The sequence below is a fragment of the Ammospiza nelsoni genome, chromosome 19 (genome assembly GCF_027579445.1).
Source record: "Ammospiza nelsoni isolate bAmmNel1 chromosome 19, bAmmNel1.pri, whole genome shotgun sequence".
Lineage (NCBI taxonomy): Eukaryota > Metazoa > Chordata > Aves > Passeriformes > Passerellidae > Ammospiza > Ammospiza nelsoni.
The window spans coordinates 8,235,224-8,509,001 of NC_080651.1; the positions used below are offsets into that span (position 1 = coordinate 8,235,224).

Consider the following 273,778-nt stretch of genomic DNA (forward strand, 5'->3'; position numbering starts at 1 on the left):
TGAGCAGCTCTGCACCCTCGGTGTCTGCTCAAACACTGCCTGCACAAGCTGGGCTGTATCTCTGCTAGTTAGAGAATTTCTAAATCAATTTGTCCCTGCTGGCTCCGTGGCGTGGTAGATGGCTCTGTCTTACAGACAAGTGGAGACACTGACAAATTAGACATGTATTGTGCACAAAGCCAGCGTGATTTCTCCTCCATACACTGAGGAGGAGACAGAGCCTCGAGAGCAGCATGACAGAGACAGTTTGGTTGGAAAAGACCTTGGAGACCAGCGAGGCCAAGCTATGACCCAACACCACAGTGTCAACCAGATCATGGCACCGAGTGCCACGTTCAGTCTTTCCTTGAACTCCTGCAGGGACGGTGCCACCAGGCCAGCCCGTTGCAGTGCTCGATAACCACATCGGTGGAAAATTCTTCCTGAGGTACAACCAGAGCCTCCCTGGCGCAGCTTTCCCTTTGCCCTTTGTCCTATGGCTAGTTGCCTGGAAGAGCGCGACCCCCGTCAGGCTATACCCTCCTTTCAGGCATTTGGCCCGGCCCGGGCCGTGCTGCCGCGCCGCTCGGATGCTGCCTGTCCTGTCCTGTCCTGTCCCCTCCCGCTCCGCTCCGACCCGAGCCCCGCCGTTCCCGGTGCATTCCCGGGGCGGCCGCCCGAGGCCGGGGCAGGGCAGGTCGGCGCTGCGCATGCGCGGGGCGTGCCCGCGCTCCCGACGGGGCGGTGAGCGCGCAGGCGCCGCTCCCGCGGAGGGCGCTGACAGGGCGGCTCTCGCGAGACTTGCAGCGGGACCAGCGGCGCGGCGGGCGGGGGGCCGGGCCGGGGCCGGAGCGGCGGCTGAGGCGGCGCTGGAGCGGCGGCCGGGCCGGGCCGCGCGGGGCCGGGCAGGCGGCGGGAGCGCCCAGCGCTGCGCGGTGAGTCCGGGCGTGCGGAGGGCCGCCGCCCGCCGGGGGCCGTGCCGGGGCGGGGAGCGAGGAGGGCACACGCCGAGTCCCCGGTGCCGCGGCCTGGGCCCCGCCGTGTTCCGCTCTCCTCGCTGCGCTCCGCAGGACTCGCCTCGGCGCCGGGCCCAGGTCCCGCCGGGCCCCGGCCTGCCCGGGGGGTGGAGAGGATGCGGGCTCTGCCGGTGGGGGGGTGGTTGAAATAAGCTCTGGGCTCCAGAGGCGTCGTCTGCTCGGCGAGATTCCCGGCTCACGTACCGGGAGCACCGGGCGGGGGTCGCTTTTCTCTCTGCCCTGCGGCTGGGGAGTGCTGCCTGCCCGTGGCTCTTGGGCTCATGTTTGTATTCCCCAAAAGGAGCTCCATAACTTAAAGGCGCTTCCAAAGGTTGGGAGGCTGCGAGTGCCCTGTAGGCAGGGTAACATCCCTGCCGCCCTGGCTCCAGACACAGCTGGGGTCATGCTGCAAACGGGAGTTTCTGTGACGGAGAAGGACATTTTTCTCTTGGTCTCTTCCTTCTCTTATGAACTTCCTTCTTGAGAACCGGTGCTGGTGTTGTGAGATGAGGTTTGACTTGCCAATATAGTTTCAAATAATCTGTAGAAGACAAGGATGCGGCCTTGTTAACTCCCACAACATCTGACTCAGACACCGCTTTTATAACCTACAGTGAAAACTATTCTGTGGCACAGCAAGTCACTGCAAGAGCAATTCACAGATACGGTGCTCAGGGAAGTTAATTCTTTGTTTCAAAAACTGTTAAATGCCCGGGGTCAAGGGACAAAATCTGAAGGACAACAGATGGTAAATCCATCTTCAAACACAATGTTGTTTGTAATCCATTTCTGTGCCAACTTTGGATATTGAGAATTTGTGCCATAAAAAGACCTTTGAGTTGTTATCATCTCTTAGTTTGATTGTCATACAGTATTTTGAGTATTTCATAATACCAGCTGAGCTTGTAACATTTAAAGCAGTTTTAGACAGTTTAAAAAAACCCAAAAAACTGCCAGTAAATAAATTCTGGCAGAGGTGAAGTTTTCCTGTTACCTGATAAAATGTTTTGATCTGATAAGTATTATCTGTGCTTTGTGCTGTAGCTTAGTTTTGTAAGTGATATCTTGAGTTGTCTGGTGCTGAAGGAAGTTGAATCATTTTAAGCTGGTAGATCAGGGGGATAATTTGTGATCCTGAATGTTCTGGGGTTTATATGTTGATAATATAATTTCTATTTTACTTTGTTCCTTTATTATGTTGTACTTCCTTATTTGGTTAATTTGAATTAGTGTTCTGCCTTTACAATTTTAACTATCTATTCTTTTGTCTAGAGGCTGACACTTGCATCTCTGCATGTCTTCCAGATGATGTATGCACACATTTTTCTTTCTACCACCCTGAGTAATGTTTTGTCCTAAAACAGCTGATGTAGTTTAGGACCTGATTCTTTGCAAAATCTCCCAGTGAATCTATCTTGCCTCTCTTTGGCTTTTCTAAACTGTCTATTGTTCTATTCCTGCCTGGATCACTTTCCAGAAGAGCAGTAAAACAGTGAAAAGAGAACAATGAGAACACTCTCTTTTGTTTAAAAACCGTGCTGTTTCTAAGAGTAATGTAAAAAGCTCACCTTTGCCTGTGTGCTTTTTGAAATATCTGTTGAAGTGAACATGAGAATTGTTTCCTGTTGGCCACAACAGGGAGGTTTGTCTTTATAATTACTTTTATTCCATCCTGAGCTGCAGCACTACTGCTAATGAGCATTTGCTGTTGGCTGCATCTGCTGCCTTTTCTTCCTCTCACCCCTCCCAGTATTTTTGAGAGCAAAGGAAGTCTTAACCCAAGTCACAGTAAGGTGAGAAGCATTGATATTTTGAGCAGTCTTAGTCATTTCTCTAGCAAGATATCTGATAATTTCTGTGACATGTAACCATTGTGTTCATATATTGCCTGTTATTCATCCATCCCAGTCTCACTCCATTTGCAGTCCGTGGCCTGGGCTCACTGCGCTGGGGTGTCCTGTTGCACTGCTCTCTGCCTGAAGCAGCTACAGCTGTGCTTTTTCCCCCACTCATGCAGTTGGTTTGTTTGTGTTTTTATAACAGCATGGCTGAATGTGTGTAAGAATTTATTTAATAAGATTCTAAGCAGAAAATGCTTCCTTAAGAGACTTTAAGGAAATTATGCCTTGACTTCACCTTTCCTGACATTTGCTGTGTGAGTATCTTGGTTTAATATTTTCAAAGCTTTTTCCTCTTTCAGATGTAACTTTAGTATCTAAACTTCAGCTACACTTTTGTCTAAAGTCAGGAAGGTTAAAGTTTTGTCTACACTGCAGCTGCTGTTAAAATTGTTACCTGGAAACTTCACTCCTTTGTGTGTTGACAATGGATCTGATGGTGGTAGTAGTACTAATGCATGTTTAAAGAGTATTGCATGATGAATCTCTTTCATCTTGAATTGTGCTGGAAAATTTCCCGACATTGTGCTGTTACTAAGCTCAGGGAAATGCCAGTATAGTTCTTGGAAATGCTGCTCAGTTTCTCTAGGAAAGCTGTGTTTTAACACCTTCAGTTAAAAAAGTAATTATTAGCTGGTAGTGCAGTGCTAGACAGCAATACCTGTGTGCCCCCAGAAAAGGCATATTTATAAGTTGAAGCAGTTTCTTTCTTAAATGTGTCTCAAGCCTTTAGTGTATACTTTAAGTTTGCAACTTGGTGTTACATTCTTAGGTTTGGAACTTGGGGTTTTCAAGCCATGCTCCCTTGGCTGAAGGTGTTTGTTTTCACATGTGGTGTGGTGGGTGGTAGAAACACCCAAAGGTTCCTTCCCGTAATATTTAAGAAGGACTAGAAATAGATGATGTTTGCCATAAAAGATACAGGACAGGTAGACAACAAGCATTGAGCAGTTTGCATTTTCCATTGCTTCATACACTGTCATTCATGTTGCCCTTTAATGGTGCTATAATAGCAGAAAATTATCAGTACCATCAGTTGACAAACCCCAAGAGGCCAGGTTGGAAAGGTGAGGAGATGGTGAACACAACACAGTAGAAGCAGCAGCAAAGAGAAAATACTTCTGGTGAAGGGAAGTAATTATTGCTGTTTGGATGAGTGTGCTGGTATGATGTGAAAGACTCACATCAGAAAGAAGGTTTTTCATCAGCTTTGAGACTAAAATTAAGTCTTTCATAATTACCAAAATGTAGTTAAGATGATCCACTTTATGGATTTCATGATGTGTGTGGTTGAAGCTTGGATCCAGTACATTCATTTCCATTGGTTATGGTAGCACAGGGAGATTGTTCTCTTGGGCTCTTTGTGACTGGTGACTGTTTTCAACCTTGCTGACATTTCAGGAGTGCTGTGTAGGAAGACCAGAGAAATCCCAAAGCTCTGTCCATGCGAGGACCCTGCTAAGCCAGTCTTTTAAAAATCAAGGTGAATCCTGTAAATACCTCTTCTCATTCTGCCAGATTCCTGTGATAGAATCTCAGTTCCAGTGTTTGCCTCGAGCTTCATTATTCTCTACAGGGAGCTGAAGGTTGGGCAAACATGGGCCTCATGGAATATAAGCATGTTAATTGCTGAACTGCATTTATGTAAGGCAGGTTTTTCTCTGAAATGAGAAATTGCTGTTGCCATCTGCTGCCTTTGCATGCAGCAGGGCTCTTTCTGGGCCACAAGCACGGAGCCTGAATTAGCAGGTGCGTGGGTTCACCAGTGTTTGTCAGATCTCTTCGGTCTTGAATTGTCATTGACAAGTGCCAGCTCTCTGTTAGCTCTTCAAGGGGGTATTCATGGTGGGGTTTAACTTAGAGACTGTCTTTCTTGTGTTTTGGTGAATTTTTTTTCTGATTATTTAGCTTCTGTGCTATCAAGTGTAGTTGGGTTATAGAAAATCATTCCTATTGAAACCTGAGGGTAGGACTTAAGCTTTTTCAGTGGTTTCAGTGTGTGTATATGACTTGCCAGGTTTGATTTAATGTCTTCTCTGAGGCCCTAAGAGACACAAACTTGCCGATTGTCTCACTGAATTACAAAGATTTTTTAACGTGTTCTGCTGCTCAAAGCACTGGAATTTCAGGATGGTTGCTTTTACTTAGAGTCAGCCCAAACTTTTGTTCCTGTGTCATATTATTTGAGGACACCTTCTGATAGGCATTTCCACCCCAACAACCCAATAGCACTGTGCTTTGTCTAGCTCGTATTTAAATCGACGTGAGCTGTATGAGTGGCAGAACCCAAACGATCGGTGCGGGCATTTCCAGACGGGTTTTTCCCAGGGCAGCCGGTGGGGCAGCGGAGCGCATCCCCTCGCCTACCGCGGGCTGTGCCGGTGCCGTGGTGCCGAGCCCGGGGCTCTCCTCCCCCCGTTACATCGCTGTAATTGGAGCCGGGGGCTCTCCTCCCCCCGTTACATCGCTGTAATTGCCGCTGCGAGGAGCGGGAGCGATCCCCGGGAGAGGGGAGGGCCCGGCATGAGGAGCCCCGGGCGAGGAGCGGTGCCGGTGGCGGTGGCGGTGCCGCCCCCTCAGCGCCGGGGCTGTCATTGGCCGCGGGACGCGTCACTCGGGCGAGCCGGGCCCGGGCGAGCGGCGGCGGGAGGAAGCGGCGGCCGCGCCGCGCCGGGCGGAGGGAGCGGCGCTGGGCGCGGCCCCGGCCATCGATCCGTGCCACTTCCCCTAATGGCCCGTCTCTTCCTCCTCCTCCCCCTCCCCTAGGGCGGATCGTCCCCCGGCCTCCCTGTATGTGAGAGACGGGGCCGGCGCCTCGCACCGAGCCGGGAGCCGCCGCCGCGGGAGGAGCGGAGGCTTCGGGGAGCGCTTCCTGCCCACCGCCCGCACCGCCGGGCGCGGCAGCCCCAGCATGGAAGCCATCGCCAAGTACGACTTCAAAGCCACCGCGGATGACGAGCTGAGCTTCAAACGGGGCGATATCCTTAAGGTAAGTGGAGAGCTCGGGCTCGGGTGTTCCCTCTTTACCCCTGGACTCTTCAGTTTCTCTCTGAGTCTCTTCCTGTCCGTCTGACCTGACCTTCTTTTGGGTCCCCAGAGAATGCCATCTCCTTTTCATACGGAGCCTCAAGATCTTCTAAATCCCAGTCACACCTCTGAGAGCAGGAGAGGCTGTTTTGTTTCAGTATTAAGCATGCATCCCAAAGTCTCTCGATTCTCTCTTCTGAGATTGGAATATTTGAAAACTTAGTCATAAACACGGCAGCAAATAAGCAGAAGTACAAGATAAAGGGGAATTCAGTGTAGAGATTATGAGAGGAAGCCCCATGAAGTAATCAAGATCAATTTGGTATTCCTTTTCTTTGCCTCCTGCTAAGGATTCTAATATCAAAGAACAGTGATTGGATTATTTCTCAGTAGATAATCTTTTAGCATCAGGCTGTCAAATATCGAAGCTGAGTTTTATCTTCAGTTGTGATGAACTGGAGTGATAAGCTTGTGGCTGAATATATAATGGATCTGTGCAGATGTAAGTGAATGTAGGAGTGCATTAGAGGAATTTTGGTCTATAATTCTTTCAATATATCAAAACCTTTTTAGGTTTCATCTTGGCTATATTACAGGAATTTGAAAAGAGTTGAGTTTCTACAACTGTAACAAAACTGGACACACAGAACAAGCCCAACATTTTATTTTGGGGGGGAGTAAAATACAAAACTCCTTAGTGATTTGGCCTTGGTGAAGTGTAGCTCAGAGCTTTGTTACTTCCAAGTAATAAGAGCCATATTGCAAAATGCTTTAATGGAATTCATTCATAATCACTATTTCTCCATAAAGGTGGGCTAGTGTGATATATTTGGTGTGAAGGTATCTTTAAGCTGCTTTTTTTTCTAAAATGCTTGGAGTAGAAGCAGTTTTGAGAGGTGCTTTTCCTGCAGATGTAAGGCTGTAACTGTGTGTATGCTGACAAATCAAGTCCTGCAGACCTCAGTGGGATTACTCATCTGCTCAACACTTTTGCCAGGAAAGGGCTTGATTTTAACTCCTATTGTAAAATAAGCTAGAAAAAATAACCTTTATGTGTCAACCTACTATGTTTCTTTTATAGCTGATATTTCAACTGTGGCTTTGTTAAAAGTGTGAGGCAATAAAAAGATAAAGGTTGCTAAAGCATATCGTGCTTTGAGATTTTAACTTATAAAATGATTGCATCTGTGTATGTCCTACACATCCCTGCCCCATAATTGGCCTAAAAACTCCTGTTAGACCTGTACACCTCAGTGCCACTGTGTGGGAAAATCACCAGGATATTTCCCAGGGCTATTTTTAAATGTTTGAGATTGCCAGAATTTTGGAAACCTTTTGTGATAACCTTGCTCTTTTGGGTTACTACTAGCTGCTTCAACTTTTACAGTGTATTTGAAGTAGAGCATAGCTGAAGTCAGCTTTTAGAAAATGCTGAACAGGAAGGAAAAATGAAGTTTAATGAAATAGAGTATATATTGTAAAGTGTATTCTCAGCTATTTTCATTTAGTATGGGGTAGAAGTTTATTTAAGTACATGAAAAAATATAATAAAATTTTCATTTGTTTAAAAATATGTTTTCTAAGAAGTAAAGGAAAAATACTTTTTTTTAGTGTTTTTGAAGTTTAGTCTGTGTTACAAGTCTTAGATCTGTGCACAGTGGCTGATAGTAAGGTCTTCATGAGTTTACTTGATGTCATCCCATGGATACAAATTTTTTCACACAAATAGAAACATATATATACTGTTACACTGCATTGATAATTTTATTTTTCCCAGAATACAAAGGATTTTCCTACTTTACCCTAAACCTTGGCTGAACACGTCCTCAGAGCATTTATGCACAATTCTTCAATCTGTATTTCCTTTCTTTTCAGCTCATATTCATATGAAAATGCTCACAAATTTTACATGTTTACCTCATTGATGCATAAACTGAGCCATAGAAATGGTAAATTGCTCAAGATTATCACTAAAGTCAGCAGAAGCATCAGGACTTCCACGAATCCTTCAGCACATAGTTGAACTGAGTTCTGTGCAGTGTGGTGAGATTCACGTGTGAAGCTGGTGAATTTCAGATGAGTTAGAACTGTTCCACTTTACCCATACTGACAAACTTCTGTGGCACTTTGTTGCTTTGAAAAATCTGTTTGACTTCAAATGTGTTTGTGGTTGTGGAAATTAATTTCCACCCGAAATGCCAGATCTGCTCATGAGTGAGAAATCTTGGGGTGTCCCAGTCATGTGCCCTGTGTGATGTCTCTCATTCACCAGGACAATCCTCCTGTCCTTGTTGGGAGGAGGAATAAACTTGTGCCATGTTGAATGCACCTGCACCCTTCAGTGTCCCTGGGTGTGTTACTTCATGCACAGTGAAGCTTTTGACTGTGAGACCCCCGTGGTGATGCACTCCAGAGAGCCAGGCCTGGCTGTTAGAGGATGGCAGAGCATTGATCTGTAGCAAAATGTGTCACACAAGCCAAGAGCAAAATCTCTAAAGTTGAGCTGCCAGTCCTTGGCAGTGCACGGTTCTCCCTGTGGGGAGGGGAGGCAGAGGTGCCCAGCGTGGCTGCTCTGACCTCAGCAGATACCTTGCCTGTGATGTCATGTGCCATTACTGCTGCCTACCCACAGACCCGGGACCTGATTGAACAGCACTTGAACTGGAGCCATTAAGCTGGTTGTTAGTAATCTTGTGGCTGCTTTCCAAAAGTGAGTGAAGATAGTTGACCTTTGGCTTGCAATTGTAGAACAGCTGAGTGAAGAGGAAAAGTGCTTGGCCTCTTTTTTTTTTTTTTTTTTCCTTGTGGGCACTACATGGTAGAAGCTGCTTCTGTGGTTTCTGTAACCCTGGCAGGACAGTGGGTCCCCTGCCCTCTGCCTGGTGCCTCTAGCAGTGTGTGGTGCTGCCTCTCAGGGGATGCTCACTGACAGCTTTCTCTAAACTTCACATACTCTAAATACTGTTTGCTGAGCCTTTTCCAAAGAAAGGCAAGATTGCTGCTTCCTTCTGACAGTGCTGCAGCTCTCCAGCTTTGTGCTTCTCCTGTTGCTTCACAGGAGCTGCTTGGTGACTGGGAGAGGTGAAGGTGCCCATTCCTGTTACTTAAAAAAGTAAAATAAGGAAGCTGAGGGATTCCTACCTGAGGGATTCCTACCTGAAATCTTGATTTACTGTTTTTTCACTTTGAACATCAGTTGTCCTGATGCCTTTATAGTCTTCACCTGTTACGGTTTTTTGTGCTATATATATTGAAGTTGGAAGGAGTTAAATTCAGTCCCAGTATTTGTTATTCAGGTTTTATGTCCCCCACAACTATCAGCCTTCATGCCAAATACTCAGATCTAAAGTGTATTAATACATGCTGATGGTTAGGCAGGAACCAGGGGGAGAAAAGAGAAGAAAAATCACCATTCTTTGTCATGTCATTGTAATTTCTCTACTGCTGTGGTGCTCTGTTTGGTTTCTGCGTGGTTAATGCAGGAGCACTAAACATTAATTAATATCTTAAATTTTAGAATTGTTTTGTTTTTAAACTATAAACTACTGCTTCATTTCCTCTTTCTCCTTCTGTCACAGGGGCATAGCTGGAAAGTGTTTTTCTAAAGAAGTGAATAATCTACTGTTCCCAGTAGATGTCATCATAATTAATTCAGGGGTGCTTAGAGACTGTTTTTATGACTCAAACTATCCAGGTGGTGTTTTAAGTAGAAGGTCATCATCTTGAATTTTGAGGTTTTTGCTTTTGTGTGATGCACAAACCAGCTTCCTTATGTGCCAGAAGAAGATTTCCTTGATAGGATTTTGATCACTTCACAATTTGGTTCAGCCAAGTCAAAATTACTTTTCCCTTTCTGATCATACACTTGACAGTCACCACAGGTTCTGTCCCCATGAGTGTTTGTCACCACACTTATTTTCTTTGTCAGCCCTTAAGAGAATTGAGTGTTTGCTAACAGTTGATGCTGAGGTGGCATTTTCAGTTCCTGCATGAAAACCATTTTTCTGTGTCAGGATAGAGTGGAACAGTTTCAAATGGAGGCAGGCAGGAAGATGATAAATGAGGGGAGCACTGTCTCCCTACTGCTCTTTCCCCTCCCTCCTCTGTACTTCACCTGCACTGGCTGTTGTGTCATGATGTCTGTCCTAGAGAACACAAATTCAAGGTTTGCTGAAGAGATGTGCCAGTTTTTTTCCTGGTTTGAGTGAAGCTGTCTTTACATTCATCCTTCCTCTCCCTTCTTTACACACTCCTCCATCATTTCCCATTTGTTGTAATGGGATGGGACTCCATGTGGTCTTGATGATTTTAATATGTGAGAAACATTTTTCTGAATAATGATTCAGCCAAATTGGAAGGACTATGTGCTTTATAGTGAAATAGGGCAGATATTAGAATAGGTTGCCCAGAAAAGTTGTGGAATCCCCATCCTTGGAGATATCCAGGCAAGTCCCTGAGCACTCTAATCTGATGAGACTGCTTTGAGCAGGAGGGTGAGTTGGGTGTCTTCCAGAGGCCCTTCCAAGCTCCATTACTGTGTGAGTGGCAGCTCTGCTGTGTGTGATGGTTGATTTGTAGGGGTGTGCTTAGGTCATGTTCCCTGGCTGCTGGCCTTGAATTAAGATGATAATTGCCATCAATATGTGATCAATATTGCAGTCTGAGATGGCAAAACTGTCAGAACACTACAGAGACATAAAACCAAGCACAGTTATGTGAAATGTGGTTGATCTGGCAGTTGGAGATCTGTGTCACAAAGAGATGCTGCTATGAGGAGCTGCATTCTTCTGATCTGCCAGAGTGTTTGAGGCCTGGTTTGAGTGCAAACTTCTCAAATACTCTTCCTCTTAAGTATGAAAGTAGTCTGAAGGTGGGTTATGTTCCAGGTGGGTTATGTTTCATTAGGCAACTTCTGTAGGCATTAGGATGAAGTGTGTGGGAAGGAAATAGCTGATCTGAACAAAGTGTCTGTTCTGTATTTGTAGAAGAGCTTGGACCTGCTTAGATGAAGATCATGTTGCTGAAGGTATTTCTGTGCAGGAGACAGTTCTGGAGTATTCCAGTCTGAAGGTGTAAAGTGGTCTTTGCAAGCAAGGAGTAAAAACATTCCACCTTAAGTATGGCATCTTTATTTTTATTTAGAAGGGTTTTATGATGGTTATTTAAACTTGTCCCTGAAAGCAGAGAAAGATGAGCTCTGAGCTGCCTGAAGGCTGCAGGAGTTCTGAGTGTTGAACAAACACTGGCTGTAGCCAGTGGTCAGCTCAGCTGATTTTGTGACAGTGCCTTAGCACGTGTTGCATTCTGTGCTAACCAGGGAGATGGTGCTAATTTGAAGCTCAGCTGCCTTTGCCAGTTGAATGGAGGAGCTGTTAGAGCCTCTCTGCAAGGTCCAGCTTGTGATATGCCAGGCATGACAGACAAGTGTTAGCTCAGGCATAGCAGCAAATCCCATTTTGGCTTGATAAATTATTTATCTGCTTTGTTCAACCTGCTTGTCAAACTGCAACCAACATGAGGTACTTTTGTTTTTATTTACTGGCAACACAAAGATGCTGCCTCCCCTCTTTGGTCAGGTGACATCTCTGTTGTGTTAACTGTTGTGATTAGGGATTGTGGGAGAGTTTCAGATCAATAACATCTGTTACTCTTGGACATCCTGGGTGTTAATGAACTAACTTTGATTTAATTTATTGTGTTAAATTAAAATGGTAAAACTTGATTGCAGCTTGAGGGAAGAAAAGAAGGATTATGAGTTTTAGTGGCATGTATTAAGGATTGGGAGTGTATTCATAGATTTCCAGTTTATGTGCAGAGTCCTGCTAATGGCTGGAGGAGGGGATCTTTTTGCAGTGATATTCAGACTTTTCTGATTTCTCTCTACAACTAGTAAGGATCCAACTAAGCAAGGGAAGATAAGAAATCCAGTTTTTCTGTGTAGAGCTCAGCCTCACAAGGAGTGAACTATATGACCCCTTGATAAAATCCCCTGTGCTTTGAAATTGCCAAGGGCTACATACCATTAATCAAATACTAAAGCCTGAACTTCAGGAAAAAAAAAAGTGCTGGGCTAAACTAATCCTATTTTATGAAAATGTAAGAAAATTAGACATTAGTGCCCTAACAACACTGGAGCAAATAAATCTTATAATCTCAAATTGAGCAAAAAGGTGCTTTAATTTACCAATCTTGATTAATTTTACAGTAGAAATCTAAACTAGAAGAGCTACTAAAGATAATGTTTGGACATTTTCACAACTGCTGTGAGACTGAAGTATTGTATTATAAGCTGTTGTACTAGAGATGGCAAATTTCCATACCCTGCTCTTTATCCCTGAATTACAACCTTTGCTAAATTTTTAATAATTCTATTTATATGCCTTTTAAAAGGTTTGAAGAATCAAAGCTAATTTTACAACCATAACAACAAACAACTTAGAAACAACAAACCTAGAGGAGCTGAGTTTTGAGTTTTTCCTGTGTGTCTTTGTGGCATCACCTTTTTTCTGCTCTGTGGTGTTGAGTTGCAGAATGTCCTTTCTGTGCTGACTGTCCCAGGTGTGACAGCACAGCGTTGTTGCAGCTGTGACACCCGAGGTGTCTGCAGGCCCATGGGTTTGTCTGCATTCTGTGGTCAAGAGAAGGGACTGGATCTTCTTCAGCTACAGCCAAGCTGACCTCGAGGTGGCTGCACTAAAGATAACCCCACTGTGGGATTTGGTGTGAGTTACAAAACTCACACAGGAGTCTGGATGAATTCTTTGTTGTGTTAGTTAAGGCCTGAGCAGTTACTCTTCATTAACACAGTGTAGCAGAGGATGAGCCTGTTTCCCTTCTTCCCCCTGCCCTTACTTTTTCCAGTGCTGTGGGAGGGTCCTAGCCAGGGAGTTGAAGCTGAGACGTGGGAATGGAATATTTACATAGGAAGGTGAGCAAGGGAATGCATTTGTTGTTTCTCTGCCCAGTTTTTACAGCCTTAGAAATGGAGCATTTGTGTAGCTCTGTTTCACTGGGGCACTGGTGAAAAGAGGCACTAGGTCCAAGTGTTTTATGTTTTACTTGCTTCATTTACCTAGGAAAGCTGCCTTTGATCTCTGTAATTTCCAGTTTTCTCTGAAAATTGTGTTAGATTTAAAATGCAAATGAGTGGGTGACTTGTGTGTGCTGCATTTGAAGGTAGATCAGGAGACTGATACTGCAGCAGTTTGATACACAGCTCTTATCTGCAGCTTTATCCCCCAGCTGTTGTTGCTCTTTCATTTCCTTTGCTGGTCCTGCAGTGGCAGTTAACTTATCTCCCAGGCTGGGCAGGCACCAGTGACTGGAATAATTAATGTACACTTGGAAATAAATGTGGCTTTTGGATGCTTTGGCCCTTGGAAGAGAAAGTAGCATAGGAGAATAATTTCTCTGACTTTTGGAGTGGGCTGCATTTGTTTTCATTTTCTACATTGGGAAATGCTGGATAAAACTGTTTCTTTCCCTCAAATAGCCAAATCTTTTTAGACTTTTCAGACCAGCAGCATTGTCCATTTCAATCTGTCAAGCCTGGGGCTTGTCCTTGTTTGTCACTTTGAGGCCCCTGCCCTGTTGCTGAGTATTTAAAGCTCTGTGTGAGTGGCACATGCCTTCAGCTTTGAAGACATCTTGTAACACCTCCTAGGAGTAGGTGTTCAAATGGAACAGAAAATGTTGTGAAGCAGAATGTCTGTGGTGGAGCCTGAACTTGTTCCCATGGCTTGTATGCATGATTGGTGCCACCATCTGACAACTCAAGTGAGAATTGCTTTAACAAACTTAAAAATGTGGTTTTTTCATGATGACATGTGCTAAACACACGGAGTTGTACAGCTGAGCTCTAATGGAGCAAAAAGTGAACTGACAGTCTCCAAAACTGCTCATGAAAATTATTTTTAGGATATTTATTATATTCCTGAATCCCAGATGCTACTCTACAATACTTCCTGATTAGTGGCTAGATGCATCTGAAATTTGCATTTTAAATTGTTGTGTTCATAATTTTCCTCAGCCTGTGTGTCTCTCTTTAAGAAAAGAATGGTGTTTTCTGTAGATACTGCCTAAAAGCCCAGTTTAAAAATGTTTTAAATGTCTTGAAGAGCTTAAGAGGCTTTTTATCCCCTTCAGCAGTGACTGCTTACTTGAATTTCTGTACTGGATCTTGGATTCTTTTGTCTCCAATTATTTGAGGTTGTGAAAAGCAAGTAGTCCTGATATTGGGAACTCATGAAATCAGTTGGGTTTTGATCCTGTGGTGGCAGATCAGAACAGTGACTGGAATAAGGCAAAAGCTAGCAACAGCTATTTCTGTCTGGGAAGTAGATAGTCAGCCTCTGTGGAGTAATTCATTTAGAATGGTGATGTTCAAATGTTACTGCCCTTTATAAATAAAATATAAGAGAATACTGAACAGAGTAGAATTTTTGTTTGTACCTGCTGGTTTGTGTGAGTTCGTGTCAGGCTGCACGCAGTGCTGGGAGCTGCCTGTTGGCTCCACTGCAGCTGGACCTCATGCAGAGAGAGCAGAAAGCTTTTTTTTTTTTTTTTCCCTCTCTTCAGCTGAACTGTAATTATACTGTTAGTCTCTAAAACCTCTTATTTAAATAATTTGTCTCTGGAATTCATGCTTTCTCCATGGAGCCAACCTACTTCTTGCCCTAACTTGTACTAAAACTCTACAGGTTTACATGGGGGGGGGAGGGAAGTGCTGCTGTTATGCAAAATTGTTTCCCTTGGGAGGAAAGGGGGGAATTCTTCATGAGTTATGTATGAGACAGCAGGTTCCACTAATCATAGCAGCTCTGCTAGTACTGAAGACTTGTAGTATGAGCTAGTAAGCCCTATGGTTTGTGAGAAATTGGCACAAAATTTTAAATTCTTGCAACTCTTGCTGAGCTTGAGTAGGTTTTGCCATTATAAGCCCTGATGTACAGTCAAATTTTGAGTATTCTTTTGTTACCTACCCTTCTTTAGAATAAGTATGAAAATGATACTTTAACCATTTGATCTGGTTTTTACTTACTGCTGTTAACAATACATTATGGTCTGCTTGGAAAGAGCTATGCTTAGATTCCTAATCTAAGTGGATTTATTTTAGAATAAGTAGGATTTTAAGCTGCAGAATTGTGTACCTTTTGTGAGTACCTCTGGAAAACCTGCCACTTTTGCTTGGGAGGTATTTCCCTGAGCTCCTGTGCAGTTCAGGGCTTGTGCTCTAATCTTTACTACTTCTGGGGACACAACTAATCAAGGAAATTCTTGGGAAGGGGGAGGGAAACAAGGGTTCAAAGTGCATCCTGCAGTTGCAGAAAGGAAAGGAACCAAATGCAAGGAGGAAGATGAGAAGAAGGTGGCATCCAAGGACAGTGAGCACTTTTAAAGATGAAATTTGGCAATTAAAATGTTCTTTTTCCTAGCCTTGCCTTTGAATAATGCTTGAATTTTGATGACATGAACATCAGCTTGACAAATTTGCCTTGTCCAGGCTATATTAGGGGAACCTGTTGTTCATATGTTTGACAGCTAAATTTTGTTTCTGTAATGATCTACATGTCCTCAAAGACTGCTTGAACAAGATGTATCCTTAAGCCTGGAAGTGCTCAAGCATGGGCTGGCAGTTCTGCTCCCTGCTGACCTCTGGAATGGAGGAAGCAGAAGTTGCTTCTGCTTCCTCCTTGTCTTTGCTTCTGTCCCGATTTCTTAAAATACATTTTGCACTGCCACCTCTGCTCTACCTCTCCTGAAACTATGGTTTCTCAAAAATGGTGTGGATTTGACTGTTTCTGCCAGGGTGTTAAAACTTTCTTCCAGTCTCAAGCTGTTTGACATTTCCTTACACTTTACTGAGAAGAGATACATTCCTCATTTTTCTTCCCTGAAAATTGCCTGTAAGGTTCAGAGTGTCACTTGCTCTCTGCCAGGATGGGCAGCTGAAGACTCTTGTGACACTCCCTAAAATCATTGAATTGCCCCTGAGATCATCATCCAACCTTACTACCTAGAAAAATTCAGATTTAAACCAACAAACAACCTTCTCTGCAGGGTCACAAAAAATAAAGATAACCAAAGTGATTATAGTTGACCCACATTTCCTGATTTCCACCCTTCCCATTACAGCTTGTTGTGTCTGGAAATCTCACAAGCTGTTACCTTTGCTCTCTTTAGGTAATGTTAGAAGGAAAGGCATAAATAGAAAGGCTTCCAGCATTTCTATAAACTTTGTTGAGCTTTCTTTCCTTTGAAAAGTTTGTGTTTCAGTCCACCTGTCTCTGTTTGGATTACAAACACCTGCATGATGTCGCATTAAGATTAGAGGCACTGTTGATTCTATTTGCATGATGAGTAATAAATTCCCCCTAAAGCTTGTTTGTCGAGAAGAAAACATTATTTTTAGCATTCCAGAAAGGCTGAAGTTATTAAACATAGGGCAATATGTTGATAAAAGAGCTGCTCTACAGGCTGGTCAGCTACTGAAAAAGATCTGTGGGTGGCTCAGGAGTGCTGCAGGTTGAAATTCTGTGGAAGTGGTTGAATTACCCCCCAAGGGTATTTTTCTGAACCCTTTGGGGCTCCCTAGTTTAAAGTCCTCACAAAGAAAATACTGTTACACAATCTTCTAAGTTTGGTTTGACTCTAACTCAATTTAACTGTTCTTGGACAAAATTGCAGTCAAAACTGAGAAGTCTGGCCATACCTAATGAAAGTCTTCTAAAAGCACCTGTTTTCCCTTGCTCATTGTTCCCAAAACTCCCAGTTTGCTAACTGGGAGGGAGAGGCCACCATCCAAATGGGTGAGAACTAACTCTCATGTCCTCATGGCAGGGATCAGGTAACACTCCTGGGGTGTGCTTGGGTTTGCCAAGGTTTTCCAGCCCCCACAGACAGATTTGAGCTGACCTTTCACATGGCCCTTGGACTGTGCTACCTGTATTAGTCAGCTTTCTCCCACTCACTGTTGGTTGCTACAGGTAATACTCAGTTTATTGTACTTTTATAATGGATTTTGTATTGTGCTTTAAACTTTCTTCAATGGAAGTAAATTCTACTCTTCACAGTGTTCTGGGAGTAGTTCCCATCTGAAGTGAATTATGCAATTTTCACAATTAAAAGAAATAGAAAACTGTTTACACATAGGTTTTTCCTTTGTTCTTTGTACTCTGAATATTTGCCATTCTGCACTGGGCTAGATGGAGCACTCCAGTGCTGACTGTGTTGGTCAGAGGTCCAGCCCTGGACATCATCTTCCTCTTTGTGAAAGGTGTTGGCTTCCCTCAGTCAGGCTGGAGTGACTCACCCTGCTGGAGGCTGTGCCTGGCTCTTGTGGCCACACCTTCTGTGCATCTTTCTAAAACCCATTTGAATCCATCTGTACATTACAGCATGAAAGCCTCATAACAAAAACATGTACTGTGTGGAATAAAGTCACTTGTTCATTTGAAACATGCTAACTAGGAGTGTTACTGGTTATTTTTTTCTTATTTTCTCTCCCCCTCTCCTTGCAAGAGACTATAGCAAAACATTTCCCCTGTACTTCTCATGGGGAGAACTGATTTGCAAATGTCTTCTTGTCTTGGTTGCATTTTTTTTCTAAGAAGGACATAGGGATAGTCTGATCTCTTACAGTCCAAAACCCATTCCATGCTTTGTTTTATCTTGGTTCTTTTTGCAACTTTCAGTTCATTTTAATCCATCCCAAAAATGCTACATGTAAGTACTCATGATACAGAGGGGCTGACACAAATTTAGTGTCACAATACTTGTTTTGTTTTGTTCTTATGAGAAACAGGTAATGTTTCTAATTTATTTTCAGATTGCTGCCCCTTTGATTGTATTATAATTGCTGAGGAGTAATAGGTTAAAATCCTTAGCTTCATACATTCACAGTTCTTTGGCTTTTTGGTTGTGTTTTTTCTCACACACATTATTTTCCATATTGTATTTAATCTTGCATTTATCACTTGGCCTTTTAGTATTACAAGTTACCAGTGTAACTGATGAATTTTAGGGTTTGAGTACATTTCCTCACTCTCTTGATGAACTTCGTCTCTTCACCCTTCTGTTACTTTCTTGGGTGGCTCCTGGAGCTGCAGCCAGTCCTGAGATGCTGTGGCACAGCCTCCGTGTGCTGCAGACACTGACCCTTTGGTTTCTTTTTTAACCACCAAGGGTGAGGTTCCTGTGTTGTTAATGAGCACATTTGTGGGTCAGGGTAGCCAAAAGTTGAGTTGTTGGGTTTTTAAATGAAGCAGCTCAAATAAACCTTAGAAAAGCCTTGTGACTGTTTCCAGTTTATCACAATGAATGATTCATCTGCCCTCTATACCGAGTTACATTTTTGTTCTCTCCTGCCACTGATGAACTGGAGGTCTGAGGTGATGATTGCTTTTTGCTTTTATAGCTTTGCCAGAAGAGCCCAGCCTCCAAACAGCTGCCTGACTCAACTTAATTGGATATTTGCTGTACTTCCAGGGAGGTTTTATGGCTCTGGACTGGCAGTATTGCTGCAAAGCAGCTGGGACCAAACCAGCAGCTGTCATCTCATCATATGTATTTTAAAGTCTTTAGATAATGCCTGCTCCTGGTTGGTGAGCACATCCCTGAGCTGCCTTCCACATATTGAGGTCTTCCCAGAACTCCACTGTAGGGAATCTTTTTGAATGCATCCACACTAAGGCATGGTCTGAAAATCCCACTTTGTTGTGTAGGAGTGATTGACCCCTCCTCAGGGCCCAAGGGGGAGTTTTTTGTGGCCAAGGCATTGACTGTCCCAGTAAGGGAGAGTTTTAATGCCTTAGCTTTTATTGTGACTTACAGCAGAGATACTGTGCTGCTGTAGTGTGCTTGGATGCTTCAAATTAGTGCATTATTAGTCAAATAATGCACCCTCAGGTGTCAGTGACCTGCACTGGGATTTCCCTTCCAGGTTATTCCAACTGAGCCATTACGAGGTCTGTTCTTGTTCTAATTTGTTCTTGACCTGGAACAATTCTTCTAATTTGAGACAATAATTAGGAGATGGTTTTAGTTATCTGATCTTTTCCATAAAGAATTTTGTGCCTTAGCTGTCTTGACTTTAAGATTTTGGAGCAAGTTACTGCTTTTGGCATTTCATATCTGCATTTCTGCATTATTCATATAAGGAGACTCTTGGATTTTTTTTGTTCTTGCCCACAAGCCAAGAGAGCAGCAGTAGACTTTCATTGTCAATATAGCTGGTGTTTCTAATATGATGTTATATTAAAAAAATTAAGGCAGCTTTTATCACTTTCATATTTTCTGTTCTTCTGAGGTAATGTAAGTAGTGTCTCTTTTTAAATTTAAAAAAAATATTCCTCTGTTAGGATACTGGTTTTCTTCCTGACCCTGAGTAATTCTGGGCTGCAGTTTCTTAGCCCAGTCCATGGGATAGTGAGCTACAAGACACTAGTGTAGGTTCAGTCTGCTCATGATATAAAGTTCTTTTCTAACTGTGTGTGAGTAAATGGCATTTAAATGCTTTATTTTCCTTTTATGGAGAGCATTGGACATGAACAAATGCTATTTTATTAGTTCTGAAGTGAAAGAGGAACTTCATTGCACAAGGGGATTTTTTTAAGCTTTACTTTGATGTGCAGATGTTGCCCCTCTTTTTTTTTTTTTTTTTTTTATTCTTATTTTCCCCTCTCCCCTCCCTTCCAGTGTGTAATTGAGCAGTTTACTTTCAGTAAGCCCCCACAGCTGTGATTTTGGACTTTTTCTGAGGTAGAATGAAAATTAAAGTTGCTTTGGAGTTCTTGGGCTTTGTACTCTCCCAGTTGAAGTCAGTTTAGGAGCAGTATTTTGGCATGAGTGGATGTCACAGACCATCAGCAGCTCTGGCACACGTGTGCTCCTTGCTCTGCAGTGCCATCTTTCCTCCTCCTTTCCAAAAGAGGAGATTATTGATGTCTTTCCACTTTCTGCTGTTCAAAGTGACATCTGGTGCTTCTTTTTGGGCTTAGACAAATGCCATTTAGTTCTGATAGCTTTTGTTGTTTTAAAGGAATGGTTTTATCCTTTGCCATCTGATTCCATGTCTGTGGTTCAGATGCCTTCTCTCCCTCAGCAGTTACCAAAGCTTGTTCTTTGCTCAGTCTCCTGAGGAGTGTGTGTTTGTACAGGCTTGGGTGGGAGGGTGTTTTTCTTTTCTCTGTGAAGAAAAAAGGCGAAGCTTTCCTGTTTGGTCAGAAATTGCCGAGCTTTTTATGGTTAAATTGAGGCCACTGTGACCCCAGAATTTGTTATTCCAGATTATGAGTATGGAATTGTGGGTGTTTAATTCTGTATCCTATGGATTCTCCACTAATTGAACCTTCGTTTAATGATGAGTTTGGAGAAGAAAGAAAAATGGATTAATGTTGGAATGAATTTTAACTTTTGTGACTCAGGCCTGTTGTGACCCAAAAATAGGCTAAACTTAAATGTCATTAAAAGATTTCTGGGATATAATAGTCCATTATTCTGTGGTAGCCTGAAAACAATCATACAGTTCTTCTGAAAGTTATCATGGATTGAAGATCAACATGAGACATTGGTACAGCAACCCCACTGTGTTTTTAGAGAATTTGGTGTGTTTGCCCCGTTGAGGTTTGTATATGCTAAAGGCACAGGGAAAGCACTGAGGGAGCTTTGTGCTGCAATATTGGCACTTGTGGAAAAGATGGCATTGATGGTGGCTAAGTGGATTGCCCAAGTCTTTGTCATCAAATTGCTGAAGATACAATGTTAATAATATTGACATACAATTTGTGTGCTTCATGATCAAAGACCTATGGGAGCCTGGGAAAGAAATGAAGGATTTATGAGTTAAACCGGTTGTTTGGGAAGCTGTAGATTTGGAAAGATTACTGGGCATAACTACTTGGTGCAGTTTGGTTCTACTGGCTTTCAAAACTGTTAGAATAATTGCTCAGAACAACCTGTGAAGCAAAGTTGTGATTAAGTATATTTTCAGAAAGCTTAGTTAACTGCAAAATCCACTGAAATACATTTTTTCTGTGTGGTTTTTTAACATATATTTTATTTAATGTGTTTGCCTTAGTGACTGTTTCTTTTGACACTGAAATTTGCTTCTTGCAGGCCCAGAAGTTTGAGTTCAGTGTTAATCATGGCTTTGGTGAACAAAGATCTTTCAGTACATTTGTTATTTTGGATTCTTTTTCTCTTAGTAGAACCTGGCCAGGTGGAAATGACCAGAGTTGCATCTCTTTAGAACCTTCAGACCTGGCTTGAACAGCATGTAACAATGGGCTGTGTTAACTGTCTTTGAACTTTGGGTTATTAACATTAGCATAGTCCTGGTTGGGTTTTTGTTCTTGTCGTTGTTTTTTTTTTAAACCAACCAGGTTGAGGTTTTTTTTGTTTTTGAAGTGTGACTGATGACCTGCACCAGTCCATTGAAACACGGTGCAGGGAAATGTGCCCTCTCAAACCTTTAAATGCAAGTCCCCAAAAAATCTTTTTGCAATAAATGCCTTCTTTATTATCCTTTTTTTCTCCCCCATTCAGTTACATGAGCAGGGAAATCACTGGTGTTCCTGTGATGTTGAACAGTAAAGCTTCATCTCTTTTCTCCTGGTTTGGTGAGATTGGAGACATTTCACGTTTGTGAGTTTAGTGTTCTAGAGCTAGTGGTGCAAGCTGCCCCCAGTGTGGTGTTACCTGTCACACTCAGGTTTTTGCAGGCTCCTGGGGTGCTTTGCATTATGCAAATGGGACAGGAATGAGTCAGAGATGCTCAACATTCGGATCAGAAACCATTTGCAAGTGTCTTCCTCTTGTGTGTGCATGTCCTGCTAGCAGCAGGGAAGTGGGAACAGCTTGCAGTTACAGAAAACGAGGAGAGTTCCCTTTTCTATTAAACATTCTCACTCTGAAGATCACCCAGACTAAATACCTGTCCCTTTCCTCTTCAGTTCAAGATGTTGCTAGACAAAAGTCAGTAAAAACATTAAATAAACCTCATAAAAAAATGCACTGATTAAAACCATCCCTCTGCAGGTGACAAATCTCTGATAAGAATCACTGCAGTTCCTCAGTGGTAAATTAGTGGCTTAAATGCCTTAAACAGTGTTTTTTATCTTGTAGAAAACTGAGCTCTCATGTCACACTGAGCCAAAATGTTGTTGGCTCTATGCACTGAAATTGCCTTGATTTGTGCAGGGTAAGCTTCATTAATTTATCTTTTTATAGTCAATGCTGCTTTATAAGTGAATTTCTAATCTAGTTAAGAAAATGTCTTGGTTTGATTGCATGCAGTTGGATCAAGGTTCTGATGGCAAAAATTCATTTCTGCCAGGATGGTAAAATGACACTATTGATGCTGCTGTTCTTTTTGTGGGGAAGGGATTGTTGGTGCAGCACTGACAGGATCGGGTCTCCCCTTCTGGCTGCCCCAGGGAGCCATCCCCAAATGAAATGGGTGATAAGTGCTTTTGGAAGATCTGCACGTCTTCCCCACAAACGAGAGTTAAATTTTACATTTTAAATGAATAGATAAGAGGTGGGGCAGCAAGTTCTGTGTATGTACAAACAGGGCTGAGTCAATAAAGAGCTTTGTGTGGAGACCAACCAAATTCCTAATTGTGGCTGTGTCTGTATAATACAATACAAAATCACGAGGGCTGTGAGAGTGTGAACAGGCTTTTTGTGGGCTGAATTAAGATACGTTTTAAAATTATTGGCCAAGAGCAGATGCATGGGAACTGTGCTCTGAGACTTATGGAGTAATTAGTCTGAACTGACAGGTGAACCTGCTCAGTAAGAGATTGCATCTTGTGGCACTTCTTTTTTTTTTCCCCTTTCTCAGGTCTTTGCATAACTGTCCTAAAGTGCTGCTGAATCGTCACATCGAACCTCAGAGGTGTTGTGTTGCAGGATCTGATTTAGAGAGACTGAGGCTTTTACTGTCCTGCAGCATAGGGCTGCATTTTTTCTGGGAAAAATTAGGAGCTGTTAGCTGTTTGAAAAACAATTTTCCACTTATCTTACAGCCATCAGTCTGTTTTTAATTCCTTGCATGGTTTCTGGCTTACCTCTGTTTCCTTTAACAGCATTACTTAATCCTGAGGCATCATCCTGAGCCTATTTAGTGCTAAAATCCAGCATGCTTTTCTTTTTTTTTTTTTTAATTTTTATTTTCTCTCTAATTTTTTTCCTTAAGTTTCCCTATTGTTGATTCATGGCCAGCTTCCACCGAGGCAGGAGGACAGTAGCCACCATAACCACTCTCTTGTATATTTGAGGCTATTTAATACCTTCCCAATATTCATATCCTGAAGATACAGAAAGAAGAGTTAAGGGATGGTTCCATGCTGCGTCTCTTGAATACTCTGTATTAAAGCAAGGTTAAAACTGTCCCTTCCTGGGACTGCTTTCTGTCAGATGGTCACAGATGCAAATTGCTACTTGGTGTTTATCCACCCCGTAGGAAAAATCAATGAGCAGCCTCTGGTCATGCGCAGTTTTAAGATCTTTGTTTTTCAAATGGTTTGTTCTTTACTGCTGCACTCCCAGTTAAAGCATCTGGGAATGGTACTGGCTGCAGTCTCAGTAAATTAGTCTGTAATATTCTGCAATATATTAAAATTACACTGATGTAACTTACTGGTTATGTAGTACAGATTTAGAGATTCTCCCTTCCAGTGTGTTCTGCTAGAATTGGTTAAGTGGGTACAAATCTAGCAAAATACTGACTTACAGCTATGGCAAACCTTGCAAAGATTCTAGGAAATTGGCCTCCTGTTATCTCTGATTTCATGCTTTTTCCATCTGTCTCAAAATGAAGAGATTAGGGCTGATCCTAGCTATGTGTGTGAGGCAGATTATGGTAATCTTATTATTCTGATCTCATTACATTTAATCTTTAGATTTGAAAATGTCTTGCCTTTAACCCTTCAACAGCTACAAAAAATGTAGTGATAGAAGGTGATTGAGGTGTGTTCTACAAACTTTGGATTAAATTTTTTTTTTATCCTGAAATAGTAAAGCTTTCAAGGACTTGCTACTTGGAGTCATACACTTTGGTGGTAGTGGTTTGTTGTTTGGGAGGTTTTTTTGGTTGGGTTTGTTGGGTTTTTTTGTTTGGGGTTTTTTGTCTTAACAGTCTAAAATGATGGGTAAATCAACTCTTTTGAGTCACAAAGGATGCAATTCACATATGACACCAAATTAGTAGTGGATATTACAGTTCAGAAGATTGGGAAATTCTTAGTTCCCGACAGGTCAGAATTATTTTATTCACTAGCTTTTCTGAAATGAAGTGGGATTTTCCAGAGTTTTGTCTCAGTGTGTGATACACAAAAATATAAAACTTCATGGAGTGTCTCCTCATCTTCTTACAAGAACATACAAGTTAATGCAAAATGCTGGAAAGTATGTAGCTGGATAGTTAAAATGCAGAAGGAATAACTCAAATGGAGCATGAAATTCCCTGGTTTTTCCTTATCTACAGCTTCACTCTGGTCACTGGCAAGTCATTTCAATTTAACTGTCTGTAAAGGGTTAACTCTGTAGTTTGTGACAGAGGAGACTTCTGCACTGGACCAACATGTTTTACTGAACAAACATTGTCAGGTGGACTTTGAAGATTACAAGAGCTCTTTGTCTGAAACCTGGGGAGGAAGCTCTGTGCTCTCTACACAGTTTTGGGCATCAATTATGAAACAAGGGGTTTTGCTTCTTCAGGTCTGGAAATGAAAAGAAAGCAAAAGGACAGCTGGTGGTGGTGGGAGGTAAAAAGCAAATGTGATTCTGTCTTTAAAAGCTTGGTATTTTATTGTAACTCCTGTTTGAACAGTTTCATAGGATAATTGAGATTTCATGGTACTACACTGATGGAGTTCTGGATTAGATAGTGTAGGGAATTCTTTTAAAAGCATTTGGATATTGCTCTGAGTGTTCTACTGGTCATCTTTGAACATGGAGTGTATTTGCCAGTTCCCATTCTGAAGCTACATTTGGAGAAAGCAGAAAAGATGTAATAGTGCTTTGAGGCTGGGATAGGAAGAAGCAAGTTCCTTGTGCTCCTGTGTTTGGTCTGTCATTTTTATAGGTCATCTGAACAGTGTCTTTCTGTACAGTGGTGCTAATTGTTACACCAGGTTTTGAGAGAATCTGCAATGCTGGAACTTAACTGAGGTTGTTTCCTGGGTGCAGTACAGGGACCACCTGAGCTTCTCCTCTAGTTGTAATTCCTGTGCTTTGTAGAAACAGAATTCACCCAACTGAGGGAACTTCACTGGGATTGAGCAACTTGGAAAAAATTGAGCCCTTGAAAATTATGTATGTTTGTTTTTTTCTTTCACTCTGTCCTGTCTTGACTTATTCCTCAAACACTTGGGCCAGCATAGCATCCATGGGGATGGAGAGTAAGAGGTGAGGATGAATGGCTGGAGGGAAGAAAATACAGGGAGAAGCTGAACTAGGCTGTGTTACAAACTCTGCTCGTGGAGTTGTGTCTTGGGCTTTACAGACAGGACACTCTGTGTTGAGTGTCATTCACATTGTGGTAGCACAGACATTCCTAGAGTTGCACTGGGAACTGGACATGGGTTTAGGTTTGATTTTGTTGTGGTTTTTTGTTTGGGGTTTTTTTTCATTCAGTGGCTTTTTTTGTTTTGGCTTGGCTTTTTGGACTTGTGTGGGAGTTGACTTTTCTGTAATGTTGTTTTAATTTGCTATGAAGAAGTTGTGCTAGGTGCACTCCTGTGCAATTTGGATCAGCCACCCTAGGCTGATGTGGATGGCAGTCTCCATTCCTGCCCTGGGACTGTGCATTTGGCCAAGTCTCATGATGGCAAAGCAGCCCTTTCTTTTTGTAACTTGAGCTATTTTTCTTGCCGTTCTCAAGAACTCTTTAAAAACTTGCCTTACCAAAAATGCTCCTTCTATTGTGCATTCACACTGGGTGGTGATGGTTGTTTTGCTTTAAGTGCTGAGTTGCTGGCAATGTTTTAATATATTTTTAGATAACAGTGAAGTATTTGTTTTTTCAAATGAGAGGTAGGAAATTGCAAAGAATAAAGAATTGCATGAGCTGGCTCAGTGATAGCAGGCCTGTTCCATTTGGGGTAGTGGAGGTGGAAGGGGGAATAGCTGGTGAGGTAAGAGCTGTTGCTGTGACACTCCCCCAGCAATAACTTCAGCAAGGAGCTGTCAAGGGTGGAAGGAAAAATAAAGATGTTGAGAATTCATGTACTTTGACACTTGATATGAATCATATCTCCTCTGTTGTAAGGGGAGGATAATTCATGTAAGCACTGTGAACCCTTCCTGTGGCAAACACAAAGCTTTTCTTCTTTTCTCCCTGAACTTGGTTCTTGGCAAAGCAGAGCGTAGATTGCAGTCCCTTTAGTCCCTTTGAGGCAGGGGCTGGCTCTGTAAGCAAGATCCATAAGACTCCAGCACAAAATTCTAGCAGACAGAGTTGTTGAAGCCCTGGATTGATGAGGCAAATCTTTAATTTGTGGTGTCTGTTGGTGTAAGGCAGCTGCAGTAAGCCTTGCATCTGAACGCCTCATATAGCGTGGAGACTGGATGATGATTTTTCTAACTCAGTAGAAAAGTAATGAGGCTTTCTAGATTCCTTTAAATACTATTTTCTGATCTAACTATCACTAGTTATTCTTTTCCATTTTGTGTGTGAAGTCTGCTTAATAAAAATCTTTGTCCTTCCATCCCACAGACATTTATATAATTTTGTTTTCCATCAATAAGCCTGAGAAATGTTATGGCCACGGCTAAATTATGCTTTTCCAAAGGTGCAGGTGCAACTGCTGTTGCCCATCCTAACAACAATAGGAAAATGTATTTTTATAAATTTAATTATATATTAATTATCTTGAAATATATTGAAACATATTGTATTTTATAGGTGTGTATTTCAAGAGGCTTCTTTGCACAGACTGACAGTAGTTCATGCAGGAGTTTTCAGACCCTGTCTAGGATCTCTTGGCACTTGGATCTTTTGGCACTTTGCAGCAATTGTTCAAAAAAATGATGTATGGTCCTTTTAAAAGTAATTTTCATTTTTCACCTTAAAATGAGATTTCAACAACCTTTATTTCACTCTTCTTAGTAGGATGTGGATTGAAACACACGAATGGGGAGGTCAGGATGTATTTAGAAATTGGGGAAAATGCAGTTCAAATACACGGCAATAATACTATTCTTAGATCACTGAGGCTGTGAAACGTTCTGGGTGCTAAGAGGAAATGGCAGCTTGAGCTTCATTGGGCAGTGATGAGCATTTGCAGCTGGGGCCTGACCCGGGTGGTGCTGACATTTGGGGCAGTGTCTCAGGGTAGTGAAACCTGGGCTTTCCCTTCCTCTGTACTTTCCAATGCAAATTGCAGAGTATGCCCCGGGGACAGGCAGAAAAGTCCGTGTGGCTCTTAAGCATGAAAGAAATGAGTAAATAGTGATTATCAAATTGTGATTGTTCAGTTGCTGCAGAGAGGTTATTGCAGTTAGTGCTCACTTGATGTTCTGTGTCTAAAAGGTGTGAGGTTTGTGCACGTGTAATTTTGTAATTTCCAGCACCATAAAGCCCTGCTTTCTCCTGTGTGCAGTTTTGCAATGTGGTAGGATGGAAGGGGATGATTTTTGCTCTGCACCTGGGTGATATAACCTGTAAAGAATTAAACTTGTCAGAAGGACCAGCAGCTGTCATTGTTGACAGTCCAGAGCACAAAAAGAGACTTGATGGATGGGCCCAGCAGCATTTCTTGTGTGTCCCTGAACTTTAGAGCTGTTTCATGCGTGAAGTCTGAGCTTTTTCTGTCTGCACTGCAGAAATCTTTAGATGTGTCTTGCCAGGATCCATTAGCTTGACCTGGCTGGCTGACATGCAGGTGTGACTGACCTGACTCTCCTTTCCATCTTTATCCATTAAAGGGCCCAGCTTGTATACAGTTCGAAAAAAAAGAGTCCTAACACTTGTGCAAATAAGGCTGTCATCAGAAAACACAAATACATCTAGGTCTCAGCTGAGTCACTTGCTCCTGCTTCCCCAGTTCCCTTCCTCCCACTTGCAGCCAGTGAGTTCTGAATTTTTGTTGCCCCAGAGCAGGACTACCCACGTGCTCCTTCTTGAGCTCTTGTCCCTTTCTTCCCCTAATCTGCTGGGTTTAAATATTTGAGCAAGTGGAACTGTTCTTGCATGTGTACATTTAGAGGTGAATTGCTGCAAGAATTTTTAAGAAGCTTTTTGTGTCCCTTGAAACTGGAACCAAGGGTGTTTGTGTCATGGCAGTGCCCACTCCAGCACTCCTGCCCTATTCCTTTCCTTCCTGTCTCCTCTGTTGCTTTGCTGCCAGAGCTCTGCCTTGCACTTTCTGTGGAGCCAAGCGAGGAGGTGAGAAATCCAGCACCTCCCTAAACTCTCCTGCACATCAGTTCTCCAGCGTGGGGGACTGAGCAGGTGCCTGGGAGCACAGGTGGGAGGGTGCAGCCATTGCATCAAGCAGCTCCCAGAGCTGCTGCCAAACTTGGAGCCACCCCAGACTGAGAGTGTGACCTCTGAGCTTGTAGCTGGGTAGGAATTCCTGCTCAGGAGTATGAATTCCCAAGTAAGGTTGTTAATTCCAAGTTCAAGATGTGTGCAGTATCAATAGTAACATTCGATTGCTGACTGTGTTGAGAGATGCCTGCAGTTATCCTTATTCCTAAATAAAGGCTTAAATCAACTGGATTTAAATCTTATAGCTCTGTGTTTAGTAGAATAAGTTTTTATGCCTTTCAAGGCATGATTTAACTGTGAATTTTGAGGACCATCAATAAGAGATGCACAAAAGTTCAGTAGTATAACTACAGTGTTGCACAGTTTTTTAAGATACATTTTTCAATATGTCCTATCAAGTGTAATTAACCTAGGAAACTTTGTCCTGTAGATAATTAGTTGTCAAATATCATTCCTGGAATCTTTCTGACAAAGATCCAAGTAAGACAATTTTACATTCTGTAAAATTTACAATGCTAAAATATATTAAGCAATCAATATTGAATAAGAATATATGCTAGTAGAATCCTAAACCTTTTACATTTTAAAACCAGATGAAGCAAGGTTGAGGTTTTTGTTGCTCTGTTAACTTGTCTGTAGTGTAAAATGAAAGTGTACTGAGTACTGTAATAAAACAGTTTAAACAAAACCATGCATATAGAGAAAAAAAAAATTAAAGGTTATCTGTCTTGTAAGTGTATGCCAGTTGTGCTGAGAGCCTTTTTTACCCCCCCCCCCTTACTTACATTATTGTCATTGATAGCAGAAATCTGCCTGTTTTGATCCTTGGAAACATGTTGGAGCCTTTGCTCGTGCATTTGGAATAGCCTTTCACTAGAAAAACCTAGAGGGGCTGCAGCTCAAGTTAATTTGCTTCCTTTAGACACAAAAACTGAAAGTTGGTGCTTTGAACTCATGTAAGTTTTTTTAAAGGCCTTTATGGGCTTGTACCTTTTCTTAGTGTGCTTTAAAATGCAGCAAATAATGTTTCTAACTGTACTTCCCACGGAAACATAGTTGGGTTTTGGACAACTTTTACATTTTTTCCCTTCATTTTTGCTTTGTAGAAGGCAGTGTTGGTGTGTGGCTTGCTCCTCACCAGATTGTCTGATGATCCGTGCAAGGCATGCACGTTTTTTTTTTTCACTTTTTCCAGGTTTTCTAAGTACATCATGTTGTTAAACACTCAGACTTACCAGTGCATCCTGGGTTATCAATCCTGGTCATTGAATCATAGAATATTCTGAGTTGGAAAGGACCCACAGGGATCATCGAGTGCAGCTCCTGACCCTGCCTGGAACAGCTCCAGGAGTCACAGCAGGTGCCTGGGGGCATGGTCCTTGACCTGTGGCCACTGTCATTGTCAGTCTGTTTTTCAAGCAGAGTGACCTCATCTAGGTGACACCTCCTGTCATGTTGGGTTGAAGAAATGTGAAAACAGGAAGATGTTCAACAAGGATCAAAGAACTGTCAGAGTTGTAGGCAGAAATAATTTACTGCACCAGTGCAGGACAAGGAATAACTCACTTGGTATCAGTTCCTCTGAAAATACCCCAAACATTACAGTGGAAAATTGGTTGAAATCATAGTGATGTCAGCTCATGTTTGAGCTGTGCAGACAGGGCTGTGATACCTGCCCACCATGCAAAGTAATTCTTAATCAGTGCATGTAAGGCTGTGGCTGGGGAGCACTGTACTTTGCTGTCCACAGGGCTGCTGCAGAACTGCCCTCTGGTCACGTACCCTAAATTTCTGAGCAAAGATCAAGTCCAGCTTGTCCCACTAATAATCATCATTCCTCCCACCCAGCTTCTCCAGCACTGGGGTCGAGGTTCCTTATGTAGTGTGGGTTTTTTACAGGATGCCAAGTGTTCATAATTAGTTTGTCTCCCTTAACATCCTTTTGGACTTTACCTGCTGTTATTCATGTACATCACAGCCCCTTTGTTGTGTACAAGCATTAGAATGGTTGTAGTGGAGAATGTCCTACATGAAGCAGTTGCTGGATGTCACTCCACTAATAACTATTCCTGTCTGGTTAAAAGTGGTATGTAAATTGTTGAGTTTCTGTGCTAGGGAAAGCAGTAATTAAGAGTGAAAGTGCTGGAGTGGAGTGTTGGGTCTGGTGGTTTCTTGGGCAGTGAAGTGTAGCAGAGGCAATGGTACACACTCTCTATTTAGAACAGAAAGGACCACTGTCCTAATTTCAGCATTTTTTCTATTTCATTCTTGATGGAGGAATTTTGAGAATTTTATATCTGTAGAGGTTTGGGGTACCAAGCATGAGGTGATTGAGGGCTGGTTGTTTGTGGTGCACTATCCTGTGCTTCATGCAAACCTTCCCTTGTCCTCCAGTGCATGTTTTGGTCCTTGACTGTGGTAGGTTCTAAGAGAATGTGTGGGACAGCCAGACAGGAGCTCTGCCTTCTGGTGCTGCCTCTGCTTTATAAAAACAGAGGCACTGTCTCTGGGACAGGTGTATCTGCTTCCTCCTGAGATGGGGAGAAATACATTCTCCAGCGCTGCATTTTCATTTTAGTGGGAGATAGCAGGACAAGTAGGACACATGCAAATAGAAGTAGGAGCTGCTGGGTGTTCAAATAAAATTGTTATGCAAAGCAGGTTACAGAATGGATTTTGCAAGCTGTGAATGTCTGACCTATGGGCTGTCAGGCATGTGTATTTCCCCAGGGCATTTTCAGTTTTACTGTAGTGACCGGCTTCATTTGTGTTGTAAAGCTCTAAAAGGACAAACACATGCTATGATTGCTTGTTGTTCTTCATTACCTTTTCCAGTTTTTGAGACACACTATCAAGTTCTGGCTTACAATGGAGACAGCACAATGAGAGAAGTGCAGAAAGTAAGAAATGTATAATTTGGATATGCTTTGCAGACTGCCACAAACCCACTGCTATTTCTGCTGTTTCTCTGTTAAGCTTGAAAACAATTCTGAAACACTCTCATTGGAATGTTTAGTAGCTCTTTATTATTTTCTGCTAGTGACTTTCAGCCTTCATCCCTCAGAGTTTATGCCAAGAGCTCTTACAAAAGCTTCACAATTTCATTCCAGGACTGAAAGGTTGTAGTGGGCTGTACTTGGATAGATAGTCTAGAGCACATGATAACAGATGTGTTTTATGCTTGGTGTCCATGTTCTAAACTTGAAGTTGCAGTTTGAAACAGCCCTTGTAAGATGACGTGGAATTTATAGCATTGGTGTTTGCAGCAGATACAGGAATAGAAACCAGGAGACCTTACTCTGACCTGTAGGTAAAAAGACTTCTTTCAAAAATTTTCTTCTCAAAATTGAGGCTTTATTTTATGGGCTTAAGGCAGTGTGTGCTCTGTTCTTTATGTAGACATATGCATATATGCACTTGGGTTGTTTTGGAGTCTGGTTTTGGATTTTGAACCTTTCCCAAATAGAGCAGGTTTGTACTCAGAATTCAAGGCTGTTTTCTTTCCTCAGGAAAAAAGAGGGAGGATTGCATAGAGCTCTCTAGCTTCAGCACATGACCTGTTCTTCAGTTTGTGCTTCACCACAGGTGGTTTTGCTGGGACCCTGTTTAATCCTAAATTAAGCAATGCTAAATAAAACCTCAGTGAATAACTCATTCACAAGCAAATGCCCAGCCCTACTAATACCTGAGTGAATTAATCCACACTGCACAACAGAAAACTGACCAAATGCTGTGCTTTTCAGGGCTTCCAAATTTGGTGTGGATTGGGTTTGAGATTAAGGAAGGATGTTTTGTCTTCTGTTTCCTGATAACATCCTGAGCACTACAGCGCCTGTCCTGGTCTTTACTCACTGTAAACTAACCCGTGGTCTTTGGGGGAAAAACAACACTCCCCTTCCTCTTTTTAAGAAACTGCTCTTGTGAATCCCTGAGCATTCTGCCCTCCACATATTCAGGCCAAGCTGTGGAGCTCAAGCTGTGCTAACAAGCTTTTTACTGGTTTGCACTCCATTTTGATCAGGCACTGGAATGAGACTGTGCATTGCACCATCAATTGTTGAAGTAGTCCTTACATTATGAAGTTTGTCAGAATTAGTGTTTAAGTACCATAAAAGTTGCTGAACATAAAATGAATCCCATTTCTGAGTCCCTGCTGATTCAGAAGCACTTGGGGGTCTTTGAGATGTGGAAAGCCTAATTAGAATGTAGCTGTAGCTACTTCAAGTTCTGTAAAGCTATTTTTATTTGAGTTGTAAAATCATTAATAGTGATTTTTTTGCTTCAAGCTGCCATGCTTCCTGTTAGGGAGATTTTCCATCAACCTTTTTGAAAACAGATTATTTGTGGTATCTACAGCTTAACCTTTATCCGGGTGGTAGTAGTGGGAGGACTAACCTGAAGGGAATCCTGTAGTCACTGGGGCTGACATCTCTCCATCCACCACAAGACCAGAGGCAGAACTGGCATGTTTGTTATCATTTTACCTCCATTTGTTTGTGCTAGTGGAAGTTTCCTACACAGAAGGAATGCAAGACCTGTAACAAAGTTTCTTGAACTTGATTGTCTCCTTTCAGGATCTCCATTAGATATTTTGGGGCTCACTGCCGTATACGTTAAAATACTGGGTTTTTTCCTTCCATCTTTGTGCCACATGAACCAAAAAAGGTGAACCATAGGGAAAGAGAATTGTTGTCTAGATTGGTTTTTTACTTCTCTTTTTCCTATTATCCTTAATAAAAAACTCTTCACAGTTGAAGACTTTTGCCAGAGGGAACATGGTAGTACCAGCCTGGCAAGGCCTGGGAGGCAGGGTGAGTTATTCTGTGCTGAGTTCTGTCCTTGTGGCTAGACTTGACTGTGCCTCAGCTAACATAAAGTTGTTTCAAGTATTCTTGTGTTACCTACAAGAAAATATAGGTGATTTTGTAAAAGGTTGAATGCTAATTCCTTGCTCCAGTCCTCTCTTTGGAATTTTCTTTGTTACAGCAGATTTTACTGTGCTTGCCAGTCAGTGCAACTGTGGATTTCTTGATGACTTTATTCAGCGCTCCTATGGATTTGAGTTTGGCATGGTGAAATATTGCATGGAATTGCAGTGACAACTCGTCTTTATCTCATGCAGTTAAAAATAACATCATTTCCTGCAATCTTACCCAGCTACTTCTCCCCATTAACCCTTTCAGAAGTTTAGGGTAATTCTGACTTATCTGTAAATGTTAATATTGCAGAAACCTCCAGCTGTGAGTAGTTTTGTGCAGCAGATATGGAGGGCAATATTATTTCAGGTTTGAAAAGGGAAGCTTAGACCCTGGAGTGGCCTTGTCCTGTGACTTTATTGTTAGTTTGTTGTCTCAACTTTGTAATGTATTTTACTTTGGAGGAGTTTCCATGTTCCTTCAAGATGAATGGAAATAACTTAGACATAATTTCTTTGCAAAGAAACTAAAGCCAGCAGTTGGTAACCCAGACACCAGCCTTCTGCTTTGAGAAGATTCAGAATTTCCTCTCCTGGACTCTGCTTCCAGCTGTTGTGGTAAAAGTCTGTGTGTGTTGAAGCAGCAGTGTCACTTCAGATAAGACTTCTGACAAAAGCACCACTGAGGCATGGGGAAGAAAGACCCCTGGACTTCATTGTGGTGGAGAGACTTTCTGAATTATTTTGAGTTTTTTGGGTTTTTTGTGCTCTTCTTGTGCCTTTAAAAAGCTGTGGGTGGAAGAAGTGTTTCTATAGTGATAATGGGAATTGAGGAGAGGGAGAATAAAAACCTGTATCCATAACACATTACTACATTATAGAGCAATCTACATCCATTATTTAGGTATTATATTGTAGTGCTTGATAGTTGAGTGCAATTTAAGGAACAATCTTTCTCTGGCTGTTTTCGTTAATATTTGCTCAGTGGTTGTTAAGCATTTCCACAGCTTTTTACATCTACCTAGAGAACAAATATTCACAGCCTTAAAGGATGTCCAAACATGATGCTGTAGGCTTTGTTCTGAAAAATGTGGATATTTTGCTTTTCCTATGTGTTATCATGATAAATTGAATTTAAGGAAAAGCCTAAAATATTTCAGCAGTTACGTGCTCTTGAGTCACCCTAATTGTCCAGTGTATCTTTATGTATTGAAAGTTTGCAGTTAAAATTAACTGTTCTCTGTGTGATGAGTAAATCAAGAAAAGAAAAACTGATTTGCTCTAGTCTGAGTCACAGTGTCATTTGGATGGGCAGATTTCCCCAGGTTTCCTTAAGATGCCATCCTGCCTCACAGGCAGGAGGATTCATTTGTTCAACACCAGGATGAGACAGGAGCTGCAGGTGACCAGGCCACGTCTTGGGTTGTCTTTGCCAAACCCTGAAGAAATGAATTTGAATGTCCTGTGGTGCCATTACAGTAAATTTGCAAACGTGAGAAACAACACCTCACATTTAAAAATTTTAAAAGGTTTATTGAACCACAAGAAGGGACTGAATAAGGAAAAGGGAGAGCACTGTGTGCTTAGCTGCAGCCAGAGGCACAGGACTCACACTGTGACAACCCTTGTGCAGTCCTTCCTGCTCAAACCCTTCTGATGGTCAGAGATCAACTTTCAACATTACAAAATTTTTATATAACAGAACTTTTTACATTCAACATTTGTGAAAGCCAATGTCACACTATGTATTTATTACACAGAGAACAAAAATGTTTTCTGTTGGGCTGTGGTGAGCTTGCTTTGTTGAATCCAGACAGCTTCCCTTGAAGCAGTTTTTACTTGCTGGTGTATATCTAGTTTGTAACTCTCAGAGCAGAAAAGGAGCCATTTTTCTCTGAAATGAAAAGCAGTGTTAAAGCACCTCTGCTTTAACACCCTCTCTGAGGGTAAGAGCCCTGCTGCCAAGGGCCGTTCCACCCTGGGACGAGTAATTTCCAGGCTTACAAATTCAATTGCAGAAGTGCTCCCTTTGAAACATTTGTTCACTTAATAAATTTTGTTTCCTGCCCTAGTTTGAGTGTCATGAGTGCTTTCCTTGGATTTTTTAGACTTTGGGAATGTTTTTAATGTACTGCTTTGTTTTCTTTGTGGCATTGTCAGTGTGACTTAGTGGAGGAGAGAAACTACTTTGGCAATAACAGGTGCTGCTGCAGCAGTTGTGTTGCACTTTCTGTTTCAGTTAGCACAGTAAGAGTCCCAAAACCTTGGAGTTCAGGGGAAAGAGGAGTTTCAGCCAAAACTCAGAGCCCTCTCTGAATACATTTTTTGGGGATTATCTCTCCAAAACTGAAGCATGCTGATTAATTTGGCTAAATTCACAGCACATAATATTCAAGGCATTATATTTAGTTTCATGTTAGCATATGGGTGTCAGCTTGAGAGCCGAGCCAGATCTGCTTGTTATGTTCCAGTTTAGTGCCTTGTGTTCCTGACAGTGGTTTGATTTTGAGGGGTTTGAGGCTGTTTACAATTCCCAAGGGTGTGCTTGGAAGTACTCGCTAGGTATGGAATTGAGCATGGCTGGGGATGGTTGCTCTGTGTGGACTGTTCTAGCTGGAACTTGGGAACTGCCTTGCTGCAACTCTTCTGCGGTGCCTCTTGCCCATTTCCATGGGAACAGATGGGCTTTTGTTGATAAGAGCTGTCATCAAACTGGGAAACTGCCGGGTGCAGTTGAGCCACTCTTACTGTAAAGCAGGGCTGACTGTGGCTGAGGACATCACATGGCAGTATGGCTTCAAATGGAGGGATAAAAATATCCTTCCTCCTTCCTCCTCTCAGCCACAGATGCCCCAGTGTGAAAGGAGGAGTCACTCTGGCATAGACCTGGTTGGATCTATGGCAGCCGTGGGATTGGATGCAGAGGAATGCTTTAGGTTTTGACCTACCCAAAGAGCAGCAGTTTTGAACAGTTGATCTGAAAAAGTGCTTCAGATTTTTTGTAGATGTTGAAGGCTGTCCAGTTTGGAGTAGTGAATCCTTAAAGTTTCATTTTGTTACTTAATTTAGTTGTGGTTTTGTTTTGTACTTAGCAAATTATTCAGAGCAAAATCTAGTGATGCATGTGATACTTAGATTAAATTTTGTAGCTTCGGTAAATCCAAGTAAATCTTACTGTAATTCATTTAAGAATAATTATTTTTCTTAGAGTCATTGCACTGTGTTTTAATATCCAGATTATAAATTTTAATATGATTTATCATCTGGAAGTCACTTGAGATATAGAATAGATGGATTTACTGGGTTCTTTTCATAAAACGTTTTGCAGTAAAATGGTTTAATTACTTAAAGTCAGTTCTTTCATTTCAATGGATTTATGATTTATAATCAGAGAGCAGTGTCAGATGTAAACATCAAAGACAGATACATTAATGCACAAGATTCCTATGTGTTCCTGAGTTTTTAGTTACATTTCACTAAAGAATGTTAGTAGCATAATTTTTTTTGAAAGCTGAAATTTTACAGGACTGTTCTGCAGTTTTCATGATAATAGCTCCATAACTTTCTAAGAACTACCAGAATTCCAGCCTTGTGCATGTGACTGCAAAGTTGTCCTGAATTTAAGGCACTTCAGTCCAAGTCAGTTTTGCTTGGCTGGGTTGGGGGCAGCTCCAGGGGTGTCTGACCCTGTCACAAGAAATGGTTTTGCAGATCTGTGTAGTGGAGATGACTCGTGCTGAAATGATACGGGAACATGGAGCTTTGGAGAGCAAACAGCGTGTTCTGTTCTCTCTGGAAGAGGCAGAAAGGGGAACCCAGGGGTGTTCACAGGGTGAGTTCTGTGCATGAGCTCTCCGGTGTCCAGCACAGGGCAGGGATCCCTGGCTGCCTGCCAGGGTGTGGATGGAGCTGTGACAGCTCGTTAAAGTGATCCTAGAAAGGACAACGGGCTGCAGATAGCGTCAGCCTGGGGGTGTGAGGCAGGAAAAGGTCTTGGGAGCAACCCAGCCGCTCATGGAAGGCTCATCACTGCATCACAAGTCCCCTGAACAGGTTGGATGTACAGATATGTAGGCAGTTACCTTACCCTGCCTTTAATCAGCTATTTTTTATTCTGGTCACAAAGCTTTAATGCATCCCTCAGCACTGCTCCCTCGCTGGCATTTGGCTTCAGGCCAGGCATTAATGAGTACCCCAAGCCCGATGTGATTTGGCTCCTCCAAATCTATTAGCATATCTTCAGAGCAAGATAAAACTCATTAAAATAATTTACATTTGGGCGTTAGAATTAATGATAACTTTTTAATACCTACAGCCGAATCCCTAAATCTGAGGTACTGTCCTTCAGGTGAAACTACAATTTACCCATTCTTTCTGGAAAAAGAACAGACTGCCAGATCCTTTAACTGTTCTCTGATGGTGATGAAACAAGTCTGTAGCATGATAAACATGAGCTTATCAAAGCTTATGGGAGACATCTCTGATAAAGGAATGCATGCTCTTGTGTAAGATTTGGTTTATTAGAAATCATATTAAAATATGTTGTGTTTGAGTTGTGTTCTATTGTGCAGGACTTTAGTGAAGGCAGCTTGAGGTACAGAACAGCCCCAAATGACTGATTCTTGGAAGCTATGTGCTGAAATCTTTACATGACTGAGTTACAGATCTGGGCTTCAGCTCATGCCCTCCCTGGTCTCTGCACAATTCACTTTTACACACCTGTTTTTGATCTCTGTCATCCCTGTTGAGTCTCCCAGAACTCCTGCTGGTGTCTCTCCCTGTATTTGATGCTGAGGAATCAGTCCCTGGCCAGGCTGCTGTCCCACAGCTCCGAGGCAGACCAGCAGACATCAGCTGATCCAGGGCAGCTCTCCATGTGTGAGCTCTCACCTCAGAGCTGTAACAGAGCCATGCTTGAACTGCTCATGACCTGTGCCCAGATGGTGCCAGCTAAAAGACTGAACTCTGCTGTGCATGCTGGCACAGTGCTTGTCCATAAATGCATGGAAGCCCAAAGTAGTAACTGCACAAAAGACAGCTTGAATGTTTCATCCACATGTAAGGATCTTTTCAGTGTTAAAGCCTCTTCAGCTAAAAATATCCAGAAATGGGCCTTAAAGATGGGTGTCTTTGCTCACCTAAGTTCTGTAGATGTGGCCCTGCTGCTGTGCTAGCTCCCCAGTGGAAGTGCTGGCACCCAGGGAATGTACATCCCACCAGCCTCTTCCCTTGGAGTGGAGGAACATCCAAGTAACCATTAGCCCCTGTAATTTGCTGAGGAAGCTCATATTTTGCACTCTTTCATTTGCCACATTTCATTTCAGTAGGTTTTGAGGTTTTTCTCTGTCATACATAGCAGTCAGTAGTGAGGCAGATCTAGGGTGTTGGTGTGTCAGTTTTGAAAGGCAGCAAGCACTGATCTTTAGAGTTTAATTTTCTGATGCACTCCAGTCAGCTGTAAGAATGAGACATGCACTTGCAAATTTTTGTCTGGTTTTACTTTTACTTTTTCCTTTTTTTTTAAATTTCCTCTCACCACCCTTGAAATTAAGAAACATAATGGCATAGCAAAAGAGTTAGTTTGAGGGTTTGTTGGATATATTCTCCATAACTCTGTGTGTGTAGTATGTGATCTCTGGATCTGCCTTCGTGTTTCTTTCTCTTTGCATTTCCTCATTTTCCTGAGTTCAGGCAATGCTAATCATGTGATACTTTTGTGACTTGAGGCTTTTTTTTTTTTTGTGTTGACAAACACAACATCATCTTCAGGAGAAGTAGTTTCAAACAGTAGCATGGTTTTATTTACAGAACATAATAAAATATTGGAGGGACTGCTTTCAGTCAGTGCACCAGGCTTGCCTGTTGCAGCATACCAGTTGACAGAAATTCAATGAAAAATAAAGCATCAAAGTTTTTAGAGCAAGTATGCTTTGAAATATCAATTTGTGCTTTTTAAAACTACTTTTTTATGTGGCTCCTCTCTTGTGACTCCTGATCTTTCATTCATGTTCAAAATTACAGCAAGAAAAGCATCCCCTTCAAAAATAAAAAGAAGGAACTTTGTTCATCTACATTTGCTGTTTGAATGTGTTTAACTTCATTAATGTAAAAACTGCTCAACACAAATGGGAAGAATTAACCTGGTGCCTTCATCAGTCTTGCTTGTATCTTGAATGTATCTCAAGCTTAATTTTTGTTTCCTTCCTTCAGGTTTTGAATGAAGAATGCGATCAGAACTGGTACAAGGCAGAACTCAATGGAAAAGATGGCTTCATTCCCAAGAACTACATAGAAATGAAACCCCATCCGTAAGTAGAGCTTTTGGGATGGGCTCTCCTGCTCTTACTCTGGGCATCCTCACAAACAGAAGGATGGTTTTCTGCTAAAATTTTACCTGATCCACTCAAATGTACAGACAGATAAAGGATGGCTGGTGAGTTGTGTGTCTCTGGCTGTAGTGTTTGCTTTAACTCCTCCCACAGCAGCTGCATGGCAGGGTGTTTTGGGAGGCTTTTCTGGTGCTTACTCTGGTGGTTTTTACAGTCAGACAGAGCAATCTTGAGTTAGCAGCCATAAACCAGCAGAAAATCCTTGAGTAGTGAGTTTGTACTACCACTGCCCCAGGAAAAGTGTCTGTGTTCTTGTGATGATTCTCAGTTTTACTTACTGAGCAGCTAAGAGTAAAAATCATGGCATTCACAGCTCTGCAAAAGGTGAAGGGTATTTGGAGCTGAACTTGTAGTATGTCTGTCACATCCTGACTATAGAATCACAGAACTGTTAAAGTTGGACAGGACCTGTAACAGTCATCTGGTCCAACACCTTCCTCACAAAACAGGCTGACCTCAAAGTGCTGTCACACAAGTATTGTTGCCTTGAACTGCTGCTCCAAAGAGCTGTGTTTGAGTAACTACTTCAAACCTTTCCCCCTAGGTGTAATGAATCCAGCCTATGAAAACTGTAGCATTTCGTGATTGGGTATTTTCTTTGTGTCAGTTCATGTGTTTCTGCTGTCTTCTGCTAAACTTTGCTTCTCCAACCTTTGAGATCCTGCAACATCTGAACAAGAACAGCAAGCTCTGGGTAACAGATTCAAAGGGAGGTTTAGGAGGGAGAAGCAAAACCTGTAATCAGAGGTTTTACAAGAAGCTGTAGTGTTTCATTTGCTCACAAAAGCTGATGATTAATGTAAATGTTGACTGTCATTATATAATGAAGATATTGCAGTTAAATGCAATCAAGAATTATTTTTCTAAAGGCCCTTTTGAAATACCAGAAGGAAGCTTCTGAGGGCCTGGCCCCAAGAAGGAAGAAGTGTCTTACTTTAGGGCAGCCAAGTGGGAAGTGAAGCAAGGACACACAAGAAAATTCTGAACATTTTTAAAGCCTTGTTTGCTGTAGTAGCATGTCTGGTTTATCCTGATTGTACCAGTCCAGTGAGGATCACAAATCCACATTGCAATGTCTCTCATATTGATTTGATGCTTGTAGCTTCTCATGACAATTTTCCAGGCATTTGAGTTATCCTGCAGTGATGTCTCCTGTGATGATCAGTGTATTCTGTGATCTTCCATGGAGTTTTGTTTTACAGGAATAGAGCTGTCAGTTTTTCACCTTTTCTGTATCAAAAGGGAATGGACAATATTTGAGCCTGCAAGTGGGTGAATTTGGTAGTGGTTTTTAAGCATAGTTAATTTGATTTTATCTGAAGATGTTTTAAACTGCTGATGGCATCTGGATGGAGGCAGTGTCATGTGTCAGCAATGCTGAAAGTCTTAACTACTGTATTTTAACAACCCTGGGAAATGATGCAAAAGTTTTTATAGCTTAATGTTGGCTTAGCTGTATTGCAGACCTCTCTAGTCATACAGGTCATACAAAAAGCAAACTGCAGGCAGCTGAGCAGTGAGAATGTTCCTTTACTCACAGTATCATCAAATTGTTTTCAAGAGGTTTTGGAAAGAAAGCAACTGAATATGGCTTTAAATCCTGTCCTAGGATCCAAACCTTAAATCTTCCAGCTGCACAGCTGGTATTAAATGCCATGTTTCTCCTTACTTGTATTTTGCAAATCTTACAGATCACTTTGTAACTCCCAGCAAATGAAGCTGAAAGGAAAATGTGGCACTTTTCAGTGACCAGACTTACCTAAGGATTAACCTGAAGGGTTAATCTGAATTACCACCTCAATTAACAAAGCAAAGACTGAGCAGAGGTAGGCAGGACAGAGAAGAGCTACAGGAAGCTCTGGGCAGGGAAGTTTTGGTGAAGTCACAGCAGCACCTTGCTCTGGAAGGGGGCAGGAGAAGACTTTGCTGTTTATGAAACACAGCATGGATCTGATCCAGGCTATCTCAGGTCTTTGTGTTTGTTATCAGCCTGTCCTGGGGATATTGCTGAAGTCTCACTTTGCAGCATTGTAATTTCTGTGGAGGAGCTCGGCCAAGTGAGATGATTGTGCGAATTGGAGCCGAAGGAATTGCCAAAGTGCCGATGGAGGGGAGGCTGGAAGCGATGAGAACTGTGCTGTACAATCAGGGCAGCTCCCTCTGGCTGTGCAGCATCAGCAGGAATGCCTGCTTTGCTTCTGCAGTGCTGGCAGGATGAGTTTCACCTGCATTACAGAGCTTGTTGGAGTTAAGCCTTGATTATCAGGCTTACCCTGCAGAAGAAAAGTTGTGGGAATGTCATTGTTACTTTGCTGAATTCTCCGCAAGTGATTTTTGACATGCTGTGGTGTTTGTTAATTTTTTCAGACATTCTGTAGCAAACATATGTGCACAACACTTCTGCTGCTGTACAGCTGTGTTCTTAAGTAGACAGTAGTCCTGCAGAATAACTTTGTTTCAGCTCTGGGGTTTTCTGTTCATTTAATTCAGGTTCTTTTTCTCTGGTTAATGTGGTAGTAAAGCTACAAAACTACAAGGAAGCTTAAGAATTGTGAAAGATTTTTAGTCTTTCTATTTGAAGTGCCTTAGAAGCAGCTAGCAGCACAAAACTTAGATAGCTTGCCCTTGTCACTTTGGAAGTGTTATTTCATTTAAAAGAATAGTACACTTCTACTTTGTGATTCAGTAAATTTTGGGAGAAAACAGGTGAACTGTGGAGGCTTCAGGAAGTATTCTGTTAAGCTCTTCAGGCTTTCCTTCTTACTTTATAGAGAAAGGTGAAGTTGTTTTTTGTTTGTGTTTAAGATGAAACTGTCACACAAGTAATTGAGAATTATTTGAGAAGTAAACAGGATTAAGACACTTAGTAAACAAGAAATATGGTGAGATATCTAAAATCATAATATAAAGCTTGCTTCAAGCAGCATTTGGCAGAGAGAATATTCAGGTCTTTTTTGTCTTTCTGACAGTCGTGCCAAAAGCCTAGGAAATTAACTACTACCTTTGATTTCTGAAGGAGTTTCACTTAATAGTTTCTCCTGGTTGATTTTTGTGGGCAGCAGTGTGTGCAGTGAGGGGCAGATGGGTCTCCTGTGGTGATCTGCCACCACCTCACCTCAGGCACCAAGAAGCAGCACAGGTGCTAAGCCACCCAGAATGTACAAAATACCATGAAATTCTTAACCACTGGGAATAGGATGGTTTAGGGAGGAAGCTTTTTCTTTTTATTCCAGGGGATAAAAACACAACGGAGTTTCAAGCAAGTGGAGTATGGTTGGTAACTGAATAATCAGTCCTTCAGCTCTAGAGGTAGTTTGCCCTTACAGAGATAGATCTGGTGACTTCTTGACGTCACAAGAGCTCCAGCTTTTCTTAAGAATGACTGTTTCAAGAAGGATTCTGCAACTCCTGCCTTGTTGCTGCAGCAAAGCCTTCAGTGCAGACAGTGGGCTGTGTGAGTGGGGCTCTTGTTACGAAATGCTCTCCTCTAAGGTCAGTCATCTGCGTGGGTGTGGGTGTGATAAGTGCTGCTGTCCTGTGTGATCTGTTCCTCAGAGCTGAAAGCTCTGCTTTTTAGTTGTGAAGATGCTTCTGCTTTTCTCATGCCATGTGACCTACCACTCATCCCTTCTTTGCCTTTAATCTTGGATTAGTCTAGAAATGCAAATGTAAATGGGGGTAAGGATCCCGTGACCAGTCTGTTGGTCAGTGCTGACAATCTGGTGGCCTGAGGTAGGTTCAGCCTTGGTGTCATCATGGTCAGCCTGTGGCTGGTGAGAATTTTGGATATGGTTTGCATGAGGCTGCTCCTTCATGTGACTCTCCTGTGAAAGCTGCTGGATTGTACTGCCTGTGAGAGAAAACAAGAAAAGAGGCTCCTGAAACAAGTGTCATCAGCATCTTTTCTGGAACAGAATCCATGCCTAGCTCAGCACTGCTCTGCAGTGGAGCAGAGAGACCTTGAAGGAACTTTTCTCACTCACTTGGTCTGTAAGTGCTGTCCTGGCACCTGTCTCAGCTTTCTGACAGATGATACTTGTCTTGGACTGTAGGACTCTGGTAGGCTCAGAGATTGGACTCTGGGATGCAGGAGCAAACAGCTGCTGGATGAAGATACTGATTCTCTCTGCCGAGGTAGATGTGCCTTACCACCGGATCTGAAAGAGACAAGAAATTGATTTGGATACAAAATGCACTTTCCATGTGTGCAGGATGGGGCAGTGCATAGACAACATCTTGTTTCTGGAGCTGTGGTGTTTCTGGCTCTTCCATGAATGGATTCAAATTCTTAACTTTTCCTCCTGTTTTCTTTTCCTCCCCACACAGGTGGTTTTTTGGAAAGATTCCCCGAGCGAAGGCTGAAGAAATGTTGGGCAAACAGAGACATGATGGTGCCTTCCTCATCAGGGAGAGTGAGAGTGCTCCTGGGGACTTCTCCCTCTCAGTCAAGTAAGTCATGCCCAGGAGCAATTGTGTGCTAATCAGGCATCTGCTGCTCCTTTGGAGGGTGAGTAAAGGGCAGGTGATTGTCAGCCCTGAGGAGCAGGAATAACCTCACAGGTGTCCTATAGCATTCCTGTTCTAGTGACATTTATTCCCTCTCTAATAGAACAAACATCTTTGCTCTGCTTTGCAGTGAGCCCACAGGACTGACCTGGTGGCTCACACAGGCCCAGGCAGTGTCTGGTGGCCTCTTTGTGGATCCCATTCCTCCCTCTTACAGCCACAAAGCACCCAATGTGGACAACTTCCCATCCTCCTTCACTCCTCCTCTGCAGTGCAAGTTATTACTTTATCTTCCCTCTGTGTTGTACATTTGCAAGTATATTTTTTTCTGCTTGGCACATGCCTTGGTAATATTCCCACTGACTAGCACTGGACATGGAGCTGTGAAACCAGAGATCCATTTGAACTCTCACAAGTCTATTCCACATGGCTTAGGAAGAAATTCTTCTCTTTGAGGGTGGTGAGGCTGTGGCACAGGTTACCTAAAGAATCTGTGCCTGCCCCATCCCTGGAAGTGTTAAATGCCATGTTGGACAGGGCTTTGGAGCAATCTGGTCTAGTGGAAGGTATCCCTGCCCCTGAGAGGAGGGTTGGAATGAGGTGGTCCTTAGGTGATTCCCAACACAAGCAATTCTGTGTTCTCTGATCTGAAGTCACTCAAATAGAGCTATTAGAAACTTGAAAAGATATGTGAAGTAATTTAATGTAGGATGGGGATGGGAGGGAATCTGTCCTCAGCAGGTTGATTTTGGCTTTTTTGGTTTTTTAATTATTTTCTGTAATCTTCCCCTTTTCTACCATAAAGAAACAAGATTTTCTTTAGAATTCTTACGACATTTTTATTATTCGTGTGCAATTCCAGCTGGCTCTGTTTTCTGTGGCTGTCAGTGATCCATCTCAACAAGATTTGTTTCTTTTTTTTTGGTCATCTTTGGTTTATAACCAAATTTTTGTCCTTCTGTACAGCAGCACTGAGTCATGCCAGCAAACTGGATTAAAGCCACTGATTTTAGATGTTTATATTTCTGTCTAGGACAGAGTCATCCAGGCTGGAATATTAGATATGAATGGAAGCTTCAACTACAGAAAGTGCATTCCTTTAAGAAACAGAAAGTTACAATGGCATAGCTGGGCCTGCCTGTTCAGCCTGGTGTTGCCATCTGGTGGTAATGTCTCAGTTGGGTGGTTTTTCCTGTGTGTATAATTTAGGAAAGTCCTTTTCCTAAACATTGATCTGTAGGATTTGGAATGGTGAGAAGCTCAGAGGTTGAGGAAGGCAGAGCAGAGGCAGCACCCAGGAGTTGTTTCAAGGCAGTGTCTGCTTTCCCCACTCAGGTATAGGTGCTGTGCATGCCAAATGGGAACAGTTGTCTTCTGTTTTCAGTGTTTTAGGCTGAAGTAAGATTTCCAATGTGCCATTCATCTGGAAAATCCCAGTGGACCTCTCCAGAGTTTCTCTTTATTCAGAGTAAAACCATTGCAAATGTAGCTTCAGTTGAATGCCATCACTTGTCGGAAAAAACACTGAATTTGTTTGTTAACACAGAATTGAAGTTCCTGGTTTATGTGTGCAGCATCATCTTTGAACACTTTGGGGTTTGAGGGGTTTTTGTCTGTTACATTTTGTTTTGGGCGTTTTTTTAAAGACCAGAGAGGTCCATTTGTTTCATAGGAGAGTCTTTTGGCCAAGTCCATTCTGGTTGCCAGAGGAGCCAATTCTGCCCTCCCTGTGGCAGTGTTTTCCCAGGAATTTGCATTGCATTGTAGCACGTCCCCAGTGGTGCTGTGGGAGGGAGGGACTGGGACTCTGAGAAGCAGAGGGCCATGGCAAGAGTAGCACAGACTGAGAGTGGCTCGAGTCAGCTGTGAAACTGCTGTGAAGTTCTAAACCAAACTGTGAAGAGCTAAACCAAAGTGCTTGTGCTGTTTATCTGGCACTTCTGTGTTTGAGGATGTGAAGTGGAAAGCACCAGGGTGCAGCTGTGTTGCTGTGACCTTGCAAAGTCCCTGGCATTTGTTCTTGGGATTCTGCACCATCTTCATCAACACAGGTGATGCTATATGTAACATACATCAAGAAGTAGGTGTGATTCCAGTTATGGGCTTGCAGCTGTGTTACCAGTGTCATTGACAGTTTTCACTGTGCCCTGAAGGACCTTCTTGTTCCATACTCTGTGCTGATGATCCCAGGAGGAGTTCCCCATGGCTAATAATGTGCTCTGTGTTCTTCATTCTTTCCACACAGGTTTGGAAATGATGTGCAGCACTTCAAGGTGCTTAGAGATGGGGCTGGCAAGTATTTCCTTTGGGTGGTGAAGTTCAATTCTTTGAACGAGCTGGTAGATTATCACAGATCCACATCTGTCTCCAGGAACCAGCAAATATTTCTCCGGGACATTGAGCAGGTGCCACAGGTAAGAGAAGTGTCCCTGTAGAGTGCCCTGGTCAGGCAATTGCAACCACAGTCTGAAGTGGGATTGCATTTTGGAGTAAGAAAGAAGCTGACTGATTTTTTTTTTCTTGTGAAAGTGTATCTTTAGATCCTGAAGTCAAAATTTTACTGGTAAATAAGCTGCATTCTTGTGCAAAGCCTACCAACACTCCTGCTCTCCCTGGAGTTGAGGCAAAATGATTGTTGCTGCTTGAATGTTTGTCTTGTTTTAATGCTTATAGATTCTGTTGCAGGAAGATAATTTGATTCCTGTGGATTAAAAATGGATTTGCTCCTGTTATAGGGCACAGTTTAAAAGGGAAGGGAATTTATGGCTTTATGGTTGAACTTGCTGATCTTAGGCCTTCTTCAGCCTAAAGAATTCTGCAATTCTGTTCTGATTTATACCTGATCATAGCCAGAAGTGCAGCCCTCAGTGAGGCTTTGATACTGGGCTTTCCTGAAGAGGTGGTTACAGCATATGGAGAATCTCTGGTTTGGATCTAGCCAGTGTAAAGAGAATCCAGAAACTGTTGTGAAGTGCCAGCAGAGCAGCTTGTGTATATCCAGCTCTGTGTTTTGTTCCATTTCCCAGGTCAATCAGAGTGTTGTATTTCAAGTAACTGCATGTTTTGTCAGTTCTGGGTAAATCCTTTTGCTTCCTTGTACGGCATTCCGCTTCTAGCCTGAAGACAAGGGTGTGGCATTTGTGCAGCTGTCCAGGTGCCACTGGCAGCTTTGTCACAGTTTGTCTGAACTTAACACTTGGCTCTGCACGGTCAGGTCAGGGATAAACAGAGGGGGAGAAAACAGCTGGCTGAAAAGGACAAGCATGAAGAGAACTTCCTGGCCTCACAATTTTAAGACTGCAAATGTATTTTAAATGAACTGTTAGCTTTTCCATCAGAAAGGAAGACTTGCTGACCAGGCAAAATGTTCTGTGACAGAAGAGTTAAGGAAAATGTGTAAAATGTCAACATCCAGTTTTTAGGGGGAACTTTGTGTAGATCAATAATATTTGTGCTGTCAATTATGAAAACAGGACAAGTAAACAGCAATATTACTGTATTGCTATAGAACACAGATTTACAATAGGCCATGAAGAGTGAAAAGTACTAGAAAAACATCAAAATCATCTGCTCTATTTCAGCTGTTTCACAGGAACTTGACCTTTTTCTGAGGTGTTCTACAGCCTGTCCATTACTGTTTTAGCACCTCGTTGCAGCTGTTGGGAGCTGGCTTGCAGGAAAAGGGAGTAGCCCAAATATTTATTGTTAATCTTCAGTGTAAGACAGCTTCTGCCCCGCAGGAGCAGGTGCCTGGAGTGCCCTGGGTGATTCTCACTGTGTGTGTTTCTTGTTCCCCTTTCAGCAACCAACATACGTTCAGGCCCTGTTTGATTTTGATCCTCAAGAGGAAGGAGAGCTGGGCTTCCATCGTGGAGACTTTATCCAAGTCCTTGACAATTCTGACCCCAACTGGTGGAAGGGAGCGTGCCGCGGACAGACGGGCATGTTCCCTCGCAACTACGTGACCCCAGTGAACCGGAACATCTAGAGAGAAATATTAGAGATTATTTAAGGAAACCAGAGAAACAGTAAATACACATACAGAGCCTAACTGCAGCCAGTGACCCAAACATCACACGGCGGTAAAACCAGAGTCACCTGTCACCGTGAGGTGATCCTCCTTCCCTCAGAGTGGAACTTCAGGGGCGGGGGGAAGAGTTCAACTTACACACCAAAACTTATCTTAAAGGAAAAAAAAAAAGGAAAAAAAAAAAAGGAGAGAGAGAGAGAAAAAAAATGAAAATAACAAATTTCCTCAGCTGCTCCTGGGTTATCCCCTTTATTCACTCTTGTTGCGAATGAGTGTTTTAAGGTCACTTAAGGTCTCACCACCACAACTCTTCTTGTTTCCCCCTCCTCCTCTGTCCATCAGTGCATGAAGTTTTAATGCCATATAAAGTCCTAGCCAATGCAGTTAAAGGAAAAGGGAGAAACTCTGCTGGTATTTTCTCTCTCTGCAAACGGTCTTCATTTGACATGAAGGGACATGAGAGAAGAACCAAATCCACAGTCCTGCCTTTCAAAAAAAACAAAAATCATCAGTTTCTGCTTTTGCCTTCAACATTCAGCATTTCTTGCCTGGGAAAGATGAGGTGTTAATCTAATTTTTATTGTCTCTTCTCCTTTGGCACTTTCTTCTGAAGCTCAGCAGCTTCCAAACAGAGGAAGGGAGAAGAGTTGTGTGGCTTTTTGTTCTCTTTTTTACTTTTGAGTCACAGAGCTGCTTTGAGAAACTCCAACGTACAACTGAAGTCTATTAATGCTGTGCTGACAGCTTTTTTGTTTTTTCTTAAAGGTGTACGGTTGAGCACATTCTGTAATTTTTTCCATAGTGCCTTCCCCTTATTTTCTTTTTTATTATTTTTTAAGTTAAAAGGACAGTCCAGAGCTTTTCAGAGGATTTTTTTTTCTGCCTATGTGTAAATAAATACTATGAGGGAAGGGGGCAAAGGAGGGTGGTTTTATCAATGGACACTTGAGAAAAATCTACAGAGATGGAGCGTTAATCTTCAGATTTGTCTTACTGTTCAACTTCCCTTATTCCAAGGAAAATAAAATCAAGGCGTTCAAGTGGCAACTTAGGCTGCTCAGAGGTGGAGAGCTGCAACCAGGAGCCTCAAAAGAAGTAAGAGAAAGGGGAAAGTTCTGATGAGGGAAAATGAGGAAGAATATTTTGGGGAGGGAGGGTTAAGGGGGGGATTTGGGAAATAATAGCCCTGAGATGTCCTACAAAATGTACATTCCTTTGGTGGAAAACTTCATAATACAGAGAAACCTCAAGAAATAGTGCTTGAAAAAAAACTTTACGCTCTTAGTGAATGTTTCTACGTGATGCATGTGATCAGCCTGTCTCCTCGGCCTGGATAGGCAGTATTTGCAGTCGTGTTGCTCTTGAGAAGTGGAGTTGGCATCCCTGTTCTCCAGTCTCTCCTCCCTCCTCAGGTCAGTGTTCCTGTTGAAGTAGCTCCCCGCCCGCTCCCGTTCACAGCAGGCTGTGTGTGACTGTTCTCCCCACCCTGCACCCCGGGGCGTTTCTGGTGGCCCTTTGCTCCTCACCAGAGCAGTGTGACATTAAATTGGACAGAAGGAAAGCAATCAGCCTGCAGCACTCTCTGTGCCAATCTTCAGTTGCGTTGTTTTTCCCTTGGTGGCCGTTTGGCTGGATCCCTTCACCCCACCAACACACCCAACCTGCAGCGGAGATCTCCTCCCGCCCTGCTCAGCACGGGCAATCTTTTGTTGGAGGGTGCCTTTTTTTGTAGTAAGTGTTACAAAAGTTTTACTCCTGAGATGAACTCTGCCTTACACTTTGATTTTCCAGCAAATGAAAGAGAGAACTGCCCTGTAGAGTATTACTTTTTCCCCCTCTCCTTGCTAGCTGTCACTCACTTTCTTCCCACTTTGTAAAGTGATTGGAAAAGGAATCTATGGCATTCTACACCTGGACCATTTGATTGTTTCCTTATTTTGGAATTGGTGTATATCATGCAGCCTTGCAGACATATGTCTTGTGTGTGTATATATATTAAAAAAATTTTCTGTGTTTAAATAAAAAAAAGGCCTATGTACTTAATCCTTTAACTCTGCAGCAGCATTTGGTAGATAGTAATTAACTGTGAATAATAAATATACATTGAATTCTTCACTTGAGCATCTGTCTGTTATTTCAGTCAACTGACCAAGCTATGACTGAGCTTGTAGTTCAGACCCTTCTGGAGTCTTTTGCTAAAAGGGGGAGGTGGTGTTGGGCTGGTGTGAGCACAGCAGCCAGGCTCAGGCTGTTGTGGTTTGAATCTGCTCCATCAGGGCCCTGCAGATTGTTTTCACTTCTGTTGCCTAAAGAAGAACGGCTCTGTTGGGCTAACAAGGTGTGTGGGCAGCTTTCTGCAGCTTCTCCTCAGCCTTTGCTAATGGTCAGAAAGTACCTGTGAGCATGAATGGTGTAGTCAGTGGTAACAGAGAATAGGAAAAGGCCTGCATGGGAGTTTTCAGTGGTTTTTAAACAGTTGCCCTTAGTTACTATGTTTAAATACTGATGATGTTGAGGTGGAAATGCCTGGATACTTGTACAATTCTTTCTTTTTTGTGCCAGAAGTCAGTATGGAAAAGCCACTATGTGGTTTGAAGCACTTGGCTTTTTTTGTAATGCTGTAGCAGAACATATTGCTTGAAGTGATGTTTTACTGTAGGCTGGGTTGCTTAGAAAATCTCATTCCCCTGTGCTTTATCCAGACAAGGTTTGTTGGTCTGTGGTTGTGCATGGTGGAGGTGGCAGTGGGAGCAGGGCTGAGGGCAGTGTGGGCTGTGTGCTGACCTTCCCCGCTCCCAGCCCTGCCTCGTGGGACCAGAGAAGGGCAGCAGAGCTGGGGAGGACTCTGGATCCAAGTGCAATGAGGCAGGGCTGGCTGAGGGAGCTGGGCTTGTTCAACCTGGAGAAGACAAGGTCCAGGCAGGACCTTTTTGCTTTCTACAGCTCCCTGATATGAGGGTGCAGCCAGGTGGGAGTTGGGCTCCTCTCCCAGGTAACAAGTGAAAGGACATAACTTTAAGCTGCACCAGGGGAGCTTTGGGTTGGACATCAGGAAGAATTTCTTCGTGGAAAGGGTGATCAGACATTGGAACGGGTGGCCCAGGGAGCTGTCACTGTCCCTGGGAGTGTCTAAGGAAAGACTGGATGTGGCACTCAGTGCCATGGTCTGGCTGACAGGGTGGTGTTGGCTCGCCGGTTGGACTCCACGGTCTGAGGGCTTGTCCAGCCCACCGGTCCGCGCGTGTTGTGGCCGCCGTTCCCGGGACTGCATCTCCCAGCGGCCCCCGCGGCGCGCAGGCGCAGTGCGGAGCGGGCGGCCGCGGGTGAGGCGGCGTGGCGGGAGTCGGGCCAGGGCCGGACAGCCCCGGTGCCGCCGGGCTCGGCTCGGTCCGGTCCCCCCGCTGGTGGCTGCCACTGGCGGGGCCGGGAGCTGCGGGGCAGAGGGAGTGATGCAGAGGGGCATCTGTGTGTTCTGCGGGGTGAGAAAGGAGTTTGGGGTGAGGAGGGGCTGTGGGCCTTGCCGTGAGGGGGCTGTGGGGTGGGGGCTCGGTGAGGGCGGGGCTCACTGCTCTGTGCCCCCGCCCAGGCTGGGCACAGCCGGCAGGCATGGTGGGCTACGACCCCGAAGGCAGGTGCGTGTCCACGGCGGAAGCGGCTGTAGCAGGATCAGCGTCTGGCTTGGTCACTCGGGTCCTTGTCAGCCCCTTGGACGTCCTCAAGATCCGCTTTCAGGTACCTCACTCGCGGCGTGCCCGGGGGCCGGGATGAAAGAGCGGCAGAGCTGATGGTGTCCTGGGTGAGCAGGTCACCTGTGCAGCCAGAGAGCACTGAATCCCTCGTCAGGCCTCACCTACGTTATGTATAGGTTATGCAAGGAAGTAGGGCTATATTGTGTCCACCACTTCTATTTATACAACTTAACTTGCGTGGGAATGGAATCTTGTGTTTCTCAGATTTCGTTCTCCTTCTGTTTTTGTGAACGACTTACAGTCTCTGACTGAATTTCACCATCATCCCTCCTGCTTATCTTTGTGTTCATGCACATTTTTATTCTTTTAGAGCCCTTCATAAACAACATCCCAGTCACATCTGAATGTGGTTCTATGGGAAGACAAAATGTCATCCCTTAGCATTGGCTGGCTGACAGGGTTGTGAATTCCTGAACTGACACTTGAACCAGTGTTGAAGGGTGAAACTGAAAATATTTTCTCCCCTTTCCTCCAGCTCCAGATAGAGCAGCTCTCCTCCAGAAACCCCACGGCCAAGTACCACGGCATGCTGCAAGCTGTGCAGTGCATCTTCCGGGAGGAGGGGCTGACAGCCTTCTGGAAGGGCCATGTCCCCGCTCAGATCCTTTCTGTCGGCTTCGGAGCTGTTCAGGTGAGCGCACCAGGCATCACCTGGGCACACTGTGTGTACACAGGACACTGCTCTTCTCCCTCTGACTGTCTGTGTTCAGGAGTGGGAAGGTTGTATAGCTCTACAAAGCTGCTGAATAATTCCTAAGTTAATATTCCTGAGCTGGCTGAATAGACTGGAGCACAGCGAGAGCAAACTGAGCTCTGTCTGTATCTGGTGTCATAGATAAGCCCTCCCTACTCCTGACATTTGGCTTAGTTGCTCATGCCCCAAGCTTGGGCAGTTTTTTGCTTCTAGTCATGCTGTCACCCTAAGGGCTTCTTAGGAAAAAATCAGTGAAGCTGATGAGGGTATTTTACACAGCACTGTTATGCTTTATTTGTAAACATGAGTAACAGCTTTAGGAGCAGTGGCTGAAAGGACAAAGGAAAGCATATCTGTGACATAGCACTCTTCTGGAGCCACAGAACATTAAAATGAGTTTTTCATTATTCTAAGTGCAAGAATTAGCAGAAGTGTTGGACACTAGAGTATCTCAAGCATTCCTTGGGCTGCTTAGTGATTTTTACACGTTGCAGGTTGGGGGGGACTTTTGAAGGACGAAGAAGGTGGTAACAGCAGGGAGGGGTGGAGCTGTTGGTGCAATGAGAGAGGAGTGGGAAACCTGCGTGAGTCATAGGATCGGCTTCCTGACCCGCGCGCTTTTGTTTCTGCAAGTTCATGACCTTCGAGAGCCTGACGGAGCTGATGCACAACTTCACCTCCTTCAAAGCCCAGGACTCCTTGGTGCACCTGGTGTGCGGGGGCCTGGCTGCCGGCGCGGCCTCGGTGGCGGTGCAGCCCGTGGACACGCTGCGCACCCGCTTTGCTGCCCAGGGGGAGCCAAAGGTGAGGCTGAGCGATCCATCTCGGCATCCATAGCAGGGGCAATATTCCACAGGTCTGAAGGTGCTGCAGGAGGTTTGAAAGCACATTCAGCATTGTGGGTTAAAATGAAGGAGCAGGTGCTGTTATGGCCAGTGTTTGTTCTGTTGCTAAGTTATCCTTTGTGCTGTTGACACACCTTTCCTAATTGTGTTTTGGTGCTTCTGATGCAGAAAGGAGAAACTGCCCTTAACAGGATAACTCAATATTTTTTTGCTTTGGCTGTTGGCTTTTTATAGAACCTGCTCCCCAGACTGTTGAACATTGCATTTTTGAAACTTTGCACAGGCAGAGAGTCATATTTAGATAATGATGGGGATGATACTTGAAATTAGTCACATTTCACCTGTGCTTCATGTTCTTTTTAAACATGAATTGGCCTCTGCACTAACTAGCTCTGTAATAATGGGATAGATTTGTATCAGAGCCATTTCTGTATTTAGCCTGCAGTAGAATTACAGTATGTATTGTATTAATTGTGTTGCAGGAGTTAGGAACTGTTAAAAGAAAAATAATTATGTCTGTGATGCAGGTGGTCTCAGGACTCAGCTCCATGCCTTGTTTCTTTTAAGTCACAAGGGCCTGCAGAGAATGCTGTGAGGGTGTGGAAAATCACCTTGCTCATCACTTTGTGCTGAAGATACAGTCAGTTGTATTTTGGGCAGTGGGGAATTCCTATAGCCATTACTGGGAAATGACCTGACCTTTGGTTGGCTGTTTTTAAGTCCACTGGAAAGTCACTCAGCCTGTTCCTTGTTGTGCAGATTTACCTCAACCTTCGCCATGCAGTGGTGACCATGTACCAGACAGAAGGGCCTGGGACTTTCTACAGAGGTTTGACCCCCACACTCATTGCTGTCTTCCCATATGCTGGTCTCCAGTTCTTCTTCTACAACATCCTGCAGCAGTTTTCCAAATGGGCGATTCCAGCTGAAGCAAAGAATGGAGGTAGGAACTTGGGACAGTGATGGTTGCAGTCAGCAGAGAAAGAAGATGAATGCTAGTTTGGTTGACTGATGTAAGCTCTGTTAGTCCTTTCACATTTTTTGATGCAACATCTCAAAAGTGTCTCTTATTTCCCACCTCTCATTTTTACCCCTGCAGGGAAATGCCAAATTAAGTACAGCAGAGTTTACAAACAGCTCCCCTTGTGCAGTAACTGTGATGGAAGGGGGTGGATGGGAAAGTGAAGTGTCACAGGCCAGGGTGCTCTATCTTTAACAGTGTCACCTTACTGATACTGTGGGAAGACAGTGCTGCCATAATCTTTCTGTTTCATTAGTGCTGTGGGGACAGGACTCTTGGATTTCTGTAGTAAATCTGCCTGCAGATTCCAGCACAGCTGTTAGGGAAGAGAATTCATTTACTCTAATTTAAAGCTGCCAGGCTCTTGATTTGGTATTTTTATGTTGATTTCTAGCTCCATTGTAAGAGAACATCATCCTGATGCAACCTGCCACCTTGGCAGTGCTAGATACCTGTGCCTCCTTGAGCAAGAGGGATGCAGCAGCAGCATGAGTTTGTTCCTCAATGGAATTTCTTCAGCAGAGGAACTTGACTTTTCAATGTCTGCATATTTAATTTTAGGTGGCAGAGGCCGATGGTGGTTTTGTGCTGGGACCTCATGTCTGTCAGGAAAAAGTTTAATACAGAGCTCACTTCCCACAAGCCTCTGAAATCATCAGGCAGTGTCAGCTTGAGACATTCCAATCCAGAATGCATCAGCCTGAGCAGTCAGGGGTGCAAGATTTCCAATGACCAGCCTTTACTGGGAGGGCATGAAAACTTTCATCCACTGGCAGCAAGTTGTCTGGTGACTGAGGATTGGGGTTTATTGAGCAGAGCAAAACCCTAAGTCAGTGTAAAGGACCAAGAGGAGCTGGTCCTCTGATTCCAACAGACATTGCAAGCCTGAAAAAATACAGCTTGAGATTCTTTGGCTGAAACTATTGCAGAAGAGGTGATGCAACTTCAAAGGACTTTTTTTGACTTTACTTCTTGTGAAAAGTGATTTTTAACTTACCTCTTATGATTTTTAATCAGAATTCCCTGATAATGCTGGTTTTTTCCTCCCTATGATCCTTTCCCTTTGTGCTCCTCAGCCGGCGTCAGGAACCTGGTGTGTGGCAGCTGTGCTGGAGTGCTCAGCAAGAGCCTCACGTACCCTTTGGATCTGGTCAAAAAGCGACTGCAAGTGGGTGGCTTTGAGCATGCTCGGGCAGCCTTTGGGCAGGTGAGAAATGCTGCAAGTGCTGGATTTTCCTGACTATGGCTAGTCCAGTGCACTGGAATGCAGTGACAATCCACCAGTGGTACCTGTTGAGTTCATGTTTGGGTTGGGAGCTCCCAGTGAGCACTGGTGTCATTTAATAATGTGAATTTATACATGGACATACTGGGTTTATTTTATCATAGGTCCCAGGAGGGACCTGTCCCACATACCTGTGCTCTGGCTTGTCATCCTTCCCCATCAGGCATGCAAAGGGACATTGATTTATTTTACTTTTCTAGTTGCAGCTTGGTTTTTCTGATTCAGAACCAAATTACTAGCAGAGGATGACACTGGCTTTGTGCTGGAGTCACCTGGCTGTCAGGCTCCTCTTTTGCAATTAATATTCTGACACAAAAAATAGGCACCAAGTGTTCAACATGTGTTTTATGTACGGGAATAGTCTGAAATTCAAAACAAATTAAATACTCTGGTGTTCTTTAGCACCATTGTTAGCACCTTGAAATACACTTGAAGACAAATATAGATCTTTCAAGGAACTTCCTCTTTTTTTTCCATGAAATGTGGAAATTTTCTGCTTTCCTTAAAATTCCTGGGATCTGAGAAGGAAATCAGTCTGTACCCTAAGAAACTCTTGAATGGGATTTTGATGTCTCAGCCCATTGCATTGGGAGCTTTTCCTCCTGCAGTAAGATACACAATTTGTTCTTAGCATTGATGTGTCACAAGATGTTAAAACTGCACAGTATAACATGACAACATGCAGACAGCTAATTTGGAAACTGCTAAGTGTTGTAGCTGTGTTTGCTTTCTGTCAGAAAACTCAACATTTTTTCCTTCTTAGACAGTGAAGGGGATAGAAAACAGCAATTATGCAATCTGAAATAATGATTTCACAAACTTCTTTAAAGTCAGGCTGTTGTTGCAGGCAGAGGTTTTACAGCCATTTTACAGTGAATGATGTGCATAAACCATCGCTGATGCTGTACATTTCCTCTATCCTACTCTCTCTGAAAGTTTCAGTTAGTTATTATATTATCCAGAAAGGCATCTCCAGGCTGCATGTCAAGATAATGTTTCTGGGTATAGTTTGGGGATCTTTGTGGTGTTTTCCAGTTGTCCTGAAGTTTAACCTTGTTGCATTTCTCTCCCAGGTACGGACGTATGGGGGTTTCCTGGACTGTGTGAGGCAGATGATGCGAGAGGAGGGCCCAGGTGGGTTCTTCAAGGGCCTCTCTCCCAGCTTGCTGAAGGCTGCCTTCTCCTCTGGCTTCATCTTCTTTTGGTACGAGCTGTTCTGCAGCCTTCTGTGCACCATGAGGAGCCCTGAGAGCACCAAGAGGAAGGAAGGCTGAAAGGGACGCGTGTGGCTGCCTGCTGTTCTCCTCAGGAGGGGACACTGATGGCCTTGCTCTGTCACAAGCATGTTGGAAATGTCAGGGTTCCCAGAGCTCCCCCAGCCTGTGGGGAATCAGCTTCTGGGACCAAGCAGAAGGAGAAGGCAACTGCAGTTCTGCTGGAGACACTGAACTACTTGGCTGGGAGCTGTTCAACAGAGCACTTTCCTTCTGTCTCCTCTCATATTTAGTGGTGAGAGGGGGAGCAAACAGACCACTCCCTAGCAACTCCTGTGCTCTGGAAAGGCACCCAATAAAGTGGGTGAGCCCCAAGCTCGCCCTGGGTCCCAGAGAGGGGGTTCTGGCCCAGCCTAGTGCTGCTTAACCAACCAGACACCACTTCCTAGCCCTGCATCTGCACAGCTTTGTTCCTTTGCTCTGTGCCTGCTGTTTGCACCAGACTCTTGTCTCGGTGTTGCACAGGTCGCTCTGTCCTGCTGGTGTAAAGTCAGGTAAAGCCACATAAATGCACAGACCCTCAGTTTTCCTTTCCTTTGCTGCCAGCTGCTGCTTCTTGGTCACCACTTGCTAGCTGAGCATTCTCTGTCATCTTAAACACAGCATCTTCTCTGATCATGCTGGATCAGACTTGTTTCTCCTTTAACTCCAGTGAACTTGATTGTGTGCTGAATTCCCTTTTCTCTTCCTGGGTGTCTGGCCATACATCTCTTAGGGATTTCAATGCCTCACTCACACTTTTTACAAGCAAACTTGCATATTAAGAGCCCCATTCTGAGGGGATTCAACGCACAAACTAAATTTTTACTTCAGGGTGCTTCACTTCAAAGCAGTGAGTAAACAAATGCTGTACAGAGTTAAGAAATAATTATTCTAAGCTGGAATAATGAAGGGAAAGTCCTGTGGAAACTAGTAATTTTTTAATCATTATTTATTTAACAGCACCTTTGAATGTGTTTCTGTATTTCTGTAATGGTCTCAAAATATTTCAGAACCTCAGTCCTGCACTGGTGCTAGCAGATGAAAATGTTTTGACAAGATTTGCTGAAGTGAAAGGAATGAACATCAAATGGGAATTGGTTGGCTGAGCGTGGTGTTTCACATGGATGACTGAATTAGAGATGGAAAAATGTTTTTCTGGAGTTTCAAAGGTTTTATGAGTGGTTAAAAAAACCAACAAAACCTACCAACAACTCTGATTTATGTAACAGTGGAAAAGAGGAAAATTACTTTCTTCTTCCTCTTTTATTCTGTGTTTTTTCAAGCCTAGCAGGGTGTGGCTGGACTGTGTGGAAGGCAGAGTTCCCAGCCCTGCCATACAAAAGCACGTTAGTCATCTGCAAGGGGTGGATAAGGCAGAGCACTGCAGTTATTTGGAGGATGGTTTCATGGTTTTTAACACAAAGCTTTTCCCGGCTCTTTTGCAGTATTCAGGGTGTTAATCCCAAATGGTCTGGCCAGATTCCAACGTGACCAATTCCATTCCGTTGACGAAACTTCTGGCAATTTTGAGCATATCAGCATTGCTCACTTATCCTGAGCTATTGTGAGAGGCTGTTTTTAAAAAACAGCTGTTTCACTGGTGGCTGAGGTATCTGGAGAAATTCCTTGCAAGCCCAGGCTGAATAACTTTGTGTCTGCTATGGGTTTGAGATCTTGGAGTACAAAGGTGACAGAGCTGTGTAAAATTAAGTTCATTCACCAGTGTCAGTGTCAGGCAGGAGGCCCATATGTGAGTCTTAAAGAGGGAGAGAGAGCTGCATATACTCTAAAAATGGCCATTTAGTTTAAGCAGAAAATGCAGGAAATATGGAGTTTCTCCAAGTGCCTCAATCCTATTGTCGTTTTCCTGTGTTATTTAGTCTCTTCTGAGATTCCTCAGAATATTCTTAACGATGTTTAGCCCTTGTTTATTGTTCACCTGTTGTTCTTGGAAAGACATGATAAGGAGTAATGAACTCAGCCTCATGACACCCTTCTGAGGGAGAGAAATGTCTCTTTTCAGAACAGATACAGGTTGGCTTTGTTACTGTCTTGTTGCTGGTGAGAGGAATGCCGTCATGGTTAGCAGGGACAGGTCAGAGCAGAAAATATTCAGTGCTGACCTAGGCTTCCTAAGGAAATGGGGACTCATCCATCCTGTCTAAACATTGCATGACTTGTTTTCCATTTTCTGTCAAATAGCTGCTGTCAAACTGCACAAAATAGGGGGAAACTGGTTGGGAACTCAGCAGCAGGCAAGAGCAGGAAGATCTGTACTCTGTTAAGGTGACATTCCTCGAGGGTGCTGTGGAGCTTGAGGGGATGCTGGTATGGGCAGTTTGGCTGCTCCACAGAGAGGGCAGCACTCGAGAGTATGGAGCAACTTTTCTTCTCTGGGGTCGTTTTTTCCTCCACCCAGCAGATGGCAAAGCTGGAGTTTAGGTTGTGCCTGTCTGGCCCAGGCTGTGGAAGAGACACTCCCCGGCTGGAGGCCTTTAGGCTGTGAGTCACAAGTGTTACAGGCCCATAAAGGCATCTGGGCTTCCAGTGAGAGGGAGAAAGATGTGACAACCTCAACAATATTAGGAGCTGCATCCAACAATCACTTCTTCACCTCTGATCAGCAGCATCTGTCCTCATAGATTTCTCAAGTGCACTTTGCTGGGGAAAGCACTGTCTGAGTGTTGATTTCTCTGTGGGATTGAGGCTGAATGAAACACTAGGAGGACAGATCTTATTTCTCAAGCTGCTCTGGCAAAACACATGCTGTTATGAGCTAAATCTCTAGAATTAGAGGAGCAGGATATGAGAGATCTGTGGTCACCTTGTTCTCCGAGGTACTGGGACAGAAATGCTCTTGGAAGCTGCTGCTCCTGTTCAGTGTGAAGTGACTCAACATGGCAAATGCCTCACTGTGAGACTTGGCTGATTTTGGCCCTTGGGATTTCTTTCCAAGCTAATCCTATCACCAGGGATTTGCCTGCAGTTCACCTCACAAGCTGCTCAGCAGTTGCATTTGTTTTCTTCTTGTGCCTTTTACCATGAGAATTGTGCCCCAGTCGTTTGCAGCTCCACCATGCACTGAGCCAGCCTTGGACACACAAGATCTGTGAGGAACATGCTGATTCCTGCAGTGCTGGCTGCCTCACCAAGTTCCTAGGACAGCCCTACTCTCAGGATACTCATCCACAGCTGCACAGCATCATTTTTGACAAGAAATTAATGTTTTACAGTCGGGACTGGAATATATGGTATTTAATTTGGATTTAAGTTTCTCTTGTGATGTAGAAACTGTAACAGTGGCATTTTGCTGTGTTGCCAGTGTGGATCTCTTGCAGCTGCTCTTTCCTGAAAGCATTTGGTACAACATGCACAGTGTGTGCCTACCTTTAAGACAAGGTACATTAAATATTTTGTTATGCAGTGGCTGGCTGCAGTTGCTTTATTCCTTTACTCTTTGTGCCTCTGCTGGACCCTGCAGGAACATCGTGGCCCTCCTGCTGCCTAAAAGAGAGAATAGTCAGGGCCCAGCCCTTAGGGTAACAGGAGCCATTTGGATTTCCCATCACTGGCTTGTGGGTGCTCCTTAGCCATAGGCAGAACTGTACCCTCTCTGCTGGGTATCACCATTGAGAACTGCACCAAAAGGGATCAGCCAAGGGGGATTTTTGCAGCCCAGTCCCACTGCTGTGTCCTAGAGGGGCATTGGGAGCTGTGGTAGCCAGTCCTGAGTGTCACACCCGCGGTGGAACAGTTCAGGCTTTGTTTGTATCCAGCCAGGCCATGCAGTGCTACAGAAAATATTCCTAAACTGTTCATTCTGTCTCTCTCAGCCATTCCCTGGTTTAGCAGCCTGTCTGCTCTGCAGTGAAGACTTCACCCCCTGTGGGGTCTTCCCTTATGAAATGGTTGAGATTTGAGAGAAAAAAACATGAAGTGTGATATACCACACTCAGCTGTTGTTGCAGAGCGTTGGTTTACTGCCTCTCCTCTTTCCTAACTTTTTTCCTACTCATTTTTTTATACCATTGGGCTGCAGCCTGCCCTGGCCCGGAGGGAAGGGCGGAATTCACGCCGTTGTCACCTGTAGAGCGCCGGGACAGCCCCGCGGGGGACCGGGGCAGAGGGGTGAGTGCTGCCCGCGATCCCCCGGCCGGGCAGTCGGAAAAGCAGCGGCCGTGCCCGGGAGGGTGTCGGGGGCAACCGGCCGTGCCTGGGGCAGCCCGGTGTTTCCTGAGGAGCAGTGGCCGTGCCTGGGGCAGCCCGGTGTTTCCCGAGGAGCAATGGCCGTGCCTGGGGCAGCCCGGTGTTTCCCGAGGAGCAGTGGCCGTGCCTGGGGGAGCCCGGCAGTTTCCCGAGGAGCAATGGCCGTGCCTGGGGCAGCCCGGTGTTCCCGAGGAGCAATGGCCGTGCCTGGGGCAGCCCGGTGTTCCCGAGGAGCAATGGCCGTGCCTGGGGCAGCCCGGTGTTCCCGAGGAGCCGCCGGCCGTACGCGGCGCTCAGCCCGCCGTGCCCCGACGCTCGCAGGCGGTGGCGCTGCCGCAGCTGCCGCCGCTCTCCCGCCCGGCCCGGCCCGGCCCGGCCCTCCCCCGGCTCGGGCGAGGAAATGACCTAAGAGGAAACCTGGGCCGTGCCGGGAGGGCGCGGGAGGTGCCGGCGATGTCCCGGCGGCCGGAGGACACAGCGGGGGCGGCCGGCAGGTCGGTGGGGCTGCGCCCGGCTCCCCTGCCCTGCCCGGGGCAGCGCGGGGGCCGCTTTCCCCGGGATCCGCCTCTTCCTCCGTCCGTGGCCCTTGGGCTTGTGCCAGCCGCGGGGCTGGAGCGACGGGAGGCAGCGGCGGGGGGTCCTGGGGCTCCGGTGGTCCAGCTGCCCTGGGCAAGAGGCGTCTCAACGCTGGGGGTTCCACTTGCGGCTCGGCGGGGATGGGATGGGATGGGGGTTCCGAGGGCTGGTAGAGCCCCTGGGGCAGACGCTATGGGGTGACAGAGGAGACTCTGCTCTTCTCCCTCTCCTTGCAGTGGCCAGGACTTGTCCAGCCCATACTGTCAGGTGTGACTCTACAGGTCACAGGTACCCGTGTGATCCACCTGAGCTGGTGGATCACCGGCAGATTGCGGGTGCTGACCCCAGACGAGTCAGCCCCCGGGACGGCTCGTCTAGCCGGGGCCAGTGGCAGAGGAGCAGTCGGTACCCACAGGTGCCCCATGTCACCCACTGCCACCAGCCCTTCCGATAAGGCGGTGCTGGCAGGAGGGTCTCTAGTGCAGGCGAGATCTGGCCGGCTCGGTGTTCACCCGCTGTGGTTTGCTCTGGCAGGGTTATTTGGCTCAGCAGCTCAAAGCAGCCGTGCCCATCCCAGGGAGCCGAGGAACGGGAGCTCCGGGAGAGGGGCCGGGCGCGGCACAGACGCTGCCGGGCGGGCTCGGGCGCTTCTCGCTGCGCTGCGTGCGGCGCTGTGCTCTCGCCAGGGTCCGGCTGCCGGGAGATGCTGCCGGTGGGACACGGGGCTGCTGGCGATCTCGGGCTGCTCCACTGGCAGTGCAGCGTGGCCTGAGTGCAGATACAGAGAGAGGACAGGTCGGCTAGGAAGGTGTTTGCCAACCAGGCATGGCACGGAGGGCACCCAGCTGCTTGTGAATCCACCAGGGAAAGAATCCCCAGTGCCAGTCGCAGGGGAGGCGAGAGCTTTGGCTGCGAGAGCAGCGTCGGCAGGCGGTCACCCCTATGGGGCTGCTCTCTGCTCGGAGTTAGTGTTGTGCTGTATGTGAGGGGACTGCCCACGGTACCTGTCCCATGCCCCTAAAGGCTCTTGGGCTTTGATCTGGGTAGGGACCTGTTTGCAGACAGGGGTGAGTAATGGCCGAGGAATTTCGACGAGCTGGCAAAACTCATTTGGCCGATTGCCTTCTGTTTGTACTGCCGGTCTGGCCAGCCCTGCATTTCCATCCATCAGCTCCCGTGTGAATCAAAGCAAGCCCTTCCTCTCTGTGCCGTGCATACCCTCTTGCTGTCTTCACTGTATCATGAAGCAGAAGAAAATCAATCTAGAGACTACTTAGGAGCACTGCTGGTGCTGCAGAGCAGTGCTTGACTGCAGAGGGATGAGAGAGATGGGAGCTGTTGCTCTTGGGGATTTGGCTGCTGAGTTTGCTGTGTCGAGCTGGGAGCAGAGGAAGCCTGGCTGTAGTGCAGGAGAGGTGCTCTAGTGTGTGTTGGATGCTTTTGTACTGGCTTTGATTCTTCCCTGATTTTTGTATGAAAGCTGCTGAATTGGTGTTTAAAGGGCCCAAGGGAGCAGTGTGTGCCTTCCACATACAACCACATATATTTTGGGTCTGCTTTGCCTGTAAAATGTTTCTCATATCAGAAAAATATAAAGGCTCTGAAGTTCTATTATCAGCTGGTAGGAGACAATGCCTTAAAAGATGTGGGAATGAGGATTTGCACAGATCTAGAGTTGGTGCCCTAATAAAAGAGGAGTTTCTTTGGGGTGGGGAGCTGTCAGGAAACAGCCTGTGCTTCAACACAACCTGGGATGTGCCAAATGGGAAATGGGTGAAGGTCTGCCTCTGTCCAACTAAGCTCTGTGTGCTCCTTCCCCAGGGACTGTCACTAGCTCATCCATTGCCCTGACTCTTGCCCTTGGAGGAAACCAGTCATGGGGGAAACGGGCAAAGAAGAGTACAAAATACAGTCCTTCGACTCCGAGACTCAGAAGCTGCTGAAAACAGCCCTCAAAGGTCAGCACGGCTTCTGCACCATTTAATGTGACCCTACTGGGCCCTGTGCAGACCTTGGTTGCTTTCCAGGGCTTGCTTTGAGCTGCTGCCTCAAAGCAATCAGTGGCCAAAGAGAGCTGGGTCCTAACAGCATTCCTCTTCTCTGCAGACCCCAGTAATGTGGACCTGGAGAAAGTGGCCAACATTATAGTGGACCAGTCCCTCAAAGACTCTGTGTTCAGCAAGGAGGCTGGGCGCATCTGCTACACCATCATCCAGGTGAGAGCTCGTGTCTGGACAGTGCAACACCTGGGATGTTGTGTGGCTTGTCCCTGGGCTGGGCCAGGAAGGGCTTTGCCCCAGTCACGTGCTCTGACCCCTTGCCCATCTCTCCTGTCCTGCCACTTGCCCCATGCAGTGGCAGCAGAAGAGCAGTGGGCCAGCACAAGCAGTGAGTTGCAGCTTTTCTGTCTCTTTGGGAATCACAGAAGGGTCTCTGTGTGGTACTGCATTCCCCTGCCCCTCTGGCATCCCTGTTTCATCCCTCCATCCTGTTTTTGTGGGCTTATAGGCAGAGAGCAAACAAGTTGGCCAGAGCATCTTCCGGAGGAGCCTGCTGAACCGGCTGCAGCAGGAGTACAAGGACAGGGAGGAGCTGCGCACCCGCTCGCTCCAGGCCTGGATCTGCTACGTCACCTTCATCTGCAACATCTTTGACTACCTGAGGGTGAGGAGCTGGAGCAGCCAGCTGCTGCTGCCTGGAGTGCCAGGGGAGCCTGAGCATCCCAGGGTAACAGAGCAGGGGTGGTGGGTGGGTGTTGTACAGAGCCCCAGGGCCATGGGGGCCAAAGCTGGTTCTTAACACAAAGATGCTGACAGAGCTGGTGCTATCTACAGGCTTGGAGAGGCAGAGGAAGTCTTCAGGAACAGTCACAGCTTCTTCATTTTGTACCTGATGTTTGAAATCCCCTGATTTGCCTGTTTCCAGATGTCCCAGACTGGACTGGTTCAGTTGCTGTGGGGTTTGCTGATGGAGTTTGGCTTCAGGCCTTTGTGCAGTGTGTGAACTTTGAATTCCTGCTTGGAGTAGATGTAAAAATGATGCGAGTACAGCTGCAGGCAGGAAAAATACTGTTGGAACAAGTGTATTTCCCATGACTACCTGCTTACATTTAAAAATAGATGGTTTTTACATCATTTGTTCAGCTCCTCTGGTTCCCAGAGACTCAAATATCTGATCTCTGATGAAAATCCCACTAACACAGCACAACTAAATCCTGCTTCCTTCTCCTTTGGAGAGCAGCAAGGGAATAACTATTTAAAACAGCTGCAGACTCCCTTCTGTCCCCAGGCTGACAATGCCCCACCCTCCTTGCAGGTGAACAACATGCCCATGATGGCTCTGGTGAACCCCGTGTACGACTGCCTGTTCCGGCTGGCACAGCCCGACAGCCTGCAGAAGGAGGAGGAGGTGAGTGCAGGGAGCTGCTCGTGTGCCTGTTGTCCTGCCAAGGAGCTGTTAAAAGCACAGCCCAGGGGGTGCAGAGGAGCCTCCACTGCTTTGTGCTCAGCCATCTGCTCTTCCTTCTGAAGGTGGACTGCTTGGTCCTGCAGCTGCACCGCATCGGCGAGCAGCTGGAGAAGATGAATTCCCAGCGGATGGATGAGCTCTTCTCCCTGCTCCGAGATGGTTTCCTCCTGCAGGAGGGGCTCAGCTCCCTGTCCCAGCTCCTGCTGCTGGAGATCATCGAGTTCCGGGCTGCTGAGTGGAAGATGACGGACGCTGCCCAGAAATATTATTACAGCGAAGTGACAGATTAACCTCCCGAGGCAGAGGAGTCCCCAGCACCTTCACCAGCAAGCTTTGTACCAGTTTGGAATTTTTCACATTAATTTTCTAGCACTCCCTGTAAATAGCATTTATACTGGCTAGAGCCTCTCTGCACCTACTGTCGGATGCAGCTGGTGCTGGTCTGACTTTGGATGTTCAGAGCAGTGGGAAGGGCACACTTTACCCAGCAAGTTCTCCCACTGATTTTGTCTTAATATTGGGCTGCTGTCAGCAAAGGGCTAGGGAGGCTTGTAGTTCACACCAGCATTTTCTATGAGTGTTAAAGAAAGCACAGTTTAGGCTGAGACCATTTTCCTTCACCCCAAAGCCAGCAGAGCTGTGGAAGGCAGCAGGGAAATCTCCCAGCTCAGGTTATACCTGGTTCTCTGGGATGGGTCACAGATCACACCATGGCCTCACAAACAGCTCAACCAAGTGCTTTTGTTCCCAGACTCCTTCCAGCAGGCTGGCTGCACCTGCATGCACACCGCCTCTTCCACAGCCAGGATTACCTGCCACAGGGCAGCCTGCAACAGAAGAGGTCCCTGAGCACATGTAGGAACAGGTTTTATAGGTTTTATACAATAACTGTCACTTTTTTCCAGAATTTGCAAGTTTCAGCTACGGTATATTTCTTATAAGAGTGGGAGAGGAAGAAATGAAACAAAATAGTCTATTGAAGGATTTTTTTCTAATAAAAGTTTTCCACTAACATATGCCCTGCTTTCTCCCTGCACAGCTGCTGAGCTCTGAGCAACACTGAAGGGTTGCTCCTGACTGAAGCCCTAAGGCTGAGATAACTTTGTTTGCTACAATCTAGCAAACAAAGGACCTGGAGAAACAAAGACAAAAGTCTGGAATCGGGAAACCTTTCCCATAAAACTGGTTTTATTTTGTCCACATTGCCATCAAATCTGTGCAGACCATGTTGCTGATGGCCAAAATCAAAAAGGGCCTTTTACTGCCTGTGTACCAATCCCTGTGGAAAAGGATCCAACTCTGCTCTCAGCTCTGCAGCCAAAAACATTGCTGATTTGAAGAGCAGAGAGACTTTCAGATTTCAGATCCCCAGAAAACAGGTAAGTGAAAGATGGTTTTGTTTAGCGTTGCTGTAAGAAAAACATCTAAGGCTCGTCTTCACAGGGAAGTGATGATGAACTAACTGGAGCAGCCCCACTGAGGCTGGTAACTCAGACTCCCCCTTCCCCCATCCAAACAAGCACAAAGAAAAAGAACCTCGTGGGGATCGTGTGAGCTTTCCCTGGGTTAGAACAGAAGCTGCTGCAAGGGATATTGCCCCTTGCCCTGTCCCAGGCCGGCAGCCTGGGGCTCTGCTCTCCAGCCGTGGCAGCGCGTCCCACGCAGGGTCCCTACCACCAGCGGAAGTGGGCGTACGCCCGGTTGGCCTCTGCCATCTTGTGCAGGACGTGCTTCCTCTTGATGACTGGCCCCTCGTTGTTGAAGGCCTGGAGCAGCTCCTGGGAGAGCTTTTCTGGCATCAGTGTCCGGCGGTGCTTGTTCTCCCTGCACTCGGTGATCAGCCACTTCATGGCCAGGAAGCGCTTCCGATTGTCCGTCAGCGGGACGGGCACCTGGGAAAGGGTTAAAGGTGGCAGGAGTCAGCACCTGCTCCTCCCCAGCAGCCACACTGCACCAGCTGCCCCTGCAGGTGCTCACTGTGCTGCTCTGTGCAGCCAGACCTGCTCCCCACAGCTGAGCCCTGCCAGTTCTCCTGCTCTGTCCATAGGAACTGGCCACTGCTACTGAAATGGAAACGCTGGCCTGTCTGGGAGCTGGGTCCAGGCTGGTTTGAGTCAGCAGAGATGGGAAATGGTGGCCCCATCTCTGCACTGAATACAGAGAAATCACAGAATCACAGCATGGTTTGGGTTGGAAGGGACCATTAAGATCCAAATGCCCCCACATCTCACCTCTCCTTCAGGCCCCAAGGGTTGCAGAGCTCATACTCAGAGACAGATTCTGCTCATGTTTTAAGTATCCCACTGGATCTAGGTGACCCATTTTGCCATGCTGACCTGCCCCAGGGGTTTGGGACCTCTCCCCAGGCAATGTGGTGCAGTGGAAAGGATGGGACTGGTAGTCCAAAGACTACTAATTCTTTTGCTGCTGATCTCTGTCTCTTTGGAAAATAGTTGCTGTGTATTTCTTCTCACATCTAGTCAGAGAACCTGAGACTAGTCAGAGACTGCTGCTGATTAATGGTTGGACTTGATTGATCTTAGAAGTCTTTTCCAACCTTAAGTGATTCTGTCACAGGGGAAGCACAATACTAGAGGTGGGGATCCTGATTTTGGACAGTTTCTAGGTGCTGTTTTATTCCAGATTGCAAAGTGGCTCTTTCCAAGGAGAGATAATCTTGAGCTGTTGGGGTGGAAACCAGTTCATTTGCCTCCCTAGCTAACTGCCTCACAACCAGATGTGCTCCCAGCCCCCTTTCACCTGGTAGGTTTTGCCTCCTCTGGTGATGTTGCTGAGCCCGATGATGGGCTGGCAGTTCTTGAGAGCCTGGTGGAAAATGACGTAGGGGTTGCATTCAATTGTCTCCTTCTCATTTTCTGGAGCTTTGTGGTACTTCTCCAGCTGCTTCCTTTTAATGGCCTCCAGAGTCTTGGAAGAAAGGCAAGAAACAAGACATACAAGGTAGATGGATTCTCCCACTCCATGAGGTTACATCACTTTTACAGGCACCCCATTTTCACCTGAGCAGCTGGTCCACCAGCCCCAGAGGCAAAAGACCCACTGGGAATTCTTTAACTCAAGTTTTACTTCACCCTCTTCCAGCTCCTCAGTCTCTTTTATCAGTCACTGCATTTCGGGTGAGGGGGATGAGCACAAACCTGGGCCAGGAGCCCGGGAAGGGCAGGGACAAAGTGGAGCCAGGAGTGGGGAGGGGTCTGTGCACTGAGCATCCAACCTGCACAGCCTCCCCTCCAGAGCCTGTGTGCTTTTCTGTAACCAGCAATCAGCACTTAATTGGAAACATTTGGGCAAAATGTTTCCATTTCAAGGGAGTTCAGGGGTGGACCAGATGGGAAGAGCAGTTAATACCAGGGGCTGTGGGTCAGAGCAGGCTCAAAGCTGTGCCATTGGAGCTGACACATCTGTGGGACTTCAAGGGCAAGTTATACAGAGGGTAAGGCATGACAGAGAGCTGCAGAGATCTTTAGAGAAAATGATGCTTTTTAAGGGTATTCCCTGTGTTTATGCAGTACAAAAGAACACAGGGATACTGAAGGATGGAAAGACAAGGCTCTCCATGAAGCTGTCCCTGGCTGGTCTGTGAGCTAAGGAGGCTGGGGAAATGGACATTTTATCAAACAAATCATGGTTTATCAGAGGAATCATGCTGCAAGCAACGTGTGGCAGAGCAAAACACATCAGGACCACAGAGATGGACCACCTGAGTTCTGGTAATCCCCAATTCCAGTGGGTTTGACATCCCAGCCTTCCATTTTGTCTAGTTTCAACACAACATTGAGAAGACACCTGAGTTCTTACCTGAGACATGAGGTTTCTGGCCAGCACTTTATTTCCACTCTTCATCATCATATTGGTGAATTTACTGTAAACACAAAGTCAGATAGGATCCATATGAATTCTGATTTTATCATGCACGGAAATAAGCCCCCTCACCCCCATCCCTCTGTGTTGTTCCCGTGGTTAAGTGTGGGTGCTGCCAGATCTGCTGCAATTATCTCTAATCACAGCATAACAATGGACTCATTGATGAGATAAGAGTAACCCAGAACACAGGGACTGTGCTGTAACAAAAGGCAATGTGAAGCCAGCAGGTGGAGGTAGAAGAGGGCAGCACAGCTCCCAGGCATTTTTGGAGAGAGGAGGAGCTGCTGCTTTCTCTGACCTGATCATGGGGTCGCTGAACACGGAACTGGACAGACTGGGAGGAGCAGCTTTGATGGGTCGAACAGCCTTAAGCTCCATTTGTTCCCTTTCCTCCTCCGTCAGCTCCTCTAAAGGTTTCTGATGCGATTCCTTTTTCACTTCTGGCTCCAGGTAGCTGGGGTTGTAGCGGCTCCATCTCACGGGCATTATCCTGCAAGGAGCAAGAGAGGCGGGGCTGTGACCCAGGGCACACGCTGTGGGGACAGGGATGCAGGCAGACGTGGACAGATGTGAACACGCCTCAGAAGGAGTGCTAGACGTGAGAGGCATCCCGTGGCAGTGGGGCGAGCAGCTCGGTGCGGGTTCTGTCCCTTTTGTCACCGTTCCTGTGGCCAGGCACCGGAAGGGCCGCGCAGGGCCGGGGCCGTCACCGTCCCTGGAGCTGCTCAGGAGGCGTCTGCCCCTGGCGCTGGGTGATCACCCTGGAACAGCTGATCCCTAATGATGATGCCATTAGGGATTAGAATGGCAATGCTGCCTGCACTGGATGACCTTCAAGGTCCAACCCTCCAGCCTTGCCAGTTCTACGCCTGTGTGACCCGGCAAAACAGGCGGGCGGCCTGGCCGCGTGCTGCCGGCGCGGCGCACACCCTCCCCTCACCCCCGGTGCGCTCCCGGCGAGCCGCCCGCAGCCTCCTCGCGCGCTGCCCGTGTTCCCGCGGTGGGGAGCAGCCCCCGGGGCGCCCCCGGCCCCGTCCCTGTCCCTGTCCCCGCTCACCGGGGCAGCCACGCCCGCAGCCGCCGGCCCAGCCCCGCCGCGCTGGGCGCCGCCATCTTCCCTGCGCGCGCCGCCGCGCGGGGGCGGGGCCACTGTGGATAGGGGCGGAGTCATCGCTGGCTCCGCCCCCCTCGCGCGGCTCTCGCGCGGGCGGGGCGGGGCCCCGGGTCGCTCCGGCAACATGGCGGAGGCTGAGGGGGAGAGCCTGGAGTCGTGGCTGAGTGAGTACCGCGGGCGTGCGGGCACTGCCCGGCCCCCTCCGACCCCGGCCCCGCTGCCCCCCGGGCCCTCAGCCCCTTCCCAGCGCCTCCCTGCAGCCTCCGCTCGCCCGACCCCGCCACCCCCCTCAGCTGGGCGGGAGCGCCGGGGCCGTCCCGGGGAGGCCGGGGGGTGACAGCGCCCTGGGGACGGGCTGGCACAGCCCCCCGGGCACGGGGGAGTTTCGGCACACCGGGCACGGGGTCTCGGCACCCGGGGGAAGAGCCGGGGCCTCCCTCCCGGCGGTGCGCTCGGTGTGGGGCGCGGCCGGGGCCGGGGCCGGTGGCAGCTCCCCGCGGGACCGGGGGCACCGGGCAGCTCTGCGGCTCAGCGCCTGCCAGGCTGCTGCTTTTTCTTGTCCATAAAGGGTCCTGGTCCGCGTCTGTCCCTCCCGTCTCTTCCCTTGCCTGGGTTGTGGCCCGTCGAGTGTACAGCCTGAGTGCTGTTCGTGAGGTTCAGAATTGTGGGGGTTCCCAGATGAATTAATTTATTCGTGTGTTACACAACTGTGATGCTCAAGCAGACAAATCCTGCTTTATGCTTGGCTGCAGTTTCAGGGTAGTTGTGGATATCCATTCCGTACAGGCTGGAATGTATCAAACCCCTTTGTCAGGCTAAGGTGCCTTAAAGGTTAGAGGGGACAATCCCCCGTTGTTTGTTGGTGCCCAGCCCCTGCTGAGTGTCCCCTGCCTGTGTGTCTGTCCCATGGCATTTGGCCTCTGGCTGTACAGAACACAGGGATGTGATTCCTGAACAAGTCAGTCATAACTGTCATTGTTTTTTATATATTCTACGCACAGGAGCTCCTGCTGCTGTCCCTGGGAGGCCATGCTGCACATCATAGCCTGTTGCCTAGATTTTCTTCTCCTTTTTTTAATAGTTATTTGTTTGATTATGGCAGCAAGTGAAGTTCCAAGTAGTCAGGTACTGGGCAAACAGCAGATGGTCATTACCCCAAATACCTCAGACTGCAAAACCTGTTACCCTTGGAACTCTCCTTCCATAAACAAGATTACTCCTTCTTTCTTGGTATTTTTATATAAAATTCAAACATGTACATGCTGTCATGGTCTGTTATCCGAGTTACTGGCTGAAAGATGTTTTCATCTATTCTCAATTTAGCTCAATCCCTTCTGTCCCCTTACCGATTTTGCTCCTCCTCTGAACTCCTACAATTTGTCAATTTCTTTTGTTGTAGCCAGTGAGACACAAGAAGGAACACCCACATCCCTTCCTTGCAATATTTCTCTGAGGAGAGCTGACTCACCCAGTTCAGTTTGTGTGTGAAAATGTCTCTAGTAGGAAGGATAATTTGGGTTGTATAGCCTGGAATGCTTCCTGACTGCTTGTTTTCTGGGGATATTTTTTAATTGAGGAAGTTAAGGGAGACGTGATGTGTCCTTGGCCAAGGGGCTACAGGGAAGAGTTGCAAAGGCCTTACTCACTGTGAGAAGCATTGCAGCGAGCCTGATTGCAGCGGGGCACACATTTTTCAAGCCTTGAGTGCTGCTGTCAGATTTAGGAGGATGCTTTTCTGCCAGGTCACTGCTACAGGGATCGCTGTGGTGTGGCTGGATCGCCCCTCCCATCGCAGGGAGCGGAGCCGTGGGGCCGGGCGGGCAGGGCGGCTGCAGCTCCCGGCTCTGCCCTGCCCTCCCGAGGGGGTGCTGTGATCATGGCAAAGCCGTGGCTAGTGCCAGCCTTGAGGATGTGCCATGCCCGAGGGGGTGCTGTGATCATGGCAAAGCCGTGGCTAGTGCCAGCCTTGAGGATGTGCCATGCCCGAGGGGGTGCTGTGATCATGGCAAAGCCGTGGCTAGTGCCAGCCTTGAGGATGTGCCATGCTGTACCCCCCTAAGGGAACGGCTCAGCAGCACAGCCAACTTCACAGCCACGGGAAGATGGAGAATTTCTGACTGAAAGTGTTCCATTTTTTTCTTTTTTTTTTACCTGTGGTGGTGTGCAGCTTCCTGCTGCCCTGCCTCTGGCATCAGGTGGAGTCACAGAGCCATGAAGTAACATCATCCTCGTGTCCTGCTGCTGCAGCACAATCTGCGCCTCAGCCTGGGATGATCTGGCATCATCTGCATGTCCTGCCTCATTCCAGGCAGCTGGGATGAGAGAAGGTGATCCTTCCTGTCCCCTCCTGGCAGGCAGGCTCTGCTTCTGCTCTGAGCTGAAACACAAGAAGGTTAGGAGATAATGCCAGCTGTACAAACACAACTGGAGCCTTTGACTCCAATGCTGCTTTTTCTGCTGCGTCCAAAAGGAAGCTTCTTGTACCCTGCTCATGTCAGGCTAAGGCAGTGTTCCACTGTGGAACAGATGAAATGCAAATGGATAAAATATTATAACTGTCTCAATTTCTTTTTTCCTTTGTTTGTCTGGCTCAGTGTTCTTTTCTGCCCAGGACTGCAGAGTCTGACTGGACATGCCTGGGCTGGGAATCACAGGCTAAGCCTGACCTGGGGAAACTCTTTGTTGGGTGGCTTTTGGCTCATTTCAGTAGAGAAATGAACCCAGAGAACAGGAGCATTTGTTACCAGCCAGTAAATGGTCTCTGGTTCTCTTCCTTCCAGCTGCTCTGTGGTCCCCTGCTTTCCAGTATGGTTTCTCTCTAGGGAAGACAAACACCTTTGTTTCATATCTAATTATTAATCTGAATGTTGCCTCATTAGCATTTCAGTCTGGCAGAGCACCTGAGGGCTGAGAGGCTCTGATACTCAGGGTGGGTGTGAAGCAGCTTTGTTTGTCCTGAGCACATTTTAAACTAAAGCTGAAAACTGAGGCAGAAGTGGTGGCAGGACTGGAGCAGTGCCAAGACTTCAGTCCCCAGATTGCTAGCTTAGATTCATGTGGTTGCCAGTGTGAAATGGGATTTTCAGGAGGGGGACCAGGTGGACAAATGTCTATGGAAGCAAATAACTGGTACCAAATGGGCCTTGGTTGCAGTTTCAACAGAAAAGCCAAAGACTTGATACTCCAGAGCACCAACTCTTCATCCTGGACTGAATCCTTTCACATAAGGGTTGAAGCATATTTATGAGGCAGCACACACGAGCTCCTTGCCCACATTTTAAGCATTCTGCATAAAAAGAGAGGATTGTAAGTCACAACTTGATAGATGTGACACAGCTTCCTGCAGGTGAAGTGAGGGGATTCCACTGTGCTGGGAGGCTGAGTCCATGGGGCTGTGCTGAGCCTGGGGACAGCTATCCCTACACCCTGGTGTGTTGTGTCATGCAAACACATCAATCTCCAGAGCCAGGGCAGGACTTGTGATCAAGCTCATTAACTTTTATGAACCAAGGTTTCATATGGAGGTTTTATGGATGTTAGAAATAGGAAATTTCTTTATGTGGAACAGCACTTCCCTTTGGCAGTCACTCTCTCCTTCTGAGACTTCACTGTCTTTGTGTGAGAGCTTTTGCAGAAAAAAACTTAGATGAGTCTGAGAGCATGAAATAATCCAGTGTCATTGCAAAACGTTTTTGGAACAGCTTTAAAATTAACACTTTGAACATAGGAAACTTGGTTACATTTTCCTGTTTGTACCACATCATTTTCCTAATTTCAGGATGTGCATCCATCAAGGTCCAGCTGGTTGTGTGTCCTTATCTGTTTGTGCTCCTCCTGCATTTATTAAGTCAATTCCCTTAATTCCAGCCAGGAACTGAGTGATTTTTCTTCTGGGCCTGCTGAGCACAAGAGGTGCTTGGGAGCACCAAACCACCACAGTGCTGTTTGACTTGCATGAAGAGGCTTTAGATTGTTCTAAGCCCATGGTTTCATGATGGTGTTCATCAGTTGCAAATGTGGTGATAAGGTTTAGGTGCCACGTGCTTGGGGCAGTTGTTTGGCTCTGCAGAAGTTGTCTTTTAAACTGAGCTTCCCTTGAATCTCCTAAGACCAGCCTGGTAGCTTAGTGAGTTCTACAGGATGTTATCTTGCAGTCATTCCTCCCTCACTGCTGTCTTCTGCTCAGCTAGGGTCCCATGGAGGTCAGCAGTGGGCACAGAGATTCATTCACCAGTGCAATATTTTACCATGCCATCCATGGAAACGTTTACTTGCTTTACAAATACCATTCAGTGAGGAGGAAAACCTGAGCAAACCGTGCAGGATGGGCACAGTAGGAGAGCTCAGGTGCACTGGGAAAGGGAGGCTTTGGAGTAGATGCCTGACAGCTGTTTAGCTGTCTCTGGAAAGGTAAAAGGATATGCTTTAATGATGATAAAAAATGACACTTGGTAATGCAGCATGTGTTTGTTTTGTTATGCTTCCCTCTGAGATGAAAGTACAGAATTGTGTGCTGGGTTTTTTCCTGCCCTTCATCCCCTGCTCTATACTACCTGACTAAGCAATATTTAATTTCCTAAACCTCTTTCCATTATATTAAAATTTTTAGGAAGGTTTCTTAAAGGCCAGCTCTTAGATATATAGAGACAGGTACAGCACATTATTTCTTCCCTTACAAGAAAGAAAAACCATTATATCTGGTCATCTTGGCTGGAAAATTAGGTTAAAGCAGGAATGTGATCTCCTGTAAATTCATTGCTGCATCAGGGTTCAGTAAATACCTGGAGAAGATGCATTCAGAAGCAAAGAGGTGCTGATGCCTCACTACTCTGCAATCAGTGCAGTCAGTGAGGTCCTGCTGCTTGAGGGAGGATCCTTCAGGAGCCTGAAATAGCCCTGTCAGTAAAGTGTTGATCTCTTAGCTTCTGCATGTTGGATTTGAGTTCCTGATCAGGTGCAGGCTGCAGTGTTTATTACCTGCAAGAAGAACTCAATGTATAATAATAAATTTCAGTTCACAAATCCCAGGCATCAATCAAAACAGCTGGCACTCCAAAGGCAAGTGCTAATGCTAAGTGACTGATGTTAAACATCTGATCTTCCAGCTCTTCCTTCTGCAAAATTCCCAGGGAATACAAAAATAATTTCATATGTAGAAAGTGTGAGGGTTTAACCTTTAAAGAATTTATTGTTACAGCCAGATAGAAAGAGACAGCATTTCAGGCAGAGGAAACTGTGAGCTGAAATACTTTATTCTATGCTCTCATTTAAGGATATGAGAATAGCCTGTCTCTAAACACTTGAGATTTGGCCACCTGTTTTCTTTGGAAAGCAGTGGTTCTTACTGGATGTTTGGATGTCTCAGCTTGGACACACCCATTTCCCTGAACAGACATACCACGTGTGAACTTCCTTCTCCTTTGCTAGAGCTGGCAGTGGATGTCAGATGCTTTTCTCTAGGAAATGTGTGACTTTTTACACTGTTTCTTCTCTTGATTGATAATATGTTCTCTTTCCCTTGCCAAAGATAAAGCCACCAACCCATCCAACAGGCAAGAAGACTGGGAATACATCATTGGATTCTGTGACCAGATCAACAAAGAACTTGAAGGGTGGGTGTCCCAAACTTCTCTAGACTTAATAAATAAATGTTCACATTTTAAAGTGTGAAATTCCATTATCAAACATTTACAATTTTTTTATATATACTGATATCACAAGGAAGAGCTGGCTACAACAGAGAGAAGATGCTGCTTCTCCTGTGAAAGGCAGCATGGCTAATCCAGACTGAGCACTGGGAAACTGGGAATTCTGAATTCGCTTCTAATTTCAGGATCAGCACCTCCAGGGTTCTCATCTGGCCAAAATTATTCCATTTGCCAGTCTGTAAAATGGGGTTATCACTGATAATGCTGGCAGAGCTTCATATGTTTAAAATCTTTACTTGTAAGACACTTTGTTTAAACAGCAGAATTTGTGAAAGTGTTAAAGTCCTCCCTGGTGTTTACCTGTTCTGTTCTAGGCCTCAGATAGCTGTGAGACTCCTGGCTCATAAAATCCAGTCACCACAGGAATGGGAGGCAGTGCAGGCCTTGACAGTAGGTAGTCCTTACCCCTAAATCCAGGCATGTGTCCCATTGCATCACCTGGGTGGGGTAGAGGGGCACAGGGTGTGTCCATGGGGTCAGCTGGGCTGAGTGCCCTGATCCTGGGAGGGAGTGGGAGGTGGAAGGGAGCACAGTTCCATCCCTTAAGTGTCCAGAAACAACTCTGGGTTAGTTTGAGCTGCTTTCCTTTATCTTCAGGCAAGATTTGTGTTTATTGTTGAGGCCAAGTATTGAGATAACACAGACCCAGATGCACCTGATGAGGGTGGGACACCAGGTGTGCCATCCCTAAAGATGGGAGAGGGATGTCTGCATGGAGCAGGAATACTTGTCTCACTGACAGGGGCCCTTACCTCCCCTCTAAGCAGAGCACATACTGTTCTTGTAGGGTTTTCCCCTTTGCTTTCAGCCCCTGTTTCTGTTCCTTGAATGCAGGTGCTGGAAGCTTGCATGAAGAATTGTGGGAGAAGATTTCATAATGAAGTTGGGAAGTTTCGCTTTTTAAATGAGTTAATAAAAGTTGTGTCTCCAAAGGTTAGTCCCTGAGTGTTACAGCTGTAGCTGCTTTTTGTTTGACCTCTGTAAGCTACAGACAGCATCCAAAATATTTGCAGTGTTCTGTTTGGCTCATTGCACTTATTAGTGTATATTCAAGAGCATTTGTTAGCTAAGCTCTTGTTGTTTGGGGGATTTTTATGCCTTACTAAATTTCTCAGGAAGCTGTACTGAATTGCTATCACTATACAGTCTCTGGGCTGTTCTAATCCTTCAGGTAACTCTAAAGGGCTTCTAGAACTTGGGCTGTGTTGTTTTAAAAAACGAAATTCCAGTGATTGTGGAAGAGAAATGTGATGCAGAGGTTAAAACAAGAGGTTTGACAGCACACCATGGGGTTCTAGTCCTCATTCTGCTGACTTGCTGTGTAAAGAGTGCCAGGCTAAGTCCCTCAGCATTCATGATGAGTTTAATGTGCTGAAAATCCTCCCTATGGCATGATTGATGCAGCAATGCATTCCCAAATTCTCTCCCATAAGACAAGAGGAGGGGGTGGTTCTCTGTACTGCTGTAATTTTTAAAATAGCAAAATCCTGGAGCCAGCAGAACAGCTGCTTTTTCTTTTGCTGAAGGTAATCACAAAGCTTCTCTTCACTGTTATTTCAAATCTATTAGAGGAGAACCTTTTCCTCCTAATGAGATGTTCCTTGGACCATCTTGGAACTTGGATACTACACCTTAGAATGTATTTCACTGAGCTTCCATAGAGCTTTATTTTTAGAAAGAAATTAAGAACATGAAGAATTTGGATCTTTTTTCCCACACTTAGTACCTGGGGGACCGAGTCTCAGAGAAGGTGAAGTCCAAAGTGATTGAATTGCTGTACAGCTGGACTGTGGCATTGCCAGAGGAATCCAAAATCAAGGATGCCTACTACATGCTCAAGAGACAAGGTAGGGAGGCAGCTGCTCGCTCAAGCATTCTCTCCAGCCTGGGCTTTGAGCAAGAGTGTCACAAAATATATAGCTTTTAATTAAATGGGATCAAGACAAGCTCTGAGGGGAGATAGAACAAGGGAGAAATTCTCTGAAAAGCTTTTCATTATATGTAAATGCCTTGGGCAGGGTTGAGTTGGCTCAGTTAACTAAATTAGTGAAATACCTTGCAAATACTTTTGTTTTGGTTTGAAGGGCCTTTTCTAAGTTCTTTTTTTTTAATGGAAGTAGTTATTAGATTATTTGAACAAGTCTAATTTAAAGTGAAATAAGGGCTTCCAAGTAGCTTTTTGTGTTCTTTTAACTAAATGGCTTTGCAGCTGTTCCTTTAGTTCAGCTGACACACATTTCTTGTGTAGGCACAAAGAAAAAAACTCAGTAGCTTCACAAGAGAAATAGATTCCATGAAAGCTCTGGAAACCATCCTGTCTTATTAGGACACACATACTGGAAGTCATAACTGTCCCTTGCAGCACTGTGGATGGATAAACTAAAGGCTGAATGGGGCTGAAAATGGTTCCTCCCCTTCAGAGGCAGAGTTTATCTCATGTTGTGGGGTTGGGAGAGCAGCCAGGTGAAGTCAGCCTGGGGATGTGTTGTTCACTGGACAGATGTGTGTTGGCTCTAAGAGAAGGCTGGGAGTGCCTGTGTGCCCTGCCTGCTGTGAGTGTGTGTGCTGACCCACAGGATTCCTTTCTGCTTTCAGGGATTGTCATGTTTGATCCTGTGATTCCTGCAGACAGAACTCTGATTCCTTCCCCACCACCTCGTCCCAAGAACCCAGTGTTTGATGATGAGGAGAAATCCAAGGTATAGTGAAGGCTTGTGACAAAATCACTAATGTAAAGTGATTACTCAGTGCACATTTAGAATAAGGAAGCAAAGTATAATAATGTGGCTTTTATTTGGGGGGGGGGGATGATCTGTACTTTTGCAGGGTTCACTGCTTTGTCCACCTGCTTAACCCAAAGTTCCAGTTAAGACCTTGTCTGTGTTACCATTATGGGGTTACTTATGTTAAAGTGCCATCCTACTGAAGTACTGGAAAGCAGAGAATGTTTCACACACAGGAGGAAAAATAATGTATGAGAGGAATAACTGTCTAGTGCCAGAAGTCACTGAGATGTCACAGAATATGTCCTGTGTAAAAGCAGGAATGCAGCAACTCACATACATAATAAACTCTAAATGACTCCTGCTGAAGTCCCTGTAACTATGGAAGCTATGTGAGCTTTGTAACACTGGGATGTATCCCTTTTCCCCTGAATTGTTCATATGGAGTCCTTTTCTTTTGCTCAAGGGTCTTTATTTGTTTCCTGACTATAATTTTCTTGTCTTTCAGCTCCTAGCCAAGCTGCTGAAAAGCAAAAACCCGGATGATTTACAAGAGGCCAACAAACTTATAAAATCCATGGTAAAAGAGGTAAGAAATTCCTGTAGGATTGGTTCAGGTAAGCAGTCTGCTTTCCAGGTTTTAAGCAGTTTGACTTCAAATGGTGGAGAGCTTAGGATTTGATCTCTAGCTTGTACCTAGGAGATGTTTGTGTCACAGAAATTTGATGTTTGTGTCTACAGTTGGTGTCTCTGGTGGATGATGGGGCAGGAATTGAATGTCTCTTGTAAATAACCACATTCCCATCACTCAAGGTGGGATTTCATATCAAGGTTTGGTGGGAGCATTGTGGTAACTCCCCTGGATGCTGAGGACTGAGTCACTGGACTGGTTTTTCTCACAAACAAGTCATGGAAACACCTTCCTGTTTGCAGTGCTGCATCCACCCATGGCAGTCATTCCAATCTCTGGAGTCCAGGAAATGACTCACTGGGATTCTGGCAAATAAAAGGATACCTTCTGGACTGTAGTGGTTGTATAGGTTACCAAGATACTTCATTCAAGCTCCTCTTGTCCCCAGGGCAGATTCTCCTGCGTCTTCAGTTGAAATCTCCAGTCAGAGATGGGTGGACATTTTCCACCAGAGTGTGCTTGTTGTTTCTAGTAAATGCTTTGCCTCAAACACCTCTCTTTTGTTAAGTGGCATCAAGTGAACCAAAAAAAAAAAAAAAAAATCTTCTGAAAAGGTCAGAAAGAAACTTCTTGGAACTTTTTTAGTGGTGTAATTATACATTGAAGTCTATCTAATGAGACTTTTTGGAAATATGGGGTTGCCTGTAATTTCAGAATGGTGGTGAAAAGACAATAAAATAAACAAAGCTTCACATGAATGAAGAAGGGTTTTGTTTCCTTTTTTCTGGCTTAATCTTTAATAGTAGTTACTTGACACATTGGCAGATAATATCTGTGTTTGTGTTGCTGTGAGCTTTCAGAAGGAAACTCATCCTTTCTGTCTGTGCTTTCCACCCTGAAGGATGAGGCTCGGATCCAGAAGGTGACAAAGCGCATGCACACGCTGGAGGAGGTGAACAACAACGTGAAGCTGCTGAATGAGATGCTGGTTCATTACAGCAAAGAGGACTCATCAGAGGCTGACAGGGAGCTCATGAAGGTGGGTCTGAGCTGCTCCTTCTTCCCAGCAATCCTGGAGTCAGTCCTTTCTTACAGACTTGAGTTTTGCAGAGAATTGCAAACACTGCAGTAGAATGGAGAGCAGTGGTGAGAAACAGGAGCAGTTGCTGCAAACAGCAGGCAAGAAAAAAATCCATGGTTTTAGTGCCTTTCACCAAAAGACTGGGTGGGGAGTAGCTCCATTTCATCTATGCTTGAAGTGAGGTGCAGCTGTTCTCCAGAGGTGCAGCTTGGCAGAAGCTGCAGTTTGTAATTCTGGACCTTATAAGGGCACACAGCTTGCAGGTCATAACTGTCTGTTGCAGCACTGTGGATGAATAAACTAAAGGCTAAATGGGGCAGGAAATAGTCCCTCCCCTTCAGAGGAAAAGTTTTAGCTTGTGTTTCAGGCTTAGGAGGACATCAGTGAAAATCAAAATGATCACCAGGGATGACTTGGTAGGCCCGGAGCCTTTAAGAATTGCACATTATCTTATTAAAAAAAATCAAACCCACTTATTTTTAACAACAAAGTCTTTAAAGAGTGGTAAGAAACATGTTTGTTTCTGTGAACCATTTTGTTACTGCCACCTTTCTGCTGTGTGGCTGCAGACTCAGTAGTGGTTGCAGCACAATTGAAGCCTAATTGCTGAAGCATGATTCTGCTTTTTTAGGGACTGCTGTACAAGGAAGGAACATGCCTTTTGGATTACAACTTGACCATAGGTGCTGATGTGAGGGAGGACTGAGAAATGTGTTGGCAATGCAGGTTGTGTTACCCCAGGCTCATGTAATGCTGCTGGGCATTGTGAGCTGGGCACAGAGGCCATCCTGGCTGTGCAGCCACACTGGCACAGTCAGCATAGTGAGACTGGTCTGTTCTGGGGGTCATTCTGTGCTGACTGGTGCTGCTGGCAGTGGCTCCTGGCTGGTGAAACCCTCTGTCCTGATCTGTCTTTCAGGAGCTGTACGAAAGGTGTGAAACCAAAAGACGGACACTGTTCAAGCTGGCCAGTGAGACAGAGGATAATGACAGCAGTTTGGGTAAACTAAACCACACTTTTCCTTTTTAATTGCTTTTGTGCTCCTTGCCTTTGTAAGGGTTCAGCTATAAAGTCATTTCCTCACTGTGGGTTCCTGTTGCTTTAATAAAGGACAGGCCTTCTCTCTTTGTGCTTATCATTTCAGTTCAGGCTAGGACTGGACAGTAAAGTTGGTTCAGGGGGATGGGAGCAGTAATGGGGGACAGCTGCTGCTTTGGGAGGGGAAGGGAGTTGCTGTGGGGAACAACCTTGGGCTCATTTTTTTCTTGGTACTGCAATGTGTGTGGAGCTAGAAAAGGTCAGGGTATTGCTTATAGAAATGTGGCACAGGCTGAGTGATGGAGCTCATAGCAAAATATTCATGAATTTTCTTGCTGATTATTTAGCTGAAAACTGAGCACTCTCAGCATTAGTGGGAACAAAGTGACTAAAGCCTTGGAGGTCATTTTTATCTCTCTTGTAGGGGATATTCTGCAGGCCAGTGACAATTTATCACGTGTGATAAATTCTTATAAAAAAATAATAGAAGGGCAAGTGATGAATGGTGAAGTGGATCTCCCTGGGATGTCTGTAGTGGAAGGTGAGTTCCTGGGAAGCCAATTGTTTAATTTTTGAATCCTGCAGTTCTAAGTGTTTTGAGCAATGTTTCCTGTTTTGTTAAAGTAGCTTTTGATGGTTCTTGTGGCCAACAGTTTGTGAATCAGAGGGGAACAAGAAGGCTTCTGAGCAGTGAATAAACAATTCTGGACAGCTGCAGTGCTGCAGCTTTGCATTCTCCATTGCTCATTCCATATTATTGAGACCTTTGATGACTTCAGTAGCAAACCTCCATGTGAGCAGTTTGTGTGGCTGGAAGTTCTCATACATTTTCCTCCCCACATTTATCCTGTTTCTTAATGGTAATGTGTAAGAAGAAGATAATTTAATCAAAAACATTTAACATTTTATCAAACAAGAGCTGAAGAGTAGGAGCTGGACCAGGGATCCTTTTCCTGGTTTTGCAAGTAATTCCAATCTGTGAATTCAGGCCAGTTGCCTATTTCACACTTGAACTTCACCATTTGAAAGCTCTGGACATGAGTGTGACAGAATTACCACTTGAGACTCAAACATTTTTGCTGCTGCCTGGCAGTATCTTACAGGGACAAGACTGTTCTAAATATGAAGATTGAGATGGTATGAATTTCCTTCAGCTTTCCAGATCTCTGATAACCTCTGTTTGTTATAATGCTGTAGGATCTCCCAAAGCTTCATCTGAGTTCAAAAGATTTTTGAAGAGATCACGAATTTCATCCTTTTAAGTATCTGTGTTGATTTACATAGTCCAGACAGCAAATATCCTTTCTCTGTTACAAAGAGCCATAAGCCATGCTCAGATGAGGATCTCTCTGCTAATTTCTTGCACACACTGGGTTTGCTCTGAGCCTTTTGCCTTTTTTCCTAGTAGTGCTCTTCTCCTGTCTGCTGCAGGGAGTAACTCCACCAACAATCTCAACACCCTGATCGACCTGGCTGGACTGGACGTCAGCAGCGCGCCGCCGCCTCCGCTGCCCCCCAGGAGCCTGGCAGCTGCCCCCAGCCCAGCCCCCAGCCCAGCCCCTGGCCCAGCTGAGATCCCCATCCTCCCTCCTCCTCCCCAGGCCTTCGTGCCCCCGCGCAGCTCCGCCAGCCAGGGGGAAACAGCGCCCGCTCAGCAGGGCGGCACAAGCAACTCCCTGTCCTTGCTGGATGAGGAGCTCCTGTGCTTGGGTAAGCTGCTGAGGGGTCTGCAAAAGGGCTGCTCAATCCATCCTAAGAAAGGCTACTTTTGTGTTCTCCGTGTTCCTGGGTTCCAGGGAACGCTCCCTTGTATCATTCTGAGTATGAGCCCTGGTCAGTGAGTCAGTATTAAAATCTTCCCAGAGCTGGCTGCAAGAAAGTAACTGTTTAGTGCAATTGAAGTTTGATCTCTGGGGCTGCTGGGGCATGCTGTGTCTACAGGCTGCAGTTTGGGACAGATGAAGCCCTGATTGTAGGGTTGTGCTAAGGAGAAGGTGCCTCAGAAGGGCTGTGCCTAGGAGCCTGCAGGATGCCTGTCTGTGGAGCCCAGGTGTGAACAGCAGAAGGCAATGCTAATCAGGATGGGTTAGAAGAGCTGAGTGCAGGGCATGACTGTTGGCTGCTGGTGCTGTCAGTCTCTTCCTCATCACAGACTTGCAGTCCATCTCAGTGTTTCATCAGGTTCTTGGGCTCTGGAAGAACTGAATCAAGTTTTGATGGTACTGAAACAGCAGCCAAAGAATTAGACTGAATTCATTTTCTCCTCCTGTTTTTTCCTTCAGGCCTGAATGACCCAGCCCCTGCAGCAGGGAAGGAGACCTCAGAGAACAACCAGTGGAGCATGTTTGAGGTACAAAGGAGGAGTCTCAGGGAAGGGGAGGGAAGGAGAGAGAGACTGATGTTGTGGGAGGTCTCAGGATACACTGTCACCTTGGAAAAGCATGTGATCACACACACAGGCAAAGGGGCAGTCTGGCTTAGCCCCAAAAAGTGGGATAGCTGTGTTTGAGCAGAGTAGGTATCCCTGAACCTGGCTTTCTCAGTGTTCCATCTGTCCCCATGATGTTAGTCCTTGCTTTGCTTAAATTACACATCAGATGTAGCCCTGTCTTAGGCCACAGACTTTGCTGCTTGTCACCCAGAACCTGTTTTTGTGGTAAACCTTTGTCCCTCTGTAAGAGAGCAGTGCATCTCTGCATCAGGGCCAGCAGTGAGTTAGAGCATCTGCCTGTCCTCTCTTCCAGAATGAGCAGTTGGACCTGGATTTCTTTAATCCGAAGATGGTGACTGTTGCTTGCAACCCTGCAGGGAATCCCCTTCTCCATCCCACATCACAGAGCACGTGTGGGACATCAGCCACGCTGCCTTCTGCTTTCCCAGCCTCCCAGCCTGCTCCCAGCATCCCAGCCCCAAACTCAGCACCGTTTGTATTTCCTGCTGTGCCAGCTGCCCCTGCAGGGCCTCCTAAGAATATTCCAGCTGCTCCTGGCTACTTCAGCTCATCTGTGGGGGGCAATATGTCACATAAGATGGATGCATTGGGACAACTCCTTGAAGAAGCCAAAGGGTAACCAAAAGTCCTGACTTTGCTTTGGCTCTGCAGTTAGAAGCCAAGCTCACTGCAGTGCCAGATTCTGAGGGTGACTTTCAATTCTCTGCTTTGGTAGAAATGTGGGATTGGGATTTTTCTTCTCAGAGGTTTCAGTTTACAAACTAATATGAGTTTCCCACCTCTGGGAGGGAAAGGCAGGCAGAGCACACAGCTGTACTGTTACCTGACCCAAAGGTGTGGTGTGAAGGACAATTAGCTGTTAAGGTACAACAAGAGGCCCCATTTCCTTCCTGACTTAGAGAAGTGACCCCAACCTGACCACCACCCTTGTCCTTCTAGTTCTCATGTGAGACTGTGCAGAGTCACGGACTCCAGCCTGACTCCAGGCTGCTGCTTTGTCCTTGTGTTAAGCTGTTACCTCTGGGTATTGGTGAAATTCCTGCTTCCCTTCCAGCTCCATTCACCATGGCTTTTCTGTCTCTCTTGCAGGAGTGCCACCCAAGGCATGGTGACACCTTCAGTGTTCCCTGGGGTGACTTTGCCAAGCACTGTCACCCCTGCCCCATTAGCAGCACCTGCAGGGCTGGCAGCCACTGCCTCTGGGGCCCCTCCAGCTCCCTTCCCAAGCAGCTGCCCTGCTGGATCAGGAAGTCCTCTCTTCCAGCCAACATCATTCCAGCAGCAAGGCAGTCCCATGAAAGCACCTGAAATTTCTTTGGCCAATGTCCACGTTCCCCTGGAATCCATTAAACCCAGTAAGTATTTCAGGTTTTTCACTTTGCTCTGGATACTTTTAAAGGCAAAGCTTCTTGTCAAATTTCATGAAATAGAGAGAAGGGATGAGCAGCTCCAGCTGAACATGCTGATCACCTGGTGCTGCCTTATTGGAATATGAATCCCAATATTTCCAGGTAGGTTGTGCCTGGGCCAGTCTGACCCTTACTGCTGGCCAAAGGCAGCAACTGTGGTGTTTCACCCCAGAGACACCTTTGGCTGGCTGGAGGTTGCACCTGGGCAGTGAACAAGTCCAGGCTTGTAGAAACTGAATTTACCTCAGGTGGGAAGGCTTCAGGCTAAGGTGAGGAGGAAAAGGAGACGGATTCTGTCGGAGGGTTAATATCCAGAGTTTATTCCATCGTCACAGAGGTCTGAATCGTGGTAACAGCTCCAACAGAATCCCGAGCACTTGGTCTGATTGTCCTTTTAAGCTCCTGGGGGAGGGGGAGGGAAGGGACAGGTGAGCCACCAACCAGGTGGGAGGGGCAGGGTCTCAGGGGAGGATGACACCCAGACAGGCCAATGACCTCTGGGCATAGGGGCATCTTTTGAACTTGACCAACCGCACGAAGCCTTCCTGGAATGTTAAACCTGATTGACAGAACTCACTCAGCAAGGGGGCGAGGGGGGAAGGGAGGTATTGGCACACCTGGGGGAGGGACACGGAAGTTTAAAACAGGATATTACAACACACTGCAACATCTGCCTCCGACCCTGTGCTGCAGCACAAACCTGGATGCTCTCCCTTCTCCCCCTGTCAGGCAGTGCCCTGCCCGTGACAGCCTACGACAAGAACGGTTTCCGGATCCTGCTGCACTTTGCCCGGGAGTGCCCGCCCGGCCGCTCGGACGTGCTGGTGGTGGTGGTGTCCATGCTGAACACGGCGCCGCTGCCCGTCAGGAACATCGTGCTGCAGGCGGCCGTGCCCAAGGTAGGGACACGTGGCACTGCAGCCAGGGAGGCCTGGCCGTGGACTCTGGGGCTTGGGACAGCCAGCTCTGACCTTTCCACAGGCTCTGCTTGTGGGGATACCGGTTATTGGTTTTTCTGGGTCTGGATTGAAGGCACTTGAGACAGTAATTCATGTTCAGACTCAGGTGTTTATTATTTCCTATCAGTAAAACAGTCTCACTACTGTGAGTTCAGCAGCTTTTCATTAGAAGGCACAAAATGGCCAACAATCTCTTGTTACAAGGTCTTTTAAGACTAAATTATCCAATTAAGAACTGACACCTAGATTATTTTCCCTTTTAACCCAATAACTGATCTCAAAGAGCTGCAATGGGGACTTTTCCACCCAATTACAAAATGCCACCCAAACCCATGAAGAAGGAGGAAGAAGAAGCATGAAGAAGAAACCCAGGATGACACCCTGTGCCCTCCATCTTGCTTCCATCCACAACATACTAAAAATCCCAAAACCTCAATTTCTCACCCAGTGATACAACTACACTACTCTCTATAATCTATTTCACACTTTTGTGGATTCCAGTTCATCTTAAAGGCTAGGAAACTTTCTCCATGAATGAGGGTCAAAGTCAGTGCTCCCCTGGGGGTCAGGGCAGACAGACAAATATTCCCAGTGCCCTTTCCAGAACACAAAGGTTCTTGTCAGAGGCAGAAAACACTGAGCAGGATAAGTCAAGATCTGCTTGTTCCTATTGTGTTTTGCAAGCCGGGCTGGCTCTTGTTCCCTCATTCTCACTTGTGGGTTGATTCTCTTCCATTTGGATATGGGCTGTTGTCCCCCCAGCCTGTGCATGCATCCTTCATTGTCCCCAGGGCAGGAGATCATCCCTGAGGTTCTGTTTTCTATTTCATTTGCAGTCCATGAAGGTGAAGCTACAGCCACCCTCTGGCACTGAGCTGTCTCCCTTCAATCCCATCCAGCCACCAGCTGCCATCACCCAGGTCATGCTTCTGGCAAATCCTGCCAAGGTGAGAGGGGCACTGGGGTTTATCCTGCTCTCTTCAGACATGCTTGATATCAGCTGAACTCTGTGGAGGGGTGGGACCAAACATTTGAGCAGCTACAGCTGTTTGTTCCTAAAAGTTTGGACTTGATGATCTTGGAGGTCTTTTCCAACCTGATTTATCTGTGATTCTAATGTGCCCTCCAGAAGTGGTTACTATGGAATGTTGGTGTTTCAGTTCAGGGCTAGAGGAGGCTCTTCCCAACAGTCTTGGCAGGGAGAGGCATGAGAAGGAGCAGTGTACTTCTTCCAGGCAAAGGGTAAGGACCATGTCAGGCTCAGCTTTAAAGGGAAGCAAAGCTGCCTCAGGAGTTTGACTCTCCTGTGCATTGAAGGTGCCTGGCTTTGCTGATAATTAGATCAATGCTAAATTAACTGGTGCTGTAGCAGTACTTTTGATGAACCAGCAGGCAAATGTCAGATCTTGTCTGTTCCATCGTTCTCTGTGACCAGGGACACAATGGGGTTGACACTTCCCTTTCTGCTGATGATGCTAGGAGCATCTGAGAAGATGTTTTTCCTTGCTGTAGTCACTCATGCAGTCAGCCAGCTCTGCAAGCACAAAGCTGAAGGACTTTCTAATTGTTTGACAAATTTAAATGTTTATACTTGAGAATTACAATGAAAGTGCCCTTGAAGTATCAGCTGAAATCTCAGATAAAAGGATGAATGTTAGAGAGGTTTAGTGGGTGTTTAAAAAATTTTGTGGCTTGATTGAAGGGCTGCTTCCATCTCATGCTTACTGGATTGCAAGGCATTTTTCAGAGCAGGAACTGTTTTATCTTCCTCCACATGATGAGGAATGTCATTTTTGGAACTTTTCCAGCAGCAGTCTTTAGGCTCTTGGGAGAGCAACTGAGCAACTGGCCATGTCTGTGCAGTCTGTGCTCACAGGTCATTCATGCTCTTCTCATTCTGCTCCATGCTAAGCAGTAAAAGTTTTTTGGTATGAAAAGTGTAAGGTGAATAACTCAGGTTTGTAAATAGCTGAACTCAATGAACTTAACCTGAACCCTCCTGCCCCTGCTCTGCACAACAGAAAGCTTGTGCTCTCTGTAGAGCTGTAACAGTGAAGTGTTTTGTTCAGGGCTGTTGAGCTGGGACTGTTCTCACATTGCTTTTGGGTTTTGTCTTTCCTGCAGGAGAAGGTGAGGCTGAGGTACAGATTGACCTTCACCCTGGGAGATCAGCCCAGCACAGAAGTGGGTGAAGTGGATCAGTTTCCCCCGGTGGAGCAGTGGGGGAATCTATGACCTTAGGACACTGCCAGAGACTGTGACAGGACCAGGGCAGGATCCCACAGGACTGGAACGGATGTGCCGTGGGGAGGGACACACATGCTATCCACTGGTGATGTTCAGCTTTGTTTACATGTCCTGACCACTCTGCTTGTAGCTTTAGTCCAGAATGTTGTGCCCCACGTTTGAAGGGGCCCTGGAACACTTACGCCAAGCATGAACTGAGAGGCAGCCAGCCACAGGCGCTGCTGGCTGCTTTTACTTTGACCTCTGGGTGAATCTGGTTCTATCTTCCACTCTATTAAACTTGAAGTTACTGTATTTTGAGGGAAGACCTGTCAGCAGAAGGGGATTTAGTTGGCTTTTCCTGCACTGCTGTCCAGAGATCCCGACAGGCTGTGGGGTGATGATGCCGCGAGCGAGCGCAGAGCCCTGCCGGACCCTCCTGGGCCTGTGACCTTGTGCCACACGGGCCCGTGAGCATGCTGAGCAGTAATGCTGCTCCATGAGGGAATGCTTCCTTTTTTACACTGAGACAGCACTTAGCTCCCTTCCCCCTCTCCTGCTTCATTCCCAAGGGCCCGTGTAAGCAGCCCCTCGCTCCGTGTGTGCCATACTGCTGTATCTTTACTTGTTCTATTTATTTTATGCTGCTGGCTGCCACCCTGGGGCATCCATTTGGGGCAGCTGGTGCTGAGTTTTGTCTGCAAATGGTTGCACTGGTTATTTTTTTGCTTTCATTGCATTCCATAGTGTGGGGAAAAGAGGAAATTGCATGGTGAGGAGGAAGGAGGGCTGGAGGGTATTGGTCAATATTGGAGGACAGCACCTGGAGCACAGAACTGTTTTTACAATCACTAGTCAGGGCAAGTGACTGAATCCAGGGATAAAGAGAGATGCCTCTCATGTCCCCTCATGCAAGCAGTGTTACTGGAATAGTCAAATACTGTGTTTTATTGAGCTGAGTACAATGACCTACAAGATGTAAATAATCGAGCCGCAGAGTATTAAAACAGAACAAGCAGGCAGAGAAAGGAAGAGGCTCCTCTGGGCTGTGATGGGGCCTGTGCTGGGTAAATGCCCCATTTTCTTTGTTCCCTGTATTAAGTGGCAAAGTGCAATTGTCCCCACAAAGGGGAAAAATGTTTTGCTGGACATCAGTGCTAACAGAAGAGCTGATCCCTTAGCTGCAACCTCCTAGAAATAAGGTGTAAATCACCACAACTTGGTTCCAGCAGCCCCTTCTTTCTTCTCAGTTTCCAGTCTCAAGCAGTGCCTCAGTGAGCCCTGACAGACTGTTGTAAATTAATGGGGGTTTTTAGCACCCATTGACACGAACACAGAGAGGTGCCTGCTCAGTCCTTGGACACTCAGCTCTGCATTTCCAGCAGGGCTGTCAGCTCTTCTCAAACGTGGAGTGGGGGCAGCACAGAGAAAAGCAGTACAGAGGCTCCTGCCTCATGTAGGAAAACTCCACAGGAGAACATGATGCTGGAATGAATGGTGGCTGTAAAACCATTGCTGCAAACACAGCTTGCAGTTATTCATAGTTGAATTTTCTTTACTATGCTGCAGAGTAAAAATCCCTATAAATGAAAAAATGGGATTCACAAGCCTCAGGCCCTCATCAGAGGTACCAGGCAGCTGCAGGAACCCCTGAAGGTGGAATTCAGGCTTGTCCTGCTCTGAAGCCTGTGGAGAGCTCAGCCTTGTCAGCTCCTGGTGCAGAAGCCAGGGGAGAGGGATGGGTTGTTTGGATACTAAAGAAAGTTGTTTTAAATTGATGGACTGGGAGATAATGGACAAGGAGAGAATTCTTTCTGCCTCAGACATGTTCTTGCCAGCACTTTAGACACAGTAGGCATGGGGGCAGTGCCTGGGTGGTGTGTCCTGAGGAGCAGGGCACTGCTTCCCTGCATGTGGATCTCACTGTGACTTGGAGGAAGGCAGGAGAGCACAGGTGCTTTCAGCAGCAGCAGCCACTCAGACATGGACACACACCACGGTCCTGCTGCTTTGGAAATTAAACCATGAATGTTCCTTGTCTGTAGGGTGAGGTGCCTGCTTCATCCCCAGCAGTCCTACCTGTACATACATCTCCAATGCATTTGTGCTGCTGCATGTTGAATAAATCATTTTCCCTACCTGGCTCTGTGCTGGCCCTTTCTCGTGACAGCTTCTGCAGTGCAGTGCTGCTTCTGGAAAGCCTCAGACTCAAACTATGGACTCAAGACCCTCCTAAGCAAAAATAGAGGTTGCCATTTCTAAAACCCTGCTGGTTTAAGAGGTGGCCTTCATTTCAGTTCTGGGTGTTAAAGGCAAAGAAAACATAAAATCCAAGGAAAAGCTCACTTCACCACGGGAGGGCTGCCAGACCAAGCTGGAACAAGCAGCCATAACGTTTTGATGCAGGTCCTTCATAAAAGGTTTTTAAAGGCTTTTTTTGGCCTTTTTTTGTAAAGGCTTGTTTTCGGAAGACAAGAACAAATGACCTAGCAATCTGCAAAACAAAACATTTATTCTTAGAAAAAGTCAGTTTATGTACAGCAAGCCCCAGAGGAGGAGGAACACCCTGCAGTCTTCAAGACCCTTCCACGGTGCCTTCTTTGACGATGACCCGAGCCAGGTTCCGTGCAAGGGCGAGTCTCAGCATTTCCACTTTGGTTGTCTCAACATCATCATCCTGCAAGAGAGCAGAGCCTGGGGTAGGGGACTGCACACAGTGATGAGCTGGTGCCATGGCCTGTCTCAGGGTTGGGAAGGTGAAGATGCAGGTCAGTGAGAGGTATTTACCTGTTACAGGGACCTCCTGAGAAGAGCAAAACCTGCATTTCCTACTTAATAGCTCAACCCAAGACAGCACTTTTCATTCCCTGGATGCTACAGGGCTTTGCATGTGCAGCAAATAGTTCCCTGTTCTGTGCCTGGAATGCTCAGAGCCAGAGCTGCTGGGTAGCAACACCTCAGCTCTTCATTGCTCACATAATGTGCAATTATTTATCTTGGAAAAGCATCACAGTCCAGTGCAAACCATCAGAACATGAGGAGTAGGAACACTCCTGCATTGGGTTCATAAATACTTCAGTCTCTTATGGATGCTCTTATTTGACTGCCCTGATCCCACTGTGCCAGTCTCTGGGACTTGGGCTGTCCCTCTCCTATGACCTCACCAGGAATATAAATGCAGAGTTTCCCTCCCTGACCCTTCCCACAGCCCTCCTCACTTCATTATCCAATTGTCCTCAGAACTGAACAGGGTTACCTGGAATTTCTGCTTGTCTGGATTCCCTGCTGTCAGGTCTTCCAGGCATCGCATCAACTCATAAGTCTGCTCTGCTGAAAATATGACCTGTGGAAATCAAAGTATTTACTGAAAAAGATCAAATTTAGAAACATCACACAGGTTAAGAAGATAGTGCAGTTGAAGAGAATGCTTTTACACTCCCACAGCTCCATTCTGACCCCTGAAATCACAGGATCCAAGGATAATTCAGGCTGGATGTGACTTTGGGAGGTCTCTAGTGCCACCTCCTGCACCAAGCAGGGTCAGCTATGAAGTCAAAGTGGCTGCTCTGGGTCTGTAATTGCTGAATTATTCTTTTCTTGATGGATCTTAAAGAAAAAACTGTGCTTAGAACTGGAACAACCTTCAAGCCAAGTACCCAAAGGAGCTGAACACAGAGTGTGCTAAAATTACCAGAGCAGATGAATTCCACTACTGTTGTAACAGCAGGGAACCAAAGTAAGAGTCAATTTATTCCCTCCTGGGTCCCTGTGTGCTCCCACTGCTGGGACACTCGGAACTGCCACGGACAGGTCTGGCAGGAGCAGGAGGGTCACCACTTTGAGTTCCCTGGTCAGGAACAAAGAAGGGGCTCCCAGGGGGGCTGTGAGCAGGACCTGACCTCCTTCTGCTCCAGCAGCGGGAGCGCGTCCGTGAGCAGCGTCATCCAGAAGGAGCAGGGCGCGATGTGCGCCGTCATCAGCGTCAGCAGCAGCCGCGCCGCCTCCGCGAAGCGCTTCTCGCCGTAGAGCCGGTGGAACTCCCGGTACTTCCCTGCACAAAAGGAGCCGTCAGCAGCTGGGCCTGGGAGATCCCTCTGCTCCCACAAAGAGCCAAAACGAGCCCAAAGCAGCCCCTCGGGGTTGGGGATCTGGTGCATGAAGGAAGGTGACAACAGAGCCTCCCTGAAAGGGCAGCCACACCCTGGGTTTGCTGTTCTGGGTGAGTTTCAGGGTTTGCATCAGACTGGTCAGGGCTGCTGCTACCCCAGGCTGTGTCTGCAGGGGAGCAATGCCCCAGTGGCTTAGAGCAGAGAAAATGTCCTTTTTGAGGTCACAGAGTATCAGGAGGTCTGAAAAGCCACACCTCTTCCTTGGCTGTTTAAATGGAAACTGGAATCTCTGTTAGTAGGGAAAGTTCTGCATTTGCTAAGAATTAGTGAGATCAATATCCAGCATGAGAGAAGTGGCTGAGGATGGAAGTGGGGCTCCTTCTGTATCCACTAAACTGTCACAATACTGGAAGTTAATGATTCCCATTCAGATTCACCTTGACTAATGCTTAAGCTCAAGGCAGAGACATGGGGAATTTGTCCAGCAAAGATAACCAAAGGTTCTAAAAACCTTAAGGGAAAAACAGGCAGAAATATTTTCAGGCCTTTCAGAATTGTTTAGAAACAGCAGAAAGGGAAAAGGCTTCTCTGGGGTTAACAGTTACCAGATGATGCTGGGCATACAGAGCTGAGGGATTACCAATTTGATAAGTCATGCTTAACTTCTAGACCTAGTTCAGGATCAGCTTTAATGAAGGAAAATCAGTTCTGGTTTTGCAAGCTGGACCAAGTGGAAACAAATAAAGCTCATGCTCACCCTCCCTGTAAGGGTGGTATCAGGTAGAGGGGAGTCAGTCCAATGCTGACAGCTATTCCAAATTCCTATCAGATTCTGCCTACTCACAGCATCACAGAAATCAATTTCCTGTTTTGGTCCATGAATCAAAGGCCAGATCAGCTGCAGGCAGAGGGGCAGGTTACCACAGCCTGCCTTGTGCCAGGCAGGAGAAGGAAGCTGTGGTACCTGAAGGAAATGAGCTGGAGGCCCTCACTGTCTCTGTCACAAGTGCTCAGTGAGAGGGCAGAGAGGGCTCTTGCTCCAGTGAGCTTGACTGGCACACTGAACCCACACACTGGAAACTCTGGAGAACTTGGTAAAATTATAACAAGGTCAACATAACTTAAAGCAGTGGATTGCTTTTCCAATGAATCCCCTAAGGCCATCTGTTAGTATTTCAGACCCTCTCAAGGTAGTGATACAGTCCGGAAAAAGAAGGAAGAAGTTTGGAGTGTCAGACTTGGCCTGTCCTGCTCAGAGCAGAGCAGGGACCTGGTGTGAAGGCAGAGGTAAAGGCCACCCCTGGTACAAGCTGCATCCCAAAGCACATTCACCATTTGCTTTCCCCTCACCACTAAACCAGGAGCCAGCCAGATGGAAGGAAGCATCAGTGCAGTAATGCCATGGAGTTCTCCACAGCAGAGCAGTGTGGACCCTGCAGGCAGCTCTCACCAAGGAACGTGAGCCGGTCACTGAGCAGCATGGATGGGCCCAGATTGTCAATGAGGTCCAGGTCAGAGAAACAGCCCTTCTCACAATAGTCCTTCAGGAACCTGGGGAGAAAGGGGAACACAAGGAAAGCTTAGAGGGGAGGCCATCATGCACATCCATTCTGTGCCTCCTAATCCCTTCCCTGAAAACCTGACTGGACAGCCCAGTTCCATCTTAATCAACCTCCCCAAGGGATTTAGAAGTTTCTGGAAGTGGCCAAGGAACTGGTGTAATGTATATTTAACAGACACTCCATTGATTCTTCTGCATTCTGTGGTAGTTGAGATCTATTTTTTTAAAGGAGTAAATGAAGGAAGGCAGGCAGGAAGCTGAGGCCGGTGGATGCATAACTAACACTCTCAGACCATAACAAAAGCTCTGTTTTTCTGCTGTGTAAAAAAGTTGATAAACAGCAGGAACAAAAACAATGCTAAAAGCTTTTCATCTGTTTTGTCACAGCCTCCATTATGCTGCTTTCTGCAGAGCTGCTTCCTGTGATTTTTTTTTCATCCTTCTGTTGAAGGAAATGTAATGATTCCCACTCCCTCAAATAACAAACAAAAAAACCCCAAACCTCAGATTAGCAATCTCTTACCACTCATTTTGCCAGTGTTGAAGACAGAGTGTTGTCTGGCCACCTATCCAGAGTGTAATTTCAAAATTATACTCTAACTATGCAGGGACTGGTCTCTGCCTATTTCCAATTAGCAAAACTCACACGACATGGATTGTTAGAGATTACAAAGCATAAAGAGTTGCCAGAGCTTTTGCTGAGGCCTGAGCCAAGTGTCAGTATTGTCCTCACTTTGATAACAACCCTCCCGCTCCAGGAAAGGTCAGGAGTTTTGAGAGGCTCATACAAAGCCACGATAAAATCACTCATTGATACAAATTTTTAGTAGAAACAATGAGATTTTTAGTAGAAATGGTGGCTTAAGTGACTGCTACTGGCTTGTTTGGAAGTGAGGTGAACTTGATTATAAAAAAATCTGCTGAATAAAGCACAGGTGGGGACAGCCCCCTGGGTCACTGTCCAGCCCATCAAACAGCTCTGTCACAGCAAGTGAAGGGCAGAGCACAGAAGCTGTTAAAGAAATGTTTATCCAAGTAAGGTCTAAGGGGGTTGGACTCTCAGATAAAGTCAATCTGTTTTGCCTCTAGATGTCAGGAAGGAAAACAACAAAGGGAAGGCACAGCTGCAGGGGACAGCACCCAAGGGTGTTGTTTTCTGGTCCAGAAGCTGCCTGGTCCCACCTGCAGCAGTGGGAGCTGGCCCCTGGCACAGCAGGCACCCTCCCTGTGCCCCAGGCTGGCTGGGAGCTGCTGCTCAGCCTCACCTGTCCGAGATGAGGGTGGCGAACGCCGCGTCCTTGGCGCGGATGCTCCAGGACAGCGCCGAGCCCAGGCGGTTGTTGCACAGAGCCTTCATGGCCATGATCTTACAGATGCTGCGCACTGGGGGAGCACACAAAGCAGCAATTAGTGCCAGTGGCTTCAGCTGGAGCGCTGAGGAACAGTGAGACTGAAAATGCAGCACCTTGCTCATGCATCTGCCTCTGCTCACAGATCCTCAGCACCTTGAGGGCCTTCTGCTCCGTGCTGAGCGGGATGCGCTCGATGTGCAGCTCCAGGTACACGCGGCCGAACTCCGGGCAGTGGTCGAAGTAATCCACCCCCAGCTGCCAGAGGCTGAGAGAGGGGAAAAATCACCACCATTCCAACCCCAGCAATCTTCAATGAGCACAACAGTAAAGGCCCAAGGAGAATCTGAGCCTGCATTAATAACTGTTAGCTGTGATTAACTTTGCATTCAGTCCTGAAATGGCTTCTCCTTTCTACCTCACACCAGTTCCCTGTAACATGACTTTGGAATGCCTCGACTTTGGAATGTGTGTAGCTGGTAAGAGCTTCAGTGCAAGGCATTCTGCACAGTGTCTGTGCCCAGGTCATGAGGTGTGAAGAGTTCTAACAGACAGCTTTTGTCTCCATTCAGGAAGGGAAATGCGCCAATCTTGTACAAACCCCAAGGGACACCTCTGCTGAATTCTAACAGTGGCTGCTCTAAGTTTTGCCCTTTTACTTCATGAACATGCAGTTATTTGTTTTGGCTGCCTCAGTCTAAGTCTGTCCTATAAGTAATAAAACAAAAGGTGATACCTGTGATGGGAGAAGAGTCCTGAGGCATACTCCAGCAGGAGGAATTCACGCATATTTGAACCAAAACTGGAGGGAAAGAGAGCAAATATCCAGATATTAATATTTGCATCTCACTGGAAAAATCTGATTACTTTATTTCACAAGTACTATCCACTTCTGCAGTATGTTTCCTTTTGGTTTTGTTTTTTTCCCTCTGGGCTATCTTAATCAGCTTTATTCAAGTAATGCAAATAAATACTTACTAGAGATTGTGAGACTGCAGGAGTTTGCAGTGATCCAACAGGTCGGTCAGGTGAGCCACAAACCACCAGTTGCTCAGGACAATGCTGTGTTTGAAGCAAAAGAAAAAATTAAGCCTAACACTGCCAAGGACTGTGTCAGGTTTTCCACAGGCATTTCTTACAAATACACAGCTCTGTTACAGTGCAAGGTCTGGCTGCAATGTCCCAGACCTAATGGAATACTTTTAATTGCTGCTAGCTTCATGTATTTTTGCTGAATTCTTGGCAAGGATGTACCTGTACCTCTGTACCCATTCCCCTGCCCCAAATACACAGAAGCAATACTGTAGAACTAGAGAATCAAAACCTTAAAACTCAACCTGCATTCCTTGATCACTTGATGCATTTCAAATTCAAAGGCTGCCATTAAAATCATGTCTAGAGGCTCAGGGCTGCTCTCTCCACCCAGGAACAGGTCCATGCTAGACTGTGGAACGAGATGACAAGACAAAAATGCAAAAGCAAGACATTTGTTTGGATGTAGCAGTTATTTTATAGGAAATAATAGGTCATGGAGGTTAAACACATTAACAAAATGGAATTGTCCTCATTTTAGCATAGGGGACTGGGAAAACAATTTGCAGGAACAAGACTGGCAACGTTATGACACTGAGAAGTGACCCATTGAAAAATGGGGCTTCAACAATTATTTGTCAACTTTATCACTCTCCTAGTCCTTTTACAAACTCCAGACAACATCTTACAGGCATCTAGCTGCTGTAAGACTTTTCCCTATGTTTTTCTTTCAGTTTGGTGCTTGAAACAGTGGAGACTATTAGAATATTTGATTTCCTACCTGTGCATAGAAGCGCAGCTCCATCGGCTTCACCGTGGGGTGGGAATACAGGAGCCTGGTGACCAGGAAGTGATACCAGGTGGTCATGAGCTCCTTCTTCTCCAAAATGGCATCCTCATCTCCCAGCAGGATCTAATGGGACAAAAACACAGCAGGAATGCTGCACACTCAGTGATGGACACAGCTGCACTCCAGCTCTCCAGAGGCATTACTCCTGTTCTGCAAAGGTGAGGATTTATTCAAAATTACATAACAAAAATCTTTCTCACAGCTCAGTTTCCAAATCAGCCTTAGGACCTTGGACAGGGAGGGAAACCCAACTACCCAGCCTGGCAAACCATCAACAGAGGACAGGAGACATATTAAAGTTACTTATGGCTACACTGGGCTCCTGAAATCCACAAGGACAGATTCAATACTTTAGTCCAAAGTCTCCTCTGTTCCCAGCAAAAACACACCTTGCAGATGGACTCCATGTGGGGATTGGAAGCAAAAGTTCCATCCTGTAGATACCTCTGACATTCCTCATGCCAGTGCTGCCACTTCAGCTCCAGCTCTGTCAGAGTCTGGGTGTTGCCAAGCTGAACAGAGGGAATACAGAAATACAGGGAATAAAGGAAACACCAAGTCACATCAAGCTTTTGGGCCAAACTCACAGTAATTCCTGATAAAAAGCTAAACATGAGGTTGCCTGTCATCTTTCTGTGTTGATGTGTCACCTAACAGACTTTTATCTGAATTGTTGGGTCTTTGGGCAATTCAAGAACACAAATATTGTTACTGTAAAGGAGTAAGACTGAGATGTTCTAATAAACTGTTAGAGGGGACACAACCAGGTGGCTTTTCCCAACAAACTACATGAAAAAACACACTTTGTACATACACTGGGCACAGGCATCTTCTTCATCAAGTCATCCAAGATTTTGTACATGTTCATGGATGCGGGATTGGCACTGGCTTCCTTGGAGAGCAGGTGCCGTGCTTCGTCCATCCGGCCTTGGAGCACAAAGACATCCACCTGCAAAAACCCCCTGTCCATGAGCTCCACACTGGGCAGGATTATGGAGCACCCAGGAAAGGGATCAGAGGGGCATTTTAACCTGTAATTCAGGCAAGGGAAGTGGAGTTAAAATGTTTAAACTGCAGGCACTACTAATTCAAGTAACAGTGTAAGGTTTGACCTCTATGGGCCATGAAGGATGAGGAGGGAATGAGAATGGCTTCATCCTAAAGCCCACACAGGCAGACAGCACTGAGGTGTTGTGGCCAGCAGGGAAGAGGAAGGAAAGCACAGACATGAATTCCTGTTGTTTAAGAACCTTCCAGGTGATGATACTCACCACATTCCAGAAGAGCTTGTGCTTGGAAGGACTCTCACTGCTCAGAACTTCCCGGACCATGCTGTCCACGTCACACACGTGCAGCCGCACCCAGTCCAGGAGGCGCAGCAGGAGGGGCCCAGCTGTGCACACACATTGCCCTCTGTCAGTCCCCAGGGCTTGCTCCCAAACTGCTCTCACACATTTGGTCACAGTTTGACATCATTAGATGAGATTTACTGACTGGATTTCATCTGCCACTCCCAAATTACAGAGTTCCTTAAGCAAAGAGTCCCTGGGAGCACCCAGCCTCTGGCAGGTTTTCCTGGGGCAACACGGTCCAGTAGAAAACCCAAACTTGGAAAAAATAGAAAGTGAGTGATCCAGATCATAAACCTTGTCATGCCAAGAGACAAACAGAATATTTCTGTTTATTTTAGCATCATTTCATTATTACTAACTGAATATGAGGAAGAAATTTGGCACTAGGTGATTAATTTAGGTTAAGTAATCTGTAATTTGTGAATCTCTCCTGAATTCTGGGACTGTGTAAGTAGCACATTTGTTTGCATAATATTATTTCCTTCAAAAATTATTTTCTACTTTAAAATGCCAATGTAAACAGACTGACTTCAAAAATGGCAACCTATAATTAAAGGAGTTGTATCAAATCTGTGTAAATGTCAACTGGCATCGACACATTTGATGTTTAAAGAGATGTTTTAAGCTTATAAATGAAATAGATTGGCAACAACTTTTGATATCCCTTCTCTTTATAACCTTTCTGACAAAGAAACAATTTAAATCAGAGTGAGGAAGAAAAGTAGAAGGCAAATTGAATAGCTTGACATAATTCAATATAAAGAAGGCAATTAACTGAGGCAGAAGTGAGTTAAAAGGCTTATTGACACTCTGCATATCTCTAAACCATTAAACTATGACACAGTGAATATGATATACATTTTAAACAATATTAATATGCAAAGAACAAACCCCCATCAGTCTTTACACGAGGATAGTTCATGGCTCACCTGTAGCTGCTTCCACAAACAGAATCTCACACAGGTTCCAGATCAGCTCCATTGCAGAGAGAATGGAAACCTGAAGGAAAGCAGGGCCAAGTTTCAGAGCTAGTCATTATTCCAGTTGGGTTTTTTAACCACACAATGGCATCTGCTGTCCAGAGCAATCAGTTCTTACAGAGAAATATCACACTGACAGTTCAGACATAAAAATTAAAAGACACATGCCAAAATTTCACACATTTTTTTTGTCAGAAAACACTGACGCTGTGTAATGAAATGCAGCAATAATCTGTCACCAATGAGCAACCTAGCTGGTCTTATTTTCAGCCTTTCTGCACTTTTAAGACTCAATACAAACATCAAAGGAAGAAAGAGCAGCCAATGAAGCAACATGACTGCAGCTAGGACAAAATTGGTGTGAGCACTCTGCTCCTCCCAGGACACTCCTGTGGATGTGACAGGTGAACACCCAGAGGCTCAGATGCAGCTGACTGGAATCTGAGACTTTGAGAGGTGAAACAGCACATAGCAAGTCTGAAACATTTCTTGTCAGCTTTGGGATGACAAGAAAACATCACACCTACAACAGCAAATATGTTTACAACATGGCAGTGAATTGAGGTGTTGGGCATCTTTATTGTTTTAGAAGTACAGGAATTAAGTATTTAATTCCATTTATTCTTGGTCATGAACTGTGTCCCATATACAAGGCAGAGTTAAATCTGAAGAGCCTGATGCCACAGTGGTGGCCTGGTGAATTCACCAGCCAGTAATCCACGTCCAACCTGACAGGACTTACCTGAGTGCTGTACTGGCCTTGCAAGGCAGGGTCCCGGGTCGAAACTGAAGGAAAAACAAGGAAAGTCAAAGAGCAACATATTTACATTTGACGTTGCTTCTGAGCTTTGATAGCTTTCCATACATCTGCCACATGAGATACAAAAAGGCTCCAAGTCCCCAGAAAATCAGTTACAATACGGTGGGAAAAAAACAGTCCATGACCAGATTTACAAAGCACCTTGGAAATCTCCAGCATGGAAACAGAGTCCTGGTAATCACTGAAACCTACACATGCTGTTGTACAGCAGTTGCAATAAGTTACCATTACTATCCTACTTTCATAATTGCAACTGGTGTTTCCTTTTCCTGCAATAAGAGAACAAACAAACAAACTTACCAGCTGCCTGGTGCATGTCCTCCATGCAGGCTCTTATCACTGACCGGTAGTTTTTACTCACTTGAACCAATCTGCCAAACACAAAATGACTTTGGTTGGAGGGAGCTGTTGGAGTTTTTGTGTGATGCCCCCTACAGCCTTGCAAGTTTCTCTGCGGCAGCAACTCCCAGTACCTGGGTGAATCCATCTGGAATCAGTGAGACTGTGCCACACTCTACCAGCGTAGTTATTGGAAGGATCCGAGCCTTGATTTGTAAAATCCCCCCAAAATGGTCATTCTATCTGCCCCGCTGCTGATTCCAGAGCTGGTAAAAGCAGCCTGGCCAACGGCACTTGCCTCACTGGAGGCGTTTATCAGCCCCTGGTTCTGGTCCCCGGCTGGAGAAGACGCAGCCGCTGCCTCCCACTCTCCCCATCCACTCACTGCGCCTTCCGCGACTTCCCCGCCAGTTCCTCCTCGCTCCGCTGCAGCCCCATGAAAATCCCGTGCGACTCGTTGAAAAGTTTCCGCAGGGTGTGGATGTAAATGTCCTGGTCCCTGCGGACCACAAACACGTGGGAGGAGCTCGGTGCTCCATCGCCGGTACCTGCAACAGAGCCCGTCAGCGCCCGGGCAGCAGCGCCCGCGCTGCGCTCACCCCAGAATCGGGATGGGCATAGGGAGCGAGCAGGCGTGGGGAGCGGGACGGGCATGGGGAGCGGGATGGGCACAGGGAGCGGGCAGGCGTGGGGAGCGGGATGGGCATAGGGAGCGGGCAGGCGTGGGGAGCGGGATGGGCATGGGGAGCGGGACGGGCGTGGGGAGCGGGATGGGCATGGGGAGCGGGATGGGCATGGGGAGCGGGACGGGCGTGGGGAGCGGGACGGGCGTGGGGAGGGCGACAGGCATAGGGAGCGGGACGGGCATGAGAGCGGAACCCACCTGCGCGGCCGAACAGGGTCTCGCACACCAGCACCTCCGCGGGGCCCCAGGCGAAGCAGAGCTGCCGGGCCGACGGGTCCGCGCCCGGCACCACCTGTGGGGGGGACGGTGTCGGTCAGCGGCGCCCCGGCCCCGCACCGCCCGCGGCCCCGCACCGCCCGCGGCCCCGCAGCCCCGGCCTTGCCCTGCCCGCCCATCCCGCACCACGAGCGGCGGCTCCGTGTCCGGCTCGTCCATGGCGGCGGCCGCGCTGCTCCCGCTCCCGCCCGCCGGGGCTCCGGAGGCCCCTCCGGGCTGCCCGCGCCGCCGCCTGCGCGCCCCGAGCCCCCGCCCGGCCCGGCCGCTGCTGCCCCGGCGGAGCCGCCGCCCGGGGACGGGAGGGGACAGGGAGGGACCGCGGGTCTCCGCCGGCTCGGGACAGGCGCCACCGCTCGCCCCGGAAGCGCCGCCCGTTCCCGAGGCCCCGCCGGGGCGGGACAGACCCCGCTCCGCCCCCGCTCGAGCCGCCAGCCCTGAGGACTGGGGCGGGGGATGGATGGATGGATGGATGGATGGATGGATGGATGGATGGATGGATGGATGGATGGATGGATGGATGGATGGATGGATGGATGGATGGATGGATGGATGGATGGATGGATGGATGGATGGATGGATGGATGGATGGATGGATGGATGGATGGATGGATGGATGGATGGATGGATGGATGCCACCCCATCACAATCTGCCTCATTTTCTTGTCAGGACAGATTCAGTGCTGGGGTAGCTGTGCAGTGATGTAGCTGGTCGGTCAGTGTTCACAGATTCACTGAATAGCTCAGTTTGGAAGGACCACAAACCCAAGTCCAAATTCCCTGCTCCAGCAGGCTCATCTCAGAGCACGTGGCACTGGGTTGTGTCCAGACAGTTCTGGAATATCTCCAGTGGGGAAGACCCCGCACCCTGTCTGATCTCTGTCCAAGTGCACAGCCACTAGCACAGTGCTGTTTTCATGCTCACTTCGTTGAGTGATTGCTGTGGAACAACCCATGTCTCCTATTTCTTTATGCATGTCAAACACGTGCAGGCTGAGAAACCTCTGGGATGTTGAAGGTGATGCTCTCTGGAGCTCTTGGGCATTGATAAAGCTGACAAATCAAATTATGTGCTCTGACTTCAGTGAGTTGCCTGCAGGCTGGGGAAGGACTTGTAATGAAGCAGGATTGAAGCAGGAAGAACCCCCTGTGCCTCACTCACTCACTCAGGGTCCAGGAGAGGTCGATATCCCCTGGACATGGGGCAGAGGAGCCTTCTGAGGCTGCTGGAGGCTCATCACCTTTCTGTTAGCACTGAGAGCTCGCCTACCATGGTGCTCAACTCAATAACCTGGTGTGATAAAACACTAACAGCATCCTGCTTCTCTCCTTCCATTCTGTTCTCCTCTCCACTTCTGTGGACTCCTCACTTTTTGCCTGTGCTAGCCAATAAGCAAATTCTCCAGCAATATACTTTTTAAGACAAGTATTAGCAGTGCAGTTTTGTTGGTCCTACAGCTGGAACCAGTCCCTCTTGGGCTGGTGCCTTCCCAGGACACTCACTAAAAATTAACTTTTCAAGAAAATGTAAATCATTTGCTGTCCTTGTATGACAAATGCTGCAACACTCCATGGCTAAATTGCCATTTTTTATTTATCAGCTGCTGCATCCATCATTTCCAATAAAAATAAAGCCAGCAGTTCTCTGGGAAGAACATGTCATGCAACCAGTCATGCTGAGAAAAGGAAGTGGTGTCTGCTCAGGTCAGAAGGAATGAATTTTTGCAGGTAGAACAAATTAAACATTCTGAAAGCTGCTTGAGAAACTGAAGACTCATCAATTTTAAACCCCTCACTGTTTATCATGGGTAAGGGTCTGTGTTTTGTTATTTGAAGATGTGCCTGTATTTGAATCTCTGCTGTACAAAGTCAAATTCACCTCTTGTCTTACACAATGGTGCTGCTCTGTGCTGCAGACTTCTGAGGATGCTAGTGGGCATTCCTAGATCCAGAATACCATTCCACATGTCCCTAAAAGGCTCTAGATGCAAATCAAAACCAGATGTCTGAAAATGCAAGGCCTCCTGCCACTGTTCCTCAAGGCTAAGGTGCTGCTTTTATAACTGCAGCAGTTTCTTGTGAGTGGCAGAATATATTTAGAATATCCATGCAATACTGTGTAGAGATCCACTGTGTGGGAGGTGGATCTAGGAGTGGGACAGTGTCCTCTGCTGCTCCCAGGTCCATCTGTGTGAAGAGACACTGAAAGCTGGAACTCTTTGATCCTCTCCTGCTGTCTCTTGGCACACAGTGTCCACTTTGCTCACTCCCTAAAAGTGTCCGTGGCTTTTCATATCCGCAGCATCTGTTGTTCTTAAATGGATGATTCCTGTGGAAATCATCCTGGGAAAGGTGAGTTTTAGTATGAAATCTTGACATTTTTTAGTCCTCTTGAACACTGGCTGCAGCTCTGCTCATACCTAGAAGGGAAACCTTCCTGCTCACTTCTCAAGGAGGCTTCTGTGCCTCTCCAGTCTGTATAATTGAGCAGAATTGGGAATTTCCATGTCAGCATGGAACTTCACATTGCTCAGAAAGGCTTGAGAGTATGGGCTGTGGATCCAGCAAGGAAAGCAAAGAGAAATTGTGTGGTTTACAGTCAGGAGAAAAAGAAAAAAAAAGTCTGATGAGGATAGCAGTTACCACCTTCTGAAACAGGAGGTTTGGAAGCTATTTGGGGAACAGAGGGAATGATCAGCATCATGAACAGGGAAGGCACAGCACAGGCAGGGCTGTAGGCAAAAGGTATTTTCTATTCCCAGGGCTAAGCCAGAATTAATGAAAAGCAAAGCCTGAGTAAAGCACTCAGACCTGCAGGGTCTGAGCCAGTAACCTCGCTCACACCTCCAAATTACTGTGTGCTTTCAGTTCTTGCCTTGGACTCAGTGCAAAATAACACCCAGTTTTAAAGGGGCTGGACTAGGTTTTGTAGGCTAATGCTTGCTGATGTGCAGGAGCACACACCTTTCTGCCTGCAGCTGCTTTGGTGTCAGAAATTGAATGTTTTAAAATCCCAGCATGAAGAGCATATATATGGAATGCCTGTGTTCCCTACCCTCTTCATCAGAGGGTGGAGAATTAAGCCAAAGAGCTCTGCAAATTCTTCCTTATAAAACTGCAATACAAGAATGAAACAAATTTTAAGAAACAGCACGTGGAATTTTTTTCTCCCAGAGATGGAATTTCTCAGGAATTCTCACCGTGAAGCTTCCCCATTCACTTCCCTTCAGCTTGGTGCATTGAAGAGGAGGAGCTCAGAGGGACAAAAAGCTTTGCTTTGCTCCCCTCTGCTGCAGCCCACACCCTGCAGGAGTGGGGCCTTTGTAGTTCCCAGTGTGGCTTCTCCCCCCGCTGCTCGCTCCCAGTGCTGCTGCCTGGCCAGTTCCTTTGCAGGTTTTAGCACTGATTATTGTCAGCTCCAGTTTCTCAGAGTTTCCTCCGTTGCTATGTAAAAAGAAAAGCCACACAGAGATGAGGTTTGTATAAACCTGCTCTGTGATTTGGGATCTGTTTGATTGGTGGTGAGACCAGTGCTGGTGCAGCTGAAGCCATTTTCAGCTTTTCTGAGCACATCTAACTCCCATATGTTCTCACAAATTCTAGAGTATTTTCCTGTCTTTTTTAGCACACTTGTTCTATTTGTGAGGCTGCCTTAATGTGTGTCTCACTTGGTGCCATTCCTGCCTTCAGTTCTTTGATGCCATGCTCAGGTCTTGGCCAGTTTCATCCCACCTTCCCAAAAAATCCTCCTCCTGGGCCTGCAGCACAGGGATCTTCAAGGAGGGAGGGGGAAGAGTGACAAGAACAAAATACAACAGGACCATCAAACCCCATGATGCCCTTCCACACTTCTATGTGACATTGCATCATCTCTAAAAATAGAACTTAAGGTCCATTGGGAATCACAACTCATCTTTAGTTCTGTAAAGTATCCCATGGGTAGTTTTTTGTAGTTTTGCTTTAAAAAGCTCTGGATGAGGTAGAAGGGTGGGGATTAAGGTGCTTTGTTTCCTTTTTCTCACTAGTAGTTCTATTTCTTTGTGGTGATGATAGACTTCAGAGGGTCCAAACCAAGTTGGCCATTGCTTTTCAGAGCTCAAATAGAAGGAGAAGGGAGATTACAGGAGCCTGAGGCATCACACATGAAGGGAGGTTTGGGTAGAAGTACATGGTCTTCCCAGCCAGGGTGCTTCTCACCTCCCAGTACCTTAAACAAATAGAAACATAATAGCACGAGTAATTAAGCACAGGGAAAACAGGCAGGATCAACTGATTTATCTTTTGATGATAAATCAAGTAAATTGACACAGGTGGGAGTGGAAAAGCAGAGCTCAGAGGATGATCTCTTTGAATTGCAGTCACAATTTGAAACAGCATCTGTTGCCTTCTTAGGTCAAACTGAACATGTCTGTGTCTGGGGTTTTTTCAGAATTGACTCACTAAGACTTCAGGAGGAGTAAAATACTAAAAGAAAAAGGTTCTATGAAATTTCAGGCCAAATTCTGGACTACAGGGGATTGTAAAAGACCACTGTTCATGTTTTGTGGAAGCTCAGGTGGCTGCCTGGGACATCCTCCTGCCTCACAGTTGTGCCATTTTCTCAAGTGGGGACTCTGATAAAGGTTTGGCTTCAGCTTCTTCTCCCCAGTTGGTGTTACTCTTCTGCAATTTCCAGAAAATGACAGGAAAAATCCAATCTGTGCTCAGAAGGAGAGAGCTGGAATGTGAAGTAACAAGACAAAGGCAGAGCAGAGGACCAGAACAGACAGTGAAAAGCAAGTCTGCAGCTATGCCTGTAAGTGAAGTTTCTCTTCAATCAATATTTCACTACGTGAGCAGTTTATTCATGACAAAGAACATCTCTGAAATGGTGCAGAAAGTTTTGTCTTGCCAGGAGCAGGGGGTGTGTGACCACATGGCCACCTTGGTGTCATGACTCAGAGCGCTCCCACGCAGAGCAGGGCCAGTGTGGAGTGATGCCCACCTGGAAAATCCATCCCTTGGGGATCAACAGGGATCCTTTTTGTGATATTTCTCTTCCATCTACGTGATGTAGAGAAGCATTTGCAAATGATGGTGGCATGTGTAATGCTGATGATAAAAGGCACAGGAACTGTTTTGTGTGAACCTGTAAAATCTCTGGAGTTATTGAGAATTTTCTCCTCCCTTCCATGGAATGAACTTTAAGAAATCACATCATTGGTGGCTCTGACTCACGTAGAGTAATTGTTGGGGGGCTGCAGGTGCTCAGTTCCCTCACAGACACGGCATCTCTCCCACGATAACCCCTCCTCACAGGGACAGCCCAGGGTTTGGGGATCTGCCACGCCATCATTGTCCTCCACACCACAGTGAGGGGCACAAGCAGGAGGGAGAGATTTGATGAGGCAAAGACGAGGGAGAACCACAGCTTCAACGAGGTTGGCAAAGGCCTCTGAGATCAGCGAGTTCAACCTGTGCCCCAACGCCACCTTGTCAACCAGACCACGGCACTGAGTGCCACGTCCACTCTTCCCTTAAACACCTGCAGGGACAGGGAGTCACCACCTCCCTGGGCTGCCCGCTCTCCCGGAAGGTGTGTGCAAAGAACGCCGTGTGAGGCACCGAGGGGGCACTGAAGGGGCACTGAGGCGGATGTGGCAGGCGGCCCAGCGGCTTTGAGGAGATTTGAGAGCATTTAAAATTTGAGGGGGCCAAGGATGCTGGGGCTGGCTAGGGGAAGTTCTGTTCGGGAAGGGCACGGTGCGAGGCGCGGTGCGGGCCGCTGAGGGCGGCCCGGCGGCCATTTTGCGAAGGACAATGCCCGCCGCGCGGGGCGGGGCAGGGGCGCGCGCACGCAGCGCGCGGGCAGCGCGGCCGCGGGCGCGCGCGCGCCCCTCCCCTCCCGCCGCCGCCGCCGCCGCGTTATGTAACGGCCGCGGGGCGCGCGCGCGCTCCCTCCGCCGCCCCTTCCCCCTCCCTCCCGCCTGACCCCCCCCCCGCCCGGACCTGGCTCCGCCCCCTCCCCGCGCGCCGGGGCCCAATGGGCGGCGGGAACGCGCCCGGGGGGGAGGGGAGAGCGCGGCGGGTGCGCGCACGCACAGCCGCGGGGCCGCGCCTTGCCCCGTGCGTGCGCGCTCCCGGCCCCCCCCCGCCTTCCCCTCTCTCTGTGTCCCTCTCTCTCCCTCTCTCCGCCGCGCTCGGCCGGCTCTGCCCCCCCTTTGTGCGCGCTCCGAGCCGCCCCCGCATCGCCGACTCGCCATGGCCGACGAGAAGCCCAAGGTGAGGCCGGCGCGCTCCGCAGCTCCCGCCGCCGCGCTCGGCCCCTCAGGCGGCGGCCCCGGCCCGCAGCCCCCGCGCCGCCTTTGCGCGCCATTTTCCTGCGCGGGTGGGGGGGGCCGAGGCCGCGGCTCCCGGGGCGGGCGGGGGATCCCCGGGGAGAGGGGGAGCGAGCCCGGGCCGCCTTCCCGCCCTCCGCGGGGAGAGAGGCAGGTCTGGAGGCGGTTGCTGCTGCCTTCCTCCTCCTCCGCGGCCGCAGCATTCCCGCCGGCTGCCTCGGCAGCCGCTGCCCTCACGGTCCCCGCGCGGCTCCGGCCCCTTTGTGCCGCCTCTGGCCCCGCTCGGGCCCGGGGGGGCCGCGGGGGCTCCGCTCCGCACGGCAGGAATTAACAGAGGCCGCCGCCGGGGGGTTGGCTTTTTTTTTTTTCCCCCTTTTTTTTTTTTTTTTCTTCTTCCTTGGCCTTTTTTTTTTTTTTTTTCCCTCTCCCCTCACCCTTCCTTCCTTTTTTTTTTTTTTTTTCCCTCCCCCACACTATTTTCAAACCTAGTTGGAAGTGGCGAGGGCGCGGGGCCGCGCGCGGGCTGACACATGGCGGGAGCCGGCTCGCAGCAAGGAGCGAAAACAAAGCTGGAACTGGGGGTGCCGGAGAGCCCCGGGCCGGGACAGCCCCGGCCCCCGGCCCTGAGGCCCGGCCCGAACACGAGGGACGCAGCTGGAAGTTGATCCTCCGCAGTTTTCCGCTCCGCGAGGGTCGGGCTGCTTGATGTGGAGTTTTTTTAAACATTTTCTGAAGGAGAAGACCTGGCCCGTTTCAGGTTTTATCAGGCGCTTTAAAGTATCTGCAAAGTTTTTTTTAATAAGGACATCAAACGGTAGGAAAAAGTTTGAGGTGCAATGAGAAAGAGCCTTGCTGCTAGATGGGCGCACAGTTATAACACAAATCAGCTATAACAGATCATAGGTAACTTAATTCCATTCAGTGGGTACACTGGTGTTGCATATTGTTGTGCTTTTAAAAGAAATAACTTTTAAAATTTTTTTAATCTGTTTTGAATGCCTGGCCTGGTGGTAATTCTTCATTGCTAAATTTCCAGTCTACAGAATGACAGCTAATATCAGATTATTTTTTTTGTATGTGGCTTTTTTCCTTTAAATTTTCAACTGAAAAGTGCTGACCTTTATTCCCTAATTCAAGGTTTCAAGTCAGTAAACAGCTTTAATATCTTTATTTCCTCCTTTTCAATAACCTGTTGCACTTTGGTAAAATGTTAACTTCTTGTTTCATACCTTTTTTAAAAAGTGTTGGTTATTTTTTTTTTTTCTTTTATTTCCTCCACAGGAAGGAGTGAAGACTGAAAACAATGACCACATTAATCTGAAGGTGGCAGGGCAAGATGGGTCTGTGGTGCAGTTTAAGATTAAGAGGCACACACCACTTAGTAAACTAATGAAAGCCTATTGTGAACGACAGGTATGATCTCAGGAGAACGGTGTCTGGGGGAGAGCTGCTCTCCAAGGGATGGAGGAAAGCAGTTGAAGTCTTAAAACTTAAGTAAATACACAAAATGATAGAGATGGAACAGAAACTAATTGTGCTGTGCAGTGCTGTCCTTGGGCTCTGTCACAGGGTGGACTGAGAGGGTTGTGGCAGGAAATGGGTGAAATAAAGATCCGTTGTCATTTATGAAATCTGTATTTATAGGTGGAGGCTTCTGGGAGGTAACTGCTGCTCTAAAGCTCAGAAATATTCCTGTGGAAGGGGTGGGTTTGGGATGAACTTAGGGGAGAGAGAGTTAAGTGATAATCAGGGATTTTTATAGCTCTGAGTGACTTCTTGGACTGTTGGCTTCTGATTGATCAGCTTAATTGTACTGAGATGAGAAGATACCTTGAGAAGGAGCTTGTACATTTAATGATGAGCTTTGTTTTTTCTCTTGTGTCCTGGCTGACAAATGAATCTTCTGAGAGACCCACACACCCCATGTGTTTGCTGATGTGGTGGCAGCTGCAGCCACAGTGAGGCAGCTATTGCAAGTTTTACAAACACCTGTTTGAGCTGAGCTGTGGAGCTCTTCCTTCTGCAGCTCCTGATTTGGGAAATTTTGTCTCTGTTATCCATGATATTTTTTAGTGACTGTCAGCTTTCAAAAAGTTCTACACCTACAGAAGTGTTCAGAATTAGTGGATTTTTAGTTTTTTTAAAACATAAATACTCAAGGATACTATTGCATACAGTAAAGTCAGTATAAGATACTGGTGCAGCTATTTCATCACCAGGAAAAACCCCTGTGATTCACATAGAGAGTGGTAAAACCTCTTTGGTTTGCCCTGTGCCACAACAGAATAAAAGTAAAGACAGGAAAAATTAGCTCTTGCTGAACATGTGAATGTGTTCTTGTATGGGTGTTCTGTGGAGAAATTAGTGAATGTTGGAAGCTGTGAGTTTGTTTTTCCTACCTCACTCATACAAACTCTTGTTCTATTTTGCAAATCACTGTGTTGCTTTTTCCAGTCATAGAGTGCAGTTACATTTGTCTTTCAGGGAATTTGAGGATTGGTTGTCTATGAAGTATAAAACATTTTGAAGTATCATTCATTCTTAGTTACTTTGAAGCAAGCAAAAGTAATATTCAAAATTGTCTTAGATTGCCAAAATGCTTAAAAAAACCCCAAAACCAAAGCCAGCAAAAAAAACCCCAAAAATCAAACAAAACCAAACCCAGGTATCAACTGGAGGAAAAACATCAGTAAATCTTGAGAATGGGAGACATTTTTTCTGATCTTAGTTTTAAGCTAGTAAGTATCCAAAGAATATTTTTGTGGATGTGGATTTGTCTTTAGGTGCTTCCTTCTGAAATTTTGCTGCATGTTTTTCAACAAAAATACATTTGTTCTGCATGTCTCTAAAAGTTAGATTTTATTAATGTATTTATTTACCTAACTAGGACACCTGAACTTAAATCCTTAATTTTGGAGAGGTGATAGAGAACTTAGCAGCTATAAAGGATGATAATCATGTGTTATGTGTAGTAGATCTAAAATGGAATTAAATTTGAGTGACCTGTTGAGAAGACTATTTGTGATTAAGTGGTGAAAAAACCATCCATGGACCATACTTCATGTTTTGTGGAGACTAACCTCACCAAAGGACAGTTTTTCAGTATGTTTTCAGCTAACATTTATTTAGCTCATAAAGTTGTTAAGAACCTGGAAAAAAACAACACTCTGGGAATAGGAAATGCATGTTTCAAGAAACACAATGTCAGAGCAAAGGGCTCAAAGCAAACGTTGCTGTGCAGAAATGTGTTGCTGCCACGAGACTGAGCCACACACTTCCTTAGAGCAGATGATGTTCTGAGTGAGTGCTGCAGTGTCCTGATCATGCTGGAGGAGGCATTTTGCTGTGATCCATAAAGTTAATAAAAAAAGTTTACTCACATTTATTAAAATATTTTTCCTGACAAATCTGCTCCTCAGAAATAATTACTACATTGTTTTCTGTTGTGTGTGACATCCGCTCTTGCCAGGCTGAATGGAGGCTTCTCTTCTAACTCAGAGGTGCCAAAGCACAACCCTGCAGTCCATTGGATTGCCTCAAAACCAGATTGGGCTCTTGGTTATTAGATACTCTGGGGAGAATGGTTAGAACTGGAAAGGAAGTTTGTGTCCCCAAATGTCACTGCCCTGCCTTTGCAGAATGTGTGGGGCTGTAAAATACCCTGCAGCTCTCACTGGTGACTTTGGAGCTGATGTTATCAGTGGGAGAGGTTGGTTGTTACTCCCAAGTTTCATCCTCACCTGAGCCAGCAGACTGAAAAATGTGAGATATTCTTTTAGGGATGGAAGAGGTCAGTAAAGTGAGTGTTGTGTGGTAGAAATGCTTATCCAAAATACTGGCTAATTTCTGGAAGTAGAGAATTCCTTTATTTTTTCCATCTGTGCATGGAAAAACTTGATACATAGATTTCTTTATAATAGGAATTGGAGGTTAAAAAGTTCCCATTTTTTACTCTTTGCTGCTGCAGACTAATTTTGTTGTTGCATTTCTGGAAGAAATATTTTAGAATACCTTTGTTTTTGGAGGAGGTCAAAAAGGAGTGTTGAGTGTCATTGTTGGACATTTATTACCCAGAGTGTTGCACCTGGTTTTTGAAGTGAATTACTCAAAAGCACAGTAAAGCTGCTGGCCTTGGGGTGTTCAGAAATGGCTTTATTTTAACTTAGTCAGTGGGGGCACTGTTGCTTCTCATGAGTTGTTGGACACAATGCAGTGTTTAATACAAAACAGATTGCAGGGATTTGGAGTGAAATGCCTAAAAGTCAGGGCATGAGGGAAGGATGGAATCTCTGGTGGCTTTTAATGATGATGCTGCAATTCAGTAACAAGTTCAAGAGTAAACTGCTGAGGACTCTTGCACCAGGTTTATTTCCCTTTGTGTTGTTTCTCTTTGTCCAGGGGTTGTCAATGAGGCAAATCAGATTCCGGTTTGATGGGCAGCCAATTAATGAAACAGACACACCTGCACAGGTAAACAGCACCAGCAAGGCTAAAGAACTGTTTGAAATTTACTGCAACAGTTGATGCTTCTGTTTCCTATCAAATACTTAATGTAAATGTGTGTATTACTGATAGAACTGGATCTTTTTTACCATTATTTTGGTGTAACTACTTTAGGGTAATTAGAAATGGAATCCAGGACTTGTGGTGTTTTGAATAATAAATCTGTATCACTGTTATAATAATAAAACAGAAAAATTTAAGTACAGTGTACAGATAGTGAGTCCTGTAAGACTTTTACTTTATTGATTCATGGCTCTGAGATAAGGATGGTAAGTTAAGAATTGAGTTTTTCTTGAAGCAATGGCTTTATTTTTTATATAAAAGCTTGCCAGGATGTTATCAGAGAGATGCTGTTTGCAAGCTTGCATTTGTAATACAAAAGTAATTTCTGTTGTTTGTGATCTGAAGCTGTTTCAGTAGCATGGAATTAATGAATATGGTGAAGTTTGGGTTGTCTGTAAGTGTTTGAATGAAGGCCATTCCAAGAACAGAATGGTTCCCTGTGGCCCTGGAGCATTTTTCTGTCCTGCTCCACAGAGCTGTTTAATCAGCCTGACCAAGTGATAGCTTTATCTGCTGTTCAGAACCACTTGTAATGAAATAACAGACTTTAGTTTTCAGTTCTGAGTTTTCCAAGCTGTTGCTTCAAAGATTGTGCCTCTTGTGGCCCCAATCTATGCAACTTTTTAATTTGCAATACTGATAATTGAGGCAACAGGATGATTTTTCTTTTCCATCCACGTTTTGCTGAAGCTTAGACCAGTCTGTGGTAATTGGCATAGACCAGTTTGATTTCCTGAGCAGCAACTGAGTCTGTTTAGAAATATAACTTGAATTAGTTATAGCAGCTCCAGTTTGGTACAGATTTTGTCAGTAGGTGCCATCCCAGGAATATCAACTGTAAAACTTAGAGTGAAAAAAGAGAATGATATTAATGAAGTATTGCTGTTCTTCACTGACAGTTGTTACATGATTACATGCCAAGTGTTTTTAATTTTTTTTGTGCTTGCTGATCCTTGGTTTTACTGCCTGGTTGGGCAGAGGCTTCAGTTCCAGTCTGCTTCCCCATTGCTGTAGCCATTTGAGCAGCAGCAGCCAACTGGAATTGTGGCAATGTTTTAAGGTAAACTGAGGGAGTAAATAGGAGAACAAAGGTGCAATGGCAAAGCAGGCAACAGAAATCAAATGTTATAAATCTGTTTCTTAGGAGTCACACAGTGTACCCTGAAGTTAGTACTAGAATTCATTCTAGGTCAACAGTTATCAATTGGCTTTTTTTTTTTTTTCTGTGCAGTTTCTTTGGTTTTGACTTCAGTGAGTTTTGTTAAATGCACAAAAAGGTGGTGGTGGAGGGGAGTGGGGCTTCTCTGGTAAAGTAAACATAAAGTCAAGAACTGTAAGAACAGCCCAGGCTGCTGTAGAGATGTGAGAAGAGTTAAAAAAAAGCCCTTTTTTCTTTTTTTCTGCTGTAGTTGGAAATGGAGGATGAAGATACAATTGATGTGTTCCAGCAGCAAACAGGAGGAGTTTACTAAAACAAACACACAAAAAAGAACCTGCTACTTTCCTCTCCAGAACTGTGCTCCCACAGGCAACACTTCACAATTAGAAAAATGAGACTTGGTTCAGCCACATCCTGACTACTGCAGTATAGTTTTCTCTCTTCTCTCTGATTTTTTTTTCTTATTCCTTTTATTGTACATAAAGTAACTGGTGATGTGCACAGGCATAATGCATATTTTTTTTTTTAACTAAATGGCCAATGGTATGTTTTGATCAACATTTAATGGAGATGGGGTGGGAAAACAAACTGGTTCTGTGAAAATGCCCCTCTCTCCGTTAGTGGCATGCTCCTTCTACTTTTACAGAATCACAGAATAAGCCGAGTTATCTTTATATTCCAGTAAGTTATTTTGCTCTCACTGTTCAAAAACAAAAACCTTGCATACCTTGTTTGATTGGATAATTTCAATGTTTTTCTTTTATCATTGTAAAACCAAGGGCAATTTTATAACTTTTTTGTACGTAGCTGTTACATGTAGAGCAATCTCTGTCTAAGTAGGGGTAAATTACTCTTTAAAAAAAAAAAGGAAAAAAAAAGTCCTAGATAGTTTTCCCTTCAAGTAAAACGTCTTGTTGTTTAAATAAACTTCTTGTTTAAAATAACCAGTTTTCTTTCTTTTTCTGTGGAATAATAATACTCAGCAGCTGTATTTCTTTCTCTGCAGCACTTTATGCTTCTCAAATCTCTGCTTTCTCTGTGGTAAGTAAGCATAATCCCCCCTGTCTAGGCAGAAGACTGTTTAAAAAGGAAAGGCTTCCTTGTGGTCTATCAGTCATCAGTTGAACTGGAAATAGAAGTCAGTTTTCTCTTATTTTGATTTTTTTTGATTTTTTTTTTGTGAATGTTCTGCTAAGCCAAAACTGTTTGATTAGGCAAACTGCAAAATACTGAATTACTTAGTAATGCCTTTGGGTTGAGCTCTTCTTGTCAGTCTTTGTTAGAAGCATCAATATTGTTGTTACAGTAGTTTATTTAAGACTCTGTATTTGAATGCTTATTGATGTAAACATCAAGTTTAAGAGAGCAAATAATTTCATTAACCGTTCAGTTTACCATGGTATCAAATGGGAGCTGCTTGGAAATGTAAAGCAAAAATAAAAAATTGAGTTCTGTTTTTGGGTGTATTTAGCTATGGTGGTGGAGATTCCAAGCTCTGCTTTACCCCACTCTGCTGTTCTGCTTGGAAAAGGGAAAGAGGCTGGAAGTTCTGGAGGGAGATAAAGTGATGCTGGTGTTTTTCACAAGTCTTTGCCACAATTCTTGAGTTCTTGGGGAACTTCTGGGGGGAAATTCAGAGGTTGGAGTGAAATCAATGGATGTTCATGGAAGATTATATGCCTGTCAAACCCACAGCATTCTCTGATGTCCTAGGAATGTTCCAATATTTTATAGTAAGTTAATCCTTTTTTAGGTATAGATTTCTGAGCAGAAGCCACTCTTTGGTGGTAGTTTTTGTAACAGTTAATTCAAGGAGTGATTATTGCATGTGGGGCCTGTGCCTGCTTGAGCTGAAAGGTTTGTGGCAGAATGATGGGTGTGTGCATTTAGCTGATGAGTTGTGATCTGTCTTCTGTCAGAAACAACACATTTGATGCTACATTAGTTCCATCTAATGGAGATACAGGGAAAATTAACATCTGTTTTTGCAATTGCATTTGAGTCTGTAGCTGAAGAATGTAATCTACTGTGTAGCTTTGTTTTAATTCAAGGAAATGCTACTATCAAGCAGATTACTTCTCATTGTGGGATGTATCTTGCAGACTTCTGTGGTGTTTTGTAGGATTGAAATTCCTTCTTGTGAACAAATGTTTACATATCCAAGTCTAAAAGGCCTATAAAAATCTACTTTGAAGAAGAGGGTGGTGGGGGAATATATTTCAACATCTTCCCTAAGTTACATGTGGAATACATTGCTCTTTGGCTTTAGAATCCCTGGCTTTTAAGCTGGCTAAACTTCTGATATCAGTGTATAAAATTCTTTCAACTTGATGTCATGCCAAGACTTTTCCCAGGAGAAAGCTGTCTTTATCTTGTTTGGCCAAAAAAGGTGTTTGGACTTGCTTTAGTTTCTGAAGAAAGGGTGAGGTCTCCTTAAATACAATTTTTTTTCAGCTCAACTTAAGATTGTGAAGCTCAAAGCTCCCTGTTGTATCTTGCCTTTTACTTTTTATTTCCTGAGGCAACAGAAGTCAAGTGACAGGTACTGAAGAGCTTTTAAAAACAATGTCTTCATTTCCTGAATTAGTCGAGTGTTACTTCATCTCTCCTGAACTTATGTGCAGCATTCACCTACATTCTTCCACTTTTCATCTTTCTGCTGTTACCTGGGCTTGCTTATGTTCCTGAAATGATTTCTCTAACAATGCTGAATGGTGTTATATTAGGTGGTGACCTCAGCCAAAAAGTGTCAAATAGTCTTTTCTGATATATTTTCTTGTTTTTTTAATGTGATCACAAAAACATCTCAGCTTCAGTGACTTAGCTCCTTAACAGCCTCAAATGTTGAATTTCCATTAGTGTAGCAAACTAATGTTGGCTGGTTTCTGATTCTGATACATAACACATTGGTGTAACAGTAATGCAGAAATACAGTCCTTTAAAGAAAAAAAAAAAGAAAATTACTTCTCTTTTTGCATGGTCTTGCAAATACCCTCTTTATGTCAGAACTTGTTTTTGTCTGTGCTGCTCCTGTGGTGCTGCAGATTTACCTGTGGATTCCTGATTGCTGGAACCTTCTGTGGTTTTACTGTGACAGCCTCTTAGGGAAGCTGCTGCTGGGGATGATGATTTGGAAGTGGTGTGGAGTACAAGGATATGGACAATTTGAATCAACTTATTTGGAGTACACTTTGCTGCTTGCCTTGGTTTGTGGCAGTTCCTAGGTTTACCTGGACTTCTGGAAGTCCAATTGTTGGAGGAGAAAGGAAAACTGGGCAAAGAGGTCTTGTCAGGCTAGTTGGGAGGTAAGTTCTTCATGTTTTATTAAACAGCTGGGATCTTTCAAGAGCCTGGGAAAATTACATTATTACCCACAATTTTCAAATAATGTGTTCCAAAGTGATTGCCATGCAATTTAGTTAATATTTCTCCCATGGTTTTTAAATGAAAAAGGATGGAGCAAGTTATAATTGTTTCCAGTCCCCTGGTGAGTTCTGGTGGATGGCTGGACCCCTTCACCCTGTGCTGGGGGTTTAGTCTCTCAAATGAGTTGTGAACATGACCAGTTATTTAAAAATAGGTTACCAAAATTCTGTCAGGCACCTTAAGTAAGGCATTTTTATTCATGTGCAGGGGAGATAAGGACAGATGGAAATCACAGCTGGTTTGGGCAGTTGACACCTGAAAATCAATGCCTTTATTTGTCTGCACAGTGGGGATCACAGGCACCCCAGGAGGCTCCTGTGGGGTCAGTGGTAACTGGCCTGAGGTGCTGATTCAAAAGAAGATGAGGAGTGCAAGGCTGCTCTGACATGGAATCCACCAGGCTGCCAGCACTGTAAGGAAATACTCCAAGTGGTAACATGAGAGAGATTCTTGTGCTGGCATATGGAGGTGTTTTTAACAAAAGAAATACCCCTGAAGTAACACTAAGATAATTGCTGCTTCAAGATAACTGCAGCATCAGAACAGAGACAGCATCTCTGCAAGGGTTAAGGTCAAAGCAAGTTGGTTTTCCAGCAGGAATTTTCCTTTCTGGTACCTTCACTTCATTACTTCCGAGTCAGTGTAATGTAAGTGCTGTCATTTGCCTGGTGGGTGCTGGTTCTATTGTGTCTCTTACTGCAACATTAATGAAAAGGCATAATGTGACTGGCTGAAAGAGAGGGGACTTCCTAGGCTTCAGCCAGCTGGAAGTAACTGAATTTCTAAGGAACAGCAATTTGTTTTGAAAGCTAAAGATGAAAAGATGGCTCCTTGGTCATCATGTGAACAATAAATCCAAGTATTTTTTCTCAGGATTTTAGGTAGTGGCCTCTTCTCAGTATGTGTGTCAGCTGCTGTGATGGACTCTTGTGGAGTATTCATCTAAAAGCATTTACATAAGTTGGATTGTCATTAATTATATTAGCGTAATTAATGCATTTAATTCTCTGGTTTATTGAAGTTTGTTCATTCTGCCTGTAATGACTTTCCAGACAATGTGTTCTGATAGGGAATGATCAATACTTTCCTTTGTCTTGCTTTTTTAGGACTTAGTGGCAGAAGGAATTGGTGGTACAGCACTTCTGGGTGAATTAGGATGTAGGAGTATGAGGATAAATGGAAGATGGAATTTTGATCCCTATTCACTGTTTTGATTGACTTCCAGGGGTTTCCTGGTTTCTTCCCTAGCAGCATGGGAAGGTGATCTTACTGGAACATGGAGGTGCTGGGAGCCCCACCTGGTCTTTATGGAATGGTTGAAGTCCCTGTAAGGGAAGAGTTTTCCCTTGTCCTGGAAGGATTTCAGTTTGCATGGAGGGTGAGGTGGGGCTGTGGAAGGGTGCTGGCTGTCAGCAGAGATCCCAGAAGGGAAGGTCACGGGTGCTGGAGAAGGACAAGGGATGTCTGTGAGTCAGTGAGGAGCTGCAGTGGGAATGGGGACCGTGGGAAGAGCTGTAGGTTTAAACAATCCCTATATGAGGATGACTGGGGAAAGGCTAAGGTGGTTGAAGCCCAACTAACAAATAGAGTGTCTCCTTTGGAAAGGAATATTCTTCAGGGAAACATGGATGCAAAAGAGATGCCCTTTGTGGTGAATTTTGTGCTGGTTTTGGTGGCTTAGATCTCCCCCTTTCAGCACCCAGTACTGAATGGATCCCACCAAAGCACAGCAGATGCCTGCAAGGGCTCTTGAAGGATCACCTGAATAAGAAAACTTCACTGTTCAAGAAAACTGAAACAAAACAAGACTGGGACACTGACTTCCCCTTCCAGCAACCCCTGTAAGGATTTCCCAGTAAGGAGGAACACTTTGGAGTGCATGACCAGGCTTGGTGGTGTTGATGTTCAGACAGGAACAGCAGCATGAGTTGGCCACTGTTTTTTGTGTTGTTCAGAGCTCTGAGAGGAGTCTGGGCACTGTGGTGCAATTCCCCATCCCAAACAGTGACAGGCTGTTGGGAACTTTTCCTGAAGATGTAGAGAGGTACCAGAGCAACTTTCACAACTCTTGCAAACAACAGCAGCAGCTCTGTGGGACAAACCATTGGATCTGTAGGATCCACATTCCGCTGAACCTCCATGCATCGCTCCAGATGCAAAAAAATCTGACAGGGCAAATCCAGCTGTGGCAAGGATTGTTTATTAATTAGCTGGCACTTCAGCTGTGAATGAAATGGGGCAAGAGAAAATGGAGTCAAACCCTCTTTTTTTTGTGCTTGGAATAAAGAAGGGATTCTCTCTGTGACAGCCATAAGTAGCAGAGACTGGCATGAAGAAACCCTTGGTCACAGACAGATGACCAAGCTGAGGCTTTTCTCAGACCACTGGTATCTCTCCTTGCCTAACCCTTGCATTTCCTGGAGTCTTGTTCAGACTTCCAGAATGCACAATGCATTGTGCATTCCTTGCTGGTGGAATTTCAACAACAGGTGGGATTGTTTGGTGTCTGAGTCTTCCAGGCAGCTGCTGAGAATTGTTCTGGTCAAGTGTCATCATCCTGTGATGGACTGCAAGCCCAGTTTCTGTAGCCATCTTCATAAACTATCCATTTTGTAGTGGATGAATAATCAGAAAAGCCGCTTTTATTTAAGGTCCACCCTGCAGCCAGGCCTGTGAGAGATCAGTGGGGCCCCTTGGAAACACTTAAGGTTTGAAATTCTAAAGCTCAGTGTGAAAACTGGCTGTGTCATAGGGAACGGGTTTTTCTTCATCCTGACTTTATGAAGTGGCTCTGTGTGTGTCCCAGGGGTACAAATTAAAGAGTAAAATCCTGTGGCTTTGAATAAGAAGCATTAAGATGACAAAATACTTCTGCAGGTTCCTGAGAGAGCAGATGTTTACCTGTGAGAGCAGATGTTTACCTGTGTGCAGCTATCATTTGACTTCTTAATGCCCAAGCCTAAGGGATAATAGAATTAAAACAACTGTGTCATGTTACTTAAAATTCCCCTTTAATCTATCTCTAAAAAAATGATGCAACAGAGAATTCCCTGGGGATCTAAATAGTGGTTGGAGCTTAAAAAAAAACAAAGCAGGATTTTTCAAAATGGATCCTAGATTAGAAAAAATAATACATTGGTCCTGTTTGTGTACATTTAACAGTTCTTGTCTTTCATGATCTCTCTTAATATTAAGGCTGGTGTTTAATTCAGATGCTGGACGACTCATGTTAAGCATAGAGAGATGTAACACAATCCTTGTGTTCTCCAGACCAAAACAATACTTTTCTTTTGAAAGTGTTTTGGGGGTATTAAGGGCTGTTATTAGTGGAAACTTGGGGGGGTAGCTGGAAAAGATGGATTTTCTTTCCCCTTTCTTCCTCCTTTATGCAGGTGCTCATTGAAATAATATTGCTGATGCTTAGGTTTGGAGTAGAAGGTGATCAGGGAGGCATCTGTGTCTGGAAGTTTCAGGGAGCCCCCAGTCACCAAGCCAAAGGTGGATGTGACAGATGGCTCAGCAGCCAACCTGTGGTGGTTTAAAGTCTGTCCTGTGAGCTTTGTGCTGGGGCTGGAGGGAGATGCACGACCCAAAATGTGCAGCCTTGTGAGCAGCAGTGCTGGGCCTTGTACTCCAGCTGCACTGGCTGTGCTGCAACTCAATTTTCATGCAATAATCCAAAATAATAAATTGCAGATTATTTTATTCCGCCATGATTTTTGAAGTGTTGGCGTTCCCCACCAGGCCTGTGCCCTGCAGGCCCTGGGCTGTGTCCCAGCCCTTGTCAGATCCAACATCTAAAGCCACCACAGCCCTGTGCCAGCCCGTCCCGCACCGCCATGGCCTCGCTGCGGTTCATCCTTGGAGCTGCTCCGTGACAGCTCTGAGGCACCTGCGGGGCTTGTGCGGGCCGGGCACGGCACTGTGTGTGAGGGAGACCAGGGGGTGCCAGGGGTGGATTTGGTGGCGCGACGGCCGCTTCGGTGGCGTGTGCTGGGCGGTGCGTGTGCGGACAGGAGCCTTGCGGAGGCGGCGGAAGCAGCGACGGGACGCTCGCACATCCCGGACCTCCGGGACCTCCCACACCGCCCGGCACGGCCCGGCCCCTCCCGGGGCCCGTCACAGGGGCAGCGCCGCGGGGACTTTTGTCTGGCCTCAGGTGCGGCTGAGCCAATCACAGCTCGCCGGCGATGAACGACGGCTCTTCCGCCAATCACCAACAGCAAATGCCACCGCCCACAGCCAATCACCGCAGAGCAGACGTAGTGCTTCACCAATGGGCTTTTAGCGGTGAGGCAAGGCGCCTCGGAATAGACGGAGAGGCGGGGCAAGTGGGAGAATGGCAGGGCGCTGTCCAATAAGAACTCGCGACTGCGTTTGAACCGCCCAATGAGAAGGCCGAAGCTGGGCAAGGCTTGCGGTGTCTATAAAAGTTGGGGCGGTGCGGGCGGCGGCCGCAGTTGTCACCGGTAGCGGCAGGGGCGGTGGGCAGGAGCAGCTCTGTCCCCGGGACCGTCACTGTACAGAGCCCTTCCCTTGCTCCGACCCTTCCGCCATGACCACCACGGCCACGTTCTCGGGCATGGATCCCAATGGCAGGAACAGCTCCAGGTCTGCGGGGGCCTCGAGGATCGCTGGGACCCAGAGGGCGGTGGGGCTGGGGGTCCCGGGGAAGGCGTGTCCGGAGCGGTGCTGGGGCGCGGTGCCGGGGCGGGGGCTCCGGCCAGGCCGGGGCTGTCGGCATGTGGTTCCTCCCGGCCTCTGCCGGGCGGGCTGGCCGGAGGCGGGGGCGGCCGCGCCCACCCGGGTGGGCTGCGGGGGCATCCCGGGGCCGCGCCGTGCCCGGGGGAGGGAGGTGCGGGAGCTGCCGAGACCCGCCCGGGCCGCTCGGTGCGGCCCCGCCGCCGCCGCCGAACAAAGAAGGGAGGCGACTCCCCGCCTCGCCGCGCAGCCACGGCGCGGGGGCGGGGGGCACCGCGCCCCTCCGCCGCCTGTCTCCCCCCATCGCCGCGGCCCCCGCGCCCCTCGGCCCCGCGAAGCCGCCGCGGGCTGGGTGGGGCCGGGCGGGCTCCATTGTCTGCGCTGCCCGGCCCCCCTGCCCGCCCCGCTCTGCCGTGGGGGGGTTCGTGCCCGTTCGGTCCGCGAGCTGACGGTGCTCGGGGCCGGGGCCGCCCGTTCCCTCGGGCCGCGGCCCCGCTCCCGGGGGCGACCCGCGGCTGGAAGGGGCGGGGGCGAAGCGGAGCCCGTCTGCAAACAAAGAAAACTTGGCAGGTTGGTCTGGAGGAGATGCACCGCGCTGGGCCGGGCACCCGCGCTCTCGGCAGTCGCAGCTGGAGAGGATCGTGTCGTTTTCCACGCTATCGTGGCTTTTTTCAGTAAGGTGTTGGCCTGACAAAGCGGATGCTTCCTGTTCCCTTTTGGCGTTCCAGGGTGATTTTTAAAGTGAAAAAAAAAAAAAAAATCTTTACAGAGCTTGTTTCCAAACCTTTTGCCAGAGCTCTTCCTGGAGCGTGGGTGGATTTTCGGTGGACATCACTGGGTATCAGGTGGAATTTTAACAGCATTTCATTGCTTCAAGTGTTAAACGTGGCTTTCATAAAGCAGATTACAGCATTTCGAGGCTGTGAGAGGCTTCTAATAAAATCTGTCAGCCTTTACCTGAGGCTGGTAAAAGGGATTGATTATTCATTTTTAACAGTTTGAGTGATGGATATTTTTCCCCCTTCAGTTGCCTATTCTGTTAATGTCATTAAGGCTGTCAGTGGAAACTGTGGTGCCCTTAAGAGAGTACTGGTTTCACTGCTGTGCTAAAAAGAGGGGATCTAAGGTTTGGGAACAAGCCCTGCTTTGAACAGACTGTTCTTCAGATTATTGACTGCAACAGCTATAACCACAAAAATAAACCTTCTATACATTTCCTCAGAGAAAAAAAATATAAAGGAGTAATTCAAGACCATTACACGGGCATCTTGATTCAGAAAGGAGACAAAACAAGTCACAATAAAACATGATCTCCAGTGTGCTGGGATCCTCCCATTAGCAGCTGAACATTAGTAATCCTTAGAAAAAGAATTTTATTAGGAAAAGTATTTTTCTGGTTATGTAACAGTAAATATCCACGTCACACACCTTTAGGACTCTCCCTTGCCGTTGGGGTGTTTGAGCTCTGTGGACTGGAATGTAACAGACACAAATTCTCCCGGGATGTGAGTTGTACAATTGGACATGCTCTTTGTGTTGAATTCCCAGGTTTGGAGCATTAACAGGCTGAGTACTGCTTCATGTTCTAACTTTGATTTATTAAATTATTTGTTAAGAAGAAGAAGCGTGCACCATCCTTATTTGCCCTGGTGTTCATTTTGGAGCACTGGAGGTCTTGAAAGCCCAAGAAGCCCCAGGTTCAGTTGGTGTCCTCACATCCCTGGGAGTTTTGAAAGTTCTCACACACAGTTTTGTTCTCCTGGCTCTTGTCTGGCTTCTCCAGCTAACAAAAGATCTCCTGCTTATGAAAATAAGATCAGGAGGAGTTTATGTTTCAAGATTTATTTTCCTGCAGCTGTTGATTTTGGTTGGGTTCTGCAGGTTGGAAAGCAGACTGCAATCAAGCTCTTGAAGTACTGAGCAGGCTTCTTTTGTGTCTAAGAGCAGATTGTTAGATTTAGGTTACATATCTGGAGCTTTGTACACGTGTCTCTCCTAATAATAGTCAACTCCAAGCTGTTTAATTTCAACTTTTGCTTCTAGACCAGCAGCATGCTGCAGACTTGAGGGTTTTTTCCTGAGGAAACAAATCTAAATAAAGGCTGCAGCACCTAGCCATCAGTGGTGCAACCAGTCCTTTGGTTCAAGCTTCAGTCTTTGCTGTGCAGCCAGTTTGATGATTAAAAATGAACCTTCCCAGGGTACTCTTAAAAAAGCTGGAATTTGACATGCCCACATAGTTATTTTTATTTTTGATTTGGCTCAGAGTGGTGGGACCAGCCCTTGGCGTGATACTGGATGGAGCAAGGGCACAAGCAGAGCATGAGAGTGTTTTATTTTTGTAAGTGCCACTGAAGAGCAGTGGAGATGCAGTGCCAGGCTGGAATTCTGGCAGGAGCTTACCTGGATGGTTGAGGTGATGTGCTGGAGTGCAGCTGGGGCTGGCACAGGGTGTGAAGCTGCCTCTCTCCACAGAGTGCTGCGTCCTCCCGGCGGCGGCTCCAACTTCTCCCTGGGCTTTGATGAGCCCCAAGAACAGCCCGTGAGGAGGAACAAAATGGCATCCAGCATCTTTGGAACTCCTGAGGAGAACCCCCCTTCCTGGGCTAAAGCAGGTGAGGCTGTAGTGCTTTGTTTCCACATCTGCTGATGGGCATTGATTCATTTCGTGGCTCAGCCTGATGCTGCTGGTGGCTGGTGTGGAAACCAGAGTTCCCTTCCTTCTTGGTACTTTGGGGTTATAAATGATGTCTGCTTGCAGAGAATCGTTTATTTCTCATTAATTTCTTCCAGAAGGGTTTATTTTATGCGAGTGCTAGGCATGTGGCAAGCAGAGAATTGTATTTTCAATGCAGTTTCTCCAAGTTCAGTCACACAAGTGGACTTGAGCCTTACTGTTTGGAGTAGCCCTGCTTGCTCTTGATTATTCAGAGGCAGTTTAGCCTCATGTTCTCACAGTTGGATTTAAGCTTCCCTTTCTGCCAGTATGGGGGGCCTTGGGACCCCAAACTCAATCTGTTTAAATTACACTCTCACTGCATGGGGTGCTGCTGTAAGACAATAATTTGTGAGGTATTGTCTAAAGGACCAGGACTTTTTAGATTGGTAAAGCCCTAATTTCAAAGAAAAACCTCTCCCAAAGTACCCAAACCTGTGACTATTTATGATTGCTTTCACATTAAGTTTATCTTGGAACCTGATTAGACTCAATCTCTGGTTGTAGGGGCTAAGCCAGGTGAAACCAGAGACAGCTGTGAATCCTCTGGACCACAAAGAACAAACTCAACTGAAGCAAACTGTGGAGACTATGTAGATCCCAAGGTCAGTACTTGACTACAAAAGAGCCTGATAATGGACAATTCACACTCTGTGTGGGATTGATTTATCACGGATGTTCACACAGTTGGAAGCATTGTAGGATTTGAATCCTTTCTCTCAAATTTGTTTTTTTCATGAAGGCTCCCCTTTCCATCTGATTCTCTTCCAGTATGCTGAGAAAGAAAGGGCTGGATTTTTCACAAGGACCACTTTGTAGAGCTCTTAACCCATCTCATTGCTGAGACAGTAATGAAGTGATGTGAAATCCAATTTAAGCTCTGTGTGTGATTGTGGGTTTAAACATCTCACAAACAACAGTTACTACAGCAGACTCTGTGTGGGTCTGACAACAAACCTGGGTTCACATCCCAGCAAATTCTTACCTCAGTCGTTTTAGTGCTTTTTTTGTTTTAATAATACCATCAGGTGTGTTATTTTCTAAATAAACTCTTTACCTAGTAGCAATATGGAGCATAATTTATAGTGGTAGTGGTGTTAAGTAAAATTTGCTAGATATGTAATTATATTTAATGGGAAAAACAGGGTTGTTTTGAAACACAGTAAATTCAGTAAAAAAACAGTAATTTGTCTGAACTTAGATCCCTAGGAATGTAGGATAGCCTCTATTTGCATGAACAAAGTGGAAAAAATAAATCTTATTTAAAACTCTCCAGCCTTAGGTTTTCTAAAAAGAACTGGGTGGATAAACAATTATCTGAAACGTTGTAGCCGACATCTTTTATCTTAGGTTTTATTTTGGTAATTCATATCAAGCATCACAACCCATTTTTGTTACTAGTTGTAGCTTTAAGTCACAAAACTGTTCTTTGGTATAAAAAATGTCTTGTTTCAATTTAGCGACTCTTGTTTCAAATATAAAGGAATTTATTTTCTGTGGTATATTTTCAGCTTTAAATTTAACTGTTTAGTCTAATTTTTTCGAAATTGTTTTAAATACTGTGGTTAGCTTTGCAAACAGATTCTTCCCATGTGGAATACTTTACTTTTATGCAGTAATTCGGGTGCGAACAGCTGGAGACTTAAGGTGATACATTTGTGTCAGTTTCTGTGCTATTTTTTAATCCAAATTTCTGCAGTTTCACTGTGTAATTAGCAATGTTAGATCTATGAAAGTTGATAAATCTGATGCCATTGGAGAACCTTGGCCTGCTGCTGGGAGAATCCCTATCTTTGTGTCAAGCTGCAGCCTGCAAACACATTCAGCATTTAAAGAATGTTGAACTGTTATGTAGTGAAGGAAACTTCATCAGGGGAAAAAAGCTGATCTGTGTTTCACAAATGAAGTTAAATACCCTGGAAAGAACACATGCTCTTGGCCTTGCCAACAGATAAATGCAAAGAGTTGCTCAGTAGAAAGCAGAGGATACTCCACTCTTGCTTGTTGCTGTTGGTGTAATTTTTTTGCCCTTGCTGCTGGGCAGTGGGAATATTCTGGATCCTGTCAATGCTGCTTGATTTGGGATGCTCTGTGCAATAAAGTGTTCTTACCCAGCTCTGTCCTTCACTGTGGGAGTAACAAATGTGCCATGTGTCATCAGGATTACTCCAATATCTGTTTCAACTTCTAGAAGTATGTTAGACAAATAAAGAACTGGTTAAATTATAAGTCAGTCTCTAAGAAATTGAAATTGAAATCCATGATTTCAATCTGCAGAATTATGAGTGCAGAGCCCACTGTGCCACTCTGGGCTCTGTCCCTCAGAGCCATTTGGGTTCTGTCCCTCAGAGCATCTTGGGTTCTGTCCCTCAGAGCCTGCTGGGTTCTGTCCCTCGGAACCTGGTGGGATCTGTCCCTTGGAGCCTGTGGGGATCTGTCCCTTGGAGCCTGTGGGGATCTGTCCCTCAGAGCCATTTAGGATCTGTCCCTCAGAGCCTGTGGGGATCTGTCCCTCAGAGCCTGTGGGGATCTGTCCCTCAGAGCCTGTGGGGATCTGTCCCTCAGAGCCTGTGGGGATCTGTCCCTCAGAGCCTGCTGGGATCTGTCCCTCAGAGCCATTTGGGTTCTGTCCCTCAGAGCCATTTGGGTTCTGTCCCTCAGAGCCTGTGGGGATCTGTCCCTCAGAGCCTGCGGGGATCTGTCCCTCAGAGCCTGCGAGGATCTGTCCCTCAGAGCCTGCGGGGATCTGTCCCTCAGAGTTGTGGGGATCTGTCCCTCGGAGCCTGTCGGGATCTGTCCCTCAGAATCTGCTGGGATCTGTCCCTCAGAGCCTGTTGCTGTTCCAAAAGTGCCTCCGTTAGCCTGTAGCTCAGAATGCAGTGCCACATAGAGCAGTGTGCCCAGACACCATGGTCACACCATGGAGGAGTATCCACTCCATGGAATAGGAAAATGCTTTATGAAACATGAGAAGTAACATGTTCCTCCTCTCTCTTTTCTAGGGAGGAGATGTTGGTGGTGACATTTTTGGTAAGTAACTTCCTTGGACTCCTCTAGTAAAAGCCTGTTGCAGGTGGCTTTGCAGTAGAAGAAGATGTAGGATCCATAAATGGTCATTTACTAGGAGAGAGGCAGCCTGGGGTTGTCCCTGGAACCCATCAAATCACCAAAGTGACCAGCTGCTTCACTGGAGTGTGGGCATGGAGGGAAATGTGGAATGCTGTTGCTCATCAGGCTAAAAAGGAGAACTGTCCTGTTGGTTTATTTTGCTAGCAGCTGTTGGTGCCAAGATTTGTCTGAGTACTGGAAGGTAAGGTGGAAACTACTGCAAAGAGTTCAGTGATTGAAAGGCCAGGCAGCTGTTAGAGTTGCTTATAATTAAATAGGACAGTCAACATAATTGACTTCAGTTTAGCAGTTTGCTTCTTTCCCATTGTCCTCTGATACAGCAAACTCCACATTCACAGGAAGAATCAAACCCAGCTACTGCTTCTGCAAGTGTCTGTGTTAACCAGCTCTTGACTTCCTGTTGCTTTTTAAATGCTGATTTTTGCCAAGGAAGTTGATCTGCATACTGTAAATCTCCTGTAAACTGGCATTTCCCCTTGAAGTGCTTTTTCTAGCTCTGAGGCTGGAAATGCCTCCTTTGCAAGATCCCCTTTAGGAATATCTGACTTCCTGATGACAGGAATTCGTGTGTTGACTGCTGCTTTCCAAGTGCTTCTTTCAACACCTTGGAGTGGTGGGACATCCCTGGGGCCATTAGCACCTCCATGTCCTGAAAGGACACTTGCTGGGAGGGGAGAGAGCTTTTCCAGAACATTTCTTCTACCTCTGTGCCTAAAATAAGCGTATCCTCTCTAGCAGGCTGCTTCTAATCCAACTGTACAGGCTCTAGGATTTCTTTCCCATGTCTGTCCAATCTTAATTAGCACTGTAGGCATCCAGTGTTCATGCCTTGACTAGGAGGATGTGGTTTGCTAATAGAAGAAAACTGCTCTGAGGGCTCTGCTGCTTTTCCTGGTGTTTGTTTAAACCAGCTCCCCACAGGGCAGAGGAGATCCCACAAACAGCAGGGAGGTGAGAATGGCTGAGATGCCAGGAAGCAGAAACAGGGCTGGCTGAAATTCAGAGTGCAAAGTGGTATTCCTGACTTTTTAAAAAGTTCACATTTTCACAGGTGTTGTATTTGTCTTTTGGTTTGTTTCTGGCAAGTGACAGTGAAGGAGGTTCTTATCAAGGGTCAGGGGAAGCTGTGCTGGGAGGTGGTTAAAAAGCAACTGTTATGGAAAGTAACTGGGATTGTTTCTTGTTGTGGCCATGACTGAAAATTAAATTTTTGATGGTGGCCAAGATTAAATAAAAATGGCAGGCAAAGGTTTGAATGTTAAACTTTCACTGATAGTACTTAGGAAGGAGTAGAAATTAATGCCTCCTGGAAATGGTGTCTGTGGCAGATACCTGAACATCCTAATGGATTTTTAAATGAATTCCTAGCATTGATTGCTTTGGGTATTGTAGCTGAGTGGACTGTGTGTCTGGTCTGTCTGTCCCTCCTCCCCTGGATTTTCCTGCTGTGGGATGGCAGACCTAGGCTGCTGAACATCCCACTGGCACACCTGGGACTTGTACTGGCCTTGCAGGGCTGTCTGTGGGGCTGGGAAAGGAACAATGAACACCTCCAAGCAAAAGCTGTCTGCTGACAACTTCACAGCACAGCCAGATTCTTAGTAGGTTTCTGTAGTTAAAAAAATGGTTAATCTTTTGAATATGGGAATTATTTTCTCTATGTGACTGATTATAAAACCCCAAGTATGTGTCAGGTGGGATGTGTATATTTATTAATCAAGCTTGTCTAGGTTAAAAAACTGATTTATTTTGCAGCAGGGTTCTTGTTTCCTCTTTGGAAGCTGTAGTTCCTTTCTGGGCATCAGTTCTCAGTGGCTTGGAGTGCACTGAGCAGGGAGCTATTTCAGGAATTAGACCCTTTCTGAGAAGGGAGGAGCTTTAATATTTTATCTGATCCTGTTGGTTTTACCACTTCACTCATCAGGCTGGCAAACTTACCTTGATTATGTGGGAAGTGCTAACATTTATCAGCTACACAAGGAGCTACAGAAACTTTCCCCAAAGCCTCCTGTGCTGGAAATTCTTGTTTCCTTTGTGATTCAGGGGCAGTGTGAGCTGAATGAATGCGAGCAGCCAAGGAGAATCAGGCAGTGCCTGAGTGTACATGACCCACAGGAAGGTGGAGCCTGGGCCCTGCACAGTGCTGGGACTGTCCCCAGGCAGGGACATTCAGCCCTTGCTGACTCAGCAGCTGCAGGAGCTTCAGGCTTAAAATGTGCTGTTAACCCAGCACAGCTGAAACAAACAGTTAATGAGCACAGCAGAGGATCTCTAGTGGAGATTATTTCTGCGTGCATGGGGACTCTGCTCAGATGCTGGAGTTCTTTGAGATTATTATAAGCATGGATACAGAGGGAGTTCAGTGGGCAAAAGTTGGGTTTTGGTGTTTCTGATAACATTTTGCATTGGAAAAAAACCAGAATTGACACAGGATGTGAGGAAAGCTGCTGCTGGGGGTAGGAAGAATAGGAGGCAAAGGGTAGGACTTAGTAATTACCTTTCAGGTTGCAAAAATGACCTATGGGAGATGATGCTGGAGGTGGTTTTATTCAGTGCCTTTGTCTGTGACCTGGAAAAGGTAATGAGCAGTGAAGTCTCCAGTTTTGTTGGTGATATTTCCTTTTTCAAGTAGTCAAATTGTGCTGATGGTGGGAAAATCTCACTGCCAGAAGGACTCAGCTAAATGAGGCAGGCAGGTATAAAGGCAGGATAATCCCTGTGTAAGCAAGTGTAAAGGAATGAATCTGGGGGATGAGGGGGACAACCCCCCAAAAACTAAACCATGGCAGCCTTGTGTTCAGCTCTGTGCTGTGGCACTCCCAGGATCTGCCTCGAGTCCTTCCCCTTGAAATTCTTTGAGATGTTTGGAGGTGCCAGCAAAATACTGAATGTCATCAGGGAGAGGGTGGAAAATTACTTACTTTTTCCTGTAAACAATGGTAATACCCCCATATCTTGGATTGTGTGTACAGTCTTTGACACATGATGAGCAGGGGGTTATAGTGGAGGTCACAGGGAAGGTGAAGGAGAAGATGAAGGGGTGCAGTGGCTGCTCTGTGGGGGGAGATTGGGTAGTTGTGCCCGTTCAGTTTGAAGGAGAAGGCTGGGAGAGGAAAATTGGTCAAGGTCTGCTAAATCATGAAGCTTAAGCTGAATGTGCAGCAGTTCTTTGAATTCTCCCAACCCAGAATTAGTGATCATGAGAGGAAACAAAGGGATCTGTTGAAAACAAGTGAGGTTCATCTTCATTCCCAATATCAGGGATTGCTTGGTGCTGATTTGGGCCTTTGGCTCAGAACTGGTCATGCTAATCTGTAAAAATGTGAGGTGCTGTACTCAATTGTCAACAATTAGTTGGTACATTGTTTGCTCCAGTATCTAAAGTGCTTCCTGTGAAGAATTCCTTCTGTGCCCTGTCTTTACTTGTGGTTTGCTCAGAAGGATTTAAAATAAACTATCATGATCTCTCCAGGGAGTGTACAATCAGAGCCTCCCCATGCATGGCTGTTCCCTGGTTTGTCCTGTGTGAAGCCTCAGAAGTGTGTCAGATCCTTTCCCCTCCAGTTAGGGAATTTGGGATGCAGTTTGAGCTCTTGCTGGTGTTGCTGTGGCTCCCAGCACCTGCTCAGACCTGAGTGACAATGCCACAGTCACAACACTGAGTGATTATATGTGGATGCCTTCAGCTGCTTGTCATTAAAAAATGGATTGCTGGTGTCCCCTAATTGCAGCTGGCTTGAATGTGGCTCTTGCTGAGGGCCTGAGACTGAGCTGTAAGGCCTCAGATTTGATCTGAGAAACACTTCTGAGGGCTGAGTCTGCCCTGCCAGTGGGTGACAGCACTGGAGTGTGTCTGTACCCCTGGAGAAACCTGACAGGAGCTGAGCTTCCGTCTGAGCCAGCCAAACATCTGGCTCTCATCATCCACATCAAACACTTTAAAAGCTTCTTTTCTTCTAGAAAACACTGAGGCTGATGTAGAAGCTGCCCCAGGTCAGAGTGAAGAAAAGTCCCTGCCTGCTGCACCTGTTCCTAGCCCAGTAGCACCAGCACCTGCACCCTCCAGGAGAAATCCACCCGGTGGCAAGTCCAGCCTAGTGCTCGGTTAAACCTTTCCCTTCCTGACTGTTTTGAACTTGTGTCTGTTTTCTTTCCCCCATGCTTGTGAACTGCACAACTTGAGCCTGACTGTACATCTCAAATTTCTTTCATTAAAAAGAAGCACTTTATGTACTCCATCTTTTTTTGAAATTAAAGGGTTTTTTTCCACTTCTGTCCTGTGTTTCCCCCAGATCTACTGGAAGTGACATGAGTGTTTTCTAGTGATAGACTTGAGGGAAAGCTTTATGAAGTATTGTAATGTAATTCAAAGGAGAGTAGCTTGGTTCTAAGTGTGCTTAGAGGGTTTTTGTACTGAGTTTTTTTTAGAACCCCTTAGCTTTACAAGGGTCTAGAATCCTGGTTAACCAGGCCAGCAAACAATCAGCAAGAGCAGTCCCTTCCTCCACATGTGGGATTTAGGTATCTAAAAGTCTTCATTGACTGCATGTGGTAAATGCCTTGAGCCCTGCTGTGCCATATAAATCATTAAGTGGTTAATGTACACCATGCTGCCTTTAAAAACAAAAGAAATCTTGATACTGGACTACTCTGACACAGGGTCTGTGCCAAATAGAGGGCTGATGACCAGAGCCACCTGGCCTAGCGCTGGGAAGGGGCTGATTCAGACTTTATTCAGTGAAGGTGGAGTGGATCATATAAATAAGAATTACAGGGCATTTTTTTTTACAACTGACTCAATGCTGTGCATGATCATGCTGGTGCTTGACCATGAGGTGAAAATCTCATCCTTTAAAGTGTGTGTTGTAATTTCACAAAGCTGGATTGTTGCTTAAAAGTAAATAATATAGAAATTTTGAAGCAGTGTTTCCTGTGTGGGTTTTATTTCACGGGATTGGTTTTGCTTTGTTCTCAGTTGTCCTTGTGTCAGCCAACCTTCCCTGCTCTAACAGAGGAGAGTTCTTACACCTGGCTTGAGGTCACCACCATATATGCTGACTTCCCCTCAAGAGAAAATCTTATCTCTTCTTTTTTGGCTTCTAGATCAGAGAACTGTGGAATATGGCTTGATATATATTATGGTTTACCCAAAACACTGTTTTTCCTCAAGGGAAACTGAGAAAAGTTTATTTTCCTCATTAAAAAGAAAAAAACAAAAAAAAAAAAAAAAAAAAAAAACAAACAGAAGACCCTAAAGATGGACCAAGCCATCAAGTTCTCTGCTGTTCTGGAAGGGCTTTGCTGCCCAATAAGCCACAGCAGAGCAACTCTATGGGGCTGCTGTGTTTTATGGTGCTTTTCCCACCCTTCTGCAGGAAGAAAGCACCCTGAAAGCCTGAAAGCACCCTGGCTTTCCAGATCCCTGCTGGAGAAGCCCTGCCCTGGGGTGCTGAACCTACCGAACTGGATTTGCTGTGACTGCTCCTCCATCGAGGGGCTTCCCTGATGTACACCGTGCCCTGCACAGAGAGCATATTAATTTAATCCATAAATTAATATTTCCTTTGCACGCCTCGTGCCCAGGGGAGCTTGTTAATGCTCCTCGATGGATCAGAAGATGGTTCCGTGCTGCTGAGGCGGCTCTGTGCTCCTTTCTCCTCGGGCCGGGACCTGGCGGGGTCCCGAGGGGTGGCGGGGGTGGCCTTTGTGGCTTTTGCTCCATTCCCGCTGGAGCCCGGCCCTGTTCCCGCGCGGGGCTGCCCTCAGGGCGTTCCGCCCCGCCCCTTGATGCATATTCATGTAAATATCTGCATATGCATGAGCGCGCTCGCCGTGCCGGGACGGGGGCGCTCCGGGCTCGCCATGGGCAGCGCGGCCGCGCCGCTGCGGGTGCTGCTGGACATGGACGGGGTCCTGGCCGACTTCGAGGGCGCCGTGCTGCGGGAGTTCCGCGCCCGCTTCCCGGCGGAGCCGCGCGTGGAGCTGGAGCAGCGCCGCGGCTTCTCGGTGCGGGAGCAGTACCGCAGCCTGCGGGAGGACCTGGCGGTGAGTGCGGGCCAGCGCAGCCTCCCTGCCCGCCGGGCTCTGCAAGGCTCAGCCTGGGAACAGAGATTTTTACAAAAACCTTAAATTACCTGCAGGGTTTTTTTGTCTAGATGGGATTCGTTTAAGGAATATTCAAACAATAAGTCGTGTTTGTTTATGTAATTAATAACCGAATTCGTGCCTACTTACTGTATTTACAGGTTCCTGGTTCCAGGAACTTTTGACCATCAATAGTCATTGATCAGAACTCTGGCAGTTTGGAGCCTGTGGAAATGCTGACTGGATTCATATTCCTGTCTATCAGCCAGTGGCAGGAGCCTGCACTTTTCTGTAGGACAGGAGGGAAATGAAATTGTCATTTCTTAGCAGTAAAAAACCAGCGGGCTCAGTACATGATCTTAAAATGAGCAATAAACTTGGGGAAAGTGTCCAGCACAGTCTGAATCAGCATCTGTTCCATTTCCTTACAGAGTCCTCGACTGTCCTGTGGTGACCAGAAGGAAGGGTGAAGTCTGGATTTACAGTATTTGTAATTTTGTCTTGCAGATCTCTCTGTTACTCATTCAGTCATTAGCAAGCATTAAAAATAGCAGCGGTTTGCATGGATGGAGGGTGTTCCACCAGCTTTCTCCTGCTGTTCCTGATCTCTTACCTGCTGTGCACTCAGCTTGTCAGGGCATGCAGAGGGAATATGGCTACAGGATTTTGTTCTGTACTAACTCAGATAGAACAGACATAGTTCTTGTCCTGCTGTGGAGCAGTGTTAGGGTGTGCAGAGCGCTCAGGGAGCTTTAAGTTATTATTCTGCTGCAAAGCAAGAGCAAGAACATGAGTAGGTAAAGAAGAAGATGGTTCAGTGAATGGTTTGATGGCAGAATTCCCACACACACGTCCCTCTGTAAAGGGCTGGCTGTCCTGATTATCAGTGCACAAATTAAGGCTGCATGAAACACAAAATTAGAAATATTGTGAATCCAGACTTCATCCTTCCTTCTGGTCACCACAGGCCAGTCTGGTTCCTTACAGGACTCTAAGGAAACTGCTGATCCAGGCTGTGCTGAACACTTTCCCAGAGAAGTTCATTGCTCATTTTAAGATCCTGTACTGGGCCTTGGAGTTTTTTACTGCTAAGAAATGACAATTCACATTCATTTCACTCCTGTTCCATAGTGAGGTAAGGGCTCCTGCATCAGAGTAAGGGGCAGGAGTGCTGGATCCAGTCAGCATTTCCACAGGCTCCAAACTGCCAAGTTCAGATCAATGACTATTGATGGTCAAAAGCTAGTCAGTAGACATAAATTTGGCTACTACATAGCATAAACAAACATGATTTTTTGTTTAAATGAGTATTCCTTAAATGAATCCCGTGAACAAAAAAAAAAAAAAAAAAAAAAAAAAAGGAGAAAAGGTGCAGGTAATTCAAGGGGTCATGATTTTTATTTTTTTCTTTTTTGGAAGGACTACAATCTGATCTATGAGAAAATTGCCCTTTGTTCTATTTCTGGAATCCCCATGCCCTAATTTGGTTCATGCTCATCCTGTTCCTCCCCAGACCTTAGGTGTGGCAATGAAATAACCAGATAACTGGTTTGGATCCCAGCACACCAGCAGTGACAGAAAGCTCTTATCTTACTGTTCTAGCCTGACTTCCTAAGGAAATAAGTTTTATGGATCTGTGCTGTGTGTCTGTCTCCTTCAGTAATCTCCTGGGGCTTTGGGCTGGTTCAGGTATCTTTGGCAGAACAGTAAATTTATAGTTTTAAAGATGTAAGGCTCCTTTGGGGTTTATGCAAATTCTATCCATTAATTAAAAAACAGAGTCCTTGTTTGTTCTGCTGTGGCTCTACAGAGTGTCTGTGGGACAGGAGAATCCCTGTGGAATGTCTCTCCTTGGCTCCAGCTGTAGGGAAAGCTTTGGCAGGAGCCAGCAGCCCACACAGGGCAGTTTGTGGGGCCATGCAGGGAAATGCACCCTGCAGTTTGTCAGTGCTGAAAGGAGGGGGGCAGCTGGACACCAGGGGGGCAGCTGGACACCGGGGGATCAGCTGGACACCAGGGGATCAGCTGGACATGAGGGGATCAGCTGGACACCAAGGGGGGGCAGCTGGACACCAGGGGATCAGCTGGACACCAGGGAGGCAGCTGGACATGAAGGGATCAGCTGGACACCAAGGGGGGGCAGCTGGACACCAGGGGATCAGCTGGACATGAAGGGATCAGCTGGACACCAGGGGGTCTCTTTGTGGCAGGTGTCAGCTGTGTCTGTCCATGAACTTCCAAGGTGTGGGATATTCTCCTGGCAGGGCCTGGGAGGTGCTGGGATGATGATTTATGCATCGCCTCTTCCTGAGTGGTGTTCATGCTTAGCTGGTGCTGAGCAGCTGCCCCTTGAAACTTGAGCCATTACTTTGTTTTTGTTTCTGTTTTGATTGCAAGTTGATCATTGATTCCACACTGTAAATCCGTTTTATTTAGAAGGACTTCTAATCCATTTTATTTTGTTGAAGAGTTTTTCACTGCACTTGCCTACCTCCCCTCCTGTGTGTGTGGCCATTTTGTTGGTGGGGATTTGTCCCCACGTTTCCTGGCCCCAGGCAGTTTCAAGAAAAAGATTCAACATCCCCACCAGTGGGGAATGTAAAAGGATTCAACATCTCCACCAGTGGAAATCTAAAAATTTATAGAATGATTTTGAAGTCCTGCAAATGGGAAAGCATAGGGACAGATGTAGTCCCGCCAGTTTTGTATCCAAATTGTCATCTTACTAATGCAAGGAAAGCACTGGTGGCATGAACGTGAGAAAAGGAAATGGTTTTACTTTCTTTTTCTAGTCACTTTTTTATGAGAGGAAATGGCTTCTGGTTCCAAGAGCCATCAAAACAAATTTCTTTCTCCAACAAAGCCAGACTTTTTTGTGATGTGGTGGAAACTTGCCAGTTTCTGGTGTCTTGCTGAAGGATAAAAGAGCTTTCAGACATGAGCCCCAAGTCTGTAATTCAGTCTCCTTGGAACACCTCCAGGGAATTGTTGCTGGGATCAGGGAGGCTTTGCATGGAAACAGAGATCCAGGCAGATCTGATTGCCATGTCTGAACCTAGACAGGCTGCTTCACCTCTTCTGATCTGCGTGTGAAATCAGGCAGTGCTCCCAACTTCCTGGCTGTTGATTTATGAGCATTTGTAGGTGATGATAACTGAGTGAGCTTCAGGATCTGGGAGTCTGGCTTAATGCTCACTCTTCCTCACTGCTGCTTAATTGAAATGGGTTTTTGTTGATGTTCCACTGGTGGTGTAGAGCAAGGAGACCTTCAGCTGGAGTCTAAAGAGCTGGATACTTCTAAGCAAATGCTGCAGCCTGCCTTTGAAGAATACTAAACATGAATTAAGTTTTCCAAACAGTTCAGTGGCATGGGAATATATGACTTTGATGCTTGTGGAATAATGCTGCTTTGCCACCTCTGAAGTTCACTATGTGACCCCAAGGAAGTTAAGATTTGTGTGTCTCAGGGTAAAGAGATACTGGAAGCTTAACCTCTCTGTCTGAAGGTGAAACTTAGGCCTGGAAGGGGCCTCAGCCCTGGTGCTGCTGTGGGTCCTTTGCCATGATGGGTGTGGGATAAGGAATGGGAAAACCCCTCAGCTGTGACCTGCTGTGAAACACTCGTTTAACACAGGCCACTGAATAGTCACCAGGGAGCAATTCTTAAAATTAACTAACCAGAGCTGGATTCAAACCAGTAAATTTTCTAATAATAAAAGGTGTGAAAATGTCTTACCAGCAAATTAAGAAGAAAAGGGACAGTCCTACCTGGAAATTGCCCTGGAAATACTGCTCTTCCTTTCAGAGATTAAAGATACCGCTGTACTGTATCCTATTAAATACCTTTTGGACCCATTTTTGGCTACATTAGCCTGGGATAACATTACTCCTCCAGAAATCTCGTTTCTTTTCTATTTACACTCACTTAAAAATGATTCTACCTTTCAAGCTAACCTCCTTCACCACTTGTTTATCATTGATTTCCTGTCTGGTTGGTGTGGCATCCCACCTGCCTGTGTGGAAGGCAGGTTTACACCAAGAGCAGGTGCAGACCCAAAAGGGATAAATCCCTTTTGATCACAGAGCTCAGCCCAGTGCTGGGCCTGGGAGGGGAGCAGTGTCCCACAGCACCCTCACACCCAGCCCAGATGGGGCTCATGGGGTGCACAGATCGCCTCTCACAGAGCCAAAAGTTCTTGGGGAAGCACAGGGATCACCTGTGAACTTCCTGCTGCAGTCTCAGACTCTTTGGAGCAGATTTTCACCAGCCCATGACCTCAGGGGAACAGCTCCATCCAGGCTGGAGCCAAGGCCGCCTGCTCCTTCAACAATATTTGAAGTGGGTGGTTGAAAATCAAGAAGCAACAGACATGGAGTTTTCCCAGCACTCTCATCCTCATCCCTCCCTCTTGCTGAAGGGATTCCCCCAGGTGTGGCTGTGCTGGCCTGGCCATTGGCATGGTCACCTCTGTACCCTGTTTGCTCTGAAGGAGAAGGAGGCTGATGGGCAGTGCCTGTGTGTGCCCTCCCCGGTGAATTCCTGAGCCCTCAGCTAATCTCAGCCAAATGTGACAGGAGGAGAAGCCTCCACTTTGTTCCTTTGGTTTTCATCAGAGCCAGCTGAAAGATACCTGCTGGGAAGGGGTGGGGTGGGAGCTCTGCCTCCCTCAGCCCCCACAGAGACTGCAGTGGGTTGGGGCTGGTTGTGAGAGCAAAGCCAGGCCAGGGGCAGCTCTGCCTCCTCATGAGCCACCAGAAAGTAACTTCTCCTTCTTGTGTGCCCAAGCTGGACCTCTCTCAGAACCCAAAGGTGAGACATTTTATAATTCAGTGCTGGGGGGAAGCACCAGGCTGTTACACAGGGGGTGACTGGAGGGTGATGTGACAGGGCACAGCCACTGCTCATGGTCCTCTGTCTCCTGCAGGCCAAGGTAGCCTGTGTCTATGAGTCGCCTGGCTTCTTCCTAAGCTTGGATCCAATTCCAGGAGCCCTGGAAGCTGTGCAGGAGATGTTCCACATGCAGGAGTAAGGACACTTTGCACCCTGCAGCCCTTTTCCAGGATCTAACACACTTTCACTTGCCTGCTAACAAAAGCTGTTTCTTTTCAGTACTGAGGTCTTCATTTGCACGAGCCCTCTCCGGAATTACGAGCACTGCGTCGTGGAAAAGGTGGGAGAGAATGGTTTTTATTGAGTTTAATGCTGCTTTTGCAAGGCCTTGCTGTTTCATACTACCCAAGATGGAGCTACTCCTTTCTAGAGACAGTAGCTGCTCCAGCTGCCAGGCTTCCCTCAGTCCCTGTCTGAGGGATAGGTTCTCACACACACAGAGCAGTAACTCAGGACAGGCAATCTCCAAGTGCCACATGGTGCCAGAATTGCTGTGGAGCATGTGAGCCCTGGGCTCTTGGAGCTGGGCTGGGACCAGCTGTGTCAGCAAAGGAACTGTTGTAGTGTGACCCACAGGGATGGGGTATTCCCAGGGTATTCTACTCTGGAGAACCACCAACCAACAAAACCTACTTCAGTCTAAGTCTGGAGCCTGAGATGTCCCAGAAGAGGTCAGTGCTGTGTGGAGGAGGAGGCTGTAGTGTTGGAATAAATCTTTTTACTCTGTGGTACCAGAATGGAAGGGGGGACTTTGATCACTGGAACGACTTAGATGGGTACAACCCATGTGCTCTGGGCAAGCAGCCAGTGCTTCTCACAAACTCCCCAGCTGGGCACAGCCAGGGCAGTGCTGAGTGAAGGCTGTCACACAAACAGGTTTAATCAGCACCCTGGGCCGCAGCCAGTCTCCATGTGGGGATTCCTAGACACAGATAAGGTTTACAGGGGGAAGAAATTGCTCTATTAGGGCTGGTCTGACAGGGGTGATGTGCAAACTGAGAGCACAGCAGGATTTTCTCCTGTTCCTTGTCTCTGCAGTATAAGTGGGTAGAGAAACACTTGGGACCCGAGTTTGTGGAGCGGATTATTCTGACCCGAGACAAGACCGTGGTGGCTGCTGACCTGCTGTTTGATGACAAGGACACCATCCAAGGTTTGAACAGCATTTCCATGGCTGGCTGCTGGCTGGGGAGCTGATTCCAGCTGATTCCAGCTTTGCCCCCTTCCCACAGGCGCGGAGCCGAAGCCGAGCTGGGAGCACATCCTGTTCACCTGCTGCCACAACCGGCACCTCCAGCTGCCGGCCCCGCGCCGGCGCCTGCGCTCCTGGGCCGACGACTGGAAGGCCATCCTGGAAAGCAAGCGCAGGCAGTAGTCCAGGAAGGGAATGCTGTGCTCTTCCCACTGCCAGGAAACAACCAGCCCATCCCCTGCCATGCCCAGGAGGCACTGTCACTGCAGGGATCAGCCAGAGAAGAAGAGAGCTGCTCCTGTCAGACACAGTGCTCTGGGTTTCTGGAAGACTGCTCTGCACTTTTAATCTCCGTAGTGTTTTGGATGTTTGCTGTTGGAGAAGAGAAACTATAAACTACAAGCAGCTGTGGTTGGATTTTTGTGTGTATTTAACCTCCTGTTTGTTTTGTGCTGTCTGGGGGCAGAGGGGAGAGAAAAAGAGGAAGAAGGGTCTGACACGTGAGCAGACCCAGTGTGGGTGTCTGACAGGAAGCACTGGGCTCAACAGTCAAATCTTTTAAATGTTATCTATTTAGCCACCCTGGTTATTGGATTTTCTCTTGCCTCATGGCTGATAATGAAAAGAGACAGGGCTGGCTTTGATTTCTTGGCCTGTGTGCTTCTCACACAGAAATGATTACACAGCATTTAAGTTAATGTTTTATTAACAGAAGCTTTTACAAGACAGCTGTTCTCATGAGCTGGACTGCCATGACCCCCTTCCTTTTTTTTTTTTTTTAATTACTTCACCTTTCTCACCAGTGGTAATAAAAGACAAACTTTCCACTTCTTCATTTATAGAGTAGCTACAGCCTGCCCTATGTAGTGATTGTGTTGCTGGCTACCTGTGCCATGATTAGAGGATGGCGTAACTAGTGCCACAGGGATGGAGAGATTGTGAATTGCCAGGGCAGGGAAACTCCTCTCTCTGCAGGAGGAATGCATTTCTGTGACATTTCAGTGACTTGACACTTAGTATCACTTGTCAGGGGCACTGAAGGGGAGACGTGTAGCACAACTAGCCAGGAACTGGAGTGGACATAATTCCACCCAATAACCTGAGCAGAACACCCCTCATTGCTGGGAAGGGTTGTTTGTGCAAGCTGGGTGCTGAGCTGCACTTGGCGAAACACTTTCCAATGTGCAGCCATGACCTGATTTATTTTAAATATTTGCAGGCTTAGCTAGGTGCTTGGCCCAGCTGCTGTGTTAGTGCTGTTCCTTCCTGTTTGTTAACCCCAGCACTGGTGGGACCAACTCCCCTCTTTAATGCTGCTCTTGACCTGCTGAGCAGAAAGTGAGAACAGCAGGAGGCTCCCCTCTCCACAGCCCTGCTCAGTCCTTGGGCAGAGGAATGCCCACTGCCGTGTGCCTGCTGAGGCTCCTGGCCTCCTCCACCTGCGCAGGGCTGCAGTAGTCCTGCAGGAAGATGGAGGCCAGGTTGCTGAGGCGCGTGTTGGCCGAGAGCGAGAAGCGCAGCATGCACTCCACCACGGGCAGCGCCGTGGTCTGCGCGCGCGACCGCGGCGTCGTCAGGAACATCAGCGTGGTCACGGCCGACACCACGGTCTCCTCGTTGGAGCTGGACAGGCAGTTGATGATGGGCTCCACCCCGTTGGCCTCCAGGATGTACTCTTTGTTTGTTTTATCCAAGCACAGGTTGCAAAGACCACCTGGAACGGCAAGAGGAAAGTGTCTGAGGTGATGCAAATTCACCGCTCATGCTGTTTCTAACATCCAGATCTTCTGTATGGATAGAAAATTCTTAACGATTCCCTAGGCCGCGTGTTTTTGATTGTTTCAGACGATTTTCCACGAGCACACTCCTCCAGCGTGTCATTAGAGGGCACTGTTACTGCTGCACATAACTGCTTCCACAGAATGATTCCAGGAATGCCCACTCATCCCTACTGGAAGACACAAGCCAGCAGTTTATTGCAGGTGCTACAGAAAGCCAGAGAATGGAGGTAACAGAGTTAGTAGCCAAGAAGCACAGAATGTTTGAAACTTGAAACTTCGAGATGCAGCCACACACCTTAAAAATCAAATCCATTTAGTATCATCTCACAGAACCACTCACAGCATCTGGCCCCTTAGCTTATGTTCAGACCATGAAAAATCGTGGTAAGGCAGTTCCTCAAAAGATTTATTAAAATTGTCAAGTAAGCATTCTAGAATACCAGCTGCCAATAGCAGAATGGACCTGTATAATGGAATAATCTATGTATTAATGACTGCATCTCTACAGGAGAGATTTCAGTAAAAGGTTAATCAGGTAGTGTTTGGGATAAAAAACTAAAATCCTTTCCAGACAGTGTCTTCATTAAGCTCTGTACGGACATGGAAGACACGCCTGCCTCTGACTTCCTTCCCATTCTGCACTAAACGAGGCTTTATCAGCACAGTGTGAGTTTGTTTTTGGAGCATTGGGGCGGGTTAGGGACCAAACGGAGCGCGGGGCCGGTGTCCCTGCCCCGGTGACAGCGGAGGGTGCTCGGGGCTGCCCTTACCCATGGCAAACTCCACCAGGGTCTCGTTGTCCTCGGTCAGCATATCCAGGAACAGGTCCAGCACCTGGAGCTGCCGCAGATACTCGTAGTTGCTGGGATCGTAGGCGAAGTTGGCCAGGTTCGCCAGTACCTGCTCCTTGGCCTCTGCAAGGGAAAAGGAAAAGGGTTGGGGGTGTGAGGAAATGCTGGACACGGAGAGGGCCAGCGAGCAGCGGCGTTTGTTACCTGTGCTGTCCGTCACCTGGAACTCGGTGACAAGCGCCTGCAGATACTCCAGCCGACCCAGTTCCATCGGGGAACACCGCACCGGGCTGCCTGTTCCCCCGGGCAGCGTGGGCTCAGGGACCGGGTGTAGCGAGGAACGGAGACGAAGAGGCCGCCTCCGCGCGGCCGGAACAGCCCGCCCGCCGCCATTTTGTGGGCGGGACAGGGCGGTGCCATCTCCCCTCAGGAGGCGCGGGAGCGGCCGCCATTTTGTGGGCGGGGGGCAACGCTACTCTCAGACGATGAGGTGGAGCCTGCGCCGCGTCTCTGTCTCTTTCTAAATACATGATATATAATTATATACTTTATATAAAAATAAATGAGCCTGTGTTGAGATATTTGACTGTCTCATTATATGGCAGTGCTTTGCTGTTAAAATGCTTGGTTTTGCAGAGCAGCTAACCTTTCCCCACTGATTACTTAAATAATTTTCATCTCTGTGTATGTTTTGCTGTTCCATCCCAATGCTGTTGTCCTTGCTGCAGTGCTGCTCCTGGATCAGTTCCAGTTTAAATAACGGGATTGCAATACATGAAGCTGAGGGAGAAAAGGTAAAAACAGGGCACAATACTTGCACAATGAGGGAAATTATCTGGGGGGGAAAAATGAAACAAAGCCAGGGAGTGAATTAAAAGAGCAGCAGGTGATTCTGTTATGAATAAGAAGCTTGACTAGGCCAATATTCAAGCAGCAATCAATTTATTATTTAATGTGGTAAAGTATGAGCAATACAGCGCTGAGTACAGTGGGGGAAGTTTTCCCTCCAACTGCACACCGATAATTGATGGTTACAGGTATTTATAGGGGTACTCATCAGTTGTTTTTCAGCAGTTTCTATTTCCAGTCTTTTACTCATCAGCAATTTTTATTCCAAATTATTACATCACAATTCTATACACTATTGTGATTTTAATTTCTCAGGATGTATCTCAAAGGAGCATCCCCAGATGGTGGTGGTCCAGTTTCTGAAAGAAGAAAGACGAATCCCATCTGATGGGGTCCAGCTCCCCAGATGTGTGTCCACCTTTTAATTGCAGAGACTATAAATCTCATAACAGTGATGTCCAGCTTCCCTTTGGTTGAAACCATAAACCCTTGAGGTGATGTTCATCTTCCTTTCTCAAGCTGTTTTTCTCTGCTTCAATAAGGCGTGAGATAAACATATTTCCTTTATATATATTCCAAAGCTATAGTTTCAAGGATACAAGTAATATTCTAAAATTATACTTCAAAAGGTTATTATTGCAGAGCTTTTTTATGGATTGAATGCAAGCAAAAAGCAACATCTTTAACACCTTAATTCCAATGCTCCTAAATCAACCAGGGTTAATTGCAAACAAAAGATAGGTTCAAAGGCCTTTTTCCATGCTTTATTTTCCTCAGTTATTATTAGAATTCACAGCTCTCCCATTGTCGGGGTCCACACATTTCGCATTTACAAATACACACATCGCCTGTTTGTACCTGACACAAAACACAGCTTTGCATCTCCCAATTCCATCTTGGTTGTACAATGCTTTGGGCACAGAGCAGAGCAATTCCCTTGTCTTGAAGTAACAGCTCAATGAAACCACCACAGTTTTACGTGCTGCAAGAGGGTTCAATTATGGTGCATGTTGTGTAAATATCCAAGGTAAAGGTTAATAAAGATCATAAACTGTGGGAGTAGACTCTGCAGAAATTTGTACTGCTTTTATTGAAGCAATTACGTGCATGGCTGTTCTTGTGTGGATAAGGCAAGGAACAGGCCGTGAGAATACGTTGTCTTTTGTGTTATCTCAAATACAATTGATTTGCATATCAAGCAAATTAGTCATGGACTGATCCACATGGCACCAGTGACAAGAGTGGTGGGCTGATAACCCACACAGCTGAGGGCACTGAAATATCTGCCCATGACTACATTGAATAGAAGGATGAGCAAAGAAGCTTCACTAAATGCAGTAATGCTGAATTTTTTAACATTGTAATGGTGTGGGAAGACACAGAACATGAAAGGGAAGATATTTATTTCTACCTGGTATAAAAGTTTAAGTCAGGCTAAGTGGTAATAACTTCAGCTCTTAGCATGATTATCAACTGAAGTCGTTATGTATTTATGTGTATGTCTAAATATATACATGCATTTTTATCTGCATATTTGAGTATATCTGAAAATGATCAGCAAAGGTGCTACAAAATGTGTCTATGTTAGAATGTTTTGCTACTGTAGTAAGAAATATCTTCTAATGTGTGCCTTTGTAAGTGGTAAGTGTTGCTATAGTTTAAAGCCTCATCTGTCATTAAATAGAAGGCGAATGAGTAATGTGGGAAAGCAGGGCAGAGAAAGCAAACACAGGCAGCTAGTCCATACAAACAGAGCACTGCTGGGATTGACTAATAAGGGGGGAGAACTGTGTTTAAAAAGGAAAAATGCGATTACTTCTGTTTGTAAGAACTGCATTTACCCACCCAATATTGGCTGTAGAGTTTAATGGTCTGAGTGCTCCAAGCACTGGCTGTTTGCCAGAGCAGGGGCTGGTCTAGCCAGGGTAGTCACAGCTCCAGGGGCTGTTCTGGTGACTTCCATAGCACACCAAAGCCAGAATTCAGGAAATTTTAATTTTTAGTTGTTTCTTTTCTTATAGCTACTAGCTGTGTCTGCAAACAGCAAGCCAAGCTCTTAAATTAAGTGATTTTGCACTTCAGAGGTGTCTTAGAGTGTGTAAGATTGCTGTAACCTTTATTTGGGGTTTATTGCTATTAAATATAAATCATTAATATTGAATTTTCCAAGTATTACCCTGGCAGGGAATCTTAGGCTTTTAAGGATCATGATCTTGCAATACTTCAGTGTGAATTTCCCACTGTGAATGTTTCATTTCAGTGAGGAAAGGTGCTTCTTGCCAAAATGCTTATCTTGCAATGGTCTTGCAGAATATCTTCAATGATAAAGGGAGCAGGGGAGGGGCAAGAGGGGACATGGGGAGCAAGGAACATTTCATTCTGGTCAATTTTTGTGGCTCTGCTATTTCTCAGAGATTTGTAACCTGGCTGAGTTATTAGTGTTTGTCCCAAATTAAAGCCAGGGTTGTTTAACTCTGCAGATGTTAAAGAAACTGCTTCAGTGAGGCTGCAGCTGCCGTGTGGAAAGGCATTAAAGTAATGAGGGTCCCCAAGACTCCTGAGGACTGAGTGTTGCTGCCCCTGTAGGATCCCTCTGAGGGGGAATATTTATTGTTCTGTAGCATGCTCAGGTCATTCCTGTTATCCTTTGCCAAGCTCCTGCTCAGGGCAGCTTGGAGCTCAGCTTGGAGACACACATGGGAGAGGAGATCCATGGAAAGGAGAGGAGGGGGCTGTTTCTCTGTTATGGGAACTAAGACATCCCATTCACCTGTGGAAACACAGCATAAAATGTTACTACTTGTCTGCTGAGGATTTGCTTCAAACCTGTGGGTTGTGGATTACTTTTAAAGGGTCTGTGGAAATTAACCAAGGGGACAGCCCTGTTTTCAGGCTTGAGTTCTATTAGAAAGGTTTCAGTCAGCAACTTGAGAAATGTTAAAATAACAGGGTTGTGAATTGGTTGTTTTTCTTCCCAGAAACCTCCCTCTGCACCTGTGAATAAGTCCCAGTGACCCCAGTGATAAGTCTGGGAGTATCAAAAAGCCCTTCTGAAAAGCACTGTCCTTGCCTTCCATCCTAAATTATCTTGCACAATCAAGAAATGATCAAAACAGGTTTCTTTGCCTTGGTGTAGGAGGAGCTGATCTCTGTGTCAGCTTCAGTTGGTGAAGATTTTTTTGGTTTTGCCCTGTACATTTCCTTTTTTATGAAGCAGCCAAGGCAAAAGCATTACAGGTGGATCAATTGGCTCCATGCAGGAGGTGCCTTCCATTGCTCCTTCACCTAACCTTTGTTTCTTGTGAGAAATTTTGATGGATTGTAGCTTACACCATATCTTGCCTGTTTTGCCCAGGACATTTGAAGCAGTGGTAGGATCTGGGGCTACATAACCTCATATTTCTGTAAGAAAACAGAAAGGGAATATAGAAAGGTGAAAAGAATTTAAAATTTAGGAATTACACACAGAGAAAATGACAGCCTGTTCAGCTGCTTAGCTGTTTATTTGCAATAGCTAGAAGAAATTTGGGACTTAATCCCTTTTTATTGCTTTTTTGTGAGAAAGCTCCCTCATTTTCCTAGGAATGTACAGCAGTCTCTTTTGGTAAACTGAGAAGCACCAATCTCTGTTTACTTCATATTTATTCATAGTTATGAACCATGTAAGCATTACATAAGTTAATAAACACATGAGATGAGAGTTAGATATGTATATCTCCCCCTAACCATCTTATTTAAGTATAGGTTTGATCAGGAAATGCAAATCCTCCTGGGTCTGTGATACCAGGGCAGTACTTGAGAAGATCCTGAGCTGTGGGAGCAGGAGCCCTTCTGAGTAAAAGCCACCTGTGAAGCCATCACAGTCTCTGAAGACCTTGGAGTCATCCAGAGTGGGGTTTTTTAAATTGGTTTGTTTGTTTTGTCTGGGGAGCTATAATGACAGCTGGGGGTTTGTCACTGGGAATGTGATAGGTCAGTTCTCCAGAGAAGCACTGCAGCTGAGTTTGATATAACAGTTCTTACACAGGCACTGCATTATTGAAAGCTGTTACTTCTGTTTCACTCCCATTTTGTGCTTCCATCTTTTTGATTGTTCTGATGTGTTGGGTTGTCCTTATCCACATGCTTCACGAGCTGTTACCCACATCTGTTGGATCAGGGATGACACAGATTGAGCTCCTGCTGCAGCCATTGACAGGGACAAGTCCAAATCCTGGGGATGTGGCAGAGAATGCCACTTACAGTCAAGGCTGTATGGATAGAAAGTCAGCAACACTGGCTTTTCTCTGTATGCTTTCCCCATGGATTTCTTTTTAAGTTCTGCTTGTGCTTGTAAGAAATATAAGTTATGTTTGTACAAAGTTTTCTATAATGAGAATGCTGGTGTAATTGGGCTCAAAAGTGTAAGACTTAAGAGTTGAACTGATCTCCACAAAGAGGAACTACAATTGCTTTGTATTTTGCCCTATAAAAGGATGCATATCCTTTTTCTTAGGTCTAATATCACTCTCCCTGTCCCAAATGGGTTCCAGTTAATGCTGAAGTGTGCTTACATGAGCCATGAATTCTCTTTTATGATATATTAAACTTGAGATATCAGTAGTTATACAACGTAGGCACTCCAAGGCATGGTGGGTTGTTTTTTTGGGGTTTTTTTTTTGAGGCTCTGGAGTTAAATTTTGAGGCTTTGAAACTGTCCTTGGCATGAAGAGCTCCTCTGTATGCTTCATAGGAGAAAATAGTTGATCTTACTAGAGATTTGTCTGAGTTCTACAACCCATCCAGCTGCTTTTGTATAACATTTAGAGATGTGGAAAATAATAACACACTTCCTGTGGAAATGTTTGACTTGCCACCCCCAGCATGGGAAGCAAACAGGAAGCCTGTGCACCAAAATTGCATATTCAGAAGAGGCAACAATATTTCTTTGGGAAGAACTACCCATTAATATGTGTTATCCAGCACTTCCAACTGGAATGTGCTTGTGAAATTCCAGGGACTTCTTAAAGGTGGTGACTTAACCCAATTGAACTATGCCAGCTTTTGTGTCCTGGTGCTGGGTCCCATGGCTGTTATCCTTTGGTTTGCTTTAGGAGAGCTCACGTCTCTTTGTGCTTCATCTCCTTGGCTGATGCTGGGTTCTGTGCTGGGCCCGTGGTCTGGATCTCTGCCTTGGGGTCTGACAAGGCCCTATGGAATGCAAGTGCAGAAGGAGGATGACAGTAGTGAAAAGCAGACTGGTTTTTTCTGATCTGCCATCAGTGTTGGGCCATGTGTTGGTTTGTACAGACCACTTCATGGTGTTGCACTTTTCCCCCCGTTTTTATTTTCATATGCTCGTGATGTACTCAACTGCTGGAGGGGATTGACTTACAGCCTTTGGTTCTGTTGACATTTCACTGTACTGATATCTGGAGGGATTGTCCAAATGTGCTTTAGAAGCCTCTCTCAATTTGTTTTTTTTTTCCAGAGCACAGAAGCTGAGCCCCATAAATAATGCAGCTGATATCAGGAAGAAGCTGGAGGTGTAGAAGACGTAGTGGAAATCACTGGTTATGTCTACCAGGAGACCTGGAATAGAAATGAAAGCTTAGCCAAAGAGAAGAGGCACTGAAGGCATTCATTTACATGCACGTTAAACCTGAATCGTTCAGCAAACTGCCATATACAAAAGACAAGAATTCTCTCATGAGTTAAGTTCTCTTCTCTGGATTCAAGTGGTTGTTTAGTTTTTATTTGTAGTCACAAGTCAGGTGATACTTCTGTAGAAAGTATTTCTCAATACACACAGAAATCAGGAAAGAAAGGAAATTGTAATTTTTCCCCAACCTGCTGCTTCATTTCATTTGCTCAGCAGAGAACCCTTGTGCCACTGCCACTCAGTGGCTTTTGGAATGAGTGACCCTATTATGTCCTGGGGCAGAAAATAGAACAACTAGATAGAGAAGTAGCTCAGAAACTTACATAGTAAGGTCTCCAAACTGAACATTTGTCTCTAATCCTGTTTAATGAAGGATAAGGAAATTCACAGCACAGCAAGATTATGACTAACATAAAGTGACCTCAGTATAAACCATTTAGAAACATGAGATATAGAGGGAGTCATTTAACACTAATATTAGAGATGGAAAAGTGATACTTAGGCCAAATACACGATGCCTTCCATCATCATAAGGCTGCTTATCAATATGGAAATACTGGAATAATGTTTATTTGCTTGTATTTTTCAGTCAAAATTGGTGATGTTTCTTTCCATGGTGTACTTTTCTATAGCAGATTTTAGGACTGTGAACAGAAATGGAGCTGCTTTTACTGTGCTTTTTTTTGCCCATCTGCTGCTCCTGTCAGAGATGACCAAGAAGGGACCTTTTTGCTCTTAGAGAAAAGCGACTGACACGCTAATGGCAGGGAGTACCATGAAATACACTGCATGTTACCACCACATTATTGAGCCAGACACAATTTTCCTACTGAGTAGCCACAATTCATTGTCTGGAGAAGAGAACTAAAGCATGAACTGAGGCTGACATGCTCAGGTTGACATTTGTTATTTGTTGGTCTCTTCAATTGACTGCAGGAGCAGGTGTGTCTTGGACAGGTCACTTAGTGCCATTTGGAGTGAACTGTGAATAATTTATTAGACTGAGAGTCTTAACTAGCTCCTTTCTTGTCTCCAGAGAAAAATTAATATGCTCCAGAACTTGGAAAGAAGACTGAACAGAAGCTTTTACTGTGGGGCTTTTGAATAATGTAGGAGTGGTAATAATTGTGAACACAAATAATTCATTTAATGGGAAGTTCACAATTTCTTGAGACTTCATGGATAAAGCAATGCAAACTGGTAAAAAGGTGAAAAAGTTCATAGTTATTCCTGTTGGCTTCTTGCCACTGGAAAAAAGCTGTCATTGCTCCCATATGTATCAGATCACATACCAAGTGAGTAACTTTTTCACTGTGATCTCGATGCAGCTGTTGAAATTACTTTCCAGCTGTCAAAAGAGGCTGATGATTCTTTTCCAACCGTACCTTTTATACTGCTCCCTTTGCATAACTCACCTACACCAAGGGTCTGGAAACTCCCTAATTCCTCTTCTTGATGCTCCCAAGCACTTGCCACCAGTTTCCAAACCACCACCTTTCCCCCAGCCAGGCTTCATAGCCTCTCTCACCTGTGAGCGGGGCCCCGATGAGGAGGGTGGTGCTCTCTAGGATGGTGAAGAGCCCTAGAGCACTGGAGAACCTGTCCATCTCCACCACATCCATCAGCACCTGGAAGGTGAGCGCCCCGACGCCGCTCATGGCTATGCTGAGGATGACGCAGTAGAGGATGAGCACACTGAACTCAGCTGAGATGACACAGATGAAGTTGCTGAGCCCGCAGAGGAGCACGGCCAGGCTGAACAGGTAGATGCGCCTTCCCGTGAAGACTCTGTGTCCTGAGAGCAGCCCTGTGAAAGGGCGGATGAAGATGTTGATGAGCCCGATGACGGAGATGAGGAGGGCTGCCTTGCGCTCCTCCACCCCGTTGTGGATGGCATAAGGCACAAGGTAGACATGGGGTAAGGCAAACCCCATCATCATCCAGGTTACTCCAATAGTGTAAATCTGGTAACCTTTGTTTTGACAGAAGATGTCAAAAGCCAGGTACTTCTGCAGCATCTGGAAGCATTTTGTCCTTTTGGTGTGCTGCTGGAGTGTGGGGTGGTGAGAAGATGCTCCATTGGACAGCTGTGTCTCTTCTGCTCTGCTCCCTGGCTCCTCTTCGGGCTTGGCAGACTGTGGAAGTGACCCTGATGCCAGCTGAATGGGTCTCATGATGGCTCCACAAACACAGCCGTTCAGCAGTATTCCTCCAAAGATGAGGAAGGTGTTTCTCCAGCCCATCTCATCCAGCAAGTATTGAGACAGCAGCGGCCACAGCGTGAAGCCGAGGGAGACCCCGGTGGAGGCCACGGCATTGGCCAGTGTTCGCCACCGCACAAAGTAATAGCCCAGCACAGTCACTCCTGCCTGGAAGCTGAAACATGATCCCAGACCTAAAGATGAGAATAAATGATCTTTCTTTGTTGTCTTAAAGGGGAAAAAGAGCCCAAATTCACGGTGTACCCACAGATGATTTCATCTGCCATTGAAGCATTTTCTGACCTGCCAGGCCACATAGCCCCCAGGGATTGATTAATACTCAGAAACCCCACACCAGGATGAAGAAGGTTGTTATGTGTAAATTAAACTATTTGTGTTCTTGGGTATAGTAAATATACTGATCTAAACTGATGTTTTTCTGGGACACGGTGCAATTCTTAAGTTGCTATGGAATTGTTCATTAAAAGCTTGGATTTTATTCCACATGCAATGAGCAGTGCTGCTTTCCTGATGCTTTCATCAGGGCTCAGGGAGTTGCTTGTTTTTTTCTCAAAGCAGTGGCCACTGCTTAACTTGCAAGATCCAGCAGGAATGGTTACAGAGTAAGGAATTAATTTCTCTGTGTTATTAAAAACCAAGAGTTGAATGTCAGTTACATAGGAGAAATATTTGGAAAGGAAGAGTTCCCATCTGTTACTTCTGTTCAAAACCAACAGGGTCTTTTGTTAGAAAAAGATGTCTCCGTTCTCCCCCAGTTTGGGAGTGGTGAAATACAAGCTCAGGGAACCTGAGAAGGACATTATCGCAACACATTATGTTCCAAGATTGGAAAAACAACAAAACCCCTCCCTTCTTGAAAGACAAAAGGCTGAGAAGCTACTAAAAAGAACAGACATCCTTTTTCTCTTTTTCATCTTTTTCATCTTTTACCCTCTGGAGATCTGTAGCTTTTTCCAGAGAGAAGCACTTCCCAGTGAGCTTGAGTGGGTGAGGTGTATGCTAAAGGGATGTGAAGGCCAAGTCTAGTGGGATTTCTGCTGTGCTGGGAGGCTGTTGAGTTCTCCTGTTTCACAGATGAGTGGAAAAATGTGACCACTTAGCTGGGGCTCTCCCACTTCCCATCTCCAGCACAGCAGCTGAGTTTCCCTGCTCTCCAGTACGTACCAGTGATGAGGCCAGCTGTGAGGTACAGCTGGCTGATGGACTTGCAGAAGGAGCTGGATACCATTCCCAGCCCGCTGAGCAGCCCTCCCAGCATCACCACGAACCTGCAGCCAAACCGCTTCACCAGGATGCTGCACAGGGGCCCTGGAAGTAGAGAAGGAAAAGGGAAGCAGTTAGGGATAAAGGAAGTATTTTGTACCTGCTGGGCTGCTGCAATTATCAAATTATGTAGTCTAGAGACCCTGAAGGTTTTCCCAGCAGCTTAATGTAGTGGGGGAGACAGGAAGAGAAAATATTTTCTGTGATCCTCCCAAGTGCTTGGCCAGCTTGTTGGCTGAGGTGACGACTGTCATCTGCTGGGATTTTGACCATCAAGTAGGATGTGATGGATTTTCATTAAAACCCTTGGAACGGGACTTCTGGTGAATTCCATGAGATTATGAGAAATTACTTGTTTGTTAATGACATTAACATCCTTCATTTTGGGGCAGGGAAAGATTAGATCACATCTGCAGCCTGCCAGTGGGGAAGGTGCTTCTCTCTGCATTCTCTGGGAGAAGAAGATCTGAAGGTAGTTTCTTTTCCTGTTCCCTCAAGAATCCTCAAGGTTTTCCAGGTTTTATTAACATTTTTCCCAATTCTGAACACTTAAGGTTATGGAAGCAAATGCAAAATTACTGTAAGCTGCAGAATTAGGAGTCAGTCAGTGTAGGGAATATAACCTGTGGCATATTTGTGACCTAAATCAACATCTGGTTTGAAATACAATCCACACAGTCAAGTGAACAGTGGAACATTATTAAAATTAGGAGTGCAGCTGTCTGTATTTTGATCTGCTTGGGAGATTTTCACCTTAGACTTCAGTGGCCTCTGAAAAAGTGTCCAGCAAATGTGACTGGATTATTTTTTCCTCCTGCTGAAGACATTAAGGATGGTACTGCTGTTTAACTAGCCCAAGAAGGCATAAATTGAACACTATAAAATAATGAGGTTGACTCTAAAAACCATAAGGGTTTGTCATGATTAGTTCCTGGTTACTTGTTGTCTGGGTTTCAAATGTTATTTCTCACTTGCCTGGGGCTTTTGTGCTTTCTTTTGCAATAATATCAACAAAATTGCCGCATTTATATGAGTTAGTGCAGAGTGTTCCGTGTGCATGGATATCTAAGAGCAGGAACCTGTAATGGCCTGAAATTCCCTTTTGGACACAGATGTAGCACCCTAGGTCTCTCAAATTATCTTAGAATAATCACTAATGGCTTTTACCTAGGAACGTAGCACTGATAATGGAATATGTTTGGCTGAGTTATGAGCTATTGTTTGCCCTGTGCCCTTCCCCATTTCCTTCCATGGCTCTCCTGCATGGAACCTTCTCCCAGTACTGACTGCTCTGGGAACAGGCTGCTCTGCCCATTTCCCTTTCTCTTCCAATTTTTGCAACAAATAAATTTTTTTCCCCTTCAGTTCCTCTGAATTAAAAGGAATAAATGTGAAGAAAAGCGAGTGGCACCTTTAAGGGATACTAGTGACAACAGCATGCAATTTTGGGAAAGATTTAAGTGCTGAAATGTAACTGGAGAACTTGAATCAAGTAAAGCCTGGCCCTCTCCAAAGGAGGTCAGAAGTTGCAGCAAAAGCCATATGTGCTTGGCCTGAGAGGGAAGCTTTGATCTCTGTTTATTTTGGGGTTTTTTGTCTTCTGGTTTATGTTACTGCTGCCTCCTTCTACTGGGGAAAAGCATAAATCCTCCTGTGCTCTAACACCCTGCAATAGGAGACATAACTGGCAAGCAAAGTACAACTTTCTGGCTGTGGCCTGACAAATTCTATTGTGAATATCAACACAAAGCTATTCTTTCCTTATCTAATTTACAACTTTTGGATCTATGCATTGGCTGTCATTGTATTACCTTTTATAGTGGTTCTAGCCTCCTACACAACAATTACTTCATTAAAAACAACAGGATAATTGACATTCTTGTGGATACTGCCAGAGTTGTCCTTCCTGGACATGCTGGGACCAAGCTGCTTCTGAGACCGTTTCCCAGAGCCAGCAGGTCCCAGTTGGGTCCTCCCCACTAATGACAGAAGGATCACAGGGGCTGGAAAACAGGATGGGGAATGCCCAACAGCTTCCAAATTCCAAGCCCCGAGGATACTGCTTTATTTCTGCCTACTCTCAGTGGTGATTCCTCCCCTTGTCGCTTTCCTCGACATCTCTTTCCATCTGCATCTTGATATTCTGGACCCAGCTGTTTCTGCTAAGGTTCAAACTCTCAGTTCCATGCAGGTGGCTGCTAGCCATATCCTGCATGGTACAGACTGAACCTGCCATAGCCTTCACATCAGCGTGACTCAGGGCTCTGGGGTTGTTTTTTTGCTTTATAATGTAGTATCAACTTTCACCAGCATTGGAAGGGAGCAGGAATGAACTCAAGGAGAAGCTTGGAAACATGGGCAACACCGGGAATTTTCCTTCTGTTGCCTGGTAGGGTTTGGGTTGTCTGTTTATCAAATAAGCACAGAATTTGCATGGGTCATGAAGCACAGACCACTCATTGGGAAGTCCTTGAACTGCTGGGGATTTGGTTTTCTCTCTGCAGAAAAAGAATCCCCACATCTCTGTGTGGAATCTGGGACCACTGCCCTGCGCTGCTCCCATGTTTTTTGTGAGGGGAAAACCAGTGATTCACTCCAGTATCCACAGAGCACAATGCTCCTTGCAGCCCTGCAGCCGTAGGTGCTGCCTGACCCACATTCTGCACCGATCCAGCCCTGCTCACATCCACCCTGATGCCTGCGTAGGTGTGCGCTCCGTGCCACCGCCCAAGGAGCTGCTTTTAAGGCTTTGCCTCAGCTGGCAGCACTGAGGAGCTCAGCTTTTGGCATCTCTTCAGCCACAAAGAACAGAGCTGTCATGTGGCATTTGGAAGGAGATGTGCTCTCGTGGACAAGATGAACCAAGAAAGCACCGCAGAGCTCCAGCACTATGTGCTGGCTTATTCAAAGAGCTTCTGTGAGAAATAACTGTGTTTTTGCTGATGTGGAAAAACTGGGCTGAGAAAGGGATTTGCCTTCTTTGACCAAGGGTCTTGGCTGACTCTGAGAGTGACAAAAGGGAGCGTGGAATCTGTGGACATTTAGCTTTGGACTGTGGGATCCAAGTGTCTTGGAAATGCTGTGTACTGCCCAACAGCCAGTCCCTTCCACCACCCGCCTTAATGAAACGCTGAATTACATCCCCCCACCAACAGCACAAGGGCAGCAGGTGGAAGAGGCCATTCCCTGCCATCACTCACCCCCTCCGTGCAGCACGGCCACCATGATGGACGGGAACCACGATGTCTCGCTGTTGCTGGCCTGGAACTCGTGCTGGAGGTCCGTGAAGAAGATCCCGATGCAGGCGGGGAAGCCCAGCGTCAGCCCCTGCAGCACCACTGCGGCCAGCAGGACCATCCATGCCCATCCCTGGTCCTGGGGCTTGGCAGTGCCACGTCCTGCTGCTTCTCCTTGGGACATGATAGCTCCGTTCTCCTCTCAGCCAGTCTGCTGGGGAAGGGAGTGCAGCTACCACACAACCCTCAGCCCAGTGAACAGGCCTTCAGGGAAGAGCTGATGGTGTTCCTGAGGCTCAGAGCACCGGTGAGTCCCACACCTTTCCCAGCTGACACTCTTGACTTCTTGCTCTGCATTTCTTCCAGCACCTCCCTTCCTTCTCACTACAGGATCCTGGCACCAGATTGTTTTAGAAACCGCTGCCTTCTCCTTTTATATTTCACAAGACTGTGACCACAGCCAGGTAGAGGACAGGACCACACCTCCTCTGAGGTATGAATTGGCTTTACCTAGTTCCGCCCTTATTTTCCCTTTCACCTGCTTTCATCATATGGAGTCCCCTTGCTGGCAATTGCTAAGGTCACTCAGTCCCCGTGCCGAGGAGGAAAAACTGCAAATGCCAAGCAAAATAGAAACCTATAAAGGTTCTGTGTCACAGCAGGGTTCAGTGTGAACCTTTCAGGAGAACTACACCTACGTACAAAGTGCTGGTGGTGAAAAAATATTTTAAAGGCCATTAATTAACTAGAATCCAGTGATGGCAGATAGGCTTTTGCTTTACCTCTCTAGATCTAGAGCTGCTTCTGAGAGATCCCAGTTTGGATTTCTCTGAGACTGACAGAAACATATAGCAATAGTATTCTGCATCCTCTCCACATGAATAAACATGCATAAAATAATAATCTCTGGCAGCTGGATGAGCTCAGAGAAAGTGCCTATAAGGTCAATGCACAGCGCAATATTTTCTTAGCACTCCAATAGTGTTTTTTCCCTAAAACAACAGCTGCATTGAGGTTTTGTGTGCAGCTTTAGAGATGAATAATAGTTTGATTTTGCTCGTTATTTCAAATATGCTATGGTGGCAGAAGGTTAGTTTCATACCTCAGGCTGAGACCCGAATTTGTCAAACGGAGGGCGGTGCCGCGTGGCTGCGGCTCATCCCCTGTGCGCGCAGCCCGGTCAGCTCATGGCCCACGGTCAGACCCTTCGGCTTCAGTAGCGACTACAGCCTTTGATGAAGTCTTTTGCAATATTAACCTAGGCATCATTTCTGTAAACAGGGCTCTTATGCTGCCTGGCTCACAGCCAGAGAGTGAAAAAAAAAAAAAAAAAAAAGGCTGGGAGCAGAGGGGGCCCGTGGGAAGGGGCTCTGAGATGCAAATCACGGTGGTGGTGCTCAGCACACTTTAATCCTTTGTCCAATTTAGCTGGGCGCAGATAATGCAACTAATTCAAGTGCTTGTCTCTGTGGTGTGAATTAGCTGGATAACAGCCTAAAACCTCTCCCCGGCAACAGCAAACCTGCAAAAAAAGGCAGAAGCACAGCTCTTCTCTGTTCCCAGCTACTCTGTCCAACTTTTGAGTTTGTCCAGCAGATTCCTGGCTCCCCTCACATCTCCCTGGGTGCCTGCCTACGGGGGAGGACTCTCCGGTGGGGCTGCAGACCCCATGGCTTTCGTCCACCTGCTGCCCCAGGCTGCAGGACACCTTTTCCCCTGGGCAGCCCGACCTGCACAGTCGCTGCAAGGACCCTGGGCATCAGGTGCCACACGACCTCCTCGCAGCCTCCTTTACAAAGGTAAAGGAACAAGATTATTCCAGCTCTGGTTTAGCGGGCTGCGCCACACCGAGCAGCAGCAGCGCCGCGCAAAGCCGCGGGTTAACCCTTCCAAGGTACCGAGATAGGACGGACGGTGTGAAAGTGGAGGGCTGGTGTGTGTTGTCCTGCTCCTCCGGGCTTGGTGCTCTTAAGCAAACTGCTCCTGGTGTTGAGCAGTGAACATGACAGGACTGGGACGCCTGTGAAACATGGGCAGATTTTCACACGCACGTGATCATCCCTTCTTAGTAGGGCTGGGAATAGGATTGGAGTTCAGAGCAATAGCCACACCTGGGTGCCTGCTGCAAACAGTGTGCTTTTGTTGGGAGCAGGTGAAGAGTGCAAAGGTGCTTCTCTCTACCAGCCTGTGGAGCACCTGAGGACACACGGGTGCCCTGGATGGGACACAGGGAACAACTGCCTGTTCCAGTCTGTCTTTCCAGCCTCTGGCAGTCACTGTCTGCCCTGATAAGCTAATTCTCTCCTGTTCGTGTCTGAGTGTTGTTTCTTCTTCCAGCGATCCCTGAGACATCAGCCTCCAAACCTGGGATTTCCCTAGCTGTTGCAGAGCAGCCCTGGTAGCTGTTGTTTATGACAGCAGACCAGGAGTCCTTCTTCTGTGCCTCAGTTTCTCTCAGCTCCGATGGGGAAAAAACAGCTGCTGGCATGAGGGGTCCTGGCTGCTCCCTCCAAGAACAGGGAGTGTTGTGTCCCTTTATGCCAAGAGACACAAGAGCCTGGGGCATTTATGTAGCTCACCTCAAAGGAAGATGTTTATATTTCACAAATACAGGTTTATGTTATGCAAATAATGGTATTTATAGTCTTCAGTATGAGCTTGTAGCTGGGGCACCTCTGCAGGGAGATGAGCAGCCCACTTCTTCTCTGGAGTCACTGAGGAGGGAGACCCAGGCACAGGGTCCAGCAGGAAAGTCAGGAGTGTGGCTGGGGGGACAAAGAACTGCTGCCCAAAGCAATGGGGCTTGGAGGGGTGCTCAGAGACTGGACAATGCCTGCAGCTTGAGAGCAGGAATGGGATTGGAGAAGAAGGTTTCTTGCACCATCCTGCCATCAAGCTCAGCCCTGGCATGCACTGGACACATTTTATGAATGTGTAAAATAAGCTGCATGTACAGAAGCAAGATGTTTACTGTAAACTGAGCAGGGTGGTAAACTGCTTTTTGGGGTCACTCAATGTCTATTGAGGGTAGGAGAGCCAAGCACTTGTCTTGGTAAATACCTTTATAAGTGACTTTTAAAGTAGTACCTTTTCATCCTGAGACCATGGCTTGCTTTGCCATCCTCTCCCATGTAGCTAATCTTGTATACCAGTTGACTTTTCCAAGGTCATCCAGTGAGGTGACAGCAGAGAATCCAGATTTAGCTCTGATTAAAGCACCAGCCCAAGTGGTGCAAGCTGGCCCAGTGCTGTGGCTTCTCTCTGCTGGATGTCACTTGTCAGCAGTTGCTTGCAGCCCTCAGGGGACAGGCTGGGCATGGTGGCAGTGGCTGCAAGTCCCCTGCTCTCTCCCTGTCCTTGCCAGCATGTTACAGCTTGGTAAACCAGCCCTGAGCTCAGGAGCCTCAGCAGCAGCTTTGGGGCTTAAAAACTGGGTTTAGTGGTGGTCTTAGCAGTGCTGGGTTAACAGCTGAATTCAATAATCTTAAAGGTATTTTCCAACCTTTAGTTGGAAATGGTTCTGTGGTTCTTTGGGGTTGGATACCAAAGTGCAAACGCCTCCGAGCTTGCAAATCACACTTGAGAAAGACCAGTTGAATTTGTCCCAGAGATCCAGATTAGCAAATCCTCTGGCAGATTAATTCTTGCAGAGGAAGTGTGGGGGGTTGTTTGGTTTGGGTTTTGTTTTTTTTGTTTAAAGCCAGGGAAATGAAGGGACATTTCAGCTATGGGATTGCAGAGTGCTTTGTGGCAGGGAGCTGCTCCTGCCCCAGGTTCAGTCACAAATTAAACTCTTGCTCTGATCCATCCCTGGAATGTAGACAGACCCAACAGAAACCAAGGTCTCAGAGCACCTGAAAACAGGTTCCTGAGGCTGGGACAGGATCTGAACAACCCTGGCAAAACCCCTTCAGACCAGCTCTGCTAGTACTGAGAAAATGGTGCTGTGCCAAGCATGGAGGAAGTGCTGGTTTATCCTGACTTTCCCAAGCAGTTCCCATAGCATCACTCCCACATCCTCCCCCTGCAAAAGGGATCAGGGTCCTTCCTGCACTAACAGGTCTTAATTAGCCCAACCAGCCTCATCTGTATCCTCCTCCTACACCCCCTCCATCCTGTTTGTTCCCCAGCTGCATTTATGTCCAGATCCTTGCATGGATCACTTTTTGCTCAGTTTCACCACTGCTTTCTGCTCTCCTGGGTTAACTTGGGGTCTGCTTGTCTGCTTTGTGCTCGTTAATCACTGATAATGTGGCTGTAAAACCAGGTGAGAAATCCCCCTTTTGGGACTAGGTTTAATGGCCATTAGCCAGTGCTGGGATAAAATGGCTTAGCCTGGAGATGGGAAATGAGAGCTGAGGAGGCAGCTGGCACCAGAGCATGCACTGACAGCTCCCGTTGGCCTGCAGGAATTCAGCAAGCTGTGGCTTGTCCCTGCTCTTTATCCCTGTGGTGGATCTCTGCCTGGTGGGTGACTGCAGATGGTTTGTGTGCATGCTGGCCCTTGCCCTCCTGACTGCCACCATCCCCTCTGGTCCCCAGCTGTCCCAGAGCCTGTGCTTTGTGTGCAGTGTGGTGCCAAGAAGGACAACATTCCCTGAGGCAATGGGGATCTGGAGATGAGTCTGTGGAAGAAATTGCATAAATTCATGGTGAAGGTGGTTTTGGGAGCAGCTGTGGTTCGTGCTGTGTGACACCCTAACCTGCCACACTGCCCTGGGAGTGGACAGAGAGAGGGACCATGGAGGACCTGAACAGATGGAGGTCCTTGCTGGGAACCTGGCTGAGGTTACTGAGGATATCTGGAAGCTGTGGGTGCTTTTCTTCCAGCAATTGGGAAGGTGAGGGCAGGGTGTGTTCCTAGGAAAATGAGGCTTCTCAAGAAATGAAGTTACCTTGTCATTAGCTGCAAGAAAACTCCCGCAGGTGAGGATGTGGCAGAGGGAGAAATGGGATGTGATGCTGCTGTGGGTAGCCTAGCCCTGCTGTAGGGCATCTCTTTCATAGATTGATATTTTGATCCTGAGCAGTGGCTGAAAGTTCCCTCTAACAAGCTCTTAATTATGATTTAAATTGGCTTTTATTAATAAGGAATAAGGGACTCATTGGGAGTAAGATCAAAAGGAATGTTTCCTTGTGTCTGACTGCTGGATCTGTGGAGCAGCTGGAGGAGGTTGTGTGGGGTTGAAGGTGTTCAGCCAGAAATTTTGGAGCATGGTTTTTAGGAAGCCAGCTGGTTTTGGGCTCCAGCTATTCAGCTTTGGCTCTTTAGCTCTGGGCAGATGCCATCCCAGCCAGGCCCTGCCCAGCTCTCCTGTCCAAGGAATATGTCCTGCTCTGAGGAAAATATGGGTGATGCTTACAGGTCATAACAGGGTAGAGGAGAAGATACAGCAACTTAGTGCTGACACTGAGGCTCATACCCAGAGGGATTACAATGTTTAGTTTTGTGATTTCTGGAAAAGGAAAGGCAGGAACTCTTTATCCCAGTGGGAAGTGCAGGTTCCTGTGTGCCTTAGGGTCATATTTTCAGAGGGGTGTGGAAACAGCAAAATGTGGCCTTGAGCCTTTGTTTCATGGACAAATCCCCATTGATTTGGCAAATATGTCCCTCCTCTTCTTACTTTTCACATGTTTCTTTGTATTAAAGTTTTAGATAAAAACACACTGGAACATTAGGTTAAGGGTGACAATTTATTAGATGTTTTCTATCTGTTTAGTGTTGAATCTGCCTGCTTTTCTAGGACATCTTGAACTCAGTGCTCAGGTTAAAGGCCTGTCTCCTTGCTTGGTTGCCCAAATGGTTTTCCTCATTTTTAGATGCTGTCATTTGAATTCATCAAGATCACTGATGCATGTTTTCCTGGCTGTGGTAAAGGACCTGCTGCCTAGATGGCCCTGAGCTCAAGGATATTCTTGGTGACACAGAGACCAGTGGAGTTCTCAGCCCACTGATAAAACCTGAGGACTCTGTGCACTTCACACGGGGAAACACCTAGGAGGGATGGAGGCCTCTAACAGGGAATATTACCAGAAGGTCAAAAAAGCTTATCTTTTGAGATAAGCCTTTGCTCATCTGTTACACCACAATCTGAAGGTAATTACTAGGGCATTGCAATTCTTTCTTCACTGTGGTTTGGAGTAACCAATGTGTTTCTCCAGCCTGGAAAGCAAGAGGGTATGAGGCAGTTATTTAACCATGTGAAAGTTGGGTTAAACCGTCAATAACTGCCTCAGAGCCAGGTCTAGGTAGAAGGACATGGCCAAGGTCCTTGTTTCCCAAACAAGTTCGAAAGCTGAGTTGAAAATATCTGCAGGCTTCCCGTCTGCAGACAGATCTGGCTTGATTACTTTGTTCCGGGTGAGGGTGGGCGGGTCAGTGAGGAATTGACCTTCGTCTGTGTGAGAGCCTGAGGCAGAGCATGTGAAGGGGTTGTGCAAGATGCAAGCATGGCTGTGGCAGGACCTCTGCATCGCTGTGTTTCACCCTCCCACGTGTGCAGAGGGCAAATGCAGCCTCAGTTTCCACTGCATTTTGCTGGAGCCCCAGGCCAAGCAGTTGGATGCTGATGGGTGCCTGACACTGCTAAAACCATTTTCTATCTTTAATGTCAATTACTATTTCCTCTTTGTCCACAGACAAGAACAGGCAGGCCAGAAAAACCAATTAATTAATTAATTGTGTTCCAGGCAAAACTGTCAGGGGCAAGGTGAGCTGCCAGCTGGGGTGACTAATGTGAGTGTTGTGGGGAGGTGAGCACCAGCTCCAGGGAGCCTGGTGGGCCCTGGACACAGCCTGGAGGACAAGAGGGGCCCTGAGCCTCTCTTTCCAGAGGAGGATGTAAAATTTCTCTTTTTAAGTGCTTTCCAATGCAGAAAAGTCTGATGAGGGGATTTTCAAGTCCCTCTGCCATAGCTTAGTGCATGCCTACCTACTGACTTTACTCTGGCTGTCAGAAAATGTGATGTTTCATCACTCATCTTTCCCCCAGGCACCTGGCAAAGCCACCTGGAGAATTTTTTCCCCCTGGTTGTCTCTGGGGGTAGGAGGGACCAAATCCTGCTATGGGCAGGTACAAAATCCCTTGGGTGTTTTTGTGGTGCCGTTCACCTCCTGCCTTGGTGGTGGCACAGCCCCGTGGACAGAGCCCCTCACTCACAGGAGCTGCTTGTGCCTGGGGATGTGCCCTCACTGGGTATCCCACCTCTTCCTGGGGCAACAGCGCTGGGAGGCAGCCTGGGGTGCTCTGATCAACCCAGACAAGAGTCAGGGCCCATAACCCTCTGCTGAGGTCACTTCTGCTGCAAACCATCCCCCTTTCCCTTCTGCTGCTGCAGCAGCTCCAGAGCAGCCTGGGTTTGGCAAGGGGGAGAGCTGAGCTTTGGGCTCCTGGCAGCAGCAGGACCAGCACATTAAGAGCTGACCCACGGGGTTGATTTTCACTTTGGGTAAGTTAACACATGCTGCCAATCCTGCACAACCTCTCATCACTTGGTAATGCTGAGGCATCACCTGTTTCCTGCAGCAAGTAAAAAAACTCATTTTTAAAGGAGTTAATGGGTTCCAAAGCCTTGGATGGGAAAGTGAGGGACGGTGCAAAGACCTGGCAGCCCCAGCTCCTGGTTCCTGTAGGAACACAGAGCAATGTTTGTGTCTCCTGCATGGTGCCATGGCATTGTGTTAGAGGAGCCACCTGCCTGGCACACCTGGAGCTGGTTAAAGGTCCTGCAAAGCTTTTTCCACCTTATGTGGCCTTATCAGACAGCCCTAAGGTGGGGTAGCAGGGAGGTTATGGCATTCTGTAAATGCTGGCTGTAACCTGAATTTCTGCTGACAAGCCCTCCCTGATGAACAGATATGTGTGTGGTGTCAGCAGTGCCAGCACTGCAGTTTCCACCTCTGCCCAAGACTCTGCTAGCACTTGAAGTGTGGCTTTGCTTTGGGCAAATTCACTGGCAGTGCAGTGAATTGGGATAAATGGGTCTAGAAGTTTGAAAATACTATCTTAAATCAACTCATGCTGGGTGGTGACTTGGCTTAGCCATGGTTTCTGGTGAGCTCCCTGTGTGGGGAGAGAGAGTCTCATCCTCTTCCACTGTGCTGGTGTTAAACCCTGGTTTGGGGATGTGTCAGCCCTTCCCTGCTCTGTGGCTTTGAGGGTCTTGTGGCACTGAGGATGGAGACTGGCAGCCTTCAGAGTACCCACAGGAGGCAACAGCCACTTGCAATCAAGAGTAGGATTAACTCAAGACTTCTCATTCTTCACTTGTGTCCTTGCTCTTCCTTTTCATTGTGTTGGGCCTGAACTGCCAATGTCATCCAACTTCTGGCAGCACCAAAGCTGAAAGAGTCAGACCCTTCCTCCTGTGGTCCAGTGTTGAGTAGGGGTTTAGCAAATGACAACTGCCAAGAAAAAAAAATCCTCTTCCCGTTTTAGCTACTCACATTTAGTGTATTCATGTTCTGCTTGCTTGTGGTTATCAGTGGAAATGGTTAGGATAAATTTGAGATTATTTTATAGACTAAAACATCAGAAACAAGCTTCAGTTGTACCTTTATCCCTGAAAGCAGCCTAGGAGGACTCCAGATTCTCCTTTTGGCAAATGATTGTTAGAAGTGAAGCCAGAAGCAAGTGCCCAATCTGCACATTTCATCCCCCATAATGCAGTGTCTGTGTGCTGCAGGCAAAGCAGCAGGCTGCAGACTGCCTTTCAAACTTTTCAAACCCATTTCAGAATCTTTATTGGGAAAAACAAATTCACAGCATCTCAACTGTTATTCAAACACATTTAATAAACAAAGAGAAACAGTAGCAAAGGGCACTGACATGTGACAAACTGTACAAAACCTCCGGGTAGGAGCCCAGGCCCGGCTACCCCGGCCCTGCCCCGCAGCCAACCAGGCCCCCTTCGCCTCAGCCCACTCAGTCACCCCTGAGAAAAATCAGTTTTTAAAAATGTGCAGAAACAAAGACACTTCAAGAGGATATTTCCAGTCTTGCCATAATGGAACAATTTAGGCCACTGGGAAAGTTTAAAAAAAAAAATCTAAAGTGTCATACACTCCATTCCCAGGATCAATGCTTTAAAGTGAACCTTCCCAAGAGGCATAAGCACTCTTGGACAGCCAGTAGATCTACCCCTGCTCTCCTACTCTACTCACCACAACATGCTACACTTTTTTAGAGTGAATGGGACAAATTTCATCTTAATTCAGCACTAATTTTGATATAGTTGTGACTGAGTGAAAGGCAATGGAAGGAAAAGCCCTGTTTGAGCACAGAAGGGATGCAACTGGTGCATAATGCTGAGACCTGCCCTGTCTCAGGGTAAAGGTGACTTAGCAGAGTCAGGGAAGGAGAAATCCTTCACTTGGAATGTACCTGCTCTGGATGGACTTCATGCCTGGTCCTAAACATCACCCAAAAACTTGAGCATCCAGTACCAATGATTGATTTTGTACCATAAATTTGTTCTGCTGAAATTCAACAGACCCTGCAATGGAACTCAAAGAGTCCATGGTCCCCTGGCACCTTATCACTGCCAAAAGTAGCATGAAAGGGAAAACCAAGATGCAACTTGGCTCTTTCTTGTGCTCATCAGTTAAGCAGCTGTGCCATTCACCTGCTAATGGTCACTTTTAGGCTCTCTGTGGCTCACAGGGGACAGCCATGGCATCACTGCATCAGGCAACCCTCCCTGGGCTTCAGCACGTGTGACACAAAGCAGCCAGGGAAGGGTTTGTTATTCTTGTCTGCTGGAGCTGTACAGGACACAAAGTCTCCCTCTGCAGCCAGGGTTGCTTTGAGCTCCATGGTTTAACAAGGTGCTCAGGTGGCATCAATGTGGCAAACACAGCCTGACCAGTTCCTCTTGCCTTTAGTTTGGTATTTCTTGACCAGTTCCCAAAAACTCCCTCCTCTGAGGAAGGCAATAAGACAAATGAGTGTCAAAGGGCTTTTCAGGCTGCTAACTTGCATACATGTGCTTGATTTCTTAGCTATGAGCACAGACAGTGGCTGAGGCTACAGCATAGGGACAGAGGAGGGAGATCTGTACACATCACAGTGTTGTTCAGGCCCAGCCAAGGTGTGTAGTCGGATCACACCAACACCAGCTCACCATGTTATAAACAGGGCAGATGGAGGGAAGCAGAGCTGGGTTCTTCAGTGTGATGGAAAGCCAGCTGTGATTCAACAGCCTGTCACTGACACAATGTGAATTCAAAGACATTTGGCACAGCCTGTTGTTACCAGGACTAATCTAGCACAGACAATTAAGCAGTCTGTCTTGAGAATGAGGCAAGGGCTCCACTGCAGGAGGTACACTGGCAAAGCAGGATGGAGGACAGGCAGGAGGACATGCAGAAGGACTGCAGAGAGGCAGAGCACAGCGGTGCCACTCAGTGTCTCTGCTGCACATCTTGGGCACTGAACTGGTTGTTGGACTGTTGGTAGGACCCTCTCAGCAACAAGTGGTTAAGATGGAAAACCTGCCTAATTCTGAGCCAAAACTTTCAGGAGAACATGGGTAGCTGAAGCCCTCCAAAAAGGAGCCCAACCCCTCAGTCCAGGTGAGGAATTTTCTGGTAGCTTATTGAGAAACATCTGCTCTGAGCTTGTCAATGTCTGAATTCCAGCATCTCCTAAGCTTTGCTGTAATGTCAGTTTGGGACTGAAAATGACCCAAGTGCCAGAACACTCAGGCTACAAAGAACAAAGCCAGGATGAAAGGGGAAAAACATGCAGCAAATTCCTATGAAATTCCATTTACCAGACTAGGAGGGACATGCCCTTGGTTAGGGGTGGCACAGAGTAACAGAGGGGAACCAGTGACTGCAGTTTGGCTAAGATAAGAATTCAAGAGAGGCACAAACAAACATTTTGCACATCCATCCAAGGCATTCCAAAAAAAAAAAAAAAAAAAAAGGAAAGAAAAGTCACAAAACTTGACACATCACTTTGGACAAGAAACATTACAATAGTTTGGCAACTTTTCACCAAACCCCCCCCACCCCAGCTCTGTGACGTCCCTCTGTAATTTGAGGTGATCTCTTAAAGGTGGGGACATGAGGGGGCTGCAGGTCACTGTGTGTAAATCAGGGATCTCCTCTGCAAAGGATCTCGTGGGGTCAGACAAACCTGCCTGCTTGCTACAGTAGAAAAGAAATTCTGCCTCAAGCCCTCCCTGGTGAGAGGGAAGGAGACAGAGCCCACACTGCTGGAGACAAACAAGGCAAAGCTGAACTTGGCAGCAGCAAGTCCCTAAACCTTATGACTTTGCACCAGGCTAAGATATGGCCATGACAGGGTACTGGGGAGGGAAGATGTCACCACTCTTCCTCTGTGGAGAAGTGTAAAGGATGGGATTATCACTCTATCACTATTTTGGGTGAACACAGGTCTCTTTGTTTATGCATACAAAGTGATGGGCTTTGGAAAATACCAGGAGCCCATGTGGAATAGTGTTACCAGTGAGACCTGTGTCAGATGGATACACAACTCCCCTCCCCTCAGATCTAAACTCAGCTCTTAGGAATTGAACAAGGAACAGATACAAAGCAAGGATAGAAAAGTTTGTGTGGGATTTTTAGGAGTGGTTGTTTTGTTCCTCCTTTTAAAGCCCTGTTCTTCAGATCTGGGGGAGAAGGGGGAGCACTGCAAGGTCCCTGCACTTTTCTGGAGCAGACCTGGGTGCAAGCAATGGCACAGCTCAAATATGGAGCTTCCCACCCACAGCAGCCTGTGGAAGGTGGGATTGATTACAAGGGCCTGAGGACCTGAGCAACCTTCACAAAGGCTCCGACTGGGAATCCGGCCCAGCCATTGTCGGAAAAATTCAATACAGCGCTGGCCAAGGAAATCAAACAAATACTTGTGGAAAGGACTGTCCAACTGGAAGAGTCTTTTCCTTTCTCGGTTTCCAGGGTAAGAGAAAAGCCTTTGGTTATGACCAGAATTATTTGCCATTGGCAGAACAGGCTTGGCTTTGCTTTGCATTAGCTTGGTTATTGTACAAGGGCTGGGTTGCTCTGTGGAGAGATGCTCTGCCCAGCTGGACTGCCCTGTGACATCTGGGAGTTTAATGGAGTGGACACTTGAATTACATCCGGGATCCTCGCTCCTGAAGAATCTGAAACAGAAGAGACCTTCTGTGAAAACCTCAGACAAGTTTAAGTGCACAAGTTCCTGTTCAGAGTCCTTGGGTTTTGCAGAGAAAGGAAGCATGGACTAATGTGAGAGCAGCTTGCAGGCTTTTATGCCACCAAAACAAATGATAGGCTGGTTAAGGGTAAGTGAGCCCCTTCTCTAGAAATCCTGCTTAGCTGCTTGCCAGGAGGTAAAGATGTTGCCTTCTGTTTTAATTCTGGGAAAAAAAAAAAAAACAACCAACAAAAAAAGTGGATTCATGGAATGGTTTGGAAGGGACCTAGGGACCTTAAAGCTTATCTTGTTCTCTGCCATGGGCAAGGACACCTTCCACTAGACCAGGCTGCTCAGAGCCCCATCCAACCTGGCCTTGAACACTTCCAGGGATGGGGAGGGTTGAAAGAGAAGAAAAATCTTGTTTCTCCCTGCAACATCCTTCAACCACAAAACCTAACCTCAAAGGTCCTTGCTACTCTGTTCTCCCTCTTCAAGTTATTCTTTCCTTCATTTGATCTTATTTCGTATTTTGATCTTAATTTGAAGTTCACAAAGAGCCTTAGCTCTTGTCCTACAGTAAATCATGAAATCTTCCAAGAGGGGATGGAGAAGGCAATGGAAAGCTGATCCACAGAACGACTGGTGCAGCTTGGTGCAGGAAAGGTTTTTCTTTCTAGGGGAATTCAAACTGATACATCTGAGCAGGTGCCTTACCTTGGCCTTCTCACTTGGCTCCTTGACAATGCCATTGGTAGAATTGTTGAGCTCCCTGGACACAACACAGAGGAATTCTGCCTGGTCTTCATTTCCATAGTTATAGGAAGATCCAATGCTGATCAGCTGTGCAACAGGAGACAGCCAAGGTAACAATCAGTGAGCCTTGATTTTATTCCTGCAGTTGCTGTGAGAGAGGACTATCCCAGATCTGTTCTGGATGAAGTGTCCCCTGCAGCCTCCTGTGTGTGTGTGTGTAAGGCAGGGACACATCCGAGCTCCACAGCCCTCTAGTGGCACCTGGAGCCCCAGGAAGGAATTCCAGCTTGAAACTAATGCTGAACACAGCAGAACATTGCCCAGCTTCTGGGGGTGGGAAAGGGAAAACAGATTGTGCAATACATAATATCCAGTTCACTCAGACGTGGGCAGGCATTGCAAATTGCCTGGTCCTTGCTGAACTCAGCTCTCAACTGCCTTGTGACTGATGTGGAAATGGGAATTCTTTACCCCAGGCAGATGTTGGATTAGCTGGGGACATGTGGCAAACAGACACTGTCCTTTATGTGGATGCTGCCAAAATGGAGTCTGGTATCTGTGTAAACAGGATTATATTCTATTACTGTTGTGTTGAGGGGGTCTGGACTCAATCCAAGAAATGCCATCTGTCTCATTCATCATTATTACATTAAAAGGACATCCTGGAGTACAGAGCTAATTTGTCATTTACAACTCAGTTCTGCTTTCCAGAAAATAAATCCAAGTCATCTGAAGAAAGCATTGTGACTCTTACCAACTGTGTGTGTCCAGGAAACTTTAATGTGCAGCATGCACCTTAACTTCCATGTCCAAACAGATTTTGGAAGAGCCAGCTCCATATTTATAGATCATAGATTTAAAAAGGAAGATTAGGAGAGATCTAAGGGTGCAGGTTCCCATGAAAGGCACTGCCTGTAGCCTCAAGGTTTTGGGGGTATAGATATGGACGTGTGAAAGGCAGATTCTGTAAACTGTTGGACAGCAAAACCTGGGTGTTGGAGAACTGCATTTTCATGGAGCAATGAGTGGTTCTTGGTCACAAGATTTCACTATTTCCTTCCAGGGGCAGGTTTTTGGCTGCCTCTCCACTCTGAGATAGTTTTCAGGCATTAAAGAACAGATCCAAAGGAACAACTGATGGGAAGTGCTGTTCCTAATCCTCTGCCTCACTTCATGTCAGCACACTTCCCACAGCATCCACCTGTTCTGAAGCTGGACTAAATGGGAAGACACTGCTGTAAATCCACAGACCCTATTCTGTAGTTTCTTAATATAACATAACACACAGGCCAGCTGGCTCCAGTTCTCCCTCCCCAGAAATAAGAGAACTGTGTTTGATTCCAGAAACCAAACGTGGACCCAATGCCCTGTGTATCTGCAGTGACAGCCCTGGAGCCAGCTGCACTGCAAAGACATCTGCAGAGAGTTCTCCTGTCACTCAGAGCCTCTTCAGCAAATGCAGCAGTTGTGGCTTTGAGGTTCCAAGAAAGTTGTGCTCTGTTTTTTCATGGCTCCGGTAATTTTCCTGGATAGAACTGTTATACTGTGGCCTGGTGTATGTGATGAAATGCAGGAGAAGGAAAGAACTGCCCTGGGATTTGACGAGGAGAAAAGAAGCCCTGAGAGAAAATGAAATCTCTCTGGGAGCTTGAGTGACTTCTGCTCTCCCCTGTCAGTAACTGGACACAAGTGGATTGCTGCTCAGGTCAGGCTGCTTATTCAGAAGAGCAGAGCAGTGTGAAAAGCAACTCAACAGGCAACTCTACTTATTCAACATCCACTCTTCAAAAGGATTCTGCCACTCTTTGGTAATGGTACCTGTTCAAATTTCCATCCGTCGGACATGGTGGACACCATCTGTGTGAGCTCTTCCTCTTGGCACTGCAGCACTCTGTACACGTGTTTCACAGGTCCCTGGGGCACAGAGAACAATGCCTGGGTTTAGTAATTGCTTTACTAGTATCATGCTAGAAAATTAGCATGATATAATTACTAGGATCATGCTAAAAAATTAATAAGCTGCTCCTGCTCTCATCTTAGGAAGTCAGAGCCCCCCAGGCTTTCTAAGGGCTCTTCTATCTCACTGATTCCAAAACAGAACCCTGTGCCTGGTATTCTTCTCTTAAAAGCTTTCTAGGTGTCTCAGCTACAGTGAAACCAAAACTTCCTTAGCTTTCAAAGCCATTTGCTGCTTTTTGAAAACATTTCTGAAATTGAATCTACTGGATGTGCTGATATCATCAATGGGAAACATGTCACAGAGAGACAAAGGGAAGAAATGGTTTAGAGAAGGAAGAGTTTGAGCTGTTCTTTGCCAAAGCAGTATGTTTTGCTTTATAATCACCCATGCCTGCTCCTGGCCCCTCTCCTGTAAGTGTCCCTTGCCATTCCCTGCAGGGCTGAGATGACTCAGTGGTCTGTGCTTTATAAAGCCACACTGAGGACTCTTTGCTCGCCATGCCCTCAATCCACCTAACAGCATTTATTCCTCTGTTGCTGCTGAACCAAAGAAGTGCTGCTGCAAGGGCTGCAGCCATGCCTGTCCTCCTGAGGCCCAGAACAGCCTCCATGACCCAGGGGTGCATTACTTGAGAGGTTCTGTTCTCGTTGTCCCGTATCCGCTCCTTCACCAGCCGCACCAGGGACGCGATGTTGTAGAACTCAGCCTCTTCCAGCACCCCTGACGAGGAACCAAAGCACAGATTCTGTTACTTTGCACAGGATAGCATGAAGATGATTCTGTCACAAGGATTCAGCCCTGCTGCTGACTCCAAATCTAGCCCAGATGTCAGAATCCCAAATGTGCCACCCACCTCCTGCTCTGAGGCTAGGAGAAAATGCCTGACTAGCTGTCACCTCCTCTTGTGACTTAAGAGGATCTTTAAGAAAGATTATTCCCCTTTCCCTGGGATTATCAAAAATCTCATGGTACAATGTCCATTTCTTCACCCAGCCCCATCAAGGGAAAGCCCTTAGAGCTGCCTGTTTGGGGAGAACCATGGTCTGTGAGGGGCAGATGGGCTGCACCAGACCTTGGGCTCAGCACAGTGCCAGGGCGTGCTGTGAGCTGACTTCATCCCTGCTGATGAGCAATTAACAGTACTAACAGCACTCCTGGGAAACTTGCTCACACAGTTGATGGTGAGGGCTCTGGATGCGCTGTCAAACAGGAATTCCAGCCTCCCCTGTGCTTTTCTCTCACCTTCCTCTGCGAGCTCCTTGTTGATGATGAGCTTGCCGTGCCGGAGGTAGTTCAGTATGGGCCCGAAGTACGTGGGGTCTCTGTCGATGAGATACGCCCCAGTCTCATCCTGACAGCAAAACAGGCACGGCTCAGTGGGGCCAGCAAACAAGAATGTCAATCTAACACAATAAATGCCACAGTTTCTCTTTGAGAACATGGATTCATTTGCCTGTGTAGAGATGTGCTACATTTTTAAACCATTTTTCTTTTTCAGGGTCTGATCTATGGACATTGCAGCCCCAGCAATGCTGGCAGGTGCCTTACATGAAGCACTTGTGCACAGTTTATGGGCCTGGAGAGGAAAGCTGGGATTAGGAGGGTTTTTTCACTACAGTGAGAACCAAAACCTGGCACTTCTGCTCTGGCTAAGCCTGTTCTCCAAACCAGTTTAACTAGGAGGCTGTGGAGGAAGATGGGATCTCCACTTCTAAAACAGCCAAACTTTCTCCACAGCCAAAACTGTTCTCTTTTTTTTCCCCTTTCCACTACTGCAAACACACATTGCAACGCTCCTGCCACGTGTCCAGCAATACAACAACTATTGGCATTAAATAACCAACAACTGACAGCCAAAAGCACCTCTTGAGCAGCTTTGCAGCATTGCCAAGCCCTCTGCAGAACTCTCACATCCCTCTCTTAAGGACTTTAAAGCATTGTTTCTCCTGCCAATCTACTCTAAAGCAATAAGAAACCGTGCAAACCCACTCAGAAATCTCTCCTCTCCTCACTGAAGCTGCTGACTGATATTTCAATCATAATCAGGATTTATCCTGAGATTAAACTCTGAATGGAGCAGCAACAGACTCGACTGATTCTGGCTAACCCACTCACAACACATTTACAACACCTTGTGCACCTGATCCCGTGGAAAATCTGCAAGAATAATTGCTTGTAAAATCCTTACAACAAACTGCAGTGACTTCAAAACTGTCCAGCCATGCAAGCAAAGCGCACCATCATCTTTTATGAATGAGAGTGAAGGGAAATATATTAAAAGCAGCAAACATGCTCAGGGTGAGAAATTGTAAGATTCCTGTTTCGAGGAGTTTCCTTCCTTCCCTCCCCGCTGTAAGCACCGGGGGAGTGCGGGCGGCTCCTTGAGCGCAGCCCAGGGCGGTGCAGGGATCGGAGCTGCGGCATCCTCTGGGTGCCCCGTTCCTCTCCCTGCCCGTGGGGCACGAGGGACAAGCCGGTGATGTGTCACAGTGACGAGCCCCAAACCGCGGCACACCGGCCCAGGCACAGCCCGGGGCCGTACGGGAGGCTCGGGGCCAGCTCTGGGCACGCCGGTGGCACCGGCGGCGACACGGGGAGGGGCTGTCCCGGGATGGGGCCCGGCCCCGCCGCGGCCTCACCTTGTCGGAGCCGAGCTCGGGCCCGTCCTGGCAGCACAGACGGCACAGGAAGGACTTGGGCTCCCGGCACAGCGTCTGCCGGGTGCTCACGAAGTACGTGCCGCCCACGTTCAGCCGCACCCACTTGGAGGCGGCGGCGGGCGGGGACAGCGCCCCGGCGGCCCCCGCCGCCGCTCCGGCCGCGCGGGGACTGGGCGGCCCCGGCGCCCCCCCGGGGCCCGGGCTGGGCGTGCGGCCCCTCGGCGGCCCCTCGGCCATGGCGGAGCCTCAGCGCCCGCCCGCCGCCATAGCCGCCATCGCCGCTTCCGGCCCGCGCCGCTTCCGGGGATGATGACGTCCGGTCAGTCCGCGTTCTGATTGGGCGGCGGGAGCCGAGGGGGCGGTACTTCCCGCGGCGGGGACGGCGGTGTCGGTCAGTGAAGGTGAGAGGGGGCCCGGGGCGCGGGAGCGGGAAGGGGGAGCCGGGCGGGGGATCTCGAGTCCCGAGGGTGGGGGACTGCACAGGCTGGGGACGTGCTCGGTGTTGGGAGGCCGGTGGGAGCGGACGGGGGCCAGCGTGAGGTCGCGGCGGGGCTCAGGAGCGACCCCTGTGTCCGGATCCCCGTGTCCCGATCCCCGGTGCCCGCCTTCCCTCCGTGCCCCGATCCCCGTGCCCAGATCCCCGGTGCCCGCCTTCCCTCCGTGCCCCGATCCCCGTGCCCGCACCCTTTCCGTGCCCCGATCCCCAGTGTCCCCGTTCCGTGTCCCCGGCCCCGTGTCCCGCCCCATCCCGCCCCTCATGCCGCGTTCCCGGCTCGAGCCGCGCTCCGCGGTCCCCGCCCGCCGTGACCCACCGGTGTGTCCGGGCCAGGCGGAGCCATGGCGGGACGCAGGGCTGCCCTGAAGGCCGTGGACTGGGCGGCGTTCGCCGAGCGGGTGCCGCCGAGCCAGCGAGCCATGTTCAACGCGCTGAAGACCCGCAACGATGCGCTGACGGCCCGGTGAGTGCCCGCTCACAGCCCGCTGCGAGTGCCGCTGTCTGTCTGTCTGTCTGTCTGTCTGTCCCTCTGCGGTCCCGCAGGAGTGGCCTCGCAGGTATTAAAGCGGGTCACCTTGAGGCAGCTGGTGGCTTTTTTTGGCAAATCACCTTTAGTTAATCTTCCCCAGAGTAAACCCGTAGCTGCAGCTCTGCGAGCGCACCTTGCTTTGGCATGAGCTTTGTCACTGTTAAATGCTCTACAAATTCATCTTGGTTCTCAAATCCTTTAGCATCCTGTGCCTGATGCAAGTGCTGGCAGCTGCAGGGAGTCCTGCTGGTTGCCTCTGGCTCAGTGTTGTGGAACAGCCTCGTCCTTCCTTAAGGGCTGTGCCCAGAGGGCCTGAGTGAAGCTCAGCTCTGCTTGTCTGTCCTGAGGAGCCTGTTCCAGGGGCACAGGGATTTGCAGAAATGGCTTGTTTCAAACTGGAGAGCAGCTAAACTGAGCAGAGCAGGCTGTGCTGGTGCTCAGGCTGCTGCTCATGTCTGCTGTGCTCCATCCTTTCAGGTTGGCTGCGCTGCCAGAGAAGCCCCCGGCCATCGACTGGGCTTTCTACAAAGCTCATGTTGCCAAGGCTGGAATGGTGGATGAGTTCCAGAAGAAGGTCAGTCTCCTTGCCAGCTGGGTATTGCTCTTTGGAGTTTAATTGGGGCACTGAGAGGAAAACACTGGGATCAGCAGAGGAGCTTGGTTGTGTCAGTATGGAAATTTGCCTCCCAGGACTGGAGGCACCCACTGAGCTCAGATGGGGCTGGGAGCTTTGTGTGGGGCAGTAACTCTGTCATGGGGTCAGTCTGTGGTGTGGGACCTTCCAGCTGCCTTCCAGTGCTGTGGGGAACGGGTGGTGTGTGTGTGTCCTGGGGGTGGTGGGCAGGACAGAGGAGATGTCTGGAAGCTCCTGGGTGAGCAAGTGCTGCTTGGGAGGGACAGGGGACAGCTGCACTGATCACTTTTGGCTCATTAATGTACATGGTTGTGAGCAAATCCTAGGAAGACAGGAGAGAATGCTGCCCTGCTGCTAGGGAAGGTGACCTCGATGTGAAGGATTGTTTCAGTCAAACAAACCTTAAAAATACTTGTCTTGCAATTTACAGTTCAGTGCACTGAAGGTTCCAGAGCCAGTGGATACACAAACTGCCAAGATTGATGCCCAGGAGAAGGAAGCTGTAAGTGAACCACTCCCTGCTGGGGCTGTCCCTGCCTTCTGTGGGGATGGGAAGGGGTGAGAGGGAGGGGATGTTGTGGATGTGCCCCTGCACACACGTGCCTGGCTTTCCGAGTAAGGGGATCCCTGCCCGGGGCAGGCTTTGGCTGGCTGGGGTCTGCTGGAGGTTGCATCAGTTTCCCAGTGTAACAGTGATGGATTTTAATGCCAGCTGAAAGCCTGGGGGTGTGTGCAGGTTCACTCTGGGGCAGTGTGTTTGTCATAACCACTGTGCCCACATTCTCTGCTCTCCCCAGGCCAAGAGCACTGCTGAGTACATCGAGGCTTCCAAGGCGCGCATCGCGCAGTACGAGCAGGAGGTGAGGCTGCCCCTGCTTGGGGAGCATGGTCTGGAGCACACCCCGCTCTCCTGGCTGTGCCTTGCTCCTTCTTGCTGACCTCTGACTTGTGATTATTGTCTGTCCCTGCTTCCACAGCTCCAGAAGCTCCAGAACATGATTCCCTTTGAACAGATGACCTTTGAAGACTTGAGTGAAGCCTTCCCTGAAACCAAACTGAACAAGCAGAAATATCCATACTGGCCCCACAAGCCAATTGCTGATCTGTAAACTGGGAGCAGTTCAGGGAACAGTTTAATGACTGTCAGACTCCATGACCTTATAAATAAAGAGCTTTCTCTGTCTGTGGCTTAGATCTTAGACATAAATTCTGAGTAATACAGACGTGGAACAATACAGTAACTTGCAAACATTCCACTTTTTCTGGATTTTGTGTTTTCTACCCATGAGCTTGTTTTGGTAGCAGGACCAAGCTCCCTGTCCTGCTGATCAAACTGAACCCTGTGAAATGCAAATGAACCTCCAATCCCTCTCTGTTGCCACGAGGGGCAGGGGATGGAGTTCTCCTGCCCTTGCAGGCAGACGCTTGCTCAGAAGTTGAATGTGTGTAGCCCTTTGAGATGCTGGAGTGTGTTTGGCAGTGATTTGTAGGTGTCTGGAGTGTCTCAGGGCTTCTACAGCCACAGGTCTGGGGCTGTTTTCTGGGCTAATTGTGATTGTTTAGGAAAAAGCCACTTCCAAGAGGAGGTAAAGAAGTATTGGTGTGTTGAGATGCACATAAAAAATTATTTTAAAATTTTTTTTAAAACAATCATGGTGCTCCTTTTCTCTTTGCCCTGGATTTCTGAATGGTGCTGATCTCACTGCAACTCACAGAAACAATAGTAAAGACTTGCACTGTTTTATTTAATAATGTGAGGTGGAATTCTTAAACACCTCCCCTCAAGATGGAAGGTGTTTACTCAAGATGGCTGATTGCCTTCTCTCATCTAAGAGAAGACAATCAGCTCCTTTTCTTTTTTGGTCATGTTTGAGGTCAGAATTACAGATAGGTAGAATGAAGGTGTTAATCCCCAGATTTTACAACTATTTTATTCAAATACCTTAGTAGCTCACAGAATACTTCAAGAACATCTGCCGTTCTACTGAACCAGAGTACAAAGCACTACACATGCAGATCTTGGGTCCTGTGGCTTTGGATTTTAATTTAATTTTATTTTATTCAGGCAACTGAACTGCAGCTCTATGAATTGACCAGGAACAAATGACAGCAGGGAGTCAGAAGCAACACAGTAGAGAACAACTGATCTGGCACTGGGCAGAGCTGATCTTCAGCTGCTCCATTTTACAAAAATCACAGCAAAAAAGAACAGGGACAGGAAGAGGTGGCTGAAGAGAAGCACCTTCTCCAGAACTGGAAGAAACTGATCCAGCTCCTGCAGCTGCCAGAGGCGCTTGGTGGGCTGCCCTTGGGCCATCTTGGGAGGGAGCAGCAGCTGGGGACCCCCCTTGGCCAGATTGTCTGGGGGTGCCTTGGGCAGCTCGTGTGGGTCTGCAGGAGCAAGGGGCAGGGTCAGCCCTGTGGGGCCACCATGGCTCACACTGCCTGGGGCACAGTTTGTCCCCGAGGAAACCCACCCTGGCTCCACCCAACATGCAGGAAAATGCCCCAAACCTCCTCTGTTGAAGGTGTTCTGGGCTGTTTTACCTTGCTGGAAGCTCCTGAGGACCTTGTCCAAGCGCCCGGATTTGCGCTGCTGGTACAACAGGAAGAAGGTGTCCAACACAGCCATGATCATGAGCAGGAAGGTGCCCAGGAAAAACACCACTGCAGAGCAACAGGAAAACAGAGAAAGCTCTGGAGAATTGGCATTTTCTTACATTCCATTGCCTGGTGGGGAACAGGGAAAGCCTAACTCCAGCAAGCTAAACAAGCTTAGCTGTTCATGACTTCAGTGTTCATGAATGTGTCTATCAACACCCAAAACCCCCCCTTAGGGCTGGTACCTGGGTGAAAATCGGGGTTTATTTGATAAAGGTGGGTACCTATGATGGGTGGTTTGTTGGAGGAAGTTGGGAGGCTGTTGTTGAGAATCACAGCCAGCATGGAGCTGCCAAGGATGATGGCAATCTGGAAGTTGATTTTCTCCTCGAGAGAGCTGGGACCAAACAGCACAGCCATGTCCAGCAAGTACAGGGCACACGTTGGGAGGATCAAGTTCAGAATGTAGAGAGTGGGTCGTCTATCCATGGAAATCTGTTGAGGAAGATGAGCAAAATTTGATGAACAGGAGATGACTCAATGTGTTGACAAATGCTGGTCCCCTAATGTAAAAAATTGTCCTGTTTTATACTGGGGGTTTTTTGGTGCCAAATCAGTGCAATATAATATGGAAGCGCTGCCATACCACATAGGTGACCACAGAAAATCCTTTGTCATCCATCATTTCCGTGAATTCCATGATGCTCACGTTGGTAAACTTCCATTCTCCATCAGTTAGGATTAAGCTCTTGCTGTCTCTTACAATCTCAGCTGGTGTCCGTCTCGTCTTCATGACAAAGTCTGTTACTGCTTGGGCAGGAGGCACAGGGGGAGGGAAGTTGAAGAATTCAGGAATTTGTTAGAGGTCAGTTATTCCTCTCCATTTCCCACCCAGCTGAGGGTGTATGCAGACAGGAAGGGGGAAGGTTTCATGCACTGCTCAAGTTTCTCAGCCCATGAGGGAGAAATTAAAAAGGTCTCTGTGAAGAGGCTTCACTGGACCTCTGGGAATGTGGATCAGAGGGGAAACATCTGTTGAATTAGAGCAGTTGTCCTTTGTGGATGGAACCGGGGAGATTTTGTGGCACCTCTGCTTAGATTTCAGCCCTCCCTGTGGGATGAACTCTAACTGCAGTTTGAATCCCTGAAACTGTCCTTTTAATGGTTGCATTTGATTCCCTTGGAAATCTTTTCCAATCTTAGAATTCTATTATTAATTTCCTCCCATTTCTGTAGCTTTCAGGTGTGTTTAAAGATCAGTCCTGCAAAATTCTATGTGAACAAGTGGCAGTTTTGCAGGAAGCCTCCTTGTCTCAGGTCTCTTGGTTTGTAGAAACCAGTCCTGGGAGGGACTTGCCACAGAACATCTGGATTGTTCCAGAGATGTTGCTGGGAAATGTGCAAGGACAGAATGGCAGCATTTTAACTCATTTTCCCTGGTCTCATATGACCTCAACCCTGCTGTGAGCATTAGGGGCTGCTCAGGAGCCCAGGAGTTACCAGGGCCCATTTCACCCAGTCCTCCTCCTCCAAATTCAGCCCAGAGGTGGTCAAGCTCAGCCTGCAGCTGTACCTGGGTAGAGGAATGAAGCTATGCTCAGGTTGCACATCTGGGTGTCGAAGGGGAACTTGAAGATCACCAGACTGCACGTGAGGGTGACTTGGTAGGGCCGGGTGGAGTTGAAGGTGCCGTTGTGCATGAGCACCACGTAATTCAGCTCTGGGTCCTGCCCGTTCACTCTGCAGGGAGCAGACAGGGAGAGTAACTGAGCCTGAGATGCTGCCTGTGCCTCAGCCCCATAAAACCAGGATGGGAACACCCTGTTGGGGGGCTCTGAGCCATCACCCAGCCGTGGGAGATGCAGCAGCAAGAGAGGAAACCATGTCTGGGAGAAGGGTTCCTGAGCCCTTTGGGATCAAGGTCTGCTGTAGCTCTGCCCCTCCTGAGCACCTCCTGCCTCTCTGTCCTCTGCTTTGTGCCCTCACCAGGGCAGGGGCCCATTCCTAGCCCTGCCTCCCACTCCTCTCTCCCTCTGGAGAGCTGGTGGAGGTGCCCATCCCTCTGTCAGACCCTCAGTGCTCTGCCCTGTATCTCTCCACATACTACTAAAGGTCACTTTATTCCACAGCAGTGCTGGTTTCTGCTGCTCCCTCAGTTTTAGCTGCAGCCCAGATGGGAAATTTCAGGGGCTGTTACAGTATTACAGAGCCACTAAGTGCTTTGTATAAACTGTGGTCATCACCATTAATCTAAATTAGGAGGCTCTCGGTTACAGAGAGCTCAAGGGAACAACTTTTAGCCCTCTGAGTTTATCCCATTTCCTATAATACAACCAACAGTTTGCATCCTCTGTATTTCTGTGAAGCCAGTGGATAAAAATGAGAGGGGGACGTACCGCTCCAAGATGAAGATGGGGGGCGACCAATACGTATCCATGGGCAGAACAATTTCAGAGATGTTACAGAAATCCCAGGGGTCCCAGGTTGCAAAAGGGTTCTGCCATTCCTGAGGGAAGAAGTTGCAGGAGAGAGATGAGCTCTGGGCTGGGCACCAGACTTTGTGTTGGGCATCAGGAGAGAAATGCTCTTGAGAGACCTACCAGGTTCAGGACGAAGTAAAAACTGACTGTCTGCAGCTTTTCCACCTGGAGAAACAAAGATGTTTAGCTGATTTTCTTAGATGTATCCAATGCAGAAGCTCTTCCCTGAGCACAGACTGCAGTAATGGGGCTTGGGAAGAGAGCTCATGGCTCTTGGTCCTACGGCTGAAGGGTGGGAGCACAAAGTGCAATGGTTAGGAAAAATAATAGATAATTGTTAACATTTCCATGGCAGTGTACTGCAAATGCACTGCCCAGTTCAGGCACTGCAGGGTGTTTGCAGCCTCCTGCTAAGCAGGCTGCTTGTCTGGATGTGACTTCTGGAAGGAGTGGGAGAAAATACTCCACATCTTCCAAAAGTGCTTTCCAACAGCAGAAAGCTGAAGTGGAAGGGGCTGATTCTCACCCCTGTGGACTTGCTGTCAGAAGACTCAAACCCTGGTCTAGTAATAGCCCAGTTTCCTGTTGTAAAAACTCATTTTGGGTCCTTACCACAGAGAGAATTGACACCAGAAAGAAATCCACCTTCACTTCCACAGGCTCCTTCAGGTTTATCTTGGGCAGGATGTACGTGTGCAGCTTGTCATGAGAGGAGATGTTCAGGTAGTCAACAATGTCATAGTAGGTGCAGAGGTACTTTGGGGCAGCCCCTGCTGGAAACAAAATCCCACTTGAAACACAAAAACATCAGGCAACCTGTGAGGATGCATCAAAAAAGAAAGGGTGTGGAGCTGTGGATGTGAAAAACATCATTAACACACAAAAATCCCTTCTCACACAGATGAGAACAGAACTCCTCGAAGGTTTTCAATTCCCCTTGCACTTACCTGTCCCAAGAGAAAAGGTGAGGATGGCTACAAAAACTCCCTGCATCATCTCCTGCTTCCAATTTAGGAGGAGAGTGGTGCCGTGAGTCTTATGAGCCGGTCCAGGACACGTCATTTGTTATGTGGAACTTGATTTGATATTTATTAATGAGGGATGGATTTTTGTAAACACATTTTATCTGCTAGGGGGAAGAATTTGCTAATGGTTTGATGCACTCAGCTGGCTCTTGGGAGTAGCCTTTAGTTGTGGTCAAGGGAAAATAAGGTCATTAAAAAAAAGAATCCAACAATTTGAGGGAGAGGAAAAGAAAGGGCCGATCCCCACAAAGAAAAGGCAAAGAGCCAGAGCTACTCAGTAGCAAATTTAGTCTCATTTACAGGGCTGAGGGTTTGCTGCAACCCCAGGAAAGGACCAGGGATGAGTGGTTGTGTGACTGAGGGCTGTGGGAGAGGCTGCGCTCCTTGGAGCCCTGTCCTGCTTTCCAGTAGACCACACTGTGTCATTTCCCACTGAGCTCTCCATGGATTTTCTGCTTCTGCCTCCTTGCTGATCTCCCATGCTCCTTTTGTTCTTTTCTGAGTCCTCACAGTTAAGATGAAGGGCTCAGAGACTTCTGGGGTTTTTTAATGTATCTGTGTATTCCTCTGCTGCCCTCCTCTCCATCTCTGCCTTTTTTTTTTTTTTTTTCTGCTGTCATCCCAGTGATCCTTGTGGGTCTCTTCCAACCCAGGATATTCCATGATTCTGTGATCCTGTAAATGGCTCCAGGGCAGCAACTGCAATCAGTAATTCCCACACTTGATTCCCCCTCTGGCAGCAGAATTCCCCATGGCAGCGGATGGTCCCTCCCAGCCGTGTCCCCTGCCATGTTCCCTGTCCCCCTCGCATGCCGGTGTCCCCCGCGGTGTTCCCCGGTGTGTCCCCGGTCCCCTGTCCCCCACGGTGTCCCCCGGTGTGTATTTCCCCGGTCACGTGTCCCGCGGTGTGTTCCCCGGTGTGTATTTCCCCGGTCCCCTGTCCCCCTCGGTGTCCCCCGGTGTCTCGCCGGTCCCGTGTCCCCCGGTGTGTATTTGCCCGGTGCCGTGTCCCCGGTGTGTATTTGCCCGGTGTGTATTTCCCCGGTGCCGTGTCTCCCGGTGTGTCCCCGGTGTGTATTTGCCCGGTGCCGTGTGTATTTGCCCGGTGTGTATTTGCCCGGTGCCGTGTCCGGCGCGGTGTGTCCCCGGTGTGTATTTGCCCGGTGCCGTGTCCCCGGTGTGTATTTGCCCGGTGTGTATTTCCCCGGTGCCGCGTCCCCCACGGTCTCTGCCCGGGGCTCCGGCGGTGCTCGGGAGGGGCACGGGGGCCCTGCTGGTGGTTGGCAGCATCACTGGGGGCTTCTAGCGCAGTGACCGCGTGGCCTAATGGATAAGGCGTCTGACTTCGGATCAGAAGATTGAGGGTTCGAGTCCCTTCGTGGTCGGCCTTTTTCCCCCCCTCCCGCCCTCCTCTTTTAAATCATCCTTTTCCCGTTTCTCCGCTCGCATCTTTGCCCCTCGAGGGGCGGAGGGAACACGCGAGCTCGGGCTGGGTGCGGCGCTGCCGGAGCGGCCCCGGCCCAGCCCCGCGGTGCCCCCGGCCCGGCCCGAGGGTCCCTGGGCCGCCCCCTCAGCGCGGGGTCGGGGCCGTTCCCGCGGGCCGGGGCGCGCGCCCTGCGCAGCCCCAGTGGCCTAATGGATAAGGCACTGGCCTCCTAAGCCAGGGATTGTGGGTTCGAGTCCCACCTGGGGTGAGCTCTCCGTTTTGCCCCTGCTAGCCCCGTTTCCTTGCTCTTTCTCCCCGTTTCAGCGCCGCCGCGTCTCCTCCTCCTCCTCCCTCTGCGGCCGCTGGCTGTTGCCGCTTGGTGGGAAGATGTTCCCCAACGCCCTGCCCGAGCACGGCCCGGGACACGGAACCTGATGTGGAGAAAGACCAAAGAGCGAGGTCGGACTGGTCCATGATGTGTTTTGGGCCAGCGAAGTCCCCGTGGCAGCTCCGGGCTCTCTCCGTGGGCCAGGAGCCGCTGTTGATGGGATGCTGTGACTCTGTTCCCGGCCTGTGGCCCCTGTTTAGATTTCACAGAAAAGGGAAACAACGAGGAGCTGCTACAAACTGCACCAGGCGTGGGTGCAAAGGTGGATGCTTTGTGCGATAAGTTGTGTGGTCCCAGAGCTCAGGTGAGGCTGTGATCAAGGGGATAACAACCAGGACCCGAGGGTGAGAGAAGAGGTGTTAATGAAAGGCTGATTTTTGTAGGGATTAGCCAAAGGATGGCACTGGCCAGGTCATGGACATCCTTCAAGGTGTCCCGGAGGGCACCAAAGCAGAGCAGTTGCAGTTGTTTAATTACCTTTGTCTGGGCAGAGCTGGGTTTTTCTTGAATTTCAGCTGCATTTTCCCTTGTTTTTAGGGAATTTCAGCTACATTTTTCTCTCCTTCCTGTATAATCAGCTGCACCCGAGCCCCAGCAAAAATCCCATTGATGCTGGTTCACGTCCACCTTGTGTGGGGAGCCTCTTCCCGGAGCAGAACAAGCTGGGATGTTGGGAATCTTTACTCCACCAGAAACCACGTCTGCATGAGGGGCTGGGCAGGGGGGTCACAGCGCTCGGCTGTGCTGCCCTGGGACCAAAGTCCTCCCCTTTGGTAATAATGCCTTTGGGATAATGCCCTCTCAGATTTGTGGCATTAAAAATCTCCCTGGAGGGTCTTTTCCTGTGGAGTTAATGCATATTAAAAGCAGCTGTGGTCAGGGTGATGCCACACCAGTAAAACACAAAGTGAAGTTTCTTTTTAAGTTGTTTTTCTCTCTTAGGTTTGGGAGGCTCTGCTGCCTGGAAAGCAACGAACCTACCCAAGCCCTGGGCACTGATCACCAATTAAAATACCTTCCTGGGGTGGGCTTCGGGAAACTTTTTCGGGATTAGATGAGAAACACAGGTTTTGGGGAGAGTGGCTGCAGCAGGAGGAGGACAAACAGGGGGTTAATGAGGCCCGTGGTGTTTTTTCCAGTATTGTTACAGCGTTCTGCTCTAGTGGTGCCTGTCACTGGTGGCACAGACGCTGTGACCGTCACATCTACAGTGACAGTGACCTGTTGGCACACGGGGTCGCAGAGGAGAGGGGCCTCTATCACCAGGGGTGGGTCGGTAGAGCCAGCCGCGCTTCCAGGAGCGGTGGAGAGTGGGGGATGCCCTGGGTGAATGTGGGGGATGCCCAGGGGGTGCCGGGGGACACCCGGGGAGCCCCCAGCGCGTGACACTACTAGAGACCCCCTTCGGTCGGTGAGCACGTGGCCTGATGGATAAGGCGTCTGACTTCGGATCCGAAGATTGAGGGTTTGAGTCCCTTTGTGGTGGTTTTAGAGCCACCGGCTGTACTCGATACATAATTCAATTTCACGGTGGGGGATTTTGCGCGGCTCGCCGGCGTGGGGATTGAGCTGGCTAAAGCGCCAGAAAATGTGCCTGTAGAAGAGCCAGATTGAGGTGATTTAAAGTGAAATTTTCTCCGGGAATAGGGGGGAATTTATACCTGTCGGGGGAGGATGAACTGCGGCTTGGAACAGGCTGCCGGTGGGGTTTGAGGCCACCTACGGTCGGTTCTTGTGAAGATGGAAGGGCTGAGACGAGAAAGGCTGTTTTCTCGTACTGGTAGGAGAGTTAATGGGGGGCTCGGGGGAGGATTATCACTTCGGTGAGTGTTTCGGTGGGAAATATCAACCCAGTGCCCACCCTTGTGAGTGCAGGGCGCCGTGGGATCCAGCAGGAGTAGTAGGCGTTTAAATCTCTATTAACTCAACCGGGACTCGAACCCACCATGTTTTCGGGGACCCCTCGTTACAAAACCACCGCTTTGTCCACTCGGCCACAGCAGCTGCGTCGCGCTCGGCTTCCCGCGCCGCCTCCGCGGGGTCCGGGCGGGTTCGGGGCCCCAAACCGGCCCCGCCAGCTCCCGGGGGCCGAGGGCGCCGCGCGGGGATCTCATCCCGCCACATCCCCACCTCGCGGTGGCGTTTCTGAGCCGCGCCGGGAGCTGCGGGAGATGGGGGGGGCGGGGAGCGGGGCCTCGCTGTGGGGACTGTTTGGACCGGGGTGATCCCGGAAATCCCGAACGGAACCCCCCGTCCCCACCCACAGCAGCCGCACGCCCGCCTGGCCAGCAGAGAGTTAAGTGACGGCAGCCAGATCGCTGTATTGCACGGCCCCAGTGGCCTAATGGATAAGGCACTGGCCTCCTAAGCCAGGGATTGTGGGTTCGAGTCCCATCTGGGGTGACTCTTTTCGCTGCGGCGGGGCCGGGGCTCTCCCGCGGAAACTCCGCATCCCTCGGTTCTTCCGCGGGGGGCGCGTGATGCTCTCTCCCCGCAGCCCGGGCGGGGGTTCCCTGCTCTCCATCTTGCCCCTCTTGGGGTCGGTCAGACGTTTTTCGTGGTCTTAAACCAGCCGCAGCCTCGCACTCTGCTTTTAATCCCTGAAATTCCCGCCTCCTCCTCGCCCCGGTGCCACCTGCTCGTTCAGGGCTTCATGCCTGTGCTTGAACCAAAGTTCTTGAAATCGGTGGGAAAAGAGCCCCAAGCAGCGGGTGATCGTGGCTGCAAGGTCTCCTGGGGATGGGGAGGCTGGGCTGAGGCTGGTTCTGTCCTGGATGGTGATGGTGGGAGGACGTTCAGTGTCACAAAAACATCGGAGTCAGCGACATCCCCGTGTTTGTAAAGGGAGGGCACAGCACGGAGCTTCAGACACCTGCACCTGTGAGAGGGGCGCTGGCAGGGACCCCCTCCCACGCTCAGGGAAGAAGGGGATTCACCATCCCTGGAAGTGCTCAAACCGGGTGTGGATGTGGTATTTGGGGACATGGTTTGATGGTGAAACTGGCAGTACTGGGTTGGACTGGATTAATCTTAGAGGTTCTTTCCACCCTGAATGATTCAGTGATCCCTTGCAGAAAAGCTTGCAGTGGGGGAAAATGTGAGAGGAGGTGAAGTGTGAAATGCTCCTGGTGCTGAGCAGGGGTGCAGAGACCAGGGCAGGGCTTCCTGGCATGTCAGAATGCATTGGGAGTGCTCCTGCATCCCCCCCACCATTGCATTTTGGGGAGGATCTGCACTTTGAATGCTGTTTGCAGATGGAAATATTCTGTCAGGGGGAGCTCAAAGCTCCACTTCCAAAGGCAATGCAGCAGAGCCGTGATACCTCCATGTGCCCAACATTAACCTTAGGGATGACTTCCCTCTCTTATTTGGGGTTTTCCCAAAATAGATTCACTGCTCCCCACCCCAGGTGGGACTCGAACCCACAATCCCTGACTTAGAAGGCCAGTGCCTTATCCATTAGGCCACTGGGGCCCAGCAAAACATCAAAAAAGGGATAATTTTGATTTCTTTGAGCCGCACAGTAATTGCATTTGGCAGTGGTGAACACATCACACCACAGAGCTTCATTCTCCTTAAACAGGGTCCACTAAGGCGCCTGGAGGATTCATCCAAAGGATTCTGGTGTCCCACTTCAAAGGCCAGAAGCTTCCTGCACTCACAGGTGGGTTCTGTCTCCTACTGTTGAGATTTCTGCCAAATTCCTGATGTGGCTTTAGCTTAACTAAATTATGTACTTTGGTTAGACAAAAATCAACAAAAGGAATAAAGATGAAAGGAAGGAAATAGAAGGAAAGAAACAGGGGATACTCTAAGGGATAGACTTAATGATCCTTGAGGTCTTTTCCAAACTTAATGCTTTAAGATTCTACTTTCTATGTAGATGTGTTGTTGAGACTACTTTTTCTCTTCCCTTTCTTTCCCCAAAAATCTAGAGTAGCTTTGTGCTCAGCAGAAGAGGGTGCTCTGATGGAGCAAAGGCTGCTTGAAGAACACGAAGAATGTTTAAAAACAGGAGTGGCTGACAAAAATCAGAAGTTTTAGGTCCTCTCAAATGTGAACAATAGTTATTCTGAAAAATTATTCACAAGCCATCACAGTGTGTCACTGGCTACAAAAGAAGATGTTAAATATGTTTATTTACACTTTCAGGCCATTTTTATTCAATCCAGCTCATGAGTTCAGCATCATTAACAGCTGCCAACACCACTTCTTTAGGAAGATGGAATGCCAAGGGCTTGGATCTCTGCTGTTCTCAGTCGAAATCTGCCTTCCTGCTCTGTTTTATAGTTGAGTGTATTTTTTTCTGTCGTAGCCGTTCACGGTTCATTTTTTCCACCCTAAAACAAAACCAAAAGATCCCTCCGTGTACAAAGAAAGCATTTAAATATTCAACTTTTGAGATCTGATGAGCCAACAAACATCCTCAGATAGAAAAAAAAAACAGATAGAAAAAAAAAAACAGTCCCTGTTCTGGGACTGTTAAAATCTAAGCAGTTAAAATCTAATGGATCAGTGATACTCCTTAAAAAAGGAGATTTAAAGGAGTATGACCTTTAAAATGGTTGAAAAATCCTACAAACTAAATTGTGCAATGTGATAGCCCAAACCCAAATAAAGAGCATTTTAATGATACCTCATTTAAAGATACCTCTCTATGAGTTTCTGTGCTGTCTCCTTAGACACCACCCTGGGTTTCTCGATGGCCTCCGTGACCATGGCCCGGATTTTCTCCAGACAAATCGCCAGATTCCTCATCTGGTAGCGACTCTCCTCCGAGGTCACAATCAGCTCACCAGCCCGGTTTATCTTATTCCTGTGCTGAGGGATGGGAAAACACAACGTGAGCACTGAAACCTCGCTGGAACTGCCACGTTCTGACACTGAGACAGTGAAACCATGGAAGGGGAGGGTTGGTACCATCAGAGCCATTTTTTGTCTCACAGCTTCGGGAATCCAGTCGGCCGATGCCAGGTGGAACCGAACCTCTGCCTTGGAATTCACTGGGAGGAAAAACAGGGTCTTTGTTTCCATGTCACAGCCTGCCTTCCTCAGATCTATGAGGTAATTCAGCCTGATCTCTGCTGGCTTTCAACATGGGATGATTCCATGATGAATTTCCTGAAAGGTCACAATTCTTTTCTTGCTGTGTTTTTATACATCACTCTACAAGACAAACTTGTACCTGTCGTGGTATTTGCCTTTCTAGATACCACAGAATTTATTGCCAGCCGCTGCCTACCTCATTTTTAATGGCAGAACAGGCAGTATTTTATGTTTATTTGAATTAAGCTGAGAATTTATTGCAGAGTGAACTTTCAGAATCCAGTTGGCTGTTATATTTGATCTATGGATAGAGATGGTGTCCCTTGTGGCATCTGTAGCAGGAATGATCCCTGTAAGTGTTCCTAGGAGCATCCAATGTGTTATCTCTGGTCTCCAGCACTCTGAAGACTCAGAAGCTGTGTTCAATATTTTGCCACATGGTACAGAAAAACAACCGAAAATGGTGATTTTTCTAAGAGAGAAGCTGTTCCTCACCTTTATTAACGTTCTGCCCGCCGGGGCCGCTGCTCCGGCTGTAGGACACGGTCAGGCGAGCTGCAAGAGAGGGGCAGGGGCTGAGCCGGGACGGGGCCGAGCCGGGACGGGGCCGAGCTCGGAGCACGGACTCGGTGCCCGGGGGGGTGCCCGGCTCCCGGCACGGGTGTGCGGGGCGGGGGGGCCTCACCCATGGGGATGTCGAGGGCGGGCGGCTGCGGCTCCTCCTGGAAGAGACAACGGGGGCGGTGTCGGGAGGCCCGGGGGTCTGGGGGCATCCCGGGGTCCCTGCGGCCCCTCGGCTGACCGGGCCCCGGGGACACCGCCGGGGACACCGCCGGCGGCCCCACCCACTCCGCCCCCCCACGCTTCCACCACGGCCAAGGCAGCCCTAAAAGCCCCGCCCCCAATGTAACCACGCCCACCAAACAGGCACCGCCCCTTTCAAGACCCCGCCCATCCGATGAAATAAACCACGCCGGCAGCTGTCAATCGAAACTAAACCCCGCCCAGACGCCGTCCCTCGCCCTCTTCCTCTTTCCCCCCGCCCCTCTGACCGTCGTGCGGGCGGCGGTTCCGTCCTGCTGCGGAGGGTACAGCTTGTCCAGGCTGTGGGAGCTCCGGTACTCGGTGCCGGCGGCGGGCCGCTGCGAGAACCGGGCACACAGCAGCGCCAGCCCCGCCCGCGGCCGACACAGGCCCCGCAGCGTGTGCGCCGCCATGTTGGCCGCCGCGGTGCTCTCCCGTCCGGCGTCCCCGCGGAAACGGCGGCCGCGCGCTGCGTTCCGGGGCGGGGCGGAGGGAGCGAGGGCGCGATTTAGGGGGATAAAGGGGCTCTTTTGGGGCTGTGGGATGGAGCTTGAGCGTGTGGTGTCCGTGCTGGGGGTCTGTGGGGTGGGGAGGGGTCTGCAGCACTAATGGGGGGTGCCAGGAGAGGGGGATGCGGGGTGTCCTGGGGGCACCGCGGGGCCGTGAGGGAGGTCAGGGGTGCCTGTGGGGTCTGTGCGCCCCAGACCTGCGCGGTGGCCAGCGCTGAAAATGAAAATACATCCCGCTTTTTAATGTTTTGTGTCATTTTTGCACCTGGAGTGCTTCAGTTTTCACATTTTTATCCTCTCAAGAGCGCTAAAGAGTTACATGCAAACACACACGTATATATACGCAATTATTTCTTTGAATGCTGACATAGCAGCGGTGGATGTAGGATGCAGGGGAGTGAAGCAGTTGTGGAAATCCTTCAGCTTTTGCTCTTGTTGGAGCTGCCAGGCTGGCTTGGCAAGAAGGGTTTGCGTTCCAGAGGGGCAGGGATTGCTATTCCTGGCAGCAGGAAAATGCATAGGCAGGGATGGGCTGTCATTTGCTCTGGTGTTTTGACAGGAGCTGACAATCTCGTATTTAAAACTGTGGATGAAGCCAAAATGGGTGTTCAGAAGCCGATGCAGACTGTGTGACTGATCTGAGCCGAGTTCCATCCAGATAATGCGTTTAAAGTCAGGGAACTCAATCCTCTGGAGGGAGCAAGTCCTGGACATGGATGGTTCTCTGCCCTGGCTGCAGCTGAGCAGCCCAGGGCCACAGAGGGCTCCTCCCTTCGCTTTAATTGAGCTTCAGAATCCCGGAGTTCTGCTCCACTGCCCTTGTCCAAACTCAGCTGGAAACAAAGTGCTTGAAGGAAAAAACCCAGAGCTGTCAGAGGCAAACTGTGCCATCTGGTGCCCTTAATTTCTAACAGGGAACAGGTAAATATTTGTGATTTGTAGCCAGAGGGATGGGTACAATACTCAAGGCAGGATGACTCATTTACCAGCTGTTGTCAAACGTGTCTGGTGGTGGTTGTGCAGGAACACCCTCCAAGGACAGTGCCTCAGAGGGGCTGGGAAAGGAGCTGGAAGGTCACACAGGTGAAGCCAGGTCAATCTAAAAGGACATTTGTCGGGTTTTGCTTCATTCCCACGCTGTGTTGGAAATGAACACTTCATTCCCACTCTGGCCAGAGAGCCTTGGTAAAAAGCTGGGTGATCTCTGCTTGGGTGGTTGGAAACTGCTCTCCCTGTCAGGCAGGGCTTGGGATGGCAAAGTCTGACTTTGGTGTGAGCCAAGAGAGCCAAACCTTTGGCATTCCTGCTTGAGAAATGAACTGCTTTGTCCCTGGTCCTGGCTGAGGAAGCCACCTCAGCCCCTTGGTGGTCACTGGAGAGCAAAAGCTGTCAGGAGCCATCCCAGAAACCTGAGGGGAGGGCTGAGGAGTCCAAGGACGCAGTCACTCCCTGTGTGAGTGAGGGTGCAGGCTGTTAACGTGTGAGCAAAGTCCCTCCGGGCTTTCAGGGGCCTTCCAGAAGGTCTCAGTTGCTGTAGGAAAGGGAAGATGCTGAATCCTTCCTGTGGGGAGCTCGAGCTCTGAAAATCCTTGAATTTGTGCTTCAAGTGGCCCCTCCCTGTTTATAACAGCAGGTTATAACCCTTCTGAAGTGTTATTCCAGTGAGAAGCCAGGCCAGATCTGATGGAACTGCACGTGTCTAAATGCCAGCTTTCAAATTCAGCGTGCAACCACACAGTTGACAAGCTGTGCCCTTATTATCTTAATGCTGTGAGCTGAGTAATGTCACTGATTTTGCCAAATTCTGAAATTAAGGACTATTTCCTGTGACATCATACTCTTCCTCATCCATTTTAATTGCATGCAGCAATTTTCCTTTCTGTCACGAACCATGGGGGTGTGCTGTTAAGCAGCTGCTGCTCTCTGCTACACCACTTCTCTGGCAGAGTGGTTGCTCAGCACTCTCTTGTTCCCTCTCAGCAGAGTTGTGTAGCTTTCCTTGGTGTTCCAAAAAGCAATTGGAAAAGTTTAGATCAAAGGTGGCACAAAAGGCCAGAAGATGCTTATTTTCTCCTCCTCTGATCACGGAAAGCACCACTTAAGGCAGGAATCAAGTGATTCTGACTCACACAGTCAATCAGGACATGAATATATGGCCACTAATATTTTTGGAGGCAGAAGAAAATTGTCCTCAGCACTTTGCTGAACATGCTGCTGATACATGGCAGCTGTGCCTTTGTCAAGCCAAGTACTAATATCATGTTACTTACATCAGTCATTTTTGGATTTGTGGTTTGCAAAAAAAGGTCAAAAGAAAAACAGGATTTGAATTGGAAGCTTAGAAATTGTGTGGTTTTACAGAGACTTCCGAGCTGACAAAAGAGAGGTTTGATCGCGTGGCAGTGTTGGCAGCCCAAGTGCACAAAAATGTGTGTTATATAAATAATGCAGCAGAATAGTTCAGCATATTCTCTTTCCTTTCTGCAAGGGCGCCTGAAGCACTTTCTCGACCTAAATTGTACTTGAAAATCAAAGAATTAGCTCTTGTGCTGTTCTTAAAAGTAAAAAGAGCTGTAAGAGCTGTGAGAAAATCAGTGTTTCTCTGTGTTTGAGAGGAGAATAGGGCATTTATAAATATATTTAATGTGTTGTGCACTTAACTGTGATGCTGATCCACATGGGATTGTTTTAAACAGAAAGTGAGGGTGATTCCCTTCCCACACCTTTGCAGCATCAGCTGGCTGCAGGGCAAGCACTGCCTGCCTTAAACCAACACTGCTGCAAGTGCCGAGTCAAGGGGTGCCGAACGCTCCCAGGACATCAACAACGCTTCTCTTGCTGTTGTTGTTCATTTTTATTTATTTTATTTTATTAGACAACTGCTTTCCATTATAAATAAATAAGGCATGAAGGTTCTCCATACTGTTACAGAGCTGGTAGCCACAGCTGTGCGGGCAGCTCCTGATGCATCTGGGGCTGTGGGGCACCTGGAAATGCAGAGTGTGGAAGAGAAGAGCAGTTGGTGGTTTTGAGGAGGAGACCTCTGGAGCAGGGGTGGTTTGCTCATCACACTCCTGCCAACTTACCTCTGTGGTACTCAGCTTAACAAAACAGGGTGGTTTTGGGGGGGGGTTCTGTATTAATTCCATGGGGAGTGAAAGAAAGGTTGCTCCTTGTAGCATCAAAGCCCTGGATGTAGGGGATTATTCCATTTGAACAGTCCCCTGGATGTAGGGGATTATTCCAGTTGAACAGTCTACCCCTTCCAAAGCCACATTCACATTTCTTTCTCTCAATGTTGCAAAGATTCCAGCTGTTGACCCAAGATTTTGGGATGTAAGCTGGTGAAAAGAGAATCCAGATGTAGCTGATGGTTGCTCCAGGCGGGTACAGAGTAGGTTGCTTACACTGAACTGCTGGGTTTTGTGGCTCAATGCTCAGGGTGTTGCCTAAGCTGGAATGAGATGCTGCTTCTCTGCCTAAAAGTGTCTGCCTGTACAAGGTCATCATCTAGTTCAGGGAAGCTGGAAATCGGTGATTCCTGAGACTGCAGTGGCCATTTGGCTGCGTGTTTGCATGTCTGTGGAAGCCAAAGTGAGGAGATTTCAGTGCTGGAAAGGGAACTGGAACATGAGAGACAACAGTGTCTCAGCCAAGAAAGATTATTTTCAGCAGGAAGCTGAAATCTGTCCTTGTGGCTGGGGAGATGTTTGGAGCAGGAGTGAGGGGAGATGTGTGATCCATGCTACTGCCAGGGCCAGACTCCTGACCTGGGAGGTGCTGCATCCCCTGGCTTGTGTGTGAGTCCCTGGGAGTCAGTTTTGAGCCCATGCAAGCTATTTTTAAGGAATTTGCTACAATGGGACGATGACCTCTTGAAGAGCACAGCACAGAGAGCTGGTACCCAGACCGTGAGATGAAAGTGTGTCTCTGATATTGTAATAGCACTTCTTGTCTCGCTGTGGGAAAGCCCTGGGCTCTGAGTTCCTACCAGGCATGGTGCTTCACCTGGGCTGAAATACCAGGGCAGACTTAGAGCGAGTAAATCCCATATGCCTGCAGGGTCTGGAGAGTGTGGACTGAAACACTGAGAGATGCTGATGGAGATGGAACAATCAGTCTTATGTTTCTCTTCAAGTTTTTCCAGTTGCAATGAGCTTGCATTGTAAAGAGCTGAAAAACCTGACTGATTAGAGAATGGCTTTAATAGCAAGACCATGCTGCCCTTTGGGGAAGGCAGAGATAGAAGTCTCTCGGGTTCAAGCATAGGTTCTCAGCCATAAAACCTAACTGGAGGATTGGGCTGCTGTGCTGGGGCAGCCCCTAAAGTTCTGATGGCTTTTTGTTTTACTTTGAGGCGCTGTACTCCAGCTGTGGCAGCATGCTGGAGGACATCCAGGCTTTTGCTTGCAGATAATTGGGCTGTAGGACAAGCTGAAAAAGGGTGGAGGGGGAGACTGGTTTCTTTTCTTTCATGGTGGGGTTTACATTGCTGTTGTGATGTCTGGCAGCAGCAGTAACTCATGCAGAGATCCGTCATGTGGTTTCTGAAATCCTCTAACTACAATGTACAATTGTCCCAATGGGTTGTCCAGAGCCTAAGCTTAAAAAAGTGAGTTGGGTCCCTGTGACATTCTCTCACTTGCAGACCTCTCGAACCTTCAAAGCAGAGGGGCCACACGGCATTTCCTGGGGCTCAACAGAAGACGTGGCCGTTGCAATTGCACGTGGGAGCTGTGGAGAGCCAGGACTCATTTGCTGCTCTTGTTTTTCACCTTTGTGGCATTGATGTCTGCTTTTGTTTTCTGGATGCGGGAGAAGATCTCCTTAAAAAGAGCCTTGTACTCAGGCTGGCTCTGCTCCAGCCGCTTGTCCACGGCCTCCACGTGTTTGCTGATGGTCTTTTCCATGGTTTTCCGCTCTTCCAGCTCGTGCCCCTCTCCTCGGAAGTCCCTGAAGGAGCTGTCGCGGGAGATGGGCCGGGAGGTCTGGACCCCCGTGTGGCGCACGCTGTCCTTGTGCTGCCGGCACTTGCTGAGCAGCTCCTCGTACTTCTCCAGCAGGGCGTGGTACTGCTCGTCCACCTCGCGCAGGATGGACATGCCGCGCTTGCGCACGTTGTTGGCGTGCAGGGTGTAGTTGCCCTCGTGCCAGCTCACGGCGTCCTTGGTCACGATGGCGTTCAGCGCCGTGTCGCTGCAGCTCTTGCGCACCGGGTGGTTTGGGGAAGGGGTCATGGACGTCCCGTGGCTTTTCCCTCCCTCCTCCTCGGACAGGTCGATGTAATCCGCTTCTGGGGCGTTGTTCAGCGGCTCAAGGAGGGCTTCGGACAGGTTGTCCTCTCTGCTGAGCAGGTACTTCTTGACTTGCTTCATCTGCTGCAGCTCCAGGAGCTCTGCCTCCAGCTCCTTGATGCGCAGTTTGCAGTTCTCCATCTCGCACACCCGCTGCTCCAGGTCTGAGTACTCCTGGATAACCGAGGTGTACTCGCGCTCCACCCTCTCCTTCCGCTGCTTCTCCTGGTTCACCTGGGATCTCAGCGAGTCCACCATGGCTTGGAGACGCTCGTTCTCCCTCTCCAGTGGCTTCTGGTTGAATTCTGTGGAAGAACTGTGGACCTGGAACGCATCCTCATACCTGAAAGAGGAGAAAGATGCTTGAGAGAGTCAGACCAAGCAGTTTGACCCATGAGGGATTTGTGTTTTATTGTTATGTAAGTAATTCTACTGATGTCCAAAAAGGACATGAGCTCATGGAGTGAGATGTGCCTTCTCCATGTGCCAGGAGATCACAAGGTGTGGACACAAAGACAAATCTGTCCCACAGAACTTGCAGTTTTATTGGACAGCAGCAATAAAAGACAGGAGGGAAATGAGAACCTAAAATGTAAAAGACACATCTGGTTAACAGACAAGCCACTAGCATTGCAGTGAAGCAAGAATGAATGTTCAGGTGCTACCAGTCTGAGCTGAAAGTAGGTGGCTTTGGCTTTTTCCAGCTGGAGTCCCTCAGCTGCTCTCTGCACCACTGAGTTCACCAACTACCCACTGTGTACGGCAACAACCCCGGACCCACCCAGCCAAAACTCTGAAACATGTGTGCTGCTGCTGTGCAGCCCTGTGTCTGGGAGGTGCTCTGGAGGGAGTGAGGGAAGATTTACATGGCAAGGCAAACAGAGATTTTTGATAGAGGTGCCCCTTCTTCATTGCCTGGGAAGTGATAACAAACACTTCCCCCTTCCCTTCAGGAATTTGGGTTTTCCTCCTCAGTGAAGCACCCATGGCATCCTGTTTGTTTAGAACAGACTGGAAAATGTGAGCTCCATGGCTTCCCCTGGGAGGCATGGCTGTGGTGGGGGGTATTGAACAGATTTCAGGGCACTGAAGGGCAGCCTGACTTTCAGAGCCAACTATGGAGCTGCAAGGGGGCCCAAGGTCCTGTGGCAGCAGGGAGAGTGGGATTGGGGGACTGGGGGGAAAAGAACCACAGAGACATTAAGTGGATTTTGCTGGGGGTCATGTTATGGCCTGATTAACATCCTCATTGCTGCTGCAATGAAAATGTCTTTGGTTCATATCCTCTGGCAGAGGATGCTTTCAGTAACAAAGTTTATTGATTGCTTATCTATTTAAAGAACCCTCTTTTGTGGACAAAGCTGAGCAAGAAATGTCCTCGTGAGGTCAGTGAATTAACACAGTCCTGGGTTTTGAGGAGGATTAAGGCTGCAGTAGTGCTGAAGGTGTTTGTACAACACTTGGTAGCACATGGTGTATCTGCATGTGTGACTGATGTTCCTAGGGAGTGCTGGAGTCATACAGCACAAAATGCACCATCTCAACTGGTTTCAGTGAGCCAGAGGTGCTGGTGCTGTGCTGGAAAGGCAGCTGGAAAGGGAAAATGGGCTGTGCTGGTTTGGGAAGGGAAGCATCCCTGTGCTGAGATCATGAAGGCTCCGCCTTGCCCACACCTCCTTAGGCAGGTGGGTTGGTGAGAGGAACATCCCCCCTTCAGCTCCAGCCGTGCATTTCAGGCTCTGGTGCCCAACCTCTGTGTCTGAGCGCTTTCTGCTCACCCAGCACCTCCCCTGTTTGTGGGGAGCAGTTTGGAGGGGTTGCCACAGCCAAGGCTCCGTACCTGGGGCTGGAGCACAGCTCCTTAAGGCAGGGGAAGGTGTGGATGGTTCGGCGCCGCTCCCTCTTCTCCCTCCGGATGCGGAGCTGCTCCAAGCTCCGCATTTCCTCCACCTGCTTCTGCAGCTCCTCCACCTGGTTCTGCAGCCCCTCGATTGTTTCTGTCAAGCTGCAGAGAGAGGAGGGAGCACAGGTGAGAAATCAGATGCTACAAGTTCCTAAAAGGTGTTTTTTTCCTATAGAGAAATCCAGTCTAGGGAAGGTGCTTCCAGTTTCCAGTGCCCTGGGATCATGACAGCACTTTTGTTTTTTTTTTTGGTCTTTCTCTGTGTGCTCACTCTTGAATGGGGTTAGTTATTAAAAAAGGGATAGGGGGATTGAATGGAGTCCTGTCCTCAAATCAGTTGGCTGAAAGAGTCATCTCTGAGACATAAGCACTCTCCTGAAACATCTCTGCACTTAAAACAAGCATCTATTCCTTTTGTTTATCTTGTAGAGAAACACAGAGACTGGGCAGAGATTTTGTTTTATTCTGTCTGCAGATAGTTTGTAAAACACTCTGCTCAGAAATTCCTTCTCCACACAGTTGTTTGCAAATGATGCTGCGTTACAAGACCATGGCTTAGGCTGCTGTTTCTAGGGATGACCTTGATCATGGGCTTGTTTTAGGAAAGAAATATTATTGATAAACTGGTGTTTCAGCATGGACTAGCCAGGGTTTCATGAGTTGCTGGATCTGTGCCTGGCATTTCTTCAGAGCTGTGTGCTGGGGATCTTCCTGATAGGATTATGTGCCTTTTCTTCAAGGAAAATCATCTGAGCAGAGCCTGCTGTGCCTCTCTCCAGGTAGCCTCAGACACTCTTTCATCCAGCCCTTATCCTAGGGATGTCTGTGCTGTGGCTGACCCCTCCTAACCAGCACTACTGCAACACACTTGTGTTCTAAACATCTGCACAGATGGGCTGATACAAAAGAGAATGGCTCAGATAGCAATGAGAGGCTGCACTTTGGGGCAGGGGAAAGGTGAGCTGAAGGTTCTGGGATCTTGAAGATCCAGGGGAGGCCATACCACTGGATCTTCTGTTGGGAAGTCTTGCTTTCCAGCACCAGCTTCTGGTTTGCCAGCTCCAGGTCCCGCGCTGTCAGGTCCAGCTGCTCGTAGACTTTGGCGTGCTGTTCGTTCATCTGCCGCAGCATCTCCAGCTGCTTGGTCAGGTACTGCAGGGAAAAGTGAAGCGTGAGCACTCCACATCCAAAACCCAGGGTTTTTCACAAGCAGAAATTCTTACAGCCTTTGCTTCCTCTGATAATGTGTTTTGTGGCTCTGTCTGGTTGAAGCCTCTTCCACAGATGAAATATTCATCCCTCCAACCACTGTAAATATTTTTGTGTCTAAAATATGATTGAACTTCCCTTGCCCTCTGTGAAGGGCACTAACCTCTATCTGTCTCTATTCAGCTGCTTTTTTATTCGCAGTACCAAAGAAAGTTGATATCCCTGGGACTGAAAGTTGGCTGAAATTGGCCGGTTGGTTACTGGATCGCCTGACAGATCGATTGCAGAAGCTGTGTTTCCTTGGGAATTCAGGCTAAAACTCTGAGTCTGTGAAATATGAGGAGACCTGTGGTTTCTGTGGATTTGCACACCCTTTTCTGTAAGTCTGCTACTGCAAAATCTTATCCTTGGAAGACTAGGAGAGGGGCATCTACTCAGGTGCTCACTCTCAGCTGGGGCCAGATTCCAGATCCTCTGGAGGATGTGTTTCTGACAGGCTGCTGGAGGGGGAATGACTAAATCCATCCACTAGTTCCCTCAAACATCAGCTGTCTGATCCCTGCAGCATCATGTGCTGCTCCTGTGAACTGGCAGACCTCCTCTGCCCTGTGTCCTTTTAAATCAGGGGGTGTCCAGTCTTTTTTAACTCACAGATTCCTAGAAGGTTTCCAGTGGATGAAAACCCTCCCAGGCACAGCAGGTTTTAAGCCTCTAAGATCAGTTCTGTGAGCTCTTAGAAATACTGCTCTGACCCCATAGGATGCTTGAAATGGGGGTTTGGATTGCAGCTCTTGGAGAAAGAGCTATTTTATGCCTCTAACAAAGGGGGCTGTGTAATGGGGGTGCCAAGGGGCCAGCTGGGAACAAAAACGATTCTGAATCTCTGGAATCAAAGGAAAGCTGCAGCAGAGCAGAGAGAAGGGAGTGTGAAGGCTGACGGATGTGCAGGGGAAGGCCAAACGTGACCCAGATGTAGCCTGGTGCCAAAATCTGGTGCCAAAATCTGGTGTGCACATCTGGGCAGGGAGTGAGGATGTGAGAAAAGGAAAAATGCAAGTTAATAGGGGAACAAGACCCTCTCCAGGGCTGGGATGAGCTTTAATCCATCAACAGACTTTAAAACAGAATTTACTCTGTCCTGCTTCAGGCACTTACAGAGGATATTTCAACTTCCATGCCCCACAGCACATCCCTGCCTTTCTGCTGGCATCTGAGCTGCTGGCACTGGTGGAAGTGCCCCTTTCCCACCTTTGCCCTTAGGTGGCAGCGCTGGCCAAGCAGCCCCTGTCCCCAGCCCTGTCCCGACTGTGTCCCTACCTCAATCTCCTGCACTTGCTCCTCGTTGGTGGCATACATCTGCTGCAGGGAGTCCTCCAGCTCTTTGTTTCGCTCCAGCAGCGTCTTCCCCAGCTCTGCAGCCAAGTGTAAGTCTGAAAAGCAGAGGGACAAAGCTGCTGCAGTTCCCACAGCCCCATGGCTGGGTGTGGTGGGATCTCCCCCCACCCCAAAAAGTGACCCCACACCAAGCACAGCAGCACATTTTTCATGACACTGGTTGTACTGGCACGTTTTGACCTGGCTGTATGTTCACAGAACATACAGGATCTGGCCTCTTGTCTTGCTGGGCTGCAGGAGCAAGGGGAGGCCAAGCTCAGGACTCTGCAGCTCCTCCATGCAATGACAATTTAGTGCTTTGCTGGCTGCAAAACCCTCCTGCATTCCCTGCACACTGCAACCAGGACCAGCCCAGGATCTGGGCTGTGGCAGGTGCTCAGCACCACCATCCCCTATCACTGGGGAGGGCTCAGCACCTGTCAGAATGGAGCAAAGGGTTGGTAAAGCCCTGCAGGGCCTTGGGGATGCTCTATAAATTACATTATTATCTCTAACGAAGGGAGTGCCTTGCCTTCCCTGTCAGCCTCCATCCATCAGCCTCTAACAGACTGACAGGAGTAATAAAACCCTGCGTGGCCCGAGGGGGCTGGAGGCACCTCCCAGATGTGCTGCCCTGGCAGCGCTGCAGCAGCTGAATCCAAGGCTCTTTCCTTGGGGCAGCTCCAGGGAAGGGACAAACTACTTTGTGTTCACTCTCTGCCACCTCTAAATGCCCTTAGGAAGCTACTGAAAAAGTTGGACATCAGGAGAAATGCAGGGAAAAGTAGATGTTGACAGTGTGGTCAGTTGAAAATGTTGGCTTTGCTGATGGGAAAAGAAAGAGCCTCCAGGCCATGTGAATCCTGTGTTGGCCAAAGTTTGAGCACACAGGTGATGCTGTTTGTGAGGCTGGGACAGCACAGCTGGCTCTGAGAACAGCCCTTTGCTTTCACAGGAATTGGTTGTCTTCTTAAAACCTGACTATGAGCAGGGAGGGTTCATTTTTCTTGGTGCTTCTAGAGGTAACAGCTCTTAGCATGGCAGAGTGAAAATCTGACCTTAATCATTGCAAAAGGTAAGGAAACAGGTCCTGGTGTGCACTATTGCTCTTTCTGTCTTTGGTGTGGTTATCATGCAGCTGTAGGTAGTTGAAGAGTGACAATCCTGCAGGGTGTGAGGGGACCTGGGTCTCCTGCCCTGGCATTTTCTCCCCTCTAGTCTGCATTAAATGGTGTGTTCTGAAAAGGCTTTGCCAGGGCTGAGAGTAGCTATCATTTTCTTCAGTGGTTCATTTGGCCTTGCAGTTGATTGGGAAAGAGGGATGTTTGGTCACTAAGACAGGAAGAAGGGGAACCAGGACTCCTGGGATGTATTCTGAGCCTGGGAAAGCCCTGACCTCTCACACATCACAAAATGAGGCTCATGCTGACCTTGGACATGAGTGCTTGCCAGGGGTGAGCCACAGTGCTGTCAGTGCCTGGGGTGGGGCTTTCCTGAGGGATGTTGCTGTGCTCTGGGATGTGCTGATTTGTTACCAGTTTGTGTGTTGCCCGTGTTTTTTTCTGCTGGCTCCCCAGATGTGGTGCTCCCAACAGCTGCTCAGTATGTCCTCGAATCTCCCCTTTCCATGGGAATGTGCTCTCCAGCTGTGCCCTGCATTGCAGGGTGTTATTATTAAAAGGGCTGTGACCTTTTTAATTACAATCCTCTTCATTGCACAGTGACCCAGTCTGAGGGCTGCAGTCGCAGCTCTCCCTGCAATCAAGTTATTGGCAGGTTTCCCCATGGACAGACCTCCTCCACCTATCTGTTTTTTTCCTAGCACCAAATTTCCCTAGTTTATAAAGTGCCCTAGGGAGAGCTGAGTGTTTGCTGCACCAGCTGGGGCTGGGGGAACAGCCAGATGCCAGCAGAGATGAAGGATAATTTGTGCCTTTAAGCTGCTTGGGGCTGTGTTTAATGTCAGCACCACCTTGCCAGAGCCAGTGTTGTTCCTGGAGAGTGGCACCTTGGAAATCACATCCCTGGCAGCAAGCAGGGCCCCATTGTGGAGGTGTGGATGAGAGGGCTCCGTGCTGTGCTTCAGGTAATGAGTCAAGTGTGTCCCCGTCCCTGTGGATTACACCAGTGCTCTCCCACCATATGGCATCCAATTTAATCAGCTGGGGTTGAGTTAAGTGGATTAGGCAGTGCAAGATCCTGCATTGTAATTTAAAGGGCTCTGTCAGCAATAATTTAATGGGGGAAATGGGCAGCGTTTGGGGATGAGTGGGAAAGAGGAAAGAATGGGGCTTGGCTCTGAGGAGGAAATTGAGTCTTCATTTCCATTTTGAGCATAAGGGCCTGGGAGACTCCAGGCTTGAAGGACTTGGGGGAATTGGTTCTTTTAGTGTCTTTTAACTGCCTCAGCCATGGTCACACACACTCCCTCACTCTCTGCCTGCCAGCCAAAGCATCCTTGGTAATCCTGTCTCATCCACCCCCTTGTGCCTGAGTCCTCTTCCCCACCTGTTGGTCCCCCCAGCTTATGGGGCTGAGGGGAGGGGGGGATGCTGTGGAAGTGCTTTAATGTCGTCTTTAGACAAGATCCCTCTTGATCTTTGTACTAATTGTGGCTCTGCATGGGCTGAGGGAGCACACAGCTCCTCTCCACAGAGACCTTGGAAACCCGAGGCTGAATGTGAAATTTCACCAAGTTGTTTGAGGGAGAAAAAGAACTGTTTAGGAATTCAAGAATCCTTTCTACATAGTACTATGGTTTTCCCCCAATTTTTTGTATTCCTTTGCTTCTCCACTGTCAGATCAGCCAGCCAGTGCTGAAGGACTTGCCCTAATTTAGCAGATATGCTGATGACTCCCTTCCCCCTCACCTCTGGATGCAGGAGGAGAAATGAAGTGCTGTGTGTCTGCTCGATGTGCCCAATTCCTCCACATCCTGCCTGTGCTGAAGGCACCACTGTGAAATGGCCAATATTCAACTTCAAAAATGGACTCCTGATGCTTCCAAATCCTATCAGGAGAGAACTATGGATGCAAACTGTCCTGGCGCCCTCTGGCTCCCTGCACTGCAAGCACTGACGTGACCCTTCTCATTAACACCAGCCAAGGAGACATGCCGTGTCCCCAAACAAAGGGCTGTGCCTGTGGAGCAGGGGAGGGAGGGAGGGATGGAGGCTGCATTTCTCTGAAAGCTTCCATGGGAAAGGCCTCTGAGCAAGGAGGGTGGGGATGGGAAGAGAGACCATGTGGTGGGAAGGGAGCAGGAGCTGAATCCAAGCAGAGGAGCAGGGCTGGGCAGAACATCAAGGAGGCACCGTCCTGGAGCTGCAGAGATCAGCAGTAGCAGCCCAGCAATAATTCTGCTACCTCTGTGCCACCGAGGGAACTTGAAAAAAACCCATCCTGATCCAAAAGCTGTCACCTTTGATGGAAGGAGGCTGAGGGACAAACTGCAGGCTATTCCCTCATGGCAGCATCCTGTGGCAGTGCTGGCACAGGCATGTTCCCTGCATGGGGCTGTGGCAGAGCTGGATGCTTCCCCAGCCTTGCAACGAGGCTCAAAGAAGATTTGGAGCTGTTTCTGCCTTCCCAGGGCTGGTCTGCATCTGTTTGAGCAGAGCACTCAGCCACAGCCCTCAGGAGGGCTTTGTTCCCTCCAGCATCTCCTGGTTGTGACTTTGGGAGGGCATAAGCCTGGTGCTGAGCAGGTTTTGGCTGCTCTTGGCTCAATGACGATCCAGTAGCTGTTCAGATGCTCCTCATAAATGCAGCTTTCTGGAGGAAGCCACCATCTGGTGCAGCTGCTTTGGACTCTCCCCTGTCATTTCTCTTGCAGTGAGGGATTCTCATGTTTAGGCTGTGAGAGAACACACTGGGGATGCTGCACTTGGCTCCTCACCTTTAATAAACCAGCCCTGTCCCTGTCCTGCAAAGCCAGCAGCTTGCAGGGGACACAGAAGTCCTTTGCTGTGTGGTGCAGATGAGCAAGGGTTTATGGATTTGCAGGTCCTTTTCAGCTGAGCATGTCTAAAGGAATGACTTGTGGCCCCTCCCTAAATGTGGGGCTGTGGAAAGGGCTGCTCCTGTCCTGTGCTGCACACGGTGAATGCATCTGCTGAAGAGCAGGGAGGAGGGTGGGGAGGTCTCTGGAGGAAGCTCAGGGTGCTTGTGAGTTGATGGATGGGGTACATTGAGAGTTAAGAACTGATGTTTAATGCTGTTGACGTTTAATTTAATGGCATTTGCTGTCTGCTCCATTACACATGGGTACTTAAAGTCAAGGGTGGGTGCAATTATTCCTTTCAAAGTCTAAATGAATGATGCTATGCTGGTTTACCCTGGGATAGGGTATACTTGCTACTCATTTATTTTCCTTCATAGTTGCAGGGCATTGTGCTGTGTGGGTATATCACAGTGAGGATCAGCTTTTGTATATCCCTGACTGCTGCTCCAGGGCAGGTGAGGGAAGCAACCTCTGTACTTGGCCTGTGTAAGGCGTTGCAATGGAACTTGCTGGGGGTGCAGGGAAGCAAATGCCATCTGGCAGCACCTCAAACACAACCTGAAAAAGCCTTTCCAACATGCCCATTGTACAAAGATGGTGTTTCCCAAGGCCAGCCAGAGCTTCCAGAGAGTCACCAGTGTTACTGCTGAGACGTGGGTTCTCCATTGCTTTTACACTGGTGTAACTCAGACATTGCTGATCAGGTGTTTTGGTGTTTTGTTTGTTTTTGGGGAGGAGCTGCTATTTTGGTATATTGGGATGTTCCACAAGGGCAGGGCTTGCTTTGTAAAACAGCCCCAATGAAGCAGGTGGGGAAAAGTCTCTGTTAGGGCTGGGTGAGGGCAAACAGGGTGCCTGAGCCCCCAGCAGCACAGCCACCTCCTCCTCTTCCTTCTCCTTTCAAACTGTGGCTCTTGCTGGGCTGAGCTAATGTTGATCACACTGGCATTTTTGTTACTCTAATGAGATTTGCTGGATTTCCTGCTTGGGATTTTTTTTTTTTTTTTGTTTTTTTCCTTTTCTTTCTCTTGTGTAATCTGTTTCGTGCTCCTGTGCTGCCTTTGGCTGTGCAAGTGTCCCTGGCTGGGGAGGGGGGCTCAGGTGGTGGCAGAGGGGTGTTTGGCAGGGGGTCAAGGCAAGCCCAGTGCACTGAGAACAGCTCCTTCCATGGTATATTGAGCCCTCCTGGGCAAAAGTGGCATCACCAAGGAGTGGAAATCCCTGACAAGGGGCTCAGGGACACACTGTCTGTACTGTGCTGTGCTGCAGAGAAGTCCTCCAGCTCTCTTAGCCCCTGCTGCTCCCTTCCTTGCCTTCTATATTTTTCAGTTCTATTCAATATTTCCTCTATCAGCTCTCCTTTATTCTTCTCAGATGCTCACCAGACTTTTTAGATTTAATTTATGCCTTTTCTTTCTTCCCTCTTATCATCCTGCACTCCGAATTCTCCCCTGTATATTAATATTTGAGACCCAGGATGGTCACCTCAGCTTATGAGCTGTGTCTCTACAAACACAGGCAGAGCAGTCCCATCCCTGTGCCTACAGCAACTGCTGTGCCTTTTGCCAAGTTGTTAGAGCATGAGAACACAGAGGATGTTATTAGACCATGGCTGAGGCCCCATCTGCATCTTTTCCTGCTGTTCTCTTATCTAAAACAGCCTCAGTGCCTGTGTTTGCCTTATAGGCTGAAATGGCTTGAACAAGCTTAGTGACTGGTGGCTCCGAGGCTCTGATAGTGCACCTGGATCAGAATGTCCTAAATAAATATATACAAGTGGGGCTATTGAAGAGAAGGAGTGAAGAAAGAGGAGGGAGAAAGGGAGCCAGAGCTTTCCTGCATGCGCTCCTCCCCCGGGCAGCAAATCTCCAACTAATTAATTATGTTGGGCTGCAGAAAACCGTGAATAAAGGCTTCCAGTCTTTTAAAGCTAAAGACACAGGCATGTGGATGGCTGCCATGTGGCAGAACTCCTCTTCCCTGTGTGTTTGGGGGCAGGAGGTTGTAAGTGACCCAGGCTGGACAAGGAGGATGAGCACCAGGGTGCTCTGTGCACGTGCAGAGCCCCGAGCAAAGGCGCCCTGTGAAGGACAGGTCACTGTGCTCACGTGGCAGGGGACGGTGCCCACAGCGCTGGGCTGCCACAACCGTGTCACTTCTCCTGCCCTGCCCTGCTCCTGAATAGATTCCTCTACTCGGAGCCATTCCCAGCCAACTCGGATGCCCTTGCTCCCCTCTTGCTAGGGGGAGGCAGGTGGAGCCACTGATTCTGAGTGATTTGGACACTCAGGGCACAGGGAGCAACCCTGCTAGCACAGCTGTCACTTTGCGGCTGTAGCAGCCCCCAGGACCCCTGCCAGCACTGCCACTGCTGGTTACTTCTGTCTGCCACCTCCTATGTCCAGAGGCATTTAGGTACAGAGACCTTTCTTCCATGTGTTACAGCTAAATGCAGAAACAGCCTGACCCTCTGCAGCAACGCAAAAAACCTGCCCACCTCCTCTCCATCAGCCTTTTTTCTCGACTTAGAAGAAAGCGTATCCTCTTGCAGGGTGCTGCCCCACTTCTGCTCCCTTCCCATCTGCTTCTGGGGAGTTTAGGAAGCCCTGTTCCTCCAGGTGCTCAGCTCACAGCCCAGCTGTCTTGTGCCTGGCTATTGGCACAGGCTGGAGATGCTGCCCGTGTGGGAAGAGATCCTGACCTCAGATGAGTGATCAGTGCTGTTTGTGCAGCTGCACTGCAAGAGCACAGGGCTGTAACCTTCCAGTCTGAGCTTGCAGGGAAAGGGAGTGATGAAATACTTGATGTACTCTCCAAATGATGTTATGTCCACCACTAGTCCTGAGCAGGATGCAGAGCAATACTTCTTTTGGGAGCCCAACACCAAAACCAGTGTCCCTGACACAGTTCTGCTTCAAAGACTGATGCTTGTGGGGTGTGCTGTGCTGCTCCTTGCTCTGCCTCCTCCTGCAGACACCAATGCTTGGCCACCACCTCCCAGTTCAGGTGCCTTCCCAGGACTCAATACTTCCTTGTGGCCCAAGAAATCTTGGAGGATGGCACGATCACATCCTTGCTCCAACTGCTGGTGCTGCAGCTGCATATTTGGAAGAGGCCAAGAAGCATGGACCTGGATATTACACATGTGAAGGTCTGAATCCTTCAGAGAGGAGGCAGATTAACTGAGCAGGGCCAGAGCAGCTGCACAGACTACAGTGACTTCCCAGAAAGCTGCAGAGGAATGGTCTGTTTTAATCATTAGAACTGTCACTTTTTGGAGAGATGGTTTATAACTGTTAAATACACATGGAAAAAAACACAAAACAAACTAACATAAAATTCCTTTGAAATTCCCAGCTGTGCAAAAAGCAGCAGTTGTGTAACATCTGGTCTCCTTCCTTTGGAGTATTTTGTATTGGAATTATTTTCCTAAATTCTTGGCCCACATATAACATAGTCTTTTTGGACAGATTAAGTAGAAGCTTTGGAAACCCTGAAGGTGTGTTTAATGCGAGCACACAGATCTGTTGGAGTGAGATGAGGTGGGAATTTAGCACTGTGCTGCTCTGGGAAAGCCTTTTGGGAGAGGAGACAGAGTGTGAGTGTGGGAGTGAGCGGGCAGTGCGTTATCCTGAGTGCTGGCACTGCCTTTAGCAGGAGCAGGATGGGACCCTGGTGCTGTCACTGCTCTGAGTGGCTCCTGCCTGTCACACTGAGTCAGTGCACCCGCCCTGTCACCAGCAAAGAGAGAGGATTGGAAAATGCTGGGCTGGGGGGACAGGCTCCATGTACAGGGTGTTCGTGGCCAGTGCCTTGGCTGCCAGTCCCTCAGGCTCAGAGCTGCTGGGAGAAAACGTCCTTCAGGATTCAGACCATAAATCCTCTGTGCATGGCCTTGCCAAGGAGAATTGCCGCTGTTAGCTGATTGTTTCAGGATGGGAAATATGGAAAACTCTGGTGTTTTTTTCGTTTGTTTGGGTTTTTTGGTTGTTGTTTTGTTTTTGTGGGGTTTTTCAGGGTTTTGTTTTGCTTTGTTTTGGTGGTGTTTTTTTTTTGTTGTTTTTGTTTTTTTGTTTGTTTGTTTGTTTCCCCTTTCCCTTTCCAGCAGTTCCTCTAATTCTGCTCCCTCCCACAGCTGGAACTATGTGCCTAGGCTCAGCAGATGTGGAGAGGACCTTCTGGTCTCTCACTGAAAGTTGCTGTGTGGGGCTTTCTTGTGCTCCTTTTTGGCTTTCTTGTGCCCCTTTTTGCTTGCTGCCTTCAAGTAACAGGGGAATTTTCGCTCTAGGAAAATACATCTATATATATTCTTTCCCCCCCCCATATTTGGAGTCTCTCATCACTTCTTTAGACTAACCTGTCATCTTATTTCCTTGTCTCCTGTGACTTTTCTAGTCCCTCTTGTCATTCCTAAGCAGCTCAGCAATTAGTCACTGAAAACTTTCCACTTCCATAAGCTACCTGCTGTACTGTACTGCTAAATAAATAAGTGGCTCAGCTACTGCAGGCAAAGCTCTGTCCTTCTGGCTTGCCTATGGGGAGGGAGGGAGGGAGGAGGACAGGCAGGGTGTGTGCCTTGTCCCTGGACTGCTGGGATAACTGCCTCCTGAGGGGTAGAATATGAGTTTCACCAGCTCCCCTGTGCAGTGAATGCTTTGGGCAAGCTGATAATGGATTGCAGTGCTCTGGACAGCCTGGGTGGTGCAGGTATGGGTGCCAGCATGCATCCCCTGGGCTTACCCCAATGCCAGGAGCTGGGCACTGGAGCACTGGTGACCCTGTGTCTTTACACGGATGAGTTGGGAGTAGTGCAAGCTCAGCACCTTGTGTCATTTTCCTTCTTAGTACTCAATCAATCAGATGCTTGGCAAGAGGAGGAGGAATTAAAAAAGATCCTTAAATCTGGAGACCTTTAGAGGTTACAGCTGTCATGTCCTAAGCCTGCATTGCAGATGGTTTGGCCCAGAGGTTTCTGTGGCTGCCCTGGAGGACAATTGGTCTTGCAGTGGCAATGAGGTGATGTGCTGGTTCTTGCACTCCCTCTGGTCCTGCTGCCTATCTCAGAGCAGTGAGAGGCTGTTTATTGACATGGAAGGAATTATCCCACACTTATAGAATCCTAGCATATGCTGAGTTGGAAGGGACCCATCAGGATTATCAGGTCCAACTCCTGGCCCCATGCAGGACACCCAAGAAACCCCCACGTGCCTTAGGCCATGGTCAGGGGTCAGAAGGGTGGCTTTGAGAGGCCTCCTCTTGGATGCACTCTGCTCTGAGACCTGACTGCTGGCAGGGGGATAGGGAGCTGGGGAGATCAGGGAAGGCAGAGGCATGACTGCAAGGAGGATCCATCTTGTGAGATGCTGCGGTGAGATGAAGGCTGGAAGTGGCTGGCAGAGCTGCTGGCTCTGTTTGGATCCAGATGCAATTGAGTTGGCACACAGCCCTCCCAAACACAAATGCTCCTGATGAACAGGAAAGGTGCCCCCCCCACTTATCTGCAGCTCAGACTCTCTAATTTTAGCTCATTCATTCTCTTGGGGTCTGGCTGCACGTAGGCCCTGTGCACAGGATGTGATGCAATTATGGCCACATCATCAGTTCACAATGGCTGGAAAAAGGTTCACCAGAATTTTATCCTGGTTTTAACACTTAGAGGCACAGACTCCCTGGCCCACGGAAGGTGGCTGGACCAAAGCAGCACTGATATCTCTTCATGCTTACAAAGCAATAAGCTAAGTCATGGTAAGAGGGAATTGCAGCTCCATTTTTACCACTTTTCTCAAATCAGAAAGCCTTCCCAGAGGGAACATCATTGCAAAGGAAACCTCACAGGACACCACTGCTGTTACCATGTCATTGCTGAGGGTCCTGGCTGGGACTTGAGTCTCTGCTTCTGTGTGCTAAGGCATCTTGGTACAATGCCTTGAGCCACAGAGTGTTACAGTGTGCAGGGAACAGGTAAAGGCATCTGAAAGGCACTGGCTTAATCTGAACAAGGCTGGAAGGGCCCTGAGGCTGGGGACCAGATCTTGCTGCTTCTAAATCATGTGGTAGATGTACCCTGTTGCTGTGGACACTTCAGGGGAAAGAAAGAGTGATTGGGATTTATTATTTTGAAAAAAAAAATAGTTACTTTGGCAAGGTGAAGCTCATGGAGGATGACAAAGAAAGTAACAGGTGCTTGGTGTGGAGCTGGAGGCATGATTTCCACTCTGGTGCTAAAATGGTTAATTAACATAATCATCACAGAGCTCCCAGTTAAGCCATCTGTTGCTTAGCAAACAGTTTTGGATGTAAATGTAATAAATATTTGATGATGCTGTGAAATGATGATAAAGGCCCAGCAACCAACTGGTTCACGGAAGAACCTTCTCTGCTCTCCTAGCTTGGATTGTTTCTTGTTTCTCCCACCCCTTGCTCCTAAGGAAAGGTCTTTAAGCCTCTGCTTTTGTCCTCTGCCCCCGTGGTGCTGCTGCCAGGCGTGGGTTTGTGTGCGACCCCGGGCTCTTGGCATGCCAATCCTCTTAGCAATGCCTCTAATCGTGCCACGCTGGAGTCTCGTGCTGCACACCCACCCCCCATTCCAAACCAAGGCTCCACGGCTGTGCCGCCACCAAAGACCTCTGGGTGTCATGCACAGGCACAGTGTGTGTGGACAAAGTCCAGCACTGTCCTTTGTGATGCTTTGTGCATTGTGCAAATTAATAGCGGTTGTAATTACCCCGTAGGACCTTTCCATTTGGCTGATTCCAGTTACAGCCTTCCCACATCTCTCCTTGAGTTTGTGGAAGCCTGTGCAGCCCCTATTCATATGCAGGAGGCTGCAAACCCACAGCTGGGCTTTGTTTTGGGTGTGTGTTTTCCTCCAGTTCTGTACGTGCTCAAAAGTGGAGCCTGTACCCAGCCTCAGTCCATCATCTGGAGACAGTCATTCTGTTTTTAGGCTGCTGGGACAGAGCTGGGAACCTGGCCTGCAGTGGGAAGGTGCTCTTATTGTTGTGAGCCAGTTGTACAGTGCCAGTGCTGACTCATGAACCTGACACCAGGACAACGTTAGGCTAAAAATCAATTGGTCCTACTTTGTTCAACACTCCCTGTATTCATCCCTAGTTCTGCTGTTCCTCAGCCTACATCCCACCCCTGGACCAGTGCCCAGGCCCCTTGTGAGCCATGGGAAGACGTCACCCAGAAATGTGAATTTCTGAGCATTCAAAGGCTGCACTGTTTATCCAGCTGATAGCTTCATCTCTGTGCTCTTGGCTTTGTTGGAGTGTTGTGTTTCAAAGAACAGGGCCCAGTATCCCACTACTTCCTGTGAATTGAGAAATTGGGATTAAAGCCCAGCTGTGACAACCCCTGGGGGGCTGGTTATCATTCCTTGCTGGGCCCCTGTCCTGCAGCTGAAGTTGTATAAACTTCAAATCATGACATAATGTATTGGAGCGATGGTGGGCTGAGGCACTGCAGCTGGACTGCACATCCCTGCTGACAGTCAGCTGGGAAAAGCAAATATAAAACTGTACCTATAGCACAATGTGCCAGAGGGGAACTGTGTTCAGGTAGGAATAATTTTTTGCTATGCATTGCCAAATCAGTCCCGTTCATTCCTGGGCCACTGGCCTGAAATGGGACTTCTTCCAGTTATTTACTTACTGCGTGTTGACTCAAAAGATTAAGATAAGAAAAATAAAACAAAAAAAAAAAAGCCCCAAATACTCACAGGCACCAACTGTCCAGTCTTAGAATAAACATTCAATTGAACTAGGTACAGTTACTTCAAAGCAAACTACAGAAATGAACGTTTATCTTCTAACAAGTCTTCTTTTGCCGTTCAAAACTTGGCCTTGATTTTTTTTCTTCTCCTCCCATATTTCTCCTGATATTATGGCTGGTTGGAAAAATCTCCAGAAGTAATTAGGTGACTAAGAAGCTGAAGATCCCTTTGGATTTGGGCTGGGGCAGCAAAGCTTTTGAGACAGACTTTCAGCATCCTTAGCAATACATTATTTCCTTTATATTAATTTCTAACTAATTTGCCTGATAACTCTACCTTGGACTACTCTGAAATAAAAGCAGTGTCATAACTATCCCTGTTTGATTCTGCCTGCAGCAAGTCTTTTGGGGAACCAGCTACCTTGAAGATGTAACACAACAAATTTTTTACTGCCCTAGTGCTTAGGACAGCTCTGGGCTCCCTGCCTCTATCCATCGGCTTTAAACTTTCCTCGGCCAGGACAGCGGTTTGGAGCAGCAGAGCCGAGATTTGCCGCTGCAGGATGAGGCGCTGGCTGTGCCAACCAAATAGCAGTCCAGAGAGAAGGGATCCCACCCTCTCCTCCCCGGGGTTCGTCCGTTTTCTTGCCCGCGCATCCCCTGGCCCACCATCCCTGGCATCTTGCGGCGTGCCCCCATCCTTACCCTGCTCCAGGTCCTGCTGGTCGTACCAGGGCTCCTCTTCCTCGCTCTGAAACTCCTCCATCCTGTCGGCGCTCAGCATTTAGCACCAGCGGCCCGGGGAGACGCGCAGCATCCGCCGAAGGGGGGCCCGGCGCCTCCGGACCGCGGAGCGGGATGGATGCGGGGACACGGGCAGGGATGCGGGCGGGGATGCGGCCTCGGTGCCCCGGCCGGGCCGGGAAGGAGGAGGCGGCACGACGTGGCAGCCGGTGCCCGGCCCCTGCCCCGGCTCTGCGTGCCCGGGGGGGCGGCTTCCTCCTGCCTGCCGGGCCGGGGGGGGCTCCGGAGGAGGGGATGCAGCGGGGACGTGCGGCCGGGGCGGGGGGGCACGGCTTGCACAGGGCTGGGGGATGCACAAAGGAAGGAAGAGGGCCCGGCGCAGCCAGGCAGATCCTCGCTCCGCAGCTCGGTGGGGACCTCTAGCATGGAAATGCTGCAAAGAAAACCGGCGAGAGGGAAGGGGGAGGCGAGGCGAGACCGGCCTCCTTCGCCTCCTTCTTCTCCGCCTCCTCCTCCTGCTCTCCGCCCAGCCCTGCGCGGGTGCGGGGCTGCGGGAGCGGAGCGCGGGGTGCCGGGTGCGGCTCACCCGGGCTGCGGGGAGCGGGAGCTGTCCCGCCGTGCCCCTGCTCTGCCCATCCCGCCTTGCCATTGGAATGCCGTGTCCCGGCCTCGCCATGGGCTTCACGGAGACTCGGGGCACTTACGGGACCTCTCAGCGGGGCTTTCAGCGCCTTCTCTGCCTTGCTGGGTTTGTGTGGGTTGCTCTACAAGATCATCCACCCTCCCTTAGCTGGGGCTGCAAAAGGGGATACCCCATACAAACAGCCCCACAGCTTTTCCTCAGTGTGGTGTGTTATATATAACCCTGTGTTATTTTGCACTCTGATGGGAAATCAGTGCCTCTGATGCAGGTTCCTCTTTCATTTTTCTTATCTTTGTGAAGGATGGAATGAACTCAATATTCAGGAAATCGGGATTTATAGAGTTCTCAGGAGAAAACGTGTCTGTTACATATAAGTAAATTCAGAAAATATATTGGATTTTGGTGCTTGCTTTCCACCTTAATGGAATAAGGGTTAGAGATGATGGTCATTCTCCTAGCTGGAGTTTGGCATAAGGGAATTTATTTGTGCTTGTCAGCCCTAGAATCTCTGATAGATTCAAATCAACTTCTGCAACAGTAACAGTGTGTTTGGATAATGGGATTTTTTTGGTTCGTGTTTTTTGGTTTTTGGTTTTTTTTGTTTTTTTTTGGGGGGGGATTTTTTTGTTTGTTTGGGTTTTCTTGTTTCCTTCTGCATGATGGAGCTCCACAGATTTAAATTTGATGGCATTGCCTTGCACTGGTGCCTACAGAAAAGGCAATATAAAGTGTCTACGCAAGAGCAGCAGACTGTGCATCCAGAAAAGATGGGATTTGTGTCAAAAAACTCCATCCAATCCAGCAGTGACAGGCAGCTGGGTGCCCCTGGATGATTAAAGCAAGGGCTAGGACTCAGCTCTTGTGTACAGCAGCAGAGGAGGGGGATACAGATGGGAATAAGAGAGGAATTATAGACTATTCCTCTCTTCTTTTCTCCTCATAGACCTCTGCATCACATATACACATCCTGAAAATTCAGTGGCTGCTTGGAAAGTCACCTCCTTTAATACAATCACAGATCTGAATGAAGGAGTCTCTTTAACCTGGCATTTATAACTCAGCAAACATAATCAAGCACTTGTGGTGTATCTGGGAGAAAGCCATCTCTAGGTCTTAGATTTTTTTCTAAGCAATTTTAATACAGAAATGGGAAAATCTGAACTTTCTCATGCCTATTGAAGAGTCATGTGGACAATGACCTTAATGACATACTTAAACTTCTGGTCACACCTGAAGTGGTCAGGCAGTTGGACTAGAGTTCTTCTATTATTTGTGAGAAATAATTGCTTTTGAAAAGTATTCTGTTCATAACAGAATTCTTATAAGATATCTTATGATAAATTCTTATAATTTATCTGTATATTGTAGCCATATTGAGTACTTGGATGCAAAGCCCCAGGCTGTTTGGCAGCAAAAGCCAGATTACATGATTTTGTGAAAATATTTTTTCCTGTAGGTTTTACCAGAATGTCTCAGATCTGATATGTCACTCAGTCAAATCAAACATCACTCCTGTCCAGGTTATATGCCAAAAAAAGAGAATTCCCACAGTCTGCCCCAGCTGGAGAGTCAGCACACTGCTTTCTTTGCAGAACGATTGGAATTACCTCACTTTTTTCTGAAGAAGGTTTGTAGAGTAGAGCATGTGAAATGTGACTTAGGGACACCAAAAAGACCTGCTTGCAGTTCACAGAGCTGCTCAGAGCAGAAAACCTCGACGATGGCTTCAAAGGCAACACTGAATGCCCTCAAACAGCTGCTTTGAGGTGTTCGGTGAGTGCCAAATCCTGAATTCCCAGCACCCAGGGTTATAAAACATCCTCTTCTCGTGTGTGGGTGGAACTTCATTAGGGTTAATGGGCCACCACATGCACTGAGCTCCTCATGAGGTGCTCGAACAGGGTCTGTGTTACAAGCGTGCTTGTACCTGGCTCCTTTCAGCCCAGGGCTAGGGACAGACTGGAGCTGGCTTTTGTCCTGCACCTCTGGACCAAAGCAAAGCTTGGCACCAGGCTCGGAGAGTGGCCGGGGATGCCTTTGCAGAGCTGTCACTGGGCTTGTGCCCGAGCCTGGCAAAGGAGCTTCAGGGCACAAAGGCTGCGGGAAAAGGGGCAAGAAAAGGGGAAAAGCGGTGACATGAGAGCAGAGGAGCTCGATGCAGGGATAAGGCAAAGGATGGAGCAGAAGAGAAGGGCTGTAAAGGAAAGCGCAGGGCAGAGAAGGCGGAGGGAGCGCAGGCAGGAGGGGACAGCGGGGAAGGAGAAATGAGAAAAGCCGTGCTCTGCCGTGAGCGGAGATGAGGCAGGGCCTGTGGGGACCACGGCCGTGGGGAGCGAAGTGTGGCAGGGAAGGGGCTGCGACAGGGAGGGCGAGAACGAAAGGGTGAATCGGCGGACGGATGACAGGCGGAGGTGGGAAAAGAGGGGAGGCGGCGGGGCGGGATGTAGGTATGGAGAGCTGGCGAGCTGGCGGAGGAGGAGCCTCGGGCGGAGGGAGGGAGGGAGGGATGCGGGAGGAGGCGGGGGAGGGCCGGGACCGGCGAGCCGCGGTTTGACAGGAGGAGGGAGGGAGGCATCGGGAGCCGCCGGTGCGGGGACGGGGATGGCGTCAACGGCGGCCCGGGGAGCGGCGGCGTGAGGGGACAGCCCTGCCCGGCCCTGCCCGCAGCCGGGCCGCACCATGGGCAGCGCCGACTCCAAGCTCAACTTCAGGAAGGCGGTGATCCAGCTCACCACCAAGACCCAGGTGAGGGCCGCCATCTCGGGCGGGGGGCGAGGGGGCCGCGCCATCCTGGGAACCGCCGCCCTGAGGAGCCCCTCACACCCGGCCCTGCCCGAGACACCCCCGGCGCTGCTCTGCCCGGTCCCTGCGTGTGGGGCCGGGGCTGGGGGACCCGCGGCGCCGCGGCTGCAGTCACGGCCGGCCCTGGCCAGGCTCTCCCAGCGAGGCCGTGCCCGAAGGCCGGGGCCGTGGGGCTCAGGGCAGGCTGCGCCCATCGCCGTTTCACCGGTCTGTGGAGGGGCCCCGGCCGGTCCCCGGGGCAGCTGCCAGACGTGGCCGGGCCCTGTCACCGCCTCTGGTGACATCTTGTGCCTTGCTGAACAGCGTCTTGTGCTAACAGAGCAGACGCTGCTGTCATAAGGGATGTCCACAGCTCCTGATGTATTCCGCTTGCGGGTTTACATCACACGGTTTGCCACTGCTCCCTTTTCTGTATCCTTTCTCCCACCCCCGCGCATAATGGGTGGAGAACCTTGCCCTGTTTTTAGGTAATAGCTGATGGAAGGGGCTGTTGATCAGCTGTGCTGTTGGCAGTAGATATTTCCATCTCTGACTTGTGAATTAACGCTTGATTTCTGCAGGCTGAGGTGGAGAAGGAGTTAAGTGAAAGTGAGGGCTGTGTGAAGGGAGGGTCACTGTCTAGAGGTCTAACATATGTTGTGCCTGTCCTGGGAGCTTGCTTAATTTTTGTTTTAAGTGGAGTGCACAGTAGCAGCAGCACACTGGCAGAAAATTAGTAGCCTGTCCTTCTGTCTAAGGAGCAGAGGGATTTTGCTCTATTGACGAGTCACATCTTGTGTTCTTCTGAGCTGCAATGGAGAACAGCTGTTATGATCCACCTTTAGAAGTAAGGCAGCTGCTAAGAAAACGTGGGGGTCATGGCAGAAAGATAGTTAATGATGGGGAATGAATTCACACGAAAAGGGTATGGATGCAAAGGAGTAAAGGGTGGTAGGAGAAAATCTCTGAAAACTCAAGAGGCAGAGGCTACTAGTGGGAATTGAATTATAGATGGATAAGACTGTGAAAGAGACTGGAAAAAAACATGTTAATACTTTCTAAAGCAGTATCACATTTGTCTGCATTGCTAAAGAATGGCTTTTGTGAATATATTCTTAAAAACTACTAGCTGTGAATGTAGGTAAAGAGAGAAGTGGGGGAATTAATGTTTTAAGGGGTTCTTCCAAAGTCTTTTCTGCATTCCAGATAGTTCAGAGTATCCTTAGCTTTGGGCTGTCCTTCCTTCATGGGAAAATGTGCTTATAAAGTGAGGTTGGGGGGTGGTAAATCAGGCCTACAGGGCTCTGCCCAGTGTGCTGTTCACAAAGAAAATCCTGTGAGGCAATCCCTTGGATCAGCAGCCCAGGCAAGAGCACTCCCCTCCCCTGGTTTATTGACCTGTGTAAGGGAAGAAGGTTCACTGGGGCCCCGAATGAAAAGGAAGGAGCTAAAGCTTCATTCTTGGCTGGATTCATTTCACGTCTCTGTGATCTAGGTGAGACTGACTGCATGTGGAAAAGGGTGGGGTGTTGGCGCTCCCATATTTACATTCTGTAGAAGGGCACCCGTGTTTGCTTGTGCAGAACGCATGACTGGGCTCTCCTGGAGCCTTCTGATCTCTTACCAGCAGCAAAACCTCCTGGTCCATGAGATCCTGGATCCAAAACCAGGCTGCAGTAATGGACAGAGCCAAATCTTTCCAAGCTAGTGGTTCACAACGTGCTTTGCTTCTCAGCAGCCTGTCTCCTGTTTTGCAGCCTTCTCCTCTGACATTAGAGGGCTGGACAAAGAGATTTTCGCCAAATCATCTGTAACGTGAAACTCTGAGCTCAGAATGCACAGTGAGGTGTTCCTAAGGCTCTGTTGGGAAGAAGTGGTTGAGCCAAAGTCACTGTTCACTCATTGGTGAAGGTTTAGAGTTGGCACAGAAGTTAATTTTTTCTTAAAAATAAGTTTTTATAATCTCCAGGCTTTTCTTAATTAAAAAATGACTGTTCCCATGTGAGCATTTAAAAAAAGTTAAATAAATCTGTAAGGAACATAACACTTGAATGCTTACAGCACACGTGGAGCCCAGAACTTGAAAGTAGAACCAAATCTGGACGCAAATGGAATTGACTTAATTGATTTTTTAACTGCCAAAGAGAAACTGTAAAGGTGTAAGAGTATTAAAAAAGGAAAATCACTTCAGAATTATTTCAGTGATTAAAAATGGCAGTATTACCAGAAGGAAGAAATTAACTTATGCTACAGATGTATATTTGTAGTCACACATGGAGACATGGTCTTTAGGCTTTTTATATATGTATATATTACATTACTCTGCACACATTATGCTGGTTGGCCCATCCCTTTGATAATAAAACAGATGTGCTTCATAATAGAGAACGTGTGAGCCCTCCCAAACTGCCCATAAAAGGGCTGCCTATTTAACAGATGAAGGGAACAGGGATTGTGGATATGACAATTCATCAGGGCAGGTCAATTGCTGGTCTGGGAGCTTTAAATGCTGGGGAACCACCTTTTCTTTTCCCAGTTGGTTGGGGTTCCTGCCAGCAAGCAGCCAGAAGATAAGCAATTTTAATCTTGTGTACCAGCTTGTTAGATTTTAATGGGAGCTGTGCCTCTGCTTTTAAAGAGACAGGAAGACTCAAACACGAGGGACAAACCCCAGTCCTTTCCTTTTCTGTGGTGTGGAAATCCAGGAGTACAATGGGCTGTTAGCTTGAGTCTGATAAAAGCACAACTTGTGCTTGGAGAAAGGTTGGTCCCTGGCAGACCATTTCTTTCAGTGTTGAAGCTTGACTCAGCTGTCCAAGAGTCTCAGGTTGATCAAAAGCAAAGTTGTCTAAAAAGAAAGCTGTAACTAACACTTGACACAGCTGACTTTTGTCCTGGTCTTTCCCTGCCAGACTTCTACAAATCCCATGTTCCAGTTTGCTTTGCAACACTGTCTCTGTGTGAGAGCGCAGAACTGGTGGTAAACTTGAAGTCTCATTGATTCTGCACTGCTGACTGCAAAGATCCTATAGAAAAAAAATTATTATTGCTCTGAAGCCTGTGTAGAGGTGCTGTCCTTGGCTGAAGGGATAAAATCTTACTAGTTATTCATATTTAGAATAAGTCTGTCCAGAGGCTTTCCTTTTGCACAAACAGGTGGTACAAAGGTGTGTGAATTGCCTCAAACTAATCCCTGGCCCTGCAGCATTACCTGATCTAAAGCTCAGTCAGGTGCTGCATGAATGGTGATTCCACACCACAGTTCTGCCACATCTGGGGTGGAAAGAATCAACTGCTGTAACAGATCACCTGAGCTTGTGCAGTACTGCCTGGAAAACCGAGCAGGGACCAGGGCCTTGCTCTGCTTTGAGCCCCTGCTCCAAAGGATTGCTGCCATGGCTGGTGGGGTGCTTAGTTGGCATGCTGGCAAGGAGCAAAAAGAGAACACACTGAGCTAGGCTAGTGGCTGCTTGTCCCTTGGTTCTCTGCTGATGATCTGCAGCAATCCTAGTTTCAGGAGTCTTCCAGTGGGGGCCTGGAGGAATTGTTAGGAGATTTGATTGAAGTCATAAGCGCAGAGAGCTCTTGGTCAGGAGGAGGTACAAATACACACACACACACACACACACACACACACACACACACACACACACACTCTGCTGGAGTTTGTGAGGAGCTGTGTCTAAAAGAGAAGGTGAAGGTGGTGCTGGTGTCAGGCTGAGGACAGTAACAAATAAGCGAGACTGTGCCTTGGGAGCTTTTCCTGTTTTAGGACATGGTCAGGCCCTCTCTGTTTTCCTGTTTCCTGTGAGGTATCCTGTTTGTTGGGGGATTGCCTGCTCAGGCTGTGATTCTCTGCTCAGTAACTGGCATGAGGCTGGGAAACCGAGCATCTTCCTTTCCTAACTTCTGCAGCATGTGTGTGGTGTGCTTCAAAGAAACACAACATTTGCAACTAGTAGAAAACAAAGAATGGAGGTGTCCAGAATGACTGGTTTTACCTTTGTTTGGCCAGCATGCAGGTGAGAGGTCTTAATTGAAGGCAAAAGTCTCCCTCCTTGCCCGCCCTGTCACATCACCTCAGATCTGCCCACTGCGTCCTTAGCAACACTGGGCTCTACAGTTACCTCACCCTTGTGGTGTGGAGCTTGGCTTGGGCATCAGAATCTCTCTGCCAGTCAGTTCTGTACCTTCAGCAGCCTCTGCCATGAGATGTGTGTGGGTCAGGAAGATCCTTTGCTCTCCAGATGTGCCAGTTGTGTTTCCAGAGTAGAGTCAAGCTACTGATCCCTCAATTCTTACCCTCATTGCTCTGCTGGTGCAGAGCTGGTTGTCTGCACTGTGCTGGAGGAACATTAGGCTATTTCTTACCTGTGCTGAGGATTTAGCTCCTCGTGAGCTCTCTGGCTGAAGCATTGTCAAGGCTGGGAGTGCTCTGGGATTTGTGACTGCAGTGTGTGCTGTACCAACACTTGTACCTAAATCTTGACATTTCCAAATGAAGATCTCCCTGGCTGGTGAACAAGGCTGATGTAGGTCTGTATTTCTCTCCTCTGTGAGGCTGGATACAGTCTGTTGAGTGAGCTCAGTGAGGAAATGGATATTTAGATCCCCAGAGATGCTGCATGCAGAAAACAATCAGCTTAAAACCAGCCAGTAATGTTCTATCAAGGAGATGAATATTATGTGGGTTGAGTAGCTTCATGATGCCAGGCTGTAATTAAAACAGGGGACAGTGGGGATGTGAGTGACTCAGTACTGAATCCATGTCCCAGGATTATACATGAGGTACCACCTGTTGATGAAGAGTTGACTTGCTGCAACTATTAAAAATGCAAGGTATTGGTGTTTTAAGGTAATCTGGTTGCCAAGATGGCAGCAGAGACAGGAATGCTGCTGTACATCCAACGTTGCATTCAGGGAATTGCCCCTGTGCTTCCCTGCTCCACGGGTCTGCAGTCAGAGTTCCTCAATCTGTGTTGGGCTGCCATCTGTAAAACAGAGGCTGTGTTCCACCTCTGAGGAGGCCTCAGGCTAGTGGGAGGTAAAGGGATCAGTGTCTGCTGGAGGGAAATGGTTTTCTGCTCCCCCTCTAGATGAGAGTGAAGGCATTATTTATGCATGATGCCCAATTAGCAGCAATTGCTGCTTGCTGTTGTCAGTGGGAGTGGCTGTGGCAGGCAGCCAGGACGTACATGTGGCAGTTCTACATGAGGTTGTGGTGTGTGGTTTGACATGGGGTGTAGGATTTGTGGGGTATGTCATGCAGCACATAGATCAGATTTCCAAATACTTTGCTCTTTTTGAGGAGTACGATTAGAGACGAGATGTGCAAAATATCCATTCCATTTAAGCTTTTCATGCCCAGGTTACAGAGAGCTCAGCTCTTTCACATGCTCAGCTGAAAGTCAGGCTGTGAATATTGGATTGGATTGTTCCTATTGATCCCCTCTGAGGATCTGTGATCTTGAGCCATTTGGGAAAAGCTGCTCTTCCCTTGGGAAGAGGTTTGGTGGGATCTTGCTTTGGTGTCCAGGTGAAAAAAATTGGGTTTTCAACACTAGGGATGACTTTAATAAGATGTCTGAACACACAAGAGGTTTTTTCTGGTTTTGTTTTTGAAGACTGGGGGTTGTTTGGGCTGGTTCATTGCATGACTGGAAGGACTAGGACCAGCAGCACTGAAGCATTAAGGCAAAGAGCTGCAGGGCAATAACCTGCTGTACCAGTCTGAGGTAGCTGGCCCCTCTCACTTTTTGGCCTGTGGTGGTGACACATCACATGCCTGTGGGCTGGGGCTGTTAGTTCAGGAGGTGACGGCAAACAGGGCAATGCAGCACTTCCCTGTGTCAGAGTTGTGAATGGCCTGTTCTCCCCTAAGTGGCATCTCAGCTGCTTTTAGACACAGCATAGAGCTGGACAAATTTTCTGCCTTCTACCACACATCTGAGAGTGGGCAGGAGTTGCTTCAATTAAACACACAGTCACATTTCTGCCCCTTTCATATCTGACATGCAAGACCCACCCAGTGGTGCTGATTGTTTCCCTCAGCGAGCGCTGTTTGCTTTGGAGCTGGTGCTGGTGGCAGGCAGGAGGCTCCTCCTCAGCCCAAGCCAAGGGCTGGGGTGCTCAGGTGAGCAGCTCTTCTGACCTGCCCAGCATGCCCACACCAAGGCTGGTGAAACTCCTGGGACAGCTCATATTTTCCTCTTCTGAATGCAATCACGGGTCCATCTCTTTCACACTGCTTATCACAATCAGCCATGTATTTATCCTGCCCCTGTAGCTGGACCCCGGGGTGGGATGAGCACTTGCAGCTGTGTTTGGGCAGTGTCCATTTCTTGGCAAGTATTATCAGAAAATGTAGTGGAAAGAGGTGTGTTCCCAGGGCTGGGCTGGGGGCTGAGCTTCTGAGACCACAGGTTTGAAATGGATTTTCTTTGGTCTCCTTCCATCTCCTCTTTGAATGGCACACTTAGTGCTTTTTAAGAACAAAGCCTTGGCAGCGACCAGCTGCACTGAGTCCAGTTCTCTATAAATATTTGATCCAGAAAGATCAATTGCATTTTATCTGTAAGTGCTTTGAGGTGGGTCTGTCAGTTCCATGGCTCTGTTTGTGCCCTAATGAGATGTCCCTGATTACTTCCTCGAGATTTTGGTTACAACAGAAGTAATTCCAATGCACACTCAGGGCTTCCTTGACTTGCTCTGAAGGTGGCAGAGTGCACAAGGACAGCCTGGCCCATGTGCAGTGCTGAAGATCTTGGATTACTGGCAGCAGTTGCAGACAAACATGAAGCCTCCTATACGTCTGCAGGAATGTTCAATTTGGGAGATAAATCATCCAAAGCCCTGGAAACAGAGGCTGACATGTAAAACCAGTGCTAGTATGTTTTATTGAACCTCTTCTTGCCTCATCGCATCCCCAAGCCAAGCATAATTGCTGATGATTGGATCGTATGGAATGGTAGTTCCACATCTATAACCACATTTGTCTCTCCACAGCCTGTGGAGGCCACAGATAATGCCTTTTGGGACCAGTTCTGGGCAGACACAGCCACTTCAGTGCAGGATGTCTTTGCTCTTGTACCAGCTGCAGAGATCCGAGCAGTGAGAGAAGAATCGCCTTCAAATTTGGCAACTTTGTGTTACAAGGTAAGTTTGGTGCCGTTTTATTCTGTGGAGCTGTGATAGGCAGGGGTGTCCCTGGAGCAACAGCACTGTGGTTTCCAAGGGATAACAGGTACCTTCTACCACAGAATGTGCTTGCTTTTGGCCCTGTCTCCTCCTGAGGGTTCCTCAATGTTCCTCTCACAGGTTAGGACAGATCATAGCTGGTGTTTGATCAGCTTGGAGCCTTTTTCTTCTTGTCCCCTTCCTGTGTTTCACTCTGTCCTCTTGGGTCTTACCTGCTCTATATCTGTAAACTGCTTCTTGCTCAGGGGACTTTGTAGCAAGGCTGCATATTTGTGCTGAGGCTGAAACATCCTCTTCCTTGTCTGCACCTAATTGTACCTCACCATGCACCAGTCTGGCTTCAAGCTGAGAAATCCCAGAGGGATGTGCAGACTGTCACTGTGCAACTTTATCCACTGCCTGGATAAAGTTTGAGGAAAATCTTAAGACTTTTCTTTGTTCTGCTGGGATAACAGAACATTCCTGATGCTGCTTCTGGTATTATGACGTCCTTGTATGGAGCACAGGGACATTGAACAGCATTTCCTACCCTGACAGGTTTGGCAAATTGTCAAGCTGGTGAACAGCAGCCTGAGACTTACTTTGCCTGGGAAAGTGCAGGTGTTAACAATGCTCCTGATTTGAGCCATGCCAAGAGTAGCCTTGAATTTGTAGTTTAAAACATTTGGAATGGCACTTTTCCAGTTTTAAATAATCGCTGCCATCCTGTTTTTCTTTCCTCCTCTACAATATGTGAATGAGACTTACTGAATCATAGTGAAGGTACCTCTGACTGTGAATTGTAGACAGATACATGTAGACGATACTTGAGAAAAAATATGAACATGAGGAAAACTGCAGTGTTTTTTCCCTAGTATTGGCTTCTGGCAATGAACTATTTGGGAGTTGAGAAGGGCTTAGAAGATCTGTAACCCCTTTGACTCTGTGTCTTCTTTCTTCCAAAACCAGGAATAAAATATAATCTCTTCTGCCTGCTGGAAACAGGTGTGTTGGGAGGCCTTGTCACTGCAGGACTGTTTATGCATGAGCTGTAGATCTTGGGGTATCAGTGTCACAGAGCCCACTCTAGCAGTGCTTTTGCCAGTCTGAGAGCCCTGACTTGTGCAGTGTGCCACTGGACTTAGCAATGCTGTGTGTTTGTGAGGAAATGTCATTTACAGTCATGGTGGGAGATTCAGGCTGTACAGTCATAAGTGTGCCTGAAGAAATGGTTCAGCTCAGTTAGTGTGTGACAGGCTGGGACAAACAGCACTTAAATACCCATTAATGCAGTGACGCAGGCGGGCAGAGTCACTGACCCAGGCAGTCTGCCATGAAAATAAGCAGGGACACATGACCTCATGAATTAAAAAGCAGCAAGGTGAATCCTTGTTAAATGTTTTGGCTTTCATTTCCCCTCTGTTTCCCCTTGGGATCAGGGACTAAGAGCAAGTGGGGGCAGCTGTGGAGGGAAGAGACTGCTTTTTTCTGTCTGTGGGTAAAACCTCCTGTCACTGCCTCCTGTGGCTGTAGTTGCTGCCTGGTGAGACCCTCATCTATTCTGAAAAGCCCAGTGACCCTCCACTGGCAGTTGCAGCAGCTACTGGATTGTTGCAGTGTGTTGTTGGATGGGCTGCAGGGTCTCAGCCCAGAAGTTCTTTCCAGAGCAGCAGTCCTGTTCACAGGGCAGTGGGGAAACCTGGGCTACCACCCTCTTCTGCAGCAGGACCTTGGTAGGTGCTGCTGGGGGCTGCATCCCTACACACAACACAGGCAGCAGCTTAGCTGCCAGCTCCTGAGTCAGGAGAGGTGCCTGCTGTAATCACACAGACAGAACTGTCAGACTCTGTGTTTCTGCCAGCACCTCCCTCTGTGCAGCACGGTGCTGCTGCCTTGCTCCTTCCTGCCTGCATCTCATGTACTTGCTGCAGCTGATTAATCTCATCTGCCCTTTTCAGTGCATGGTGTCATGGAGCAGTGCTGGAAGGAGCCTTCTGGTGCTTTGGCTGTCTGTCTCACGTGGCACCACACATGTGCTGCATGGATTAGCCCAGGCATTTGAGGTCTCTTGCAGTGGAACAGCAGAAATTCAAGAAGGTCTGTTTAAAATAATTAACCCTGTTTTTTACAGTTTCAAACAGCCGCTGTGCCATTAAGCTGAGAGCAAATGGACTCCCAAGAACTGCTTAGAAATCTGTGTGAGGGTATCACTAGCAGGACAGACCTGCCTAGCTCTTGCTAACTTGTGCCCAGGCTAATGCTGCCTTCCTTGGTTTTGTTTCCTTCAGGCTGTGGAGAAGCTGGTGCAGGGAGCAGAGAGTGGCTGCCACACAGAGAAGGAAAGACAAATTGTCTTGAACTGCTGTCGACTCCTCACCCGTATCCTGCCTTACATCTTTGAGGACCCAGACTGGAGGGGTTTCTTCTGGTCAACTGTCCCTGGGGCTGGCCGAGGAGAGGTCTGTCTCTTGTCACTTATTCTTCCTTCTGGAGGGTGATGGGGAGGCTGCAGTGAGAAGACACTGTGTGTATTTGGGGGCAGTTTTATTCTGATTATTTCTATGTGGTCAGAAATTAGGTGGCACTTTCTAAATTCTTTCCCGTCCTTTGGTTCTTGCTGCATCTTCTGGATGTTTCATTTGTGTGTGTAGCTGTAGGAGAACACTGATACGTGAGGAAAGGCTTCACCAGTAAACTGGAGGTATGACTCTTAGTGAATATGAGAGCTGCAGCGAAGGCTGTATGATTTTCTTAGACTGAAATGTCCTTGTTCCATTAATTACAGTTGATTTAAGTTTCAAATCAAAATGCAGCAGGGTGTTGCTTGTGCTGATTTTACAATGTCACATTTAAAGTGAATGGTGCCAGAGAAGCTCTTGGCACCATGACTCAATACCCTGCCCATGAGCTGATACAGTTTTAGCCAGGGGCCTAAGCTGGGAGATGAAGCCAACAGCTGAGCAAGAGTGGTTAAAGAGTGGTTGTGTTTCTGGCTCTGTCAGTGAAGGGCATAACCCTGGGGAGTATCTCAGCCTCCCCACATTTCTTTGTCTGGACAGCAAGCACAATAGTGCTCTTTCTCATCTCTCAAAGGAGCAGGGTGAAAGTGCTTTAGGATCTTCTGCAAATAGGAGGAAGAGCAGCAGTGAGAGCACAGCTGAATTATACCAGGAGTATGTATTTGCCTGCTTGCTCCCTCAGCAGCTGCTCTGTGCATAGAGAGCCCTCTCCTGTGAGTTTCTGATCTGCAGGTCAGTGTGGCTGTACTGAGGTATGTGGTTCTCCTAAGTGCAGTGCAGTGTCTTTGGGGACAGTTATGAAGGGTTGGCAGTGGTTGGTACAGTATAAACTGGCACCTTTTGCTGTTTCTGCCTGTCACCTCTAATCTGGTTTGCCTGAGGGCACATCAAAAGGAAGTTCTAGGTGATGAAAAGGGAAGTCGTTGCTAGTCCTGCTTTGTGATTTGTGCGATTGGGAGGGTGGTGGTTGTCAGTCCTTTCATCCCTGCAGGGGCCAGGGAGTGCTGGTGAGGCTTAACAATGTTTTGGGAAGGAACATGCAGGGGTGCCTGGTGCTCTGATCCAGCCAGGCTGCTGTTATTTCTGTTTTTCCACTTTGTTCAGCACCTAGAAAAGAGTTTCTCAGTCTGAGTGGTGGAGTCACCCCAGGGTGATCCAGCCCAGTCCACGTGTGCTGTGTTGGGGAACCCTCTGGAGTGTGGGTGGAGCTGTTGTGGTTCAGAGGCTCAGTCCTTTAACCATGTGCATTCAGCATGTAAGGCTGGGATAACAAATACATCCCTGAGATGTTAGGGAAGCTGGAACCACATCTAATCTGGGGCAACAGCTTTGCTGTCTGGTGGCTGATTTCTGTCTGGGAACTGAAGATGATGGTATGGCTGGACACTTAGTAAATATCTCTGAGATTATGCTTCACCTGCTTCATGATGGAGTGATGGATAGCAGAGCTTCCTGGAGCCATGGCTCCTCCCTCCTCTATGGGAGTCTGTATTGTGTTCAGATCTACTGGTTTGTTGTGTGTCACCATTTTGGATGTGGTGATACCTGCAGCCTGCAGGGACATTTTTTCTGGCAGTCTAGATACTATTAGTAAAGATCACTCTTGGAAAAGAAATCCCCTTGGACCCTAATGGTTGTCATTTCACCTCTGACTGGGAGCACAAGTCAAAGCATCTTTGCTGGCTCCATCCATCCTTGCTGTGCCTGTTCCTACATCCGGGCTCTGTTTGTGGTATCCTCCCTGCTGTCACCAAGACAGATTGAGAGCCACACAGACCATTATCTCCATGGCTGCCTGCTGTGATTGAAGAGCTGTGTGTTGTGCTCAGGCTGACAGAGGCCTGGTTGAGGTAGATAAGCTCCTGCCATTCCTGCTCTCTGCCTTTCCCTCCAGCACCGGTGTGTGGTGGGAAGGCCTCCCAGGCAGGATGCTCTTTGACAGGCAGGATCTGGCAAGGTTTCCCGTGGCAACAGCCTACAGAGGAGTAGCCATGCGTGCTTGGAGAGATTTCTTTGACTGCTGGAGATGGCACAATCCTCTCTGCTCACTCTGCTGTGGCAGGCTGGGACAGCCCCTGGCCTGATGCACACAGCCTCACCCTGTTCTGTAACCTCCAGTTTTGGGCAGCCCATGCAGAAAGGACTTGGAGGGGTTTTTTAACCTTATTGCTGCTGGTTGGCTTCTCCCTATTGCTGTCTCCATGCACCATCCAAACACCCTCCTTCATGAATGTGAAACCCTCTCCTCTGTCAATGTTTCTCTTCCCTTTTGTATCAAATAAACCAAGCCACCTGCCAAGGTGTACCCAGTGCTACTCTTCTTTCTCCCTGAGATCTCCAGGCCTTTGTCTGCTCAGTTTGCTGTCATTAAAGAGCTCATTCCTGTTCAGTCAGCACCTTCCAGGGGCAAATTTCTTTCCTGTACCATCTGGGTTTTTGTTCCTTTGTTCTTTTGTTCCCTCCTGTTCCTGTGTAATGTCTTGTCTCCCTATGTGTTTTTGGGGAGTGTGTCTTCTTGTGCTGTGACATATTGGTGTTACTATGTGCCCTTTGCTCACCCTGACCTGACAGTGCTCTCGTGTTTGTCACTTCAGGGAGATGAAGATGATGAAAATGCCCGGCCACTGGCTGAGTCCTTGCTCCTTGCTGTCACAGATCTGCTCTTTTGTCCTGACTTCACTGTGCAGAGCCACCGGAGGAGCACGGTGGTGAGTTGGAAGTTGAATCATGAGATTATCTGCATAGAGGCAGATTAGCTGCATGGTGGGGGGGACCCTGGGAAAGCCAGCAGCTTCCTGCAAGCCTGCAGGCAGGAAAATACAGATTTGCTGAGCTTGACCCTGCAGTGAGTGATATTGATCATCATTTTGGGTTCATGTTATGGTGTTTGTGGCTTCTAAGACAGGTGTTCTGGGGATTGTTGCAGTGTGATTGAGTCTCAAATGGAGTGGCTGGCAACTACCCCCACACTACAGCTTACCCCTCAGGAAAAGATGGTTATGCTGGCAAACAATTGCTCTTCTGTTGTTGCCAGCAGAGCAGAGACCTTTAGCACCTTGTTCCCCTCTCTGGCAGTTAGGTGCATTCTGGGGCAGGAAGCAGCTGTTTGTCTGCTCACATGTGCTGTGATCTGAATGAGTAGATGGCCTCTGTTGTGTCTTTCCACCTCTTCTCCCTCTTTGTATCGTGGCAGCAAAGACATTTAAATATGTTCTGATCCTTGTGGTGACTGTCTGTACCTCAGAGGAGTTTCCTGAAGCAGGGATCTTCTACCAGGTGTGCTAAGAACAGAGAACAGATTGTGGTGCATCTCCCTCCTTTTTCCCTGCAAGTGACTCTCATGTTTTTTGTAGGTTCAGTCTATAAACAAAAAAATCCAGTTCTCCTTTTTGGGATAGATCTGACGCAAACTAAAAATGAGCATGCTAAACCATGGTATGTTTGATGGCTGCAAAATTCTGTGACAAATCTGAGTACTAAATTGATTGCTTGGGGTTTCTGAGTAGTAGAGAGTTGAAATGTGTCACCTGGGGCTGAAGGGGCAAGGCTGGATCAGGGCTACCCATATGCTATGAGTAAGTGGTGCTGAAACAGATGGACTTCCTGTCCAGTGCTGTCACCTGGGATGGATTGCACAAGTCAGGGTGACAACGGATTTTCCTGGGAGAGCCTCCCCCCACCACTTGCACCTGTGATTTTTCCCTTGGCAACAGCCAGACTGGTTTTTCAGGATTCTGGGCAACTGGAATTAGACACTGAGACTGTGAGTGATTTATGTTCCTTGCTGCTGGCTGCCCTTCTGCTGCCTGCAGCCTCTGTAGTCTTTGCTGAGCTGACTTTTCCTCTCTGGGCTTGGTCTGACTGCAGCTTAAGAGCAGAGAGATGGGTACCACCATCTTCTGTTCATGGCAGAGCAGCATGTGGCCCCGGAGATACAGGTTGTGGTGGGTGTTGGCTGAAGTACCAGCACCACAAAGAGGAAGAACTGTGAGACAATGGGCAAAGGAGACACAGGACTGACTCATATTCCCACTGAAGTCAGCCCTAAAATTATGGCTGGAAATGTGGGCTCCTTCCATCATGCACAGTACTTTTATCTCTGTGTTTTGTCCCTTGCTTGCAAAGGCTGAGCTCTTTGAAGACATCAGCACCTGCTTTTTCAGGCCTGGGAGGGAACTTTTGTACAGTTCAATTGTCTGGGTGCTTCTCTGCTGTTTTTTTCTAGAGAAAGGGGCTGAACTGCCTTGGATGCACCATTGTTGCCAATTCTGGCTCCTGCCTTCTATGCTTCAGCCTCTTATTTCTCCCACAGGACACAGCAGAAGATATCCACTCCATTGACAGCTGTGAGTACATCTGGGAGGCAGGAGTGGGCTTTGCTCATTCTCCACAGCCCAACTACATCCATGACTTGAATAGGTAAGAGCTTCTGCTAAGGCCAAATGGAAAGAAACTGGGCTCAGGAAAGGGAGATCTGGGGGAGATGAGCTCTCTTTGCCTCCTCGAGTATCCATGATTCCCAAGGAGCTTTCTGCTTGCTCCTTTCCAAGGTAACAGGATTGACAACACAGAAAAAAAGCCAGCTGACCTTTTGAGTAGCTTTTTGTAATGTAGGGTGGGAGTCAGACTGTCTGCAGCAGGAACTGGGTAAACACTGCTGTTCTGGAAATGCCAAGGAGCTCTGGTACTGGATTTCTTTTTTGTAAGGCAGTGATTCTGTTTAGCTCTGTGCCGGTGACAGCAGTATGGCTTAGGAAATTAAATGGGCTTAGCTCTCCCTCAGAAGGACTTTCTAGACAGGACTGAGCCTTCCTTGTGTGTTGTTGTGGTTATTGTGCCTCCTGTGCCCAGCCCCTGCTCGTGAATGGCTCCAGGCCTTTACTTCTCCTTCCAGGACAGAGCTGCTGAAGCTGCTGCTGACCTGTTTCTCTGAGGCCATGTACCTGCCTCCCTCCTCAGACAGCAGCAACACCAACCCCTGGGTACAGTTTTTCTGCTCTACAGAGAACAGGTGAGGGTAAAGGGCAGGGGCCTGGGTGCCAGGGGGAGAAATATCTTCAAATCCGTTCCATGGAGTGTTTTGGTAATGGGTAACCACAGGACTTGTTACCTCCAACATCCAGGGGCTGTTCTTTTACTTTGTCCCTGGCTCATGTGCACCCTATTAGTATTTCTGCTTAGTGAGGAGAGTTCCTCAGCAGAGTCTGAGCACGGTGCCCACTGGAGTTTGCTGCAGGACTGATCCCTGCCCTGTGGGAAATGGCAGGTCCCGTTCCCTGCTGTTCCCTTGGGCAGGGGGTGTGGTGTTGGTGGCGCATGAATGCCGCCCTCTAGTGAAATTGTACCTCTGGGACTTCAGCTCCTCAGCTGACACTCAACATAGGGGAGTACAAACCTGGCTGGAGGTTGAAGAAATACAGTTTTGTCTTTCCAGAGGCTAGAGAGCTTTGAGGTCTTTTCCCGTTTCCACAAACATTTTGCACATGTTTCCTCTGGGAGCCCACGTGTCCTTTTTCACCTCCCCTCCCCTCTCAGCTGTGGTCCAGGAGCCCAGCTGGGAGCTGGAGTCTTGGCTCTTGGGTCTGAGCTGCTCAGTCATGGACTGCTGTCACAGGTTAGAGGAAATGATTGTGTTTTTTCATGGCCCCAGGCTCCTGGGGAGAGAAATGCCTGTCTCTCTCCAAGGCAGTGCCTTTTGTTTCCTGCTGCTGCCTTCTGAGAACATTTTCTCCTCCTCAGACATGCACTCCCACTCTTCACCTCGCTGCTGAACGTCGTCTGTGCCTACGACCCCGTGGGTTATGGGATCCCTTACAATCACCTGCTGTTCTCTGACTACCGTGAGCCCCTGGTGGAGGAGGCGGCCCAGGTGCTGATTGTCACCTTGGACTATGACAGCTCCACCAGTTCAAGTCCCACTGTGGATGGCACGACCACTGGCACAGCCATGGATGATGTGGATGTGAGTGATACTGGAATCTGTGTTTGCTGCTCTCCTGAACTCACTGGGGTCCTCTCACACCAGCTTGGATTGAATGTTGAGCTGTAGGACCCAGCACTGCTTGTTGAGTAGCACTGCTACTCCCCTTGCAGTCTGCTCTCTCTGTTCCAATCCTGCTTCAGTCCTGTGGTCACTAAAGACCTATACAGATCAAAATACGTGGCTAGATTTTGATCACTAACTTAAATCAGGAGCATGTAAGTGAAAAGCCCCTGACTATTCCATGCAGTGCTCTGTCTCTTTGCATTTAAAGCTGAATTACTCAGAGCAGAAAGCTGAAGTGAGAAACCTTGGTGGTTATACTTCAACTTCCTGAATATACCTTGTCAGTAAGCATTTCCCTCCTTTTCTTTGAATGCAGCCTCCTGGACCAGACAATCTGTTTGTGAATTACCTCTCAAGGATACACCGGGAGGAGGTAACGTGTTCCCTCCTGCACTGTTCCCTGTCTGCTTTCATGCTGATTGCATTAGCCCTGGGCCCACCACAGTCTCTTTCCTGATCTGTTGGCAGGATTTCCAGTTCATCCTGAAAGGAGTGGCTCGCTTGTTATCAAACCCACTGGTCCAGACCTACCTGCCAAACTCTGCCAAGAAGATACAATTCCATCAGGAACTCCTTGTCCTCTTCTGGAAACTCTGTGACTTCAACAAGGTGTGGATCTGCTTCTTGCTGAGCTTCACCCCAGCTTGGCTGTTGTTACTCTGGCTGGAGGAAGCCCTGGTGAAGGGCTGTGGTGGGTAGTTGGCAGTGGCTCTGGGATGCTGTGGTCATCAGCCCCACTGATGCAGGTGCTGGGGTCTGGCTGTAGAGACAGCCTGGGAGAGGGGCTGCAGCTCCTGAAGGTCTGTGCTGGAAGCAGGTTCTGCAACAGATATTATCATAACTCTACGAATAGCACTGGTGTTGATGAGGTATTGCATACACCAGCCTTTTTAATGTTCTTGAGGGACTGATTAACTAGAGACTGTCTGTGCTGAGTCCTGTGGATGGTGCAGGGTATATACTTATGATTGTCTGAAATATTCCCTTTTCTTCCAGAAATTCCTTTTCTTTGTGCTGAAGAGCAGCGATGTTCTGGACATTCTTGTCCCAATCTTGTATTTTCTCAATGATGCCAGAGCAGACCAGTGTAAGTTGGTTATTTTCAATATTTGTAACAATTTGTGCTTGACAGTTGAGCTAGAATGTTTTTGAGATGCTTCCTCCCTACCAGTTGACAGCATTTTGAATGCATGTTCCTGACCTTCTACAGACATGGAGTGGAGTTGTCCAGTTAATTGGGTTTTAATGTTTGTAGGGGGCTAGAATCAGGACACAATCTATCCTGCAATATAGGGAAGGGAAATCCTTCCTTAGTATGCGTTAACATTTTGAGTCCTCTTATTGAAAATTGTGTCCCTGATCCAGTGAAGAGGGAAAATGACTAATCTGCTTTGCTAAAGCAGAGTAGGGAGTAAATCAGGCATAACTCCATCATTGTGTAGTGCAGGGAAGTAGTCAGATCTTCACTGCTATGATGAAAGGTTTACATTAAGAACATAATGAAGAAAAGCATCCAAGACTTAACACTGATAAGACTTAACACAGATGTGCTTGGGAAGGACACTGGTGCTGACAATGAAGGGAGCACTGTGTGGGATGTCCCTTATCAGGATGGTTTAGTCTGTGCAGTTTTTTATCAGTCCCATAGTGTTTCTCCTCTCTCCTCACTGTCCCCTCTGTGACATATTTTTCTGTTGTTTTTTCTCCATGCAGCACGAGTGGGCTTGATGCACATTGGGGTCTTTATCCTGCTGCTCCTCAGTGGGGAGCGTAACTTTGGGGTGCGACTGAACAAGCCGTATTCTGTACGAGTGCCTATGGACATCCCTGTCTTCACAGGGACACATGCTGACCTGCTCATCATAGTGAGTACAGCTCCAGCACTTCTTGAACCCTCCTAGCTCCACAAATCATTGTCCACCTTTAATATACTCGCCCTCCCTAAACTGGAAGCCCACTGAATAGCTAGCAAGTGTGTGGGATGCACACTGTTAACCTGAGGTGATGTATCTGCCAGGGTGCATTTGCATGAGGTGTAATTCCATCTGCATTAAATGATCCCAAAGAACAGGACTCCTCATGGTGCTGCACTGCTGTCATGAGGGGGTGAGTGCATGCTCTCTGCTCTACTGGTAGGGAAGGCAGGAGATCTGGCTCTGTCCCAGGCAGACAGAGGTGTGTGGAGCACATCTGTCAGTGGGGACAACAATGATACCAAGCTCAGCTCTACAGCTTTGGGTAGCTGCAAGTTTCATTGACCTTTCAGTCAGCCCACAACACTGCCTATGAGCAGCTGTGTGCTTTGCAAAACAAGCCTCAGGTGCTTCCCTTCTGTCATGTTCTCATTTGCCAGAGAAGAAGCTCTCAGCAGCTTCCGATAAATCTCCAAGAGGAGATTCCTGTTAAAAGGAGCAGGAAGAAACCTGCTCACCATAACTGCTCTTGATGCTATGTGTTTTGCTCTTGCATTCCATTAATCTCAGATCATCTCTCTGTTTTAATTATGCTTAGGACTTCTCTACAGACATGCCAGCTAAAGGTGGGAAGGCCAAGATTGCGAATGCCTGAACTGGTTACAAGGCACTTGAATCTTTCCATGTCTGAGGATATAATTAAAAATAGGACAAAGATTTGAGTTAGAAGTCTGCACTAAAATCAGGTGTAAAATCATTAGTTCTGTGGCATTTCAAGCAGCTATCAGAAGGGTTCAGAGTCAAAGTCTATTGGAGGTGAAGGTGTCTCTTACTTCCTGGTGGTTTAGTTTTGTCCCAGGCTGCCTGAGCATTGTTGAACAGCTCACAGTCAGTTTCTGTTTGCAGTGTTATAGGGCTCTAATCACATTCCCAAAGGATTCCTTGTAAATGAAAGCTTGTACTCCTGGAGCACGAGTCTGCAGTGAGAGCAGCCTTCCCCACCTGTGTAATTGTGGAGTGTGCAGGGCCCTGCCTAGGTAGGAATGGTGTCAGGAAGCGATTAGTGTGGGGGTGGCACTGGTTTTGGTTGAGAGGGTGCTTTCAGTAAGGTGCTGCCTTGCTCAAGAGCTCCTTCCTTCCACAGGTCTTTCACAAGATCATCACCAGCGGGCACCAGCGGCTGCAGCCCCTCTTCGACTGCCTGCTCACCATCGTTGTGAACGGTGAGCACTGTGTGGGGGGAGAAACCACAGCTCACAGTGCTCTCACTGCCCTCTCCCTGTGCCCCTCTCTGTGCTCCCCTGCTGCTGGAGGGCACTGGCCAGTGCAGATAAGATCTGCCTGCATGGTCAGCTGGGGCAGAAGGAGGGAGAGCAGAGTCCTGGAGCTCCCTTGGGGAGGCAACAGGACATTTGCCAGCAGGCCTGGTGAGGGTAGTTGGCAGTACTGTCCCTTTCCAGCAGGGAGTGCCACCTCCTCACAGTGGTGGTGCTTCCCTTGGACTTAGTGAGTGCCCAGGTGGCTCCAGCTGTGAAGCTTTTCAGGAGGCACAGCAGAGATGGTGTTACTAGTGTAAGCCTAAACAAAATCTTCTAAAACCAGCAATGCCTCATTTTACCAGGCAATATCTCTGTTTCATTTGCTTTGTATTTGGAAATGTTTTTGTGGAACCATTTGTGCAAGGGTGGGAAGGTCATAAAAGCGACATTTTTAGTGGTGTATTTTTGAGAATATATACACCTTGGTTCTTTCCCTAGTTTTCATTTGCTTTGCCTCCCACAGTGTCTCCATACCTGAAGTCTCTCTCCATGGTGGCTGCTAACAAGTTACTGCATCTCTTGGAGGCTTTTTCCACCACCTGGTTCCTATTCTCTGCTGTCCAGAACCACCATCTTGTTTTCTTCTTGCTGGAAGTTTTCAACAACATCATTCAGTACCAGTTTGATGGTAACAGACTGCTTTATTTAGTGGGTTTGCACTAGTTTAGTCCAAGAGAATGTCAGATGGAAGTTCAGAGGAAGTCCAAGGAGATGAGAGGAGGTGAGAAGTGTAGAAATGAGCTATATAGGACTGATAAGTTGGGTTAGTAGATAATCACCATTGGGTCCTGGCCCAGGCAGATTTGGTTAGAACAAAATAAGATGGTAGCTAATTATCAACATAACCTCAGCCCTCCTGCAGAAGGTGAGATGCACAGAGAGGAAAAGAAACAAAAAGTGAGTGTGTAACTCATAAGTTGTGACTGGCTGGATATTGCTGTGAAACTGCTCGTGTTGCTCAGCAATGTACTTGATGGGGCAAAATAATTTTCAAGTGCCTCTCAGTTCTGCTTTGACAAATCTCTGGGGGCTTAAGACCAAACCACCTCATCCAAAGAAAGTTCTGATATTTGCTACTTTCCAGGAAATGCCTTATGCTTTCCCTGTTAATAGCATAACAGTCTTTTGCCTAATAAATAATAAAGTAAGGTCCCAAAACCTGGTCAAAATTTAGTGTTTTGCTTTAAATTTGCTAATCAGGAATGGCCATTCTGCTTCCCTGATAGGAATCTTGCATGTGGCAATTGCCAAATCCAAAAGCAGCCTTTGTGGGTGTAATTTGTGTTTTATATTAGAGGATGGTTTCATTCTGTTCTGTGCTATCTTGCAGGCAGTAAGAATTCTGACCTTTTGGCTTTGCTATTTCAAGCCTGTGTCTCAGATTAAATGCCCTGATTTGTTTTGTGAGTTCTTTTGAAGATGGAGGAATGTTGAACCTTGGCTAGTAACCTTTTCTTCCAAAATAGATGCTAATATGTGGTTTAAACTGTCCTTTTTCTTCTCAGCTGTTTGAATATCCCTCACCAAACCATTTCTTGTCAGCTTTCCAGCCTAGGAAGGATTTCACTGAATTTTCTGTACTGCTTTGTAATGGATAAGAGGATATTGAGCTCTGCTCTTTCTTTCCTGTGCCACTGCCTTTGTGGGTGGGAGCAGTCAGGCTTTGTGTAGCCAGCGAGCTGTGCTGGGCTGGCAGAGCTCTTTGAGCCTTACTTCTCTGCTCGTTTTGTTGCTGTGATTCCCAGGGAACTCCAATTTGGTCTATGCCGTGATCCGCAAGCGGAACGTGTTTCACCAGCTGGCCAACCTGCCCACGGACGCGCAGGCCATCCAGAAGGGGCTGCAGCGCAGGAAGAAAACCCCCGAGCCCATTTCTCGCACCAACTCCCAGGACGGGGTCTCCATGGAGGGGTCACGGCCTGCTGCCCCTGCTGAGCCGGGGACGCTGAAGGCCAGTCTGGTGGCTACTCCAGGTGAGCTTTAGTTTACCTTTGGGACAGGAGAGGTTTGTTTTCTCTGTGGGATATGGTGTGGACTCACCCTTTCACTGGGTGTGGAGAGATTAAGAGTTTACATTTGTGAATAACTTAACTGCCTTTCAGTGTGAGTTTCAGATCAGTTGGCCCAAGCTGATCACAAACAAACTGCCTTGAGTTTCTGTCCTCTCAGACTTAGTGTCCATAAGACCATTTGTCCTAGTCTTGACCTGTTGCCTCAGGTTAACTCTATCCACGTGAACCTGTGTTCCTCCTCCTTCTCAGGGAGCATTTTCATAGAGAAAAATTCCTTTGGGGTTGTGAAATCAAAGCTAAATCTTGCTTCTCTTGCTGAAAGGGGAGGTTTTCCAATATCACCAGAGACACGGGATATCTGTGCATAGTGGGGTAGAGAAGAGCTTTTAAACCTATTTAATTAACTTGTGTTTCTGAGCTTTTCTTTTTTTGAACACAGGGATTGACAAGCTCACGGAGAAGTCTCAGGTGTCAGAGGATGGGACCATGCGTTCGCTGGAGCCTGAGGCTTCCCAGCTGTCCCCAGAGGGAAACCCACCTGCAGCCCTGAGTGATGGGGAGTCCTGGAGTGGGGTAAGGCTGGATGCTGGTGTGCAGGGAAGGTCTGGGTGTGAAGTGAACAAAAATGAGGGGTTAGAAGAAGAGGTGTGTTTGCCCATTAAAGAAGGGCATCGCATTAAAGGCAGCGTGCACACGTGCAGGGTGCTGGGACACAACGTGGTCCAGAAGGGCTGTTGCATCATCTTGGGTGTTTCATGTTTATGCTATGACACAAGAGCTGGGGCACTTGAGTGAGCTTTCTCCAACACAAAAACTATGACAGAGCAGTGAGTGCAGAATTGCCAGAGGATGTCCATGAAACCTCCTGATCCTGATGTTTCCAACTCAGGTTCTTACTGCTGCTGCTTTTTCATCTCCCTTGGGATGGAGAGCTCTATCAGAATCTTTTAACTCGCTGGTGCTGTGTTCCCAATGTGTTCCCATGAAGGCTAGGCTGAGGTGCTGCCCTCAGAGTGGCCTTGAATAAATTGGAATGTACAGAAATCTCAAATACTCCAGGACCAATTTTCTTACCCTTCCTGGCCTTGCCTGGTACCAGGTGAAGCCTGTGGCTAGCAAGACATCTTAAGCACACAATTATGTTGTCATTAAATGAGATCTTGACTGAGAACTTGTGGAAGGTTTTCTTCTTCCAGCAGCCCATGAAACATAATCATGGGTCTTTCCATCTGTGTCCAGCAGCTGGCTCAAACTGTTCCCAAGCTGGAAAAGCACTGGCACAGCTCTACCCCAAGCTGGCTGTTTCTGGTTGAGAAGGTGCTGAGTGAATGAGTTTATTTGTGTGGAGCTGCAGGGTGGCTGCTGGAAGGAAGTGCTGTGCCCATTTGTTTTGTAGAAAAGTCAGCTCTGTGCTGTAGCAGTGAGTGGTCAGGGAGCATTGCTAAAGGAAAAAGCCTCTCTGTTTTCACCTTGTGCAGAGATTGACAGTGATTTTAGAGGGTTATTTCCTTCCCTCCTTCCCACCATGAATATGGAAAGCCAAGTTGAGTGTGTCATTCCTCAAGAGGCGAGAGTTATTAGATAGGAGTTGCTGGGAGCCTCCCCTTGGAAAAATGCTCTTTAAGATATTCCAGAATGGACATAAAGAATCCCAGAGATACTCAGTATACAGAGGCTGAAAAATCTGTGGCTGTTAGCTATATCATCTCTGTGCCAAAAGAGAGAAGCATCCCTCTGAACAGTCTCTTGTCAGTGCTGTTTTAACTCTGTCACTGTGGATTGTTCCAGCAGTGTCAACAGTGGTGACTGGAGCTGTGACCTTCCACAGGGTCCTCCAGCTTCATCAAATATTGCCACTCTCTGGGTGAGAGCACATGGGTTTGGTGAATGAAGGTTGGGTAGGTTTGACATGTTCTAGAGACAGGCTGAGCTGTCTTTCCCAGTAGTGGTCTAGAAAATCTGGGGAGAATATCAGCAGAAAATGGATTGTATTTCTTACTCTTAAGTGTGATTAGCATTTGTTTGCTTTTATTTGTTAAAAATAATGTTTATTGATAGGAGGCATCACATTCCCGGAGGGATCGAAGGCGTCTCTCCAGTGCATCCTCCAGTGGACAGTGGACTCCAACTCCTGACTGGGTAAGGGCATCTGGACACAGGAAATAAATAATGAGAAAGAGTTGTGGCAGAAATGCCTCACACACCCTGCCCCTTCCCTGCCATCAGAGGCTTTCCAAGAGCAGCATTTCCTCACAGACACTTGAGGTCAAAGCTCCAGAACTTTAGTTTACTGACATCTTCAAAGAAATATTTTATTTACCTGTTTCAAACCAATGTCCCACTGGTCTTATTGGGTGCCTCATAATTCTAGTGCTCTAGGATTTATTGTATTGCTCCTGTGCACTCAGTTCACCCACCAGCTTTGTGATTATTGTAAACTTCATTTGTTGCAGAGATTGTGGAGACAGCTGTAAAAACCTGCTAATGCAGTGTACTGATTTCCCTGCTGTTTTCCTACCTACAGGTGATGTCTTGGAAGTCAAAGCTCCCCCTGCAGACAATCATGCGGCTCTTACAGGTGCTGGTCCCTCAGGTGGAGAAGATCTGCATTGACAAGTAAGGAGATTTTTGGAAAGGAAGGGCTGTGTGGTGTTTAAGGAGCAATGTGAGGTTGGCAGAGTTTGAATTTGGAGGGCCTCTAAGGGAAACCTTGTGAAGTTTAATTGAAAGCATCCCGGGCTCAATAGAGTTGTTACTTGGCTTGCCAAACATCTTGTTTGTCTGATCCCTCTGTTTCCAGAGGAGAGGGGGTGTGTTCTGGGCCACAGCTCAGTGTCTGTGTTTGTTTAGGCTGGTCCTTCATGCTGCAGCACTTTTGGAGGTGTCTGTGGGACATGCTAAGGATGTTCCTGGTCTGTATCTTGGCAGGGGTCTCACGGATGAGTCGGAGATCCTCAAGTTCCTGCAGCATGGCACCTTGGTGGGGCTGCTGCCAGTGCCTCACCCCATCCTCATCCGCAAGTACCAGGCAAACTCGGGCACTGCCATGTGGTTCCGCACCTACATGTGGGGAGTTATTTATTTGAGGTAAAGCAGCTGGGTGCAGCCTGGCTTGGTCTTTTCCAGACTTTTGGGAGGCCTACAGAGACAATTGCATGCCCTCAGCCAGCCCTGGCTTATCTCATATTTACAGGATAGGAAGATGTTTTTCCCTTGGGTGTATCAGCTACTCCTAAACTTTGAGGGGGTGACATGAAGGGGGTTGTTCTGGGAGTGCTGCTTGTTTGGGAACTGGCAGCAGCAGGGAATAGAAAAGCTGCCCAGAGGGTCTGGTGCAGAGATTTTATGCAAAGCTCTGGCTTTGTGGGATGTTGTAGATACTGTCATCCCTGTAAGGTGTGTTGTCTCTCAACCAGTGATTTCCTTTTATGCAAAGCTGAAGGCACGCTGTGCAGCCAGCTCCTGTAATCGTGGCTGTGAGATTTGAATTCCATGTAACTGGCCTCAGGGAGTAAAGTGGCTCTTGTCTTTCTGTCTCAGGAATGTGGATCCCCCCATCTGGTATGACACAGATGTTAAGCTGTTTGAAATTCAACGGGTCTGAAGAGAACACTTGCCTCTACTGAGAGAAATACACTGGATCTAAGGACTGTGGCGTGCTGCTTCATCACAGCTATTCCTGCATTTCACGTCCAGCTGAGAGACCAAAAGGACAATCACTTCATTTACCTCCCTGTCATTTAAAGCTTTAATCGGGACCTGCTTGGGCATCCCTCCCCCCAGCTCACTTCTCTTCCCTCACCCTTCACCACGAACCTTGAGTAAAAGATATCTAAGGGATTGTCCATTGTTGTGGTTGCACTAGAAATCAAGACTGTTCTTAGCTCCTTTGTTACTCTTTTGCTTCTGGATGTGGTTTGGAAACCAATCTGACCCTGTCCTTGTCCTGGTCAGAGTCATCATTTAATTGAAAAAGACTAGCTGTAAATTGGGTGCAAAGGGAGAAGCTGCTATTCCTGCAGGAGACAGGGTTTGGAAACTGCAGTTACTTCCATGTAGCTCCATAAAGTTTCCAAGGCATCCCTTCTGGCTGCAGGTGTCTCCCTGGTGTCTCAGTTGCATATAGGGAAGTCTTTCCCACCTAAATGATGTTGAAGGAGAACTTTGTGTCTCAGTTCTGAATCTCTCTAGTCCTTTCCTGGAAAGTTGCTTGATAAGTTTTGTTGGTGTGGGTCAGAAGTTTTTCCTTGGCTTCCAAGCCCAGCAACCTGTCCTTCATGGTGGACTGTTGCAAAGGAGCCTGTCTTACTTTTAAAAGCCCTTTTTAATCCATGTGAGCACACAGGGAGGAAGGGACTGGCTCAGTGAGAGCAAGGAGAAGAGACTCGACTTAAACTCTTTTAAGTCTTCTCCCACTGGCTGAAAGGACACCGTCACCTGGATTTGAAAGGAACCATATCCTTCCATCTTTGCCTGGCAGGCTGATGCAATGCAGGGAGCAGAACGGTCTTTTGCACTCTACTGTTAAGGCAAGGGTTTGAGGGAGCCACTCAGGGAAGTTGTAGGAGGAATTTGGAAGTTGTAGGAGGAAAAGCATCTCCGTGTCAGTAGGGAGTGGAGTGCTGAGGCACAGTTGAATTCTTCAGGGCATTTTGCTTATTGACCAAGTTATTGGATCTTGAATGTATTGGGTCCCAAGCATGTGTAAATTTTGGGAAGCCAGAATGGAAATTGGTGGGAGATCTGCTGTAGCTGGCTTGGTTTAGCATTGTGGGGTTACACATTGGTGAGTGGAGACACTCTTGAGGTTTGAGTCAAATGTTATGTTCTGCTGGGAGGGGCTGCTGTCTTAGACCCACGTGGTCTTTAGGCAATGAAATGTGAGGGGTCCTGTCATGAACTGAGACCTTTCCATCAAAGCATAATCCTTGGTGCTCTTTTATTCAGGCTCTTGGGAGGATTGCTGGTCGTGAGCTGTTTGCCACAGGTTAGGCCCAGCGGCGTCACTGCATGGAAACAGGTCTGTCACATTAAGTACAGGGACAGTGTGACACACTCTGTGACTTGTAACCCTGGCCTAACCCTCGCAGCTGCAGTGGTAACAGCATGGCCATCCTCTCCCAGAGAGCTGCTCCAGTGTGCTGCTGGCTCCCACTGGCCTCTAGTCAGGTGGTTTCCTCCTCTGGGCACTGGGAGAGAATGGAGTCCCAGGCCAGCAGAAAGTGAAATAAAATCGGAACGGTTTTCTGAAGGATAAGAAATACGTGAAATAGAGAGAGGTTATTCCCCCACCTGCCTCCCATCTCCAACCCACTTTGCCACCCACCACTACTCCCATCCTGACCCCACCTCTGTTCAGGTGTGAACAGGGTCTGTTTCACTTGGAGAATCTCATGTATAAGAATGTGATTTGGTGGGGCCACACTCTGATTGTATGGCACTCGCACCTCACAGCTGGAGCGGGGCCTCCTGTGTCCCACGTGCTTTGCCTCTTCCCTCCCATGGATCTGCTGGTTCTCATGATCTCTTCCGTCCTCTCTTTTCTGCTTTATTTCTTTGTGAGTTCCTCTGGAAGCCTTTTTGTTTGTTTCTTGGTGTTTGGAGTCTGATCCTTGTTCTGTGGAAATCAACTTGCACTGTAAACTCTTTGCTTACTTATGGACAGAAAGATAAAGATAACTGAAACATGCACTTGGGTACTTTTTTTTTTCTCCTTCCGCAGAGGGAGGTTTATAATCTTGTTTGTTTTATGTTGAGGTTTTTTTTGTGCCACTAGTGGACCGTGGGCTGGCTTCCTCTGCAGTGGTAATTTTTTTTATAATCAAAAATGAAGATTTGACTCTGGGAAATGAGCCTGAATTGTGTGGGTTTGGCCATTTCTGTGTTTATAGCATCATCAAAGATCAAACAGGATCAAGTCTTCTGAGTTAGTGAACCATGTGCTACAACCTTTGTGCAGTTGAGACCTGTAAAACAGGCACCCTGGCCCTAGGGGCTGTTAGGAAAGGACATGGAGGGCCTTGACTGTTTATCTGATCTGTGGTGGCTGTAGGTGAGAGTTGGAGCTGGTGGGCTTCATTCCTGTCCATGCTGATCATGTCTTCAGTCATGTATTCAGTGTTCATTCCAAAGTCACCTGCTCTCTGAAAGCTCAGTAACTTAAACCAGTGTTTTATCCATTAAACTGGACAAAATCCAAGTCATGGTTTGCCCACAAAGTGCCATCTCTCCTTGTCCCCAGGCTGTCAATCACTACAAAGAAGGTTTGAGGTCAGACATTAGCATGTATGTCCTGTGGATCCCATGGTACAAACACTGACATGAGAATAATAATTAACTTTATTGGAGCCTAATTTATCCAGCTGTTATTTCTCATGACATATTTCTGTTGACATGGGCCCAAATACAAACACTTATTGGGCAAAGTTCATGCTCATGCAATCAGTCTCACTTAGAGTTTCACAGAAAGTAAAACTGCCTCAATGCTGAATCCTCACTGTTACTGTCTTGGGAGAGTTTGCTTTACTAGCAAATCCCAAAAATCCCCCATAAATAGGCTCTAATCCTAAACCCACACTGATCATGGGATTCATTTACAAAGGAACAGAAGCAATAATGAGAATGCCTTTTGTGCCATGCTTGGGTAAGGGTCATGACAGATTTCAATTGAGAATCCCAGAATGGTTTGGGTTGGAAGGGACTATAAAGCTCATGTGCCATGGGCAGGAATTCCTTCCTCAAGGCCAGGTTGCTCAGAGCCCCACACAACCTCTGAATGTAAGAACAATTTAAGTGAGTTGACCTTGAGCAGACCCAGAGACTTCACAAGACACACATGGAAACTCAATCTCTTTATTTTAGTTCATCAGCTCTGGATTTGGACCCATAGTCACAAGCCCCTTGCTCTCGCACATGCTTTCAAAGCAAGCATTGCTATGGAACACATCCCAGGCACCTCTGCAGCTGCCTTCCTTTGTGCATGGTGACCTCAAGAAAGGTTTGTGGGTGTGCAAGGCAGCAGCAAGGGCCAACGTGTTGGGATGGGGAAAGATTCACAGTGGATGTGGCAGTGGCTTGCTCTTGAACTAGCCCTCGTACAAGGATGGGACCTTGGCTAGTCCACACCAGTGATAACATCATCCGTGGTGTGTAAAGATCACCCACAGTGCTTCCCTAGTGATTCCCACCTGAGGCTCTGGGAGTGCCTGTAGGAAGAAGTGTTTATTCTCAGTAAGGCAAGGTCATGTAATAGCTTTTATTTTTTGATTGCTTTTGATTTTCTGAATTGGTGTAGGCCAGTCTTCATTGCTTTTGCTGAAGGCTGCCCTTGCATTCTTTTATCTGGGTGATCTCAATAGGAGTTGGTAAAGTCCCATTTGCTGCCAAACAGCATCCACTGGCAGACTGCTGACTGCATGTGTGATTCCTGAGAGCAGTGAGAGTTTGTTTATGGGCTTTGAGTGTATTCTCTATGGTGGAAAAGGGCAACATTAAAGAACCTCTTCTGAAAGTCACTGTGATGTTGTACAAGAAGTCCAAGCAGAAACTGGAGGGAAAACGTCTTAGAAGCTTCCATGTGCATATCTACTGCTTACTGCATCTTTGTTCAGCATCACTGATTCTCCCCAGCCCCTGGGCTGGGGGTCCAGCTTGGCTCAGGCTGTCACGTAGACCTCCAGGAGCCCCCCGATGGAGTGCATGCGGTAAAACACAGCCAAGGGGAGACCGAAGTTCACGATCACAAACCAGGTGGAGTAGCCATAAAATGACCTTTCCATTCCATTCTCGAAGAGGGGGTGAGACCCAAATGTGGGCATGATCCACAGCTGGAGAGATGTGAGGGAAAGAGACACAAGTCAGAGGATGACAAACTGTCCCCTACTTGCACCCTAATCTCAGCACTGGCTCAAGAGTTGTAAGAATATTTTAGGAGTATCACAGTAGTCACCTTGCCAGCGAGGAGAAGGAAAATCCCACAGTTATGCTGTTGACTCCTTGCTCTAATTCAAATCCTGTTGAATCCCTGGAAACCTAAAGACAGCCCCATTCTGCCCCAGCCTGCTTCTCTTTCTACGGGGTTTCATTGTTTCCCTGGGCAATGGGTTTTCACTGGATTAAGGCTGCAGTGTTGATTCAAGATCCCAGACCACAGTGTACTTTATTGTGTGAGTTTCAAGCCTGGACACTCATGTTTACAGAGACTTAATGCTGGTACCTGACATTTTCTTTCATGTTTCTCATGAAACACCCTTAATAAGCCTAGTGGGGGTTTTCTCAGAGGCTAAAATCTTGGCTAGTAAGGACTTAGTAGCTGTCTCCTCCCATGAAACACAGTAATACTTGACTCTAAGGGTAAAAGAGAGACTTTCCAATTATGAGGGTGGGGTATTATCAGCAAAACCAGTCTTGGCTTTCCTCACCAGTACTTGAGACTTGGTGGGCAAAGGTTTTTTGTTTGGAATACAGAGAAAGACAAAGAGGTCACGTCTGTGTCACAGGTCACCGTGGCTCAGCCGGAGCTGTGACAGAGCAGAGAGCACAATACTTACTATGATGTTGCTCAGAACTAAGAAGAACGAGATCTCCCTCAATACTCTTCTCTTCCAGGTCAGGCGAGAGTAGGTATGGATGTAGGACAGGGAAACTTTCCGGATCTCCTGTCCCAGCTCCAGCATGCTCATTCGTCTCTGGCGGCAGGCTTCACAATTCTGCACTTCTTTACTGTCTTCCTCCTTTTCCTCCTTGGCAGGAGGTGTCTGGCTGTGCTCCTGTACGCTGTCCTGCGCGCTCTCCTCTTCCCCAGGCAGCTCTGCAGCCACCGTGTGCTGCTCGCAGCGTCTGGCATGCTTGGCCTCATCTGCTGCTACAACGTGCCGCCGGTGGAGCCCATCGATGACAAAAACATTTTGGGTGATGTTCTGAATGATAATGAGGACAGAGTAGGCCAGGGCAAGCCTGTTCAGCAGGTCTCTGCGGTTGCTGGCCATCAGGGCCACAATGGAGAAGTAGGACATGCCGATTTGGCCAAGGGCTGCGCCCATCAGCAGGACCGCGTCCAGGCTGCGGGTTGGGTTTTGCACCGTGTCCAGCTCCTTTTTTTCCAAGGCATGGATGAGTGTCCCAACCACGGCACACACACTCATCAGGGGCAGGAGCACAATGTAGTAGGTAAAATAGATCACAAGGACCTGGCGGCTGGGGTCCAAGGTGGCGGCCTGGATCTGGTACATCATGAAAACACAAGCCCCGATGATTACAGCACTGGTGCCCAGCACTGGCCCAAAGAGCACTCCCTTGAGCTTGAATTTGGGCCTCTTTTCCAGGTTGTGGTGGTGGCTGATGGTTCTTCCCACATTCTTCCATATGACGTAGAGCATGGAGGAGCAGACCAGGCTGTACTCGGTGTTGAAGGGGTAGAGCAGGATGTAGCCCTCCTGGAAGACTCTGCAGATGGTCGTGTTTGGGCATATGCACAAGGCAGTCTCATTGCCTGGAGCTTGAGAAGAGGAAGGTGACAATTAAAGGAGGGATGACCTGGATGTCACGGCTGTCTTTGGGAGTTTCTTGAGTACAGGCACAACATGTGTGTCTGTGCCTCAGAAACAGGGATCACAAGGAAGTTATTTGGCTACTGCTCAGTCCTAAAGTATATGAGGATTCAGAATAACACAGCTTAGCTAATGTCTTTTCCTATCTATGGTCAACACCACAGGTGCTGGATGAGAGACTCCTCTTCCTTCACAACAAAGCCTTCTCTATTTCTCCCCCTGGAATATTAGATTCCCCTTTACTCCTCTATATCTTCACAAAGAAGACCACAGCAATTACATGAGCCTCTTCTAGTCTGGCAACCCTGTGCTTGCAGTTAGTAGGAAAAAGTGAGCAAAAATGCTAATTCATGGTGGGATTTTCCTTTCCTAGACTTCAGTTTTAGGGCTTCACAGCAGATCCCCTACCTCCAGGTGAAGATCTTCTCCCCTTTCAGCCCATTTCCTCAAGACAACCTCCAATAATAGGGAAGTTGCAGCATTTGGGGGAACTGGAGATATCTGAATCACTGAGACCCAGAGGGTCTCCAGAGAAGTGCACCAGCACCAAGCCTGACAGAGTTCAGAAGTGTTGGACAATGCTCTGGGGCACACAGTGGACTACTTGGGAATGGTCTTGTACAGGGCCAAGAACTGGGCTTGCTGATCTTTGCGGGTCCCTTCCAACTCAGTATATTCTGTGATTCTGTGAAATGTTTTCCTAGAAGTCACCTGTGTCAGCCTAACACCAATGGGGATGTGAAGAAGGAGCCTTGCCTATGAATCGCTGCTCCACCTCGCGCAGCTGAGACTCCATCTCCATGTGCAGGGAGTCGTTGGTCACCGACAGGAGCCATTCCAGAAGGTTGGTGGCTATAGCGACCATCAGCCCACACCTGGGAGGAGACACAGGACTTGTACAATGTTTGGAGACGGTTCACAGCCAGCGTGTCCTTCCCCTCTCGCTGGCCCACGCACAGATTTGAGCACAGATTTGTGCCCGCTGTACCTGAGGCCCGTGGGGTGTGGCTTTGCATAAACACACCTGAGCATATTCCCACTTGCCATTTACAAAGGAGCAGGGCAGGTAGTGCCTGGTGAAACTGGCCTCAGCTGGGACATCTCCCAGTAACAGGAATGGGGAGACCCCCCCCCCCCCCCCATCCTCCAGTCTGTGAGCTGGTGCCTGAGACAGGCAGCAGGAAGATGTTTGGGAGGAAGGAAGAAGCTTTGCAGCATTCCAAGGCACAAAGGAAAACTGAAGGGAGCTGGTGAGCTCAGTTCAGTGGAGGGAGGATGGGTCCGAACCACGCATAGCTTGGTTCCTGTGTGACCCAAAATATAAGGTCTGTATAGGATCAGATGCACACATTTCTAGCAGGAATCATAATGGACATCACAGGCATAAAGGAAAAGTTTTTTTAGAGCAGTAGAAGGCATTTTTTTGTCCTTGTTTTTTACCTGGTGAAGTTGTGCTGGACTTGAATGCAGTCCTTAGAGTGATGCCACAGAAAGTAAATCTGCAAGTGGAGAACAATAGCACTGTGAGCAGGGTGAAATTGGCAGCTGGCTGCACACATGGTGGAAAGAAACAGGTAGAAAAGAAGGTACAGGTCCAAGCAGGAGCAAAGCTGCCTCGGTGTGAGGGTGCAGGAACATGTGTGCACCTGCACCCCAGTGCTGAGGCAGGTGCTGGCATCCTTGGGTAAGGGCAGCATTTATGTGTGACTGCACTGAATGCACATCCCGGAGCTCTGTGTTCCTCTGTCCTGTTCATGTGGGTATTTGCTGCTGAGGTGGGAATTAGTTTACTTTTCAAATATGGCTTTGGGTCTGTAAAGAAGGGTGGTGTTGAATAACAAGGTGAAAATGGTGTGAGATATCTTTGTGTGGAAAGGATTTTGTTGGGTGGATGGATTGGCAAGTACAAAGAGGAGCTGAGGCACAGACTGGTGCAAAGACATCTCTGGCAAAATGTGAAATTTCCTCTCTTCGTACTTTGTTTCAAAGCAAATTCCTCTGGATCCTATGGTATGTCAGGTATTTCTAGGGTAATTTTTGAATCTTTCTCCCCTGTCTCTCTAGGTGGCACACAGGGAGTGCAGGTAGCATTTGAAGTGGTGTGTGATGCTGTAATGCTTTCAGTGCTCAGGAGAATGCCCCATGTTCGTTCACCTTCCCACATCTCCCAGCCACCCCCCAGCCCTGGAGCTCCCAGGAAAGGGACAGAGAGAACAGACAAGAGAGAACAGAAGGGTAATGTGCAGTACCTGGGTGCCAATAAAAAGGATTGCAATGACAGGGAACAAAATTTCCACATTGGATTTGCAGCGGACAAGGATTGTGCTGTAGCCAATCTCAAACACATTCAGGAGGATGCTGCAACTGCCAAACAGCAGCACTGACCCTGCACAAAGAGCAAAGGACCAGTAAATAAACCCAGATATGTCTGTTGAGCATCTGAGCTTGTCTGGGGATAGGGGGCCTTGTGCTTCTTGGATTTGTGTGGAGCTGGCAGTCTTTCTCCTGGAATTCTTATGATTTGAGGAGAGGAGGACAAAGGAGAGCCTTTGTCCTGAACCTGAACCTGACTGCGTGCTTTGGCTGGTTAAAGGTGTTAGGAAACTGCAAGGTATTTTCTTGTGCTTGGATGAAGGTGGGGATGGGGGTTTGGGGCTTTTCTGTACAACCTGAAATGGCAGGGGTAAGTTAATGGAGGGTCATGCTTTCTGCCTTGTGGAGGAAACCACAAGTCTGCTAAGGCTTGTAGCAGTCCCATCTGCAGTAGTCGGAACCCTTTGATTGTTTCTCCCTTTTGCCTTGGACATGCCTCTGCAGCTTTAGGTACACAAGTACCTTGCAGCTTCCTTCAATTGATTCTCCATGCTTAGTTAACAAGACAGTGCCTAATTAAAAACTCCACGATAGACCAGAGGCAGGGCTGCTGCGGGAAGGGTAATTTCTCAAAGTGGGGCAAATACTGAAGGGAAAATCTCCCAGGAAAGCCTGGGTGTCACTGGCATGTGACTCAATGGGTAAGAATCCTTCCCTGGCAACAAGGCTGCGGTGATGTTAAATGAGGATGATGGTGACATAGGGCCACTGGTGCTCTTGGATAAACACACTTCTCAAAGTGCTCCTGCCTAAAACCTTTCCTATGGTTTTTCCCACGGTGCTCAGTTGCTGTCCTGGAAAGGGTTATGCCTGGATTTCTCTTTGTGAAGGGACCAGAGAGCAAAGTTTGACTGGAGGCTGAAGGGAAGCCGAGTTTCAGGCTTTCCTGGCTGCTCTGCTTCCACTCTGTGGCACCCACTGTGCCCATCAGCCTGACAAGAACTGGGAAGTTCCCAATGCCCTAACTGCATATCCTACAGCTTCTAGCTCTTCTAGTAACAGGGGGAGAATTTCTTTGCCTTCCAAGCCTTGGAAGAAGGCATGAGAGGAAAAAAAAAAAGCACAACTCACCCCTAACCCAGATGGGTCCGGCGTGGGAGTCTCTGTAGAGCACGGCGTGTGGCTTCCGGCTGGTGCCCATCAGGTAGTAAATAACCCAGAACACGCACAAGACCTTGAGGACGGAGAGCAGAATCCAGACATCTGCCAGAGTGATGGCCACCCTGTTGAAGATCATGCTGCTGATGAAGGCGCTGCCCAGAAACACCACGTTCATGGCCAGCAGCCCTGAGAAGAGCTGCCCAGCCTTCTGAGCTTGCCGGTGGCTCTGCTCCACTGAGGAGCAGTGACGGTACAGCCAGAACTTCTCATAGTGGATCGTGGTGGTGTCTGCTGGGACTGATGCTGATCTGCTCTTGCAGTGATGGCAGGGCTTGGAGACTTTCTTGTCAGACATGGCTCATCTGCCTGGGGATCACCTGCTGCATTGAAAACAGGGAAGGTTTAAAGGGGGGATGTGCTGAGATGGGAGGCTGTATGCTCTGCTGTGAAGGCCACTTCACTGTGTGGTGACCTCCCTTCCTTGCTTGCAGCTTTTCCTTCCTTCTCCAGAAGCTGGATGAAGGGGAAAAGGAGATTGGTTTTTAGCCCAGGTTAAGCATTAAAACTTCCCAGTGGACAGAGTCATTGCAGGGCACTGGGGAAAGGCCCTTCTGCCAAAACCTGTTCAGAGACACGGGATTAAAGTGGGTGTCTGATACCTGTACCTGCCCCACAGTTCCAGGAGCTGCTGGGACCAGAGGTGCTCAAACCATTCCCACCCTCACCTTTCACAGCTTCTCCAGCCCTGGGTTCAGGTTTTCTCCTTACCCTTTGTTGTCGTAAGGATTAGCTGGAAATGAAGAGCAAGCTTAGACCTGCTTTGAAATTCAGAGCTGTTTGATTTTCAGTCGATGGGTCCAACCTCTTCCTTCTGTTTTTGGGCTCTGAGAGTTACAGGCTCCCTGAATGGTCACACAAATTGTGGTAGAGTTGGAGAGAATAAACAAAGGATCTGTAAAGCTTGGAATAAGCTGCTGGGAGAAGATCCAAACTCCCACCCAGGTGGGCTGAGACTGGGAAACAATCAGTACCTGTTTTTCTTTGCTTTTCCTCTTGTAGCTCAAGGCCGTGAGGGCACTGACACGGAGGAGCTGGAGGGATGGGCCCAGGCCGACAGTCAGAGCTGGGGAGCTTTTCCATCCATCTGCCAGTAAAATCTTGGTAGGGCTGTACTGCTCTTGAGAGGGAAATCTTGTTGACATAAAGCAATCAGGCAACGTCAGCCTCTCTATAGATTTGGTACATGGAAAGATGCTTTCATTCCAGAGTGTGGCTCTGGTTGTAGTGAAGTGTGGCGGTTCGAATTTATTTTATTGATTCCTTGTTGAGTGTTTTGTTCTGTTGTACCCCCCTGTTCTCCCCGAGTTGGTTTACCCCTGGGTTTTACCCTCCCTCACAGCTGTCCCTCACGCCATTCCCCGCCCTTGTTCCAGCTCTTTCCCTGCCTGGCAAGGCAACCCAGCCCCTTTTGTTCCCGAACCTTCCCTGCCACTCAAACCTGGGGCCAATCCATGTCTGAACACCCCTTTGGAATTCCCCTACTCCTGGAAGCCCCAGGTGCCCATGAGGCCCATCCTCTCCACCCTCCTGCCCCAAGTGGCCCCAGACACTGATGGAATCCCCTCAGTGCTCCCCTGAGGATTCCCTGTTAGTTAGCTGTTTGTATCCACCCCCTGACTTGTATCTGAGCAAAACTCCTTGCACAATAGAGCAAGGGGCTTTTTGTCCTGCTCTCTTCACCTGGAATAAATTGTTCCTTGTGGGACCTCGAGATGGAGAGCCTCCTCCTTTCTCCTCTGGGTTTTGTGGCTGGCAGCAGAGATTCAGCATTTCTTTATAAGTTGGTGAGTTTGGAGGGTTCATTAGGAGAGGATGAACCTCTCCATGGAAGGACAAGAATAATTTGTGTGTCCCAGAATGAGCCCCCAAGCCCTGAGTTCCTTGGCACATCTCTTGGTGGAGATTGATCCTAAACTCTTCCTCATTTTTCTCCAAAATTCTCCTAACTTGGTAGCAGAGGGGCAAACTCCCTCCTCTCTTCTAGGACCATAGTGCTCCAAAGGGAGCTCAGAAGCCATAACATCAGCAGGAAGCCCATTCAGGCACCCAAGTGCCCAGACAGGACTGCCCACAGAGGGACCCGAGCCCCTGACCCCCGTGCTGTGCTGTGCTGTGCTGTGGGGAGCAGCCCAGCCCAGCCCAGCCCAGCCCAGCCCTTACCTGCCCGAGGAGCCGGCCCAGCCGCGAGTGCAGCCGGTCTGAAGCCGGTGGCTGGAATGGCACCAGGATGCACGGGAGACTCTGACAGCCCAAGGTGCAGACAGGAGCCGTCAGGGCTGCTCCTCACTAAATGCAGCCTCTGCTCCGAGCCCATTGATTTATTTTCTTTCCACCTTGTTTACTTTGTGTCTATTATTGTCATTTCATTAATTACTCAGTGGGAAGCTCTCAGATCTGCCACAGGCAGCCAATGGGGAGCAGCTCCTTTATGCACCTGCTGTGTTGCCTCACACCAACAGCTCTGCCAACTGGTAAAACCACAACGGTGGTGACTAATTTGTGCCATGGCTCAGGCAGGTGTAGAGCTAATCTCCTGGCACAGGCTTGTGTTGGGAGTGCTTACCCACACTGCCTCAGCAAAAACGCATTTGAGTTCCCCACTCCCTTGTTTTTAGGTAGATCCTAAGATTTTTTTTCCCCTCACGTGTACAATTTCTTTTTGCTTTTATCCAGGGCACACATCTTACCCAAAAGGTAAAGCTCGCAGTCCACCCCTGCACTGGTGCAGGAATGACACCAGTTTGATGCCTTTTTGGCAGAAAGGTGCTGCTTTTGAGGGTGATAACTACAACCTACTAATGCTGATTTCAGAGTGAGACCCACAGTCTTGGGCAAGTGTGGTCAGGGATGCTTTAGGTCCAACCTGTGCTGTTCTTGATCCCTCTCTTTTTGCAGGACAAACTGATTCTCACTTGGGACTCTGTGGTGAGCTGATGTCCCAGTTTTTGTGGCTGGCAGGAGGGATTCAGCATTTCTGAGCTGGTGAATTTAGAAGGTCCATCAAGAGAGGATGGACCTCTCCTTGGCAGGAGAGGACTTAATTGTGTGTCCCAGGATGAACCCCCAAGCCCTGAGGTCCTTACAGCTGGCAAACACACGAGCTGGGAGTTCAGAGCCATGAAATAATTCCCAAGAAGCTGATTAGGGGTGGGAGTGGTTGGGGGAGCACAGGTTATCGTGTGTGGGGATGTGACGAAAGGGCTGGAAAACAAGGCTGAAAGGGCCCCATTTCTGCTGGGTGAGAACACCCGGTGTGTGCTGGTGCAGCCATTGTTTGATGTCTGCCTGCAAAAGGTCATGTTTAATGTCTGACCAAGCCCTTGCACTGCTGTGGTGGAGCCCAGGTGCTCCAGTCTGGGCAAGTGTTCATGAATACCATAGTTGGATTTGTTCTGCCTTCCCCCAAAGCATCAGCATCTCCAGCCTGTCTGGATGGCCTACTTGGATGTCCTTGCTTTCATGTTTTGAGATCCCCTGAGTGCAATTGAGCTCTTTCAGGGGCCTGGCTCTTTTCCAGAATCTGTTCCAGAGATCAGCAGGAAACTGGGATATCCCAAGAGCCATTTGGTGGCCTCTATTGGCCAAAGCCAACTATTTCTGTGCAAGTCATTAACAAATCTAATCTTTTTCAGTGCTATCATCCTAAATCGGGGTAACCATACAGAAGTAGGAAATGGAGGCCATGAGTCCGAATGTATCCTAAAGTCTGGCTGAAACTGGAGGTTTTTCCTTCAAAGATTGGTCTGAAATAAAATGCTGGTGCCTGCTGTGATTCAGTAGTTTTGTCAAGGGGACTGGGTATCTGTGTTGCAAAGATGAGGCATCCTTCCTAGCCTGACTTGCCCTATCTTGGCTTTGGAGCTGAAATTGAACCCAGAGGAGTTTTAAAGCTCTGGGAAATGGGTTAATCCTCCTTATTTGGTCCTTAATTTGAAGAAGAGCAGCTATTTTACTGGAATGTATTGACACAAGTTTAACTAAATCATTAAGTAAGCAAGCGTGCTGGGAAGGAGAAGGTGAGTCCAAGTCACTGGATCGATCACAGGAATCACTGCCCCGGAGAAGCTGCCTCTACTCACAGGCTGGGAGAAAGCTGGTAAACGTTTGGAGCAGTGTTTGCCCCCCTGCTATCAGCAGTGTGCTTATTAATGGTGCTATCTGTGCACTCAGCAGTGATAACAGCCAGGCCAGGCCCAGCAGGTCAGTAAACAGGGCCTGGGAGGAAGGAGCTCCGTGCCCAGGCACTGTGTTTGCCCAAAGGCCACCTGAGGAACGCGGGGCTCCTCACATCTCCCCGGCCGGCCCACGCCCTTCCTTTGGCACTGATAACCACGGCCGTGACGTCTCCTTGGGGCTGGGAGTGAGAGGCTTCTGGGGTCACTGCAAAGAGCAGCTCCATCCAGCGGGGGTGAGGGTGAGCTGTGCTGCACTGCCCAGCTCTGCCCCTCCATCCCCTCCATGGGTTCTGGGGGTATGGCCTGGCTCCCCTTGTGAGTGTGTCTCTATCTTTCCTGCCGCCTCTTGGTCCAGGTCTTTTTGACCTCCTGCCTGCACTGAGTTCCTCCTCACTGCTAAGGACCACTGGGAAATGCCTCCTCTGCCACCGCCTCCTGACTTGGCTCTCAGCACACTGCTGGAGCCAATCCTGCTCACAGGCACCTAGTGCTGCAATCCCATCCCTCATCTCCAGCCTTGTGACCTTCTCAATCCATCCACTTTCCATCTACTGCACTGACAGATAATAATTAACTCGGATTCCTCCCGTCTTGGACACACCTCAGAGCAAACCACCTAGATAAACAGTGTTTTGTTTTGGTTTTTTTTCCCCTAATAAAACAAATCTCGCCCTCAAATAACAGATGATTAAGAAGCAGAGGAGAGGATGCAAAACCCAGGTGGGGTGGGATGATGCCTCAGGCCTGATCCTGGCCATGGCCTTCCCTGATCTTTTCTGAGCAATGATTTCTGATCTCCTGCTCTTCCTCTCTTCCCTCTCTTGCTACTCGCCCTTGCTGGCTCTGGCAAGGGTCCCTCAGGCCAGGGTCTGAATTGAGACCTTTTTGACTCTCACATGGTGTCTCAGGTCTTGGGACTGGAGCAGCTGAGCTCAAGCAGTGCTGAGCTCTAAACCCTGCCAACCCCTGGGGAGTAATTTTTATTTGTGGGGTTTGGGTTTCCACCAAATCTCTGCAGCACAGCAGGTGCTCAAATCCCTGGGAGGCCAAAGTGGATTTTATACCAAAGTGGGCGAATCTGGAAGCCCCTGTGAGGACCTAGTGCACCCCATGGCAGTCCATTGCTTTCCTGTAGCTCTTCACTTGCAGTGACTGCCATTTAAACAGTCACCTTGAGGCGTCTCTGTCCTGGCTCCCCATGCCTTGATGGGAATGGAATCCCTGCTCCCTAAGGATGCTCTGGCAGGAGCAGTTAGCAAAATGCTGCTGGTGGCCTTGGGGCCCAGCCTCGTGCTCTGCTCTGACAGGCTCTCTGCTCAGCCAGCTCCTGTGCCTCGGTTTCCCTCCTTGCAGGCAGGAAGATGGAGCTACCAGCAGTGCTTTTCTGCAGGGATCTGACATGAGGATGTGTGTACAAAGGGCCAAGCATGATCCCTTCCATAACTTGCGTACTGTGTTTGTGGTGTCCTCCCCTTCCACCAAACCCTCCCTCAAGAAGATGCATCCTGCTCTTTGAGTGGGCTGTGGGGAGCTGTGTCCCAGCTCTGACGGGAAACGGGCACTGATGCAGCAGCCAGCAGCAGTGTCACCTGCTGTGTCACCTGCCAGAGAGCAGCTCCAAGGAAAGGCATGGATTTGTGCACTTAGGATGTGGCAGTGCCTGCTCCAGGGCTGTGCCTGGGTTTGGGTGACACACCTGGGAGACTGAATGTGCCAAGGAATCGCCCAGAACATTTGGATGATTCTCCATCAGCCCTGGAGCACACCCCTTTGCACAGTAACTGACTGTGAGCTGATACCTCCTGGTATCCTTGAGCACACAAGAGGGTTTACAGCAGAGTTTTCTTAGGGTTTAGATTTTTAGGCCTCTTCTTTTTTTTCTTCTTTGCATTTGTGCTCACTTTCCCTCTGGCTATATATATACCCCCCTATATTTATATACCCCTTTTTTTGGTATATAGCTGGGGTTCACTAGCTCTTTCCCAATCTACTGCTTTTCCCAAGGTACATGTTTGTGGCTGGAGGGCAGAAGAAGAATTCAGCCCTTGGTTGGAAGCCCCTGTCATCCCTGTGCTTGCAGCCTGGAGACACCTCAGGTTAGCCAGGGATCCTTCTGGAGCCTCTACCATCCCCAGAGTGTTTTGGTTTATCCCAACAGGACTGTGGTTGAATGTTGTGGTTCCAGCTGACCCACCACCCTGGAGAAGTTGATTTGGGATTACTGCCTCTATCAGAGCTGCTTGAGTTGTTGGGGGATTCTCCTCACATCCATCCTGAATCTATTTGGCCCCAGAAGTGCCCCTACAGCAGCTGCCCAGAAGAAAAGAGCAGTTCAAAGTGTGCCCTGCTTGACCCAGGGCACCCATTCCTGGGAACCTGGGAGCAGGACCCAGCAAGAGCACGTAGGAGGAATCTTGGTGTGCCCCCTTGGAACAGACTGGGTGATTAAAAGTGTTTTCTGCCCCTGTGTGTGCTCAGCAGCTTGGGCTCAAACAATGTGTGGAGCCGTAAGAAGGACTGACGTCTGCACTGTTTGCGTCTCTTCTCTGATTTAATTTCAACTGCAGGAGCCACAGAATAATGAGGCTTTTGTTTTAGGAAAGGTAAGGTTTCTAGAGGAAGATTTTATCTTTACCAGATCAACAGTAAAAATAGAACCAGGCCTTTGGAGGGTCAGTTGGGCTTGGGAAGACTCCCAGACTGGTGAGGGAAAGGAGTGACCCAAGTGGAGATGCTGGATCAGCGCAGCCCTCTGAGGGCAGGGGAGGTTGGGCTTTCCCCCATGTCCTACCCAGTTCAGAGGAAGGCTGCTGGCAGACAGGAACACTGGTGTCACACCAGCCAGAGGCACTGGTCCTTGCTGGTTTGGTGATCTGGACTTGGAGGGGAAGGTGGCTGGAAACACGTCAGCCTGGTCTGTAGGATGGAAAATTGCATCACTCCATTTCAAGTCCCGTGACTTCCATTTATTATTTTTTCTTTGGTGGATGTGCAAACGTCCATGGGAAAAGGCTTGATGGTTTCTGCCACCTCTGCAGTGTTTTTTATTGGAACGATAAACCCTGATGGAACAATAAAGCCTTTATTAGAATGGTTAAACCCTAATTTCTCAGGATGCAAACAGAGCTCAGCTGTGCCAGTTTGACATGCACCCTCCTGTCCTGGCAGAGGGGGCTTTCTGAGGCTCTGCCTGGATGCTGGGTACAGCAGAGAGGCCTATTTCTACTCCTACAGCCCAGGACTCGTGCTCTGAAAGCCCCCTCAATCATTCAGTGGTTCGTGGAGAGCTGCAGGCACCCAGAAACCTGAGCCAGGGCCACAGGGTCTGGGTGCAGGGCTGTACTCTAAGCCTCAAAGCACACACAGGCTTGAGGATCCAGCACCAGCAATCCCTTCAAGGTGCTGGAGATCAAACTGGCCACAGCATTGCATTGATTTCTGCATCATAGGGTCCCTTCAGGAGTTCAGTTACGGTGAAAATCAATAAATAACTTTGCATACAAAAATGTTCACATATTTTTTTAAAAAATCATTATGTATTTAAAAAAAGAAAAAGAAAAAAGAAAAAAGAAAAATCTCTTTATTATCCCCCAGACTGTATTGCCCACATCGTCTTTATGATTCTTGAGCCCTGATTCAGGAGAGCTGAGAAGAAAGTGTGCTAGAGCAATCCCATATCAGGGCTAGCCCAGGACCACAGGCACAGCTCTCCCTCCTTGGGAAGAGGAGGCTGCAGTGAAGCTTCCTGGAGAGGAAGGCACGGGCTGGCACAGAGAAGTGTTGAGAGGGCCCATACACATGGGCAATACAGAGAGGAAAGATTAAAATGTTTCCCAAAGCCTTTGGTGGTCACCAATTTGTTTTTCACATCTCTGCAGGGGAGTGATTTCCGACTGGCCATACGAGGAGGTGAAGCAGTTTCCCTTTCTGTCCTTCCAGGCCTTTGTCAGCCCTTGCACTCTCCAGCTCTCTGTGTGCAGGGAGGCTCTGACTGCCCGAGGGTGCTGAGAACGCTCTGGAGAGTCCATCAGTGGCATGGAGTGAACAGGCTTTACAAGGAAGGTGAGTCTCTGTGTGAACCAAGGGTAATCACCATGATCCCACCCTAGATAACTTCCTTTTTTAAAATCTGTTCTCTTTTAAGCATTAAGAACTTCAGACACACACAGGCACATCCACACACAAGTAGCAAAAATAAAATCTGGATTATGTTTGGATCATCTTCACTGACAGTTCATAAATGCCCCAACACTGCAAGGGGACACGATTCAGGCAGTGTTGGAGACCCCTGGGGACATCTGGGCAGCTCCCAGCCCTGGGGTAGGAAGAAGGTGGATTGCTTGAGGAGGATCTCATCTTCCTTGCAAGGGAGCTCTTTAGGACATGATGTAGACCTCCAGCAAGCTGGCCACGGCGTGCATTCGGTAGAAGATGCCAAAGGGCAGGCAAATGTCCACGATGGCCGGCCACATGGAATCGCCATAGAAGTTCAGTTCTGTGTCATTGTCAAACTGGGGCCGGGCACCGAACGCTGGCATGATCCAGAGCTGTGGGAGGAAATGGGAGAACAGCACTGTGTGAGAAAGGTGTGTGCTGCATCAGGGGCCTGCAGTCACAGCTTCCCAAGAAAGGAGCAACCTCCTAGGCCATGGGTTTCAAGAAGAGATGTGCTGCCATGTCTCAAGAAAACCCAGACTTCACCCCAGATATTTGTCACTTTACATCCCTTCTTTGGGGGAGTGAAGGGAATGGTTTAATGTAATTTATTAACGTCATCTATCCCACACATCCACTTATGCACAATAAAAGCACTGAAACTGATTATTCTCTTGCATCCACCTCCTGTGTCTGATATTCTGGTGGTAAGTGACAGGTCTGTTGATCTAGCCTGAAATGTCTTAATTTCAGGGCAGTCACTTTGTTTTTTTAGGGGACAAGGGAATCAGAATTCTGCATTTATAAATATAACTAATGTACTTTCTGTACAGCAGAGGCACAGAAAAAGCTGCTTTTCCATAGGCCACACCTTTTCCTTCACAGACCCTTCTCCCTTTTGCTTGTAGCCCTCTCCTTCCCCACAAACTCTTCTCCCTGCATGTACTCACTATGATATTGCTCAGCAGCAGGAACATGGAGATCTCCCTCAAGAACTTCCTCCTCCAGTTCATCTTCTTGGGGGCAGTGAGGGACCTGACGAGGTCAGAAGTGTGCATGGCTTCCGTGCCAGACGCCGCACTGGCAGCCAAGGTGGTGCCAGTGTCGGGCACCCGCAGGGACACGGCGTTGATGTTCACAAAGGTGAGCCCGTAGAGGTCCTTCTGGTGAGACTCATGCTTGCAGTCCTCCTTGGGGGGCTGCCGGTGGAGGCCCTCGATGATGAAGACGTTCTGGAAGGTGTGCTGGGCGATCATGAGGAGGGCATAGGTGAGGTTGAGTGCGCTGATAGTGTCCCTTGGCGTGCTGGCCACGATGGCCACAATGGAGTAGTAGGAAATGGCATATTGCCCCAAGGCTGCCCCCATTAGCAGGGCCACGTCCAGGGTCCTGGTGGGGTTCTTATGCCGGTCCATGTCCCTCTTGTCAAACCGGTAGATGACGGAGCCACCGATGCAGACAAGAGACATCAGGCTCAGACAAACAATGTTGAAGATGTAGTACATGGTGAGTGCTTGGCTCTTCTTGCTGGATTCAGTGCTGGAATTTACCTGCACCTCGTACAGGATGAGGACTCCCAAACCACTCACGAGGATGATGAGGCCCAACATGATGCCTACAAAGAAGGTCCTTCGGAAGAGCCTGAACTTCAGGCGCTGAATGTGGTGGGAGTGGTGGTCTATGAAGCGTCCAACGTTCTTCCACATGACATAGACCATGGCAGAGGCAAAGAGACTGTACTCAATGTTAAAAGGGTACAGCCAAAAGTAGCCATTTTTGAAGATCTGGCAGATTTGGCTGTTGCAATTGCATTCTTCAACTGAGCTGCTTCTCATTCCCACTGAAACAAGACAAAACCAGACAGGTGCCATGGTATTAAAACAAGGAACAAGACTTCTCCCTGAAGAACTGGATGTTTGGGGTCAGTGAAAATCAAAACAAAGAACAAAAGAATATGTGACCACTTTAAAAACAAGGACACTTCACCCTCAGCTTTCTTGTGCCCAGGTTCTTTCTTAAAACGTTAACTGTTAGGTTAAATCTTTCTTTTTCCTTCCCTTCTTCAATCCCATCCCATTTGTACAGAGTCTTCCACCTCTCTGACTCCTGTCCGACAGAGGTTAGGAAATGAACATCCATACTTGGCTTTTAACAAACCAGCCCTGACAAAGGTACCTCCAGCTCTAAACAGACCTTCTGAAAAGGGATAAAATCTGACTTGCTAGGGAACAATTTCTACCTGGTGGGATCTCTCCCTGGACCAGATGGCTTCGCAAAGAGGCAGATTACCTTTCAGGAGCCACCTGAAGATTTCCTCTGTCATGTTTTTCTTCAGCTTTGAATGTGCCTTGTGGACAGACTCATCTGTCACTGCTGACATCCACACAGCCAGGTTTGTAGTCAGCGTCAGCATCAAGCCACATCTGCAGGAGGAGGAGAAGGTTTGTGACATTAAAGCAGTGGCTCTAGCCCATGTTTCTCCCATCCATGATTTGGGACTGTGGCATCTGCCTGAAGTGGTGTGAGGACTCCAATGGCCCAGGCTAGAAATCTTGATCCTTTCTTTGCTGCCCTCACTCTCTTCCTGGCTTTTTTGTCCATGCTCATGAGAATTAGCAAGACTTGATTCCCGTTGTTGCTTTTGAAAGAGTTTCTCAATAGTGAATAAATTAAAATATCTGAACTGGTCTCCAGCAGATCCAGTCTTGCAAAAGTGGACAAGATCTCATTTTAACCTGAGTCTTGCCCACTGCATAGTTATCTTCCCCAGGGAAGAAAAAGTCAACTATGAATCATTATTTAATGATAATTATTTATTTAATACTATCTGCTTTGAGTAATGCTTGTATTTTTTAATTGAATCCCAACCCTGATATATCTACAGGTCATTAACCACAGCTGCTTGAGCCGGGATCTAAGTTTAGCTGGAGATTGAGCAAGTTTCGTTTTGGGCAGCATTAAGGGATTATCCCCTGGTTACACATTAGCTGTATGAGAGAGTACAGAACGCCCAGGTCTGCTGGGCCAGTGGGGTTCAAGGAGCAGCTGTGCTCACCTGGTAACGTTCAGGTGCACGTGGATGCAGTCTTTGGCAGAGACCCACAGGAAATATGTCTGCAGGGAAGAGAAAAGGAGTTGTTACTCCCAGCAAAACAAGAAAGCAAAGGACCCCTCCGAAGGAGGGAGAGCAGAGCAGAGAGCAAACTTTCGCTTGGGTCCATCTGGGCTCAGCCTCATAGTTCATGATGCTGGCCCTCTGCTGGAGGTTCTTTGCTCCCACTGCCATTGCTCTGCCCATGGCCAATCCTTGTTCTGTCTAAATTGTCCCTCTCTGATCTCTTCCCTCCTTGGCATTGTCCCAGAGCAGGGGGTCCTCTGTGTGGCCCCTCAAACTGCAAGGTAGCCCCCTGCCTTGATTGCCCTTCTCCCCCTCTGTTCTTTATGGGCAAGGAGGCCTGGCTGGCTGGGGGCTTTTCAGAGTTTGTGACAAAAATGCCAACAAGTTTAAATCACTGCCTTAGAGTGAGTTGAGTTGCCATAGATGGAAGCTGTTGGAGGGAGAAGATGTGGGCTGGGTGGGGGCTGAGTTAAGGCCTTGCATTTGCTGTGGGGGCAGCTGAACTAAATCCAAGAGATCAGAGCTCCTTCCACTGGTGCCTGTGTCTCTCTACTGCTCCCCAAGACAGAGCACAACCATCTCACCTGGACCACCACAAATATTGCCTGCACAATGGGGTAGATGATTTTGATTGCAGACAGGCAGCTGTAGAAGCTCGAGTAATATCCTATTTTGAACACATCCATGACAAGGCTGAAAATGGCAAATAGGATCAGGCCTCCTGTTGGGGAACAAAATTATCTGTGGTTGGACAGATGTGTGCACATGGGCTAATGCAGATGGATGAGAGGAAGAAGAGGAAATGTTGTCATGAAGAGGCTTTGCTTCTACTGATGTTTTTCCTCTCCCAGCACCCAAATTATCTTGGCAGCAACAAAATCATACAATAATTTTAGCTGGAACTGATTTTCAATCAGCCTGGTATGCTGGGGCTAACAGCTCTTGCAAAAGCAGCAGAAGAGATCCTGGTGTAAGTTGCCAAGAGCCGTTGTGGATTCAGGGAGACCTGGCAGTGAATCCAGTGCAAGGACCAGGAGCTGACCTGAGGCAGGGCATGGTGCCATGTCCCAGTCCATCAGCAGGAAGAGGCTGTGCCCAGATCTTTGCTGCTTCCCTTGTAATAACAGATGCTCCCATGAACTGTCCATCTCTAGCCCTAGAGAAGGGCAGGATTTAGGGTCTGGAATTTGTATCTCCCCTCCAGCCCCAGCACCTACCTCTCAGCCAGATGGGCCCGGCGTGGGAGTCCTTGCCCAGGATGGCACCGGGGCACCGGGAGGTGCCGGCGAGGTAGAAGATGATCCAGATGATGACAATCAGCATCATGACTGTCAGCAGGAAGAAGACGTCGTAGTCGTGCACGGCGATCTTCTCGAAAGCGCCGCTGCTCACCAGCGTGCAGGCCAGCAGGGCCAGGTGCACGGCCAGCAGGATGGAGAACATGCGGCCACCCTTCTTCCACACTTCCTTGGAGGCAGGAGTGGAGGGCGGCTGGTGGCTGAAGGACGCGCTCTGGCTCGAAGCCAGGCCGGCTTTGTCGTCCTTGTGCCCGCAGCCCATGCTGCAGGGGAGGTGTCCGAGCTCGCTGTCCTTCTGCCCGGGCTCCTCGGTCATGGCTCAGCCAAGGCTCTGCCTGAGGGTCAGAGCTGTTAAGAAGAGAGGCCCGTGAGTGAGAGGTGCATTTGGAACAGCCCAGCACACGTGATGAGCAGCACAGGATGTATTGCAGAGACAGGGAGTGCAAGAAGAAGGGTGCGCTGATTTTTAAACTTTCCCTTTCCTGGTTCCCTGACGACTTTTTTACTTCAGATGCTCTTGCTCGGGAAGATCCCAGGTCAGTTTAATGACGTGTCACACCACATTTACGTGTTTATTAATGTGAGAATTGGAAAAGCACCAAAAAGCACTCACAGGATCAAATACCCTGGGGCAAACAGCCAGTGTGGTTTAAATTCTAAATGTCACACACTAAATATTCTGAGAAATTGTTACACTTCCTTGCTGAAGAACAGGCCTCCAAAAGGTAAGAAACCCCCGAAAATCTTTGGACTATCACATCATAATTTGTAGCAGTTCCTGCAGGAAGGGTGTGAAATACTTGAGTTGTCACGCCCTCTAAAGCCCCTTGCCTGTGCCAAGTTTGGCATTTCATTCATTCTCAGTGAAAAGCCTGAAATAAAGTGAATTAACCATTCAAACAAAGCCATTCCACCAACCTGTTTTGCTGCCTGGGATCCAAATCTCTGCTCCTGCCAGGCTGAGAAGTTTCCCTGTTGCTGCAGCTTGGTCAGTTGAAGAATTTATACCTGTTGGGACGTCTCTGTGATTTATACCATATCTGGAGCTGACAGCAGGGCTTTGTGGGCTTCTCAGAGAAACTCGTGTGATCCATTTTGTGCAATAGCTGATTTTGGGGAAGCTGGAAAGAGATGAGGAGATAAGGGTTATTTACCTAGCAAGAGCATGAGTTGACAACACCGCTAAGCATGGCATGGACTGCTCAGTCACAGGGTCATGGCCACCACAGAGCAAGGCCACCCCACCAAATCCATCTCCCTACATGCATGAGGTCTCCTCCCCTGAGAGGAGATGGTTTAGGTGATGAACTTGTCTTTGGTGATGATTTTGTGCTTGGCTTTCTGCTCACTGGAGCAGAATAAACACTGTGCCCCACCCTGTGCTATTCAAATCAGTCCACTCCATGCCTCGAAGGTTCTTGAGGAAAAGGAAGAAATTTGCATTTGTACCTGTTCGGTGCCACAGTAACTTAATCCTTTCCCAGCCATGCTGTCATCAACGAGGAAGGTTTAGCACTAGAGAAGGGCAGGATTTGGGGACTGGGATTTGTGGTCTCCTTTGCTGACGCAGTGCCTTTGATCTTTCAGGGTAGGATCACCTTTCTCTGGACCTTAATTCCTCTCCTTCTAAGGAGTAACCATGTCACAAACCACAGGGCAGGGATGATTCAAACCTTTGTCTGGTAAGGGAAGTTTCTGCTCAAGGTCCCTTTCACCCAGCTATGTTTTGTGCGGGAGCTACAGGAGTCCCGTGGCAGTACTGGGTGGATGGGGACAAGTTTTAGTCCTTGAGATGCCTCATTTGGAGATGTCTCTGCTGCTTTCACCCTTCAGGGCAAGCACAGAGCTGGGGCCATTTGCTGTGTTTTCTCAGTCCCGTTCCTGCCCGCTTGTGTCCTTCTTGGCGCACTGCAGGACAGCAAACTGGATTGTGATGGGGAAGGAGAGCTGAGGATGCACTGCCCAGCCCAGGGACAGCCCCTGTGTCCCTGCCCTGCTGCCACCTGCTGCACCAGCTCTGCCCTGCCTGGCCTCTGCTGAGCCACGGGATTCCTTTTGGGGTGAGTGGCTGATCTCCTCTCAGTCTGCAGCCTTTCCCAGGGGAAGCCCAGGCCTCCCACAAGTAAATCCCAGCTGATCGTGATGTTTTGCAGAGGCCAAAGGTTCAGAGGCCCCTCGGGCTAAAGGCGCTCGTTTACTGCGCTTCTTTTGTCCTTCCCAGCCAGCAATAGAGGAAAGAGTGTTCACTGCCTCGGGCAATGCTCCCAGTCCCCCTGGCAGCCACCGTACAACGCAACAAATTTAATTAGTAACAATACAAGAATCATGAAATAACGTCGGTAATGAATTGCAGACGTTACTGTGCTGCTTTTCACCTGCAGGGATCCCAGCATCAAAAGCCTCAGCGGCTACTGCATCGCATCAGGCCTTGCCCAGGGAGGCTGAGCTGATGCAAATGAACCTGTTGAGGTGAGCAAACCCCGCAGGCTCTGGCTCTGATGCACTTCCAGGTGTCCCCAGGCTGATGCTGTGTCAGCCACCCAGGGATTAATCACTGCAGCTTGCGTGGGTGCACCTGGCACTGCTTTAGGGCCACCCTCCTGTCTTGGAGCATTTTTTTTCCCTTACAAAAATAAGCTGCCTTTCTCATTTACTTCCTCTCTGCTCATTCCCTCCAAGCCCCCCTGATGATGTCTTACACCCTTTCCCCAGTTTTCGACTCTCCTCCCATTTCTCACCCATCCGATGGCTCTGTCCACCCTCTCCAAGCCCTGTGTCTGTCCCAGGGCCATGGTGACACACACACAGTCCCGCCCTGGAGCTCTCCTTTCCCAGGGTCAGGACATTACAGGTAAAATGAACAAGAGAGTAGCAGGAAATTCCTCCTCCACGTCAGCATGTCCCAGGGGATACAAAAATCCACCAATTCACCCTTGGGTGTTATGTATTGGGACAGCTTCGTGCTTCGGCCAGCACCCAGGCTTGGCTCCATCTTTCGGACAGCAGAGGGTGCCCGGGAACCGGGAACGCGGGGCTGGAGACGCTTCCTGGGGCTGTCCAACTCCCCGAGGGTTCACCAGCCGGGAATTCTGTGTCAGCATAAAAGACACCAGAGGCCAGACACTGCACCCACTGCACATCGCAGTGAAGTACCGAGTTACACACAGGGTTTGGGGTTTTTTTAAGTCTCCAGAGAGGGAAAAGAGATGAGAAAGGGAATGTTTCCGGCCCTTACGAGTTTCCTTGGTTTATCAGATTCCTGTTGCACAGTTTGTTGTGCAGTTCCTTGGGAAGCAGAATTCTGTGGGTATAGGCAGGGTAGATTGGGGGGATAGGGATGGTGACTGGGTCTGCTGTTGTCTTCCTAGTGACACTAGGGAGAGATATAAATAAATAAATAAATAAATAAATAAATAAATAAATTTGTTTTGTGGTTTGTTTTGGTTTTGTTTTGTTTTAAGTGAGGAAAAGCTGAGTTGTGAACACCCCTGGTATTACTTTGAAATCAGTCACCAAACTGCCCTCAGCCAACTCCACACAGGGCAGGATTATCCATCCAGGTCCCCGCTCTGACAGGGCTGTGAATGGAGGCCGTGGGGGTTTGTGCTCCTCTGACCCACCCTTCCTCCTCTGGCTACTGCTGCCCCTTGCTTGAGAAGGGGTAGCTATGGAACAGGGGCATATTGGGCAGGATAAACCCAGCAGCCTGTCTGACAGCCTGCTCTGCTCCGGGGACACATAACCCGGTGAATCGCTGCTGTGTGACCCGTGCTGAGCCCAGCAGAGCGATGCTGCTTAATTGGAGCTTTTAATGTGCCGTGGAGCTGGTGCGCGTTCCAAGGAGCCGCGGGGCCGGAGGATGCTTAGGACCCAGGGGAAGCGCTGTGGAGCCCGCCTGGCTGGGCTCGGAGCCGCTCCTGCCTCCCCGGCCAGGACTTCTCAGGTGTCCCGGTGCGCGGAGCTGTGCGAGGCCCTCCCGGCAGCTGCCCCTGCCCCACGCCCGTGCCCATGCTCCGGGCCCCCTGGGCACCCATGTGCTGGCGCGGGCACCCCTTGGCACCATGAATGACCAGTACCACCGAGCCGCCCGGGACGGCTACCTGGACCTGCTGAAGGAAGCCACCAAGAAGGACCTGAACTCGCCCGATGAGGATGGCATGACCCCGACCCTATGGGCCGCCTACCACGGCAACCTGGACGCGCTGCGCCTCATTGTCAGCAGAGGGTGAGTGCTGGCCAGGGACCAGGGGGAGCTGGGACCCCCTTCTTCCCCCTCTCTGCTCGCACGTCAGAGTGCCCCACAAAATTATGGCTTCTCTCTGTAAGACCCCTACTCCTGTCCTCCCCGCTGTTACTTTTCTTTGTTTGTGGTGCTTTGAATCTAATCCAACACTCCTGATAACTGCTCTGTGTTTTCCCAGCTCCTCTGACCCTCCAAGTGCTCTTGCCCCCAGCCTGCTTGCAGCACCGTGGGCAGCGATGAGTTCACCTTTCCAAGTGCTTTGTAATCTTTTACAGCTCCCATAAGGATAAACACATTGTGTTGCTGATGTGTAAAAAGGCCTTTTAAGTGAGGAGGTAGAGAAAATAACTGCTCCCTCTGTCCCCAGAATGCTTGCAGAGGGATGTATGCAGTGCCAGCTGGCAGTGGCTGGCACTTGTCTGTTTTACCCAGAGCAGGGTCTCAGTATGTGACCCCTGGGCAGCTTGTTGTACACTTGGAGCCTGGGAAATTCAGGTTTTCCAAGAGCAGATTTCTTTAAGCCCAGTCTCCCCCACAGGGCCTGCTCCATACTGGTCTGTGTCTCTGTACCTCACCCTGGGCTGCCAAATCTTTAAGAGTTTCTGGCTTCCTAAATGTGGATATGGTGGAGAGGTGGGAGTGGGATTAAGGGGACTTGTCAGACTGGAGGGATTTACACCTTGGTGTTGGGGGAACCACACAAGGTCTGTGCTAAAGCAAGACCTGCCATTCCTAGCTCCCTCTGGGGCAGTCTGTGACTCTCCAGTTCCTATTAAACCCCCAAACACACAGCCCAGTGCTTCCTTCTGCTCCAGCAGCTCTTCTGAGCACCTCTTTTAAAGCTGGAGTGGCTTCTGCCTTGTGTTGAGAGATTGGTGGTGCTGATTTTGATTTTTGTATTTCTAATATTGTGGGATGGTACTGAGGTCAGCAGCCTGGATGGACATCACACCTCCTTGGAAGGGCTTGACTTCTCCATGTTGGGCTTGGTGGGCCTGTCAGCTGCCATTCAGGGATTTGTTGTCCACCCTGGGCTCTGTTAGAGCTCTTGTACCTGACCAGCCACATCTCCACTGCACCCGTTCCTGGGCTCTTGCCATTTCCTGATATTCTGGTTTGCTTGTGCAAAACATTCATCCAGAACCTCAGCTGTGCTCACAGGCAAAGCTCCTCCATCCATTGTTGTCCTTTCATTGTAAATCATTTCCTTTTGGATCCTGAACTGAAGGCTGTGTACAAAGTGGCTTTGAGAAGTCCTGATGCAGTAGAAGTGTGTTCAGGAAAAGATTATTTCTGGGTCTGGAAGGGAGAGAGCAAGACAGTGCTCCAAGTGGAGCATCCTGAGAGGGTGTGGGCTGAGAGCCCTGTGATGCTTCCCTGGCTGGGGCTCTGTGACTCCCTGTGTACTCCAGGAAAGGCTGTGCTTAGCAAAAACCTGTCCAGAGCTCCTGTCAGGACAGGAATGGCTAGCCAGGGCCAGAGGGACATGGGAGGAATGCTCAGGGGATGAGAACCTGAAGTTAAAAATGGTTCCAAAGACTCTGATGGCCAAAAAGTCAAACTGGAAGGCCCAAGCAGTGGTTGAATGCTCCTCCAGAGAGGCAAAGGCTTTTGGACTGACTTTATAATCTCTTTATATCACTGTACCTCCTCATATTGCTCATCTCCATCACAGGGCACCCTGCAGCACCACTGCCTGCCCTGCCAACCCCCATCTAAGCCAGCAGTTTCTGCCTCTCCACAAAGCCCAAGGGAAGCTTTTGTAAACTCACATTGGATTAAAAGGTCCTTGTGGGCTCAAATCGTGTTCCAGTGCAGCCTGGCTGCTGTTTAATTAACAACCTAATATACATTTGTTCCTGACAAGGAAAATAGCCTGGCAAAAGCCCAGTGCCCTTTACATGATGGATGGTGGAGCAAGGTGTGTGGCTGTGGGACTGCAGGATGTGTTTGCATTTGTGCATTCATCTCCATGTGTCAGATCCTTGCCCAGGGCCACAGAGAGACCAGTAAAGTGCTTGGCATGGAGGCAGCTCCTTGGAGCTGGCTGTGGGTCTGCCAAAGGCAGGAAAGCCCCAGCCTGGGGGCAAGGGTGCCAGAGAGGTGGATTGTGCAAGACCCAGGAGAGCCTGAGGGCAGACCCTGTAATTTTCTGCCAGTGCCCACGATGATGTTCCACAGTATTTAAGCTTTGTTCAGAGATGAAACTTAATGCTTTGTTATATATGTTACTATTACACCTGCACTATAATCACTGTGAGGCAAGAGGGAGGGCCCCTGAGCATCCCAAAATGTCAGAGAATTGTTCTCTGGCCTCTGCTGCCAAAATATTCCTCCTTTGGTTCAGAGAGCCCTGCACTACCAGGTGGGAGTGTGGGACTATGGGATGGAGCAGCATCTGGGGGAGTGGAGGCTTTGGGGCTGGGCTGGCTCCATGCAGGGTTGGGGTGGGAGGCATCTCCAGGGCCTGAGGGGGCTGGTGAGCCTCCACCTGGGTGTCACAGGGATGTCAGAGCACCCAGGATGATGAGGAGTCCTGGGACAGCAAGAAGCACCAGAATCTCCTTGCCAGTGCTGGGCAGTGCCCAAACAAGATGGGACATTGAGTGCTATGAAATGCCCTTTGAGGGTGGCCAGAGGAACTCTGAGAAAGCAGGGCTGTGGGAGGGGGCTCCTGAGGGCCAAAATCATGGCTCTAATGGTCGTGCCAGGCTGATGGACACATGTAGGCTCTGTCATCAGTGAAGGAGCCTCATCCACATGTGTTCAGCAGATTGTGGTGTCAGGCTGGAACAAGGAGGGGGAAGGAAATCCTTTGGTTGGTCCTTGAGGGAAGCTTGTTGCCCCAACCCACATGGAAGGTAAATGAAATAGGCTGGTGATGTGTCTGTGCCTCTGTGCACCCTTTGCAACAGACAGAGAGAGGGTTTGGGATGGAGGGATCAGCAGTGGCTCATCCTTCTTGTTTGCCACACAAAAAGCCTTTTTCTTCCTCCTGGCCGGCTCCAGTGAGGAAAACAAACTCAATTAACATGATGGCTGGGAAGAGGCAGGCAGGCTGGCATTTAGCATTGCAGCTTTTCAGACACAGTAATTCTTCAGTGTGGTTCATTAGGCACTGCTGTGGCAGTGGCAGGCACCAGTCCAGCTCCAGTTACAGGCAGGTCTGGGGGCCTTGGCTGGGATCAGCCAGGACTTGCTTGCAGTGGACAGCAGGAGAAGTGAGGATGCGTCTGCAGGTCCTCGCTCAGCAGAGCTGGTTCCCATTTTCCCATCTTACAGAAACAGGGGGCACAGATACTTTGGATGTCAGTGGCAGAGGGGACAGGTGGCTCAGCCATGGTTTGGGGCTGACGGTGGCTCCTGACATCAGCCAGGCTGCTCGAGGGCATCACAGCAGCCCTCAGGGCAGGGCTGCAGCAAAGGCACGTGAAGGGGATGTGAGGGCGATGTGAGGGCGATGTGAGGGCGATGTGAGGGCGATGTGAGGCTGATGTGAGGGCGATGTGAGGGTGATGTGAGGGTGATGTGAGGGTGATGTGAGGCTGATGTGAGGGCGATGTGAGGGTGATGTGAGGGCGATGTGAGGGTGATGTGAGGTTGATGTGAGGGCGATGTGAGCGTGATGTGAGGGTGATGTGAGCGTGATGTGAGGGCAATGTGAGGGTGATGTGAGGCTGATGTGAGGGTGATGTGAGCGTGATGTGAGGGCAATGTGAGGGTGATGTGAGGCTGATGTGAGGGTGATGTGAGCGTGATGTGCACCCTCTGCACCCACAGGGCTGGAGGCCGCGTGGGAGCCGGGGCAGCCTGGCTGTGTTGGTGGGGACCTTCCCAGGGTGAGGACCTGCCGGGAAGGTGAAGGAGCAGGGTGGGGCTCTGTTGCAGCTTCGTGGCTTCCGGCACCTGAGCTGGCTGCTGGCAGTGAGGGTGAGCCCTGGGCACGTTGGGGTGCTGAACCAGGAGACGTGGCCCAGGCCACTGCCCCAACACGAGCAGCCACTGGACAGGAGCTGCCAGCCTGGCTTTCTGCTGGGACAAGATGCAGAGAGCCCTGGCACGACCTCATCTACAGCATCTCTGCTGGATTTCTGGGGATTTGAGCCTGGAGGACAATTGAATCCCCAGGCTACCACTATCTGGGGAAAACTTGGTGTACGGGACCCAAAGCTCTGCTCTGAGCCCAAAAGCTCATCTTTTCTGCTCTTTTCTAGGCTTTGCTTGGGTCATTGCCCTCACTGACTATGCTGAAGGTAGTGAGGGATTGTTTCTCAGGCCATAAATTATTTTTTTCACTCTTCCTTTATCCAAAACCATTTTATGGGAGCAGAGACACTCTGCACCCAGTTGGCTCCTGGTCTGAGGGCCCGATACCTCACACACACCCATGAGCCAAGGGTGAGCCAGCCCTTTGCTATCAGAGGAACTTCACACATGCGGCCAGGGAAGAGCATATGTAAGTGCCCCTGGATTCCCCAGCTAATTGGAATCCTATGGGAGAAGCAGAGGGGAAAAACCAGCAGGAAGGGAGTGAGCATGCATGTCATGGTGCAAACACAGTGACTCAAGAGATGCACATGTCCACATAAGGGGCCCAATTAACAGTGTTTTAATAATGATTATTACAGGAGTTGACTAAGTGCTCAAAAACGCTTTGAAGCTGAGAAGTGCTGCACTTTACACCTGTTATTAAAATATGTTCCCACTTAGTGGACCCTGCAGTCAGCATCTCCTCATGTGCAGCACCCCGGAGGTGAAGTTTTGCTCAGACAGACACCTGCCAGAGGGAGGGCCTCATGTTTATTATCTGAGTTGAATCAAACATCCCTACTTTGCAAGTCACCGTTCTTCTTTCCTTCTGATGCATTTTTAGCGCCTGCGGCAGACATTTACAGAGCAGAGGGCCTGGGATATCTAATTTTGCTCTAATACTCTTCTTTCTAGACAGTGGAAATGACCAGGGAAAGCTGGTTTTGATGTTCTTTCCCCTCTCTCTCTGAGGAAAGTAGACTTTCACATATGAAACCCCCAAGAGCTCCCTGGCTTTGCCCTCTGCCCCCTGAACCAGACAGACCTGAGAACAGGCTCCAAAAGGTACTGGATGGATTGAGCATCCACTTAATTTAGGGGGCAAGACTATTTCCAGTGAGTCCACTGCTCAGTCACTGTCCCCACCATGAGTCCACAGACACACTGGGACCCTTGGGGTGCCCGGGCTCACCTGCCCACCATGCCAGGCACACCAGTGCCCTTTCAGAGCACACAAAACAAACCAACAGCCCTTCACACACTGGAGTCTCTCACCAGCACCAGCAGTTCCATGTGGAACAGGTTCACTGGCTCTTTAAATCCAGCTTCATCAATAATTTACTCCTCTCTTGCAATTCATCAAATATTTATCCTCCCCATGCATTTCCCAGCCTGGACATGTCACTACGAGGGTAGAAGCAAGGGCTGGGGAATTACTGCTCCTGGAAACTCGGCATTGCCAGAGCACTATCAGATCCCTTCCCTCCTTCTCTTGGCTTCATGGCTCCTCAGCCCTGTGATCTCCTGCCTTCCCCCTCTTCATCACCCATCTTTGAAACCTCTTTCTCCTTCTATAGGAGATGTCAAAGGCTGTGGCTCAAAAGTCCTGAAGGGTTTGTGGTTTTTTTGGCCTTACAGAGTTTCAAACCTATTGATTAACTTGCTGAATTTGCCAATGAGCTCAAGGTTGTGCTTACTGTGTTTCTGTAAATTTAGTGAAAACATGTTTATGATGGAGTTTGCTGTTCCTGCTCCCACAGAGAAAGCTGAGTGCATCTCATAGCAGCTTTCAGGGAATGAACTTGGGAAGTTCATGCTCTGGGTGCAAATAATCTCCAGTTTAACCTCTGGACAGGCTTTATTGCTTTTCTAAAGCCTAAGGATTGCAAACTTGGCATTACACTGACCGGGCAGTTCCTCTCTGTCTCTGCTGCCCCTTGGACAGTGTTCCAAGCAGGCAGTGGGGTCCCTGTGTGGGGATGAATGTGCTGGATGAGGCTGTTTCTGGGGTTTGGGCGTTTGCATAAAGTGATGAAGGTGCAAAGCAGGAGGGTAAAGAAGTCCCTCTGCTCCTGTGGTCTCCTGCTCCTTCCCTGGAGAAGTTTTTGGACTCTTTGAAGTCAGACAAGCCATAGCTCAGAGCACATGGGATTTGGGAGAGGGTTCTGGGCTCTGCTGCTCCCAGCTCTTGCCAACACAGACCCTAAAGCAGTGAGGAGTTAAGTAATCTCTGCTGAAGGTCTGAATTGTGCATTTAAGGAGTTGGACCTGATGATCCTTGATGGGTCACTTTCAATTCTCTATGATTTGCCTTCTGCCCTCCTGGTGTCACCATGGACTGAGGTCTGTGTGGAGGAGGATCAGTGCTGGGCTCCTCTGCAGCTCACTGAAAGGTTGATGTGGGAACAGGCAAGAGCTGTGCTGAGCCAGAGCTCTGCCAGAGCCCTGCTGCCCACGAGGAGCGGCTCCTGAGGGTGGTGGAGCTGCCCAGCCTTAATAAAAGGCTTTGCCATATCCATGTGCACGGAGGGAGAGCGCTCTGTTGACAGATACTGCTGCTGGCTGCATATCATTAGCACACAGCTCGGGAGAGGGCTGGGCCAGCAGGGGTGTGAACTCTCTCTCGTTTCACCTGAGCACAAATACAGAGGAATGTCAGACTTCCCTTGAATCCCAGGTTTGTGTTTGTCCTGGCACAGGAGGCAGGAGATGCAGGCAGGTGGTTGTGTCCTGCCAGCAGCTTGCTGGGGCAGGGGCTGGCACAGTGTGAATGGAGATGCCACTGGCAGTGTCCAGCTCCTGAGGAGTGCAGAAACCTAATCTGCACTTTTTCTGAAACTGGATTCTCTGGATGTGCTAATACCAGCGTGCTTCCAGCTGTGCTATCGAGACCAAGCATGGTACAGCAAAATCTCCCTCAAAACCCTAATGCCAGAGCCAATGACAGCAAAATCACTCTTATCCTCTCATGCCAACATTCCTCTTTGTGCCACAGATTTCCCCAGGTGCCAAGGAACAGCTGGGTGGGAAGGTAGAGCAGCTGGGGGGTCTCAGAACCATTGCTGAGGATGGATGTTTCATGGTGGGATCCCAAGGTGTCCTACCCAGGATGTGGCATACAGAGAGGCATTTGGGCATGACCCCCCACAGAGGCTGAATGAAGCCAAGTTCTGAAGACAGATTCTGACTAGAATTAAATAGGATATTTGAAATTTTACAACAAGCTTAAGGTCTGAGATGGCATTAGACCCGTTGTCTCAGTTCTGGGCTATTCAGAACCTGACTTGCCTTTCTCAGAAGTTGGTTTGATGTGGGAACACATTTTTCTTGAGATCTAAATCCAAGTCACATTGCCACAGCCTTGCATGTGGGCCACATGATTCCTTGGCAGTAGTACACCCCCCCAGAAGACCCCTTTAAAATAACGTTGCAGGAACCTTAGGTGCATAGCTTGATATTTCAAGCAAGGAGGCAGCAGTTCATGGTGCTGATTTGCCCCTGCACAGCTGGGAATGTCTCAGTGAAGTCTGTTATCAATCCCTGCATGCTAAACATTTGATTTTCTTGCTGCCTAGGGGTGATCCAGACAAATGTGACATCTGGGGGAACACCCCCCTCCACCTGGCAGCAGCCAATGGCCACCTGAACTGCCTCTCCTTCCTCATCTCCTTTG

At 47.8% G+C, this 273,778-nt stretch overlaps 19 protein-coding genes and 4 non-coding genes across 29 annotated transcripts in view; 13 read left to right on the plus strand and 10 right to left on the minus strand.

The window, feature by feature from the left end:
* The first annotated feature begins 801 nt into the window (after positions 1-801).
* Positions 802-50,370, plus strand: GRB2 (growth factor receptor bound protein 2). The gene is made up of 6 exons (XM_059485548.1): positions 802-914; positions 5,660-5,882; positions 39,541-39,638; positions 44,046-44,168; positions 46,471-46,639; positions 48,028-50,370. Exons 2-6 carry the CDS (start codon positions 5,805-5,807, stop codon positions 48,211-48,213), a joined length of 654 nt encoding a protein of 217 aa, XP_059341531.1. The 5' UTR covers positions 802-914; positions 5,660-5,804; the 3' UTR covers positions 48,214-50,370.
* Positions 50,371-51,622: 1,252 nt separating this feature from the next.
* Positions 51,623-58,199, plus strand: SLC25A19 (solute carrier family 25 member 19). Its single transcript, XM_059485657.1, has 7 exons — positions 51,623-51,734; positions 51,842-51,987; positions 52,480-52,635; positions 53,332-53,502; positions 54,303-54,486; positions 55,641-55,771; positions 56,923-58,199. The coding sequence occupies exons 2-7, from the start codon at positions 51,862-51,864 to the stop codon at positions 57,121-57,123; spliced, it is 969 nt and encodes a 322-aa protein (XP_059341640.1). The 5' UTR covers positions 51,623-51,734; positions 51,842-51,861; the 3' UTR covers positions 57,124-58,199.
* Positions 58,200-61,736: 3,537 nt separating this feature from the next.
* Positions 61,737-66,371, plus strand: MIF4GD (MIF4G domain containing). The gene is made up of 6 exons (XM_059485660.1): positions 61,737-61,805; positions 63,709-63,845; positions 63,994-64,103; positions 64,396-64,551; positions 65,203-65,295; positions 65,418-66,371. The coding sequence occupies exons 2-6, from the start codon at positions 63,764-63,766 to the stop codon at positions 65,643-65,645; spliced, it is 669 nt and encodes a 222-aa protein (XP_059341643.1). The 5' UTR covers positions 61,737-61,805; positions 63,709-63,763; the 3' UTR covers positions 65,646-66,371.
* A 150-nt stretch (positions 66,372-66,521) lies between these two features.
* On the minus strand, positions 66,522-70,368 carry MRPS7 (mitochondrial ribosomal protein S7). Its single transcript, XM_059485659.1, has 5 exons — positions 70,298-70,368; positions 69,539-69,730; positions 69,175-69,238; positions 68,116-68,283; positions 66,522-67,247 (listed from the first exon to the last, which is right to left on the minus strand). The coding sequence occupies exons 1-5, from the start codon at positions 70,351-70,353 to the stop codon at positions 67,026-67,028; spliced, it is 702 nt and encodes a 233-aa protein (XP_059341642.1). The 5' UTR covers positions 70,354-70,368; the 3' UTR covers positions 66,522-67,025.
* Positions 70,369-70,439: 71 nt separating this feature from the next.
* GGA3 (golgi associated, gamma adaptin ear containing, ARF binding protein 3) lies at positions 70,440-90,720 on the plus strand. 2 transcript variants are annotated; one of them, XM_059485871.1, is made up of 17 exons: positions 70,440-70,518; positions 75,882-75,966; positions 76,377-76,452; positions 76,897-76,995; positions 77,786-77,909; positions 78,658-78,761; positions 79,294-79,374; positions 80,318-80,455; positions 81,417-81,498; positions 81,961-82,077; positions 82,968-83,246; positions 83,819-83,886; positions 84,281-84,603; positions 85,078-85,343; positions 86,127-86,296; positions 87,193-87,303; positions 88,481-90,720. In XM_059485871.1, the coding sequence occupies exons 1-17, from the start codon at positions 70,479-70,481 to the stop codon at positions 88,589-88,591; spliced, it is 2,274 nt and encodes a 757-aa protein (XP_059341854.1). In that variant the 5' UTR covers positions 70,440-70,478; the 3' UTR covers positions 88,592-90,720. The 2 variants fall into 2 exon arrangements, with proteins under 2 accessions (XP_059341854.1, XP_059341855.1); XM_059485872.1 differs by lacking the exon at positions 70,440-70,518 and adding an exon at positions 72,557-72,746.
* A 357-nt stretch (positions 90,721-91,077) lies between these two features.
* NUP85 (nucleoporin 85) lies at positions 91,078-102,280 on the minus strand. 2 transcript variants are annotated; one of them, XM_059485781.1, is made up of 19 exons: positions 102,062-102,275; positions 101,858-101,951; positions 101,360-101,522; positions 100,936-101,006; positions 100,558-100,601; positions 99,765-99,834; positions 98,755-98,876; positions 98,298-98,432; positions 97,873-97,995; positions 97,415-97,546; positions 96,939-97,045; positions 96,580-96,663; positions 96,338-96,403; positions 95,718-95,869; positions 95,518-95,635; positions 94,142-94,242; positions 92,482-92,633; positions 91,839-91,925; positions 91,078-91,259 (listed from the first exon to the last, which is right to left on the minus strand). In XM_059485781.1, exons 1-19 carry the CDS (start codon positions 102,092-102,094, stop codon positions 91,158-91,160), a joined length of 1,956 nt encoding a protein of 651 aa, XP_059341764.1. In that variant the 5' UTR covers positions 102,095-102,275; the 3' UTR covers positions 91,078-91,157. The 2 variants fall into 2 exon arrangements, with proteins under 2 accessions (XP_059341764.1, XP_059341765.1); XM_059485782.1 differs by lacking the exon at positions 97,873-97,995 and having other exon boundaries at positions 102,062-102,280.
* A 5,664-nt stretch (positions 102,281-107,944) lies between these two features.
* SUMO2 (small ubiquitin like modifier 2) lies at positions 107,945-114,918 on the plus strand. The gene is made up of 4 exons (XM_059485780.1): positions 107,945-108,193; positions 109,531-109,662; positions 112,648-112,719; positions 114,225-114,918. The coding sequence occupies exons 1-4, from the start codon at positions 108,173-108,175 to the stop codon at positions 114,285-114,287; spliced, it is 288 nt and encodes a 95-aa protein (XP_059341763.1). The 5' UTR covers positions 107,945-108,172; the 3' UTR covers positions 114,288-114,918.
* A 6,940-nt stretch (positions 114,919-121,858) lies between these two features.
* Positions 121,859-132,866, plus strand: JPT1 (Jupiter microtubule associated homolog 1). 2 transcript variants are annotated; one of them, XM_059485814.1, is made up of 5 exons: positions 121,859-122,011; positions 124,577-124,716; positions 125,325-125,422; positions 127,820-127,847; positions 131,892-132,866. In XM_059485814.1, the coding sequence occupies exons 1-5, from the start codon at positions 121,956-121,958 to the stop codon at positions 132,053-132,055; spliced, it is 486 nt and encodes a 161-aa protein (XP_059341797.1). In that variant the 5' UTR covers positions 121,859-121,955; the 3' UTR covers positions 132,056-132,866. The 2 variants fall into 2 exon arrangements, with proteins under 2 accessions (XP_059341797.1, XP_059341798.1); XM_059485815.1 differs by having other exon boundaries at positions 131,907-132,866.
* Positions 132,867-133,786: 920 nt separating this feature from the next.
* NT5C (5', 3'-nucleotidase, cytosolic) lies at positions 133,787-140,530 on the plus strand. 2 transcript variants are annotated; one of them, XM_059485739.1, is made up of 5 exons: positions 133,787-133,991; positions 138,956-139,056; positions 139,141-139,201; positions 139,960-140,074; positions 140,154-140,530. In XM_059485739.1, the coding sequence occupies exons 1-5, from the start codon at positions 133,809-133,811 to the stop codon at positions 140,294-140,296; spliced, it is 603 nt and encodes a 200-aa protein (XP_059341722.1). In that variant the 5' UTR covers positions 133,787-133,808; the 3' UTR covers positions 140,297-140,530. The 2 variants fall into 2 exon arrangements, with proteins under 2 accessions (XP_059341722.1, XP_059341723.1); XM_059485740.1 differs by lacking the exon at positions 133,787-133,991 and adding an exon at positions 138,614-138,840.
* Positions 140,531-140,801: 271 nt separating this feature from the next.
* On the minus strand, positions 140,802-143,078 carry ARMC7 (armadillo repeat containing 7). Its single transcript, XM_059485741.1, has 3 exons — positions 142,890-143,078; positions 142,665-142,808; positions 140,802-141,827 (listed from the first exon to the last, which is right to left on the minus strand). Exons 1-3 carry the CDS (start codon positions 142,954-142,956, stop codon positions 141,490-141,492), a joined length of 549 nt encoding a protein of 182 aa, XP_059341724.1. The 5' UTR covers positions 142,957-143,078; the 3' UTR covers positions 140,802-141,489.
* A 5,677-nt stretch (positions 143,079-148,755) lies between these two features.
* Positions 148,756-156,080, minus strand: SLC16A5 (solute carrier family 16 member 5). The gene is made up of 4 exons (XM_059486008.1): positions 155,861-156,080; positions 152,562-152,705; positions 150,704-151,570; positions 148,756-149,105 (listed from the first exon to the last, which is right to left on the minus strand). The coding sequence occupies exons 1-4, from the start codon at positions 156,078-156,080 to the stop codon at positions 148,864-148,866; spliced, it is 1,473 nt and encodes a 490-aa protein (XP_059341991.1). The 3' UTR covers positions 148,756-148,863.
* An 8,590-nt stretch (positions 156,081-164,670) lies between these two features.
* On the minus strand, positions 164,671-173,652 carry KCTD2 (potassium channel tetramerization domain containing 2). Its single transcript, XM_059485525.1, has 6 exons — positions 173,395-173,652; positions 171,998-172,106; positions 171,384-171,475; positions 170,614-170,709; positions 168,757-168,882; positions 164,671-168,028 (listed from the first exon to the last, which is right to left on the minus strand). Exons 1-6 carry the CDS (start codon positions 173,650-173,652, stop codon positions 167,999-168,001), a joined length of 711 nt encoding a protein of 236 aa, XP_059341508.1. The 3' UTR covers positions 164,671-167,998.
* Positions 173,653-173,760: 108 nt separating this feature from the next.
* On the plus strand, positions 173,761-176,325 carry ATP5PD (ATP synthase peripheral stalk subunit d). The gene is made up of 6 exons (XM_059485750.1): positions 173,761-173,816; positions 174,245-174,374; positions 174,918-175,014; positions 175,505-175,576; positions 175,872-175,934; positions 176,052-176,325. Exons 2-6 carry the CDS (start codon positions 174,253-174,255, stop codon positions 176,181-176,183), a joined length of 486 nt encoding a protein of 161 aa, XP_059341733.1. The 5' UTR covers positions 173,761-173,816; positions 174,245-174,252; the 3' UTR covers positions 176,184-176,325.
* A 6,167-nt stretch (positions 176,326-182,492) lies between these two features.
* TRNAR-UCG (transfer RNA arginine (anticodon UCG)) lies at positions 182,493-182,565 on the plus strand. The gene has a single exon. It is a non-coding gene; the product is annotated as a tRNA-Arg (tRNA).
* A 236-nt stretch (positions 182,566-182,801) lies between these two features.
* TRNAR-CCU (transfer RNA arginine (anticodon CCU)) lies at positions 182,802-182,874 on the plus strand. The gene has a single exon. It is a non-coding gene; the product is annotated as a tRNA-Arg (tRNA).
* A 2,450-nt stretch (positions 182,875-185,324) lies between these two features.
* TRNAR-CCU (transfer RNA arginine (anticodon CCU)) lies at positions 185,325-185,397 on the plus strand. Its single transcript has one exon. It is a non-coding gene; the product is annotated as a tRNA-Arg (tRNA).
* Positions 185,398-186,395: 998 nt separating this feature from the next.
* TRNAR-UCU (transfer RNA arginine (anticodon UCU)) lies at positions 186,396-186,468 on the minus strand. Its single transcript has one exon. It is a non-coding gene; the product is annotated as a tRNA-Arg (tRNA).
* Positions 186,469-187,098: 630 nt separating this feature from the next.
* On the minus strand, positions 187,099-189,285 carry MRPL58 (mitochondrial ribosomal protein L58). Of its 2 annotated transcripts, none has more exons than XM_059485851.1 (6): positions 189,093-189,285; positions 188,726-188,762; positions 188,536-188,595; positions 187,915-187,997; positions 187,646-187,815; positions 187,099-187,334 (listed from the first exon to the last, which is right to left on the minus strand). In XM_059485851.1, exons 1-6 carry the CDS (start codon positions 189,255-189,257, stop codon positions 187,250-187,252), a joined length of 600 nt encoding a protein of 199 aa, XP_059341834.1. In that variant the 5' UTR covers positions 189,258-189,285; the 3' UTR covers positions 187,099-187,249. The 2 variants fall into 2 exon arrangements, with proteins under 2 accessions (XP_059341834.1, XP_059341835.1); XM_059485852.1 differs by having other exon boundaries at positions 187,631-187,815.
* A 2,898-nt stretch (positions 189,286-192,183) lies between these two features.
* CDR2L (cerebellar degeneration related protein 2 like) lies at positions 192,184-211,926 on the minus strand. Of its 2 annotated transcripts, XR_009419746.1 has the most exons (6): positions 211,558-211,926; positions 199,077-199,189; positions 197,554-197,702; positions 196,488-196,652; positions 192,440-194,990; positions 192,184-192,340 (listed from the first exon to the last, which is right to left on the minus strand). XR_009419746.1 is itself a non-coding variant. In XM_059485756.1 (5 exons), exons 1-5 carry the CDS (start codon positions 211,634-211,636, stop codon positions 194,105-194,107), a joined length of 1,392 nt encoding a protein of 463 aa, XP_059341739.1. In that variant the 5' UTR covers positions 211,637-211,926; the 3' UTR covers positions 192,184-194,104. The 2 variants fall into 2 exon arrangements, 1 of the variants encoding a protein (XP_059341739.1); XM_059485756.1 differs by having other exon boundaries at positions 192,184-194,990.
* A 2,865-nt stretch (positions 211,927-214,791) lies between these two features.
* On the plus strand, positions 214,792-241,696 carry HID1 (HID1 domain containing). The gene is made up of 19 exons (XM_059485797.1): positions 214,792-214,984; positions 222,026-222,175; positions 224,485-224,655; positions 227,310-227,423; positions 229,028-229,134; positions 229,610-229,726; positions 230,455-230,677; positions 231,078-231,134; positions 231,230-231,370; positions 231,758-231,848; positions 232,475-232,626; positions 233,819-233,897; positions 234,457-234,621; positions 235,739-235,966; positions 236,445-236,578; positions 238,064-238,144; positions 238,530-238,621; positions 238,934-239,092; positions 239,546-241,696. Exons 1-19 carry the CDS (start codon positions 214,919-214,921, stop codon positions 239,607-239,609), a joined length of 2,391 nt encoding a protein of 796 aa, XP_059341780.1. The 5' UTR covers positions 214,792-214,918; the 3' UTR covers positions 239,610-241,696.
* A 1,964-nt stretch (positions 241,697-243,660) lies between these two features.
* On the minus strand, positions 243,661-250,220 carry OTOP3 (otopetrin 3). The gene is made up of 8 exons (XM_059485930.1): positions 250,059-250,220; positions 249,796-249,929; positions 248,998-249,407; positions 247,803-247,939; positions 246,994-247,052; positions 246,310-246,428; positions 244,555-245,495; positions 243,661-243,831 (listed from the first exon to the last, which is right to left on the minus strand). Exons 3-8 carry the CDS (start codon positions 249,380-249,382, stop codon positions 243,661-243,663), a joined length of 1,812 nt encoding a protein of 603 aa, XP_059341913.1. The 5' UTR covers positions 249,383-249,407; positions 249,796-249,929; positions 250,059-250,220.
* Positions 250,221-256,872: 6,652 nt separating this feature from the next.
* OTOP2 (otopetrin 2) lies at positions 256,873-262,884 on the minus strand. The gene is made up of 7 exons (XM_059485920.1): positions 262,752-262,884; positions 261,753-262,181; positions 261,120-261,256; positions 260,473-260,531; positions 259,707-259,840; positions 258,368-259,257; positions 256,873-257,809 (listed from the first exon to the last, which is right to left on the minus strand). The coding sequence occupies exons 2-7, from the start codon at positions 262,147-262,149 to the stop codon at positions 257,639-257,641; spliced, it is 1,788 nt and encodes a 595-aa protein (XP_059341903.1). The 5' UTR covers positions 262,150-262,181; positions 262,752-262,884; the 3' UTR covers positions 256,873-257,638.
* A 3,010-nt stretch (positions 262,885-265,894) lies between these two features.
* Positions 265,895-273,778, plus strand: part of USH1G (USH1 protein network component sans) — a 9,023-nt gene continuing 1,139 nt past the window's right edge. The window contains exons 1-2 of the mRNA XM_059486016.1: positions 265,895-266,058; positions 273,681-273,778. The exon at positions 273,681-273,778 is cut by the window's right edge and continues 1,139 nt beyond it. Of these exons, the coding sequence (XP_059341999.1) occupies positions 265,895-266,058; positions 273,681-273,778 (262 nt within the window). The remainder of the gene's footprint in view (positions 266,059-273,680) is intronic.

Coding starts and splice junctions, on each gene's coding strand:
- GRB2 (XM_059485548.1), top strand. CDS start 5,805: ATGGAAGCCATCGCCAAGTACGACTTCAAAGCCACCGCGGATGACGAG. Junction 39,639..44,045: donor ATAGAAATGAAACCCCATCC/GTAAGTAGAGCT, acceptor CTCCCCACACAG/GTGGTTTTTTGGAAAGATTC. Junction 46,640..48,027: donor ACATTGAGCAGGTGCCACAG/GTAAGAGAAGTG, acceptor TTCCCCTTTCAG/CAACCAACATACGTTCAGGC.
- SLC25A19 (XM_059485657.1), top strand. CDS start 51,862: ATGGTGGGCTACGACCCCGAAGGCAGGTGCGTGTCCACGGCGGAAGCG. Junction 51,988..52,479: donor TCCTCAAGATCCGCTTTCAG/GTACCTCACTCG, acceptor CCTTTCCTCCAG/CTCCAGATAGAGCAGCTCTC. Junction 53,503..54,302: donor CTGCCCAGGGGGAGCCAAAG/GTGAGGCTGAGC, acceptor CTTGTTGTGCAG/ATTTACCTCAACCTTCGCCA.
- MIF4GD (XM_059485660.1), top strand. CDS start 63,764: ATGGGGGAAACGGGCAAAGAAGAGTACAAAATACAGTCCTTCGACTCC. Junction 64,104..64,395: donor TCTGCTACACCATCATCCAG/GTGAGAGCTCGT, acceptor GTGGGCTTATAG/GCAGAGAGCAAACAAGTTGG. Junction 64,552..65,202: donor ACATCTTTGACTACCTGAGG/GTGAGGAGCTGG, acceptor CCCTCCTTGCAG/GTGAACAACATGCCCATGAT.
- MRPS7 (XM_059485659.1), bottom strand. CDS start 70,353: ATGGCGGCGCCCAGCGCGGCGGGGCTGGGCCGGCGGCTGCGGGCGTGG. Junction 68,284..69,174: donor CCAGAAACCTCATGTCTCAG/GTAAGAACTCAG, acceptor CTTTCTTCCAAG/ACTCTGGAGGCCATTAAAAG. Junction 67,248..68,115: donor GAGGAGGCAAAACCTACCAG/GTGAAAGGGGGC, acceptor ACCCTTTCCCAG/GTGCCCGTCCCGCTGACGGA.
- GGA3 (XM_059485871.1), top strand. CDS start 70,479: ATGGCGGAGGCTGAGGGGGAGAGCCTGGAGTCGTGGCTGA. Junction 84,604..85,077: donor CTCCTTGAAGAAGCCAAAGG/GTAACCAAAAGT, acceptor TCTCTCTTGCAG/GAGTGCCACCCAAGGCATGG. Junction 87,304..88,480: donor TTCTGGCAAATCCTGCCAAG/GTGAGAGGGGCA, acceptor TCTTTCCTGCAG/GAGAAGGTGAGGCTGAGGTA.
- NUP85 (XM_059485781.1), bottom strand. CDS start 102,094: ATGGACGAGCCGGACACGGAGCCGCCGCTCGTG. Junction 101,952..102,061: donor ACACGGAGCCGCCGCTCGTG/GTGCGGGATGGG, acceptor TCCCCCCCACAG/GTGGTGCCGGGCGCGGACCC. Junction 101,523..101,857: donor GACCCTGTTCGGCCGCGCAG/GTGGGTTCCGCT, acceptor GCTCTGTTGCAG/GTACCGGCGATGGAGCACCG.
- SUMO2 (XM_059485780.1), top strand. CDS start 108,173: ATGGCCGACGAGAAGCCCAAG. Junction 108,194..109,530: donor TGGCCGACGAGAAGCCCAAG/GTGAGGCCGGCG, acceptor TTTCCTCCACAG/GAAGGAGTGAAGACTGAAAA. Junction 109,663..112,647: donor AAGCCTATTGTGAACGACAG/GTATGATCTCAG, acceptor CTCTTTGTCCAG/GGGTTGTCAATGAGGCAAAT.
- JPT1 (XM_059485814.1), top strand. CDS start 121,956: ATGACCACCACGGCCACGTTCTCGGGCATGGATCCCAATGGCAGGAAC. Junction 122,012..124,576: donor AATGGCAGGAACAGCTCCAG/GTCTGCGGGGGC, acceptor CTCTCTCCACAG/AGTGCTGCGTCCTCCCGGCG. Junction 127,848..131,891: donor TGTTGGTGGTGACATTTTTG/GTAAGTAACTTC, acceptor ACACTTTAAAAG/CTTCTTTTCTTCTAGAAAAC.
- NT5C (XM_059485739.1), top strand. CDS start 133,809: ATGGGCAGCGCGGCCGCGCCGCTGCGGGTGCTGCTGGACATGGACGGG. Junction 133,992..138,955: donor GCCTGCGGGAGGACCTGGCG/GTGAGTGCGGGC, acceptor TGTCTCCTGCAG/GCCAAGGTAGCCTGTGTCTA. Junction 139,057..139,140: donor GAGATGTTCCACATGCAGGA/GTAAGGACACTT, acceptor GTTTCTTTTCAG/TACTGAGGTCTTCATTTGCA.
- ARMC7 (XM_059485741.1), bottom strand. CDS start 142,956: ATGGAACTGGGTCGGCTGGAGTATCTGCAGGCGCTTGTCACCGAGTTC. Junction 142,809..142,889: donor CCAGGTGACGGACAGCACAG/GTAACAAACGCC, acceptor TTTCCCTTGCAG/AGGCCAAGGAGCAGGTACTG. Junction 141,828..142,664: donor CCTGGTGGAGTTTGCCATGG/GTAAGGGCAGCC, acceptor TTGCCGTTCCAG/GTGGTCTTTGCAACCTGTGC.
- SLC16A5 (XM_059486008.1), bottom strand. CDS start 156,080: ATGTCCCAAGGAGAAGCAGCAGGACGTGGCACTGCCAAGCCCCAGGAC. Junction 151,571..152,561: donor CACAGCTGGCCTCATCACTG/GTACGTACTGGA, acceptor TCTCATCTTTAG/GTCTGGGATCATGTTTCAGC. Junction 149,106..150,703: donor CATCGGGGCCCCGCTCACAG/GTGAGAGAGGCT, acceptor TTTCTATTCCAG/GTCTCCTGGTAGACATAACC.
- KCTD2 (XM_059485525.1), bottom strand. CDS start 173,652: ATGGCCGAGGGGCCGCCGAGGGGCCGCACGCCCAGCCCGGGCCCCGGG. Junction 172,107..173,394: donor CCGAGCTCGGCTCCGACAAG/GTGAGGCCGCGG, acceptor TTTTGCTGTCAG/GATGAGACTGGGGCGTATCT. Junction 170,710..171,383: donor ACGAGAACAGAACCTCTCAA/GTAATGCACCCC, acceptor TCTGTGCCCCAG/GGACCTGTGAAACACGTGTA.
- ATP5PD (XM_059485750.1), top strand. CDS start 174,253: ATGGCGGGACGCAGGGCTGCCCTGAAGGCCGTGGACTGGGCGGCGTTC. Junction 175,015..175,504: donor TGGATGAGTTCCAGAAGAAG/GTCAGTCTCCTT, acceptor TGCAATTTACAG/TTCAGTGCACTGAAGGTTCC. Junction 175,577..175,871: donor ATGCCCAGGAGAAGGAAGCT/GTAAGTGAACCA, acceptor TGCTCTCCCCAG/GCCAAGAGCACTGCTGAGTA.
- MRPL58 (XM_059485851.1), bottom strand. CDS start 189,257: ATGGCGGCGCACACGCTGCGGGGCCTGTGTCGGCCGCGGGCGGGGCTG. Junction 188,596..188,725: donor CGCCCTCGACATCCCCATGG/GTGAGGCCCCCC, acceptor CCTCTCTTGCAG/CTCGCCTGACCGTGTCCTAC. Junction 187,335..187,645: donor GCACAGAAACTCATAGAGAG/GTATCTTTAAAT, acceptor GTTTTGTTTTAG/GGTGGAAAAAATGAACCGTG.
- CDR2L (XM_059485756.1), bottom strand. CDS start 211,636: ATGCTGAGCGCCGACAGGATGGAGGAGTTTCAGAGCGAGGAAGAGGAG. Junction 199,190..211,557: donor CCAGCAGGACCTGGAGCAGG/GTAAGGATGGGG, acceptor TCTGCTTTTCAG/ACTTACACTTGGCTGCAGAG. Junction 196,653..197,553: donor TCCCAACAGAAGATCCAGTG/GTATGGCCTCCC, acceptor CTCTCTCTGCAG/CTTGACAGAAACAATCGAGG.
- HID1 (XM_059485797.1), top strand. CDS start 214,919: ATGGGCAGCGCCGACTCCAAGCTCAACTTCAGGAAGGCGGTGATCCAG. Junction 233,898..234,456: donor GCTCACCATCGTTGTGAACG/GTGAGCACTGTG, acceptor TGCCTCCCACAG/TGTCTCCATACCTGAAGTCT. Junction 238,145..238,529: donor GGACTCCAACTCCTGACTGG/GTAAGGGCATCT, acceptor TCCTACCTACAG/GTGATGTCTTGGAAGTCAAA.
- OTOP3 (XM_059485930.1), bottom strand. CDS start 249,382: ATGTCTGACAAGAAAGTCTCCAAGCCCTGCCATCACTGCAAGAGCAGA. Junction 247,053..247,802: donor TCCTTTTTATTGGCACCCAG/GTACTGCACATT, acceptor CTCCACTTGCAG/ATTTACTTTCTGTGGCATCA. Junction 246,429..246,993: donor GTCCAGCACAACTTCACCAG/GTAAAAAACAAG, acceptor GTCTCCTCCCAG/GTGTGGGCTGATGGTCGCTA.
- OTOP2 (XM_059485920.1), bottom strand. CDS start 262,149: ATGACCGAGGAGCCCGGGCAGAAGGACAGCGAGCTCGGACACCTCCCC. Junction 261,257..261,752: donor CGGGCCCATCTGGCTGAGAG/GTAGGTGCTGGG, acceptor GTTCCCCAACAG/GAGGCCTGATCCTATTTGCC. Junction 260,532..261,119: donor CAATATTTGTGGTGGTCCAG/GTGAGATGGTTG, acceptor TCTTCCCTGCAG/ACATATTTCCTGTGGGTCTC.